The following is a 288,358-nucleotide window of genomic DNA, read 5'->3' on the forward strand; positions in this document are numbered from 1 at the left end:
CTTAAAACTCGTCAGTTAAAAACAAGGTGATAACATCATGCTGAAAAATTAAAAACGGCGAAAAAAGCCCAACAGTATACTTCACACAAAATTGAAAACTAATAAATGGTCAACATAATTAATCCATATGTAATATATGATAAATAGAGGACGTACAAATTAAAGTTGAACTTTATTGCAAAATGGAACTAAGTTTAGAATGAAAACGTTTATAACAGTCTCTAGTCATGGAATATGAGCACGCAGCATTGGTCTTATTGTGAATCTAAATTAAAAATAGGGACAAAAGATACCACAGGGAGAGTCAAACTCATTGATAGAAAATAAACTGACAACGCCATGGCTAAAAATAAGATGAATCTTTATACACAATCATATGAGAATTTGCTTAAAAAAAATGTACATGACATAATAGTTTTTTGTCTTTTATAAATACATTCTTATATTTAACAGATTAAAATAGAAGAAATGGTGGGAGTGTACAAAATATTCGTCAAGGAAAAGAAAAGATCTACGCACAGAGTTTCAAATGATATTTACTTGTGAATAATCAAAGACAAAATTATCAAAAATATTTAAATGTTTCCTATTTAACAATAACAATAATGATTATTAGTTAATTTGATTTTTCTATCTATATAATATGTTCAAAGCAATGTATAATCTTTTGTTTTGATATGTTATTCCTCTTGTTAATATTTAAGCTTCATATATATATATAATGCCAGATAATTGACCATTTTATTTTACTTCATTTCACGTTATTTAGATTAAACGAGATTTGCTGTAAGGTTTAGATATATAATCACAGATTTGCTCACTTTATATTTAATTGTCTTAGAATAGAAATTCTTGCCCCAAACCTTAAATTAAATTGAGAATGGAAATGGATAATATTTCAGAAAGACGACTTCACGACCAAAGAACAGAAAACACCCGAGGGCCACCAATGGATCTTCAACACATAGAAAAAAGCCTCCTTTAATAAAAATATGTACTAATACAGGGAAAATATAGGTCATACTAAACTGAAAAAAAATATTAACTAGATTAGACATAAACATTCAAACAAAGAAAGGCCAAAGGCTCCTGACTAGGGACAGGCGTAAACATGCAGCGGGGTTAAAGCAGTATATCAAATTAAAGAGAATGCATCGTATCTTCCATTTCTTTACAGTGAGTATTCCAATATTTAAGTTACAAAATGATTTCTATGTGCACAACCATACTAAGTCTGGTCAAGTTATTTACATTTTTCAATAATTTAATTTTGGATGTAACGTGTCTTCTGATTGGCTGACGTTATTTTGTTATCAGCCCATAGACATAATGTAGTCATGTGACTGTTACGTCATCAACGTTTTTTCATGGTGTTCAACTGTTTAAAATAGAATTTAGAATTATATTATAAAAAATGACTGTAATATTTTTTATGGCTATTCGAAATAACACAACAAAAATTGGTGCACACTTTTAAATAACCTGCGCGTTATTCAGTGTGCACCAATTTTTTTTATGTTATTTCTTCATAGAAAGAAAAATATTACAGATAAATTGATATGTTTGTTTGCGATGAGGTTATTTGAAGCTACTTAAGTAAGCAATGTGACGATATATTGAATATATGCAGTCCCAGAATACTTTGCGAGTTTGTAATTATTTTATACAACGTATAATAAAATTTACATATTAAACTATGATCTTCCATCAATTAAACAGTCCTTTTTTTATGTTATATACACAAATGAAAGATTTTTTTCATGCATGGTGTTTTTGCCGTTGAGTCTGTCATTTTAAATCGACCAATCTTCATATGATTTATTGATGAAACTTGTTATTATCATAGTGTTTTGTTTCTCGTGTTGAAAACTTGTTTCCAACAGTGCATTGGACTGATATTCTAGTCATGTTTAAGTAAATTGTTTTTACTATTGTAGGGTTACGTTTAGCGTACTAAACAATAATCCTGGTACCTTTGATAACTATTTACACACCTGGGTGGATGCCACTGTTGGTGGACGTTTCGTCCTCGAGGGTATCACCATCCCGGTAGTCACCACTTTAGTGTTGACATGCATATCAGTTATGTGGCCATTTTCATAAATTTCCTGTTTACAAAACTTTGAATTTTTCGAAAAACTAAGGACTTTCTAACTCAGGCATAGATTACCTTCGCCGTATTTTGCACAACTTTTAGAAATTTTGGATCCTCAATGTTCTTCAACTTTTGTACACGAAACGCGCGGCTGGCGTATATACTAAATATAGTCCTGGTATCTATGATGAGTTTATTTACAACCACTGGGTCGATGTCACTGGTGGTGGAGATTTATTTCTCCGAGGGTATCACAAGCCCAGTAGTCAGCACTTTTTGTGCTGACATGAATTATCATTGATATGGTTATATTTACAAATTAACTGTTTACAAAATTTTGATTTTTTAGAAATACTAAGACTTCTACCTCAGGCATAGATTTTCCTTAGCTGTATTTGGCAAAATGTTTAGGAATTTTGGTCCTCAATCCTTTTCAACTTCGTATTTTATTTGACCTCATTAACTTTTTTGAACTCGAGCGTCACTAATGATTCTTTTGTAGACGAAACGCGCGTCTGGCGTATATACAAAATTTAGTCCTTGTTTCTATGATGAATTTATTCGTACTTGTTTGGGTTAATAACTATTTTAAAATGAGTGTTACTGATGAGTCTTATAGATACAGCCCTACAGATATCGCTATGCTGAATCTGTATACTATACAGATATCGCTTTAAATCTGCCGGACTAAGTATTGTTTGAACCTGTGTGACCCAATATTGGGTGTTTTTGGATATACGGCTTATTGTTACCCATAGGTTTGATAGTTTATTCACAAAATATCAAACCATAGGTACCTATGTGTAACCGATTTCAAAACTTGAATGTTTACGATTGTGTTACAAAATCAACCATGACAATTTCAGCATGCATGTTTAATGAATGTCAAGTCTGAAGCGTAGGACAACTCGTACACTTCTGTTTCAAATTGGACAATGTTTCGTTATTTGTTTTTACTGCTGAAATTAGTTGTTATGTTAAAATAGATAATTATTCACTTTGAGTGATGTATTGTTGTTGACCATTCGAGTTTCTTTTTTTGCGAACCCGTCTTTAGCGTAAGTGTGTGATTTTGATATTACTACGCGGGCCTCAAGGGATTACAAATCGAAAATAAAGGCTAAATATGTTAGTTTTTATGACTTTCAAAACAAAAACAATATACAGAATTAATTGCAGGATAAAGACAATCACTGTTTAGTGTCTTTAAATATCAGCTGTATTTGTATTTTCGGCTCGAAACAGGTGTAGTAGCTCGCTAAAAGCTCGCATACAACTTGTTTCCTAGCCTCGTACAAATACAGCTGATATTTAAAGACACTAAACAGTTATTGTCTATATAATCCTGGTACCTACTTATATAATAACTTATAGCACGAGTCAACCTTAAGTTTAAAGCTATATTCAGTCTTAGAATACTTATTTGAGATATCGTAACACAGGTAACAAAGTGGCTGTTACCTAATTACAGAGACCGTTTATACCAGTATAAAGTTGTGCACATTTTATAAAATATATCTAAATAATATTGCAGACAAACTAATAGAATTAATTCAGCGAAAACTATCAATGAGACAAATAAGTAACAATAAAACACATAAAAAATACCAGTCTTGCAACTAGCAAGGAGTATGAAAAACCATCAGTTGAAAAAGACATCAAAAAGTCCACAAAACACATGTCAAAACTTTAAAACAAACCCAATCAATATATCGGGTGCAATAAAAGGATTAGCAGCTCCAGATTATCAAATGGACTCCATCAATTTGATCGTATTAATTAAAAATGCGTTTTTGGAGAGGAAAAGAGGGAAGAGAAAGGGATATCGGCTACAACTTATCAAAATGGTGTTTGTAAATTATTTTTGGTTCTATAACGTTTTACCATTAAAAACCTCTTGGTTCATTAGATATGGAATATCATTACAACTCGTAGATATCGATACTATATTCAGGTTTTTGTTAAATGTTACATGAAAAGAGAAGTTTACGATTACACAAGTTTGAAAATAAATTTCTAAACAGATCAAGAAACCAAATTGATCCATGCCTAGTTTCGTTTATTTCAAGTTTAATTTGATAGATGGCATTACAATTATCACCGGGATTAAATCAGCTTCTTTTTTTTTATTACCGAGAACAGTGTTTATAAAGTGCGAATCTAGCCAGTTCATTTTTACTGTCATATGCGGGTATGTCTATTGTAGAATAAAGGATCATGGGAAAACAGCATTAAAGTTCAAATAAGTGTTATAAAAGCAACATAATATAGCATATCGATTATTGGAAGCGATCCATTTTAACTATAGATGCGATGAATTATCACTGTTAGTGCAGTCATTTATGATGTGCAATTTTCGAATATTCGAGGAATTTCTATTGTAGAATTATGTTATAAATGCACTTGAAACAAATGAAAAAACTTAGTTGATGACTATAGAATTTATGATGAATGTATTTTCAAATTGAAATACAAACTCCCCATTCATTCTTTATCAAATATATAGCTTTTCAAACTTGTAACAAAACGCTTCTTAAAATCTCATATTCTATTCTTCAAATTACGTTTTTCTTTGATTTAAATTTTTTTTTAAATATATTTATGTTTTTGTTTTAAGTCAAAGATTGATATGGCGGAGTTTAAGTGCAGTCTGTGTAAAATAGAGACAAGTACATTTGAGGACGTTATCTTCCACGCAATAAATGCACTTGCGAACAGAGAAATATATGCATCTTGAAACGCAATGGTGACAGAAATGCTTATAAAAGATTAACTTTCCCAGTTGTACCCTCAACTGCTTCAATTTCCATATTCTGAAAAAGACAGTTTTGGTAGAATAAATGTTCTTGACTCGATTGTTGCTTGCATGATTTTTAATGTATAAGGTGAAACGGTATGTGACATGAATTATCCACAGTCATTAAAACATGAAATGTAAGGTGTGTGGGCGAACTTTTTTGTTTGCATTGGTACGTGAAGAAGAGCACCCTTGATACAAAAAAAATATCCGTAATGGACAGCTGGATACCAGAGGAGGATTTAAGGGGACAGGGGGTTGCCCCCTTTTTGGGAAAACATTTGGTTACTTTTATATGGAATCACTGGAGCGGCCCCCTCTTAGGCATTCATTGGACCCCTATTTATAAAAATTTCTAGATCCGCGAATGGATACTACCACAAAGGTCAAACAATGCACATTTGGGTAATTGTACACGACATGCATGCTACAATTCATGTTTGATGATCTTAGACCCTTTGGACCTCTATGTGGGCTATTTCGGTAACTTGGAAAAAATCCCCAAACTGGATACAAGGTTAGATTCAGCATGTCAAAGAACCCTAAATATCCATAAGGTTTTTTGTCTAAAAATTTTGAGACCACAAACTTGAAAAAGGGACCAAAAATATAAAAGGCATGCATGAGATACATTTGTTATTGAAGGCATGACTGTAACAATAGGATGAAGATAAAAAAAAAATCTTATTCTTGGGTCTCATTGGGGTGGGGGGTGGGGGGCTAATCCCTTATCCCGTATTTGCTTTGTCAGATTCCCGTTTCCCGCTTATACTATGCAGTTCTCATTTTTTGAAATTTTCCGTGTCCCGCTATACTTTATTTCTCGTTTTCACGACACAATCATTTGACTTTCACGTGTCACGCTTACAAAAAAATCGCGAAAAAAGTGTGTTTTTTTATCCCTTTTTATCCCGTCTCGTTTCGATTTGATCTACAGAAAGATAAGATGTCATATGTGACAATGAGACAACTCTCCATCCGAGTCACAATTTATAAAAGTATACCTTTATACGTCAAAATACGGTCTTCAACATGGAGTCTTGGCACACACCGAACAGCAAGTTATAAAGGGCCCGAGTGTAAAACCTTTTAAACGGGAAAACCAACGATTCAATCTATATCAAGATGTACGTAATTAGTTGTGAAGTGTCATGGAAATGGATAAAAAACAAGGATATGGAAATGGATAAAAAAAAACAAGGATAAAGATCCCTATACGATTTATGAGAAATTAAATGGAATACATTTGAAATAAATGTTATTTTTATTGAATTTATTTAGAGTGTTTTAAAACCAAACTTTCCTCTGTAAGTTAAATTTTATCAAATCCGTCTCTTACTTTATCTATTATTTGAGCAAGTCGACTAAATTAAGGCTTTACAGCTAATTTCCTAATGCATGTAAAGCAAAACTTTGGTTGACTTGCATGCTTAGTTTGTATAATTTTTTATACAAACTTCGTAAATAAGATTGACATCTTTAAACAATATGTATCGGCATAGTTTAACCTGTATTTATATAATTATTATATTTGAATTAAATTGGGTGTTATCATAATGATTGTACAAAAAAAAACCCAAAGCAAGCACGAACAAAATACGCTGTAATAGATAAAAAAATAAATATATCATACAGTGAAAATGCGCCGCATATACAATAGTAATGAATCGCTCTACAGTGAAAATGAAAGAAAAGTATCATTATTCGACAGTAATCATGACTCGCATAAAGAAAGCTTCATAGTGGAATTCAGTTCAATATGAAGAAACTGAATGACAAAACCTATTCTACGTTATACAACTTTAATAATTGTGTTGAAATGAATATTTTTTTCTGCAACAACATCTTACCTGTTAGTTATAAAACACCTGCACGATCTGTTCGTGAAATGTCCTAATTATTCACCTATTTTGGTATATATTTCACAGCTATTTGGATTTAGGCGCGAAAAAAACCCGTTCGCATCTCTTACTTTGTTTTATTAGTATTATGTGTTTCTTAACATATATTTTTTAACTAATTTTCTCCATTTTCTTCAAAAATAAAAAAAAAAGTCGTCTGTTTATTTATCATTCTACATCAGAAATTTCTGGCATATACAGTGAAAATGATATTTTAGGATCCGCACTTTACATACACTGGAGAAGCCTTTAAATGAATAATGAAAACATGAGCACGGTTGATCCCAATACGAATGCGGACTGTTACAACGCACAACAAATAAGGAAACAGATAAAAAGAAAAAAAACAGAAGGAGGTGGAAGATACCAAAAGGACAGTCAAAACTCATTAGCTGAAAAAACACCGTTAAAATCATGGCAAAAATGAAGACAATTAAACAGCAGTCTAAATTTCAATTACTAGTAAAACATGTCGACAAAAACCAAGCATACTGATGTCAGTAATATTAGTGGTATTAACCAATATGTGGATTCTTTAATACTCAAGAGAATTTCTGGATAATTTCAAATTGCGATTCTTTTTCGAAATTAGTTCTATCAAAACTTTTCATTTTTCAACCTTGTAAATACCCATTTACCATGTGAAATTGAAAAAAAAGTCTAAACGATATAATCAACAATCTTTTCAACATAAAAACGGTAGAATACGCTATAATTTTATTAATTTTTGATACCATAAGCCATACTTTATAAATAGTAAAACATGCTACCCAGAGGAACAAGTGATCAGTATGCTGGAGTTTCTTGTTCTCACCATATTTGTTGAATTTGGAAGTACACTTTTTCAACAAATTGACGGCATTTCCATGGGAACGAACTGTTTGCCTCTCCTTTCTCTTTTCAGATATATTAATGATCTTTCTATTAACAATCTGCTTGGGTTCCATTGATATATCCCAAGAACTAGAAATTAAAGAAGCAACAGACACAGCTTCTTCTGTATCATTTTTGGTCCCCAATGCTCTTCAACTTTGTATTTGTTTGGCTTTTCAACTGTCTTAATATGGGCTTCACTGATGAGTCTAGTGTAGACGGAACGCGCGTCTGGCGTATACAATTATAATCCTGGTACCTTTGATAACTATTTTAGACTTATACGTAGAATGTGATATACATAGTCATCTCAGTACCAGTATTTATGACAAACAACAATTTATATATTTTTTCAAATTATCGATTTCCTCTACCTCTACCTTAGTACCAATACCGACTCGCCTTCATATGGGAAATACATTTCCCAACTTATTCAAAAATAAGTATTCAGTATTCAAGAGCTGGCAGCTCCAACTTAGACGTTGTAAAACGTCACCAGTGTCTGAGCCGAAATTTGATTAACCAGAGGTACATGTATGTCAAAGAACGTCTCGTCCTTTTTCTAAAAACGTTCATCGAAAAGTAGGTACAAAGACCTGGTTGATAAATATTCCTTATGAACTTCATTAATAATACACGATATTCTTGAAGTACAGATTTTGCGTACTGGCGTAGTTTATCATCTTAATAACGTATTATATTATTCTTGTAATTGTCCTTATTAATGTTAAGTTAACTGTTAGGTCTGTTTTTCTGATATCCACTTATTATGGACTTTCCTAATTGATTTTCCTCTGAGTTCAGTATTTTTGTGATTTTACTTTTGACGTGACGCTGTACTTATGTATGCCGTCATACTTTAAACATTTTAATTTTTTTAATTTTATTAATAGTATGCCTTCATACTTTAAACGAAAAAATATTTTATATCTACCTGTGTGACGTCAGTACTTAACATCGTACAATCTTTTATGGGTGGATCTTACATAGATAAATAAAATCGTATAATAAAAAGGCAAAAGACGATGTTAAATTTGGTGTATGCCTTTTTGTGTTTTTTGTCACATTTGTTTGTTTTTATAGTGATTAAAATAAAAAAAAACAATGTTGACTGCTGTACCCCTATTTTTGACAATTTACCTATTGTGTCTGTTTGTTCTGTTCACGCATCGTTGTCAACTAAATAGCATTTGATGCGACTGTCATACAAGTGAGAAGTTTAGCTATAAAACCAGGTTGAATCCATGATTTTCTACATAAGAAAATGCCTGTACCAAGTCAGGAGTATGACGTGTACAGTTGTTATCCATTCGTTTAATGTGTTTGATCATTTGATGTAAATTGGTATTTTTTTTATTTTGCTTTTTGCAAATATTTTTTGAATAACGAGAGTGGGTTTTTTTCTGACTATGATTAACTTCTTTGTCATACTTATTAATCGTATTAATGTATTAATCTGCTTTGTCTTTAGAAATATGAATACTCGTGTAAACTATTGCATAGGGTAAGGTACCAGTATTTGGTGTGTGTTAACTGGTACTCACATCGGATTAACATTGCTGACTAAGAACCCCTTCCTCCTTTGAAGTTAATGGCTACTGCCTACCGAGAATGTTAATATATCCGCCGTCATCTGTAACACATGTATTCATTGATTCCATCGTCACTGACGCAAAAATACAAAATGGCATTCCTCATATCTATGATAGGTTTATCCATAACGGAAAAATAGTAAAGTCAAAATTATACTGAACTCCGAGGAAAATTCAAAAAGAAAAGTCCCTAATCAAATGGCAAAATCAAAAGCTCAAAAACATTGAAAGAATGGATAACAACTGTCATGGTCCTGACTTGATACAGGCATTTCTTCTTTAGAAAATGTTGGATTAAACCTGGTTTTATAGCTATCTAAACCTCTCATGTGTACGAAAGTTGCATTTTGATGGATTCATTCGAGAATTATGCACGGTAACAATGGGCTAAGCGCGAGAAGGAAGACGTAGATACTCTTTCCGATTAGTTTAAGGCAGTGAGGTCTTTAATACAAATCAAAATTAAGAAACTGAATGGGTCTATCAATGACCATGCTACGTCAAGACCGAAATGTTGCAAAACACTTATCCAACCTCCATGACAAATATATTGTTGTCCCCGCAGATAAAGCTCCAAACAATATCGTGTATGTGTGTAAAACGCATTACATTAACTGCTTGATACACGAATAAGGTATTGGCAATCAACTTGGAAACTTAACAAATACTCTCACAAGACTTACCAAAGAGAAAATCCTGGATAATCATAGATCTGTTCTATGTTCCTTTAAAACTTCAACCAAATATGAACAATTGGATCTTCCATCACTGTATTGGATACCTAATTATATATAAACTTAAATAAGTGTCCTTAGAAACACCGGTATATTGCTTGGTCTTCCAAGTGCTCCACGAAACCTTTTTCTAAATTATTAACATCTATTTTATCAGCAATCAAAAATGGGCTTCAAAGTTATTGCAAAACTACCTGTTCTAAGCTAGAGATGGCGTGAATCAGATGTGGATACTTAAAAATCCAAAAAATCTCTTTCATGTATTAAAACATTGGACTTTTCTACACTTTACACAAGTATTTCACATTCCAAACTAAAAAACAAATTGAAAGAGTTGGTATTGCTTTGTTTCATTAAAAAGAACGTAGATACAAGTATATTGTCTTAGGGAGAGACAAATCCTACTTCGTAAAGGATCACTCTGATTAAAACAAAAAAATCTCTGAAACTGACATTATCAAGATGCTTGGTTTCTTGATTGACAACATATAATGAACTGACTCCATACAGGAACTTCTTAGGAAGAAGCATAAGAAGTTAGAAATATCCTTTAACTTTACCTTCCGCTATATAGATGATGTAGTTCACTAAATAATTCAAAATTTGGTGACAATGTTGAACGCATCTATCCCATCGAACTAGAGATAAAGGTTACAACAGATTCAACAGATACAGTCGGCCTCATATATTAACTTACATCTAGAAATTGACATTGAGGGTCGTTCGAAAACAAAACTGTACGACAAAAGAAATAAAGATTTCAGCTTTCCAATTGTGAACTTTCCATTTCTAAGTACACAAATGTAGCAACATTCAAGCAACACCTGCATACTGGGTGCTGGATATATATCTCCCAATTGATACCATGCTCCTGTGCTTACATTTCCTATATTTATTTTCTTTATAGAGGGTTGCTGCTCACAAGAAAGATTTTAAACCAAGAGTTCCAAATGGGGAACTTGAAATCATCCCTTCGTAAATTTTACGGTCGCCATCACGAGTTGGTTGACTGTTATGGAATAACCGTTTCACAAATGATATCGGATATGTTCCTTACGTCGTAACTGTAATCCCCTTCCCTTTCAATGTGACCTACCGAATAACACTAATTTACCGGATGTGTTATAACTTGAGCAACACGACAGGTGCCACATATGGAGCATGATCTACTTACCTTTCCGGAGCACTTTGAATCATCCTTAGTTTTTGGCGGGCTTCATGTTGCTTATTCTTTTGTTTTCTATTCTGTCACGGTCATGCGTACTATTGTTTGTCTCTTTGTCTTTTTCATTTTAAACCATGGCGTTGTCAGTTTATTTTCGATTCATGAGTTTGACTGTCCCTCTTGTATCTTTCGTCCCTCTTACATTAAATTTCATTATATTTACAACGATTTGTGAGCAAAATAAACACATGATTTTTCAACTGTGTTTTTTTCCGTTCTTATGTTAAGTTGTACTGCTAAAACACTGTTTCGTGTTAAGGGGATGGTTGGTATCCCGCTAACATGATTAACTAAAACATAGAAACAACGAAAACACTTTGGGGAAGAAGCAGCAACAATGCACTAAACAACACTAAAACTATTGACAGATGAGAAACACTGACCCTAGTTAAACTGAAGCACATATTTTCAAAACATATCTAAAACTACATAGCAGCATATTTTAACTTAAGAAAAAACAAATATGGTAACACGTAATGTATTATATTTAACCCTTACGTACAACACTGGCCGCCGGATAAACAAATATGTATGCTGCGGATAAAAATCAAAATAATTTGTTGTCTTCTTACCTTAACATATACAGAGATAGGATATAGACATTGCAAGTATATTGTTTAAAAGATTATTATCATTTACATCATTTGCAGGGTAAAAAGTATGGCGAAGAGCTTGTCTAGCGTTATATATATCCTTTGGTCATAAAAACATGTTTGTTGAAAATCACGAACCAACCACAAAATATAAGCTAAAACTGTTTGACGGCTATTAGGTTATAATAAAATGTTTAAACGGTTTATTGCACAAAATTAGTAACCCTTTTTCCTATTTGTGTTGACGTCCAACCGTCCGGCTGCAAATTGACTTTTCATCCATCTATTTAATTTTGCATTGATTGACTGCTATTAGGTTATAATAAAATGTTTAAACGGTTTATTGCACACAATTAGTTACACTTTTCCCCATTTGCGTTGACGTCCAACCGTCCGGCCGCAAATTGACTTTTCATCCATCTATTTAATTTTGCATTGTTTGACGGCTATTAGGTTATAATAAAATGTTTAAAAACGGTATATTGCACAAATTAGTAACCCTTTTCCCTATTTGTGTTGACGTCCAACCGTCCGGCTGCAAATTGACTTTTCATCCATCTATTTAATTTTGCATTGATTGACGGCTATTAGGTTATAATAAAATGTTTAAACGATTTATTGCACTAATTTATTAATCCTTTTCCCTATTTGCGTTGACGTTCAACCGTTCGGCCGCAAACTGACTTTTCATCCATCTATATACTTTTTCATTGTTTGCACTCCTTCCAATTATTTTGACCACGAGTAAACCCCATTCTAGTTAAAAGGTCCTAATTTCAAACTCCGGCAAAATAGAGATTCATATAGTTTTGTCTTTTGGTCGCTCTAATTTCTGAGGCAAGTTGCAATTGTTTCATCTGTATCTTCGTTTTTATTTTGTCACTCTAAACATTCAATTACGAATTGCAGCACGCATTAAGATGAGAAATAGGACAGAAACTTAATTATGGTTGCGAAATTGTCCGTCATTCAACATCTTTCTGTTGATTTAAACTAAACTGCACTAACAAGTGCATTCTAATATACATGTAGTGCATAACACAGAAGTATTGTCGTTAAAATACGTATAATAAACCATGCAACTATTCTGAAAAGTGATCAGTCTTGTCAGTGCACTTGTATTCAGCAACATCTATCTTGCATAAAACTTAGAAATACCCCCTCCCCAAAATAAAATTAACAAAAAATAAACAAAACAAAACAAAACACACAGGGCATTGGTCTTGTAACACTTGTAAAATATTTTAAAGTTGTTTATTAATAATCTAACCTTTAATTAAAAAAAAAAAACTCATGGGGTATTTTGTCATAAATACAACTTATATTAAAAGGGGCAGGGGGGCAAGGGGGTCCCAATAACAGCAAAACAGCAAATTGATTTGGCTCATAACAGATAACAAGGAATTGAAATAGACAAAAACAGATAACAGTAAATGAAATATTAAAATAATTCGGTCTTTGACAAATCTGTATTTCTTATCACGGATATAATAATTTGTAATGCATTCCATTTTCGATCTATGACTATGTTTTTAGTATTAGTTTATGTATCTAGAATGTGTTTAAATTACTACTCAATATATTATAATATTTTTTATACCTTCGTTTACGGAACGTGTTAATTGGTATACTGTTGTCCGTCTGTTGTCAACATGTCGGACATTAACTAAAAAACTCTTTAACCAATTTGCATTACACTTTGGGAAATTGTTTATATCTATTGATGTGAGCTCCCTTTTTTTTTTTATAAATTTTAGATTTCAAGCTTCTGGGTTATATTCAATAAAATTGGTGTTTTTTTTCAGTTTTCTGATAATATCTCAAAAATGCTTTCACAAAGCAAGGAATTTTGGTGAATTGTTTATATCTATTAACATGAGGTCACTTTCAATTTTTATAAATTTTTGGATTTTACGTTTCCGATTTGACGGATTTTTATTAATTAAAAAGGGGGGATTTTCCTGTTTTCAGACATTACCACAAAAATGTTTTCAGCAGTTCTCATGAAACTTTGCTGAAATGTTTATATCTATTCCATCTATTGTTGTAAACTACCTTTCGATTTTTATTACTTTCAGATTTTATGTAATTGAGTTTAGGGATTTTATTCATTAGAAAAAGGTGGTATTTTCTAGTTTTCAAAAAAACTAAAAAATGCTTCCAGCAGTTTTCATGAAACGTTGGTGTATTGTTTATATATATTGACTGAAGCTCCCTTTGTTGCTAATAAAAAATATGACCTAAAAGAGTTTGAATATTCTGACTTTTTCTAAATAACTATTTAATGAGGTGTGTGAATTTTTCTTAATAAGACCATGAGGCAAAGTGGTATATATAGGGTAGAAAAATCAAAAGCACCATTAATATATTTATTAAGGTTTCAACTCCCTCAGGCAAAGTTGGCTTTAGACTAATTTGACTATTTATTTTTGGTATTTTTGACATATAGCTCTTCAACGATTTTTGGTACTAATACATCTTCGAATTTCAAATGTTTGGCTTTGAGCGTTTCTGATGAAGGTAAATCCAGAAAAGCGCTTCGGACGCAATAAATTATAAAACATGTTGTTTTCCATTTTTTACATCACTGGGTCGATACCTCTGCTGGTGGACTATCAGTCCCCGATGGTATCATCAGCTCAGTAGTCAGTGCTTCGGTACTGGCATGATTTAACAAACTTGACCAAAATTGTCTGTTTATAAATTTTGTAATTATTATGAAAGTAAGGTTTCAACTCCCTCAGGCAAAGTTGGCTTTAGACGAATTTGGCTATTTATTTTTGGTATTTTTGACATATAGCTCTTTAACGATTTTTGGTACATTTGTACTTATACATCTTCGTATTTCAAATGTTTGGCTTTGAGCATTCCTGATGAAGGTAAATCCAGAAAAGCGCTTCGGACGCTATAAATTATAAAACGTGTTGTTTTCCATTTTTTTTTTATAGGTTAACTGGTTGTTAGGACATAGTCCTTAATTGAGATCATTGTCAGATATTCCTGGCCATTTGTTTTCCTTTTTGTCATGTTAAAAATTGTTTTAATCTAATATGCTCGTACGGGAATCAAGGAACATTATGCTCATACAAAAAACTAAGATAATTCTAAATACACATTCATAAAAAAATGGAATTTATTACAAAGGATTATCATAAGATATAATTGACTTGTCCTGGACATCACTTCTGTGATGGGTATATGTTAATGGAATCCTTCTCTGAATACTGCACAAACATATTAGTAGTGGTAGACCCCAATGTCCAATGATCTTCAATTTATACCGAATATTCACGGACTGAAAAAAATGCTAACATTCCAATTTTCAATAACAGTTAACAGCAAATACATTATCACAATAACAGATAACAAAAAAACTAAAAGCCCAATAACAGCTAACAAAGAATAAGACAATAACAGCTAACAGCAAATATATTTTCAAAATATTAAGTTAACAAAGAATTAAATTGCCCCATAACAGCATAACAGTTAAACCCCTTGCCCCTCTTAAAAGTAAATGAAATGCCTGTTTTGCTTTACCTAGTAATATATTTAACTTTACACAATATTTTAGAAATCAATTTTTGTATTCGAAATGAACACAGATGCCATGCATGAATTGAAATGTATTTATAACTATTTGAAAGATTTACAGTTAAAAAAAATAAAATGAAACAGTTGTGGGAAAAGGGAGACAACAATAAACGATTGTTTACTAAACATGGTAGATAACTCTGTATAGAATTCTGTGATGTCCTAAGAACTGACAAGAAGTAAACTTTGAATTCTATCCACTTTTAGTAATTGATTCACCTTGAATCTTTGTATGGTGAAAGATGTCTGAAAAAAAAGTAAGTAAAATTTATTTAGATTCTTAAATATTCTTTTTAAATACATTTTTAAAGGAGAAGATTGGTGAAATAAGAGGAAGTAAAATTCGAAACCGAAAGTAGCTTTTTAGAAAATATATAATTAGGATAAAAATAACATATTGAATGACGAATAGATAAAGGAATGACCAATACTTAGTGTTAACTTCTCTTTTAGTGTTAAAAATAGCACTGAGAGAGAAATATACAAGAACCAGTTATTGTTTCCCTTTCACTAGATCTCATTCTCAGGACCTTTTCCCCCACCTACCAACTTAAACAGGTGTTCAGATAGGTACACAATAGATTGCATGGTCTGACATTTTAGCAGAAAACTTGGCACCCCTATTTATAAGTTAAGTGCAATGATTGATACATAAAATGCTATAGATTCTAGCCAATATATTATATAACCAGAAAATGCCAATTTGCCATATTCCTATAAATCAAGTCTAAACAAATATATTCCTCTATAGAGGGACAATTTTATTCCTCCATAGACTTCTATACAGGTATTAACACACACCTGAGATGTCCTCCCCCTTCTCCCTTTTGCAACATTATATTACATGTATTAATAAAGTTAAGACTGGTCAGGTCAGGTCATACCTGCCAACTTTTGAAAATGCCCATAGGGTTTTTTAGCGCGCGACAACAATTTCAAAGTTTAAAATTCTTTGCTTCGACTATTTTGCGCGTGCTGTTTTGTAGTCTAGAAAAAGTGTCATATTTGCATGATTTGTAAGATGAGCTTACATTATATTACATGTATTAATAAAGTTAAGACTGGTCAGGTCAGGACAGGTCAAATTTGATTAACCTTTCAAATGAAAAAAATATATCATTGTCTCCCCTTAAACAGGTAAAGATGCTTCCATTACAGGTATATATTTGATCTATACTGAGTGCCAATGAAAACGCAGGACTTTTTATTTTTCAAAAAATCCTATAATTTTTATTTTATTTATATTAGAACTTTGTTGTATAGTTGGTTGAAAATGACTTTTTGGACAATTGTCGACAACTTTACGGTTGAGTGATTTTTGGAACAAATGCGAAGTAAGGGTTATTTTGGACGGACATAAACCGAGTTCACCGCTTTTCAGTGGCGGATCCAGAAATTTTCATAAGTGGGGGCCCACTGACTGACCTAAGAGGGGGCCCGCTCCAGTCACACTTCAGTGATTCCCTATATAAGCAACCAAATTTTTTCCCAAAAAGGGGGGGCCACGGTCTTTCCTTAGAGAAATCTAAACGGCCGTCTGGCGTAGACATCAGATTCTGTAGACCAAAAATCATTTCTTATCATGCTTATGTACCAAAAACTGTCAGTGGTGGTTACTTAGACATTTGGCACCATTCTTATCCAAAAGTCATGCTTTTCGCTGGGTTTTGTTCCGATCAAGCAAATTTTGCATCAGATTTGACTTGGTTTAGACGTTGAAAACCATGACCAATATCATAAAGTCAGATTGCATTTTCTTTGCGGGAAAAGTGGAATAACATTCAAAGGAATCACGTTAAACATCTGGAATGATCAATTCCTTAGCGCTGTCGAGATTGCGCTGCACCACGGGGTTGTTACATTTTTTGTTAGGACTGTGAGTTGATGATTCGATATTGGATGTTTCGTTTACCTATTGCGCCCGAAAGATGACAATGAAACATTTTTGTCTGATATCGATTTTTTGTTAAGATTGTTAATTTTCAAGAACAATTTATTTTGAAGGATTATCATTTCTGATATAAATTTTATTTTTGAAAAACTACGTGTTGCATTTTCATTGGCACTCAGTATAATATAGTTTTATACATGATATATAATCAATATTTGATCATGTTGATTATGAAAACCATGTCTGTTTATTTCTTAGCTTGTTATTAAGATGTTAACTATTAGATTGCAGAATTCATAGCAATCAAATGGCAATTACGTGATTGGAATAATAAAATGAATATGTATATTATATTAAGTCTCTTTCTTTGTCTATGTTATACGTTACTGTCATTGATAATATAATACCACATAGCAAGAAAAGTTTGTGTTATGTCAGTTTGATTCATTTATTTTTTGTAATTTTTTAGAAATTATTTTAGGCCTTTTTACCCCTGATCTAGAAACTATTTTGGTTTTTTAGGGTTTAAATTAAACAGTGGCAGATTTAACTTATAAAGCAGCAACCATTTGATTTTCTGGGGGGGGGGGGGGGGGGGGTGCTATGGATTTTTTTTCTGGACAAATCTATTAATTTGGCGACAAGTCCAAAACAATTTTATTCTTTCAATTTTATCATTACATATAGTGGCAGCTGAGGGTGAAACAAACAATTTTCTTTCCTCAGGGTCAAAAACATTTAGGAGGAAAGATGTGTTTGTACAATTATGGAATCAGCCTAATTACATTATTAAGTCTAGTCAAACTTAAAAACATCATTGCAACAGAATACATTTTTGTTCTAACCTATAGCACCAAGCACCAAGCACCAAATATGTAGAATCAACTTAAGGAAAATTCAAAATCAGCCTTTTTAATTTCTTATGGAATTTAGCTTTGGAAAGGTAGATAAAATGTGCCTTTTCCCCCTAATTTTTGGTTGATTTTCTTAAAATCCATGTAAAGTTTGATACTTTGATGGGGTCCTAAGTTGGTATTCAACTATTTTATATTATCTTCTGCTCATGAAATGTACAAAACTGAAAGGTAATAATTTTTTTCAGAAATTGCTAATTTATAGCTTTGTTACCGTTTGAAAAACTATGTGAATATTTGGTACTATTGTTTATATATCTGTAAATTATATTTGTTCAGCATTTACCTTGTTGAAGAAAAAAAAATTAAATTACAAAAAAAGAATAAATGCATGCATAGCTAGTTTTATATAATTTGAGACTCTTTACCTTGACATGCTGAAAAGTCTGATAAATGGTCAACTAATGAATTATGAAATATAGGTTTTAGCTTTATAAAAGATATGAAAACATCTTTAGAGTTGTTTGTTAAACTCTTTAGACGGCTAAATATCAAGAATCAATACATTCTGTTGAATAGAAGTGGTAAAGACTAAAGTTATAATTTTGTATTAATTTTTATTAGCTCACCTGGCCCGAAGGTCCAAGTGAGCTTTTCTCATCACTTGGCGTCCGGCGTCCTTTGTCGTCTGTCGTCATTAACTTTTACAAAAATCAAGAAAACTACTGGGCCAAATAAAATTAAACTTGGCCACAACCATCATTGGGGTATCTAATTTAAAAAGTTGTGTCCGGTGACCCAGCCAACCAAACAAGATGGCGGACATTGCTAAAAATAGAACATAGGGGAAAATGCAGTTTTTGGCTTATAACTCAAAAACCAAAGCATTTAGAGCAAATCTAACAGGGGTTGAAATTGTTTATCAGTTGAAGATATATCTGTCCTGAAATTTTCAGATGAATTGGACAACTGCTTGTTAGGTTGCTGCCCTTGAATTGGTAATTTTAAGGAAATTTTGCTGTTTTTGGTTATTATCTTGAATATTATTATAGATAAAGATAAACTGTAAACTGCAAAAATGTTCAGCAAAGTAAGATTTACAAATAAGTCAACAAGACCAAAATGGTCAGTTGACCCCTTTAGGAGTTATTGCCCTTTATAGTCAATTTTTAACCATTTTTCGTAAATCTAAGTTATCTTTTACAAAAATCTTCTTATTTGAAACTACTAGGCCAAATAAAATCAAACTTTGCCCCAATCATCATTGGGGTATCTAGTTTAAAACTTGTGTCTGGCAACCTGGCCAACAAACCAAGATGGCCACCATGGCTAAAAATAGAACAAGGGGGTAAAATGCAGTTTTTGGCTTATAACTCAAAAACTGAAGCATTTAGAGCAAATTGAAATGGGGTTGAGTTGTTCATCCGGTCAAGATCTATCTGCCCTGAATTTTTCAGATGAATTGGATAACCCTTTTCCCCTGAATTGGTAATTTTAAGAAAATTTTGCCGTTTTGGTTATTATCTTGAATATTATTTTAGATAGAGATAAACTGTAAACAGCAATAATTTACAGCAAAGTAAGACCCAAAAATAAGTCAACATGACCATAATGGAAATATCTGCCCTGAATTTTTCAGTTGAATTGGACAACCCTTTGTTGGATTGCTGCCCCTGATTGGTAATTTTAATATTTTAAGGAAATTTTGCTGTATTTGGTTATTATCTTGAATACTGTTATAGATAGAGATAAACTGTAATCAGCAATAATTTACAGCAAAGTAAGACCTCAAAATAAGTCAACATGACCAAAATGGTCAGTTAACCCCCTAAGGAGTTATTGCTCTTTATAGTAAATTTTTAACAATTTTCATAAAATTGTAAATTTTTACTAACATTTTCCACTGAAACTACTGGGCCAATCATTAAAGATAGGGATAATTGTACACAGGAAGAATGTTCAGTAAAGTAAGATCTACAAACACATCACCATCACCAAAACACAATTTTGTCATGAATCCATCTGTGTCCTTTGTTGATTATTCACATAGACCAAAGTGAGCAACACTAAGGCTCTTTAGAGCCTCTAGTTGATTTTATGCCTGTTTTTGCAGAGTTATCTCCCATTTAAATGCTAGTCTCCAAAGGAATTTAAATTTGTTATTTTTCAGTTTTCCTGAAGTTACATTTTATGAGACTTTTTTTCTGTGTATATTTATGATATAATGCTAAAGATGTAAACTTAAAAATCTTCTGTTGCAGTTACTTTAAGGTGAGGGTCAAATTTATGCTTGATTGACTGGACTAAATACCTCACCCTAGATTGCAGTTGTAAAATGGTATAATGTTGTTGTTGTTGTTGTTGTCGATCAAAAACCTTTGTTTTTACAGACAATAATTTCATTACAAGTGTATGGATCTTTCAAATTGTAGCACATAGGGTTCCACTCCTCAATGGAAAACTGGGATTGATTTTGGTTGTTATTGTCCTATTAGAACACAGTTTAGGAATCAAGGGCCAAAAAACAGCATTTTTCTTATTTCAGGACAATAACTTATGTAAAGGTGTGTAAAATTGTGGATATCTATTAAATTGTACAACACCATTGACCATTCCATACATTCAAATGAAGTTAACTGTCAAGGAGACTGATTTATATCATCTGCTGAAACCCTTTATAAATAGCGGGTTAAAGTACAGGGATTTTCTTGTTTCTTGACAGTAACTTGGACATTGGTGGGTGTAGCCCTATGCAATTGTACAACATGATGCCATAGAATATAAGGAAGACTGGAATAAACTTTTGGGGTTATTGCCCTTTAACCAGCTGGGGTTTAAGGGGCCAAAAAACAGTACTTTTCTAATACTTTAGACAAATTGCTTCACTCTTCATTGTCTTGGCAAATTTAAATAATGTTTTATTAAAATCTAAAATTCTTTGGGTTCTTTTGTCATGTAAACCATTCAGATTTGTGACAAAATCAATATAAATGGAGAAAAATATACCAACAAATCATGATTATTATTTTAGAAACACTTGCTGCATGTGCATACAGAAATTATATAATTTGTTTTTAGCTCACCTGGCCCGAAGGGCCAAGTGAGCTTATGCCATCACTTGGTGTCCGTCGTCGTCTGTCGTCGTCTGTCCTCGTAAACTATTTCAAGAATCTTCTCCTCTGAAACTACTTGGGCAAATACTTCCAAACTTTTCTTGAATGTTCCTTAGGGTATCTTGTTTATAAATTGTATCCAAAGTTTTGATCCATCAACAAACATGGTCGCCATTGCTAAAAATAGAACATAGGGGTCAAATGCAGTTTTTGGCTTATATCTCAAAAACGAAAGCATTCAGAGCTAATCTGACAGCGGGTAAAAATGTTCATTAGATCAACATCTATCAGCCCTGACATTTTCAGATGAATCAAACAACCCATTGTTGGGTTGCTGCCACTTAATTGGTAATTTTAAGGAAATTTTGCAGTTTTTGGTTATTATGTTGAATATGATTATAGATACAGATAAACTGTTAATAGCAAAGTGGTTGAGCAAAGTAAGATCTACAAATAAGTCAATTTGACCAAAATTGTCAATTGACCCCTTAAGGAGTTATTGCCCTTAAAAGACTTTTTTCAAAATTTGTTCATCATGTTGACTTACTTTAAAAAATCATCTCCTTTGAAACTGCTGTATCAATTTCAGCCAAACTTAGGCTAAATGAGTTTCAGAGTATCTAGTATAAATTTTATATTTTATTTCTTTGTATGTCAAGAAACATAGCTCCTATGGCTAAAATAGAACATAGGAAATTTTTTTTTTTTTTTTGCGTTTGAAGAAAAAAGGACGATTCAAAGAACATTTAAATAAATTGAAAAGCCCAAATAATCATTGATGAGAGATTTAACCAAAAAAATTAAGGTGAGCTATTCAGCCTCTTGAGAGCCTCTTGTTACAGAGGTCTGCGTAACATGCGGCAATGTCCATTGGTCAACATATATCTATCAATTTCAGCCAAACTTAGGCTAAATGAGTTTCAGAGTATCTAGTATAAATTTTATATTTTATTTCCTTGTATGTCAAGAAACATAGCTCCTATGGCTATAAAATAGAACATAGGAAAAAATTATTTTTTTTTTGCGTTTGAAGAAAAAAGGACAATTCAAAGAACATTTAAATAAATTGAAAAGCCCAAATAATCATTGATGAGAGATTTAACCAAAAAAATTAAGGTGAGCTATTCAGGCTCTTGAGAGCCTCTTGTTACAGAGGTCTGCCTAACATGCGGCAATGTCCATTGGTCAACATATATTTGTTAAACCTAACAGATCTATGGTCCACTAGAAACTTGGTATATATATAATGTCATAATATGTGATCCTATTGGAACAAATATTCTATGCCATTTATTCCTTAGGAACAGATACTGTAATATATATTCCAGTGGAAATAATATTCCAGAACCTTTTTTTTCTATTTGGAACTTTAATCATGAAGGAACTTCTATTTCATAACAAATGGAATAGTAGAATAACTTCTGAAGAAGATTAAGACAGTCATTGTTGATAATTGTTAACAGCTATTTTTTTGATAAATTTATAGGGAAAAGAAATTAACTTTGAGGTATGTTTTTATCACTTCATCATTTCACCAAAAGCATGTTAGTTTAAGATATGATGGCATGTTATATACCAGAAACCCTTGATCCATGTTTTTCACTTTTTGCCATAGAATGACTAAAATGATCTAGGCTCATTAATGCTGTTGTTTTATCGTGCTTTGCAATTTTTCCATAACAGAATTCAAATTTGCTTTTAAATGCAGTCCTCTGCACAAGGCCACCTCTTTACCCACACATCAAAACAATATAGTGTATAGTCCCTCTTTTCATCCAGGTATTTGAAAGAATTTTTTCCTCATGTAAGAAATGTTTTTTGAAGACCTCACTGTTTTGAGATGAGAACAGCAATGAAAGTGCTTTTCCTTTGCTTATTGTGTTTTGTTTATGTATACAAGGTATATGTTGTTTGTTTTTCTGGTGGTTTTCCTTAATATTGAATTGTTTTACACTAGTCATTTCAGGACCCTTTATAGGTTGTTGTTCAGTGTGAGCCAAGGCTGTACTTTTTAGTTAATAACTTTTTATACATTGTGACTTGGAAGGTGAGTTGTCTCATCAGCACTCATACCAAATTTTTAAATAATTTACCTGTACATGTACTGGATTTTGTGTCATGATTGGATACCACATATCCTTTGACATGTTTGAATTTTAGATTATATGTATTAGAATTTGTTTGTCTAAGTAAATTGAGATGTCCATTTATCATTGAATATCTAAGGCAATCTAAGCTGAACAACCATTATGATAAACCAAAAGTACATATGCAAACCTCTATTGATTGATTTGGTCTTTTAAGTACCACTTTTGAGTTATTTTGTTGTGGCCAGTTTTATTGATGGAGGAAGCCAGAGTCCTTGGAGAATACCTCAACCTTTGATAGGAAAACTGACATTCCTAGTCAATTCAGATTGGGGTCAAGTGCACCTGCACAATCTGGGTCGAACTCACAACCTTAGCAATCATACCTATATTGTGATGTATATTTATTGATTTTAATCCTTGGTAACCATGGTAACAATGGTAATCATGTTAATATTTCAGTGTCATGTATTTTTAAGAATTAACTTATTACATTATTTTAAAAGTAAAATTATCAGGATTTCTGGATACACAAATGTGTTTTGCATGAAATAGTACTAGCTTTATTTTATCACATGTACAAGTATTTGTATTTGTATTTTGTATATTGAATTTACAAAAGCAGGTATAGTTTCTAAATATCAATGCATATATACAACTGACCATCACAACAATATAGTATATTTACCAAAAGGATGTTTCATTATTATAAGCCCTGACCAGTACAACCTTAAGATATGTATTTTCTAATGTTGGAGAATTTGAAAGAACAGAACTTTGATGGATTTTTCAGTAGATCGACCCAGAGTTGCTAAAATAGACATTAAAAAAATTGTCATCAATAGGCATGGTAGAATTTTCAGCAATGTCCTTAAAGTTAAAATCTTTTACAAGTATTTATAAAGCTGAGCTTTTTGCCTTTTAGGTTAATCTTATAGTATTGCCTGAAGCTCTTAAAGACCACATGAGACATCATTTATCATTGTTTGTTGGTAATTCTAAAAATTTCGGTGGAAATGAAGATGAAAGAAAGGCTGCAGAATATATATACAGGGATCTTGTTGCAACAGAGAAATCAGTGAAAGAAAAGTTGTCGTTAGCAACTGAGGTACCCATCATTGATACTTTGAACACACCTTGACCTTATTACATGGTTCAGCAACTGCTTTAAAAAACATTTCCATTTGCTATGAAATGACACCTAAAGTAAAAATATTATCAATTATTATCCTTTAATTATGAACTTGATGAAGGATTGATTTTTTTTTTTTATTATAATGCTGAAAATTATAATTTAAACTCAATTTTTCTTTAAATTGGTAATATTTAGTTTTTTTTTTACACATGCTGCCTGCGGGATAAGAATTATTTCTCGATTAATAAATTAGCTGAGACTTTTCACTTTTTTTCGGTTTTAAATCAACAATTTGATGAAAATATTATATATGAATCGTATAAAATTTGTACTCTATGCATGAATGAACATTTCAGTTCAAGAAACCACCTGAAACTCCACCAAAAGACTATCCTTTCAACCTTGACATTTTTACAAAATCAACCAATGACAATGTTTTAACAAAGGCTATTAGGACCCAATTTGTCAAAGGCGGAGCTTTTAATGCAGCATGGGAATACTTTACCCTCAAACGATCGTACGATTCTCATCAAGCATTGACAGGGAATGGTGCAAAGGTATATACTATATCATTTGTATCCAATACTTTTATTCTTTCTATTTATATGCAGTTCTCTGACTTTTTAATCATGCTTATACTATCTGTATCCATGTTCATACTTTCCTTGGTTCTTAGAGGTATAGAACCTTGCATTCATACAATCAAAACCCTAATGTAGTGCTTCTTTGATCCTTGAACATTCTTCATTCTATCCATAACATTCAAAAATATTTATAGAACAAACATGACAAATACATGTTAAGATATGAATGTTTATTCCACACGATGCTTATGTATAAGCATTTCTCAAGAAATATATGGCAAAAGATATATCACGTGTGCAAGGTACATGACTCTAGTATCTGTTCTAAAAATATCAATTATGTCATCATAAGAGTAATATTTAAAATTGGAGTTTTCTTGCTTTGTTCATAATTGTAGATGACCAACAATATACAATAGAAATCATTTAAGAATTGAATGCTTCTTTTTGTAAATTTATTGGGGTGTAAAAGCGTTGACCGAAGTACATTTTGTATGAAGGGCGGAAGTGGAAGCGCTTCATTCTTAAAATGTACGCACGGTCAACACTTTTACAACCCTATAAAGTTACAAAAAGAAGCATTCAATACTTATAATTACATTTTTTAGCTAGGATTATAAAAACACGATTTTCATGAAGTATAATTTTTTCAATTCACCTGTGCACTTTATTGTGGGACCTCGTGTCATCATGCATGAAATGTTATTGTCTCATGCAATTGCTTACGGAATAACATGTGATGTGCAATCAGCCAATCAGAATAATGTATTATAATGAAACATACATTTAATGTAATTATTAGCATGATTAGTACAATGCTTACTTCCCAATCTTTAGTAGACTTAACCCATCTGTATTTTCAAGCACTTTGATTTCTTTTTATATTTCGAGCATGGTGAGTAACAAAAAGAAAACTGGATTTAAACATTTTTGAGTTATTTATTTGACTATCTAATTAAAAATCTATTATTTTATATAAGATAAAGTTGATGATTAAAGTTTGAGAAGAATGTCAATCCAATTTAGGAATATGGATATGGGACAACCATTGAATTTATGTTTTGTTATTTCGTGTTTTGTTTTTCTTTGCTGGGATGATAGTAATGTATATATAAAGCTGATTCTATATTGACAAGGACAGAATGCAATACTGTAAATTCAGAAATTATTGCGAGGTTTTTATTATTGCGAATAATACGACTGAGTTGTAAATGCAATAATTAAAACTCGCATTTTGTAATATTTTAACTGAATTGAGCATGACTTTTCTCAAAATCTTAAAAATTAAAATCGCATTCAAGTGTAAAATGACAAAATGGCAATAATAAATATACGCAATAATTTCTGAATTTACAGTATGTTTTAAAAGTTTACAATAAATACAGACAATGAAAAGCATCCGCATTATCAAAGAGTGTTATTAAGTATATAATATGTCAACTTTGTTTAATAAAATAATGAGTTTTTAGTATGAATTTTATGATAAGACACTGTGCATGTACTTGATCTGCATGAGAATAAAGTTATCAAATGGAAGATAACTCTATTGATGCTACCATACAATATTATTGATTTTATAATTTTGTAGTGTACTGCAAAATGTTCCTACAGCTGTTCATTATTTTAAAACTTGTGCATATATGCTGTTATTGAATACAAACAGGTTTCGATTGACAGAATTTGAGAAAGAGTTACTTCCCTTGTGTCACCATGTTCAAGGTTTTAGTGCACAAATTCCCTCTCAAATCAGCCGAGTTCAACTTGGTACACTAACATTATAGACTTAAGAAAAAGTTGTTTTCTGAACAAATTATATACTTTTCACCTTGGTTGTACTCAACTGGCATGACTGTCTTCCTCTTCTGTATCAGAAATTTTCAGCTTCAATAGTTGAACTAGAATATTTTATTTCTAGTATGTATCTATTCCGTCACTTATGTCATATTTATATATATGTAGTATTTATTTAACAAATTGTTATAGAACATTTTATAAATCATCTCTGAAAATAAAGTAAGCAAATATGGACCTGGTCCTCTGACAACAATATACCAGAAAGAAATATGTTTTAACAGCCAAGTAGTTCAAGTAGATTTTAGAACCTACAGACCAGTGAGTAAAGAGATTGAGTTAATGTCATTATTTAGTTAAAATGGTAGCATATGACTTATGAATGTTGTCAAATGTTAGATGTTTATCTTTCAAAACCAGGTTTTGATAGATTTTTTTTCAGTATATTGCTTGGATGCATAAGATAATAAAGAGTTCTTAGAGCAGAATAATTTAGATTTTATTTTTACCCCTATCTAAATTTAACAATAAGTAATTTTTTTAATTTCAGGCCACATCTGGTCAAGTATCTGGACAACGTGATAAAGGGAGATTTGGACCAGAAAGTGCAGAAAAAAATAAAAACCTGATAAAAGATAATCAGCAAAAAGGAAAGGAAGAAAGAGTGGATACATCTGAATCCCAGTCAGGAGGTGCTGTAACACAATCACAAACACCTAAAGAAGTAAGATTTATTTCTATGGATTTGTTTATTTCTGTTGGTACCAATTTTTTTTAACATTGTTTTAGAACATTTTATAAATCATCTCGGAAAATAAAGTACCGGTAAGCAAATATGGACCATTGATACATGAAAATATTTTATTATTATTTTCGTGGATTTTTTATTTTGTGGTTTTGGAATATTCTGCATACAAGTCTATAGAAATATCAACTTGTTGACCTGGCATTTGAATTTGTGGTGAACCTAGATCAAGGAGGGGCTGCAGCATTCATCAGTAGACAGTTGTAAGATGATATACTAGGCGAGTGACTTCAACCATAAAATTAAATTTTTAATGCACCTACCTAACACATGGCTAAATTATATATCATTTTAAAGCTACACATCTGTACTATCTGTTTTGCCCGGTCGTAAAAAAATCGTACGGTGCAATTTCCGTCAAATCGAGATCAAAGGCCAAGGACGAATAAGTGCATATTTTTGAAGATTTCAGCCTGATTGCATTATATGACTTTTATAAACTTAATTCACATATGCAAACAAATTAAACTTTTAGCAGAGCGATTAACAGTCATTATTCAAATGCATTTTTTAATATTTAAAGCTTGTTTTTGACAGAGAGCACATGTTTCCTGAAATTCGAGTAAAAGTTAACAAAATGTGGGAAAACCCAATTTTTTTCTTTCTGGTGCAACTGCTAATCACTTTAAACTAAGTAATACCCTGTAATGACTATCAAAGAAGTTTTTGGCATCATAAAATTTCCTAAAAGTATGCTTTCTTCTAATCAAACAGTAAATCATAACAACTCATACAGTTGCCCAAATACCGCCATCTGCAAAAACACTGCTTTTAAGAATTTCTTCCTATTTAAACACTGATGTGGTCAATATAAAATTTAATAAACAAATTCTTAAGAATCTGAAAAATTTAGAGTAAAAAAATATGTGCGCGAATCATCTTATTGCTTGAAATAAAGGGGGTGAAACTGAGAGATTGCAATCTGCATTGTAACTGCCAGTCTGAAATAAACATATTTTGACTTTTCTAATTGTTTGATTTGTAGCTTCATTATCAATATTGATGTAGCGAAAAGACCTTTTTATTTATTTTATGTGAATTGAAAATTTAGACCAAAATAAATAAAAATAAATTGATGAAAATTGAAATTTCAATGAATTTCAAAAAACTAGTAAACACTTTATAAAACTTGATTTCTAGATTGCTTGAATTGCGTTGTTCATTGTTTACATGTATTAATTCATAAAATAAGAATAATTTTTGAAGAAAAAATATCCATTTATGCGCAAAGATTCTAGTTACAACTAGACTTCCTGAATAGCTTGAATAACTAGTTCATTTTTCATATAAGGATGACTTCATGCAAGAGTTTCTGATGACGACTGAAAAGAAGCTATCATTATCTTGAAACTTCACTTTCCACTATATAGATGATGTCATCTCACTAAAGAGTGCAAAATTTGTGACAATGTTGAACTCGTATTTTCCATTGAAATTGGAAATAAAAGACTCAACAGATATAAGTTTACTCCATCACATATCTTGAAATCGATGATGAGGGTTGGTTGAGAAAAAGTTTTACGACAAGAGACATGTGCATAAAACCACCCCTTACCTCAAAATTATAAACTTCTCATTTCCATCTAACAATATTATAGCAACACCTGCATATCTATACTACTAAAGGAGGAGACCAGTTTTATTGAGCCGCAACTCCTCTGAAATAAAGGCAACTATAGTATACCGCTTTTCAATAGTGATCAATCGATTTACTAGTAACTGAAATAAATCTGGGTCACAAAGCAAAAACTAGGGAAACGCATCAACTATAAGAGGAACACAACGATATAACAGAAACACTGAACTGCTTCAAAAAAACACACTCCAACATACAAAGAAACAGATTATTCGATACCAACTGTCATATACCTGACTTGGTACAGGACATTGGAAGAAAAATGGTGGTTTAAACATGGTTCTAAACCAGAGTTCAAATGCAAAGTTGAAAGATATAAATTTAAGTTGCAAAACTTGTTTCCCAATCCACTGTAAATAAATATGTTTAAACTAAGACGGTTGTCACACGTGGAACATAATCTGCCTACCCTTTGGGAGCCCCTGAGTTCACTCAAAATTTTTTGGGGAGATTGTGCTACTCAATCTGTAGCTTTATATGTTGTGTTTTGTATACTGTTGCTTGTCTTGTTCGTTTGTTGCCCGGCTTTGTCAGTTCGTTTTTAATTATGAGTTTGATGTCCCTATAGTATATTTCGTCACTATTCAAGTAGTAAAAGGTTTTAAAATGATAGAACAGTGTAGCTAAATGTATCATGATAACGATTTGGTTCTATATATATATCACCGTGAGCAAATTAAGTTACTTAGTATTTTCGCGGATATTTGTCTTATTGCGTTTATCTTCTTCACTTTACTTTGAGGTGATTTTTGGCCGATTTTCATTACTGCAACTTAATGTCTTTAAAGTAAAAAAAATACCAAAGGGACAATCAACATCTAAAACCATGAATCAAATAAAGTTAATTTAAACCATGAACAAAATAAAATTAAAGTCCAAGAGACGAACAACAGTCCACAAAACACAGCATACCATGAAAATGATCACTCCTAAAACAGTGAATGATCTTATAAGGTAAAGAAGGGTATTTTAACTTTGTCATTTTGTTATTATACACTGCTTATAGTGTTTTACATCCACAATGACATGCTTTTTTATATTTTAAAAGCTTATGTAGAAATTTCTCGAAGCATCTTTTATTCAAATAATTAAAGCGATTAAACTTCTAAACACATTTAATATAATTTAATATAACACGATTTTAAACTAAATAAGAAACAGCCGCATTTTATTTAGTTCGTTTACATCCCGCTCTAGACAACCAAGTGTTTCTAACCAAGGTTACTTATTTCAATGTTGCCTACGATTTAGTAGCAAAGTCATGTTTGCATTTAAACATAATTACAAAAAGTAAAAAAGTTTGACTTAGTAAAAAACAGTTTAACCTCAATTACCTCGCATTTATTATGTTCTAACTTTAAATATCCCTTCATTTATTATGAAATCTCATTCTCCTCCCTGATATTCACAATTAGCGATGTGCTATTTTAACAGAAATTAACAAAATGATCGCTATTTGAAGATGGTAGATTTTTGGGCAACTGCAAACACTTCAATAGAAGGCTGTTCCATGAACAAAAATAAATAATAACATCTTAAAATTACAAAACAAATATTCCTTGACCTAAAATATATACATTTATCTATTTTTTTTTAGTAAACAAATATCGATTCCCAAAGCTATATTTTGCTTTTTGAATTTTTTTAAATTTTTTTAGGATTTGTGATAAATTTCAATTTTCGGGAAATTTTGCGCATCGAATTTTTTATTTTTTTGTTCGATTTGGAAATTATGTATCATGTTCCATAAAATTCATATGATCTTTTGAAAAATTTTAGGGTACAGGAATTAGAAAATAGCGTTTTATTTAATAATCGCAAAAATTGGAATTTTTTTCATGACCTTTGACCTTGATTTTACAGAAAATGTACCGTACAATTTTTTTACGACCGGGCTAAACAGAAAGTACAGATTATCAGCTTTCAAATGATATATAATACAGCTGTGTGTTAGGTGGGTGCATTAAAGTCGTTAACTAAGCGTCTTTTTGAAATAAGTCACTCGCCTATACATGACATACAATAAAATCAAGCTCAAGAATATGACTTTCATCCTGTTTGCATATGGTTAATTTCTGGATGATCTTTTCAAGGTCACATACTTCCCAGCATTATACAAAAGACCTAGTAAAGCATTATAGAACTTTATGAAATAAATATTTCACTCATTTACAGAATATTGAAAGAATTTCTGAGCACATTTGGCGATCACATCATCACATGCATCGTTTTGCTGATGTTGGATTTCCACATCCAGACGGGGAAAATTCAGACGACGAGAAAGAAGGAGATGATTCTGAGCAAGTTATTCTTGCGTTACTATGGACACACCATGAATATTTTGAACCAAAGTCATTGTCACGTGCACAGGCAGAGTACAACTTTTATCGTCTGCTGCAAAAGCAATGGCGACGAACTGTAAGTTTGTAAATTAATTAAATGTAGCAAATAAATTATAGAAAATAACCTGGAAACACTATTTTACCTGGAAATTCATTCAAAAGTCATTTTCAATATATCAATCACTTGATAATTCCTGAACTTATATATATTAAACACTGGTCTGAATGATGCCTTATCTGTATCAAATTTTCTATGTTTTTTTGCAGATATGAAAAAAGAATTTAAAGTCGCTTAATTAAAAGGTTTGCTCCACATGTTGCGTCATGTCCCTCTGCTGTTGTCTTTTTTATGGTCAGTTTCTTGTCTCTTTGACACATTCCCCATTTCCATTTTCTATTTTACGATTCTAGTTTCCTTAAATAAGGAAAATGGACTATTTTTCCAATTAATTCAATTTTCATAAATCTGATAGAAAACTGGAATAGATATAGGAAAATGTGGTGTGAGTGCCAATGAGACAACTCTCCATCCAAATAACAATTTAAAAAAAAGTAAACCATTATAGGTCAATGTACAATGTTTAATTTGTTTCTGTCTAGCTCTTACTCTGTTGTATATATACAGAATAACATGACTTCTCGATTTAACACATAACTTTTTTTACAGTTGAGGAGAGTAAATATGAATGATATAAAATATCCACCATTTGACATGAAGGATTTTAGGGGTATACCAAGAAATCGACCTTTGTATGCTGCTATATGCACAATACTTGACCATTCAAAAGATAAAAATGTTAAAGAAGCTGCTGTTAAAGCAGCAGAAGAATATCAGAAACTCACTGTATTGGAACAGCATATGCTTTCACAGAACATGATGCAAACTGTAAGTTTTTATTTCACTTTACAGATGAGACTGCAACATAAAAAACTAAAAACATTTTGCACTACTGTAAATATAGAAAATGCTATTCCCTTTTACCGCTAAAACGGTGCCACTTTATCATGTTTACTACAACATTTTGTAAAAATTATATCCTAGAATAGAGTTCATATGCATTTCTTTTTTTTTTTTTTGAAGCTCAAAATATAGGGTTTGGCAGCAAATGTATAACATTCATCTGCCCCAAACTTAAGAATAAAACCCAGATAGCTGTGAAATTTGACGAAATTGTTCAGATTTGAACCAATTGAAGGACCAAGGAAAACCTGGGAGTATATAAAAAAGAAGATGTGGTATGATTGCCAATGAGACAACTATCCACAAAAGACCAAAATGCCACAAACATTAACAACTATAGGTCACCGTACGGCCTTCAACAATGAGCAAAGCTGGGAGTGTTGGTGTCAACAAGCTCAATTTTCAAGTCAGATCATTTAAATTTTTATATCAACATGTTAAAAGATTTTTGTTGTCAACAGATGCGCTCTTTGTTTCCACTGTCATGACCAAACATTCAATGGGAATTTATCTGACTTTATTGCATTTTCAAAAGATCAAAATGAGTGCTTCTTGTGAGGTCATGCATAAAATGCAAGTACCGCTTATCTTTAAACAAAATAAATATTTTTTTAGTCATTGTTTTAGCTATTATATAGGAAAATAAATCCTATTTTGAAATTCAAACTAGAAACAGGGGCCATTTTGGGGCCTTATTAACCTACTCCTCATCAAATCTACCAAAACTTAGGTTTTCATGAATAAAAAGTAATCCACAGTAAGTAATTTTTATTTGACATTTTATAATTGTTTAAATTTATCTGCAGATCCCACAAGGTATAGACATAGAACAAGGGCAATATAAAGAAATTGTCAGTGAAATGAAATCTAGATTTAAGAAATCAGAGAGTAAACCACTTAGAGCAATAGACAAATTCAAAATGCTTCCATTGTTTGAGTATCTCAAGCTTAAAGAAACCATCACAAGCCAAAGAAATCAGATCGAAGATTTAGCTAGCAGGTAGGATTTCTTTGTATAACTGTAAACCAACATTTGTTTTGCTGACAATTAAGTTATTGCACTTTCCCAAGTAAAAAAATAAGTAACCTTGATTTAAGTTAGAAAGCTAAACTAATAAATGAAATTATTGACTTTCAAGAAAAAAATATTGAAGGTTCAATGATTTAATTCCACACAAATAGCTGTTGTATTTATATAATGGGGCAGGTGAACTTGCAAACATTTAAATACCTTGACATAAAAAAAGTTATTTTGTGGAAAGGTTTCACAACAGTAAGGTCTTAATAGTTCATGTAGAACCTCTTGTTTGATTGAGCATTATTTGTTTTGAATATGTATTTCTTCCATAATCAGAATCTATGTTAATACCAACTGGTGGCCATCATTTGTTTTTTTGCTCTTTGGTCAGGTTGTTGTCTCTTTGATACACTCCCCATTTCCATTCAGAACTTTATGTAAATGTTTAATAGGTTGAGTGGTATTGCCAGTCAGCAGTTGGCTGATGGTGACCCTGGATTTACAGATCTTGGAGACAAGAATAGACCCCAGAAACTTGGAGAGAGATTTGCAGAGCTGTTTGATGAGACATGGTCCAGTGCCTATGAATCACTGAAGCCTAAAGGTATTGATGATGACGAGAGCGATGAAGGAACAATGGACATCTTACAACAAATTGTTAAGGTTAGTAGAGGGGTGGGATGGACCTTTTGTCAGGACTCCAGGATCAGGTGTATTTAAGAATGGGATTTTGGGATAGATTCTTTCAGGATACATGATTTTTTCTTTCTCAAATTTTGGGATGTCTGGATTTACAGTGACTTGACTGTTAGTGTTGCTATCCGACTATTGCAGCTCATTCAAAATTCTGACCTAATTGCAATTTGTTTAAAAAAAAAAAAAACTGTTCAACTGGTCAAAATTTTGAACAAACTGTTCAGTTAAAATTTGAAAGTACAAGGTGATAAAATATGATATACTTACTATCCTATATGACTTTCAATCCACTTTATTTTGTTGTGACAAAATAAGTTTAACAGAATGTATAGATATATTATAGTCATTACCATCAGTGCCGGATCCAGGGGGAGGGTCTGGGGTTGGAACCCCCCTTTTTTTATACGATCAATGCATTTGAATGGGGACATACAGTTGGAACCCCCCCTTCATCCTGGGTAAGGAACCCCCTCTTTTTAAAATGGCTGAATCCGCCTGACTATGCAAAAGGTGAAATGTAATTTTCAATTGCTATATAAATGAGGGAGGGAAGGAAGGGTCCTGATCCCGAAATCCTGGGCTTAAAAACATGAAATCCTGAAATCCTGGGCATTAAAACGACATAATCCAGAGGTCCCAAAATTCGACTAAAGAATTACGGATCCAGAAAGGGGTCAATCGTGGGTTTCAAAACATGAAATCTCGAAATCCCCAGGTTAAAAACATGAAATCCCGAAATCACGGGCTTAAAAACAACATAATCCAGAGGTCCCAAAATTTGACTAAAGAATTCCCAGGTAACGAAAAGGGTAAATCCCGAAATCCCAAGCTTAAAAACACCCGACCTTGGAGTCCTGATAAAGGTCTGATACCTCCTAAGCTTTCATATAAATTTTCTTTTGAAAAGTCTACTATATTCGTAAGAATAAGACATCAACATCTGAATATGAAATGTTCTAATTCACATAATGTCTGATTCTTGTGAATATAGAAGACTTTTTCGAAAGAAAAACTATATGGAAGCTCAGTTAGGACATTTTTATAGCAATTCAAAATTACATTTCACCTTTGGCATGGTAATGCCTATAATATACCTATACAAACTGTTAAACTTATTTTGTCACAACAACATTAAAGTTTAGTTAAAATCTAATAGGATAGTAAGTATATTTTATTATATCACCTTGCACTTTCAAATTTTGACCAGTTGACCAGTTTGGTTTTATAAAACAAATTGCAATTTGGTCAGAATTTTGAATGAGTTGCAATAGTCCGATAGCAACACTAACAGCCAAGTCACTGAAAATTTTTAAATTTGGGACTTTAGGATTGGAAAAACATTATACCCTTATTAGCAAGGACATAAAAATAGTACTGAGAGGGAGCATACCCGTAGCCAGGGGGGTTCTGGGGGTTAGGACGAATGCCCCCTTGAAAACAAATAAGCACTGTTAAAGTCAATGTTCTGTTCGAATTGTGACTGTTAAAGTCGAGTTTGTGAGTCCAACGAACGCCCCTTTGAAAATTCCTGGCTACGGCCCTGGGGAGGATCAGAGGCGTCCTGATATTGAAAACCCATGCATAAAAACATGAAATCCTGGGTTCCCGAATTTTTTATTACAAACAAAAATTTACAATGTTATAATATTGCTGTTACTCACTCTGCCAATCTGAAATCATGATATCGACAGTCAAATATCAGTTGCTATACTGCAGAAAAGATTTGTAGTTTTTTACTTTTTTGCAGGTTATTTATGACTTCTGTCAAGAAATATCACAGGACCAGATACAGAGACTAATTAAAGAAATGATACCTCCAGTAGTAGATCCCACTAGTGATAATCCAAAGTCGGAGGTATTTATGTGTTTAATAGAGACAATCCTATTCCTTTTTCGATATCACCATTGAATTAACACTAGATACCAATATAATCCTAAAAACTCTGCTCCAGGGATCATATATGTAAAGGATTGATACAATGTGTGATATTGAAAAAGCCCTATTATATACACTTCATTATATGCCTGAAGTAGATGCTTTTATGCCCCACCTATGATAATAGAGGGGCATTATGTTTTCTGGTTTGTGGGTCCATTTGTTTATCTGTTAGTTCATCTGTTCGTTCGTCCGTTGACGATGTTGAACAATGGTAACAAATTTATCCTAATTTTTATACGACCGCAAATTTTGAAAAAAATTTCGTCGTATATTGCTATCACGTTGGCGTCGTCGTCGTCGTCGTCGTCGTCGTCATCGTCGTAGTCGTCCGAATACTTTTAGTTTTCGCACTCTAACTTTAGTAAAAGTGAATAGAAATCTATGAAATTTTAACACAAGGTTTATGACCATAAAAGGAAGGCTGGTATTGATTTTGGGAGTTTTGGTCCCAACATTTTAGGAATTAGGGGCCAAAAAGGGCCCAAATAAGCATTTTCTTGGTTTTCGCACTATAACTTTAGTTTAAGTTAATAGAAATCTATGAAATTTTGACAAAAGGTTTATGACCACAAAAGAAAGGTTGGGATTGATTTTGGGAGTTTTGGTTTCAATAGTTTAGGAATTAGGGGCCAAAAAAGGGCCCAAATAAGCATTATTCTTGGTTTTCGCACAATAACTTTAGTTAAAGTGAATAGAAATCAATGAAATTTAGACACAATGTTTATGACCACAAAAGGAAGGTTGGTATTGATTTTGGGAGTTTTGGTCCCAACAGTTTAGGAATTAGGGGCCAAAAAGGGACCCAAATAAGCGTTTTTCTTGGTTTTCACACCATAGCGTTAGTATAAGTAAATAGAAATCTATGAAATTTAAACATAAGGTTTATGACTATAAAAGGAAGGTTGGTATTGATTTTGGGAGTTTTGGTCCCAACAGTTAAGGAAAAAGGGGCCCAAAGGGTCCAAAATTAAACTTTGTTTGATTTCATCAAAATCGAATAATTGGGGTTCTTTGATATGCCGAATCTAACTGTGTATGTAGATTCTTAATTTTTGGTCCCGATTTCAAATTGGTCTACATTAAGGTCCAAAGGGTCCAAAATTAAACTTAGTTTGATTTTAACAAAAATTGAAACCTTGGGGTTCTTTGATATGCTGAATCTAAAAATGTACTTAGATTTTTGATTATTGGCCCAGTTTTCAAGTTGGCCCAAATCGAGGTCCAAAATTAAACATTGTTTGATTTCATCAAAAATTGAATAATTGGGGTTCTTTGATATGCCAAATCTAACTGTGTATGTAGATTCTTAATTTTTGGCCCAGTTTTAAAATTGGTCTAAATTAAAGTGCAAAGGGTCCAAAATTAAACTAAGTTTGATTTTAACAAAAATTAAATTCTTGGGCCTCTTTGATATGCTGAATCTAAACATGTACTTAGATTTTTGATTATGGGCCCAGTTTTCAAGTTGGTCCAAATCAGGATCTAAAATTATTATATTAAGTATTGTGCAATAGCAAGTCTTTTCAATTGCACAGTATTGTGCAATGGCAAGAAATATCTAATTTCACAATATTGTGAAATAGCAAATCTTTTTTTAATTAAGAGTTATCTTTCTTTGTCCAGTATAGTAAGCAAGAAATATCTGCAAGAATTTTTTTTAATTGGAGTTATCTTTCTTTGTCCAGAATCAACTTAAATCTTTGTTATATACAATATACAATGTATATTCACTTTTTACTACCAACTGGTAAATTTAAATAATCTTTACCATTCAGTGATAACAAGCAGTTTTTTACATCTTAATATTTTATGATGTATTTAAATGAGTAGTAATTGTTGCAAACTCCATTAGAATATTTTAATTGAAATTAGTTTTGGAATAAGGGAAAGGGGGATGTGAATAAAAAATTGGGTTCAATTTTTCTCATTTGAAATTTCATAAATAAAAAGAAAATTTCTTCAAACATTTTTTTGAGAGGATTAATATTCAACAGCATAGTGAATTGCTCTAAGAGAAAACAAAAATTTAAGTTCATTTGAATACATTCATTCTGTGTCAGGGCTATTCCATTTAAACATACATCAACCCCCAGGAAGGCACTATGACAATAGGGCAGCCACCCAGAGAAGCATTTTTACAAATTTTGAAGGATTGTCCTCATCAAAACTTTGAAAAGAGCACCCACCACTAGAAGTGGTTTCAAAATGCCTTCCTGGGGGTTGATCTATGTTTAAATGGAATAGCCCTCAGAAACCTATGCTGTGTCAACTATTTCATCACAATCCAAATTTAGAGTGGAATCCAGCTTGAATGTTGTGTCCATACTTGCCCCAACCGTTCAGGGTTCAACCTCTGCGGTCGTATAAAGCTACGCCCTGCGGAGCATCTGGTTTTCTTATATTACATATTATTATATTCAGATTCAATAAAAGGACAATATCAACCTCATGTATTTTAGATATTAAATCTAAAACTGAAAAATTGAAAATATTACGACTATAAAGCAACTCAATTTTTATTCTTTTTTATTCAGTCAGTGGTATAAGGGAGATAATCCCAATTGACGTAATAAATAAGGGAGATCATATCTATTGCATAATAAAAATTGTACTGAAATTTCTTACGACAATATCAACCAATCAAATTAGGAAAAATTACTCTAAGTCATGTTAAAGGAGTAGGTCCGGTAAGGAATGATTTTGGCCTCAAATTTCAGGTTCATCTGATGAAAGATAGATTTTAAACAATGTCTATTTCATTTGAATCAATTAGTTTATGTGGAAGATTGTAACTGATTTAGTCATTAACAACGCTCTGATTGAAGCTCAAGTATGAAAAATCTACCATATGTGCAAAAAAATGTCACTTTTCAGATGGTTTTTGGTAAAAATGAAAGTGGCTGCATCCATGTTCATCCTCATGTTATATATTATCCTCAAATACAACTTCCATTTCAATATTAAGGATGAACGAAAACTGTCTAAAATTTAACTAAATTTCTAGAATTATGAAGATTTCAGCAATTTAGCAGGACTTAATGGTGCTAGTACCGGATATATGTGCATTGTATTGTCAAAAACAGCCCATAATTATGTAGCAGACGCATTCTAATGTCCAATAAATAACTAAAAATTAAAATTTTAACAATTTTGTAAAACTGCTATATTTTGGGGCCAAAAAGGGGTCTTACTGAACCTACTCCTTTAGGCTTATAAACTTAATCACTATTTATTCAATTGCCGGTCAGTTCTGAAATTACACTACTTTTTCATCTAGTTGAAGCTATCTAGGATCCTGTTTTAACAATGCATCACACATGATACCTCTTAACATGCTTAATGAGACCTGTTTAAACCATTGTTGATACTTTAAACAAAATAATTTGCTTGACTATAATTTGAGTTTAAAAAAAGTGGATCATAATCTATCAAAGTTTCTAGTGATCACTCCTGTGGGTGTTGACACATGGATCAAACATCAATATGAATTAGTCTGATATGAGTTAGTTACTGCTTACCTGACTAGGCATGAAGTATTTCTATTTCAAGCTTTTTCTTTTGTGTATTTTTTTATCCTCATTTGTATAATTTTATCTGTCTAACCTTGACTGCAATGGCTCATTGTCATGGATCTTTAAAAATGTTTAGTTGATGAGATACATGTGTATTCTGATCCTATAGAGCAACCAATTTGTTGTCCTTTTTAGAAACAGTGTTGAGCTTTATCCTGAACCATTACTTCTATATATTGATACGGTAATGATTTTAAGGCTATTTCTTGCACTACAAACATATCTGAAAAGCTTTCATTGATTAATTATAGAGCTTCACCGTCAGAGTTAACATCCAGGATGGGAGGATGGGGGGGGGGGGGGGTGGGGGGGGCAAATACCTTCAAAGGGTTGTTTGGAAGATTTAGGTATAGCATCAATATTGAATATTTTTGCTTCTTACAATGATTTTGTACAGAAAAGGATAGTTTGAACAAATATTGTTTAACAAGTTTAAGTGATTTTAAACAAGGATTTTGTAAATCTAGGCATTTGCCTCCATGACGACCAAATTTCCTTCTCAACTTTATTTCATTATTTTGAATAATTTGATGTTACAGTGTATTTTTTTTTGAAAAATCTAAAGGTGGCTACAAACAATTATTTTTGATATGTTATATACAAAGGTCCAATGATTAAATGCAAACAAACAGGTTATCCATAGGACCCTGCTCTTGGAAGAAAATAAAACTTGAAAAACGTATTTCACTCCTATTAAGAAAATGAAAAACTGCAACAATTGGTTGTCATAGTTGCAACTTCTGTTAATCAACTTTAATTTTTAGTTAAAATGTGGAACTATGATAACATATATTTGTTTTATGGAAATTAATTAGCAGTTAATAGAAAAATATGTGATGATACAGAATTTTTTAAAGTTTAAGGACTGAAATTAAAGGGTTGTTATGGTGGCATCGTAACCATAGCAACCAAATGTACAACACATGTGTCATTGTTATTTTTTTTAGTTTCTTATCAAAAAAGAACATATGAAGCCCAAAAAAGTCAATTTGACAACTATGACTGTATCACCATCTGCATGATTCTTAGGTGGAGCCATACTAAATTGTTTTTTTTAGAGGTTTGACCATTCATCAACTCCTATTCCCATTATTTACAAATAATGTGTCTTCATATTGCATCTAAATATAACTGTAAAATATTATCACTTATGTTTTTATAGGGATTTCCAGCAAGTGAGCAAATGAGAGCTAAGACAGAACAGATGGCCAGAGAATACAGGAAGCTTGTAGCCCCGGCTACTGTTAAAGTGATGCAAACGGTATATCATACACATTTTTATTTAATAGATATCTGACATAGACTTCTCAGAAAAAAAATCAATTTTTCTCCCCACCTACGATGGCAGTAGGGACAATATGTTTTCTGGTCAGTGAGTCAGATTTTTGCTCATACGTTCGTCCATCTGTCCAACTTCAGGTTAAAGTCTAATCAATTTGAAACTTAGAACACATATTCCTTTTGATGTGATCTTACCAAAGGTCAAGGTTCACTTATGGCATAAAATGGCATTAAATGCTTAACCATAAGATTAAAGAAAACAAAAAGGTCTCAATTTGGTTCATAGATGGGCCTATTTCAAAAGTCTAAATGCTAAATTTATCAGTTCTTTTCATAAGTGTACATTATAATCTCTAAAGTAAGCCCATTTTAGACATTTTGTCAAAATATGATTATTTTATGCATTTTTCAGAACTGAATGCTAAAGGATTCCAATTTTGATATAGATTTCATAAATATAAAAAAGAATGGATTGTTGATGTTAATTATGCCAAAATAATTGACATCATGGAAAAAGGTACCATAATTTACCTTTTAAGGTGTCATAGCTCCAGAAATTGTAAAGGAAAGTGCCAGAAAAAATATTTTTGTCTTAATAGTATTTCTCTGTGAAATTTGTAATTGATTGGTCTGATTTAAAAAAAACATGAAAAAAATCAGGCCAATTTTAACCCTTCATGATCCTTCTTCTTTAATGCCAAATTTAGAGTTTTGACCCTGATTTTACAGTCAACTGAATATAGAAAATGATAGTCAGATAGGGTACGTGGTCCATCCATGCATTAAACAGACACATTTTTGTTAAATCAGAATTTTATTCTACCTGAGTACAAGTTCTTAAGAAACCAGCTTTATTTGAAACAGCAAAAATGAGTATGCTGTTTTAAGGGCATATCCAACAGTTTCAGGGGAGGTAATAACAAACGTAAACGTCGTCTATTGTTTCCCGTAATTTAACATTGTTTCAACGACGTCATAACAAAATCACCATTGGAATTGCTATGTCCATCTTGAAAGGGAGGGTACTTTCATCAAAGGAAAGAGCACAGCGGGAATTGGCAGAAAACTCATACAGAATATAAACAGAAATTAGAACTCGAATCTTTGAAGATATTTTTGTCCTCTTGGTCTATCATAAAAGAAATGCAATTATCTTTAGTTAATCATTATAGACCATTCTCACTTAAGTTTCCGTTTTATTGAAATTATCGTCAATATATGCAGTAAGGAACAACGAGAATAAATGCGCAATGATTTATTAATGCATTAGAATGCAAATGTTAATTAAAACTTTTCCGAGATTTTGTCATTCAGAATAGAAAACTCAAAGTTTAGTTTTAGGCAGCAACCATTTGATTTTCGGGTTCCAGTTTTTGACCCAGAGATAAAAAAAATTGTTTGTTTCACCCTCAGCTGCCACTATATGTAATGCTGAAATTGAAAGAAAAAAATATTTAGACCTGTCACCACAAAGCGAAAAGAAAAGTTTGTCCAGAAAAAAAATCCATAGCCCCCCTCCCCCCCAAAAAAAAAAATCAAATGGTTGCTGCCTTACTTGAGAAAGACGAAAAGAAAAAGTTTCTTGAGAAAAATAAAATACGGCGTAAACGTACATTCACCAAGCTTTGCGTTGAAGTGCTATTAATGTACAGTAGCTTTTTTTAAATGAACACGACCTTTAAATCGTAAACAATGTAATAACAAAAGATGACACTGTAATAATTTAAAAAAACAATGAAATAGGAAAACATTGTAATATATACATATATAATAGCTTAACTCAAGATTTTTTTTTATCTTATTTAACTTTATTTTAGTACGGCATACGTTTTACCGCTAGCAAACTCTTTATCATAATAATGTATCAATGATTTACTTCAGATCCACTTTCGCCTCGTTGTAAAATGCCTGACATATTTGCCACTGGAGCACGGGAGCAATCAATTTATCAGTTTCATATAGTGTTTCATAATCATTAGTTTTCAACTGATAATTGTCTCAAACAGTTTTTCAATAATTTTGGTATTTTGTTTTTATTATATTTTATTTTTTAACGAAATTTTTAGACTTTCTATACGCATTTTTTTCTTTCAATTCATTTGTTTGAATAATCAATAATTAAATAGAAGTCAACATCAGTAGTTACATTGTATGCAGCCAAACTAGGTGGAGGTCAGTAGAATATAAAACAATCTCCATTGTGTATATGCCATAACTCATACCCTATAGCGGGTTATTTTCGCGGGGTGTAAATTTTCGCTTATTTTCGCGGATAGAACAAAATCGCCAAAATAAATTCCGCCAATTTAAAAGTGTACATGCAAAGGTAATGTTAAAAGTGTTGAATCCGCCAAAATAATAACCGCCAAAATTTTTCGTATACCTTATTCAATGAACATCGCAAAATTTTACACCGGCGAAAATAACCCGCTATACGGTATATTAAAGCGTAAAACAACGACAGTCATGCTCGCTTTTCGGCCTTTCCGTTTATTCTCAATTTATTGTTTTTCTTATCTCTTTTGTTAAGAAAAGGTTTTTTTTCATCTACAACTGCAAAAGGCGCAGCATATGTGTTAAAATCAGCAATGTGACTTAATTGAAGATTCATGTAACCTTTGTTGTTGTTTAGAGATTTTATTCGAAGTTCGTATATCCTTTCAACCATTTATTTAGATGTTTGTTTAACGTATAGATAGCGCGAAACTATCACTGCACTATGCATCGGATATAAAATAAGAAGATGCGATATGAGTGCTATCGAGACAACTTCCCAACAAAGTCAAAGTGTAAATATATTTGTCTGCCACACCGTCGCACTGCCTTTGAAAAATTAGCGGGGAACTATAACGTTATTTTCGGAAAACGTCTAAATTTTTGGCGCAATTTGTGAGGCTTACGGGAGGGAATGAGTAAACAATATTATATTTCTCAATTTTCCTCAAAAACGAGTACGGTGACCAAAATTTTCAAAACGTTATGACGTTCTTTTTTTTTCAAAGAATAACATATCTTACTTTGGCCAAATCGACACCGTTAGAAATATTTAAAAAAATCAAATATGTGCATTTCAAATGTCCATTTCTTGCCATTGTTTGGGTTCACCATGACATTTTTGGCTTTATTTGAGTAAGAATTAATGCTTTGAATGGTAAAATTAGATTTTTCTTACCATCTTAAATTATTTAACTTCAATTTGAGCCCAATTAATATAAGTTTATGTTGATTAAAAAATCATAATTAATTTTTTTAAATAAAAAACGTTTTTTACTCCAAAATTGCAAAAATGTTCAATTTTCAGCAGCATTTTTTGCAAAAACGAAATCGACAACATATATGTTTTTGGCAAAATTTGATTCTCTGTGAATTGAAGAATAAAATATCTTAAAGGGAAAAAATTCTCACCGTCAGAAATAAACTGTTGGATATGCCCTTAAGCGTTTTCTTTCATGTCCAACAACTCAATGAAAAATTATGTTACTCATATTCAAGTTGTGGGGTTGAAGTTTAGTTCTGCTAGACCTATCTGTCTTTCGCTAGGACAATAAGGGCAAAAATGTAAAACTAAGAATTGAAATGGGGAATTTTGTCAAAGAGACAGCAACATAACCAAGATCAGAAAACAGCTGAAGTTCACCAATTTGTTTTCAACAAAGCGTGAAAATGTGGCCCCTGCAGGAAGACTTCAGCTGGCCCCTAAACAAAAAGTGCACTACTTAAGTGAAAATAAAAGTCACATTCAACTCCAAAACATAATTGAACTAAAATTAAAAAAACAAAACACACAAGACTAACAATGACCAGAGGCTCCTGACTTAGGAAAGGCTTCATAATATGACAATCATGGAAAATCCCTCCCATAAGAACAGATTTATCAATATTTACATTAAATTAAATTAGAATTTATATAAATATAATGATGATGCTAGTTACCTGTATAATTTAAAGATTCTCTACAAATAATTCCAATTTTATATTAAAAAGACCGAAAACACGCTGTATTAATTACAAATAGTTCTGCAAAATCAGACTTTATATATCTATATACTCAGCACATTTCAACCCGAAATTTCCAAGAATTATCTTTATATGTTTTTGATGAAATATTTATGAAAACTTCCAGAATGAAATCAGTTTTTGATTTTGATTGGCCTGATATTAGTAATTTTCTTCTTTTAAGCATAAAAGCTAGTCTAGAATTAGAAAATGTGTTGATATTTTATAGATATATGTTTTATATACAATGTGTTTAGCAAAGAGAATAAAACTTTCAAACGCTTTTTTGCAGGAAATATTTGAAAATCATATCAAGGAAAAACTTTTAAAAGGTGACCAAATAAGTAAAGAACTGGTATCCTATGTAGAACAATGTGTAGACCTTATCTGGTACATGTGTATTCAACAACCTCCTATGGAAATAAGATGGGCGGTTAAAGGTGAAAAGTTCAATAAAGAACAATTCAGGTTTTCAGGAAGAAAAGGAAAGAAATACAGAATGACTGTCTGGCCTGCTGTATTTTTACATAAAGAGGGACCACTTGTTGCACCAGGCTATGCTGTACCTGATAAATAAAGAAGATGAACACATTTGTAAACATGTAGACAGAAATTGTTTTTTAACTGTAGACTCATATTTAATTATATAGACTGTAATGTGATGGGTGGTCACTTTTCCATAAAAAAATTCCTGTTGCAGGTTCTTGATCTTGATCTAATAAAAGATTGTTTTTTTCTGACTGTTTTATTGGTCAGTATTTATTATATGTTGGAAGAAGACCCTACCACTTATGATGTCTTCAAGTTTGGAAAACTATCTGTGTTTCATCATAATATCAGAACCTAATTTCTTTAAAAGCATTATTAGGGTTATAAATTAAAAGTATACTGTATGTTGTACATCAGTGTGTATTTGATAACATTTACAGTTTCAATGTGTATGCACATTTTTCTTTATCGTTATCTTTATTTGGATAAACCAAAGTACGATGGTAAAGAGACATATACAAAGAACGTAACCTACAAAATGTATCAGGAGATTATATCAATTAGTATCTTTTCAATGATGCCCAAAGTAAAAACTATGTATCCATAGCATATCAAAAAGATGAAGAGATTATGAAAAAAGATCACAAGAAAGTTTATTTCAAATGACATGATTACTATAAGTGATAATTTAGATTTAACCAAGAAGAATAATGTCCATACTTAATCATCATCTGACGTCAACACTGGACGTTAAGCAACCAATAATCAACAACCTTACTTCAAAAAGGCAAGATCTGACAAGTAGACATTTCTGTGTTAATATATTATTCTTAAGGGGTGAATTATCCTCTACTCTTCAATCCTCTCAAATAAATTGATTCCATTATGTAAAGTGTCATCTTTCATGAGTTTGGATACTTTACTACCACCAGATCAAAGACAATTTTTCACGTAATGCACACCAACTCTAGTATATTAAATGATTTCCTCAATACATTTACACTGTTGGCATTGCTGTCATCTTTCATGAGTTTGGATACTTTACTACCACCAGATTAAAGACAATTTTTCACGTAATGCACACCAACTCTAGTATATTAAATGATTTCCTCAATACATTTACAATGTTGGCATCGCTGTCATCTTTCATGAGTTTGGATACTTTACTACCACCAGATTAAAAACAATTTTTCACATAATGCTACCAACTCTAGTATATTAAATGATTTCCTCAATACATTTACACTGTTGGTATCGCTGTCATCTTTCATGAGTTGGGATTTTTTACTACCACCAGATTAAAGACAATTTTTCACATAATGCACACCAACTCTAGTATATAAAATGATTTCCTCAATACATTTACACTGTTGGCATCGCTGTCATCTTTCATGAGTTTGGATACTTTACTACCACCAGATTAAAGACAATTTTTCACATAATGCACACCAACTCTAGTATATAAAATGATTTCCTCAATACATTTACACTGTTGGCATCGCTGTCATCTTTCATGAGTTTGGATACTTTACTACCACCAGATTAAAGACAATTTTTCACATAATGCACACCAACTCTAGTATATTAAATGATTTCCTCAATACATTTACACTGTTGGCATCGCTAACAGTAAGTTCTCATTAAAACAAAGTCTGCGTTTTTGTTCCAGTGTTACAGGAACAAAAAAAAATGTATGATGTTATTGTACCGTAATTTTCTATAGAAAATAAGATGTGGTATGATTGACAGGGGTATAGAGACATATAAAAATAAATCAACATACATAGTACCTACATGTATTTTAAATACAAATGTAAAGTAGATACACAAAGTGGTTAGTAAATGATGCACAAGGCCAAACTATGTATCCCAATATTGTTTAAAAGATAAAGAGATTATTATTTTTATAAAGCAGCTTGTTTTTTTCAAATGAAGTAGTAATTCATATTTAACCAATAATCAATATCCTTACTTCAAAAAAGGCAAAATCTGATATTTGTACAAGATTAAGTAGACATTTGTGTTTTTAGATATAATTCTTGAGGCTTACACTTTTATCTTCTGTTCTCTCACATAAAATTGGTCCATTATGTCAAGTGTTTGGATTTTTCATGAGTTTGGAAACATTATTACATTTGTACTAACGGATTAAAGACAATTTTTCTCATAACGCACACTAACTATAGTATACTTTAATTGATTTCCTCAACAATTACACTGTTGGCATTGCTGAAAGTAAGTTTTTATTTAAAGAATTCTGGATTTGGTTCCAGGGTTACATGTTTAAGTAAATGGTTTTTGTGTTGTACACTAACTGCTATAAAAAATAAGGAGATATGGTATGATTGCAAGACAACATATAATCAGTGAAAAAACCTTTGGAGTCACCACAAGATGTAAAACAAAACCCTTACCTCATATCCAGTTTTAAAAGGGCATCGACATAACAAATTTAAAACACTTTACCAAAACCTGATTTATGTTCAAAACAATACATGAAAAACAAATATGATATACATGTACAGCTACTAATGACACTCATTAAATTACTGGCTACTGACTTGAGATTTTTTGAAGTTTTTCAACAGGTCAGTTTCAGGTTACCACTATAGGTTAGACAAATGGTATATTCGGTAAGTAGTATAAGCATTGGAACATCAGAACATCAGATTTCAATGCAATCAATGCATATTAATTGGTCCTACTTCAACTGTCATTGCATATACCTGTAAATTGAACCTTTTGCAGACTTAAATTGCTTAACATGTGTAAGTTTTTGATACGGTAATTTTATTAGGAACCCCAGTTGTATAGGCTATTTTGGATGCAGTTGTATTAGCATTGACAAACATCATTTTCTTGGAGATTATATGGTTACGACCTTCTCTGTTTTGGTATACTAACATTTCAATATTTATAATGTTTGCATGTTTTGTCATTCATAGCAGAACTACTAAAAGTAAGATAATACTATTTAATAAGTAGTTGTATGGACATTGAAATGTCTCATTTCGATTTCTTTTACCTAAAATGATTCTTGGACTTCTAAGGTTTTTTTTATCTTCTACAAATTATATGTATACTACCAAGAGTCGGACAAGATCTATTTGTTTAAACAGGTTTTTTTTTATAGTTACTGTACATACGTCATTTGTATTGAATATCCAATATGAGAGACGATCCTATGACGGAGTTTAAAATCCTAATGTAAAATCGTCACACAATCTCTATATATTAATGGTTGTTTTTATGCATAAAGTATCATTAATTTCACATACAATTTCAAATTTCTATTTGATAATGTTTAAATGTGAGACTTTTTCGTCAATTTTTGCAGTTTTGCCTTGCAAGTAAGTAGTTTGAATTGCAAAAAGTAAAACATCCATAAACATGATAAATGTTAATGGTTTAATATTAATTAAAACAAACCACACACATTCGAAACTGTTACGGATGGGATGCCAAGATTGACCGCGATGAAATATATGTGTCACAAATGACCCAGTTATGTTTGGAGTGACAACATTCTCGTAGTCTTTTTTCGATTCTGACATCCCCGTATGAGTATACTCACCGTATATGTACTTACAATGACCCACACGGAGAATCACTACGGTTTCCACTTAAGAAACAGGGTCTGCTTATCCTTCCACAGAGCACATAAGACCGTGTTTTTAAGTATTTACTTTTCTATCAAGTGTTTTGGAACTAGTTTGGTGTTTCGTCGTCTTTTTGTTTTAGCCATGGCATTTCTCTCGATTTGCATGCTTTAACATGTCCCCTAATACTATCTACCGCCTCATTCTTTTTCAACTGACTAATATCTTATGAATAAACCAAGATTGTTAAATGACGGATAAGTAATAATATCGTTTGATTTTCGAATTAAAAAAAAATTGGCTTTTATACTTAATTGCAGCACCAATGTTTTAAAAAACAATTCATATTCGTTCCAATTTGATAGAAGCCATGGGAAATGGGATCATTCTTGACTCTTGCTTGATACTGATTAGATAATTGATTCTTCTGAAAAAAAAACCAATTCAAAGTCTCTCGACCGTTAGAGATGTGGAATTGATGTTTATTGATGAAATACACGAAAACAAGCTATCAAAAGGTACCAAAGTTCGAAAGCCAAAACAAGAACAAAGTTGAAGAGCATTGAGTACTAAAAGTTCAAAAAAGGTGTAGCGCGTTTTGTCTACAAAAGACTCATCAGTGACGCTCATATCGAAATATGTATAATGCCAAACAAATACAAAGTTGAAGAGCATTGAGGATCCAAAATTCCAAAACGTTGTGCAAAGATTTAATGGTCAAAAACATTTAGTATCTACTTCACAAATAGAACAGGATGGTTTTGAGATATAGATTCGTACTTATCTGTGAGGTAGTGCATTATTTCTTTTCACACAACATTTTGTCCTCATTCATTTGATGTGTACCTTTATGTTAATGTTGGTCGTTTGATTCTATCACCATGCTTACTGAAAAAATTCAAAACAAATGTTGAATGCATCTATCCTTTAGATCTTCATACGAAATATGCAACAGCAACATCTGCTTCATATTTTGACACACAACTGGAGTCGGACAAAACAATTTAACATTATGACAAAAGGGATGATTTCAGCTTCCTACTTGTGATCTTTCCATTTCTACATATTCTATGTAGTAATATTTCATTTCGCGCTTGCACATGCAATATATGTCTCCGCATTGATATCTTATTTCAGGACATGTATTTCCTATCATGATTTCCTTTATAGGCAGCTGCTGCTCACAATAAATATATATTTCTAAGTGGTAAAGTTGACATCATTCATTTGTAACTTTGATAACTAATTACACACACCATCACGAGCAGGTTGAATGGAATATACGTTTATTTATTTATATATAACTTTTAATATGTTCTTCTCCAGAAAAAAGATTTGCACTATGTTAACTTTACTGTATCCAATAAACAATTGTATATTTCCAGTAAACGCGTACTTCTATGTCTCAACTGTGATGAGCAAAACATTTTGAAAGAGGGCATACATAAAGTGTTTTGTTCAGATCAATATGTTTTTTATTTTTTATTTTTGAGCACCACTAGATAAAGTTATCATTTTATAGTAGATATGTGCGAAACCATTTTTGATATCAAAACATACCCACGCTTTTTCGCCGCGCGTTTCTTCTATATGTATTCACACAGATTGGTTTCAGGTAATTTGTATATCATTGAAAGCGAGAAGATAATGGAGTAAAGACAGACAACTTTTTTCAGTTAGCGTCAATATGAAAATGAATTATGTTCATTTAATATGTCATTTGTTTACACCAAATATTATTTTGTAATATATTGTTAATGCCTTGACAATATCATTTTTGGAAAACATTGTTTATCAATTTGCATTTTGATAACTAAATAAAATAACCTGAACTCTTGAATTTCAACGCTTGGTGGATAGTTTTCAATTTTCATGAATGTCATCATATCCTGGTACTAGTATAGTATCCAAGATATAAACGTTGTGTATAATTTTAAAGCCCAAATAAATACAGATTATGAGGTAAAAGGGTTAACTCTATGCATTACATAACACTGAAAATCTTGTAAATACCAAAAATTAGCCGATAAGATTCGTTTTATTCGTAATATACTGCTCAAATTTATGATTTGTTTTATTTGTTGTCATTTTTTGCAGATTATTCATTATTTCAAACCTTTTTGTAATGATGAATCACATACGTAACAATTAATTGATATAATCTGATGTTTTATATTTGCATAATTATATATAAACATTCTTTAAACTATCATGTTTGAATAAAAGACTATTGTTATTTACCAATGCATGATTGTACAAATTCTCGATCATAAACTTAAATTGTTTGTATAAACCTAACATTTTTCGTAGGTAAATATCTTTATCTTTGTTAAAGAGACTACTATATCGATCATTTGTTTTATATACCTGATATCAGACACACATATCACACACTTCCATGATAGTGCGAATCGAGAAAACTGTTTCTTTCGTTGAATACCGATATTCTTTATTGTTAAAAAGAACTTTGTGTTGGATTATCGCAAACATAAGATTACATTTGTATAAAAAAGCAGATTTGTTGAAAACAAATGTGTTTTTTTTCTACATACGAAAATGTCTGTACCAAGTCAGAAATATGACAGTTGCTTTTCATTCGTTTGAGGTGTTTGAGCTTTTTTTTTGTCATTTAATTGGGGACTTTTCGTTTTGAACTCACCTCAGAATTCAGTATTTTGAAAAAAGCATTCCAAGCATTATGTACATCAAATTCAAAGTATGTTGTATTTATACAAAAAAATAAGTAGAATATGGATGGAATTAAATGTTTGTTCACCTTCCGAAAAACTAAATCTGTTACCTTATTATTTGTTTTAATTTTGGGAATAACATTGTACACAACGTAGTTTACATTATATTATTCCCAGGATAAAATGACAATCTTGAATATTGAAATCTATTCTCAAGGCGTTGAAATTCAAAAGGTTTGTTCATTCTCCAACCTTTAGTTACGGGAAGTTAATTGCCACCATCTACTAAATAAACATGGTTCCTATAGACTATATTATCAATATTTATACTTTTGATTGAAGGCTGTAATGAATTGCGTTAAAAATACGCTCAAAATCGAACCTTTCATGTGAAATTCGTTTTGGTGAGTACGGTTATTTAAAAGTTATATCAAAGGTGATATAAAGTTAGTAGAGTTTAAAAAAGATTAATACAAATACTTAGGTTATAACAATAGACTCTCGTTGAGAAATGTATAAACAAATAACAATTAAAAATATTTGTTTTATAGTATTCTGTTTTTATCTAATTACAGTATTTTGTATTTTTTGTATATTTGTTTTGTATGAGTTATCAGTTTTTAACTCCCAAATTGTTCAAATATAGATTTATCAGATAAAAGTTACATATACATTGTTGGTTGATAATCGTGAAATATTGAAAACAACACGTTATTAATTTCTTGCGTCCGAAGCGCTTTTCTAGATTTACCTTCATCAGGAACGCTCAAAGCCAAACATTTGAAATCCGAAGATGTATAAGTACCGAAACCGTTGAAGAGCTGTATGTCAAAAAATACCTAAACTAATAGCCAAATTCATCTAAAGCCAACTTTGCCTGAGGGAGTTGAAACCTTAGTTTCTTAATAATTTATAAATTTATAAAATTTTTAAAGCTTCATGTGATATATTTTGTAGTTATCTGTAGTTCTATCTTTCTTTCGGATTACAACTACATATGAAACATTTGCATTTTTTTTTATTGTAAAACGTATTATAAAGTGTCTATTGGAACATTTCTCTCTCTAATAAAATGGTTTTGTCTGTCTGGATATTTACAGCATGAAATGAAACAATCCAATATTGTATAGTAAATACTCGGCTATTACTGTTAAACTGTTATCAAAAACTTGATATCCGATGTTATTCTATAAAACATGAAATTTTATATACGATCCATATAAACATGATAAAGTTATAAATCTTTTTTGTAATGTTGTTGATTATACCGCGAGTTTAACACTGCTTTTCGGGATTTGAAATTGAATATAACTTAAAACGAATTGTCATTAGTTTATGTGAGATGAGCCACTATTGAATACACATTTTTTTTTAGCAAGAACTGACATGAATTATCTATTCCTATTTATTGATGGTTTTAATTTTGCTTAATCTGTAAATGCTATGTTATGTTTTGTATCTAATGTTGACCCTCTATGCAAAATGTTTCATGTCTGTCTTTGACAACATATTTCTATGCTTCCTTTGTATCTCCTTACTTGATTTAAATGTTTTCAATTAAAGTTTGCTACACCCAACAATTTAAAGTTTTAAGAAATGGAAAACGATCGTTGTTAACATGTATACATAATAAATACACAATTGAAACGTTTGTACGATTCGCACATTTGGAGACAGTGACTTAATATATAATAGGTCAAAGTAGTTGGATACGACTTCCTTCCAATCTCCCATACAGACAGAGTTATCGTCCTTTCCTCCTCAATCTTGAGGAGGAAAGGACGATAACTCTGTCTGTATGGGAGATTGACTTCCTTCGTGACGAAATGGCACAGACGTCAACATCAAAATGTAGTTTATGTAGTGTGAATAATGGCATTTACTTTTGTTATGAGTGTAGAAAAGCGTTGTGTAAACCATGTAAAATTCCACATGATAATATTCCTGCTTCAAAAAATCATACCGTTAAGGATTTAAAATGTGTTGACCTTACTGCGTTCCAAAATATATCGAATTGTAAAGCACACAATACGGACTTCTCTTTTTATTGCACACAGTGCAAAGTTATGATATGCGGAAAATGTGTGACTACTATACACAAGGGACATGAGTTTTCCGATATTGATCAAATCGCCGGTGAAGTGAGAGGTGAAGCCGGAAGACAACTTGTAAAAATGAAAGACAAGTTAGCAAAATCCTCAATGATAATAGAAAAAATCAAAAAAAATCATTTGCCTGAAATAAAAAATGAAGCAAAATGTATCTCGAAAGAAATAAAACTTTCAATAAAAGAAGTGCATCAGATTATTGATTCAAAGGGCGATGTGAAAATAACTGAGGTTGAAGACTTTGAAACTTTAGAGACAGACCAGCTTAGAATGGACTTAGCAAACAGACAACATGCTCACTATAGATTTTCGTCATTACATTCTACTCTAGAACAATTAATAAACGAACACCATGCATTTACATTCCTAAACGCATATGAGAACTTGAAAGGTGATTTTAAAGAATTACAGGATATGGAGCTGGGATCAATTGAAGTCATTCGGCCTCCACAGTTTGACAAGCAATTATTCATGAAGGAACTCATACAGACCCTAATAATTAAATTCAACATAAGGTAACATATCCGTGATTTTTCCACTGCATGAAAACTTATCTTTTGTTTTCACCAAAAGATTACTAAAAGACCAAATTTGATATACCTTTTTTTATCTTTTCTAGACCTTTTAAAAAAATACAAAAGATATAAAAGATTATCTTTTGTTCACATTTTGATGCAACAAAAGGTAAACAAATGGCCCACTTTTGTTTTCACAAAAGGTAAACAACATGTTGCCTTTTGTTTACAACAAAAGGCAATAACTTGTGACCTTTTGTGTAACTATAAAAGATGTGCAAATGAGATCTTTTGAATGTCAAAAGGTAATAAAAGATAACCAAGATGAGAAAAATATGAACTTTTTGCACATTTTGTCACAAAAAATGTTAACAAAAGATATCTTTCCATGATAAAAAGGTGACCAAAATATAAACTTTCTATACATTTCTGTCACACAAATGGTAACAAAATATGAACTTTCAAAATAGTCTTGTCACACAAATGGTAACAAAAGATATCTTTCCATGATAAAAAGGTGACCAAAATATAAACTTTCTATACATTTCTGTCACACAAATGGTAACAAAATATGAACTTTCAAAATAGTCTTGTCACACAAATGGTAACAAAAGATACCTTTCCATGGTAAAAAGAGATGACCAAAATATGAACTGTCTGTTTATTCCGTCAGACAAAAAAATGATTGAAACCAAAAATCTTCGCATTCTTGTCACAACTGTAAGGTTGGTTACCATAGTAATTGTTTCAGGTAAAAAAATATTACCAATGATGAACTACCAGCAAATGTTTTGTCTCTCATATAGTAATCAAATTACTTGTGTTTTGTGAAAAATTCACATTGACTTCAATTGAAAGACTACCAATCGAACCCAGATTAATGGATTCAATGATATAACTGTTAGACAATAGGTAAACCAGTTTACTATAACTGAGTTATATAATGCACATATTCCCTCCATGACTCATGGCTTGTTAATCAGATACTGCTAACCTTTCCTTAAAGCACTTCAGTTTTTAGTTTTGTTGTTTTATTTCAATTTTGTTAATCCAAAAGCAGTACTTTTACAAAAAAAGTAGAACATTTAGGAATCTTAATACAAAACACACTACTTAGAACGTTATAACTATATAAATGCTAAAATAAATTTAAATACAATTAGATTTCAAATTTTTATTAATTCCCAATACTCTGTGGCTCCGTATCTTGGACAATCCACTGGCAATTTTCAGGCAACTGAGGCACATCCTTTTGGCTTTGATTGCCAATTGTCCTTTTCTGTAAAAGCCTTAAACTGGCCTTTGAACACACATTTTTGTACGCAATGTCAAGTTTTGCCTTGTAGTCCTTGAATTTACTGGACTGCCAGGATGGTTGATGAGTTATGAACCCATCCTGGCCATTCTCCTCATCTGAAGACATGTAAGCGGGCTTCATGACTTCCATTATTTTTGCCTTCTTGTTCATACCTAGCTCCATTTTGTCTAAAGCACATAGTCTCCGTTTTGCTTTCTGAAAAGAAAAACATTTATGGTTATATTATCATTGTTCAATGTATGTTTGATATCCAATTATTTCTTTAAATTGTAAAAAGCTATTGAATAGTGAGTAAAAATAAAATTGAGAATGGAAATGGGGAATGTGTCAAAGAGACAACAACCCTATCATAGAAAAAATCAACAGCAGAAGGTCACCAACAGGTCTTCAATGTAGCGAAATATTCCTGAAACTGGAGGTGTCCTTCAGCTGGTCCCTAAACAAATATATACTAGTTCAGTGATAATGAACGCCATATTTATTTCCAAATTGTACACAATGTTTTGATTTTATGAATTAAGGATTTAAATTTGTTAAACTGAAAATAAGAATTTTTATAACATATGATTTACAACATTGTGACACTGTTTACACTTGACGACTATAGAATGGATTTGTTATGTTTTATTACACACCAAAACTTCCATATAAGGAGATTTAATCCTAAACAAATTAAACTGATGACAGAACTACAATCATGTTATTCTAATTACCTCCTTTTTCCTTTCATATGCTGCTCTCCTTTTCTTCTCTCCGTCTAATCTGTCTTTCTTTATGGCTGTCTCCTCTTGTCTCTTTGTCAAAAAGTATCTTGACAAGGCACCTTAATAAAGAAAATAAGAGAGTAATAATTAAAATAAATTTCTAGTTCTTTACAAAATATATCTTTTAGACCTAAGATTATGGCTGCGACATTTAAATGTCTTAATTAAGTAAAGGAATTTATTGGTGTATTATAAAACTTGACCAATTCACACACAAACAAATAAAAGGCTGAAGGACTTTAATGATTTGTTTGTGAGTGACTGTGTACAGTTTATACACTAATAAATTTCTTTAAAAAATTGTTTAATCCTTAATATAATTCTTTAAAATTGAAGATTAGGAATGTATTTTTTCACATTCGTAACTTCTATCACACTTTTAAAAAATCCTTGCACATGAATATATTTTGTTGGTTTAATACTGTAACACAAAATATGTACTCCATGAAATTTGCATTCTGATTAAAAAAAAACACTAAAAAAACCTGAATGATTATGACTCAAACAAATTTTTATCATTTGTTTATTATTTAACTAAACAATTAATGTGAAGTGAAAATATATGTTGTTAGTGTACATCTGGAATGTGTCATTATATCACCACCATTTTATGTGGTGCATTATGTTTGAGCGCATTACCAATACATTTGCACGCAAAAAATCATTATGTTTGCGCGCAGCTTTTCATAACAATTGCATGCATTTATTTGACAGGTAAACTCAGGTAAGCTTTGGCAATAACTCCTTTTTATCTATAAAAAGTAAAATCACAAAAATACTGAACTCAGAGAAAAATCAATTTGAAAAGTCCATAATCACATGGCAAAATCAAAAAACAAAACGCATCAAAAACGAATGGACAAGAACTGTTATATTCCTGACTTGGTACTTAAATTTATTCAATTATTTTAAGTTAAAGGACCCTTTCCATTTCCTTGACTCAGTCACTCACCCACGAGGAGTTAGAATTGGATACAAGCAGGATAAGTTAGTTGCCTTACATTCTATCAATCTGAAAATGTTTATACTCATCACATACTAATGATAAATAAATATATGATTAAAATATATTTTCAAAGTTAATGGATTTTATATTATTCATTTTTCATTATATACTCTTTTTTACTTGAGTTTACCTGTAAGATAATTGCGTGCAAATGTAATCAAAAGCTGTGCGCAAACATAATTAAAACATTTTAATTCCCAAATGTGCGCATACCTAGTATGCACATTTTATTAATATTGGGTACAAAAAGAAATTCAGTCACAGTGTCTATAGAAAAATAAACGAGTCAAGAATTTGAACAACTACCAGAAGTCCTCTTAACCAATCATATCAATGTATTCCCTAATATGAAAATCATATAGGAATTATTGAAATATAAAGTTTTTAAAAATTTTAAAATGTGGACAAAATTTGTTTTAAAATGCACTACTATCACTACTTACAATTAATTACAGTCTGGTCTGAATAGGCTGAGTTCCAACCTTTAACAAAATTGATAATGTAATCAGACATCTCCCTGTTGTCAGCATCATTTACCCTACAACATGTACAATACCAAAATGTAATTATTTTGTGTCTGATAGACTATATAATAAATTCATACAAAACATATCATCTGTAAAACACAGCCATAGAATGACATATAGTTTCAGAATAAATGAACATGGCAAACACAACTATCACTACTGCTTTTATAAATTAAAGAAATAAAATAGCAGTTGAACCTTCAATTTCTGTTTTTAAAGGAAGTATGGTGAAACCTAAGCTATAATTTGCTATAAAATCAAAATAAATAAAATTCAAAGTAAACGAAAAATATTATAAAACTATATTATATTCATTTTATTTGATATTATTTGAAGGAGACCACCTTTAATAACTGGGAAGGGACATTTTGAAAATGAATAATCCAGTCTGTTGATAACTGAAAATAGTTATAAATGAGCCCCCTTCATATCAACTCGGCCGATTCTGCACCCTCATCTAACTAGGAATAGAAATAGAGTAGCGGATTCTACAGAGGATTGCCAAATAAAATGAGACCATGGGCTTGATAAGATTAAATAAGCTGTTCTCTAACCTACAGGACAATGTACGATTTAGTTGTTTAGAGGGACAGAACACCTAAGGGAGTTAACTCAGCTGATTTTTTTAATAACATAAAAAAAAGAGATAACAAGCTTTTCCATGTTCAACTTTAGTGTTTTTCAAACTGCTATATAATAGATACCATTTAACTGTCACCACTTATTTCAAACTTGAAGAGACATAATTGAATGAAAGAATGAAAATAATACTGATTTTGCGATGGATTTTGCTGTCATCTTCAGTATTTAGTCACTTAATGTGGATTTCTTCATAAATTCTGGATTCTCATAAATTCTACCTATAACTTTTGCACTAGTTTAAATCTCGGTCTATTTTTGTAATTTGTTCTTACATACTTTTGATTTTTTAACTCTGTATGCTTACATTGCCTATGTAAATTTTAAAACTGTTTGTATGCACATTGAACGACAAATTTATGTGATGTATACAAATTTTATGACGTCAGACACTCAAGTCAATCCATGTGTTCATAGATAGATGTTTTTGTGTTCTGTTAAATTGTCCCTTTTAAAATTGTTATGCGATGATGACTGATGTACCCATATTTTGACTATTTTATTAATTGTGACTGTAACGCATCATGTAAATATAACGGAATTTGATGAGACTTTTATTAAAGAGAGAGGTTTAGCGCTATAGAACAAGGTTTAATCCACCATTTTCTACATTTGAAAATGCCTGTACCAAGTCAGGAATATGACAGTTCTTGTCTATTCCTTTTTGATGCGTTTTGTTATTTGATTTTGCCATGTGATTATGGACTTTCCGTATTGATTTTCCTCTGAGTTCAGTATTTTTGTGATTTTACTTTTTTCTTCAAATATGAAGACATTAATATAAATTGTACATGTGCTCACCGTTTTCCTTCAAACTGCCATTTCAAACCTTGCCGTACACCTTCTTTATACCCAACTTTAACAGCATTCTGAAAATACATTGAAATAAATTCAAATAAAACAATTTGCATATTTCATATGTGAGGTAATATATATTTGTGCTTTATATATTCATCATGAACTATAATATATCTTTTTATGAATATATATGATATTTAGATAGAATCTAAATCAGCCTTTTATATAAAAAAAATGTACTTGTATCCTTTAAAGTATAGGCACTTGTAGCTTTGACACATTCCCCATTTCCTTTCTCAATTTTAAATGTTACAAACATGTATGATTAATTTTGATACAGTTTCTTTTAATATCATTATCATGGAACTGGAAGCAATATTATCACAATTTTTGAGATTTATAAGTATCAAATCATGATTATTTATTGGACATCATATACAAACCTTCATTCCATTTGGCACTTTAATATCAACTGGCTTTTCAGTTGTTTTTTTAATCTTTATTTCCATTTCAATGGTCTTTATTCTTTTAAGAATCTCTTGCTGATTTTCTAATACTTTCAGCAAGAGTTGTTGTGTACCTTTCAAATAAAAACATACTTTTAATGATATATTTATGTTTGGCAATAACTTTGTTCATATATATAGATTTTTACATTGATACCAGTGGATTATCATATTTATCCAATCGAGATAGTTGAATTATCAATTTTAAAGTCCGAGCCGTTTCGGCGAGGACTTAAAAATTTATAATTCAACTATCGAGATTTGATACAGTTTCTTTTAATATCATTATGTGCTAAATTTGAAAAAAAAATGTGTCAATTATATTAGATTCAATTTATTGATTTTCCATTTTTTTCTTCCTTAGAATATTTTTAGCTTACTATACTATGTACTAGTATACAGCATAGGTTTTACTCATTGTTGAAAGCTTTACTGACATGACTGCACTATATTTACAATATTAAAGTTAAAAAATAAACATTCACATAATTTTGTCACTGTTGAATATGGTTGTCTCATATCTATTGTGTCAACAACAGAGTGATCATTAACTTACTCTATATACTAATCTAATAAATGTATCTAAATAAGCTTGTGACTTGAATTTAAAAAAAAATCATTGTATGTACTGTTTTGTTTTTTAAAGGAGCTGTCATTTGAATTTTAGGGGGTGGGGGTTGAACCCTTTTTTTCACTGTAATCTCTGACCTGCCTATTTATTTTTTCACTCTATTCAGTCCTGGATTTTTTTATTTGCTGATATATAAATATCTTGATTTTTCTATAAAAAAAAAGAGAAAAATATTTCGATCCCAAATATTTAATAGATAGACAAAAACATTGCAGATGAAAAATAAAATAATATTCTGACTGACACCCCCCCAAATTTCCCCCTTGAAATTAAATGGTTGGTCCCTAATACAATATAACAGATGCACTCTTACTTGATGTTCCTTTTGTCATGTTTGGTGATGGTGTGGATGTGTTAACAGAGTGTCTCGTACTTGGTGTAGTTGCACTGTGTGATGATGATGCAGGCCGGTTGAGCATTCTTGCAACTGGTTCTTGACACCTGCGGGCTGTTTGAACTGGAGGTGTTAAATCAGCTCTATGCACTGCTGCTGTGACTGTCTGCCTAGCTGGGGTGGAACTACATGTATATGGAGCAGTTTCCATACTTGTACTGTCATCATCACTGGCATTATCCTCATCTTCAATTTGATTTAAAACTTGGTTAACTGACAAGTGTCGAGTATTCCCTGAAGACTGTCTGAAAGGAGGCGGTTGGATGTCATCCTGTATAAAATTAGAATAAATAAGCTCTCAACCAATTTTATGAAATGTCTAGGCATGCATGAATATGATAAAAAAAACACAGGTATTCCTAGCAAATAAAACAGTAACAGGCTTATTTTTACTTACATAAAGTTTACATTAGCATTTGGTATATACACACTGATACATGTATGCATGGCTTAATATTAAGTTTTATAAATAGAATTTTAATAGTATAAAGACAATTTTTATCTTTTACATATAAAAGGATAAATAAATATCATAAACTGTGAACTGTGTACATAATCCTCATAGTGTATATATATTGATAGATTGATATTCTATACTAACGTTGCGGTGGTGGAACAATTTTTTATTGTTTTATTCCATATAACGGAGGTGTGCCTAGATTGCCAGAAATTCATAGGATACAGATACAGATTGGCAATCATACCATATCTTCTTTTTTATATAATTTAGGAATACAATAAATAAACCAGTGTATCATCATTGATCATTTTCAAATGCTAAAAAATAAAGCCATGAAAACGCACACATTTCTGTAGTTTATCCTGACATAAAAATATTTTTCATCCTGTTTTTTTTTGGCCAGTTGCTCATGTTGCCATTTTTTACTCAAACTCTTGTCCTGCTTTTTTTCAAATTTCATCCTAGCCCCTAATAGCTGTCATGGCTGTCTTAATGAGAAAGTGTGGCGAAACGACTAGGGACGATTGTGCATTATATTAACGTGTAACAGGAATTTTTCCTTGTTTCGAAGTAGCTGGATCCATATCCTTTATATTTGAACATACTAAAAATCCTTTATTTGGTTCCGGTGCGAAAACCTCCGGAAGACGATTGTTTTTCAATGGAAACGTGAATCTAACTTTCGTCCCTCTTTTGTTATGTTCACTCCTGTCATTGATAGTCATGTGACTCCCATATTTGTTTATTAAAAAAGATGGCGCTTGCCAATGGCCTAAGTGGCGCAAAATTCAAACGGTCAGCCTTGTATTTGTCGTTATTAACCTGAAATCATGACAAAAATGGAAAGAAATGGGGATAGTTTAAAGAATGTTACACTTACTGTTGAACTTATACTGTCAGCCAGACCATCGTGTTGAAGATCATCGTCCTCCTCACTATCAAAGTTTGGTAGTTCTGCTCTGCTTCTCTTGATACCCTTCTCCTGTCGTTGATTCTGGACTTGCGTTCCTGATTCATCATCTGATATTTCTGACAAATCGCTCATTTTGTCTTGACTTTCTCAATTTGTGCAACAATATATTAAATTAATAATCTGGGAATGACTCTATGATAATCGAAGCATGATAATGGCGCTTGTGATACAAATGAAGGCGATTCTAACGGCGGGCTTATCTATTAATCTGATTATCTTGAATCTTCAATATTGATGATGGTGATTGGCCAGAGATAAGGAAACAACCATGCCATGTCCATTTACGGAATGGAAATTTCCAACAACGTGGAAAGAAGACTCAGAAAAGGCGCCATCAATTTTTCAGTTCACATTTCATGATCAGACTGCTATCACTTTGATACTTGTAAATTGTAAGTATATGAAAAAATAATAGTTTTATGTTAACTTTGTAAAATTATTTACAAATTTCAATGTTTTAAACAATATTTATATGTTATGTCTTTGTTTTATACACAAACCACATGCAAACAATTTACATTGTATGATTTTTTTTGGAGTGTGCATGCTTGACCTCCAAACTAAGATGAAAGCCAATACATGTGGATTTAAATACCATGTTTATGTACATGTATAAAATGATAAGCATGATTGTATAAGCATGATTGGAAATAATTAGATGTACATTTATATGTATCTACAGGGTCAGGGGTGTGGAAATACATACATGTACAATGTACTATGCCAAATACATTTGAACAACCAGACAAGTAACTTTGTCAGCCTTCTGGCAATGGAATGATTCTGGTTCGCCCTAGTTTCTGTTTACCCTAATACAAAAATGTACCTGTTCGCCCCAGATATGTTCGCCCTGACCTCCAATGTACATGTATCCTATTTTTTCAGTGTATGCTTTTTAAATAAAAAAGAAAGATATAATGTTACCATGATTCATGACACAAAATCAAATTATACATGTACATTTTGTATGTACAAAAATGTATCTACATCATACATGTCTGAAAATATCACAAAAGACAAAGGAATAATGCTTTTATTGTTGTTCTTCATCTTAAAGTAACAGTGAGGCTTTTCAATTGTTAGGAGCGAAAACTATCAATTCACAATTTTTTTTAACAATTACTGCACCAGAAAAATTCCTAGTGAGAACCCTTACATATATATATTGCATGCCTATGAGATGGTAAGTTTGACTTGTTTAAAAGACTACAGTAGAGCTAATATAAACATGTACATGTAATTTTGATTCACATTAGTAATTGTAAGTTCACCCGGTTTATTTCAGATTTTTAAGGTGGTTTTATGTTGTGTCACTTGCGGTTCAAAGAGTGAAAGCGTTTGATTGTAGAGCAAGACTATATATAAGGTAATTAGAATAAACAATTTTTTATATTTATTTGATGAGGTACATTTTTGTACATGTTGTGTATATGCATTTTGAATGTTAAATGGTTAAGCTACACAAATTTTATTCCTTGTTCTAAGGACCTGGCCGCACCTTTTTTTTCTCAACAGGAAAAAAATGTTTTCATGTTCCTGCATCCTGAAATGTACATGTAATCATGTGACATGTCCATTTGTCGCACTGTTTTTTTGTACATATTGTAAAAAAATAACACTTGTTTTTATAAACCACTGTCTTACTCATATAAAACGATTTTTATACCCCCATCAATATTATACAAATATAGCCTTTGTATGAGGTCGATACAAGGATACATTGACCTGAAAGAAGTATATTGACTGAGGACGAAGTCCGAGGTCGATATACTTCTTTGGGTCGATATATCCTGTATTCTAATATGACGTCCTTCAAACGCTTTGAGTACACACCCGTGGTAAAATTTGAATATATTGCATGGGCTGTTCCGATCGTACTCCCACATCATATGTTTTTTTATGAATGAGTTTCGCGACGTCATAATACGATGACGTTAGAATATGAGCATTTTACGGGAAAATACACGCTTGAAAAAACGAAAATCATCACAACATGGCAACGTAAACAAACAATGCTAAAATGTGTTATAAGCCATAATTGTTTAAACATTTAAGACATATAAGTAAATTATCATTTAAAATAATTCAAAACTATCTATATGCGTTATTTTAAATAGTTTAAGCATGTCACTAATTCAGTTTGCTCCGTTCTTTGACGCCAATTTGATAGTGCGTTTATTTATGGGAATGGCAAATATTTGCCTCCACCTAGAGCGCTTCGATCCAAAAGAATTGCCGTATTTGACCTATTAGAATCGAAATAATTCATGGGGGCTTGAATATATCTAGATTTTACCACGGGTTGTCCCTTTATGCCGATATTTTACCCCTCGCTATCGCTCAGGGTAAAATATTTGTCATAAAGGGCCAACCCGTGGTAAAATCACGATATATTCAAGCCCCCATGAATTATTTCTTAATTGACCTCATACAAAAGCTATATTTGTTATATTATTAATTTCCGATCATATTTGTATCAAAATTGTCATTAAGGTTTGTTGGAATTTTATAGATTTTACATTGTCGCCTTGACAATAACAACATATCAGTTGTTATTTCATTTACCTTTTTTTTTTTGACATCTTATGTAATTGAAGATTTTTTTCGTCAAATAATCGATCACAGATATCATGTGTTTCAAAATGTTAAACAATATCCTGAAATTCATTACATGACGTCACAAAGTATATCGGTTTTGCTATCCGCTGTTTTCTCTCTACCTTCGAAAATATAGTTTAACATGTGACTATCCCTAAACGAATCAAATTTGTTAAAATATACGAATTAATAATATTATGTTATACAAATGTTCGGCGTCCTCTTTCCAGTGTCTGTCTGTCCGGCGTCCACATGTCGCACCATAGCATGAGATAGGATTTATACTTTTTGAGTTTCAGGACTTTTTAACTAAAACAGGGGTGTATATTTTTTACATGTCACACTGTATCTCTAAAAGGATTTCTAATTATTGCTATTAACTTCACACACTTCTTAAGGATATTAATCCAAAGACATGGCTAACTTTTTATGACTGTACTTGTGGTCAATACTATTGCTAATCTTATTTGTGTTCTTTATTTCAGAGTATTATATACAAGGTTTTTCATTGAATTAACAACCGAGGTTGCTAGAAACATGGAGCTTGAATGTTGAAAAAGAGTGTATTATGAAACTTTGCTTCATGTACTTGAACACCCTTGGTAAGGTTTAAAACATATTTAAGATCAAATTGAGAATGGAAATAGGGAATGTGTCAAAGAGACGTTAACCTAACCAAAGAGCAGAACACAGCACAAGGCTACCAATTGGTCTTTAACACGGAGAACATCATACACCCAGAGTTAACAAAAAGGTGTACTAGTTCAGATAAAATTAAAGCCATAATAAACTCCAAAACATATAAATGATATAAAATTTAAAAAAAAACATAGAAGACCTACAAAGGACAGAGGTGCCTGAATTTGGACCTTCTGAAAAATGTGACATTAATTACACTCAAAATGACTTGTTTTTATTTTATACTGCATGTACCTGTGTTTATTTCCAAAAATATAGTAATATAGCTATATTTTGTATAATGTCAATTTAAAAAAAAAAGTATTTTCCTGACATTGACCATATATTGTATATTTATTAGACAGTTATATATGAATATGATTAAGATTAAAGAATATATTTCCTAAAAATATATTTACATGTTTAATTATAAACGACTTCTTCCATATTTTTTTATGTAATCGTTTGTATTTAAAGTTATTTGTTATCTGTCGGACCCAGTACTTTGTATGCATAATACAAGAAGTACATAAGATATATTAATCATTTAATGTGAGGTGTTTTTTTTTACGAATCATAGATGTATAATATTTTGTTTGCCTAGCGACAAAGTGGGGTTGTGGGATATGTGAGTGAACTTACTAAGGTTCTTTAATCTTTATTAGTTTCAGAATTATACCTAATTTTTTTTGCATTTCCATGGGTAAAAGCAAGAAAAATAAAGCTGCTGTAAAGGCCAGAAGTAAACAACGACGCATATACAAGAAACAGAGGTAAGGGAGATCTAACGTAAAGATGATTCACTGCATGGATTATATAATGATATCATATTTACTATTGAGTTTTTAGCTCACCTGGCCCGAAGGGCCAAGTGAGCTTTTCTCATCACTTGGCGTCCGGCGTCCGGCGTCCGTCGTCGTCCGTCGTCCGTCGTCGTCGTCGTCCGTCGTCGTTAACTTTTACAAAAATCTTCTCCTCTGAAACTACTGGGCCAAATCAAACCAAACTTGGCCACAATCATCATTGGGGTATCTAGTTTAAAAAATGTGTGGCGTGACCCAGTCAACCAACCAAGATGGCCGCCACGGCTAAAAATAGAACACAGGGGTAAAATGCAGTTTTTGGCTTATAACTCAAAAACCAAAGCATTTAGAGCAAATCTGACATGGAGTAAAAATGTTTATCAGGTCAAGATCTATCTGCCCTGAAATTTTCAGATGAATCGGTCAATCGGTTGTTGGGTTGCTGCCCCTGAATTGGTAATTTTGAAGAAATTTTGCTGTTTTTGGTTATTATCTTGAATATTATTATAGTTAGAGATAAACTGTAAACAGCAATAATGTTCAGCAAAGTAAGATCTACAAATAAGTCAACATGACCAAAATGGTCAGTTGACCCGTTTAGGAGTTATTGCCCTTTATAGTCAATTTTTAACCATTTTTCGTTAATTAAAGTAATCTTTTACAAAAATCTTCTCCTCTGAAACTACTTGGCCAAATTAATCCAAACTTGGCCACAATCATCGTTGGGGTATCTAGTTTAAAAAATGTGTGGCGTGACCTGGTCAACCAACCAAGATGGCCGCCACGGCTAAAAATAGAACAAAGGGGTAAAATGCAGTTTTTGGCTTATAACTCAAAAACCAAAGCATTTTGAGGAAATCTGACATGGGATAAAAATGTTTATCAGGTCAAGATCTATCTGCCTTAAAATTTTCAGATGAATCGGTCAATCGGTTGTTGGGTTGCTGCCCCTGAATTGGTAATTTTGAGGAAATTTGCTGTTTTTGGTTATTATCTTGAATATTATTATAGATAGAGATAAACTGTAAACAGCAATAATGTTCAGCAAAGTAAGATCTACAAATAAGTCAACATGACCAAAATGGTCAGTTGACCCGTTTAGGAGTTATTGCCCTTTATAGTCAATTTTTAACCATTTTTCGTAAATTAAAGTAATCTTTTACAAAAATCTTCTCCTCTGAAACTACTTGGCCAAATTAATCCAAACTTGGCCACAATCATCTTTGGTGTATCTAGTTTAAAAAATGTGTGGCGTGACCTGGTCAACCAACCAAGATGGCCGCCACCGCTAAAAATAGAACATAGGGGTAAAATGCAGTTTTTGGCTTATAACTCAAAAACCAAAGCATTTTGAGGAAATCTGACATGAGATAAAAATGTTTATCAGGTCAAGAACTATCTGCCCTGAAATTTTCAGATGAATCGGTCAATCGGTTGTTGGGTTGCTGCCCCTGAATTGGTAATTTTGAGGAAATTTTGCTGTTTTTGGTTATTATCTTGAATATTATTATAGATAGAGATAAATTGTAAACAGCAATAATGTTCAGCAAAGTAAGATCTACAAATAAGTCAACATGACCAAAATGGTCAGTTGACCCCTTTAGGAGTTATTGCCCTTTATAGTCAATCTTTAACCATTTTTCGTAAATCTAAGTAATCTTTTACAAAATCTCCACTGAAACTACTAGGCCACAATCATCTTTGGGGTATCTAGTTTGAAAAATGTGTCCGATGACCTGGCCATTCAACCTAGATGGCCGCCACGGCTAAAAATAGAACATAGGGGTAAAATGCAGTTTTTTGCTTATAACTATAAAACCAAAGCATCTAGAGCAAATCTGACAAGAAGTTAAATTTTTAATCAAGTCAATATCTATCTGCCCTGAATTTTTCAGATGAATTGGACAACTGGTTGTTGGGTTGCTGCCCTCCAATTGGTAATTTTTAAAGAAATTTTGCCGTTTTTGGTTATCTTGAATACTATTATAGATAGCGATAAACTGTAAACAGCAATAATGTTCAGCAAAGTAAGATCTACAAATAAGTCAACATGACCTAAATGGTCAATTGACCCCTTAAGGAGTTATTGCCCTTTATAGTCAATTTTTAACAATTTTCATTAATTTGGTAAATTTATGTAAATTTTTACCAAATATAGTTCTCTGTTACTAATGGGCAAAGTTCATGATAGATATAATTGTAAGAATCAAAATCGTTCAGTAAAGTAAGAACTTCAAACACATCACCATCACCAAAATACAATTTTGTCATGAATCCATTTGTGTCCTTTGTTTAATATGCACATAGACCAAGGTGAGCGACACAGGCTCTTTAGAGCCTCTAGTTTTGTCATTATCTTAGATATCAATATAGTATCTAATAATATCTAATATTTAATACATTCAATTATGTTTTAACCCTTTTTTTACATGATTTTCAAAGTATTAGCAAATACAGGTGAGCAACAGAGCCTCTAGCTTTTTAGCTCACCTGGCCTAAAAGGCCAAGTGAGCTTTTCTCATCACTTGGCGTCCGTCGTCGTTAACTTTTACAAAAATCTTCTCCTCTGAAACTACTGGGCCAAATTAAACCAAACTTGGCCACAATCATCATTGGGGTATCTAGTTTAAAATTGTGTGGCGTGACCCCACCAACCAACCAAGATGGCCGCCATGGCTAAAAATAGAACATAGGGGTAAAATGCAGTTTTTGGCTTATAACTCGAAAACCAAAGCATATAGAGCAAATCTGACAGGGGTAAATTGTTTATCAGGTTAAGATCTATCTGCTCTGAAATTTTCAGATGAATCCGACAACCCGCTGTTGGGTTGCTGCCCCTCAATTGGTAATATTAGGGAAATTTTGCTGTTTATGGTTATTATCTTGAATATTATTATAGATAGAGATAAACTGTAATTAGCAATAATGGTCGGCAAAGTAAGATATACAAATAAGTCAACATGACCAAAATGGTCAGTTGACCCCTTTAGGAGTTATTGCCCTTTATAGTCAATTTTTAACCATTTTTTGTAAATCTTAGTAAACTTTTACAAAAATCTTCTCCTTTGAAACTACTGGGCTAAATTAAACCAAACTTGGCCACAATTATCTCTAGGATATCTAGTTTAAAAAATGTGTGGCGTGAACCGGCCAACCAATCAAGATGGACGCCATGGCTAAAAATAGAACATAGGGGTAAAATGCCGTTTTTGGCTTATAACTCAAAAACCAAAGCATTTAGAGCAAATCTGACACGAAGTTAAATTGTTTATCAGGTCAAGATCTATCTGCCCTGAAATTTTCAGGTGAATCCAACACCCGTTGTTGGGTTGCTGCCCCTGAATTGGTAATTTTAGGGAAATTTTGCTGTTTTTGGTTATTATCTTAAATATTATTATAGATAGAGTTAAACTATAAACAGCAATAATGATCAGCAAAATAAGACCTAAAAATAAGTCAACATGACCAAAATGGTCAGTTGACCTCCTAAGGAGTAATTGTCCTTTATAGTAAATTTTTATCAATTTTCATTAAAATTTGTAAATTTTTTCTAACATTTTCTACTGAAACTACTGGACCAAGTTCATTAAAGATAGAAATAATTGCAATTGTAAGCAGCAAGAATGTTCAGTAAAGAAAGATGTACAAACACATCATCAGCACCTAAACACAATTTTGTCATGAATCCATCTGCGTTCTTTGTTCAATATTCACATAGACCAAGGTGAGCGACACAGGCTCTTTAGAGCCTCTAGTTATGATGTAACCTTAAACAGATATTTTGTTTGGCCTAAGCTGAAACTACTGTTGGATAAAATAAACTTGTTTATATATTGTATTTTATTATTTTTTTAGATATCTGAATAAAAAAAGAGAAAATGAAGAGCAAGTGTGTGAAATAAATAATGTTGAAACAATTGAGAGCCCACAAGAAAGAAAAAACACGCCAAAGAAACATCAGGCATTAACAGATACAGATGAATTTTACAAAGAAATGAATGATGACCCACTCTTCTCCAAAATGGTTCAATACCAGAAAAGTAAACGTTTTTCTGCTTTCTTGCACAACCGGATGCAACAAAAGAATGTTTAATTATAATTGATAAGAAAATTTTCATGTTTATTCCCCTGTTTTGTAAACTATGTTATTTTCAGTTTACTTTCTTATTTTCCTACATTAAGATATTTAAATATACTTTGTTATTTTCAATATCATACTTTGTAATATCAATAGCAACATAAACATTGTAGCACAATGCTTTTGTAACTTTTATATTTCATTTGACAATTGTATCTATAGCAAGTAAGATTTTTTGAAAAGAAAATATTGAAACAGTTATTTTGCATTCAAAGGGACATTTTGTTGAAATCTGGTCTTGTTAAATGGAAAGCTTGCACAGGATATGCACCCTGAAGCAGCAACCTCTAGCTTATGGAAAGCTTGCACAGAGACATGCACTCTGAAGCAGCTACCTTTACTGGATGGAAAGCTTGCACAGGACATGCATTCTGAAGCAGCTACCTTTACTTATTGACCAATTTCTACAATAATCACCATTTTTATTTTTCAAGTTTAAATGGAACCACAGGCTAAAAGGTCTAGAATAATTTGTAGTGTTTGTAATGAAGAATTTTCTGATAGGCATTTTAAAAGACATGTACTTGAATGTAAGAAATTAGATTTTGATAACACTTTAAACCAGAATAATGACTTTCAAGAGAATGATATTTGTAATAATACATTTGATGATCCAAATTGTATAAGTGATGATGAAGAACAGATAGACTATAATAAATTTTTCAGTAGCCATATTAACTGTGCAGAATTGCAAAATTTAGATGAAGAAGATATACGTTGCTTTTTTGATAATGATTCAGATGATAGTTTTATTGATTCTGTAGATAATTTTTCTGATTATGAACTTTCTGAGGAAGAAAGTGAAATAAATACAAATGATAGCATGGTAAATAACCTTAACAGAGATACCCTTATAACAAACGAGACATACTGGTTTTGTCGTATGTTAGTGTTATGGCAGTGTGTATATTATATATCTGACTCAGCTGTTGGGTTTTTATTAAAAATTTTATTTGCTTTTTTTAAACTGTTTTCTGTAACTTCTGAACAGTTGAAAAGGGTGTGTATAACTTTTCCAAAAAATATGTACATGATGTCAAAAATGCTTAGTAAAGACACTGAAAATTTTACAAAATTTGTGATATGTGTAAAATGTTTTACATTATATGATTATGGGGAGTGTTCTCATATTCTTGAAGGTTTTGTTGTAACCAAACATTGTTCTCATGAGGACTTTCCGAACCACAGAATGTTACATCGAAGAACTGTTTGTAATCAGGCTCTTCTAATCGGGGTTGAGAGAGGACCTTCCATAAAGCTCATTCCATATAAGATTTACTGTTATAAATCATTGAAGGCCAGTCTTCAAAAATTTGTTCTTCGTCCTGATTTCGAAGAAGTTTGTGAAAGATGGAGGTTCAGAGAGCAGAGAGATAACATTTTACAAGATGTCTATGATGGTAGAATATGGGATGACTTTAATGGGAATAAGTTTAATTTTTTCTGTGAATTATGGATTAATGTTGAATGTTGACTGGTGGCAACCCTATAAATATACAAATTATTCTATCGGTGCAATATACTTGATTTTCTTAAATTTACCTAGGGAAGAAAGGTTTAAAAGGGAAAATATGATTTTAGTAGGTGTGATTCCTGATATGAAATCTGAACCTCCAACAAACACTTTTTTACTTCCTTTAGTTAAAGAACTGAAAACAGCTTGGTCAACAGGATTTTTGTTGTATTCATTCAAATCACCAGCAAACTTGAAATGCTTTAAGCTTGCACTTCTCTGTGTTGGATGTGATGTGCCAGCTAGTAGAAAACTTTGTGGATTTCTTGGTCATTCTGCAACCATGGGATGCAATAAATGTAAAAAAGAATTTCCAGGAATGGTTGGAGAAAAAAACTATGGTGGATTTGATAGATCGTTATGGTCAGAAAGAAAAAATCATACTCACAGGGAAGAATGCAAACTCATTCTAGAAAGTACTAGTAAGGGAGACAAATTGAAGTTAGAAAAGCAATTTGGTACAAGATATTCATGCCTTCTAGAACTGCCATATTTTGATCCTGTGTGTATGACTCCCATAGATCCAATGCACAACTTGTTTCTTGGTACTGCAAAGCATATGTTTAAGATTTGGAAAACAAAAGGACTCTTGAATGATGAAAAATGCAAAATGATTGAGAATAAGATCTTGCTTTTTAGTTGCCCATCAGATGTTGGAAAGCTACCTAAAAAGATATCTTCTTCAATGGGATCTTTTAATGCCGATCAGCTTAAGAACTGGACAATTTTGTTTTCAGTTTATGCTTTGAAAGGAATTTTACCTGACGAACACTTAGAATGCTGGAGGAAATTTGTACTAGCTAGTAGGAGATTGTGCTCGAGATATTTATCTGTTGGAAATGCCAAGGTTGCTGATCGACTTTTGTTGGACTTTTGTAGAATGTTTGAAAGCCTTTATGGTGACCAATTTGTTACACCAAACATGCATCTTCATGGTCATCTTCTTGATTGTATTTTAGATTATGGACCAGTATATTCATTTTGGTTGTTCAGTTTTGAAAGGCAAAATGGAATTTTGGGATCTTATAAAACCAATAAAAAAAATGTTGAAGTGCAGATAATGAAGAGATTTCTTGCTGAATCCAGAGCAAGAGATAAAGATGAGGTCATAAGTCCAAATTTTGCACAGCTGTTTGAAGAACTATCTGGCACAGTCGGGGAAAGAGGAACCTTAGCCGAAATAAATTGCTTGCAGCAAGCTAGTCTAATAGAAAGGTCATCACTTAGTTGTAATATAGCAGATGTTCCTTGGGATTTATCTGAAGGTATTTTTGTACACAAACCTAAATCTGAGTCATTGTGTGACGAGGATGCAAGAATTTTATCTGATTTTTATAGTACTTTATATACTTCTGAATTTGAAATTTGTAGATCATACCAAAAGGCTAAAGAAGCCTATTTACATGGTTCTATTTTAGGATCACAATATAGTAGAAGTGTGAGGTCTTCGTATGTAATGGGATTTTGGTGTGATGATTACGGTAGCATTGAACTGGAGAATAATGATTTCAATCCTTCTCCCGGACAAATTGAAAAGTTTCTTATACACTCTATTATTCTAAATGGTACAATAAAAACTCATTACTTGGCAAAAGTACGTTGGTTCCAGAAGTTGGAAGATCGAATTAGACATTTTTATGGGAAGCCAGTAGAAGTTTGGTCTTCGAATTTGTACAGACAAAATGGTTCTGCATCATTTATTCCTGTTCATAGAATTAAATGCAGATTTGTGTTTGTTAAGACAGAATTGTTTAACAAAAATGTTTTGGTTATTTCACCTAGAGAGCGTTATATTTTATAACATAATGTTACATTTATTTACTTATTTAGAAAATTTATATGACTATTCTTTATTGTATGAGGGTTCAAACAAGATGATAATGAGACAATATTAGGCTTGGTAAAGTTAGTGTTTTCAAGAAATGTTATTTGCAATAATATTAATCCTATCTGTAAACATTTAAACAGATTTTTGTTTGGTTTAATGGAAAAAAAGAATAGAGTTTTAGCAGTGTTAAATTTTACTAACTTAATGCTAAAATAGTTTTAAGGTAGATCATCTCAAAATAAATGCTTATATCACAATCTGTGATTTTAATATACATGTAGTAGTACACAATTTATATGCAAGACTTGTTCTTAATTTAAAAAAGTTATCCATTGTATCATTTAGAAAATTTTAATTATGACTGAATATTTGGTTTTGTAAATTAATATTTTTCAACTGAACCATATAATGAAGATGACTCCTATATCTATTTTTTTTTAAAATGTTTATGGATTTTTTATTTTGCCTTTAGTAGAATGAAATTAACGAGAAAGGTTGCACCACTGTTTTATCATTTCAAACTTCATCTGGTAGATTTTTTTGTATTTACGAATTGTGTTCTTAAGCTTCTGTCAAGGAAACAATCTCCTGTAAAAAATCTATACAATATTGGTCAACTTTGTACACACCAAAGCTTGAAAAATAACAAGGAAACCAATTTGTTAATTATATAAAATGTACATTTTGACTAAGTATTTTAAATTTCTATCTGAGGACAGAATAAGTGATGATCCATCTTAAAATAATATGAAAAGTTTGTGCAAAACCATTGACCATCAAAAGTTTGTGCAATAATATTGGTCGGTTCATGTCAACTTAAGTGAGGAATGTAAATAGGCATTTTTTTGTCAAAAAAATTATTTAATATTAAGGTTTTAAGCAATTTTAAGCCTTAAGTGAATAATTTTATTTATATGTATAAAGAAAAAGGGGTGGATACTTCTACCTTTGTATGTTCACATGACAGAAACATTTGTTATTAAAGTTTTTGATAAACATGTTGTAATCAAATATGAAAAGTACACCTTATCGAAATAATTGTAAATGAAATTAAATGAATACTCAGTGTAACTCTAATTGTTCTTATTTTTAACACAGTCATCTTCCATGTGTTATTGTAATCTTCTTATGAATTTAGAAAATGTGGTATGAATGCCAATGAGACAGACCTCTTTTCAATAGGGAAGAAATGACAAAAAAATCACAAATGAAAATCATGTAAGGTCTTAAACAATGAGCAAAACCCACAACCAAGTATTTCTAGAAATCGAAGGCCCTGCACTTAAAGATTAAAATAATAATTCAACAGAGAAACCAATTTAATGATTTAATCAAAAGGACTGTATGAACAATAAATTTGACTGGGTCCTTTTTTAGTTTATTCTAGATTATATGAAGACCAACTCAATTATGAAAAGTGCCACTAAATTCAAAAATCAACAATAGTTTATTTTATTAAATATATAAACCACAGTTTATTTAAATATATGGATATCAATTTTTATACGAAGATCAATGAACAAGGTATTGGATTTTAAACAACTAACAATAAATCAACTATTCAATGAAGAAGGATATAAACATATGGAGATGTGCTATGATTGCTTTTGAGACAACTATATATCAAATAAAGATCAATGTAAGCAATTAACAGGAAATTTAAAAGGTACAGCCTCCAATTAGAAAACCCATACCAGATAATCAGTTTCAAAAGGCTCTGATATGGTAAACGTGAATCAATTCAATTGAGAAAACTTTATAGTCCAATATGTAACAAAACAATTGGGAAAAAACAGGCGCCTGACTTGGGGCAAGCCTCAGACCGGTATATATACATGTGGCGGGTTAAACATGTTTGTGAGCAATCAACCTTCTCCCTAACTAGGAACAGTGGTTTTACAGTTAAACATAATCAATGAAAGGCAATGGAATATTGCAAGAAATAAATTGTCTGCTGCTACAACTGAATTTTAAAAAAAAATCTCTAAAAATCCAGTTAAACATATTTGAATAAAGATATGGAAAGGTGTAAAAGGTGAAGGGTTACATAAACAACTTTTCAAAATGTGTGAAAAGATGGAAGACAACCTTTTGCATATTTTCAAAAGTTAGAAAAAGGTGGAAGGTGATATTTAAAAATCTTTTTTCAACAACAAAAGGTGAAAGGCGGCATTTGTTTACCTTTTGTAGCATCAAAAGTAGCAAGATGACATTTTTAGACATTTTTACAACGACGAAAGATGAAAGACCACCTTTTGTTCTACGAAAGGTAACAAAATGTAAACTTCCAAAATGGATCACCTTTTGAGCACATTTTGGCTTCTGAAAAATATGAACAAAAGGTTCGTTTTCATGCAGTGAATTCTTTCTCACAAACTGTTATTGCTGACAGTTGCTTTGACAAATATTATGTGATAAACCCCTAGTGCCCAGGGATGGCAGATCATTGTCAGTCGGGGTCCAAAGTGGCAAAACCTAGATACTCCCAAGCCTTTTATCCCCGTTAATCAGTTATACTTGTCAATACTAGACAAAAAGATATTGAAGGCTTACGTATACCCATTATAGTTAAATACTTAATGTAGGTTCTATGAATTGTTGTTAAATTCATTCCTACTCAAATAGCCCCGTTCACTCTGTTACTGCGGGTTTATAATTATTCGTTGGATGCCAATTTTCGTGGATTTCGTGGATACAGATAAACCAAGAAATTGAATGTTTCACGAATGACAAATTTCATATAGGCGTGTATGCAGAACTTGACAAAACCACGATATCAAATATCCACGAACATACAAGTTTTCCTTTGTCTACGAAAATAGGTACCCACGAAAAAAGATGAATCACAGTTTATATTTCTGTTTGTATCCATCTGATGAGTTAAGCCTTTTCAATTGACTTGTATATTTCGTTTTTATGTTATACTGTCACAACACTGTCCAAGGTTAGAGGAGGGTTGAGATCTCTCTAACATGTTTATTTTCTCCACATTCTACATTTGCCTGTCCTAAGTAAGGAGCCTATAGTTTGTTGATGTGTTACATATTTGATTTTCGTTAATATTTTGTTACATATATAAGACCGTTAGTTTTCTCGTTTTTGAATTGTTTTACATTTGACATTTTTGGGGCCTTTTATACCTGACCATGCGGTATGGGCTTTGGTCAATGTTGAAGGCTATCCGTTGACCTTTATTTTGTAATTTGTGTTTCATTTGGTCTCTGGTGGAGAGTTGTCTCAGTTAAATCACACCACATCTTCTTAAATTTTAAGCAGTGATAATCGATTCCAGATACAAGGTTTTTCTTCAAATAACTCCTAATCCCAAAAAAACCCTTGTATTTTACCCAGTCTTGATTGCGTTATTTGTTATTGCTAACAGAGCATCTATAGATTATGGTTGATCATCTCAATGAAATTGATTTTCTCGCTTGAACTGGGACGGCGAAAGTGAAAAAAGCAGTCGAGTTGAGATGACAAATGATAATCTGTTTATTGCTATTTAACCTAAGGCGACGTTGTCAATTTCAGTGACAACGGTCACGTGCTCCCTTAGTTTCTAGCGATAATTTTCATTATCACTCTAATCCGCTTAAAAAGAAAATTATCAATCAGCAAGATCACAAGAAAATTTCATAAAATAGCGATAATTTATTATATGTTTAATATCTATTCCATTTAGAACATTATACACCTTCTATTATGTTGGGAATAACTGTACAGAATATGAAAATGATTAATGTATTACATAACATTTCTTCTATTTGTAACTTCTATAACACAGGAACTTCAATACGCTAACAGATAAAAATAATGTGCATCCTGGTTTTTCCCGCTGTTAGTTCCAATTATAATGTACATAAATCCCGCTGGTATTGTTCGCACCTGTCCTAAGTGAGGAGTCTGATGTTAAGTGGTTGTTGTCTGTTTATGTGGTTCATAAGTGTTTCTCGTTTTTCGTTTTTATATCGATTATACCGTTGGTTTTCCTGTTTGAATGGTTTCACACTAGTATTTTTTGGGGCCCTTTATAGCTTGCTGTACAGACATATTTAATGACTCAATTGTGTTTAAATCTTAATGTGCAGTTTTCTGCTCTTACAAAAACAGTAAAATAGTTATCAAAGGTACCAGGATTATAATTTATTACGCGTTTCGTCTACATAAGACTCATCAGTCACGCTCATATCAAAATATTCAGAAAGCCAAACAAGTTCAAAGTTGAAGAGCATTGAGGATCCAAAATTCCAAAAAGTTGTGCCAAATACGGCTAAGGTAATCTATGCCTGGGATAAGAAATCCTTATTTTTTCGGAAAATTGAAAGTTTTGTTAACAGGAAATTTATAAAATGACCACATTATTGATATTCATGTCAACACCGAAATGTTGACTCCTGGGCTGGTGATACCCTCGGGGATGCAGGGGCGTAGCTAGAAAGAAACGACGTGGAAGAAAGTTCAGCTGAGCGGAGCGAGGCTAAAAAATTTTGGGACCCTATTTTGCAGAATTATTTTTTTCTTCGGTTTTTGGTCATAGGACGGCTAAAAGAGGAGCTACATGTATATGAAGATAAAAATTTATGAATGTAAAACTATTAAAAAATCTTCTGAATAGAGTAACAAATAAACAACTCATATTTTTGATAAGAATTTACTCAAAATTGTCCAAAATCTGCTCTTTGGGTCTTGGAAGAAAGAAACTTCTCTATTACTTTGTCAATATTCACAATGAAATCCCGATGAATATGCAGAAATGCTATGTAACTGTCGTTGTTCATTGTTGATCGTACATTTGTTTTCAATAACATATGTAGTACCGTGACTGAAAGATCTCCATCATGGTATGGTAGCACTCGCGAGATGTTATAAACCAGCGTACGTGTCCGGCATCGAGCGACCTTCCCAATTGAATTCGTCAAAATTACATGACAGGTCAGTTTCGTATGTCTCAGACAATATTGAGATTTGTGATATTTCCTACATGATGATGAAGCAGAAACAGCGCAAAGAAGATAATACTTGAAACGACTCCACTTTCCAGTTATCTTATCATATGGTCTAAAAACGCAAAAAATAATAAGAATTTCCAATACTGTTTTGGCGTGGTTGCAGGGTGATTGGCTCCGGTAGTCTGTCGACCACTTCGCCTCGGCATATTTTCAACGATATCGAAGGGATCTAATAATTCTAATGCCGATTGGTTCATCTCATTCCAAACTGATGAACTATACACTCTGAAATATTCTCCAAAACTACATGTTATAATGTATATAAAGACTAAATATAAATTCAAATCTAGTAAAAGATACAAGTTACCTCCTGATCTTGTCATTTTTTTTTTGAAACGAAATGTCGTTATTTAGTGATATTTTATTAATTAAAAAGGTGACAACATAGTTGTTTCCTTTAACATTCAATTTATAAATTTTGATTTTACCATTTCTTTTTTGCATGCCGAATCAATGTACACGCAACTGAGTGCAAGTGTATATGGAGCCACGATCTTTTTCTGCATGACTCGAACAGCTTCATCAACACTTGTAACTATATGTTGTCAAACTAATATCCGGGACACCAACAGTCTCCGACGTTAAACAAATATTATAACCACAATAGTCTAAGATAATACATGCATCACGCGTCGCTGTCCGATTCCGATTGACAACTCATTTCTCTCTCTCTCTCCATTTTTTTTGTGAAAACGACGTGGATGCACGTGCTGTCGTGCCTCCGGGTAGCTACGCCCCTGGGATGGAACGTCCATCAGCAGTGACATCGACCCAGTGGTGTAAATAGTTATCAAAGGTACCAGGATTATAATTTATTACGCCAGACGCGCGTTTCGTCTACATAAGACTTATCAGTGACGCTCATATCAAAATATTTATAAAGCCAAACAAGTTCAAAGTTGTAGAGCATTGAGGATCCAAAATTCCAAAAAGTTGTGCCAAATACGGCTAAGGTAATCTATGCCTGGGATAAGAAATCCTTAGTTTTTCGAAAAGTCATATAAAAAAGAAGATGTGTTATGATGCCAATGAGACAATTCTTCACAAGTGACCAAAATGACACAAAAATTAACAACTAAAGGTCAACGTACGGACATAAACAATGAGCAAAACCCATACCGCATAGTCAGCTTTTAAAGGTCCCGAAATGATTATGATAAACAAGTCAAACTAGAAAACTAAAGGCCTTAATATAACGAAAAACAAATAAGTAACACATAAACAAAATAACAACCACTGAATCACTGACTCCTGACTTGGGACAGGCACATACATACAGAATGTGTTGGGGTTAAACATGTTAGCGGAATCCCAACCCTCCCCTTACCTAAGACAGTGGTATAACAGACCACAACATAATAACGAATTATAAAAATCAGTTGAAAAAGGCGTAACTCATCAGATGCACAAAATTCAAGTGGACGAGGCCGGTTACTATACATCTGAACAACAAAAAGACACTAGGTTCATATCTGAGATTACTCGCAGTTATCTGACAGCTAATTCACAGCCACTTACAACCAATTAAAAAAATTCATGCATCTAAGACTAAATTACTTAAAAAAATGGAGAACATAACCCATCAATGTATGGAGGGTTTTCATTTTCATTTACAATTGTGTTCTGTAGTCAGTTTGATGTGTTTTTAGCGTTTGATTTTGTCATTTGGTCAGTGAATTTACGATATAAATTGTAATGGGCGTTCGGTCTTTTTGGTATTTTTCTTTTGGAGGCGCACAACGAATATTGCTGTAGATAAACCTTAAAATATAGTTTTATTATTTATATGTGCCGTATTTAGCACAACCTTTTTGAACTTTTGATCCTCAGTGCTGTACAACTTTATTACCTGTTTTGAATTTCGAATTTTTATATCTGTGCGTCACTGGTAAGTCTTGTGTGGACGAGGCGCGCTTCTGGCGTATTGCATTTCAAACCTGGTACCTTTTGTTAGCTATAATTCATATGTGTCTTTGTCTAATATTTTCTCCTATTTATTTGTATTGTAGTCCTGTAATGTTATGTTGTCATTTTAATATTATTAATATTGCCATTTAAGCGGGAGGTTTGACATGCAACAAAACCAGGTTCAACCCACCATTTTTTTTCGAATATGGCCATTGTTAAATTATAGTTCGTTCCTGAATATATTACATTTTTACGTTGTGTTTCCGTTGTGTCGTTTGTTTTCTCTTATATTTGAGTGTGAATTCACATTACTATAAGACGTGTCACGGTACTTTTCTATCCCAAATTCTTGTATTTTGTTTTGATGTTATAAATGAGTTCTCAACTAAAATTTGTAATTCTCATATGCTAAAAGAGAATTTTTTGACAATTTTTGAATTTTTAAGGTAAAATTATGTTGTATTCTACTAAATATTTCAATGTCCAGAGAAAATGATAGGGCCATGTTCCATATTTGGAATATTTCTACTATATTGCATTTGTTTTAGTATCAACATATGCTAATGTTACAAGAAATCATACTGATTCATTTATTTCTATGAATAGTAGATGCTGCATAATAGATTTTATTGGTTCTCAAAGATAATGGATGCTCTCTCGATTATATTAATAACTTTTGTAGTTGTGAAATTGTTTTGTATAAAAGCACTTCTTATTTCTGTATATGGCATATTTAAGAAAAGTGTCTGCGGATAATGAAGAAAAAAACTAAAATTGCATCTCCACCTTTGATAGATGCTGATGTAATTCTTTTAATTTCATATTGAAGTCCATTGAAAAAAACCTCAACGTTTGGATGCTCGCTTCCAATTATTTGTAGATTCTGGCATCCCAACATATACGGAAACTGACATCCCAACATATCTGGATGCTGGCATCCCAAAATATTCGGATGCTGGCATCCCAAAATATCCGGATGCTGGCATCCCAATTTATCTGGATGCTGGCATCCCAAAATATCCGGATGCTGGCATCCCAAGATATATGGATGCTGGCATCCCAATATATCCGGATGCTGGCATCCTAATTTATCTGGATGCTGGCATCCCAAATTATCCGGATGCTGGCATCCCAATATATCTGGATGCTGGCATCCCAAAATATCCGGATGCTGGCATCCCAATATATCTGGATGCTGGCATCCCAAAATCTCTGGATGCTGGCATCCCAAAATATACGAATGCTTGCATCCCAATATATCTGCATGCTGGCATTCCAAAATATCGGGATGCTGGCATCCCTATATATTTGGATGCTGGCATTCCAGAATATAGGGATTCTGGCATCACAACCATGCAGACATGTACCATTTTTCATTATGAAATACGAATTTACATGCTGCTTCTCATCAATTGATTTGAGTATTAAGCCACCAGTATAACACCCAGAACATTTCCTAAGGTTTTGATGTGTGTTGAATGTATATTAAAACAATCAAGTAAACATAAAAAAAAAGGTACTGATGAATGCCGGGAAGATTATATGTTTTGTCTTTGTTCATGTCCAGTGACCAGTTTAATGCATATTGAGAATGTGACATCATAGGTCAGAGTGTGAAATGTATACTTGACCAACAAACTGAGTCTGAATTGTAAAGTGCTAGTTTACCATGTGAATGCTGATGTTAACAATTTGATATTTATAAGACTATTTCAATGTACTACCGGTAAGTTTCCAATAATAAGCCAATTTTAATGTTATTTTTCTGACTTTGATTACCATTATGAAAGACATGATGTATACATGTTATTGACTACATGTATAATGGTCTCGAGACAATACATTTATATATGACATCAGGACTACAATTTTCAAATCTGCTCATGTTTCGAATGTTCATAGAATTTTTTTTTTTTGAAAATAAGCTTAATGCAATTGCCCAATGACCATCAACCTTTGGAATGTCTGATTAACTAAGTCATCCAGGACATACTCTACAAAACAGATTGGAGACTGTACCTTTATGAAGATGCTAAATATGAGTTGCATTTAATGTATGAAGTAAGGAGATTTGTTTTCCGCACTATTGTCTGTATACCATAAAACATGTACCACAATGCAATATTTAAAAATAAATCTATTATCGATACTGGTGCAGTGTCTTTGATCTGTACGTACTGGATATTGTCAGTAAATCTCATGTATCTGGACTTGCTGTATTCATTTTCCAATGTGTCAGTACATTATGTCAGCATTTTTTTTATTACAATCATTATTAAACTTGTATCTTTTTTTCTGTATTTTGATATTTCAATATTTGTTAATCATTTAATCAAATCAGTTACACGAACTGGAACTTTCAAACTTTATATTATCATGTATTGCTAGTAATCTGAAATCAGCTGGAATCACTAATGATCTGGTGCTGTTTGGATGATTCGTCGTCTGAGTTTAACCTGTCCAATAACTATAAAGTGTTGCGATACATTAATACACAACACATGAATAGTAACCAGAAAGGTGAAGCCACTTCTTTACTCTTTACAAATGCTGAAAAGAGAAATAATAATTATATGAAAGATTATCAAAAATAATTTTTCGTTGTAACATCACAACACTAGGGAACAGAAAGTAAATATTCATGTATGATGTCATAATGATGTAGAATTAAATTTAAAGATTGCTTTCTCACTCGTGGTTGATATTTAAAATAAAATGCTTGCACACCCCCTTCCCTACGAGAAAATGCATTATTATTCGAAGAAAATCTTCATTTAAACTTCTTTTAAATTAAGTTTTCCACACCAATATATGCCTGTTGTTTCTGCGTAGTCGTTAAAACACATATGAACCACTATAGTTCAATTGAAATTTTATCGAACAACATCCAGGTCTATACTGTACATTATGAAAAGGAGAAAAGTGTTTAATTTCATCGAAGTTTTTATTTAGAAATACATCCTACATGTATTTAGTGACTTTCGTGAAATTTAATTCCAATCTAGAGTGGGGGCCCATATTCACCGGGGACACAATTTCGCCGTTTTATGATTTTAATGTGTAAACACTTCAAAGGATGGCTAAAATGGAAGAAATATGACGATAAATTATTATTTTATAACAAGTATGATTGTCTTTTAAACTTAAACAAAATTACGGCACTTACTGCAAAAGATAGTAAAACGGACCACGATTTTTTCAGTCAATTCCTGAATGAAAAACAGGATTTTCAAAGATTTTTTTCTTAATATATTTTGGACTGATTGGCCTAAATTTCTGTTTTTTTTACACATTTGAAATGTCTGCTGTTCATCTATAGTGAAATTTATTTGATAAATATTATATAAAGCTGCAGTTATTTGCAGTTTTAAATAGATGTGTAAAAACGGCGAATATGTGTCCCCCATTGACGAAACTTCGGGAAATTTCAAACACCCTTTAATGTAACCTTACATATGATTATTTTCAAACAACATGTTTTCAAGCTTAGGAATGTTTAGCATTTGAAGTTATTTTCATGTTGAAATATCAGTACACTAACTTCAAAAACATAGACCTGAACATAAACTGTAGAAAACATGGAAAGATATGTTTAAAATGAGCACCCCACTCTAAGATTGTATTCGGTTAACACATTAATTTGTGTGTTTTTTTTAAATTTTAGCCTAGTCTTGGAAACACAAAACTCTTGTAGCGATATTTACATTTTGTTCATTGTTGGAGGCCATATGCTGACATTTAATTGTAAACTGCTTCGTCATGTTAGTGCTATATTATTTGGTCTCAGTCCGGTGGAGAGTTTTGTCTCATTAGCAATCAAACGGCTCCGAAAATCAATCTTAAATTAAGTTTTTCATACTTTATTTTTCTTGAACTCAGACTCTTACCAGTGATGCATTTTAATGGTTTTCCTATAGGTTGTCTAAGAGTACACAAAATCAATTATGCAGACCCAATATTTTTACTGGCCATGGTAATATTGATGGTGGTTAATCGTCTCAGTGGGGTTTATGTCGATCATATTTTTGTCAAAACTATTCATAACTTCATGAAAAAGGACATACTTCAATAATGCAAAATAAAAAGAATATATGTGTATTCCCTATGTCTGTCTTGGAGGCTCATCTCTACCATAGGCATAGGCGGATCCAGCCCTCCTCCTTTTTCGTGTGAAAAAAAAATGGTTTATTATACAGGTAAACATTAAAAGAAGACTTTAGCGGGGCCCTCTGTTATGGCAGTCAGAGACCCCCAAATCCCATTTATAGAAAGTTGTGGAATCACCATTTGCTCCCACAAACGGATCAAAGTGCATCCCTCCCCGACGACATGGGAGAATCTGGCGACTGACATTAATCATTGTTGCTTAACCATTTGTGCCTGTAATTTTCCCACTGGAAGTAATCAGAAATATATTATCCTGCTGACGTATCAAGTCACTGAAATGCGTCCGAGATTACTCGGACTTTAAACAGCTGTTTAGCAAGACAAGCTAGGCCCATGAGCGTAGAACATTCCTTATGTCATGAATGAGGGGAAGAGGGGGGGGGGGGGGGGTCATGAATGGCTAAATCTGAGAAATCTCGAACTACGAAGTGCATGTAAAATATAAGCAAATCTACTTACCCGTATGAATAGCGTTCTATTGCGAATATGTTGTATTGTTATATCAAAATGATGATAAATTGCGGCATACTGCATGGCCAAAGAAGTGTTTTTCGTCCTTCCCCTTGCAACCATGTCCACTTCGCCGATTTTAAACATTTTTTTTTACATGACGTCATGCGGGTGGGATTTACCGCAATTAGCGTAAAAAAAAAAGTGCAAGCGCTTTCAGTATTAAACATAAGAAAATCTAATATATAAGAGAATATTAAAAGGGTTATCTGTTTTAATTACTTTTCAAAAAATATTTATATCGGTATTAGTGATTCTTGAAAATTGATTTCTTTTCATGTTTACTGTGTCTGCACGAATCTCTACGCATGATGGTAAACCACCTCTTACGTCATAATATCACTGACGTCATTAGATAAAGTGTTGGGAAGAAACAACAAACAGATTTTTGTTGTTGTTTTATTTTTTTTGCATTAAACATTTGCATTGGAGTACATCTATAGAAATTCGGCCAACGGTATATCAATAAAACGGGATGCCAGCATCTCAATAAAACGGTATGCCAGCATCCCAATAAAACGGGATGCCAGCATCCCAATATAGCGGGATGCCAGCATCCCAATATAACAGGATGCCAGCATCCCAAAATAACGGGATGCCAGCTTCCCCAAAAAATAAAAAAATAGTTTTACAGAATATATGCAAAACTAGCATCCCAGTAATAGTAAGATGCGCCAATACCTTATTATTTTCACAACAGCATCTACATCAAATTTTAATGCCAGAAGCATATAAAATAAAACACACAGCATACGTACTATAAAAAGATGCTACCTTATGCAAAATATGAAAGCAATTAAAAAATTGAGAAATACTCTGAAAAATAATTCTAAATTAGCATCTTTTCATTGAAATATGCTATTTCCTAGTTATTTCACGGAATGTATGAAAAAAACTGTACATGAGAATTTGAAATTTTAGTTGAGAACTCATTTATATTTGTTATTCTCATCGGATTTTGTCTGTTGCTGTGTGTGTTGCATTTTAATGCGTTTTCTCAGTTTTAGTTTTTTACCCCGATTTTGGTTTTTTTTCCATCGATTTACGAGTTTTGAACAGCGGTATACTACTGTTGCCTTTCTTTATTATTTGTTTAGTATTTTGGTTGCAGTAACATTGAAATTTTTTCTTTTTTATATTTTACATAAGGCCTTTGTATAGAAATCTATTTTTACTCTCTAGCTATTTTAACAAGAATAAAGGAATAATTGATTTATCCGATTAAAACGTAAACATTTTTTATTTTGCAGTATGGAAAGTGAAGAAGCAAATGAGGTACTTTAAGCCTAACAGATATGTTTTATATATAAATTAACAATGTAGTCTAGAAGAAAAGGATTTGCTACATGTTAGTAGTGGATATTGGCTTAGTAACATTCGAGATTGTTGCCAAAGTTAAACGGATCGTAACTTTGATAAAGAATCAATACAGAGCCCGTGCAGCACGTGACAATTAGTTACATTGATATAAATTTGAGAATGGAAATTGGGAAATACGTCAAATAGACAACAACCCAACCAAACGGACGTAGGTTAACAATAGCTTAAACTCGTCGAAAAAATCCGTCACACTAAACTCCAAAACTTATTAATGAACTTAAATTAAAAAAAAACCATACAAGACTAGCAAAGGCCAGAGTCTCCTGACTTGGAACAGGCACAATAATGCGGCGGAGTTAAACATGTTTTGTAAGATCTGAATCCCCCTATGCATCTAGCCAATGTAGAATAAAGAAACACATATCAATACACACATTCAAACTCAGTTTACGCAAAAAGACAATGATACATAAATGAATAAAGCACAATTAGCAGTAACTGACATGCCAGCTACAGACCTCGATTAAACAGAATGAAATAGTATGTCTTTATCGTATGAAAATCAAGTACAATCGCTCCCGTAAGGACTTTAGTATCATACCATCATACAATGTTTGCGAAGGGCATAACCCATAACATGCCAACAACTGGTTTTGGAAAAAAAATATGTTTATTTCCAATGCAAAAACCCGATTATTGATTCAATATTAATACCTTAATATGCAATCCTTAATGACTTGACGAGTAAGTTTGTTTAAAGGTTTGATAAATTTTTGAGGTGAATGCCAACATTTTTGTGTTTGTATAGAATATTACCATACACTATGAAATGTGAAATTCCTGAACGTATAAGATGTCTGCATGTTGATTAATATTTACGAATGATGTCCTTGTGCCGATGGTAAAATTAGGCAAATATATGACAAGTTTGTGATATTGAAACCCCTTGTGAAATTATTTTTTAGTAAAACAGATTTCTTTCGTTGAAATCAAATACGTTGTAACATACACGAGGAAATCGAACAAGTTGAGATACATTAGGGAATGTCACAATCTAAAAATTGATAATTAATAATCGGAGATGAAAAATCATCCCTTTTATCATAAATTTTGGTATCAAGCTTCCCGTAAAGATATACATATCAAGATCCAGGAGAGGACATTGTTTATTGTTAGTGTTCGCTGTATTTAAAGTAAATTCGGCGGGATAAATCTTTTTTGTGTATAAACTAAAGTCGTCATTATTGAGAGCCAATATATTATCTAAATATCTAAAAGTGTTATTAAATGTTTGAATCAGAATGAGTCTTAATATCATTTATTTACATTTTCAATACATTTCCATTTGTTGATTAAACTATTTTAAAATTATTTGTTGTATCTATTTTTTTCTTAAGATACATCTATTACTGTTTACTATCCGCTGCACGTTTGTTTACATTCTTCCATCAAGGTTACCCCTTCACCTTTGTACTGTACAAAGGCAGCAGTTCTAACAAGAGCTCGAGGTTTAGTTGTGTAGGTCACTACAGACAGGAAAATATCAGCGAATATTGTGTTCAAGAAAATATTTTTTTAATTGCAGTGCATTTATGAAGACGTAGATACTAGCACTATAACGGAAAATATTTTCATAAGAATTTTCATGTACACTTATTTTATTGGAAATCTTAGCCATTCAAATATACAAAAAAAAACACAGACTGAATCGTTTTTGATAGATTTGACTGACTTTATGACTTTTGAACAGCGGTATACTACTCCTGCCGTTATTAAACTATCATTAAACTAGTATATCAAAATATGGTTTAGGTAAATTTACTATATTATGTCATATGAATAATACACTAAACGCTTGCCGGTACGGTCTCACTCTCATATATTAAAGATATTTTTTTGCAAAAACGAAAATTTAACAAAACAACAACCAACATAATAAAACTGAAGAGTGAGCAACACAAAGTATGTCCATTGTTTTCATATATGAGAGTGAGACCGTACCGGCAAGCGTTAAGTGTATTATTCATATGACATAATATAAATTTACTTCAACATTGTTTTGATATACCAGTTCATTGATAGTTTAATAAAGGCAAGAGAAGTATACCGCTGTTCAAAAGTCATAAAGAGATTTAGAGAAAACAAAATATGGGTCACAAACTAAACACATAAATTATAAGAGGAAAACAATGAAATAACAGAACACAGAGTAGCAAACAAAAACAAACAACAATGCCACATTCATAGGAGCGATCTATATGATAACATCTGCTATATTCCTGACTTAAAAGATGTGAAATAGGAAATGTTCGTCGACGTATCACTTAGAAAATGCTTAAGTAAAATTACTGCAAAATTGCGATTATCTCTAATAAATTCTTCAACAACGCATTAATAAAGTACTAGTATTATTTTTTTAACAAGCAGATTATTTATCTAAGTGTAGTACTTTCTTGTTATAATTTTATCACGTAGAATGGTTTTGTACTTAACAGCTTCAGGCACAAACTATTTTAAATCACGTTTCCCAGGGTGTAAGTTATGTATGGATTTTCCGTTTAGGAATTTTGCTTTCAGTTCGCTATATTTCTAATTTTAGTTTCACTACAATTCAGCATAAAACCAAGTTAAAACGTATGAAAATATCGTTGTAGTTATATCCAGGCCAAGGAACAAAAAGACAACATAGATTTTCAAGAGAATTTGTACAAGCACAAACAGTAATAGTAAGGATTATAATTTTGAGTGCATATTTAAATATGCAATCGCAACCTTAACATCAAAGGATGTGAATAATTTCATAAAGACTCGCCGAACAGCCGTCGGTACACGAACTTGAAATTTAAGTTATAACTGTTTATTTAGACTTAATTCCTCGAAAAGATACATTTTACAGAGGAAAAAAAATCAAAAAAAATAACTAAAACGACATCTGCTAATAAAACAGTGTCTGCAACAACTGAGTTTTTTTTTTAGTTTTTTAATACCCAATGAGAATAGGTTATTGTTTATTAACTGTTAATTGACTTCTGTTTTGATTTTTTTTTGAATTTAGTATTGTTGTATATATTTAACAATTGTTTAACATTTCAATTTAAATTCTCGTTGTTGAATTTAAATATATCTAGACCCGGACATATCAGCGACGTCATAATGTTTGAACCAACGTTGGTAAATTTGACACGAACTTATCAAGTCAGCCTTCGGTTGCTTTTGAAACTAAGAAAACACTTTCAAATGACACAAATACAGTCCAATAAATCGATCATCAGGTTATTTGCATATTGATATTGTAAAATATCAGCGGCTCGACACACTATAAATGCTTTTTGATCTTGTTCTCTGCGCTCACTCGACAAAAAGCTTTATATTGCGACTCGTACCTGATATTTTTTATTATTAACATGCAGAAAACTTGATAATCGGAAAATAGAAGTGAAGATATTGCATACCAAAATTTCATCCAGGTATTTATGATGAGTTAATTTACACTCACTGGGTAAATACCACTGATGGTGGAGATTAAATTCCCCGAGGATATCAAAAGGCCAGTAGTCAGTACGTCTGTATTGACATGAATTATCACTGATATGGTCAGAATTCTTTATTAACTGTTTGAAAAACTTTAAATTGTTTAAATACTAAGGCTTTCGTTTCTCATGGAAAGATTGTCTTAGCTGTATTCGACAAACATAACGTTTAGGAATTTTTGATCCGCGATGCTGTTCAATTTCATACTTTATTTTGCCTTTTTAATATATTTTTTATTCAAGCGTCACTAATGAGTCTAGATTTTCTGTACACGAAACACAAGTCTGGTGAAATATATAAAATTCAAATCCTTGTATTTATGATAAGTTAATATTTTATAAAGTAGTCCATTTTGATACTAGCATTCGACTTGAACTAATGAATCAAGCCAGGTAAATAAGAGAAAAAATGTAAAATGTTTCATTGAGAAATGAACACTAACATATCTTTATTGTATAAAAATTAATAAAGTCACAAGAACACCTAATATAAATAACTTGAAGAAATTTGCCTCGTGCACGAATAAAGTAATTTTTATATATTTTCTTAAATTTTGTTTTTGATTTTCTTATTCTTAACCGTTTGGTCATTGATATACACTATATTGAAAATAACATGTACCTTTAAAAAAATATTTGCATGAACTTTGGAGATAGTTAATAAGTTCGATATCCAAAACAACTATGCATATATGCAATCTTTGCTATATGTATTTTTCGAAAACAAAAAACAGATGGAATGTATTTAGTCTTTTTGTAAATAGCTGCGTTGATCTGCCAACGTCCAAGGAACCTGTGTGTCGTTTGTTGATTAGTTTGGTTTCACGTTTTATTTAAGATAAGACAGTTGGTTTTCCATGTTGAAGACCGTAGTTTGAACTATAATAGTTTCCGTTAGCAAATTTTAACTTGGATGAAGAGTTGTCTCATTTACACTCATACTACATCTTATTATATCATTCTTTTCTCTTCAAAAGAGATGCAAAAGATACCAAAGGGACATTCATACTGATAAGTTGAAATTGAAATGACAACGTTATGGCTGAAAAAGAAATAGGCCGCAGAAAAACAACATAACACAAAAAATAACATAGGAAACTGAAGACTGAGAAAAACAAAAAATAGAAACCTAAAGAGAGAGAGAGAGAGAGGGGTGGTGACACGTGCTCCGGAAGGGTGAAACAATACTGCTCCACATGTGGCACGCGTCTTGTTGCTCATGTTAGAACAAGCAAAGTATTTGTTTCTGTAGTTTTGTCAGCCTCATTGATGTTTTGAAAGACTTGGGATAAATACAAAATTTCAAATTTCTTAAGAAATGTACATGATGTACATATACATGTTTTTGATTTTATCTAATATTCATTTGTAAGTAGCAAATGTATAAAACTTTGTGAGAATCATTTTTGAGATCAAGAGGTATAAAAATGTTATTAAATTCTGAAACTTGTTTTGTTTTGCAATTACATTTTGTAACTGTGTTTTATATTTTATGACTAGCACTCAACTGCATCGACCTGTAAACTGAAGTTATTGAGATTTCGATATTTAAGATAGGTTTCAAATGCCTGTTGCAAACATAACAATCATAACGCAAAATTAACATTCTTTGCATAACTAAAGGCAACAGTAAAATACCGATGTTCAAAACTCATATATCGATAGAAAAAAAAATCCAGGTTACCAACCAAAACCGAGAGAAACGCATTAAACATAAGAGGAGAATGACAAAACAACATTAAATGTAACACACACAGAAATGAACTAAGCATTAGACAAAATCCGATGAGAATAACAAATATAACATCAAAACTAAATACATGAATTTGGGATAGAAAAGTACCGTGACATGTTTTATAATAATGTGAATTTACACTCAAATATAAGAGGAAACAAACGACACAAAAGAAACACAACGTTAAAATGCAACACACACAGAAACGAAATATAATATAACAATGGCCATATTCCGGACTTGGTACAGAACATTATCTAAGGAAACACATGGTGGGTTGAACCTGGTTTTGTGGCCTGCCAAACCTCCCTCTTTCATGGCCATGTTAATTATAACATCAAATTGACGACACAACAGTACTGGACTACAATACAAACAAATAGGTGAACACATTTGACAAAGAAACACACGAATGATAGCTAGCAAAAGACACCAGGTTTAACATTTAATACACCAGAAGTGCGTTTTGTCCACACAAGACTTACTAGTGACGCCTATATATAAAAGTTTGAAAGCCAAAACAAGTAAAAATTTAACAGCATCGAGGACCAAAAGTTCAAAAAATTTGTGCCAAAACCGGCAAGGGTTTTCTGTTAGGTAGCAGAACATCCCTGTTAATTAGAATAATTTATACTTTTGTAAACAGTTTATTTTATAAAATGACTATATAAAAGATATAAATAATAAAACTGAAATATTAACTAATAACAGAAAACAAAACCCTGATACAATACATAAGCCGACAAAATCCAACACAAAACATACACACACCTGAATTAGTCAAGGCTTCAACGCAAAGTGGCGTCACATTTGAAATTGTAAAACAGCACACCAAAAATGACGTCACATTTGAATGCATAAAACTAACTATCAAAGATAAGAATTAGGATTGATTTAAGATTATATTTGTAGTAAATACTGATATTACATTTAATAACAATGCAACTTGCAATACTTATTAGTATAAAACAGGAGTCGCAATGATACAATCAACTATATTTTATGTCCGGTTAATTCAGAATCGAACTGCAAACGTAATACATCGTACAAATTACGTTGAACCAAATAAAATCTAATAAATGAAGGCGGTGATTAATTTTCTCAACATAACACTTGAATATAACCGAAAAGACGTCAAGACATTTGACAATATCCGATGAGAATTACAAATATAACATCAAAACTAAATACATGAATTCGGGATAGAAAAGTATCGTAGTTATCAAAGGTACCAGGATATGTATTTATAACGCCAGACGCCCGTTTCGTCTACATAAGACTCATCAGTGACGTCCATACCAAAATATTAATAAAGCCAAACAAGTTCAAAGTTAAAGAGCATTGAGCATCCAAAATTCCAAACAGTTTAGTCAAATACGGATCAGATAATATATGCCTAAGATAAGAAAACCCTTAGTTTTTGGAAAAATTCAAAGTTTTGCAAATTGTAAACAGGCAATTTTAAAAATGACCACATGAGTGATATACATATCAACACCTAAGTGTTGACTACTTAGCTGGTGATGCCCTGGGGAACGAAACGTCAACCAGCAGTGGCATCGACCCAGTGGTGTAAATAGTTATCAAATGTTCCAGGATTATAATTTAGTACGGCAGAAAGTTTGAAAATTTAATAGAAAAGTTTTGCGCTTGAATTTTTAATAGAGAGTAAAACATATTACTTTCTTGGCAACTAAACAATGCATTACTGTAATTGTACTTAATTTCGCGGTGTACTGATCTTCACGAATTTTGCGGTTGGTTTATTTTCGCGAAAATAAATACACGTGAATCTAATTCAAACCTTTCAACCGAAAGGCAATAATTATAAAATCGCGAAAATAAATACCCGCGAACGTTTCTGAAATACACAATTCGCGAAAATAAGCACCCGCGAAAAAAGTACAAGTACTGTATTTAAAGACAATCTTGTAAAATTATATAAAATTAAATTGTCATAGCTACCATATTGTTTTCAAATGTGTATGTGTCAGTTTCCCATAAAACATAATATACTGTAGTTTTCCCTTAATAATAGTTTGCATCAAGGAGTGGGAACAAAGTTAAGTAAATTGTAGGGAAGGTTTATCCTACAATTTACATTATAGTCCAAAATACTGATAAGACAACTTCACAAAGAAACGTGAACTTAATTTAGCTGATAAAATGAAGTGCAAAATATATTCAACCATTATTTTGGAATACAATAATGAATTTCTACAGCATTAAAAAGGAAACATTCCTTTCGTGTTGTAAAAATGCGAATAGAAACCCAGATATTAAAAAAACAAAAAACAATGTCTCTTTGAAAGGTTCATCAGAATAACAGGTAATAAAGACAAAACTGCTAAGGAAATATTTCAAATTATGTGTTATCGTTTAGCCAGAAATAATGCTGTCATAATTCTATTGTGTTTTTGTGAGATAAACATAATTTTTTTCAGTCTTTTACAAATAATTTTATAAATTCATGAAATTGTTTAGAACATAATCCAGCCACATCGTTATGCTGACATGAGGATTCAAAGAATTCCTGAGAACAGTTGGCAAGCACGTCATCACCGTTTTTCTGACTGTAGATTTCCTCATCCAGATGGGGAAAATTCAGATGACGAGAAAGAAGGAGATGATTCCCAACAAGTTATTCTTGCGTTACTATGGACACACCACGAATATTTTGAACCAAAGTCATTATCACGTGCACAGGCAGAGTACAACTTTTATCGTTTACTGCAAAAACAATGGCGACGAACTGTAAGTTTTTGATAATTTAAATGTGGCATATAAATTATAGACTATAATTAAACTCCAAGCAACAAGTTGCGGATGGTATAATGTTTTTGACCTGTCAGATCGTCAGTCTGTCCGTCTGTCATTTTGTGAGTCCGTCATTCCGTTAGTCCTGTTTCTTGTCATCACAACTCCTCTCAAACCATACAACAGAATTTCACGAAAACTCTTTAGATAATAAGGACATACTATGTAGTTGTGCATATCAACAGGAAATTACGATTTTTTTTTTCAAGGAGTGAACTTATTTGCTTAAATGTACTACTGCAACAGTTTGTAAACGCAACTCCTCTGAAACCATACAACAGAATTTCATGAAACCTTTTTAGATAATAAGGACATACTATGTAGATGTGCATATCGACAGGAAATTACGATTCAATATTTTTTCTATGAGTTACACCCCTTTGAACTTATTTACTTTAATGGACTACTGCAACAGTTTGTCATCTCAACTCCTCTGAAACCACACAACAGAGTTTCATGAAACCTTTGTAGATAATAAGGACATACTATGTAGATGTGCATGTTGACAAGTCATTTTGGTTCAATTGTTTTTATATGACCGCAAAAATAAAAAAAAATTTGGTCGTATATTGGTATCACGTTGTTGTTGTCGTCTGCGTCGTCAGGGTCGTCCAAAGACGGATTGTTTTCTGGAAAATTACTTTTGTATAAGCAGAAAGAAATCAATAAAATTTGAAAACAATGTTAATAACCACAAAAGGAAGCTTGGGATTGATTTTAGGGGTTATGGTCCAAAAGGTTTAGGAATTAGGGGCCAAAAACAGCATTTATCTAGTTTCAGGACAGAAAGTTGTGTATTAGTATTTCAATTGTTCTGAAATTGTACCATATTGTTTAATACCATAAGTAGAAGGTTGGGATATATTTTAATGGGTTATTTGGCAAACTGTCTAGGAATAAAGGGCCAAAAAAGGAGCCAAAAGCAAGCATTTTTGTAGTTTCAAGACAATAAATTGGCGTTATCTTTCTTTGTCCAGAACGGTTGTTGAATCACCTCAAACCAATGCTTTATGTAATCTTCTTAGAACATTGGAGTTATCTTTCTTTTTCCAAAAAAGTAGTTGAATCAACTTAAATCAATGCTATATTTTTACAAGCACTTTGATTACCATTCTAGGGTTATGCCCCTTTACAAATGGAATAATTGAAGAATTTTTTAGTTTATATTCTCTTAAATTAAGTTTGTCTCAACTTAATTTAATGAAATGTGTATATAATGCTTATTACCTCTAAACTCAGTTTAAGTTAAATTTTTTACAGCTTCATTTTTACAGTTTTTGAGTTATATCCCTTTATAACGTAATATGCTAGCGGGGGCATCAAATGTGTCCCTTTGGACATATTCACCATTTTTTTTTAAAGTTACTATTAATTAATTTTAATTTTAACCTTGACTGTATGACATTTTATATTTTTGTATTTTATGATGTATTAAAAATGAGTAGTTATTGTTGTAACCTCCATTAGAAATTTAAATTGAGATCACTTTTGGAATAAGGGAAAGGGGGAGGTGAAAAAAGAATTTGGGGATGGGGGTTCAATTTTTCTCATTTCAGATTTCAGAAAATAAAAATAAAATTTCTTCAAATATTTTTTTTTGAGAGGATTAATATTCAACAGCAAAGTGAATTGCTCAAAAGCCAAAAAAAATAAAATAATGTTCATTAGACCACATTCATTGCTGTGTCAACTATAGAATCACAATCCAAGTTTAGAGCTGTATCCAGCTTGAATGTTGTGTCCATACTAGCCCCAACCGTTCAGGGTTCGACCTCTGCGGTCGTATAAAGCTGCACCCTGTGGAGCATCTGTTTTTTTCTACAATTTTTTTTTCTACACTTATTTAATTTCTCCAATGAAAATGTGGGGCATGGGGTATGTGAGCGCGCTCACTAAGGTTCTTTGGTTATATATTATATATAGATTATCATTGGTCATCTCGACAAGATTTATTTTCTTGCAAGAGCTGGTATGGCAAAAGTGATAAAAGCAATTGAGTCAAGATAACCAATGATAATCTGCTTATTGCAACTTATCTAAACAATGTTATTAACGTCATTGACAATGGCAGGTGCACTTTTAGTTTCTTGCAATAATTTTTTATATCACTCTACTGTGGTGAGAAAGGAGATTTTGTGAATTCAGGATTTGATCAAATCTTTGATGCAGGAATTGGCACATTATTTATATCAAGGAATTCAGGATTTGGCACTTATTTTCTTGGTAATTCTGGTTGAGACCCCATACTAACCCCTTTTCTATAGTGTACTATAAGTGTGAAATAAAACTCTTTGTTTCTAAAATTGATGACAATGATTTAAGAAATAAATGTGCAATCAGTACCATATACAAATGATATATATATATAAACTGAACATATTGACAAACAATGAAAATAGAGATAATTTTTATGTAATAAGCTCAGGTCTAAGCCCGGTTGGAAGTTTTTGCTTCCCAATTTTGACACTCTAGGAAAAGAGAGCTATTCCCATTTCCTTCATTAAAAAAAAGTGATTGTATTCTAGTAAATATTTTAATGTTGATAAATCTGATAGAAAACTGTCAAAATATTTAACGTCTTACTCAGTAGTTTTTTCTTTACAGATAAGGAGAGTAAAAATGGATGACATCAAATATCTCAAATTCGACATGAAAGAATTTAGGAATGTTCCAAGATTTCGACCTTTATATGCCGCAATATGCACAATACAAGATCTGTCAAAAGATAAAAAGGTACAGGAAAGTGCAGCTAAAGCGGCAGAAGAATATCACAGACTCACTGTATTAGAGCAGACTATGCTGTCACAGAATATGATGGCAACTGTAAGTTGTTATTTCTCTTTACAGATAAGACAGCAACCCAGTTGCATTGAAAAACTTAAATACATTTTAGTTAGGGTTAATATACGGCATACAACCTACGAAAATATGTTTTTATGCACCCCTAAGTTGGTTTCTGTTCTCTTACTTCATAGTTTGCATCAACCAATTGTGATGACACTTGGTGGTGTAACTTAAACGGCTTTAGAGTTATGCCCCTTAACACAATGCTTGTTACCACATAACTCAGATCAATTACAAATAATTAGGGTAGCGTCACTTTTACCGTTAGTCAGTTATTTCGCTTTATGATGTTTAGAATTTTATATGATATGCAAGAGGGGGCATCATCTGCGTCCCATGGACAAATTCTTCCCCTTTATTCTAAATTGAACTTTAAACAAGGAATTATTTGAATCTGGAATGATAAAATTGATAAGAAGCATATGACGAAAACTTATCAAATTAGCCATTTTTGAAACTGGCTTTTGTATATACTTGTTAAACATTATTTTTTAAATTAATAGAAGAAAAAATAACCATGTATACTATATGTCACAAATCAGAAACTTTCATAGTCCACTGAACATAGAAAATGATAGTGTGAATGGGGTATATGTGTTCTTGTTTAATCAGCATCTTATTATTGTTTCAATTTATATGTAGATTCCACAAGGTATAGACATAGAGCAAGGGCAATATAGGGAAATTGTCAGTGACATGAAATCTAGATTTAAGAAAGCAGAAAGTAAACCACTCAGACCAATAGACAAATTTAAAATGCTTCCATTGTTTGAATACCTAAAGCTTAAAGAAACCATCACAAGCCAGAGAAATCAAATCGAGGATTTAGCTAGCAGGTAGGATATTTTTTTATACCTGTAAACCAACATACTTTTTTCTGGCAATTTAGTAACTGCACTTTAACCAAGTAGATTTTTTTTTCAAATTACTATTATTTAAGCTAGACAAATGATTGACTTTATATAAAATGAAGGTTCAATGTCATTAAACTCGACACAGAGAACATTAGCTGTTGTATTTATACAATTGGACAGGTGAACCTGCAAACATTTAAATACCTTGACAAAGAATAAATGGTTCTGTGTAATTTAGGATTCAATTCGTTGACAATTTTAATGCAATAGCTCTCATGTTTGATTTTACACTATTTGTTTTGAACATGTATTTCTCCCATATTAATCAGGATAAAACACAAGTTTACATGTTACAAGACCCATTAGTGGCCTTTGGCTGTTTTTCTGTTCTTTGGTCTGTTGTTGTCTCCTTGTCACATTCCCTATTTCCATTCACAACTTTATGTTTAATAGGTTGAGTGGTATTGCCAGTCAGCAGTTGGCTGATGGGGACCCTGGGTTTACAGATCATCTTGGAGACAAGAATAGACCCCAGAAACTTGGAGAGAGATTTGCAGAGTTGTTTGACGAGACTTGGTCCAGTGCCTATGAATCACTGAAGCCTAAAGGTATTGATGATGACGAGAGTGATGAAGGAACAATGGACACTCTACAACAAATTGTTCAGGTAAATTGATAAGTATGAAAATGAAAAAAAAACATATGTCAATGAACCAAATTAAATCATCTACCAAGACCTTGTAGGTAAAATGAACTATAGGTCAAAGCATTTAAAGATGCCCAAACACATGCCATATAGAAAGAGATAAAAGACACCCACAATATTTTAAAATGTAAAACATTTCAAAAGAGAAAACAGCAACATCAGCATGATGTATGTACAAAACAATAAAACAAAAACAGATAGAGTGACCAAAAACACAACCTCTGAGTTACAAGCTCCTGACTTTGTGCTGGCACACATAGAAGGTTTAAGTTCAACCAGATGTAGAGGATATCAACTTACCAAAGAAGGTGGCCTTCAGCTGTTATCTGCTCTTTGGGGGAGTTGTAAAATATGAAGATTTCCAACATGTGCCACAATAGCCCAGGAAGCCATCGTCTTCAGAGTAGCTTCTGCCAGGGCAGCTATTGGTGAAAGGGCTAAGAACAATGAATGTATTTGACAAAAACAAAATGTAACTGATTATGTTAAGTAATTCAGTGTTTTTCTTTATTTTACACTAGGTGATTTACGATTTCTGCCAGAAAGTTTCACAAGAGCAAATTGATAGATTGATAGAAGAAATGATTCCACCAGTAATAAATCCTGTTGATTCTGGTCCTGAAATGGTAAGAGATTAATTTATGTTTTCTTTTATGCCCCCAGAGTTGGCATTAAGTTTTACCCTCGTCTGTCTGTTTGTATGTATATTATGCCCCTTAACAAAACGAAATTGCTTATTTTTTCCCCCTGTTTGCCTCAACCAAATATTATGAAACTTATACACAATACTTATAACTACAAAACTCAAATTGAATCAATAAAAAAATTTGGGTAGCATCACTCTAACTGTTCTTCAGTTATGTAACTTTATATGATATGCAAGCGGGAGCATTATCTGTGTCATGGGACAAATTTTGTTTTATAAAGATCATTAATAAAGTTGACAATACATGTTATGAAACTGTTTTGAAATCAGTTGCAAATTTAGTTTTTCTGGTGACTCCTATGTGTGTTTGACTAGGATTGAAATTTTTACTAGAGGAAAGGTCTGTGGTTTTCTCCAAGCACTCAGTCTGCCTCAGCCAGTAAAAATTGACATTAGAGATCTATCCAAGAAAAGTGTTGAAAGGTGATGTTAAACACCAGCAATCAAATCAGTTCAGTTTATAGTATTCTCTCCACTTAACAGAGAAAATTATAGTGCGAGTGGGGCATCCACGTACTATAGACACATTCTTGTCTATGAATATATCCAAGGCATTATTCAGTGCAGTGTATAGACTTTTGTTAATAATGCATGTGTATAGATGGTATAATAATTTTGGTCATAAAATATAAAAATTGGGTTAAATTTATTGTCTTTTTTTTATAGGTTAAACCAGCAAGTGAGCAAGTGAGAACTAAAACAGAACAGATGGCTACAGAATATAGAAAGATTGTGGCTCCTGCTTCTGTTAAAGTGTTGCAAAAAGTTTGTAATAACTAATATTGTTATACTTAGAGCAAGTCAATATAAAATGACAAAATAAATACGTTTACACTAACCATACTAACACCCAATTTCTTAAAATAAATAACAGATATACAAGTTACCATTAAGAAAGCCAGCCTTGGTAAAGTCACAAACTGTTGTGGGATACTGTGTCTGATCCTCTATCCAAAAGACATAGGATAAATATTTTATCTAAGGTTTCTTGGCTTCTATGAAGGAGAATGAATTAATAGCAGGTTGATAATTTTGTAATGTGTAAATAATTTTTACATCCACAATGGAGTCACTTTTTGTTTGCCTTTTGATTGTAAATTAGTAAAGTTGCAACTTATAATTTTGTCCTAGGAAACTTTTTTGTAATATTTTGAAAGCTTCTATTAAGGGGAGTTGTTTAATATTTGGAATGCAGCTTCATGACATGGAGTTGTAGCGTGTTAACAAATTTTCACCACTCATTGCACTAGGAATGTGAAAAGTAAAAAAGTGATATCAAGCTACTTAATGTACAAAAAAATGGAATAAAGTGTATGGTAGAACAGTTTATGTGTTAGCTGCTAAATATTTGAATTTCTGATAAACTCATTAAAAGGAGAGGTTCACAAATTTAAACTGATATTTTACTGTTTCTAATCAGATCAAAATACTAGAAATTTCACAAATGACTAGTCTTTTTTTATATTTTAATACCTATAATAAAGCTTCTATTTGGCTCCATACACTATATAGGTATTATGTTGTAATATCAGTTTTAATCCAATGTTTTCAGAATAAGTCCCCTACTGACGATTTGGAAGGTGGTTTTAGGTTTGCACTCTGTCTGTCTGGCAAATTTGTTTTCCACTTTGTGCTTGGAAGATATTGCTTTAATATTTGGTAATGACGTTTTATCATGATAAGAAACAGATCACGTTCTAATTTTGTTTCGGTCTGATAGTTTTGTGCAGAGTTATGGTCCTTGGACTTTGAAAACTCACTCAAATATTCAGTTATCACCTTTTGTCGTCATGCGTGAAGATATTGATTTAATAATTGGTTCATTGTTCTATCATGACAAGTTACAGATCAAGTTTGAATTGTGTTCTGGTACAAAGATTTTGTGGAGAGTTATGGTTCTTGGACTTAGAAAATTCAAAGTCACTTGAATAATCAGTTTTCCACACTTTTTTTCTTCATGCTTGAATATATTGATTAAATAATTGTTATATTGTTCACACCAAGACAAGTTATAGATCAAGCTAGCATTTTGTAACAGTACAATTAATTTTTAACTGGGGGGACTACATGTATGCATTGCAATGCAATGCTCTCAGAATACTTGTTTATTGCCAATTTATACCATAATATAGTTTGGCCACCATCCCTGGCCCAGTCAATTATTGTCACTTTGGATTCCTCTCAGGATCTTTGATCTTTTCAAATATACATTATTAATTTGATGATTTAAAAGACTTCATACTGTTTGATAATGCTAACATATGCATGTTCAATATTACAGGAAATTTTTGATAATCACATCAAAGGACAAAAGTTACAAGAACCAGTTAGTAAGGAGCTTGTGACCTATGTGGAACAATGTATTGACCTAATCTGGTACATGTGTATTCAACAACCTCCTATGGAAATAAGATGGGCTGTTAAAGGGGACAAGTTCAACAAAGAACAATTCAGGTTTTCAGGACGGAAAGGAAAGAAATACAGAATGACTGTGTGGCCTGCTGTATTTCTACATAAAGAGGGACCTTTGGTAGCACCAGGCTATGCTGTACCTGATAAATAAGATTTAACCAAGCAGATAAACACATTTGTAAACATGTAGACTGAAACTGTTTTTATTTGTAGACTCATATTTAATTGTATAGAATGTAATGTGATGGGTGGTCACTTTTCCATAAAAAAATCCTGTTACAGGTTCTGGATCTTTATCTAATAAAAAGTTTTTTTTGCTTACTGTTTTATTGGTCAGTATTTATTATGTGTTGGAAGATGAACATGTGGGGTGTTCTGAAGCTTGGAAAACCATCTTTTTTTTGCTAACCTGGCTCAAAGTAAAATAAGCTTTGCTGAAAGTCTTCTGTTGTCATTTTTTCTTATTAGTTTTTACAAAAATCTTCTCCTCTGAAACAATTGGGCCAAATTTATATCTCTAAAACCAATACATATAGAGCAAATTCGACAAAGGGTAAACATGTTCTATCTGCCCTAACCTGTCAGATAAATCAGGCATCCCATTGTTGAGTTGCCACCCCTGAATTAAGGAAATTTGAAGATTTTATACGACCAAATATTTAATTGTATCAAATTGTTGTTGTCTGAAGACACTTGGTTTTTGGACAATAACTTTAGTTTTAGAGAATGGATCTCTATGAAATTTAAACACTAGGTTAAAAACCACAAAAGGAAGGTTGGGATTGGTTTTTGGGGTTATATAGTTTAGTTTAGGAATAAGGTACCATATCACAAAGGGAAAGCTGGAATCTAATTTTGGGGGTTATTGCCCCAGACACTCAGGAATTATTGGCCAAAAACACTCATTTTTCTAGTTTCGAGTGTATGGATCTCTCTGAAATTGTACAGTGAAGTATCATACCACAAAGAAAAAGCTGGATTTGAGTTTAAGGGCAATTACTGAAAGTGGGTTTAGCAGAAAATGGGGGTTGGGGAATATTTTTTTGGTCATAATTTGTTTTAATTAAATTTTCTATTTGTGCATTTATCTGTATTTCTTATTTGTATTTTAAAACAAAACATACTTATCATGCTCATATGACAGGAGATAGACACCAAATATATATATAAATATGATGTGTGAATTATTATATAAAGTATTGTGCAATACCAGGAAATCTTCAATTGCATAATTTAATGCTATAGCACAATATTGCTCATGAGCAAGAATTCCTTCATTTCACACTATTGTGCAAAAAGAGGGACGAAAGATACCAAAGGGACAGTCAAACTCGTAAATCTAAAACAACCTGACAACGCCATGGCTAAAAATGAAAAAGACAAACAGAAAAACAATAGTACACATGACACAACATAGAAAACTAAAGAATAAACAACACGAACCCCACCAAAAACCAGGGGTGATCTCAGGTGCTCCGGAAGGGTAAGCAGATCCTGCTCCACATGCGGCACCCGTCGTGTTGCTTATGTGATTACAAATCCGGTAAATAGTCTAATTCGGTAGGTCAAATTCATGAAAGGGAAGGGGATTGTAGTTACGACGTAAGGAACATATACGATATCATGTGTGAAACGGTTATTCCATAACGGTCAACCAACTCGTGATGGCGTCCATAAAATTTACGAAGGGATGATTTCAACTTCACCATTTGGAACTCTTGGTTTAATAGCTTCTTTGTGAGCAGTAACCCTCTATCAAGAAATCATGATAGGAAATGCAAGCGAGGGAATATCGTATCAATTGGGAGATATATACCCCGTATGCAGGTGCTGCTGGAATGTTGCTACTTAGAAATGGAAAGTTCTCAATTGGAAAGCTGAAATCATCTCTTTTGTCGTAAAGTTTTGTCTTCAACCGACCCTCATTGTCAATTTCTAGATGTAAGTCAAGATATGAAGCCGACTTAACTGTATCTGTAGTATCCTTTATCTCCAATTCGATGGGATAGATGCGATCCACATAGTCACCAAATTTTGAATTGTTCAATGAAAGAACGTCATCTATATAGCGGAAAGTAGAGTTAAAGGATATTGCTAACTTCTTATCTTTCTTCCTTAGAAGTTCCTGCATGAAGTCAGCCTCATAATAATAAAGAAACAAGTCAGCAAGTAGAGGGGCACAGTTTGTTCCCATTGGGATGCCAACAGTCTGTTGAAAAACACGCTTCCGAACGTAACAAATATGTTGTCAATCAAGAAATCAAGCATCTTGATAATATCGGTTTCAGAGAATTTTTTGTTTGAATCAGAATGATTCTTTACAAAGTAGGATTTATCCCTCCCTAAGACAAGATACTTGTATCTACGTTGGCCATTCTTTTTTATGAAGCAAAGTAATACCAACTCTTTTAATTTGTCTTTTAGTTTGGAATGTGGAATACTTGTGTGAAGAAAAGTCAAATGTTTTAATACTGTTGCAAGATGAAAGAGAGTTAGATTGTATGTACTCTAAAAGATCTTTGGAATTTTTAAGTATCCACATCTGATTCACGCCACCTCTAGAATAGGCAGTTTCACAATAACTTTGAAGCCCGTCTTTGATTGCTGATAAAATTGATGTTAATAATTTAGAAAGGGGTTTCGTGGAGCACTTGGAAGACCCAGCAATATACCGTTGTTTGTAAGGACACTTATGTAGTTTATGTATCCAATACAGTGATGGAAGATCCAGTTCTTCATCTTTGGTTGAAATACCAAAGGAACAAAGAACAGACCTATGCTTATCCAGGATTTCCTCTTTGGTAAGTGTCTTGAGGGTATATGTTGGGTTTCCAAGTGAATTGTCTATACCTAATTCGTTTATAAAGCAATTAATGTAATGACTTTTACAGACAAAAACAATGTTATTTGGGGCTTTGTCTGCGGGGACAACACCATATTTATCATGGAGGTCAGATAGGTGTTTAGCAACATTTGGATCTTTGAAGATTGACGTAGCATGGGCATTTATGGACCCATTCAGTTTCTTAATTCTGATTTTTATTAACGACCTCACTGCCTTAATCCATTCGGATAGAGTGTCTACGTCCTCCTTCTCGCGCTTAGCCCATTGCCTGGCATAATCCTCGACTGAATCCATCAAAATTTTAAAATTGTATTTCCAATTGATGGATTAGGCTCACGATATTTCGGAGCTTTCGATAACACGTTTCGTAGAGAAGTGTTATTAACAATGTTAAGGTCACCGGTAATAACGTGGCCAGCAGGATTGTATGTGAATTGGGAACTAGCACAAGTGCAATCAGGAGGTTTAGACTTTAACTCGTCAATATCGAGATCCTGCAAAACGCGTTTGTAATTGAAATTTTGGTTGCAATAGGTTTGGTATAGGTATAAGAAATTATTGGTACAGACTGGTCTTTGAAATAAGGAGGTATTTTCGATTGAACTAATTTATGATGAAGGATATTGCCTAGGTTGACGCCATCGAGACCTTTGTTGGCAAAGGAAAGATTTAGAAAAGATCTTTTCTCTTTTTCATCTTTTCCAATGCGAACTGGCTTCAAAAGTCTGTGACTAGCAATATCCGAAATTATAGCTTGTAGTTTGTATTGGTTTGAATGAGGGTTTGTAACAGTGGATTCAAAACATAAATTGAACAGAGAATGAAGTTTTGAAAGGGGTAATAAAAAAAAGTTTCGTGCGAATGTGATGAATACCTAACGGTTTTTGTATGCATGGCAGCAAGTCATTAATAGAGACATCATGCATAGAGGGTGGTGTATAATGACGATGGCCATGACTACGTCTACGTCGAGGAGTCGAGTTGAAAATATTCATCACATTCACCGAGTTGCACGAAGGACTAGATAGAATACCTATACCATCAATTTTGTCATTGCAGCCAAACGGTGTTGCAGTTCCCAATTGTCTAATCCAGTAGTCTTCTTTTTGTCTACGGAGAGTCGTTGAAAGATTAGGATTGTTCTAGCTATGGTATATTTTTTTCGATAATTCGAACTGTCATAGAAACGATGGAATGATCGGGCTGATTGAAATGCTGGTATAGAATGTCGTTAGCATTGAGGTTAATGTCTGATCTATGACTGCACATACGTTTGTTTAGCCTTCCTTTCGTTTCACCGACGTATACCAATCCGCAAAGGTTGCACTCTAATCCGTAGACGACATTTATCGATTTACATTTCAGATCATCGTAACTTCTGGTAAAATATGACTTCTTGGTCAAATTGCTAGTGAATTCAGCATCTGTACTTAAAATAGCACAAGTTTTGCAGCCTTTGGTCTCACATTTTGAAATGCGACAGTGTTGTACTGTGTCATCAAAAACCAAAATGTCTTTAAGGAGAACTGAACAAGGCTGTATATGTGTAATATTGCTGTTGTCACTAGGACGATGATCTGAATGAGTCGTGTTTGGGATATTTGTCATGTCTTGTGGTGAGGGGACACCTGCCGTATCAGACGACACCGTGTCCATGGTGACGTGTGTTTCGGACCTTTTTATACTGGGCGACGTCCGAGCCAGTTTCCTGTTAGTTCTTCGTGAGTTCATGCAATTGTAGTTTTGCTACTGTGCGGATGATGTCCTCGGGGACAAAATGTCCACCAGCAGAGACATCGACTCAGTGGTAAAAACAAGAGGGACGAAAGATACCAAAGGGACAGTCAAACTCGTAAATCTAAAACAAACTGACAAATTAACGCCATGGCTAAAAATGAAAAAGACAAACAGAAAAACAATAGTACACATGACACAACATAGAAAACTAAAGAATAAACAACACGAACCCCACCAAAAACCAGAGGTGATCTCAGGTGCTCCGGAAGGGTAAGCAGATCCTGCTCCACATGCGGCACCCGTCGTGTTGCTTATGTGATTACAAATCCGGTAAATTGTCTAATTCGGTAGGTCAAATTCATGAAAGGGAAGGGGATTGTAGCTACGACGTAAGGAACATATCCGATATCATTTGTGAAACGGTTATTCCATAACGGTAAACCAACTCGTGATGGCGTCCGTAAAATTTACGAAGGGATGATTTCAACTTCACCATTTGGATCAAAGGGAGAATCTTCAATTGCACAGTACTGCACAATAGCAAGAAATCTTCAATTGAAAATGAAAGCACATATTTCAACCCATCTCAAAAATTTAAAATCTTTAACCACATTTATTTTGTGACAGAAACCTATATAATGTCAAAATTTTTATCACAATCCAAATTCAGACATTGACAAGCTTGAATATTGTGTCCACACTTGCACCAACTGTTCACACATTTTACAAGGCGTTTTATTTTTTATTATCTTCAATATTATTTTAGATGAAGATAAACTGTAAACAGCAATTATGTACAACAAAGAAAGATCTAGAAATAAGTCAACATGAATAAAAACTGTCAATTGACCCCTTAATTAGTTATTGTCCTTTATAGTAAATTTTTATCAATTTTTTGTAAATTTTAGTTATCTTTTCAAAAATCTTCTCCTCTGAAACTATCATCATGAGAGTATCTAGTTTTAAAAATATATCTGATGACCAAGACTTCAAACCTACATGCCCTTAATGGCTATAAATAGAACATAGTGGTAAAATGCAAAGGACAAGGTTAACTTATGGCACAAGATGGCTTAAATATCAATTTTATCATAAAACACCAACAAGGTTGCAATTCGATTCGTAAATGGGTCTATTTCAAAAGCCTTAATGCTAAATAAATCAATTCTTTTCATAAAAGTACATACTATTCTTTAAACTAGTGCCATTTTCAACATTTTGTTAAAATATGGTGATTTTGTGCAATTTTCAGAACTAAAAACTTGTCCGCCACTTACAATCCAAAATGTTTTAAACAAAAATATTCCAATTTTGATATGAAATTCATCAATATAAAATCTTTTTGGATCATTGATGGAGGCCAAGGTTAATTATGCCAAAAACTATTAAATTATGGAAAAAATAACCAAAATTGACCTAAAATACAAATAATGTTTATTTCAGGGATCATAGTTTCTTAAATTTCAAAGGAAGGTACCTACACAAATGTTTTTGTCTTATTACAAAAATTTCTATGCAAAATTTGTTATTTTGGCCCGATTTAAATACCGTCCAAAATTTAAAGCCAACTTTATCCTTCGTGAACCTTGTCTATCATCTTAAAAACTGCTTGTAGTAGAGCCCCATTTTTTTTTGGAAAAGATGATAACAAACATCCAGTCTAGAAGAAAAAACGAAGCAGAGAAAAACATGGTCATTACTTTACTATGACAAACAAATGGCAGCTTTACACATATTAAATTAAAACTTCTTTTAAACCGTTTAAGGTTGTCTCTATTTAGTGGAAACATTGTTCATGATTAGATTCAAGTAACACGTATGCCTTTTGAATCTTAATTCAAAGATCAGGTCAAAATATTTAAAATCTACAAAAAGATTGACACAGTTATGATTTCAGTCTCCATAATGATCACTTACTTTACTGTGACAGCCAATTTAAAATCTTAAAATAAACATGGCAAAATCAATTCAGTTTTTCTTATTGATCATTTAAATAAAGGCAGCAGTAGAATACCGCTGTTCAAAACTCATTCATGGTAAACAAATATATTTGAAAATGTATGTTCATGAGACAGCAGCACGTCAGACTTGAAAAGTGTTTAAAACTTCATAACGTAATATGATAATTAGACGATATACGTATAGTGTCTTGAAATATGAAATTTATTTGTATGAGGCTTAGAAAAGGGAAAATGCTAGGTTCTACCGAGCATTTTCCCGTTTTGTGCCGAATACAAATAAATTTCATATTTCAAGACACTATACGTATATTGTCTTTATACTGAAATCGAGAAAATATTTAAAAATGAAAAAACTAGGTAACAAAAATTGTTAAAAAAAGTGTTTGGAATTTCCCCCTTGGGGTACCATTTTGGGGTATTTCCCTATGAGCGTAGTCCAGGCGGTCAAACATTGACATATTAAGGAACTAGAAAGGGAAAATGAACTTAATTGATAACATTTGATAACCATGGTATATAAATAACCAATTTGAAGACATAAAAGTTTAAATTCATAAAAGTTTGACCATTGTTACTTTACGTTGTCATGGTCGTGACGTGACGCTGTTGATGAAATACAATAAGGAGGCGGGGCTTATAGGTTAGTTGGGGTCATTGACGAATAAAGCGTACGTTTATACGTATAGCTTTATCTGTATAGTAAAATAGCTGATTGCAGTATAAATTGGTTTTAAGCAGTTGATGTCAAGTTATAGTAAAAGGGTTATGTCACAGATTTCAGGAAAATTTTGCATCAATCTTTGTCTTGATGAACTTCATTTGAAAATTGAAAAAAAATTGCATTTGTTTCATTTATCATTAGAAGTATTACTGCTTGAATTCTTTCAAAATTGGTGAACATTTGTATAGAAAGCACATGATAACTTAAAACCCATCTAAAGTTTGTCTTACAATCATCAAATCTCTAATTCTGTTCCAAAGATTATTTCTTTAAAAACTGTGTGATGATTTTGTATCATAGGTTCAATACTTTACCTTAATTACTGTTTGGCTGAAGCTTCATTTTATACATTTGTATAACATGTATAGTACGTTAATAAACATAGAAGAAGAGTAAGATGTTTCGCGGGTAAAATTTGGGTGATGTCAAATGTAAAGAATGTTCCTAATGAGACTCAGATACTGGTATGAAGGCACTTTGGTAGAACATCAAATCTTCATGAATGGTACAATATATCGTGATTTTACCACGGGTTGGCCCTTTATGACAAATATTTAAAAAATATCGGCATAAAGGGACAACCCGTGGTAAAATCTAGATACATTCAAGCCCCCATGAATTATTTCGATTCTAATAGGTCAAATACGGCAATTCTGTTGGATCGAAGCGCTCTAGGTGGAGGCAAATATTTGCCATTCCCATAAAAAAACGCAGTATCAAATTGGCGTAAAAGAACGGAGCAAACTGAATTAGTGACATGCTTAAACTATTTGAAATAACGCATATAGATAGTTTTGAATTATTTTAAATCATAATTTACTTATATGTCTTAAATGTTTAAACAAATATGGCTTATAACACATTTTAGCATTGTTTGTTTACGTTGCCATGTTGTGATGATTTTCGGGTTTTCAAGCGTGTATTTTCCCGTAAAATGCTCATATTCTAACGTCATCGTATTATGACGTCGCGAAACTCATTCATAAAAAAGCATATGACGTGGGAGTACGATCGGAACAGCCCATGCAATATATTCAAATTTTACCACGGGTGTGTACTCAAAGCGTTTGAAGGACGTCATGTTAGAATGTACGTTAGAAGACGAAGACCTGAAGTACGGTACGTAGATATTCGAAATCGCTGGATCGTATATATAAGATAGTATTACTAAGTGTAATAAAGAACAGGTTGGTGCCTTGGACTTATAAAATGAAGATGTGGTATGATTGCCAATGAGACAACTGTCCACAAGAGACTAAAATAACACAGACATTAACAACTTTAGGTCACCGTACGGCCTTCAACAATGAGCTAAGCTCATACCGCGTAGTCAGCTACATAAGGCCCCGATACGACAATGTAAAACAATTCAAACGAGAAAACTAACGGCCTTATTAATATAAAAAAAAAATGAACGTTGTACGTTTACAAGCTGAACCGTATTGTACCGTTTAGGACAAGTGTGAGTCTGTGTGATCACCTTGTAAAGTACATAATTGTAACAACAGAACAAAGACAAGTTTGCAAATTTGTAGGGTACATTATTGTTCCAGGAGGACAAGTTTGTTTCTTAACCAGAACAAATTTGTACCAGACTGAGTGTACATATTTTAAGTAGAATAGTTTATAGAAAGTTTATTAGAGATGGCAAAGAGCAGTTGTACATATTTTGGTTCGTTGACGTCAATTTATAAATAAAGATTATAAATAAAGATTAATTGCTATAATTTTAGTAAAAAGAACAATTTTGGATCCAGTATCCAACTGGTAAAGAACCCGTTCTAAAATAGAAAAAGACACGCTTACACTGATCTACACTGTGTACTCGTTACAACTGTATTTTCTTGAAAAAATAAATCCGTTTAAATTGAGTTAAAAAAATAAGGTCATTGTCTTTCTAAAATAAACTCACAATATCTCGAATATGTCGGAATAATTGTAATGTCATCGGGATGCAGGCCGTAAATAAAAGCAATGGTATACCACTGTTAGAAATTCATAAATCGATTGAGATAAAACAAATACGGCTAACAAACCAAAACTGAGGTTAGCACATCAACTGTAAGAAGAAAACAACAAAACAACGGAAACTCTTAAGTGCAAACCAAAACACATTAACGAAATATAAGATAACAATTTGTCGATTTATGTGAGTTTTGTTAACCCAAATCGAACCAATTTGTTTACAAAAAATGTAAGTTGACGTTTTTTGTTGGTAGTAGAAAGAAAAATATCTTCCTGGCATTTTTTGGAAATTGAGGTCCTAAATGCTCTTCAACAGATTTCAGCTTTAAAATTGTTTGGCTGTATTTGAACTATTTGGATCAGTAGACGAGACTCGTGTCTGGCGTAATAAATTATAATCCTGGAACCTTTGATAACTATTTTACAACACTGGATCGATGTCACTGCTGGTGAATGTTTCGTTCCCTAGGGTATCACCAGCCCAGTAGACAGCACGTGGGTGTTGACATGAATATAATATTGTCATTTTTATAAATTTACTGTTTGCAAAAGTTTGAATTATTCAAAATTCTGTACTATGGATTTTCTTATCCCAGGCATAGATTACTGGTCACTGATGAGTCTTATGTATACGAAACGCGCGTCTGCCGTGATGAATTATAAGCCTGGTACCTTTGATAACTATATATATCTGACTTGATACAGGCATTATGTAGAAAATGTTGAAATAAACCTCAGTGTTTTTTAGGTAGCTAAACATCTCTCACTTGTATGGCACTCGTATCAAATTCCATTATCTTGACAACGATTCGTGATAAAAAAAAAACCAAACATAATAGATAAAAAATAGGGATACAGCAGTCAAAGTTGTGTCATTTAATCATTACAAAAATAAAATACAGATATAAACAAGCATTTACCATGACACAATAACACAGTGACGGGATGTATAGATACATATCCATGTCATATGCAAGACAGAAACACATAATCGAAAACGAAAGACAAGAGCTCAGACATTATCATAGATAAATAACACAATTACGGGAGAGAAAAAAATAAAAAACACAAAAAGGCTTACAGAAAAAGCATACCATAAAAATTGAAAGTCAATAACACAGTTACGAGATAGATCAATGCTGCTGTTTGAAGTGTTTCCGTCGGTTTTTGTGTGTGCCTCGGATCTTTTTTTGCTACCAGTAATTAATTAAAGACTTTTAACCAGGGGTATACAAATGTTACCTTTTTGAACTATGTCAACAGACGGCAACCACTTAACAACAGGCAGTGGCGTAGCCAGGGTTGAAATGATGTTGATGTTTTGCCGAGCGGAGCGAGCCGATTTTTTTTTACCTTTTTATGCAGATTTTTTTTTCTATTTCAGCACATGTACTCACCAAGAATCCGACACTAGTTAAATTATTGTTTAAATTTAAAATACCCACCAATTCATATATTTATATTTTCAATCATATTTTATTGTTTCCACAAAACTACCATCATTCAATTCATGCATATTTTATGTAAAAGTTTCCCACCCAATCTTATATTTGACATATCAAAAAGGGACTCACAGCGGCACTTCTGTATAATTAAGGAACTTCGAAATATAGGAACTGAAGTGACTCCCCTTTCCAGGAACTTGAGTCTACTACCTTGGGTTTTTGATTTTTGATTACTTAGCTAAACGCGTTGCAGGAGACATAAAAAATACCGGACGTCCGACCGTCCGGTCTTGTATTCACTTTCATGTGTACAATTCTTGACAGATTTAGTGAAACTTATATCATCAGCAATGTCTTTATTAGTCGTAATCAAATATTTTTAACTTTGAAATATAAATTGTAATGGAAATCCCTTTTCATTTGCTGTGAAGCTTTTATTTCGATATTGAAAATAAAAAAGAGTTATTCCCTTACATAGATAAAATATGGCATGTATTGTGTATGGCGGGGAACATTGAAACTTTGTTCTTTAATTGAAAATAAAATTAGTCTTTGAACCTAGATAGAAACGGGAATTCATGAGCCTAGGAATTATCACGTCGTTGACCATGTTACAAGAAACGATATCAGGATATGGTGTTTTAGTTGTTAGTTGCTATAGTCAGATGAGAAGCCATCACTCCACTAGGTTAATTTTCAGATGAAACATGTTCATGGTCTGTGTATCATCATCCTCTCCGCTTGCCTTAGCCGATGACGTGGACTTTTTTTAACGAACAAAAGTTAACTTGAAACACTATTCTGCGATTGAACTGTCTTGTATACATAAACTAAATGATCCTAAATGAAAAACCAGACATACTGCTTCGAAAATGATACACGTTATCCTTATATCCTCAGCCTTGTTACATTTGGAGACTTCTGAGTTGAACTGCTGCTTTTTTATTTTTTTTTGGTCAAAATGATGTGGATGCTTGAGAATCTGAGCATACATTCAAGCTACGCCACTGACAGGTCACTGACGAGTCTTGTGTAGACTATCAGGACAGGGGCAAATAATTACAACAGGTTTAAACGTGATAACAGTCGCATACCGTCACATTAACCCGAAACATAGTGTTGCAGGATTTTCAAGTTTAGATTCTTTAATATATTTCGAGTTAAGCATGACTTACATTATCACTGAACAAGTAGACAGCTTACTGTTAGAAGCCAGCTAATACACGCATCCAGGTGCGGGATTTTCTCGCTGCAGTTAAGACCCATTGGTGGCACTCGGTTGTTATCTGCTCTTTGGTCGGGTTGTTGTCTCTTTGACACATTTCCCAGTTTTATTCTCAATTTTAGCATAACAACATAGACAAACACACTATAAATTGTCCCATTGAAATGGCTTTACTCAATTTTAAATTTATATTACAAAAAACAAGTAAACATTCACTGAACGAATAAACTTGAAAACGTATGTAATTATTTTAGTAGTAGTATACAGCAAGTTAATCAATAATATATGTTTACATTCAAAACAAACATATTATCCAAACACGAACTTTGGCATTAACTCGACTGTATTTAAAATATTTTGTTTCACACAAAATTTATTTTCTAAGTATATTTTTGTTAACCATCTTAATGTTTTTCGCTATTGAGACTTACTGTTAGTTGTATTTACAATAAACGTAGTTGACAACAATAACCAAGAATAAAATGATTTTACAATTCGCACGTTGTTATACAGTGATTGTATCGTTGTCACGGTAGACTGCAAACAACTTCCTTCTTCTTGACAAAATGGCACAGACGTCGACATCAAAATGTAGTCTTTGTGGTGTGAATAATGGTATTTACTTTTGTTACGAATGTAGAAAAGCTTTGTGTAGATTATGCAGAACACCACACGATAATATTCCGGCTTCAAAAAATCATACCGTAACGGATTTAAAATCTGTTGATCGCACTGCTTTTCAAAATTTCTTGATTTGTTCGGTACATAATATGGATTTTTCATTGTATTGTACACAATGCACATCAATGATATGCGGAGAATGTGTGATATCTACGCATAAAGGGCACAATTTTTCCAGGATTTACCAAGTCGCTGATGAGATGAGAAAGAAAGCCACAATACAGTATGTCGAAATGAGAGATAAGTTGGCGAAATCATCAAAGATACTAAGTAAAATTGAAAAAAACCATTTGCCAGAAATAAAAAAAGAAAGCAAAATGTACATCAGAAGAAATAAAACTTGCTATACAAGAGGTTCACCAGGTCAAAGATTCAAAAGGCGATGTGAAAATAACCGAGGTTGAAGATTTTGAATGTTTGGAAACAGACCAGCTGAAGGTAGACTTAGCAAATAGAACACAGGCTCACTTTAGGTGTACGTCATTATTTTCTACTCTTGAACAATTACTTAAAGAAAAACATGCAATTTCATTCTTGAACGCATATATGAACTTGAAAGGTGATTTAAAAGATTTCCAAGACATTGAATTGGGAAACATTACAGACAAACGACCCCCTAACTTTGACAAGAAACTGTTCATTGAAGATCTCATACAGACCCTTACCGATCTAAAGAAGAGGTAATTAAAATATTTATTAGATATCGCTTGAAATACAACATGTACAATTTGATGATTTAGGTTGGTGAATAGAGTTAATATATTGATAAATGTGTGTTGTTGGCTTTTTTTTGGCTTCATATTTCGTTTCTTGTCTCATAAAAGAATATCCACGTAGCTTGACCATTTACACCACAGGTAACCAGTACCTTTGGTCTTGGGACAATATACTGACAATCATCATAACCAACATACATGTACTAATAACATTACAAAATGTATGATTGCGAATGAGCCAACTATAAACCAAACTTCATAAGAAGTGTTAGTAACCAGTGTTAGATAACGTGGCCGGGTTCTTGTACATCCCAACAACAAAAAGACACTAGGTACTAATTTGAGAGTACTCTTCTAATGGATTTTGTGTAAAGACGTTATAAACAGTAAATTTTATGTGGTTCAATCCACCATTTTCTACATAAGACAATACCTGTACAAGTTAGGAATACGAAAATTCTTATCCATTCTTTTTGTGTGTTTGAGCTTTTGATTTTTGCAATTTGATTATGGACTTTCCGTTTTTAATTCTCCACGGAGTTCAGTAGTTTTGTGATTTTAACTTTTTTAGAGAAAAAAACATATATTACCTTAACATGAATTAGTGCTATCTAACTTGATTTCGTAAACAGTTATTTTCATGCAGCAGTTTTTTAAGCAACTCTGCAAAACAAAAAAGGCAGAATGACATTTTATGTAAAAAAAGTCAGGATAAATTAGTAAAAAACCCTGAATAGATTGAAAAACAAAGAAAATTAAGACAGGCGAGTGACAAAGATTACAATTAAAAAATAGAAAATTTGGTAAAATAATTATCCGAGCATAACCTACTAAAAAACAAATGGTACCTTCCCTAATAACTAAAACTTATTTTTTTATTTAAAATTATTTGATTAAAATCAATAGATAATTTTTTTTTTCATTTCAGTATAGTATCTGATATTCCAAAAAAGGCTGAGGTATGTAAAGCTATTTTATTACAAATAAAACTATATAACATATTAAGACATTTAAAATATAAATACACACATACACATGTACAAGCATGTACATACTATGTATTTGCTTTCGTGACACTGTGAGATATAAATTAAATCTATAATAAAGTAGAACCGAGGGTTTAACATTGTGATACGGTAGAATTTTTTATCATCAAAAAGAAATAGGACAAATAGATAGCAATCTTTTTGTACGTAATAGTTAAATGATCAATATATATATATAGGACTTGTGTCGTAAATGATGATTTATCAGCAGTTTGAAGTTTTGTCTGAGTCAAATAGTTTATAGCAAAGAGTGAAATTAAATTTATTATTATAAGATTTTGAATTATTTGAAGCACTTTAAGATTATTAAAAACGCACCAATGTATATAAAGCGTTCGTCGTACTACTATTAGGCAAAAACATAAAGGCAACAGTAGTAAACCGCAGTTCGAAATTCATTAATCGATTGAGAAAAAAATAATCTTTCCAAATCTTTAGTTTTAATGCTTTTTAAGTTCTCTCTTGTTTTGGCTGTTCAAATTTTTTTGAATCGAGCGCCACTGATGAATGTGTATATAGATGAAACGCACATAAGACGTACACAATATTTAACCTAGTATCTATGATAATTTTTTTAATCCTTCTTTTGTTTACCCTTTCTAAGGGAATGTGACCTTTTGCCAACACTTGTCGTCCGTCGTCTTCATTTGTCCGTCCTGAAACTGCTAAAACAAATTTAACAAAACCTTAGCTGAATGATTCTAATGTCATCTAGAATGAAGTTTAAAGTTTTATTTTCTTTCTGTTTTCTCAGAAAACATTGCCACCATGGATAAAAATAGAACATAGGGTAAATTGCAGTTTTTGACTTTTATTCGAAAAACCAAAGCGTTTTGATAAAATCAGACAGAAGTTCAAGTGTTCATTAGGTTAATTTCTACCTGCTTTGAAATTGTAATCCAGGTTGGGTATCTGATTTTTAGGTTTGCCCCTGAATTGACAATTTTATAGAGATTTTGCGGTTTTTGATTATTATTTTGAATATTATAATAGATACAGCATTGACTCACCTTACTATTGCAGACAGTCAATGTATGATTCTGATATTTACATGTAACAAGAAAAATAACCAAGGGCAATTCTCGAATAAATTAAAAATTACTACATATAAAGTAGATTTTGCAGTATGAAAAAATTGCTAACAGGCATTTAAACAGTTCATGGCGAGGACGGTACTTTTAATAACTATATGATGATTGGAAATGAATTATATGATAGTAATAATGAAGTCATTTTAGTCTCTTGTGGATACTTGTCTCATTGGTAATTATACAACATCTTCTTTTTTTATAATCAATATTATTAAAAACAGCAAAAAAAGTTCAACTTCAGTATGTCTCTATGCTAGTCACTAGCAGATGCAGCTGCTATCTTATTTGCGGTATAAATGCAATATAACTAATAATAGTAAAGCCCATTATGCATTGATAAGTAAATCATCTGTCGGGCAATTTATATATATATAACGTCAGGTTCTTCGCTTTACGATTGCTCATAATCACACGAGATTACATAAGCTGGAATCTAAGTACACATATATTCTTTATTAAGTCTCCCAAACAAAGTTTGGAGACTTATTGTTTTTGCTCAGTTCTTATTATTTTTATTATTCTTTTTCTACCTCTCCTTCTTCCGCCACTTTAAAAAATGAACTTGTCCGCAGCGTTTCTCCAAAATCGCTTGTCAGATTGACTTAGGATTTCATAAAATGGTAGACTAATATGTCTAGGTGAGCCATCAATCTTTCGTTTGTGCATTGGGGTCTATTAAGGGGTATTTTGGGGAGTAGAAAGGAGGGAGGAATAGGGGTAGAACCCTATGGGATTTAATTTTCTAAAATTTTCAAATGAATATAACTTGAAAACTGTAAGTGATAGATTCATGCAGTCTTCAGAAATGATATAGGAAAATAAAACAAATCACATGAAATATAAGGGGAGTCCTTTTATTGAGGTGGTGTAATATTCGTTTATTTCAGTTTCTTATGTTCAGCATATTAAATTTAATCTGTCTTCTCGACATGAACATTTTCAATTATTGTTTTTACAGATGAAATGAGACACCTTTTAATACTTTCCCTATAACCCACACACTAACTCGTAATTTTGGTTTCATGTTAGTTCCATTATATACATTACGCATTGTAAGTCTCCCAAACAAAGTTTGTAGACTTATTGTTTTTGCTCAGTTCTTCTTTTTTACTATTGAAATGGGTGCCGCTCGCCTGGCAATGGGGGAAGTATGCCATCCGCTATTGCTTGCAATGAAAAATCTAGTTCTTCTTTTTCTTTCTCCGCCACTTTTATAAGATGAACTTATCCGCAACGGTTCTCCAAAATGTCTTGTCATATTAACGTAGGGTTTCATAACATGTCTAGAATAGCCATCAATCTTTCGTTTGTGCATTGGGGACTATAAAGGGGTATTTTGAGGGGCAACAAGAAGGGAGGGGATTACTATAGAACCCTATGGGATTTTATTTTTCCAGATTTTCAAATGACTATTACTTGAAAACTGTAAGTGATAGATACATGCAGTCTTCAGAAATGATTATAGGAAAATAAAACAAATCACATAAAATATAAGGGGAGTCCCTAGGGGGTCATCCCCACCCCTTCAATTTTAGAATATGCTTTTATTTTGTAAACAGTCCAGATCCCCACCCCTAAACACTTCGGTGTTGACATGAATATCAATAATGTGGTCATTTTTATAAATTTCCTGTTAGTAAAACTTTGAATTTTTTGAAAAACTAAGGATTTTCTTATCCCAGGCATAGATTACCTTAGCCGTATTTGGCACAACTTTTTGGAATTTTGGTTCCCCAATGCTCTTCAACTTTGTACTTGTTTGGTTTATAATATTTTGATTTGAGCGTCACTGACGAGTCTTATGTAGACGAAACGCGCGTCTGGCGTACTAAATTATAATCCTGGTACCTTTGATAACTAACTAAACCATATATATTCTTGAATGGGAAGATAAAACAAATCAAATGAAATTAAAGGGAGGTCCCCGGGGGTCATCCCCACCCCGTTCAAAATGAGAATGTGCTATTATCTTGTAAACGGTCCAGATCCCCACCCCTAAACCATATAAATTATTGTAGGGGACAATAAAACAAATGAGTAAAATAAAAGGGAAGTCCCTAGGGGTTCACTCCACCCCCTCTTGTTTAAAGACTTGTAAACGGTAAACATCCCCACCCCTAAACCATATATATTCTTGTATGGGAAAATAAAACAAATCACATGAAATTAAATGGAAGTTCCTGGGGGTCACCCCACCCCGTTCAGTTTGAGAATGTACTATTATCTTGTAAACGGTTAAAATCCCCACCCCCTTAACCATATATATTCTTGTAGGGGACAATTAAAGAAATGAAATGAAATAAAAGGGAAGTCCGGAGAGGGTCACCCCACCCCCTATTGTTTGAAAACTTGTAAACGGTCAACATCCCCACCCCTAAACCATATATATTCTTAAAGGGGACAATAAAACAAATGAAATGAAATATAAGGGAAGTCCCTAGGGGGTCACCCCACCCCCTCTTGTTTAAAAACTTGTAAACGGTAAACATCCCCAACCCTAAACCATATATATTCTTGTATGGGTCCATAAAGCTAATCAAATGCAATTAAAGGGAAGTGCCTGGGGTCTCCCCCACACTGTTCAATTTGAGCATGTGCTATTACCTTGTAAACGGTCCAGATCCCAACCCCTAAAGCATATATATTCTTGTAGGGGACAATAAAACACATGAAATGAAATAAAAGGGAACTCCCGAGGGGTCACCCCACTCCTTCTTATTTGAAAACTTGTAAACGGTCAAAATCCCCACCCATAAACCATATATATTCTCGTAGGGGACAATAAAACAAATCAAATGAAATGTAGATCAAGGACTGGGGGTCACCACCACCCCCTCCGGTTTGAAAACTTGTAAATGGTGGAGATCCCTACTCGAAAGCCATATATATTCTTGTATGGGACAAAAACATCAAATAAAATGAACATGGGACCATATGAATGGGGAGTTATGGGAGCTTTGTTTGGGAGACTTTTTAACAGCATCCTGTTACAATTACTTCTTGTTGTGATGTGAACTTTGTCTAGTACTTACCAATTTTAGATAAACCTTTTCTTTATTCCAAGGAAGTTGACAGCATTTGGCGAGCACATCATAACATGCATCGTTTTGCTGACTGTAGATTTCCTCATCCAGACGGGGAAAATTCAGACGAGGAGAAAGAAGGAGACGATTCTGAGCAAGTTATTCTTGCCTTACTATGGACACACCACGAATATTTTGAACCGAAGTCATTATCACGTGCCCAGGCAGAGTACAACTTTTATCGTCTGCTGCAAAAACAATGGCGACAAACTGTAAGTTTCTTTAAAAAATAATTTACAAATGTAGCATATGAATAAAGGCAGTAATTATCTATAGATTATCATTGGTCATCTCAAAAAAATTGATCTTGAGTGGAGATGAACAATGATAATCTTTTTATTGCTATTTTACCTATAAAAACTTTGTTAATTTCATTAATGTTAGAATGTGCTTCCTAAGTTTCTTGCAATAATTTTTCATATCACTCTACTGTGGTGAGAAAGGAATTATCAGTGAGTTTAAGATCAATGGAAAATTTGGTAAAATAGCGATTATAATAACTACAATTATTTTATATCTCATTTAGAATATATCAAACATAAAAAATACCTAAGGGAATCTATAAAATCCAAACAGAAACGTTTATACAAGGGTGGAATTAGGCCCTTTTTCAGGTCATTGAGATCAGCTGGGTAATTTACAGGGGGTTTTGAATAGCCAGTTTAAGATTTAGAGAATTCAAATTTCATCAAATCTGTGGTACAGGAATTGAGTTTTGTGCCACATGTTGACAATTTATAGGAAAAGAGAGTGATACCCAGTGGCGGATCCAGGGGTGGTGGGGTGGTTCCTGGAGTTGGAACCCCCTTTTTTTTGGGACGATCAATGCATTTGAATGGGAACATGTGGTTGGAACTCCCTTTGTCCTGGTTTGGGAACCCCCCTTTTTCAAATGTCTGGAATCGCCCCTTATACTTGCTTCCTTCATTAAAGAAAAGTGACTGTGTATTCTAGTAAATATTTTAATGTTGATAAATCTGGTAGAAAACTGTCACAATATTTAACATCTTACACAGAAGTTTTTATTTACAGATGAGAAGAGTAAAAATGGAGGACATCAAATATCCACCATTCTCCATGAAGGATTTTAGAGGTATACCAAGAAATCGACCTTTATATGCTGCTATATGTACAATACTAGACCATTCAAAAGATGACAACGTAAAAAAAGGTGCTGCTAAAGCAGCAGAAGAGTATAACAGACTGAATGTATTGGAGCAGACTATGCTTTCGCAGAAAATGATGGCAACTGTAAGTTACAGATGAGACAGCAAACCAGTTGCATAAAAAACTAAAATACATTTTGATAGAGGTTAAAAACTATCTACAGGTTGGTCATCTGTCAATATAGTAAATACAATTTCCCATAGGAACCCTTTCATGGCTTAAACTGTGCCACTTTTACTACAATTTTTTTTAAAAATTATATCATAGAATAGGAAGTTCATATGCACTACTACTTTTTTCAAAGGTCAAAATATAGGGCTGGGCAGCATATTTTCAACATTGCCCCCAACTTAAGTCAAAAATAAATATTTTTGTGAAATTTTACAAAATGGTTCAGATTTGAACCAAATGAAGAACAGGGAAACATGGAGTGCAGGGGTCAACAAGCTCTATTTTCAAGTCAGATATATAAATTTTTTTTGATGTCAACAGATTCGCTCTATGTTTTGACTTTCATGTCTAAGCATTTGACGGGAATATATCTGTTTTAATGCATTTTCCAAGGATCAAAACGAGTGCTATTTTGGAAGTCATGTAGCAAGTACCTTATCTCTCAACAAGGATACATATTTCCTTTCTAGTCAATTGTATAAGCTATTATATAGATCTATTTATCATTATATGAAATTTAAACTAGAAATAGGGTCATTTTAAGGCCTTATCAAATCTTAGCTCACTTGTGGTTTGTCTCACAGTAAATCCAAAAAAGGTTTTCCAAGAATAGAAAGGAATCAACATAAAGTAGCTGTAGCGAATGGAACAATAAGTTTTACCCTTGTCTGTCTGTACGTACGTTCCAAAATTGATTTCTGTTCTCTAACTTGAGTTTGCCTTTACAAGATGTTATGAAACTTATACACAATGCTTATTACCACAAAATAGAGATCAAGTTTGAATTTAGGTAGCATCACTCTAATTGCTTCTATTTATCTTTAGATTCCACAAGGTATAGACATAGAACAAGGGCAATATAGAGAAATTGTCAGTGAAATGAAATCTAGATTTAAGAAAGCAGAAAGTAAACCACTTAGACCAATAGACAAATTCAAAATGCTTCCGTTGTTCGAGTATCTTAAGCTTAAAGAAACCATCACTAGCCAGAGAAATCAGATTGAGGATCTAGCTAGCAGGTAGGATGTTTTTGATAACTGTAAACCAACAGTTTTTTGCTGGCAATTTAGTTACTGCACTTTAACCAAGTAGAATTTTTTTTAAATAACCATGAATTAAGCAAGAAATGTTAATTAATAAATGAATGATTGACTCTTCAAAAAACGAAATGTGAATGTTTAACAGGGAACAAGAGCTGCTGTTTATACAATGGGACAGGTGAACTTGCAAACATTCAAATACTGTAAACCAACTTATTTTCGCGGATACTTTATTTCGCGTTTATACCCAGCTAGTCAACTTCGCGGCGATTTAATTTCGCGATTTTCTTATTAACTTAATGTAGTTTGTTAGGGAAAGATCCAAGTTATTCATTTTCGCGACGATTTATTTTCGCGTTATTTTTCTACTCGCGAAATTCGCGAAAATAAATCGCTCGCGAAATTTAGTTGGTTTACAGTACCCTGACAAAGAGAAATTGGTTCTGTGAAAAGGTTTCATTTAGTTCACAGTACAAATGCAATAGCTCTCATGGAACCTCTTGTTTGTTTATGCATTATTTGTATTGAACATGTATTTTCTCCCATAAACAGAATAAAACACAAGTTTACATGTTTATATCTATTGTTGGTCTTCGGCAGTGTCATACCATTTGGTTTGGTTTTATACATTCCCCATTTCCATTCAAAATTTTATGTAAATGTTTAATAGGTTGAGTGGTATTGCCAGTCAGCAGTTGGCTGATGGGGACCCTGGATTTACAGACCTTGGAGATAAGAATAGACCCCAGAAACTTGGAGAGAGGTTTGCTGAGTTGTTTGACGAGACATGGTCGAGTGCCTATGAATCACTGAAGCCTAAAGGTATTGATGATGACGAGAGTGATGAAGGAACAATGGATATCTTACAACAAATTGTTAAGGTAAGTAGAGGGGTGGGATGGACCTTTTGTCAGGACTCCAGGATCGGGTGTATTTAAGAATGGGATTTTGGGATAGATTCTTTCAGGATACAGGATTTTTTCTATCTCAAATTTTGGGATGTCTGGATTTACAGTGACTTGACTGTTAGTGTTGCTATCCTACTATTGCAGCTCATTCAAAATTCTGACCTAATTGCAATTTGTTTTAAAAAAAACCAAACTGTTCAACTGGTCAAAATTTTGAACAAACTGTTCAGTTAAAATTTGAAAGTACAAGGTGATAAAATATGATATACTTTAAAAATACTATCCTATATGACTTTCAATCCACTTTATTTTGTTGTGACAAAATAAGTTTAACAGAATGTATAGATATATTATAGTCATTACCATCAGTGGTGAATGCAGGTGGAGGGTCCGGGGGTTGGACCCCCCTTTTTTGGGTGATCAATGCATTTGAATGGGGACATACAGTTGGAACCACCCCTTTATCCTGGGTTAGGAACCCATCTTTATAAAATGGCTGGATCCGCCCCTGACCATGCAAAAGGTGAAATGTAATTTTGAATTGCTATAAAAATGTCCAAACTAAGCTTTCATATAAATTTTCTTTTGAATATTGTACTATATTTGTAAGAATAAGACATCAACATCATATATATCTGGTAGAATATGTGTGAAATAACAATACATTATTGATAAGTGTCCATGGGGAGATAACCTAAAACAATTATTCTTTTGAATAAGGACTTTTTGAAAGAAAAAATTATTACCTCCCCATGGAAATTTCCTAAAAAAATTTTGTAATTTCACACATATTTTACTGTATATGAAATGTTCTAATTCACATAATGTCTAATTCTTGTGAATACTGTAAAATCAGATATTATTGCGAGGTTTTTATTATTGCCAAAAATGCAAGAATGTTGTAAACACAATAATTAAAACTCGCATTTTGAAATAATTTATATGAATTAAACAGAATTTTACTCAAAATAGTAAAAATTAAATCGCATTTAAGTCTAAAATGACAAAATCACGATAATAATTGCACACAATAATTTCTTTTTATAGCAATTCAAAATTACATTTCACCTTTTGCATGGTAATGACTATAATATATCTATACAAACTGTTAAACTTATTTTGTCACAACAACATGAAAGTTTAGTTAAAGTCTTATAGGATTGTAAGTATTTTTTATTTTATCACCTTTAACTTTCAAATTTTGACCAGTTGAACAGTAAAACAAATTGCAATTTGGTCAGAATAATTGAATGAGTGGCAATGGTCCGAAAGCAACACTAACAGTCAAGTCACTAAAAGTTTCTTTAAATTTTGGACCTTGAGATTTCAAAAACATTATATCCTTATTAGCTAGGACATAAAAATAGTACTGAGAGGGAGGATCAGAGGGGTCCTGATATTGAAAACCCAGACATAAAAACATGAAATCCTGAGATCCCGAATTTTATATTACAAACAAAAATTTACAATGTTATAATATTGCTGCTACTCACTCTGCCAATCTGAAATCATGATGTTGACAGTCAAATATCAGTTGCTATACTGCAGAAAAGATTTGTAGTTTTTTACTTTTTTGCAGGTTATTTATGACTTCTGTCAAGAAATATCACAGGACCAGATACAGAGACTAATTAAAGAAATGATACCTCCAGTAGTAGATCCAACTAGTGATAATCCAAAGTCAGAGGTAATTATGTGTTAAATAGAGAAAATCCTGTTCCTTTTTTGATATCCCATTTAAATCAACCCAAGATTTCAATATAATCCTAAGAACTCTGCTCCAGGGATGATATTGGTAAAGGGTTGATACAATGTGTGATTTTGAAAAAAGCCCTATCATATACTCTTTGTTAAATGCCTCAAGTAGATGTTTTTATGCCCCACCTACGATAGTAGAGGGGCATTATGTTTTCTGGTCTGTAGGTCCTTTCGTCTGTCTCTTTGTTCGTCTGTTCGTTCATTTGTTTGTCCGTCTGTTCCTTTGTCCCGCTTCAGGTTAAAGTTTTTGGTCAAGGTAGTTTTTGATGAAGTTGAAGTCCAATCAACTTAAAACTTAGTACACATATTCTCTATGATATGATCCTTCTAATTTTAATGCCAAATTAGAGTTTTTCTCCCAATTTCACGATCCACTTAACATGAAAAATGATAGTGTGAGTGGGGCATCCATGTACTTGGGACACATTCTTGTTTTATATGAAATGACAAACAGATTATAGGTGTAATAAAGCCTTTGCATCATTCACTGATATCAATTTTATCATGGAAAGCTGATACAGGCTTATACACTTAATCACTATTTATTCAATTCCGGGACAGTTCTAAAATACCCAACTTTTTCATCTAGTTGAAGCTATCTGGGACCCTGTTTAAACAATGCATCACACATGATACTTTTTTATGAGACCTTTTTAAACCATTGTTAATACTTTTACTATAATTTGAGTTTCAAAAAAGGTGGATCATAATCTATAAAAGTTTCCAGTGTTCACTCCTGTGGGTGTTGACACATGGACCAAACAACAATATTAATTAGTCTGATATGAGTAGTTACTGCTTACCCTGACTAGGCATGAAGTATTTTTATTTCAAGCTTTTTCTTTTGTGTATTTTTTTATCCTTATTTGTATAATTTTTGTCCTCTCTGACCTTGACCGCAATGGCTCATTGTCATGGATCTTTAATAAATATTTAGTTGATGAGATACATGTGTGCTCTGATTCTACAGTCAGGGGTACTACTTGTACAAGTTGTTTTTATTTACTTGAAGAAGTAAAAATATATACACATATAAGTAAATTAATAATGTTTAAATAATCTCCCTTTAATTTTCCTCAAAAATTTACTTGTATAAGTAAATTTTTCTTACAATCCTACAAAAATTCTCAAGTTTTGAGATGTAAAATCAGAGCTTTAATGATTTTTTTCCAAGTTAGCTCATATTTTTTAATTAGATTTCAATGTTTCATCTCATTCATTTAACAAAGAAACTGAGTGTGCAAAGATCTGAAGTATTTGGGCAAGGCCTTCAAAAATTGCTCCTTGGGGGCTTGTAAATGAGCAGTGTTCTGAAGATAACAGACAAATGGGATTTTCATTGCCCATTAAATTTAACTTAAATGATTAGTAAACCCATCTGTGAAGGGCAGACAACTACAAATTATATTAGAGCAAGAAATCCTAAAAATTCAATTAAAGAAGATTGGACGATTTTTTTACTTAGGCCGAGAAAAAAAAGACCCGTGTTTCCGGTAACCCGACCGACCCTGTTTTTTAGCCCCGACCCTAACTTTTTTATTGGATCTTCCAAAAAAAACCAAAAACATTTTACTCTGTTTTTGACACAGGCTTCTGATAGATGACATAATATTTTTTCTCTCTTGCTTCCTCTTGCATAGAAAGCCAGTAAAACATTTTATTAATGTCAAAAGGTATTCCAAATAGGTTAAAATCCAAGAAATTTGCACAACAGGTGCTTCCAAAACATTGCAAATGGCACACTTCCGGTTTTTGAAACTAATTACGGATCCAGACTTGGAAAAACCATGATAATTTTCCGGATTTCATTTACGATGTAAAAAAAAAAAAGAAAAAAAAAAAAGAATTCTGACCTACCGACCCTATTTTTCAAAATGATGTTATCGGAAACACATATCTTTTTTTTAGGCCTTATACAAGTAAAAAAAATCTTAATGTCTAAGGGACATAACTCAGCCAATATTTTTTTAACATATATAAAATTCACTTGTATAAGTAGCCTACAAATTTACTTATACAAGTATATTAATATTACTTCTTCAAGTAATTAAAAAAACCTTGTACAAGTAGTACCCCTGACTGTCCTATAGAGCAACCAATTTTTTGCCCTTTTTAGAAACAGCGTTGAGCTTTATCTTGAACCATTACTACTATATTGATAAGGATAAAGGGTTCACACCCCCTTTTCTTGTCCAAATATCACATTGAAATCTCTAAAAAAAAATTAAGGATTAAGTTGATTTTTAATGATTTAAAGGCTATTTCTTGCACTACAAACATATCTGAAAAGCTTTCATTATTTGATTATAGAGCTTAACTGTTAGAGTTAACATCCAGGAAAGGGGGGGGGGGGGGGGTGTGACAAATATCTTCAAAGGGTTGTTTGGAAGATTTAGGTATAGCATCAATATTGAATATTTTTGCTCCTTACAATGATTTTGTACAGAAAATGATAGTTTGAACAAATATTGTTAAACATGTTTAAGTGATTTTAAACAAAGATTTTGTAAATCTAGGCATTTGTCTCTATGACGACCAAATTTCCTTCTCAACTTTATTTCATTTGTTTGAATAATTTGATGTTACAATGTATTACATGGAGAAAAAATAAATGCTTGATTAAATTTTTTTTATTTTAAAGCATACATTTATCAAAAATGTGTAATTCTCAAAATTGGTGTGTTCTGTTTCCATGGAAACTGGTAGTTTGATTTGAGGATAATGATAAATAAGTAACTGTTTTCTTTACTTTGTTTCAATATTTAGGTGTTATACAAGCTAAAAAGACACAATCAAATGAATTGTGCTATAAATACATGAAAATAATTTAGCTAATTGTAAGAAAAAAAAATGCAAAAAAAAAATGAGACAAAAAAAACTTTTTTTTCTGAAAAAAGGAGGCTACAAATGATCATTTTGGTTGCCATGGAAACAAGAGTTGCCATAGTTGCAACTTCTGTTTATCAAATTTAATTTTTAGAATAAATGTGGAACTTTGATAACATATATTTGTTTAATCGAAATTAATTAGCCGTTTATAAAAAATATGTGATGAAAAACAGAAATGTTTAAGGTTTTAGGTTTTAGGTTGTTATGGTGCCATCTTAACCATAGCAACCAAATGTACAACACATGTGTAATTGTTATTTTTTAGCTCACCTGGCCCAAAGGGCCAAGTGAGCTTTTCTCATCACTTTGCGTCCGTCGTCGGTCGTCGTCCTTCGTCGTTGTCGTCGTCGTCCTTCGTCGTTGTCTCCGTCGTCCGTCGTTAGCTTTTACAAAAATCTTCTCCTCTGAAACTACTGGGCCAAATTAAACCAAACTTGGCCACAATCATCATTGGGGTATCTAGTTTAAAAAAGGTGTCCAGTGACCCGCCAACCAACCAAAATGGCCGCCATGGCTAAAAATAGAACATAGGGGTAAAATGCAGTTATGGCTTATAACTCAAAAACCAAAGCATTTAGAGAAAATTTGACGCGTGGTAAATTTGTTTATCAGGTCAAGATCTATCTGCCCTGAAATTTTCAGATCAATCGGACATTCTGTTGTTGGGTTGCTGTCCCTAAATTGGTAATTTTAGGGAAATTTTACTGTTTTTGGTTATTATCTTGAATATTGTTATAGATAGAGATAAACTGTAAACAGCAATAATGTTCAGCAAAGTAAGATTTACAAATAAGTTAACATGACCAAAATGGTCAGTTGACCCCTTTAGGAGTTATTGCCCTTTATAGTCCATTTTTTACCATTTTACGTAAATCTTAGTAATCTTTTACAAAAATCTTCTCCCCTGAAACTACTGGGCCATATTAAACCAAACTTGGCCACAATCATCATTGAGGTATCTAGTTTAAAAAATGTGTCCTATAACCTGGTCAACCAACCAAGATGGCTGCCACGGCTAAAAAAAGAGCATAGGGGTAAAATGCAGTTTTTGGCTTATAATTCAAAAACCAAAGCATTTGGAGAAAATCTGACAAAGGGTAAATTTGTTTATCAGGTCAAGATCTATCTGCCCTGAAATTTTCAGATGAATCGGACAACCTGTTGTTGGGTTGCTGTCCCTAAATTGGTAATTTTAAGGAAATTTTTCTGTTTTTATACGCCTGGGATGGGACGTATTATGGTATACCGTTGTCCGTCCGTCTGTCATTCCGTCCGTCGTCCACACTTTGGACAATAACTCAAAAACACCTTCACCAATGTCCATGAAACTTTGGTGAATTGTTTATATCTATTGATGTAAGCTCCCTTTCGTTTTTTTTAATTTCAGATTTTAAGTTTTGGATTTATGGGGCTTTATTCATAAAAAAAGGGGGATTTTAAACACTTTGGACAATAACTCAAAAAGGCTTTCACCAATGTCCATGAAACTTTGGTGAATTGTTTATATCTATTGATGTAAGCTCCCTTTCGTTTTTTTAAACTTCAGATTTGGAGTTTTGGATTTTTGGGGCTTTATTCATAAAAAAAGGGGGATTTTTAACACTTCGGACAATAACTCAAAAAGGCTTTCACCAATGTCCATGAAACTTTGATGAATTGTTTATATCTATTGATGTAAGCTCCCTTTCAATTTTTATAAATTTTAGATTTTAAGTTTTGGATTTATAGGGCTTTATTCATAAAAAAGGGGGATTTTTAACACTTCGGACAATAACTCAAAAAGGCTTTCACCAATGTCCATGAAACTTTGGTGAATTGTTTATATCTATTGATGTAAGCTCCCTTTCAATTTTTATAAATTTCAGATTTTAAGTTTTGGATTTGTGGGGCTTTATTCATAAAAAAAGGGGGATTTTTAACACTTCGGACAATAACTCAAAAAGGCTTACACCAATGTCCATGAAACTTTGGTGAATTGTTTATATCTATTGATGTAAGCTCCCTTTTAATTTTTAGCTCACCTGGCCCAAAGGGCCAAGTGAGCTTTTCCCATCACTTTGCGTCCGTCGTCCGTTGTCCGTCGTCGTTGTTAACTTTTACAAAAATCTTCTCCTCTGAAACTACTGGGCCAAATTAAACCAAACTTGGCCACAATCATCATTGGGGTATCTAGTTCAAAAAATGTGTGGTGTGACCCGGTCAACCAACCAAGATGGCCGCCAGGGCTAAAAATAGAACATAGGGGTAAAATGCAGTTTTTGGCTTATAACTCAAAAACCAAAGCATTTAGAGCAAATCTGACATGAGTAAATATGTTTATCAGGTCAGGATCTATCTGCCCTGAAATTTTCAGATGAATCGGTCAATCGGTTGTTGGGTTGCTGCCCCTGAATTGGTAATTTTAAGGAAATTTTGCTGTTTTTGGTTTTTATCTTGAATATTATTATAGATAGAGATAAACTCTAAACAGCAATAATGTTCAGCAAAGTAAGATCTACAAATAATTCAACATGACCAAAATGGTCAGTTGACCCGTTTAGGAGTTATTGCCCTTTATAGTAAATTTTTAACCATTTTTCGTAAATTAAAGTAATCTTTTACAAAAATCTTCTCCTCTGAAACTACTGGGCCAAGCTAATCCAAACTTGGCCACAATCATCTTTGGGGTATCTAGTTTTAAAAATGTGTGGCGTGACCTGGTCAACCAACCAAGATGGCCGCCACGGCTAAAAATAGAACATAGGGGTAAAATGCAGTTTTTGGCTTATAACTCAAAAACCAAAACCTTTTGAGGAAATTTTACTGAGATAAAAATGTTTATCAGGTCAAGATCTATCTGCCCTGAAATTTTCAGATGAATCAGTCAATTGGTTGTTGGGTTGCTGCTCCTGAATTGGTAATTTTAAGGAAATTTTGCTGTTTTTGGTTTTTATCTTGAATATTATTATAGATATAGATAAACTGTAAACAGCAATAATGTTCAACAAAGTATTATCTACAAATAAGTCAACATGACCGAAATGGTCAGTTGACCTGTTTAGGAGTTATTGCCCTTTATAGTCAATTTTTAACCATTTTTTCGTAAATCTTAGTTATCTTTACAAAAATCTTCTCCTCTGAAACTACTGGGCCAAATTAATCCAAACTTGGCAACAATCATCTTTGGGGTATCTAGTTTTAAAAATGTGTGGCGTGACCAGGTCAACCAACCAAGATGGCCACAAAGGCTAAAAATAGAACATAGGGGTAAAATGCAGTTTTTGGCTTATAACTCAAAACCAAAGCATTTAGAGCAATCTGACTTGGGGTGAATTTGTTTATCAGATCAATATCTATCTGCCCTGTAATTGAAAGATGAATCTGACAACATGTTGTTGGGTTGCTGCCCGTGAATTGGTAATTTTAAGGAAATTTTGCTGTTTTTGGTTATCATCTTGAATATTATTATAGATAAAGATAAACTGTAAACAGCAATAATGTTCAGCAAAGTAGGATCTATAAATAAGTCAACATGACCAAAATGGTCAATTGACCCCCTAAGGAGTTATTGTCCTTTATAGTCAATTTTTAACAATTTTCATAAATTTGTAAATTTTTAATTAACATTTCCACTGATACTACTGGGCCAATTTCATTATAGATAGAGATAATTGTAAGCAGCAAGACTGTTTAGTAAAGTAAGATTTAAAAACACATCACCATCAACAAAACACAATTTTGTCATGAATTCATCTGCTTCCTTTGTTTAATATTCACATATACCAAGGTGAGCGACACAGGCTCTTTAGAGCCTCTAGTTATAAATTTCAGATTTTACATTTCCGTGTTATGAATTTTTATGCTTAAAAAAGGGGGGATTTTTCCAATTTTGGGACAATAACTAACGCTTTAACAAAATTTTATGTATGGATGAAAAATTAAGACAACACACTTAGTTAAATTTGAGGTAGTCTGAATAGTGCCAATTTTTTTGTGCAATTTTATTTATTTATTTTTTTTGGGGGGGAGGGGGGTATTTGACAGGGCTCACACTATTTCTAGTTGATCATATAATTTCATTTAAAGCATAAAAGACAAGTTAAAAGAGCAACGGGCGTATCATGCGCTAAAGCGCAGCCCTTTATTGGTTATTATCTTGAATATTGTTATAGATAGAGATGAACTGTAAACAGCAATAATGTTCAGCAAAGTAAGATTTACAAATAAGTTAACATGACCAAAATGGTCAGGTGACCACTTTAGGAGTTATTGCCCTTTATAGTCCATTTTTTACCATTTTACGTAAATCTTAGTAATCTTTTACAAAAATCTTCTCCTCTGAAACTACTTGGCCAAATTAAACCAAACTTGGCCACAATCATCATTGAGGTATCTAGTTTAAAAAATGTGTCCAATGACCTTATCAACCAACCAAGATGGCAGCCACGGCTAAAAAAAGAGCATAGGGGTAAAATGCAGTTTTTGGCTTATAATTCAAAAACCAAAGCATTTAGAGAAAATCTGACACGGGGTAAATTTTTTTTATCAGGTCAAGATCTATCTGCCCTGAAATTTTCAGATGAATCGGACAACCCATTGCTGGGTTGCTGCCCCTGAATTGGTAATTTTAAGGAAATTTTGCTGTTTTTGGTTATTCAATTTGAATATTATTACAGATAGAGATAAACTGCAATAATTTACAGCAAAGGAAGACCTTAAAATAAGTCAACATGACCAAAATGGTCAATTGACCTCCTAAGAAGTTATTGTCCTTTATCATGTTTATAGTTAATTTTTAACAATTTTCATAGAATTTGTAAATTTTTACTAACATTTTCCACTGAAACTACTGGGCCAAGTTTATTATAGATAGAGATAATCCTAAGCAGCAAGAATATTCAGTCAATTAAGATGTACAAACACATTCCCATCACCAAAACACAATTTTGTCATGAATCCATCTGTTTCCTTTGTTTAATATCCACATAGACCAAGGTGAGCGACACAGGCTCTTTAGAGCCTCTAGTTTTAGTTTCTTATCGAAATAGAACATATGAAGCCCACAAAACTATCACTGTATCACCCTCTGCATGATTCTTAGGTGGAGCCATACTTAAATTGTTTTTTTAGAGGTTTGACCATTCATCAACTACTATTTCCATTATTTACAAATAATGTGTCTTTATATTGCATCTAAATATAACTGTAACTGTAAAAAATTATCACTTATGATTGATCAAATGTTTTTATAGGGATATCCAGCAAGTGAGCAAATGAGAGCTAAGACAGAACAGATGGCCAGAGAATACAGGAAGCTTGTAGCCCCAGCTACTGTCAAAGTGATGCAAACGGTATTTCGTACACATTTTTTAGCTCACCTGGCCAAATGACCAAAATGGTCAGTTGACCCCTTTAGGAGTTATTGCCCTTTAAAGTCAATTTTTAACCGTTTTTCGTAAATCTGATATATCTTTTACAAAAATCTTCTCCTCTGAAACTACTGGGCCAAATTAAACCAAACTTGGACACAATCATCATTGGGGTATCTAGTTCAAAAAATGTGTAGCGTGACCTGTCAAACCAACCAAGATGGCCTCCATGGCTAAAAATAGAACATAGGGGTAAAATGCAGTTTTCGGCTAATAACTCAAAATCAAAGCATTTAGAGCAAATCTGACATGGGGTAAATTGTTTATCAGGTCAAGATCTATCTGCCCTGCAATTTTCAGATGAATCTGAACCTGTTGTTGGGTTGCTGCCCATGAATTGGTAATTTTAGGGAAATTTTGCTGTTTTTGGTTATTAACCTAAATACTATTATAGATAGAGTTAAACAGTAAACAGCAATAATGTTCAGCAAAGTAAGATTTACAAATAAGTCAACATGACCAAAATGGTCAGTTTACTCCTTTAGGAGTTATTGCCCTTTAAAGTCAATTTTAAACCATTTTTCGTAAATCTGATATATCTTTACAAAAATCTTCTCCTCTGAAACTACTGGGCCAAATTCAAACAAACTTGGACACAATCATCATTAGGGTATCTAGTTTAAAAAAATGTGTGGCGTGACCCGTCAAACCAAGCAAGATGGCCGCCATGGCTAAAAATAGAACATAGGGGTAAAATGCAGTTTTTGGCTTGTAACTAAAAAAACAAAGCATTTAGAGCAAATCTGATACGTGGTAAATTTGTTTATCAGGTCAAGATCTTTCTGCCCTGAAATTTTCAGATAAATCGGACAACCTGTTGTTTGGTTGCTGCCCCTGTATTGGTAATTTTAGGGAAATTTTGCTGTTTTTGGTTATTATCTTGAATACTATTATAGATAGAGATAAACTGTAAACAGCAATACTGTTCAGCAAAGTAAGATTTTCAAATAAGTCAACATGACCAAAATGTTAGTAACAAGAATGATCAGTAAAGTATAATCTACAAACAAATCACCATCACACAATTTTGTCATGAATCCAACTGTTTCCTTTGTTTAATGTGCACATACACCAAGGTGAGCGACACAGGCTCTTTATCTAGTATTTAGTAGATATCTGGACATAGACTTCTTAGAAACAAAATTTAATTTTTCTCCCCACCTACGATGGTAGTAGGGACAATATGTTTTCTGGTCTGTGAGTCTGATTTTTCGTTCATACGTTCGTCCATCTGTCTCACTTCAGGTTTAAGTTTTTGATTTAGGTAAGTTTTTGATGAAGTTGAAGTCCAATCAATTTGAAACTTAGAACACATATTCCTTTTGTGATCTAACCAAAGGTCAAGGTTCACTTGTGGCATAAAATGGAATAAAATACTAAATCATAAAAAAACAAAAAGGTCTCAATTTTGATTCATAGATGGGTCTATTTCAAAAGTCTAAATGCTAAATATATCAATTCTTTTCATAAGTTTACATAATACTCTCCAAAGTAAGCCCATTTTGGACATTTTGTCAAAATATGATTATTTTATGCATTTTGCAGACCTAAATGATTAAGAAACACCTTGGCTGCCACCTGCGAGCCAAAATGTGTTGTAACCAAAAGATTCCAATTTTTTTTTTATATAGATTTCATAAATATAAAAAAAAAATGAATCGTAGATTGTGGCCAATGTAAATTACGCCAAAAACAATTAAAATCATGGAAAAAGTACCAAATTGACCTTTTAAGGGGTCATAGCTCCAGAAATTGTATAGGAAAGTGCCCAAAAAAATAATTCTATGTTAAAAAGACCGAAAACATTGCTGTATTAATTGCAAATAGTTCTGCAAAATCAGACTTTATATATCTATATACTCAGCACATTTCAACCCAAAAGTTCTAAAAATTGACTTTATATGTTTTTAATGAAATCTTTATGAAAACTTCTACAATAAAATCAATTTTTGATTCTGATTGGCTTGATATTAGTAATTTTCTTCTTTTAAGCGTATAAGCTAGCCTAGAATTAGAAAATGTGTTGATATTTTATAGATATATGTTTTATATACAATGTGTTAAGCAAATAGAATAAAACTTTCAAATGTTTTTTTGTAGGAAATTTTTGAAAATCATATCAAGGAAAAACTTTTAAAAGGTGACCAAATAAGTAAAGAACTGGTTTCCTATGTAGAACAATGTGTAGACCTTATCTGGTACATGTGCATTCAACAACCTCCTATGGAAATAAGATGGGCTGTTAAGGGTGAAAAGTTCAATAAAGAACAATTCAGGTTTTCAGGAAGAAAAGGAAAGAAATACAGAATGACTGTCTGGCCTGCTGTATTTTTACACAAAGAGGGACCACTTGTGGCACCAGGTTATGCTGTACCTGATAAATAAAAATCCATGAACACATTTGTAAACATGTAGACAGAAGTTGTTTTTAATTGTAGACTCATATTTAATTATATAGACTGTAATGTGATGGGTGGTCACTTTTCTATAAAAAAATCTTGTTACAGGTTCTTGATCTTGATCTAATAAAAGATTGTTTTTTTCTTACTGTCTTATTGGTCAGTGTTTATTATGTGTTAGAAGAAGACAACATTACTTCATGATGTCCACAAGCTTGGGAATCTAAATTTTGTTTACATAATATAAAATTGAAATTGAGAATGGAAATGTGAGAATGTGTCAACAACACAACCAAAGAGTAGATAACAGCAAAGATTGCTTCAGCAAAGTCTGCTTCAGAACTTAATTTTGTTAAAAGCATTATAAAGTTTATAAATTAAAATTATACTTAGTCTATATGCTGCACTTCAGTGTTTATGTGATGAAATTACAGCAACAATGTTAATGCACCAGATGCACATTTTATTATCTTTATTATCGTAAACCAATGTAAAATGGTATAGAGACACATATACAAATAAATTAACATACATACATAGTATCTATTTTAAATACAAATGTAAAGTAGAGGCATAAAGTGGTTACCCAGAAGATTTTAGGGCAGTAAATATCTTTTCAATGATCCTCCAGGATAAAAAAGATCATTTCAAAGTTTTATAAGTGATAATTCAGATTTAACCAGGGAAGATGGCTGTGCAATGAACAAATGTCTTTCTGTTTGGTACATTTAACATACATTTTCCTCTTCTTGCATAAGAAAAGCAAATATGACATTGATATAAGATTAAGTAAAAATTTCTTTATATAGTGACTATTCTTGAGGGTCAACTTATCCTCTGTTTTTCTGTCATATAAAAAGGGTCCATTGTGAAATGTTTTGAGTTCATCGTTTTGCTAGATTGAAGACATTTTCATTCACATATTGCTCTAAAAAAACCTCTAGCATACTAAAATATATTTCCTCAACACATTATACTGTTGTTTGCATACCTAGAAGTAAATTCCCATTAAAAAAAATCGGGTTCTTGGTTCAAGAAGGTACTGGTCATAATAAATGTTTTTCGTGTTAAAAACCTTAAATTGCTATAAAAAAAATAGGAAGTGTGGTATGATTGCCAAACAACTTTCCATCAGTGAATAAAACAGCACATAGGAGTCACCACAAATTCTTCAATAAAACCCTTACACATACATAACATAGTCAGTTTTAAAAGGGTCTGGACATGACAAATGTAAAACAATTTACAAGAAACTAACATCCTGATTTATGTTAAAAACAATACATGAAAAAAAATATGATATACATAAAATGAAATCCGGGTTACAAACTAAAACTAAGGAAGCGCATCAAATATAAGAGGAGAACTACGACCCAATTAAAACAAAACATTAAAATGTAACACACATAGAAACGAACTATAATATAACAATGGCAATTTTTCTGACTTGTTACAGTACATTTTAAGACAGAAAAAAATGGTGGGTTGAAACCCTTTGTGGCATGCCAAACCTCCCGCTTTTATAGCAATCTTAAATATAATATTAAAACGCCAACATTACATGACAGGACTACAATACAAATACATGGGAGAATATATAGGACAGAGAAACACACGAATGATAGAAAGTGTCCAGATAACTAGTGTGAAGGGAGTAGCACAGCCAATATCAATTAGTTCACTATGTAACGAAGTGGTTCAGCAAAATCTTACGGATAGATTACAGACCAATATATTTGTACAATATTACTTACAGTAATACTCCAACTTATATCTTATTAATAATCTACCTGGGTGGGTAAAACAAATTCTGTACACAAATATAACACGAGTAAAGTTATGCTTTTCAAATTTTATTGTTAGATCAACAGTATGTTCCAACTATATTTTTATCTACTCAACAATGAAATCCAGACACCAATATATTATAACACTACAATCTTTTTAGCTCACCTGGCCTAAAGGGCCAAGTGAGCTTTTCCAATCTCTTTGCGGCCGTCGTCTGTCGTCGTTAACTTTTACAAAAATCTTCTCCTCTGAAACTACTGGGCCAAATTTAACCAAACTTGACCACAATCATCATTGGGGTATCCAGTTTAAAAATTGTGTCCGATGACCTGGTCAACCAACCAAGATGGCCGCCACGGCTAAAAATAGAACATAGGGGTAGAATGCAGTTTTTAGCTTTTAACTAAAAAACCAAAGCATTTAGAGCAAATCTGACATGGTGTTAAATTGTTTATCAGGGAAAGATCTTTCTGCCCTGAAATTTTCAGATGAATCGGACAACCTGTTGTTGTGTTGCTGTCCCTGAATTGATAATTTTAAGGAAATTTTGCTGTTTTTAGTTATTATCTTGAATATTATTATAGCTAGAGATAAACTGTAAACAGCAACAATGTTCAGCAAAGTAAGATTTACAAATAAGTCAACATGACCGCAATGGTCAGTTGATCCCTTTAGGAGTTATTGCCCTTTATAGTCAATTTTTAACCATTTTTCGTTAATCTTAGTAATCTTTTACAAAATTATCATCTGAAACAACTGGGCCAAATTAAACCAAACTTGGCCATATTCATCATTTGGGTATCTTGTTTAAAAATTGTGTCCGATGACCCGGTCAACCAACCAAGATGGCCGCTACGGCTAAAAATAGAACATAGGGTTAAAATGCAGTTATTGGCTTATAACTAAAAAAACAAAGCATTCAGAGCAAATCTGACATTGGGTAATGTTGTTTATCAGGTCAAGATCTATCTGCCCTGAAATTATCAGATGAATCGGACAAGCTGTTGTTGGGTTGCTGCCCCTGAATTGATAATTTGAAGGAAATTTTGCCGTTTTTTGGTTATTATCTTGAATATTATTATAGATAGAGATAAACTCTAAACAGCAATAATGTTCAGCAAAGTAAGATTTACAAATAAGTCAACATGACTGAAATGGTAAGTTGACCCCTTTAGGAGTTATTGCCCGTAATAGTTAATTTTTAACCATTTTTCGTAAATCTTAGTAATCTTTTACAAAAATCTTCTCCTCTGAAACAACATTGTTAAATCAAACCAAACTTTGCCACAATCATCATTTGGGTATCTTGTTTAAAAATGTGTGGCCTGACCCGTTCAACCAACCAAAATGGCCGCCACGGCTAAAAATAGAACAAAGGGGTAAAATTCAGTTTTTGGCTTATAACTCAAAAACCAAAGCATTTAAAGCAAATCTGACATGAAGTAAATTTGTTTATCAGGTTAAAATCTTCCTACCCTGAAATTTTCAGATGATTCGGACAACCCGTTGTTGGGTTGCTGCCCCTGAATTGGTAATTTTAAGGAAATTTTGCTGTTTTGGGTTGTTGTCTTGAATATTATGATAGATCGAGATAAACTGTAAAAAACAATAAATTTCGTCAAAGTAAGATCTACAAATAAGTAAACATGACCGAAATTGTGAGTTGACCCCTTTTTGGAGTTATTGCTCTTTATAGTCAATTTTTAACCATTTTTTCGTAAATCTTAGTAATCTTTTACAAAAATCTTCTCCTCTGAAACTACTGGGCCAAGTTAATTATAGATAGAGATAATTTTAAGCAGCAAGAATGTTCAGTAAATTAAGATGTACAAACACATCACCATCACCAAAACACAAATTTGTCATGAATCTATCTGCTTCCTTTGTTTAATATTCACATAGACCAAGGCGAGCGACACGGGCTCCTTAGAGCCTCTAGTTTAATCCTTCTCCGGTTTAAATTATTCAAAAAGTAAACGTACAGATAAGTTATTTTATTATTGTGGTTATTTTAATATTGTTGTTATCTTAATTTTGTGGGTATTTTTATATTGTTTTAATATAAAAAACAAATACATTGAGTTAAGTCTGCCAATTGATATTTTATCGTATGTTTTTCTATGTTGTGATGTTATGCTATTGTTTCAGAAAAAGGGAGAAGGTTTGTATCTATTAAAACGTTTAATCCCGCTGCAAATGTTTGCACCTGTCCTAAGTCAGGAATCTGATGTACAGTAGTTGTCGTTTGTTTATGTAATATATACGTGTTTCTCGTTTCTCGTTTTGTATATATAGATTAGACCGTTGGTTTTCCCGTTTGAATGGTTTTACACTAGTAATTTTGGGGCCCTTTATAGCTTGTTGTTCGGTGTGAGCCAAGGCTCCGTGTTGAAGGCTGTACTTTAACCTATAATGGTTTACTTTTTAAATTGTTATTTGGATGGAGAGTTGTCTCATTGGCACTTACACCACATCTTCCTATATCTATGTAATACAAGGAATAAGAATGAGCTATAGTGGTCTAAAAACATTTTATGACAGAAACATGATTATATTCCCAAACTGTTTTTGTAGAGAAATTGGAACACTTTCAAGAACATAATTTATCAAAAGCCGAATATTCAATATATCTCGCCACAAAAACAAATATGTTACTTCTTGGCTTGGATATCAGTAAATCAAAACAAATTTCAATTAAAAGGACTGCAAAATCTTATTAATTAATAACAATTGATTCAATTCCGAACCTGGTCACTTCTCCCTTCAAAAGAAATATTGTCCGTTATACTGTCATTTTCAATATATCTCTCTTCTCCCCTTTGAATGAACATTTCATGCAGATAAATACACATATGAAATCAATTAATGATCTTTTTTTAGTTTAATGTACACACATTTTATTCATACATATTCGTGTTCTAATCTTACAACATGTATTTTTGAAAATAGTATATATAACAGAGAACTGCTATTGATTACGAATCCAATTTCAGAATTACTTCGAAATAAGACGACGTGGTATGAGTGCCAATAAGACAACTCGCAATCCAAGTCACACGGTGTAAAAAGTAAACAATCATATATCAAGTATGGCCTTCAACTCGGAGCCTTGTCTTACATCGACAAGCAAGCTATGGTCCCAAAAAGATAACAATTATTCAAATATAAAACAAACAGTCTTTTCTATTTATAAATATATTCCCTTGTCGATAGTGATCATTTATCTATATGTATACCTGTCATGTAAAATTATCATCTAAGCGGTGTTTTAAACATTGTCATATAAGCAAGAGGTTTGGCTAGCCATAAAACTAGGTTTAACCCATTTTTTCTTAAATGACTTATACCAAATCAGAAATATATGACAGTTAGTATAAAATTGTCCGTTTCTGTTTATGTTGACGTTTTTTTTGTTGTAGTAGTTCATTGATTCTGTTTAATGTGTTCCTCAGTTTTTGTTTGTGATCCGGATGTGTTATTGCTTAATCTATTTATGACTATTGAACAGCGGTATACTACTTTTACCCTCATGAACCACATCAACAAACGACAATTTTTAACAACAGGTTTCTAACTTAGAACAGGTGCAGCGGGTTTAAATGTTTCAACAGGCACAAACCGTCACCCTAACCTGATTTTTTTTAGTTTAAACATATTTATTTAGAGTGGATTAAGAAACAAGTTTTTGCAACTTATATTAATCCCTTTCCACTTTGCGGGTGCGAGTGCTGCCTTGTAGCGGCATTAGCCTACTCTTTTTCAAAATCTTCAAGGGTGTTTTTTACGTGCAAGAGATATGGCTCTCTCTTAACACGGGTCAGCCATTTATCGTCCCCCACCGACGGACTATCATCGTTTCCTTAAGACCACACTCGCAAATGGTGTCAAAGGAGAGCCGAAAATTGAGTTTCTGAAATTTTCATCCCAAACGGAAATCGAACCAGGAACCTTTGTGTTAGTAGGCCGATGCACTAATCACTACACCACGGCTCTCTAAACCTGAAATAGTATATAACTTTAGACAGATATAATATTAAAAATAATTCAAATGGCTTAAATCAATAACATTAACAGATAAACAATCACGTGTTAACATACACTGAACAGATAAACTTCACATCCAAACACAAACATTAAAATTAATTTGAATATTTTGGTGATGTTCGTGTTGCAGAGCCTTTAGTTTTCTATGTTGTTGTGTTTTGTGTGCTATTTTTATGTTCGTCTTTTTATTTGTTAGTCATGGCGATGTCAGTTTATTTTTGACCTATGAGTTTGAATGTCCATCGGGTATATTTCGCCCCCTCTTTTTAACATTCTGATTCACACAAAGCATATGTTAACCACATTCATGATTTCTCTACTAAAACTAACTGTGAGTTGTATTAACCTAAACGTGGTTAATAAACATAACCCAGAATAAATTGCCTGTACGATTCACACGCTGTTATACAGTGATTATATCGATGTCACGGCATGCAAACAACTTCCTCATTCTTGACAAAATGGCAACGAACGCACAGGTCTCGATACAACCAAAATGTATTCTTTGTGGACAAAATAATACTATTTACTATTGTTATGAATGTAAAAAAGCTTTGTGTAAACCATGTAGAACTAATAAACACGATTGTATTGCTGCAAACAAAAAACACATTGTTACGGATTTAAAATGTGTTGACCTCACTTCGTTAAAAAATATACCAAACTGCAAGGAACACAATACGGATTTTTCATTATATTGCACAAGTTGCAAAGTATTGATATGCCAAGAATGTGTGACAACTACACATAGTGGGGATACCTTTTCGACAATGAAAGACCGTGCGAAATTAATGAAAAAAGAAGCAGAAGTACATGTTGTTAAAATGAAAGAAGAATTAGCGAAATCGTCAACCATTATAAATGAAATTGAAAACAATCATTTACCAGAAATAGAAAATCAAGCAAAATATGTTGTGAAAGAGATCAAACTTGCTATAACAGAGGTAAACCAAGTTATAAATTCGAAAAGTGACATGAAAATAACTAACATTGAGGGTTTCAAACATTTGGAGGAAGAACGGCTGAAAATAGACTTAGCCAATAGAAAACATATTCACAACAGATGTTCAGAGGTGAAATATTCTTTTGAAAAATTAATTGAAGAAAAACATGCATTAACGTTCCTCACGGCATATACAAACTTGATTGGCAAAATTGTAGATTTTGAAGATATTGATCAAGGACCAAATGAATGCAAACCACCACCACAATTCGACAGGAATTTATTTGTAGAAGATCTCATAGACGGCATAACCAGTCAATTCGAAAAGAGGTAGTATATTAATTTGTTCCATTCTAAAACAAGGTTTATTCTTCTTGTTGGTTAGAGGTGGAACCATTCCCCTTTAACGTGCATTGTAATTTGAAATTTTATGTTGGAGAAAAAACGTACAAAACTTCCTTCATCGTCCTTAGATTTCGACAGACTACTTATGAGGCTATAATAACTTTTAATGATCCCTTTAACAAATATTAAAGTAAATGCATAAATAAATAAATAAATAAAATTGTACATGAATGAAAAAACCCAACTGATTACCACAATGCATCATATAAAATATACAGGTTAATGGCAAGCTAAAAAAAACCATGCACATGTATAGAATTTGTATGACTAACTGTAAAAACAGTTGCCTATTTTGCAAGCGACTCTATGGGTCATTTTCTGGGACACGCGGTATAAGTTCAACAGTGAGAAAAAATTTTAAGGTTTAAGGTGGTACCCAACACTTTTACTAAAATTTATTTGGCTCGTTTAATTTTCATAAAATTTTGCAAAAGTATTTACTTATACCCTATAACAAAAATATAAAGATTTCAAAAATTTTGAACCAACCGTTTTGTCAGAAAAATTACACTGGTTATATAGCAATTTGACAAACACCAATTTTGATCATTGAGAAGCATTATATTCCCTTAACAACACAACGTAATTAAAACGTTTAGCTGATTTTACAGAGTTATCTCCCTGTAGTGTTAGGTACCACCTTAAAATAACCAATAGACATTATCAAAGGAAAGAAAGACTAATAGTATAAGGTCATACTTCTCTATTAAGCAACCGTGACTAAAATATTTAAATCAATATCAAAATTTATTTAAAATACCATTCATAACTGATTTAATCATTTGTTCACCGACACGATGTTTTATTGATTTTATTACAATTATTATTAATTTGATTAATGATGTATACATGTACAGCTGTATAGTTGACAAATTATGTATGAAAATGAGGGATATTCGGAATATTTTTGTTAGATTGCGGAACAATTTTCGGTTTAAAAGTAAAAACCAAAACAGATAAAGAGTGTCATATAAGTAAATCATTATAAATAGATTTAGACACATTTATTCTAAAACCAGTTGTTGTTATTATACGGGTTATGTTCTTCCCATATATATTTTATTAGGGTACAAAAATAAACCCCTAACGGGGGGATTGTGCTTAATATTCATACGATGCAGATATAATCTTTCAATCAGTCTGGAGCTGGCATGTCAGTAACTGCTAGTATTCCTTTGTTCATTTATGTATCATTGTCATTTTGTTTAATTTCTTTTGTTACCATTCTGACATCAGACTCAGATTTCTGTTAAACTGAGTTTTACTGTGCGTATTTGTTGTGTGTTTTTTTTCTTTTTATTTTTGTTGCAGGTATCGGGAGGGGGGGTTGAGATATCAAAAACCATTTTTATCCCCGCCGCATTTTTGTGCCTGTCCCAAGTTAGGAGTGTATGAACCTTTGTTAGTATTGTATGATTGTTAATTTAAGTTTCTTTTATATATTTCGGAGTTACATAATTATGACGTCCATTATCACTGAACTATAGTATACATTTTTGTTTAGGGACCATTTGACTGAAGCACACGTTTGGGTTCGCAGGTGGCTGTTGTCTGCTTATAAGTGGGGAGAAAACGATGTGACAAAAAAGAAAACAGAAAGAAAACATCACTGTGAAACACAACCCATAACTGGGTGTCTATGGAGGGTAAACATATCTTGCCCACACATTGCCCCCGTCTGGTGTCTCACCAAATTTTAAAAAAATCGTTGATAAATCCCAGGCAGTGATGTACGATGAAAAAAGTATCGGATAGTAGTTTCGGTAATTGTTTGTAATATTGTCCGGGATTATCTTTCGCCAAGACAAAGCAGAGAAGACTTCAATGATTTATGTATATGTATATATATATAACCAATGTCATATTCCTAAAATTTTTATTTCTTTCAGTGAATCTGCACAAATCAAACCATACCACTTCCACAAAGATCAACTACCAAGGTTAATAAAAGAAAACGAGAGGTATGATACAATTAAGACTGATCATCTAAAGATAGAATGGTAACTAAATTTGTTATAGTTAATGTTCTAACGACAGAACAACGATCGATCTACCCTTGTCTTTAAGGTATTTCACAAATAGAAAAAGAAGTTTTTGAAAGCTTCTTCAAAACATAAAAGAGATACAATTTGATCTTTCTAAAAATTTACTGAGTGCTTCGTAGTATCATAAATTACGTCAATATGAAGTAATAACTAATCAAGTTGGGAAGACCCATACAACACTTTTTTAACACTTATCAACTTAATATGTTTATCCTGGCCAATATAAACAAAATACTATTTTATTGTAGGCAATATAACATGAGCTATAGCATAAGGCAACAAATCATAAGATATATTTGTTCAGTGATAATTTCAAGATGATATGAATGTTGAATTAATTCTAAATTGTTGGTCTTATGAGAGGCATAACTCATCAATCATATACAGTTGTATGCAATTTCGATTCATAGCAGGCTTTGAATTAACTTGTTACTAAATATATGAAGGCAACTGTAGTATACCTCCTGGTTAAATATCACCAAAAAGATATGTGCGAAAACCATCAAAAATCTATTCAACGTTTTATGAAGTGAACTCATATAAAGAAAGCCATTTGATTTTTGCCTACACTCTGGATTCATTTTTTTTTGGGTTAACAATTTTTGCAGTTTGCTAAAAACTTCCATTTTCGTTGATAATTGATTTCGTGGTTTTGTGAATATCTTTATACAAAGCCTATTACACATATATTATTCGTTTACTATTTGATTTTTTGGATCAGCTGTAGCCGCAAAACCCACAAAAATTGGTATCCAACGAATAAAAATGTATCCACAGTAGTTACTTAAGGAATGACTGTAATATGTTTTCTGTCTATGAAGAAAAAACATAAAAAATTATGATGTACACTGAACAACCCGCGTGCATACACTTTTTTGATGTAATATCAAATAGACAGAAAACATATTACAGTCATTCCTTAAAATTTGATACTAAATTCCATTTTAAACCGGAGGAAATCATGAAAAAACGTTGGTGATGTCATTGTCACATGACAAAACTTTGTCTATGAGCTGATAGACAAAACACTGTCAGCCGATCAGAAAACGCGTTTCGTTCAAAATCAAATTACTTTCAAATAAACACAATTTATTTTCAGGTTAAAGCTTTCTGAAAAACAATCCAAGGAGATTTTGGAACAGATCGACGAAGAAATGAAGAGCTTGAAAGACACAACAAAAATACTGATAACAAACACAGAATCTTTACATGATCTTTTAAGTGATATGGGAAACAAGTAGGTACCCAATTTGTATTATATAAGCCATCTGGTATATCAAATGAGGGTCAGGAAGTGGTAAAAACTATGTAAAATATTACTGTCTATTTTTAAAACTTTTATAATCAAACAATCACTTTTTAGTTTTGTCTATAATTGTGGATTGAATGTTTGTAGTTAGAAAATTCTGGCTACGGTGATTGTCCTTCTTATTACGATGTACTCGTCTGGGCTTCCTTATGAAATATATTTATTTATGGTGCATGCAATAATATTACTAGAATTTCACTACAACCTATGGATGAGTTGTATAGAGTAAATAAGAGTCCGATCATCACAGTAATACACTACTTTATATTTCAGAAATAATTCATGGGGGCTTGAATATATCGTTATTTTACCACGGGTTGGCCCTTTATGACAAATATTTTACCCTGAGCGATAGCGAGGGTTAAAATATCGGCATTAACGGACAACCCGTGGTAAAATCTAGATATATTCAAGCCCCCATGAATCATTTCGATTCTAAAAGGACAAATACGGCAATTTTTTTGGATCGAAGCGCTCTAGGTGGAGGCCGTTATTTGCCGTTTCCATAAATAAACGCACTTTTAGATTGGCGTTAAAGAACGGAGCAAACAGAATAAGTGACATGCATAAACTATTCACAAAACTTATATTTAGATAGATGTTGATGAATTTTAATGATAACCTAATTATATGTCTTCTATGTATATAAAAATGGTCTTATACCACATTTTAGCATCGTTTGTTTACGTTTCCTTGTTGTGATGATTTTCGGTATCAAAAGCGTGTATTTCCCCGTAAAATGCTCAAACTATAACGTCATCATTCTATGACGACGGGTACTTCACTCATAAAAAACACATGACGTGGGAGCACGATCGGAACAGCCAGTGCAATATATTCATATTTTACAACGGGTGTGTACACAAAGCGTTTGAAGGACGTCATGTTAGAATATCTTACAATTGTATATCAAAAGAACCCGAGTTTTTTTTTTTTTTTTTTAAATTAGTAAATTAATAAAAGTAGAAAAAAGTCGAAAGTCGAAAGTATATGTAAAAACAAACATATAAGCAGAGTTGCACTATAAAATGCTATTGTCCAGATAGAAGTGTAACTAGCATAGATTTTTGTTCTTTAATATTTTTGGACTGACATCTGATAGTTCAAACTTGTAGATCAATTAAACTTTTCATAAAATGAAACAAATATGTTCTGAAACATCATGATAATAGTTTGAAAATGACATTCCTTGCTTTTTGTTTTAAGGTTGAAGCTTTCCGAACAACAATCAAAACAATTATTAGAAAAGAAAGAACAAGAATTAAAGACATTGGAGGACACTAATGAAGCAACGAAAGCAGAAAACGAGACTCTTCACGATCTGTTAAATGATATAGAAAGACAGTAAGCAACCGTTAATAAGTTTTAAATGCTAGGCAAAAAAAAAAAAATTGGGTAAACCTCAAAACTTTCATTATACTACATTAAACCAAATGATCAGAATAAGAAAAGCATATTCATGTTTGAATTATTAGATTCGTATTGATCGTATGTTTTATCATGAACATAGGTGATTATCTGTGCCTTATGACAATGCTAGTTTTTACCTTCTAAGGTATACTTTAAGTTTGACTGTCCCTCTGGTGTCTTTCGTCCCTCTTTCAAGTGGGGTTTCTTAATAATAATATCTTACTTTATCCATGGCAATTATAACGAAAGGTATGGTATCAAATATGCCAGTTCCGTAGAGTGGAATACGTTATAGATAATAATATTTTTGTAAAGAAATGTTGGAGTATTTGTATTTTCACGCTAAAAAAAGTCTTAAAATAAATTTTCTAAGTTCAATTTGCAGTAGATGTTCTTATTGATTTCTTGCTTAACCAATGTGGTCATGTATGTCAGTATCGAAGCGCTGATTTCTCAGCCTATATACAATTATACTCAGTTTGCAATAAGAGGTTGTTTTACAGGTTAAGGCTTTCTGAAAAACAATCCGAAGACGTTTTAGAAAGAAAAGACAAAGAAATAAAGAGATTGGAAGACACTAATAAAGTGATAAAAGTGGAAAAAGAGTCTTTACAAGATCAACTGAGTGATATACAAAGCAGGTATGCAACCTTTAAAAATATTAAAGGTGAAGTGATAACCAATAAATAAACTTGTCATAGACACTAGGATTAATATTTTGTATTTGCGTCAGACGGGCATTTCTTTTTTGTTAGTAGCTGAACAGCATTGAGAACCAACATTTCCGAAAACTGTTGCCAAAAACAACTATGGTAATCCATTCTTGAGGTAGAAAAGCCTTAGTATTTCAAAACTGCAATGTTTTGTGAACAGTTAATTAATAATTATGACCATATAAATGATATAACATATATATGGCATATACCCCAAACTTTTATAATATAATATTTAATCAAATAGTCAGAATCAATAAGATTCAATTTTAAGTGAGAGTTTGTCAGATTGACTTTTGATCGTATAATGAGTTTTTTTTTACATTTGTAATTTACTGTTGCCTTCTTTTACCAAACACAAAATCCCTTAAGAATAATAGCCAAATCCCGCTTATGTCGATTTTGAAAAGGGGTTTCTTAATTATATCTTAACTCATTAATTGAAAATTAAGAACGGTATGGGATCAAGTAATACAATGTATATCAATACCGAAGCACTGATTACTAAGCTGATGAAAAAGATGATACATGTATCGACGTAAAATAGTTTGCTGTTTTCTTTTAGGATAAAGCTTTCTAGAAACCAATACAAAGACGTTTTAGAAGAAAAAGAAATAGAACTTAAGAGATTGGAAGACAGGCATGTAGTGATGAAAGCAGAAAAAAGTCTGTACAATTTCTACTAAATGATACAAAAAGCCAGAAAGCAACGATAGGCAATCTGTGTCTAAAACCAAATATATTTCATAATAATTATAGTACATTTACTCCAATATTCAGAGTCAATAACGTTTTATCCTAGATTTATGAAACTTTACATACAAATCGCTCAAAATGTGCAATTGTGCCATTGCTATCATTTAATCATTAAATGGTTTTATAAGTTTACCGTAGACAATAGTTATCACAGGTAACAGGATTATAACTTGGTACAAGTTTTTGAAATTTTAGGTCCTCAATGCTCCTCAGGTTTGTACTTGTTTGGCTTTATAACTATTTTAATCTGAGCGTCACTGATGATTCTTATGTAGACGACACGCATGTCTCTCGTATTGAATTATAATCCTTGTACCTTTGATAACTATTGTTCCTATTTTCATAATTGGGAAATTAGTAGTTTTTAAAAAAAATTATTACCCAATGTGGTATCTACATGTGTATTTTGTGTAATCTACAACTCATGTACAGTTTTAACTAAGATTCCATGACAATTTACATAAACATATTATTCTTAAATTTATAACAGAATTGGTTCACATGCTGTTTTTCCATATTTTTAAAGAGGATTTGATATTTTGGTCATCAAATTTAGAACAAGAGTAAACTATGGTTTCAGTTGCTAATATCTTTAGTGTTGTATTTTGTGCTGAGCTATTGCTGTGTTTGTAAATTTGTCTTAGTTTAATTTTTACCCCTGGTGTAGATTTGCTGCCATTAAAAATACATTTGCCATATCAATTTGAAGATGTCAAAGTCACGTAACAAAAAAAATTAGCTTAACTAGTCCCATAAAAGCCTGATCACTATGTATGCTAGAATTTAAGCTACATAGATTGAAAATTGTGATCAAATTTGATTTTTTCCTCATGTTTTTAAGTTATTTATCTAACATACATAGTCATTGAATATAATACCTATCAATGTTACCTAGTATGAGTCAACTGAAAGTCCAAAGGACATATTTCACCTTGCTTAAATGTGGACATTGATGTAACAGAGCAACATAACATAAAACTATACAAATATGTGGCAACAGGCTATACTCATCAGATGACACAAAGCTTTCCCCAACTTACCACAAATTCGAAACAAGAACTACCCAAATGACTTAAGGAGGTTTGCTACTCAGTTTCAAAATACATCACACAAGTATATATTGATAGAGGATTAATAAAAGGAACCATAAAAGCCAAAAAAATAAATATATAGGTCAATGTGCTTATTTTTTGAGATATAAGCCATTGAAATTTTGGCGGGAAAATGTTCTCTCTTAATTTTTCAAAGCTTTATCATTGAGAAGTTTTCCTCGGTTTTGGTTTGTTACCCGGATTTGGGTTTTTTTCTATCGATTTATGAGTTTTGAACATCGGTATACAATGCCTTTATTTCTGTTCTCAAAAAAAAAAAAAAAAAAATAACAAAGATTTTATAACCCTGGCCGTTTTTGGCACATCTTTTTTGAACTTTTGGTCCTCGATTCTGTTCAACTTTATACTTGTTTCGGCTTTCAAACTTTTGTATATGGGCGTCACTAGTAAGTCTTATGTGGACAAAATGCACTTCTGGCGTATTCAAATTTTAAACTTGTTGCCTTTTGTTTGCTATTATTCGTGTGTTTCTTTGTCAATTATGTTCTCCTATTTATTTATATTGTAGTCCTGTAATGTTGTGTTGTCATTTTAATGTTATATTTCACATGACCATCACAGAGGGAGGTTTGGCATGCCACAAAACCAGGTTCAACCCACCATTTTTTCCTTTAAAAATGTCCTGTACCAAGTCAGAAATATGGACATTGTTATATTATAGTTCGTTTCTGTGTGTGTTACATTTTAACGTTGTGTTTCCGTTGTGTCGTTTGTTTTCTCTTATTTTTTAGTGTGAATTCAAATTACTATAAGACGTGTCATGGTACTTATTTATCCCAAATTCATGTATTTGGTTTTGAAGTTATATTTGTTATTCTCATTTTGTCTAATGCTTAGTCCGTTTCTGTGTGTGTTACATTTTAATGTTGTGTCGTTGTTCTCCTCTTATATTTAATGCGTTTCCCCCAATTTTAGTTTGCTACCCCGATTTTGTTTTTTGTCCATGGATTTATGAGTTTTGAACAGCGGTATACTACTGTTAAAATTGAGAATGGAAATGGGGAAGGTGTCAAAGAGACAACAACCCGACCATAGAAAAAATGTTGCCTTTATTTATAAGACTTTTACAGATGACTTATAATTATTCATGTAAAAGATTTATAAAACGAAAAATGAGGGTCAATGGGCAAAAATTGTTAAGGCATTCAAATGGATAAAACCCTAAAATTCCGAAATTCGGACAAATATCCCAAAACATGGCAAGCGAACACACTTAAGACACAAAGTATCATTTATTTTTAGATTTAAGATTTCTGAAACAGAATCCAAAGAAAAAGAGAGAAACAGATTAGAAGACAATCAAAACTTATTAGAAGCAGAAAAACAATCTTTACAAGATCTGTTAAATAAAAGCGACAACAAGTAAGTACCGTTTTAGATATGTCACGTGCATAATATACATGATAGCAAAACAAGTAAGCAAACATTTAGATATTTTACTTACTAAGTGAAAACAGTTATGTCCATTTAAAATACACAGTAATATATTTGTTATACGTTTACTAAAATTTGCGAAATCGAGTAGTTTTTAATTTAAGTAGGAATTACTGTATGTATGGTTCATGTCTGGAATGTTTTATGGAGTGCTGCTTTAATGTATGTTCTTTTTTTTCAACCTCTGGTCATGTTTCTGTCTATCGTAATTTTGCACACCGAACAACAAGCTATAAAGGGCCCCAAAATTACTAGTGTAAAACCACCCAAACGGAAAAACCAACGGTCTAATCTATTTAAAAAACGAGAAACGAAAAACACGTATAAATTACATAAAAAAACGACAACTACTGTACATCAGATTCCTGACTTAGGACAGGTGCAAACATTTGCAGCGGGATTAAACGTTTAAATGGTACCAAACCTTTCCCTTTTTCTGAATCAATAGCATAACATCACAACATAGAAAAACACACGATAAAATATCCATTGGAAGGCATATTATCAATCCTCTAAGAACTGAAACACTGAGATGATGAACTAGCTGTTATGCACTATTTATGAAGTTTCGTTTTTGTCTGTAAGGTTACATCATATCGTGTGTAGTTTGGTTTTTGTATTTTCGGTACATTTCACATATGCCTTATATTTTGTTTTTTTACTTAATTAAAAAAATCGAGGATAAAACATTGTGTTTAACTTATTATGACGTCGTCATAACATTAATTTTGAATATCCTTTTTTGACCACCATAATTATGACAATTATTTCTAGAATTGCATGTATTCTGAAAGTAACTGTGATTTTTTTTTATCTCGTTTCATATAATTGTAGAAATTTCAAATTAACATTAAAAATATTTACCCTCCAAAATACGTCACTTTTTGTGATTTTCTTTGCTGTCGTTAATTAATTCAAGATGTCCGGTGATATTTGGCGGCTTACATGTTGTAATGTACTATCATATTATTCATTCATGTGTTTCTCTGTGCTGAGTTTTCTTTCGCTCGTGTGTACTGTATCCCTTTCACGTAGTGTTTTCATTTTAACGGTTTTCTATAATTTTGCTATATAAGCGGGAGCCATAAAACCAGGTTCAACCACCATTTTTCTTAAAATTCCCTGTACTTAGTATAGAATATTGCGCTTGTTATCAATTATTCCGTGTGTTACCCGGATTTAATTTCTCGTATTCGATTTATTACTTTTGAACAGCGATATACTACCGTTGCCTTTATTTATGCAAATATGCTTATATTTTGTAATAAGAGGATGTTTTGTTTCAGATTTAAGCTTTCTGAAAAACAATTCAAACAAATTTTAGAAGAAAATGGAAAAGAAATAAAGAGATTGCAAGACACTCATATAGTGATGAAGGCAGAAAAACGGTCTTTGCAAGATTTGTTAAATGATATAAAAAGCCAGTAAGCAACAGTTTTGACCTGTTAAGCACTAAAAGAAAACAAAGATGTATATTATATATTCTTCCATGATATTACATGTACTATTTTGATATTTAAAATTGAGAATGGAAATAGGGAATATGTTAAAGAGACAGCAACCTGACCAAAGAGCAGATAACAGCCGAAGGTCACCAATGGGTCTTCAACGCATCGAAAACATCCAGCACGCGGAGGTGTTCCTCAGCTGGCCTCCCAAAAAATGTGTACTAGTTCAGTGAAATGGACGTCATACTAAAATCCGAAATATATAAATGAACTTGAAATTAAATATTCTACAAGACAAACAAAGGACAGAGGCCCCTGACTTGGGACAGGCATTACCATGTCGTGTGAGATGTCAACCCTCCAACTATACCTCTAGCTAATGCTACCAACGGGTCCTCAACGCAGCGAGAAAATCCCGCTAATGTTATCTTATATTGCAAAACACATGAAATGTATCAGTTAGTTACAAAAACTGGGTTCAAGAACATACCATTAAATTTAAGGTAAGTCTGTTAAATAATTGTTTCGCTGGCAATCTCCGAAAGTTATATTAAAATCAAATAAAATAATTGCTAAGATTTGAGTTAAGCATCTAAAATTTTGTCTTTTCATAAACCGTATTACCTTAAACATAAACTTATTGTGGAAACATTCATTTATAACCATTTTTGTTAACATAATGCAGAAATAAATTATCACAATAATGACAATTAGAAATAACAAAACTACAAAATCAATTTCATATTTATTTCCGGTATATATACTTCTGATCAAAGAAATTTCAAAAACATAGTAACAAAACTAACCCTATTAATTTTTCAAACAAACTCTCCATTTTGATTATGATTTAATTCGGAATAACTAAAAGACTATGGTACGTTGTACAATGTATTTATTGTTCTGTATTATTTAAAAACCAACAATTATTTTCATTTAGAATGATATTAGATTGATATATCATTTTGAAAAAAAATGTTTCAAAATAAATATTCCAAATTTATGGCGTGTTTTAAAAAAAAATATAAAGTCATATGTATCTTTCATTTCTCTTTTCATTCTGCTTTTCAGACTAGAAAAAGAGAAACTTAAGTCAAAAGAGTGGTATGTATGATTATTTTCCTAATGTTATTTTACACTTTTCAGAAGGAATTAAACTACTCATCAATTCTATATATTTTTATTAACAGTAGAAATCTGCTTAACATATAATATTAGGTTAACTATAATGCATGTTAGTTGGAGTTTTTAAAAGAGAGACGATGACACCAAAGGCCCACTCAAGCGCATAAGTCAAAAATGAACTGACCATGCCATGGATGAAAGAAGAAATACACAAACAAATAAAAGTATTAAACAAAACAACATACAAAACAAAAGACTGGTCAACACAAACCCCTTCAAAACTGGATGCTATTAGGTGCTCCGGAAAGGGAAGCAAATCTTACTTCTCTTGTGTCCCTGTCGTGTTGCCTATATATTTCGCATTCATAACAGTGATTTTTACTCTACATAAAGAGGACATTAAGCACAATTAAACTTTTGTTTAGAACACTATCTTGAATAAACCGAGTACGCCAGGGCTAAAAAGAAAAAGACAAACAGACGAACGAGAGTACACAAAACACGTCTTTCAAATCTAAAAAACTAAGCAACACGAACCAAAAACTTAATAATGATATGTTATGTCAGTACCAAATCCCCGATTACTGATCTGATGCAAATCTATATCGGATTAGGATTAACATTTTAAACTAGAGACTGTATTTGCTTCAGGGTAAAACTTTCCGAAATACATTCCAAAGAAATTTTAGAAAAGAAAGAAAGACAGTTCAAGAGATTGGAAGCTGAGAAAGAGTCTTTACAGTACATTGTAAATGATTTAAATTCACAGTAAGTTATCATTTAGTTATAATTGAGAATTGAAATGGCGAATGTGTCAAAGAGGCAACACTCCAATCAAAAGGCAGATAGCAACTGGAAATCACCAACAAAGGTGCTCCTCAGCTGGTCCCCTTAATAAAAGTGTGTACTAGTTCTGTTAAAATAGACATCAAACTAACCTCCAAAACATATAAAGGAACCAAAACTGAAATAACGACTTCATTATTAATAAAAAAAACTAAAATGTGTATGACTTATAATGTTTACAACGATTTTGCTAAATAAACGTAACAGTAGTATGCCGCTGTTCGAAATTCCTAAATCGCTTGAGAAAAAACAAAATCCGTGTTACAAACTTAAACTGAGGGAACCATATCAAATATAAAAGGAGAACAACAACACAACAGAAAACACTAAAATGAACTATAATATAACAATGGACATTTTCCTGACTTGGTTTTAACAAATGGTGGTTTGAACCTGGTTTTGTGGCTATCCAAACCTAGGACGTGTATGGCAAAGTTAGATACAACACTAAAATGACACCATTAGATGAAAGGAATATTGTACAAATACAAGAACATTCAGGACAGAGAATTACGCAAATAAACAATTCATCATAGTACATTTTGACAACGAAACAACAGAAACACTGAAGTGAACAAAAAGTGTGCACTTTTGGAATTATTACCCCGAATTCATTCGACTCAGAAACGGTGAATATGAAACAACGTTTTTCATTTGGTATAGGTTTGAAATATCTCTTTCATTAATTGTTTGTTTTACAACAATCCCTAATTTGATTAAATTCCCTTATGAAAAAATAAATCGAATAATTAATATAAGACTTTTTTTTTTAAAGTATGTTATTTGGAATTCTTTAACAATAGAATATACTTGGTTCAATGATTTAAATATTTCCATTACTTTTATCCTTATGGGAGTAAGGTGCTTTCTTTTTAATGATATTTATTGCATTAGTATTTTATCATAATATAAACTATTCGTGTTTTAGATTAGAAAAAGAAAAACACAAGCAACAAGGACGAGTAAGTAATTTTTTATCCAATTTATGAGGATATACCTAATTGACAGTAAAAGGAACTTTTGTCGGGCTGGCTAACTCTTTTAATGTTTTATAAGTGTTTTAGATTTTTAAAATATTTTGAACAATCACTGAAGAGACATTTATTGTCGGAATGCGAATCTAGTGCGGAAGTTCGCACTGCTTATATTAGAACAATTTTGTACCACATAAAGAACAGAGTGAATAAATTAGTATCACTCAAATAAATAGAAATTACTTCACAGTTAGTGGTAGATGTCATCAGTTACTGATGTAATAAATATTGACACAAAATTCTATTTCAAACAGAAAACTACTTAATATAGAGGTTATTTCAAAGAATATGAACAATTGACCCTAGTTAGATCACTTTCAGCAGAAACAATAGTATCTGCAAGGATTGAATTATTGAATACAAGAAAACGACAATACTCAATTGGATACATCTTTGCATCAAACTTGCTACAAAACATATTTTTGATTATAAGAATTCGAGAATTATTATACCCATCAAAATTGCACACAGATTAAACGTATGAAGAAATATGAAACATGATTTGCCTTGAAGCAGAATGATGCTGATGCGAGATCATCTTGTACAATATAAACCATAATACTTTCAGTTTGAGGCACAAGGTTTTTAGAAAATTCAACAAGTCGTCCCTTTTTTTATGAGCTTTTCATAAACTGGTGCTTTTTCATACCCCACCTACGATAGTAGAGGGACATTATTTTTTCTCGTTTGTACGTCCGTTCGTACGTCCGTCTGTCTGTTTGTTCCATTTCAGATTAAGTTTTTGGTCGAGGTAGTTTTTGATGAAGTTGAAGCCTAATCAACTTAAAACTTTGTACACATGTGCCCTATAATAAAATCTTTCTAATTTTGCAATCTCCGAAACAGCGGTTACTTCCCCTTTACTACGCTACGTTCACTTTAACCACTGCCTCCAACTCCTAACGCTATCGTAGGTTTTTGTCTACATTCTTGAAATGTTTTTAAAATGTCCATTTGTTTTTTTATATGTATGGAATTTTATACTATATCAATAATAAAATACAGATTTTAATGACTACAATATAAGCTACCAGTAATTTTTAGAAAATGATATTTTAAACTGGATATATATTTTTGTGTATGTATAATTATTTGACCCTTGTCAAATCCAACTTGATGTTACAGAGACGATACGGAACGTACAGCGTCAGCTGTATCCACAATTGACACTGAAACATGACAAAATTTCCTCCATAGAATACATTCTCCAGGGAAATAACATTATAGGCAATCTGCCTGTTGGGTTTGGAAAGAGTATAATATTCCATGCGTTGCCCAGTGAATATATTAATTCCATCATTAAATGTCAACCCTTGCTGCTGTGCATTAATCATGAGGAGAATCACTGTTGGAGCAATCTCAAGTACAATGTATCTGCAGCTAGTTCTGAAAGATCTCCCCTTGATGACCTTTGCATTGTTGTGATGTAAAAATCCCTCACTGCTGTGCACTGGTCATGAGGAGAACTACTGCAGAATTATATTCCTGGTTTTATTTTGACATTTTTGTTTGTTTCCGATTTAATAAACTTTATATCATATTCTTTTAATATTAAATCGACCTCATTGCACTCAATGCCTCTTCCCATAAATGTATCCTACATTGCTCATATTATCAATTTATTATTTGTGTATTACTTATTGTGTTTATATATTGTGATGTTTTTGTATCTTGCGCGACAAGGGCCCATAATTGGTTTAATAAAATAATGTCAAATGTCTAATGTCATCAACTAATCAAACAATGAAACATCGTGAAAATATATATTTTTGTTCACAATAACTTTTATTATACTTCGAACTTGACGGCTCTTTTAAATATTTGTCCAGTCCGAAAACGGGTTTGGAATACCACTTAACAGAAAGAATTACTCAGGCCTGAAATCAGTAACTGTCCCTCGGCTCAGACAAGGGCCAAGTCTGCAAGTGATCATTTATAATATATTGAAAAGAAAAACATAACTTAAATGTGGAAACATTCATTGTAGATGAGTTCAGATACTTGTGAGGTCTGGCAAGGCTATTTTATCTTAAAACAAACAGATGTGTGCCCTTTTGTAAAAAAATGGGTTTTTACAACAAGATTGAAATGTACCCCTAAATATAAGGTAAACGGGAAAAAGTCACAGGAAAAAAAGTCACAATATATATTTAAGTATAATTATTTATCAGAAGTATGTTGGAATGCACATTAACAATTTACTATTTGCATGTATGCAAAAGATAAGTAAAGTTTTTGAATGCATAGAATAAGTCATTATATACTTGTATCGGATTAATTATCTTCGGTGTTAAATTTTATTTCATTATATCTGACATGCTATATATATCAATTGATAATAGTGTAAAAGAGTATTTTCTTTTTTTTTTTTTTATTAAAAACTGACTTTTTAATAAACAGGGAAAGCTTATTGTTTCCTTTTATTTAATAATGAGCACACCTTGTTTTTCATTGGCATGGCTTCCTACCAAAACAGATAGTGAAAAGTCTTTAAAAAGGGAAATATGCAACAAGAAGCCAGTGAACGATATCAACAGTCCCTATCAATAATTGTTGTAAATACCTAACTATTACTAACGGCAACGAGTTGTTTAATACTCAATCTAAGGATTCTCATCTTGAAAAATCAAAATAACATGTGTTCAAATATATAAAATACATATTTAATAATTGTGACTTTGTTCTAATTTTGACTCAAATAAAAGGAAAACTATGTGACTGCTTCATACAAAATACATATTGTGACTTTTTTTCCTGTGACCTTTTTTTCCTGTGACTTTTTTTCCGTGACTTTTTTTCCGTGACTTTTTTTCCTGTGACTTTTTGTTCCTACATTCAAATATAAGAAATATATATATGAAGGGTTGTTCCTAACCTGTTAATTTGTGGTTTAGTAATGGTAGCACTCCACTGTCCACAGTAAGAATATAAAATTAAAATTGAACCAAAAAATGTTTTATCATTCTCTATTCCTGGCTTTCTAATACATTAACCTAGCTGTTTGTGTTATACATGGGTATCCGGTCGTTCCGGCCCCAAACCGATCCGGCTTCATGTCAATCCGGCCCAAAGTCGATCCGGCCCCATAATAAAATATGAATAAACTACATTCACTATATGGAGGAATTTGTGACAAATTTAAACAGTATATATAAACGAAATCATTAGTCTATAATTGGTTTGTTTATTCAACAATTGTCTGATGATTGTGAACTAAGGTAATGCCACTCGTAATCACTTAATTCAATCAAATCCTGATTAATTAAAGTTATATAATCAACCAGGTCTTTATAATTCGATCTTTTGTTTGGTGTATAGAATAATAATTAATTGTATTTTTATTTCAGGTAACATTTGAGGCTTCTATATAACACTTTTGTTTTGTAATATCGAATATAGTCAATATATTTTTTAAGTTTGTATTATCAGCTTGGGAATCGTCTTTTACCGTTGTGTATGTAACTATTTGTTATAACACAAGACGAAAGACTTGTTAGGATCACAGCTAATTGAAAAAAAATGCTAATTACTACTGATTAATGCTGATGTCTGAATTCTTTTTATATACGTTTAATATAATTATACCCAAGAATCTTGCAAAAAATCTTGTAAAATGATAGTTTAGCGAAACAAGGTCACCACTGTTTCGGAGTGTGCTAATTTTTATTCCAAATTAGAGTTTTGACCCCACCTTCACGGTCCACTGAACATAGAAAATGATACTTCAAGTTTCAGGTTTAAGTTTTTGGTCAAGGTAGTTTTGGATGAAGTTAAATTCCAATCAACTTGAAACTTATAACACATGTTCCCTATGATATGATCTTAATGACCAGTTGGAGTTTTTACCCTAAATTCATGGTCCAATAAACATAGAAAATGATAAAACAAGTGGGACATTCGTTTTCTACTAGAAATTAGAGGAAAATGGTTGGTATCTCAAAACACAGAAGTAATTTTGGATTTTCTTATGATGATTGCAGGTTTATTGTCAAATTTTAACATCGTTCAGACTAGAAAGAGTACGAACACAAAAAAACTTAACTCGGAGAAAATTTTAAAAGGAGAATCCCTAATAAATAAACTCATCATAGATACTAGGACTAAATTAAGTATATACGCCAGGCGCGCAAAATGCAACAATTAAAGCACAAATACATCAAACTTATAATGGACAACAACTATTATATTCCTGACTTGGTACTGGCAAGGCATCTACTTTTGTAGAAAATGGTGGATTGATCCTGGTTCTATAGCTAGCTAAACATCTCACTGTTACGACAGTCGCATCAAACTCATTATATTGACAACAATGAGTGAAGAAAACACACAATACGTATAAATATAAAAAGGGGCAAAGCAGTCAACATTGTGTTATCAATTTTATCACTATAAAAACAAAAAAAAATCTATCAAAGAAGTATAAAAAAGAATAAATCAAATTTAACAACCTCATTATGTTTTTTATTCATCTATTTAAAATCTATCCACCAGGAACGAGGAAGAGATAGGTATATTTTTAGACACCTGTCTATTAAAATGTCCCGTCCACCAGGGACGAGGAAGAGATAGGTATATTATTTAGACACCTGTCTATTAAAATGTCCCTTTTAGAACCATAAAACAAAACCTCCTGCTGCAGTGAAAACTGTTTTCTGTCCGTCTGTACATACGTCCCAAAATTGGTTTTCCTTCGCCAACTTTTATTTGATTCATCCAAATGTTATGAAACATAAATACAATTATATTTTACCATAAAACAGGTCAAGCTCGAATTATGGTGGCATCATTCCTACTAGCAGCGAATTATGCCTTTTTTTAACTTTTTTTGGAAGCGGCGCCTTAATCTGTACCAAAGGGACATATTCTACATTTATTTCACTTAAAATCCTTTTAATCATACAATGGTATTTCAAGTTATCAAGCATGGTTACTAATAAATAATTGTACTAGCATAGACAATGGTGACCATTTAAGGTTTCTATGGTCAATATTAGATTTTTTTCTGAGCTGATGTCAATTCTTGATTGTTGTTATTAGTAGTTTTTAGGTCATTTATCTGAATATGCCAATCGAATGACGGTCAACTAACAAAGCATTTTTTTCCATATATGATAGTTGTAATAGAAAAATAATTTATCATTTAGATTGATGTGTTAATATAAACGAAAGGGTTGATTAAAACAAAAGTTACGTGTATCGATAAAACAAAACAACAACATAAAAAGGATCAAAGTTTTGAGTTACACTGTTATACAATACTGTTAACATAAATCTTAACAAGTAAGTGTACCTCTGATTAGTACCGGATTGTTATTATTAAATAAAAGATTGAAGCGTACTTCTTCTCTTTTTTTTTTTTAGAAAAAGTAATGCTGCTGCTTGATGGAAGAGGAAAAAAACGAATAATCGACGTGTTGCCTTAATTCACTGTTTTGCGTAGAACTTTTGTATTCGATTTTTTTTAAAGAAACTGTGAAGCATATGTTATTGTAACTTAAAAAACTTTAGCCTAATTCTTCTTGCTCTGTATTGTCGTTAATAGATATGTCTATATATGTTTTTATTTTGACATCGAACATTTTATACGCATTTGAATCCGTTACTGCTAAAGTGATTACTTTCCTTTGAAAAATGTATCTCCCTGATCACTGTTGTGCAAAATTGTGGGTTGTATCAAAGTAAAGCCCTTTTTAACTGATTTTTATAGTTTATTTATATGTTGTTCTGTGATACAACTGTCAAAAATTAGGAGAGGGTTTAACATACTCAGACTAGTTTTTTTCTCTCACAGACTATATATGTGCCTGTCTCAAGCCAGTAGCCTGTCATTTCAATTGTTGTCATTTGTTGTTGTATATCATATAAATTTGTATACGAATCAGGCCGTGAGGTTGAGTTGTTTTACATGTGCCATTTTGAACCTTCTCTATTTGATATGTCTTTTGTTCATTATTGACGGCTGTACGATGAATTGTATTTGGTAACTTCTATTGTTGTTTTGTCTGTTTTAAAAAAAAATGTCTGATATGAAATCAAACAACATCTTTATTTATTTTTTTGGTACATACATTTTACTTTTGCAAATTTTCTTTTGATCAGACTATAATTTTCAAATTGTTTATGCCCTTATTTTTTCTTGATCCTTTTGAGTGTTTGGAATTTTATATTTGGATATCGTAATTGTTTTATCATAAATGATAGTGAATTATACTTTAGAAATAATTCATGGAAGCCATAGATGTGTTGGAAATTTGCACATGGCATGGATTGTGATATTCGAAATTTATCCCATGCGTTAGTGCTAAAATTTATTACAAATCGATGGCTTATAATAGGACAAATACGATCATTAAAAACTGAAGTGAGGGCTAGTATGCTCTGTGTGTGGCTGTTCCTTTTTTTGCTCCCTAGTAGATAAAGCTCAACCATTCAAATAAATCTGTAGCTTGTATAGATTATTTTTTGAATAACCGCTAGAAAAAAAAATGATTCTTTCAATTCTCAAACCCAACATTTGTCATTTTTAATTTACATATTTTTTTCCTAGCGAGCTAACGTCCAATGTTGGCATTCCGTAACTACGGAGCCGCCATGTTGACTTACTGTAAATATGCGAATAATGCAACAGAATAGAAAATATAACGAAACCTACATAGAAAATTAATTTAAATACAATATATATGCAACTCTAGCGTTTTCATTGTATGACGTCATGTTTTGAAATTACTTAAATGCGCCAAAAACATTAATAGACTGTCATGAATTTTATTTTCTTTCGATGTTGATAATTTCTCCGAACTCTAGTGCATTTATTCTTTTTATTATGAATCCAAATGAGGATAAAAGTTATTTTTCTATTTTTGATTGCAATGTTAAAACAATAAAATCGGCAAGGGGTTTGGAAATAGTTTACAATAATACATTTTGGATTTACATCGGAAGTATACAATAACAGCCATAATTATGTATATCTCTGAGTTTGCACTAAGTATAGATATATCGAGAATTTTAACACAATGTTGTTTACAAAGCGGAAGAAGCATACTAATATTCATAATAGAATATTGAATTTTGTATGGTTTAGGAAGCGATATAAATATTCCCGTTTACGTAAAACAACAACAAAATACGTTTGAACATTACATCGAAAAAAATATTTTATATAGATATAAGAAGGTGTGATATGAGTGCCAATGAGACAACTCCACATCCAAGTCACTATGTATAAAAGTAAACCAGTATAGGTCAAAGTACGTACTTCAACACAGAGCCTTTGCCCACACCGAACAGCAAGCTATAAAAGCCCCAAAAAATACTAGTGGAAAAAACCCATCCAAACGGAAAAACAAACGGATCTATATAAAAAACGAGAATGGAACACATCAACAAAGGTCAACTACTAAACATGCACTTCAAACGTCATGTCATATTCTTACAGCTGACTACTCAACAGTGACAATACCTAGTGTTTTTTCTATAAATATTTACTGTATTCAAATTAACATTGTTTGTTTAATTGATATGCGTAAATGACTATCAATTTCATATTACTATTTGACAATTATTGATGTGTACTAGTTCGTATAATGCATGCTTTATGAATATATTTTTCAAATGAATAAAGCAAGGGTTTTATTTGTTTTATTTATATAGGCTATATCACTAACTTAAAGGTATGTGTCATTATTTTAATAATGAAAAATCAATTTGACTCGTTTATAAATCACTTTTTACATTAAAAACTAAAATATTTTTTGTGAATCCAGCAAAATAAAAGTTTTCGTCTGCTTATAATTGAAACTCCTCGTTAATGTATAACACCACTCACTCATAGCCCCATTGCTTTCTATGTTAAATTCTGCAATTTTACGCATTAATGGCTACTTTGTGTTAAGTTAAAAAAAAGTGGTAGTTATTTTATGTCAAAACTGTACCTGAACCCGACTTGTACTGATACGATCAACATACATTTAACTGCATATTAGAGCCTACTGGTATCTGGAATTTTGATAGTACAACAACAGGAACTTCTGATCTGAACAACAGGTTTAATGTGCCCTCCTATCAAAATTGTATATACTTCTTTATTCTTCACACAAAACTTTCAACAAGTGTCCAACAGTGATACCAAGACCTAAGCTTTTAATTGATACCAATACTGCCCAAATACTCCCCCTATTGACAAAGATACAGCTATCCGCAGGAACTATTTTGTTTAAAATATGTACTACCTTCTTGTTTGTTCTTTCCGACAGAGCCTGAATGAGTGGTTCTATACCTTAAAGTTAACCCTTTTTACAGTGTCTGAGCGACATTTACATTACATTATCTTTCATATAAAAATGTCTTACAAAACCGAAAAAGTTTTTAATCATTATCTTATAATATAATTTTTCCATATTCGTATGAGTAAAATATGAAGGCGACTTAAGAATATAATCATATTTAGTTTGATTGTCTTGTATTAATATAGATTCTGTCACTACATCGAGTTTGAAAAGATATTTATCCACTCGAGATAGCTTAGTTTTCAAATTTAAAACGCGAGGCTCGCCGATTCTCTAATGATTTTCAAACAATATGCAGGCATACGAATTCCTTCTTTTCGAATGATCTGCAAAAAGATGTGGTCTTTCTGTGTGACGTCATCAGACATGGTCACAATAGGATATTCAGAGGAAAGCAAGAAAGTTCAATGTCATAATCGGATTTTAACCAATGCAAAACTTAGATCAATCGAACCACAGGTTGATTAAATGTTTGTATACAATGGGTGCAGAAAGGGGTGAATTGACGAAGAATTAGAGAAAGAACTATTCTGTGATCGTTTTATCCATATCTTTTGAGGAACATCCTACTTGATATTTGCAAATATGCAACAATTTCTGTGCGCGTAGTGTAGTTAAAAATTCATTGACTATTCTTTATGTATTGTGACAGACGGTCGTCTACAATTGATATTTTACAGAATCGACCGCCATACTAAAATTCTATCTGAGAATAAAAGCGGCGAATGAATTAAATAGGAACGTTCATTAATCAACATAAAATCCCACATAGAATATATTCTGAGTTAGTGTATTATTATAGACGTATCTGTCTTATAGTGTAAATATGTAAGGTTGTTTTGTCGCTTTGTCTTTACGTCCTTTCATTTCTTTGTATGCTATTTTATTGCTATATTGTATATGCAAGATGCATTTTGTTTATATCAATGGTTCTGATTGAATGACAGTAAGCGTAAAATTCTTTATCTCCTTGTCTGTAACTAGGGAAGCCGAAATTTTGAATTACGAAATGTACTGAAATGTACTTTCAATAATAAGCAAAAAACTTACATCAAGTTATTGAACCTAAAAATCTTCTGTTTATTAAATTTTATAACAATCTGAAGCGGCGAAATAGCCAGAAAACGCCCGCTGTTTACGTTCGACACCGGAAGCATACATATGACGTCACCTAGGTACCTAAGAAATTTTTTTTTTTTTTCGCGGAATTTTTTTAAATGAACATTTACACTGGAAAAAATGATTGAAATTGTAGTACTTGTTTTGCGATAGAACAGATATAACTGTATTGTATTTCAAGCTTTGTGGACGTCTATCGGTAGTTTTACTATCGCAAAAACCCATTTACTGTTTAACTAATTGATATTCTCTTTCACGTCCTCCAACCGGTTCATTACATTGGTCACTATGGTTCACAAACATACAAAATAAATATTGTTTTATGGAAGCGTATGAGGGCAATCCCTTTTTATATTTTTTTTTCTTAAATTGTCGACTTTTACCTTTGAATATTTAACTGTTACCTTATTATTATCAACTTCAATCTTTAAATAGAAAAAAAGAATTAAGATTTTATAACCGTTCATTTCCCTTATCTGTTATGATATATTGTATAACATTCCAAAGACTGGTATAGAGTGTTTCCTGACGACTGTTCTGTCATCAGAGTCGTATTGTGACAGGTTGGTGGTTTACTGGGACAGGTGATTCGTCCCATTTTATATGTTTTGAAAGAACAGGGATTTTTTTCTAAATTTTGTCCGAGCACCTTCTCCTCATCCAACTGCTCAATGAACCAAAAAATGTGACCCCCTTTTCAAAGATTCTTGATGCGCCTCTAGCCATTGACTGAGATACCACCCATATCTACATCATTAATCACCTATTCAAATACGTATACATAAAATAGATATAGATGTAAAAAAACACAATTGAAATATATAAAGATATATTCGCTTTTCGGTTTAAAAAAGAGAAGTTTCCATTACCCTGTTATTTATTGATAGGGAACTGATTAAGGAGGGAAAAAGAAAAGAGCATTATAGGTCCGTGTGCTTCTTTTCCATACATTAGCCAATGATATTTTAGTGTGAAAAATGTTCTCTCATCATCTTTTTCTATTTCATAATTGTCACATTTTGTTACTCAAAATATATTGAAATATATCAAGGATTTTAATATATTTTTTTAAAACTGCCTGTTTAGCCTTGTAATATTGAAATACTCTTTATAACTAAACGTGTCATGTTACATGTTAAAAGTCCTGAGATTTTTTAATACATATCTGGGAGTTTGGGGGCAAATTTTTCTTTAGTATTTTAAACAGATCAAACAAGTAGATTCCGAAGCAATCCAAGTAGACATGACAAGCGAACATCTCAAATTTATAATCAGCAGCCAAAAAATTAAATAACAATTCAGGCTTTCAATTCCAACTTAAGAGGATGTCTCAGTTTTCTATTTGTAAAACATGTGAGTTTTGTTTTTAAAAGAATAATGATTTTCGATAGAATGTTTAAAATTAAGATAAAATAAAAAAAAATAATGTGATATCTGATGCATATATGAATAGGTACTGATTTTGAAATATGTGTTTGTGCTGTGATTACTAGGATAAAAAGGGGATTTGTTTTTCAAACCCGGCTGTACATCTATACCAAAACGATCATGTTTTAACCCTCCGTGAAAATCCTAAACAGTAAAAATAAAATCATATATGTTTTAGGAATGAAAATTGGCAAACCATAATATGCATAAACACATATCAAATTAAAGTTTATAAGTCAGCCGCCTCCTAAACCATACTTAGTATAAACATATGTATATATAGTGGATTGGGAAACAAGTTATTGAAACTTATAGTAATCCCTTTTCCACTTTATTGGTTATTTAGTATGTATACAATCTATTGCGACTTATATATAATAAATGGGTTTGCAGACATGAAAGAGAGCATGAAGGTATTATCTGTTTGCATAATACCTAAAGAAATTTTTTTATATATATTTTATTCTTAGGAATACACTTTACTTTCTACTACAGAAAATGTATATATCATAGGTGCGTTCTTTTTTAATCTGTTTTAAGGCGTTTACAATAACTTAATACATGAAGGTGATTGTATATTTGCAATAAGTGTTTGTTCTTAACGTTATAGATGTCTGTACGTAACGTGTAGGTATTAAGAAATGTGAAAGAACGTTAAAAGTGATTGTGATCTATGTATTTATATATAAATTACATTTATTATTCATGAGTGTTGTCAGTAAGCACAATTAATAAATTTGAATTTATATAAGACGTTTCAGCTAAACAATACCAAGATTGAACATCACATCAACCATCCCAGAGAGCATTTGAATCCTGTACCGGTGACCGAGTGGCCACACTAATTTACTTACAGTGATTAATGGCCCTGCTCAAACTGAGGTTTTAGTTCGATCTCAGCTACTGTGATTGACGTTAGACTCCGATCTAAATTGGCTTTAACCAATTAGAATTGAATGCTGCATCGTAGGAGTTTGTTTTTCGGTCAATGCGTGCATAGCAGTTTTTCAACTCTTTCCTGCATTTGTTTTCAAGGTGAATTTGGAAGCGACAAGGTTTTTCCATGAACTTATTTTCAATTTTCACATACTTTCTGCTGCTAAATATATTTTCATTTACATTTTTTGTGTATAATAATCTTTTACCTTGTACATTCTTTCATCTAACTTACTTACTTAAGACCTTGACTCCTCCGGGGAGCGTGGGCCATTGGAGAAAACCCTCCATCTTATTCGATTAGGCGTCAGCTTTTTTCTAAAGAGTTTCAGTTGTAACCTTGCTGCTGTATTTCAGATTCTGTGTCCATGCGCCAGGTGTTTCTTGGTCGTCCTCTGTTTCTTTTTACTTGAGGGTCCATTTAATTGTCTGCCGTGTAATGTTGCTTGTATGTTTTTGCAGTGTGTAGCCTATACATACCAATTTTCATTTCTTGATCTGTATGTTAATAGATTCTTGTTCAGCTCTTTCCCATAGGTATTCATGTCTTACTTTGTCGAACCATCTGATGTTCATGATTCTCCCTAGGCAGTAGTTGATAACCCTTTGGAGTCTGGACAACATTGTTTTGGTTGTTCTCTAATTTTGGCACAACTTTTTGGACTTTTGGATTTTCAATGCTCTTCAACTTTGTACTTGTTTGGCTTTATAAATATTTTGATATGAGCGTCACTGATGAGTCTTATGTAGACGGCGTGTCAGGCGTACTTAATTATAATCATTGTACCTTTGATAACTATATTCTCCATGTTCCTGATCAATACACGAGCACCTATTTCACTTTTGAATTGAACGTTTTCATTTTTCATTTCTTGAGATGTTCTTGGCACTCTATACTTACTCTAAATGTTTAAGACGACTTGAGCTTTGTTGTTTCGTACTTTAACATCAGCGTCTGTACCCCTTTTCTTGTTGATAATTCTTCCTAGATAAAAACATTTCTCTAGTTTTTCTATGTTGGTGTTATTCATCTTTATTGGTTGTTTACTTTTGGCATTGGTCCTCATTACTTTTGTCTTTTCTTCATTTGGTTTGTGTCCGAGCTTGAAAGATGTTAAAAAGAAAAAGGATGTTTTTATTGGATATGTTAAGTACTGGATAAAAGTGCTATGTCATCCGCAATATCCAAGTCTTGTGGTTGTTGCAACATTGTCCATTGGATTCCATTTCTTTCCACTTCAGTTGCCTCTTTCACGATGTAGTCTATTGTCAAGAGAAAAAGAAAAGGTGATATCATGCAGCATTGTTTCACTCCAGGTTTAGCATCACAACTCTCGCTGAGCTTGACTTCATGTATAACTCTGTATGTCATGTTATTATAAGTGTTCATGATGATGTTTATGCATGATTGTAGTATTCAATCTCAACAAAGTTAATTATAAGGAGGTGTTCCGATCTACGGACTGTTCTATTACAACGCGTAGTGTGCCTATCGGGTCTATGCATGATCGGTCTTTCCTTAATCCTGCTTACTTTTCTCGTAGTTTTTTTAACTTCAGCCTTAAGAAGTCGTGTAGAGAGGATTTGATTTTGTACCTTTGCTGTGACTGATAGTAATGCAATTTGTTTGTAATGTTTGCATGCTTTAAGGTTGACTTTATTCGGTAGTTTGATCAGTTTGCCCTCGTTCTATTCAGGAGGCATTTCTTCTTGCTGCCATATATCACAAAATAGCTTAATATGTAGGAGGTAAGCTGTTAGGTCTGGACTAGCCTTAAGGTCTTTTGGTGAAATGTTGTCTGGACCTACTGCATTGCCTGACCTCAACTTTTTACAGCTTGTTTTATTTCTACTTGTGTTGGTAGGTTATGGTTTGTTTGAAGGTCTTCATCTGCCCTTATAATAACTGGTGTATCAGCTTGAGGTTATCTATTTAGACGTTCTTTAAATTATTCGGCCCATCTAGCAATCTTTTATAGTAACAAGGACCTTCCCATCTTTGTCTTTAACTTGTTGCCCTGTTTGTCAAATTTTCAAGCAAGTTTTTTTTGTGGTATCATACACATATTTCATATTTGGCATGTTTGCACCTTCTTCCGCTTATATGCTCTTTTATCTTTCCTTACGCATTGTCCTTGTGAGTTTTGTTGTGGTCAGTTTGAGCATCACCTTTTGATTTTCTGTTTTTTTCTTCTATTCAATTTGCCTTTTTTTCTGTTTTCTCACATTTACTTTTCTAGGAGCGGCTTGTGTAATCCACTCTTTTTTGGATGTGTGTTTTCTACCAAGAGTTTCATCACAAGTGCTGTTCATTATGTCCTTGATCTGACTCCATTGGTCTTCAATTTTATGAAGTTCTTCTTGCAGCTGGAATTTGTTATATTGGAATCTTCTTTTCCCGTCTTTTCTCTCAAATGTTGACGCTATATTTCATCGTTGATGAGTTTTCGTGGTGTATACTTTCCTTAGCTTCATTCTTGCGTTTCCAATTAGGAGGTGATGGTCTGATGCAGCATCAGTTCCCCTCTTACACGAAGATCTTGAAATGATCTTCTGAATTTGTTGTTTATGCAGAAATTGTCATTTTTATTTCTTTGACATGATCTGGTTATACCCATGTTGCATTGTGGATGTTTTGTGTGGAAATATACTCCCTCCAATGACAAATTTATTGTTGGTACATCATTCTGCAAATATTTCTCCATTTTCATTCATTTGACCAAGTCCAAGTTTTTCCATTAACTGTTTATACTTCATATTGCTGTTTCCTATCTTTGTATTGAAATCTCTCATCAGTACTGTTGGATCTTTGTTTTTTTGACTGGTTTATAATTCCATTTAAGGTGTTGTAAAAAAAATGTTGTTATTTTCATCGGCATTATTTATTTGTGTATAACACGGCTTGCTTTCACCAATCACAACTATTCAGTCAGGGTATGCATGAGAATCAGAAGAAACATTTAAAGATTAAGACATTTGTTTATGTTAATAATGTCTAAAATAAACTTAAAATGTTTTTTTTACATTCCGATTCATTCATTGACAGGTCACATATACCTGTAGCTATGGACCAATGGAGACCATCGTCACGTAGATTAATAAGCCCTGCATCACGATCAAGCAATGAGTCACTAAGGAGGTATAGCCCAATAAGTATGTTGCAATTGCTCTTATATAAGAAAACTACTTGTTTATTTTTAAATACCCTTAAATTTGATGCAACTTACGTAATCCAATCGAATGCAGGTAAATGTGAACAGCTGATAGAACAAAAGAAGAGAACGGTAACCCAATCAAGTAAATAGTTACAATTTAATATGCTGATATATAAGCGGAGGTAAAAAGGCCAACTTAGTAAAATTGATATGTTTACATCTGATTCTGTAGGTATCATAATATTGTTCTTTTTTCAAATGAGTAACGGGATAATTGGATAAACACTGTTTTTTTTGTAATCATTTTATCATAAAAAAGTACATTATAATGATTCCAAAAGGAACATTAGCCCAATAATATTAGGAATGATCGTTGGTCTACTTCAACATGCTTTATTTGACTAAAAAAGAACTTACAGAGTGCACGTGTAGTCGACTCTAATTTCAATTAATTATAGCAATGTTAGTTTTTCTACCAAAAGTAAGGTGATTTCTGACGGGCGTTCAGCAGTACCTGTCTTTTAGTAAATGCACTACTCTTGCTGCCGAAATAAATTTGTCACATGTTGATGTAAAAAAAGTAGCGTTCCTCGTGTTACGACATTTTTCTGTGTCTTTCAAATCTCTGTCTATTCTGTGCAATTCCAGTTTTCTGTATCTGTTTTATTAGTTTCGAAACTGTTGACATATGAACTTTAAATCGAAACGTGATGTCGACAACACTGTTTACGGAATCAACCAGATCAGGTATGATGGACGATCAATTATTTTTTGAAACGTTTCTTTGTTTTATTACATATGGTGTGTCTCTGAACGTAAATTTCAAATATCGTTTACAGAGTACAGTGTTGAGACGGTTAAAGATCATTTAACGTGCAATTTTTCAATGGCGCGAAATAAATCACCCGGGAAAAAGGTTTAAAATTAACTGTAGACATAAAATATTATTTAGTGATGTTAAATTATTTTTCGTTGCAAAAACGAAAAAAACTACTTTTGTTTTGCTCAGTATATCTATTTCCCAAACTAATTGTGGTTACTAGATATTCAGAGTTCCACTGGCAGTCGCCATTTTCGCATTTTGCGTAAAATAATAATTATGGCGATTAAAATTCATCATTTACGTAATAATTTTGCGACAAAAATATAGATCGATTTAATTTTATCCATCTTATTTATTAATTTTTATGGTTCTCAACCCGGACTTAACCTGAAAAGAAAAATACTCGAAATTCACCTTGAACTTATGAATTCAATAATTAGCTGATTGCGTTCAATACCTGTAGGCAACGACAGACTATTTAATAAAGGTGATGATTGTATTGTTTAACAAAATGATATAGTTAAATGGCGTCCGATTCATTTCACATAAAGGTTGCAGTCTTGTAATTGACTGCTCCATAGGCTTACATGCAAAACAGCTGATCTTTGAAGAAAAAAATGCTATATAGAAAATAATATTCATGTTCATATCATGTATATACTAATGTGAAATTGTGATTTAATCGAAAAAAGGAGGTCATGCCACGAAGTCAAAACATTTTTTTCTACTTTCTGTTTGCAATTTTTACTATGCCGCACTACTTCCAGTAAACATGATATCCTTCCACTTTCCTGGATTGATATCCCCCAAAAGATGCAAGATTTTTTCAGGTCTTTTTTTGTTTCAATTCAGCATAAACCTATAATCTAACAGAAAAAATTTAGTTCAGAAAAAAATTCAGAAAAAAATGCACTATTTTGTTTCCCTCCATGTTTTGACATGCACTGGAAACTGGAGTTGTAATACAAGACTGGTACCTATAACAATAATGACATGTCTTAAAAGAATAAATCATTTACTTAGTTTCATTAAGTTGCCATATTTGAAAATAAAAAATGCCATTTATAGAACTGTTTGGCTGTATTAATATTGGCATGCACCGGAAACTGGAGTTGTCATACAAGACTGGTACCTAAAGGATCTATTAACAACCTAGGTAGCAATAAACGGTAAGGACAAAATATCAAAATTTTCCCTCATAAATTAAACCATCCCCTTTTCATTGCTTTTTTGCAATATCAAGCTTACTGTTTATAGTACATATGTGCATATATATGTAATCAGAATCTTCAATAGATTTAATATCCAGTATATAAAATTGTAAAACATGATTTCTTTTAGATGTATCCATGGCCACAATCTGCATTTAATTGTTTTAAAATATTGCAAAAAGGGGTGAAAAGATGTCGCATATTTCCCCAAAATTTGGTTAAAAGTAGAATTTCAATCTCTTGAAGTCATACCTTTCATCAAACTGTAAAACAATTGTTTGTAAACATTACGTTAATTTTTGATCCGATGGCCGGTCTAGCTATGAAAATACGGACAGTCAAACAGAAAACAGCCCATAAAACATGTTTGAAATAATCTTGAGGTTCTTAAAAACCATCTTCGAAGGCTGAATAAGTACTCAGCTGTCTAAAAATGGCTTTTTAATACACAATAAATTTCATAGTTGAAAAATTTACCGGGACCAAAATGCTAAACTAAACTCCTAACTGTGTATTGTTACCTTAGCGACGCACGTGTTTAAAGCAAACTTTTGACGTTTTACACTCATATTTAATAAGCCTCTCTTTATACAATATTTACATATACTAACATACCATATGATAAGGTACATCAACATGACCGATTTTTGATTGACAATATTAGTTAAGGTTTATGTACCCTTATGTAGCCATTTTTGTATGATTTTTTCAAACCTCAATTGTATCAAAACTACAGATATAATGAATAATAGAGATAGGCCATTTAGTACATATTCCAAGGGGAAACTTGATGCAAAGCATTATTTTTACTGTTTCATTGCATTTAATAGAAATCTTTGTGGCAAATAAATCAAGATTTTTATAGAAAATCTACAGCCTTAAATACAGAGATTTTTGTTGTAAAATTTGAAACATAAATTACTCACTTGATTTTCTATGATGCGCTAGTATTCATCTTTTACAAAAAGTTCTAAGCAACCTGTAAATTCCAAAACACCTCGTGCTGAGTCACTAAAGTCTAGAGCACCCTAAAAGGTGTACTTGATTTTGGCCATTTTTATGTTTGTTTTAACCAAAAACTACATTTATAAACTTGTTTAAAGGAAATCAGTGCTAGCAGTGCATGCAATAATCCAAAATATATCAGTCATCAAATTGCCAAATATGAGAGTACAAAGATAAAGGGCGTGGATTTTCTATAAAAATCTTGATTTATTTGCCACAAAGTCCTCTTTTTCTATTAAATGCAATGGAACCGTAAAAAAGAATGCTCTGCATCAAGTTTCCCCTTGGAATATGTACAAAATGGCCTATCTCTATTATTCATTATATCTGTAGTTTTGATACAATTGAAGTTTGAAAAGTTCGTACAAAAATGGCTACAGAAGGGTACATAAACCTTAAAGATACTATACCTCTTTAATTAATTGAAAATTATTCATCTCATATAAGTGCAAAATAGAATTTTATCTATGAACAGTAAAACCAACAATACTTTCCGTGTTCATTCGTGGGAGGTTATCAGGTTTAAGGAAATATAGAAAATCCGCTATTCAAAGTTGGAGGATCTGATATTCGCAATTAATCAAAGTTGATATTTTTAATAAGAAGTGTTTTTGAATTGTTACAGTGTCAATATAAAAAAGAAGATGTGGTATGATTGCCAATTGGACAACTGTCCACAAGAAACCAAAATGACTCAGACATCAACAACTATAGGTCATCGTACGGCCTTCAACAATGAACAAAGCCAAAACAGCATAGTTAGCTATAAAAGGCCCGGATAAGACAATGTAAAACAATTCAAACGAGAAAACTAACGGCCTTATTTATATAAAAAAAAGTACGAAAAACAAGTTATGTAACACATAAACAAACGACAACTACTGAATCACAGGCTCCTGACTTGGGACAGGCACATAAATAAATATTGTGGCGGGGTTAAACATGTTAGCGGAATCCCAACCCTCACCCTAACCTGGGACAGTGGTGTTACAGAAACACATAAGAACAAACTTTTAAAAACAGTTGAAAAAGGCTTAATTTATCAGATGGACAAAAGTACAAGTGGACATGGCCGGATACATCCCGACCGAAAAAGACACAATGAACAGATCTGACAGTACTCGCAGTTATCTGAAAGCTAGTTCAAAGCCACTAACAACTAACAAAAAAATCATGCATCTAAGACTAAACTCAACACATATACGTAAAATATTGAGATAGAAGTAATTTTATCAAAATAACACGTGTGTGCAAATGTAGACGAAGTTAATTTTATAATTTAAATTATTTATTAAACGCGAAGAGTAAACGTGCCTTTACTTTCAAGTGCATATAAAGAAAGAGATAACTTCATTATCTCTTTGATTCAATGATCCAAAGACGGCCTATGTTGATAATTAATCACTAAAAACAGGCAATACAGATCAGATAACCTTTTTTTGGTAGCTGAATATTTAAGAATGCGGCAGGTTAATATCGTGATTTGAGATATGTTTGTCAATAATCAGAGCGGTAGGTTGCAATTCTATCAGACATATGCCACACCCTTTACGGCTAAAACTATACAACTTTTTTTTATGAAGTTTTGTAAATACTTATATCCTAAAATGGACAGCTGATATGCAGGGATCTTCATGGCCTATTTTTTATAGGCACACCGTCATCGTTAAAATATCTTCCGCCACTGTTAAATGATCCGAGCCATCGTTTATTCATATTCCGCCATAGTACAATGATCCTTGCCATTGTCAAAATGTGTTTTGTTTTCTAGCCACATTTTTGCTAGCATTATAAACAATAGCATAACCATTATACTTTTTGTATTATTATCAAAAAGTCCTTCTGATTGCAGTACTAACACATGAGAAATACCCGGATTAAGATCGTGAATCACTTGTACAGGTTACAGGAAAACATTTGATTGAGATAGACGATTGATTTATTGCATTACTTTACTACGTTTTAGCAAATGCTGATGACAATAAAGATTCGATAATCAAATTCTTAATTATGTTACAAGGACAAAAGTCTGAACAAGTCAAACACGGACTTAAGTTATAACTTGCATAATCCTTAGGCTTTTAGTATATGCCCTAATGTTTTTAAAGGTAATACACACCTTGGATGGTGTAAACTTCCAAAAACACCGTGTATGGTGTATGGAACTAAAGTGTATATTGTAATGATGATGGTGTTATGATGTATGGGGAATACTTATCAAAGGTAACAAGATTTTAATAGAAATCATAGGAATGTTGTAATGTGCGATCGGGAATGATGTGATTGAATAGAGTCAAAGTTTAAAACTATGCAAAATATTGATAAGAACTGATTTTTTATTTAATACATTTAAAATTTACAATATTTTGATAACAATTCGTTTTTTAAAATGAAAAGCTGATTTTGAAATCGCACGTTTTCTTTGAAATTAAATTGCATTATGGGTAATTTCTGTTGGTGTAGTTAGAAAAGAGAATGGTGCATGTGGTAATGTGTAAAAGAGGGAAGAAAGATACCAGAGAACAGTCAAACTCATTTATCGAAAATAAACTGATAACCCCTGCCAGTGGCTACAAATATAAAGACAAACAGACAAACAATAGAACACATGACACAACATAGAAAAATAAAATATAAATAACACGAACCCCACCATAATCCAGTGGTGATTCCAGTAGCTTCGGAAGGGTAAGCAGATTCTGAAACACATGTTGCAACCTTCGCGTTGCTTATGTTCTAACAAATCCGGTAACTAGTCTAATTCGGTTGGTAACATTCTTAAGGAAAGGGGATTGTAGTAACGACGTAAAGAACATTTTCGATATTATTTGTGTTAGTTGTATTGAGCAAAAAATACATGAATTGTGTAACATTTTTATTTCATTGATTTTCCTTCAGTAATGAAGTATTTTTGCATCATATAAGTTGCCGAATTGGCCAACGTTTTCAAACAAATAGATATAGAAAGATGTGGTGTGAGTGCCAATGAGACAACTCTCCATCCAAATAACAATTTAAAAATTAAACCATTATAGGTTAAAGTACGGCCTTCAACACGGAGCCTTGGCTCACACCGAACAACAAGCTATAAAGGGCCCCAAAATTACTAGTGTAAAACCATTCAAACGGGAAAACCAACGGTCTAATCTATATAAAGAAAACGAGAAACGAGAAACACGTATATATTACATAAACAAACGACAACTACTGTACATCAGATTCCTGACTTAGGACAGGTGCAAACATTTGCAACGGGATTAAACGTTTTAATGGGCCCAAACCTTCTCCCTTTTTCTGAAACAATAGCATAACATCACAACATAGAAAATAACCACTCTAAATATCATTATTTTGAACATGTTTGCAGCTTTTCATTCGTCACTAACAATTTGTCCACCCTGATATTATTTTACAAACATTTGTAAATTTGTAAACGTTGGAATTTGCTATTTTCACATTTGTCTAGATAAAAGTGCATATACCTGGTGTTGGTAAGTCTTAGGCCGTGTTCACATTGACCTAAACTCGGTGTTTTGTTAGTGTAGTTCACACATAAACTAAACATACTACGTTCCCATTGATAAAACGCGATGTTTACATGTAGTTTAAATCATGTTTTGTCTGCATACTTCAAAATATCCTAAATGAAGAGTAGCAAGACGGAAAAAAATCCCCTAATAGACTAAAAAAACTACCCTTCCCCAGTCTTCAATGCTACAATGTTGTACTGTTTAACCTAAATAAATGTCAAAGCAAATACGTTGTCGTCTTCCCTTAATACAGAAAAATAGGAAAAACCAAAGCACAAATACTTCGTTCATTCAAAATTTACAACGCTCAAAATAATAAAATGATAATGAAGAAACAAATATGATCTTTATACTATGCCATATGCTGGTGCTCGATTAATTACTTTTGAATCATCGCCTCTCCCCTGGTAACATTTATTGCCCTCCCCCTTTAATGTGTTTCTATGATATACCGGAGCAACGGAAGGGTTGTTTTAGCGTATAATTACGTTTGCTTATCGTCCTGAATATTCAGGAAATATTAGCCACTAGACGATAAGTGACAACTTCGCTTCAATCTTCCAAACATGTGTACTGTTAAATCGTCATTATAAACTCCGTAATATTTATGGTGCAAAATTGTAGATTGATTTTCTGGATATGCAAAATCTGTTTTTCTAGATTTATTCAACGTTACTTTCTTAAAAACATTGTAGCATCATTTTTGTTTAGCAAATCTCGATATTCCACTTTGACAATTTTGCTTAAAAAAATCATTTTGTTCGGTCGTATAATAAAAATAAATATGAATCATGTCGTTGAATTTAGACTAACGTATTTCAATAATGTCATTGAACGGTTTTAAAACGTGAAACTCGTGCTTAAAATAATCCCGCGGAAATTTGTGTACTCGTTCTAATTCTAATTGTGTATTAATTACGATATTATTATTTTTGAAAAATAAACTTGATTTACTAAAGAATGCTGTTTTACTGGATAACACAAAGACTCTTTTAACTGTTATTGTGGAAATGAAATACGTGCTTCCCTTACACCTTTCGTCAATTTGTAAGAAAGCTCTATTAAACGAAATGTAAACATGTTTACTGTACACGGCGTTTGATGTAAACACGGCCTTTGTTTTCGATGTTAAGTTTTGTAAAATGTTAAATACACCATTGTCATTTTTGCTCTCTATCATGGCGTTACCCGTATGAGTTTGACTTATCAGTTTTATGCTTGCTGGCATATTTTTAATTCCAATACGTACATTGAAAATGAAAATGGGGAATGTGTCTAAGAGACAAAAAAAACTACAAAAGAACAGACAACAGCCGAAGGCCACCAATATGTTTTCAATAAAGCGAGCAAATCCAGCACCCGATGCCATGTTTTAGATGACCCCTAAACAAAAAATGTGTTCTAGTTTAGTGATAATTGAAGTCATGCTTAACTTCAAAATATATTAATAAACTAAAATAAAACATCATATGATCCGTTCATCCTATATTGACTCTTAATATATATACGAGTCTAAATTGAAAACTACGTTCAAACCTATGACTGCGTTGGATAAAAACCGCAGTTTTTATACGTGTGCATGTCAAACAAATATATATATATATAGTACAACATCACCATAAAATAACTATAACATATACAAATATTAGATATTTCGGATAACAGATATCCTTCTTCAAAAATAGCACGATGTCAAATGAATCATGTCATTTCAAATTGAGACTCTATCAAAATCTTGATTTATACAATTTAAGCGAACGCTGGAACAATTTTAAAATTTCCAAACACACCGCAAAGACTACAGAAATATGCCAAAAATAAAAATAGTTATTTACAATGTGAAATGGCACAACTCTAGATTTCCAAAGGATGTGACAGTTGAGATGTAATAACTGCATTGAGGGCAGTCCTCAAACAAAAAAATCAAAAAAATCAAATATGTCCTAACCGATCCAGGATGGTATAAATTAGACAACGGCAGGGCAATTACAACAGAACTTACATATTAAAGCCTTCCAAACGAATAGCAGTCTAATAGTGATTGAAAAAAAAGTTTTGTATAATGAGGTTCAATAATTGAACGTGGCAACGTACTTATACATCATCCCGAATCAATTCAATTCAATTCAATTCAAAGTTTTATTGCCATATAAACTTTACAGTTTGTGACATATAACAACAACAAAAACAAAGACAATAACTAAGTAACTCAATATATATACACAAATTCAGGTAAATATTAAAGGGTCCCCTGTCCTCAGTTCCATTGACTTTTTTTATAAAGGATCCTAGTTTATTCACTTGTATTGGTGTTGATGGGTTAAGTATATATATAACTTTGTCATTGTCAGTGAGATTAGCAAATAAATTACTTTCTCTATTAATGCAATCAAAATATGTTAATCTAATATTTGAATTATGAGAACAATTTATTAGGAAATGTTTCTCATCATCTAGTACTTTACATTTTTTGCAAAGTCTCTCTTCGCGAGGAATTTTAAAATGCCTCCCTTTTTCAATTAATAATGTATGGTCACTGATTCTAAGTTTTGTAATTAATTTTCTAAATTCAAAGTTTGGGTTAGAGAGGTAAGGTTTGATCAATAGATTTGGCTCAAGTGCTTTATAAAAATTTAATTTACTTTTATCATCAATAGATGTTAACTTATTTATCAACAGGTTGTTGTAGTATGAGTTTATTTGGGGTTTAATATAGCTTTTAATATTTTTTAATTGTTTTAAATTATCACAGGTTTTTAGTCTATCTATATCAATGTTAGATTCATAAAGAATATCTTTTGCAAAAGTGAACCATGAATAGGTGCCACTAGAATCCAAAGTTTTAGTTAATTGAAAAGATTCATGTAATAAGGGATTCAAATTTGAGGTGAAAAGCCTTGCTAAATACATAATAGTTTGGGTTTTTATATGACATTCAATAGGCAGTCTTCCCAATTCATTCCTTGTACCAAAATTTGAGGCACTCTTGTTAGTGCCAAGGGTAAACTTGCAATAACCAAGATGCAAGTTTTCTATTGGAGTCTTGTCAATAAAATTAAATGGGTCCACAATTTTTCCAGAAACCAAAGCTCTTTTTTTAGCTTTGAAATATGTTATATATGAGTCCAAATATGTTATTTCAGAATTATAAGTCAATATAGGTCTCCCTAAGGTGTCAAATAAGTTATTTGACACTCTGATAGGAAGGCTGTCAAGAGAATTAGTATATGTTTTAATAGAGAACAAAACCTTTTTTGCCTTTTTTGTTAATTCAGCTGTACTATGACTAAGATTACCATTTGATTTAATCAGCAGACCCAAGTAAGGATATTCTGAAACATTATGTTTTGGTTTTTATATACAAGTATAGATGTTTCAGGCTTTTGCTTTGTTGTTGAAAAGACCATACTTTTTGTTTTATTTATGTTTAGAGAAAGCTGCCAGTTTTCACAAAACATGGAAACTTTATTTAGACTATTTTGGAGACCCTCCTTAGATTCTGATAGTAGAAGCAGATCATCAGCAAACAGAAGAGAGCCTAGTTTACTATTTATAAGCTCCAATGGACTTGAGTTGTCATCTTCCAAACCTTTAGTGATATCATTTATAAAAATATTGAACAAAGTAGGACTTAATGAATCCCCTTGTTTCACACCTCTAGTAATGTCAAAATAGTCAGAAATGTGATCTTTATGTTTTAAAGAGGATTTTGTATTTAAATATTGTTGTTTTATTACTCTGTAAAAAGACTTTCCTACTCCCATTTTGCATAATTTATACAGAAGGGCTGTCCTCCATACAGAGTCAAATGCCTTTCTTAAGTCAATGAAGCATGCATATATTTTTTTGTTATTTTTGTGTATATATTTATTAATTAAAGATTTTAATATGAAAATACTGTCAGCAGTTCTGTGGTTTTCTCTGAAGCCAAATTGACAGTTATTCAGCTGTTTATCCACAACTGTGATTAATCTATTATTGAGTACAGCATTGAATATTTTAGGAAGATTACTGATTAAAGATATACCTCTGTAATTATTGGGATCAGATTTGTCTCCCTTCTTATGAAGTGCAATTATATATGAGTCCTTCCATGATTTTGGGTATATACCCGTTTTTAGAATTAAATTAAATATTTTAACAATTGACTTAATTATTACTTGATTTGAGGTTTTAATTATTTCATTTATAATTCTATCTGGTCCAGCAGACTTTTGAAGTTTTAGTCCTCTGATTACCTTATTTACTTCTGAACAAGATATTGGAGCATCTGTTTCAGCTTTGAAGTCTATATTATTTTCTAATAGCTTTAACTGTGATTCAATGTCTATCATAAAAGCATTATTTATAGATGAAGGTTTACCTTGATCTTGAAAATGTTTTATTAAAACTTCTTCATCTTTTAATACCTCTGGTATTTCATCTTTTTCTGTTTTATTCTTAAGAGATTTTAAAATTTTCCAATATTCCTTTGGATTTTGATTGATATATTCACTTAAACAATTATAAAGTTTTTGTTCATATTCATACTTTTTGTGTTTAACCAATTTCTTCAAGTTTTTTTTTAACTCAAAAAACTTTTGCTTTTAACTATTATTATTTGGATTATTTCTTATTTTGTTTCCTATTTTATTTATTTGACGCTTGGTTTCATATATAACATTGTCTGACCAAACTTGTTTAAATTTCCTTTTCTTGTTCCTCCTTTTAGTTTTTGGAGTTGCTTTACAAGAAAAGCTTGAAATATTATCTAAAATTTTTGTCAATTTTTCTGTAGCCTCATCAACACCAACCTGATTTTCCTCGTAATTAACCATTTCAAACTCTATTATCTCATTCTTTACATTTTCAGTCAATAAAGCATCAATAAGTTTAAGTTTAGAATTTTCTGTCCATTTATATGATTTAATCCAGTGCCAACCTTTTTTCCTCAAGGCCAATTTCTTTATCTATATTTATAGAGCACTTCATATATAAAGTAATTTGAACATGATCTGATAGGTAAGTAAAATCGTTTGTTTTAAAATATTTGACTGAGGACAGGAGACTTTCGCTAACAACAGCATAATCAACAGTACTAAATCCACTGCTTGACATATATGTATAATATCCCAATGAGTCACCTAAAAATCGACCATTGAGTAAACAATGAAAACCTGTAATTTAAACTGTTATTTTAAAAAAAAATTTGGAACTGTAAAGCCAGTACTAAATCCGGCGTTGTTTGAAACAGGTGGTCACAGGAAAATGAGGGACTCGTTCTATGTTTTTTTCATTTATGCCCTCTGGGGAGACTGTCCGTAACTTTCTTATCCAAAATCTTTCCCGAGCGACTCTGTCGACCTTCGACCAACACTCGTTGTGGTCTATGATCGTGATGGTAAGGTTTTTGAGATCAGCTTGTGTGTGTCCAGGTGATCTCAAATGACGACTTACGGGTAGGTCAGGCTTGCAAGTGTAGTCACTTCGATGACCATTCATGCGTTTGTTAAATTGCTGCTCTGTCTCGCCAACATACTGCATGCCACATCGACACTGAAGGAGGTATACAACATTCTGGGTTTTGAAAGTTACATTGCAATATATAGTGTACACAGACCCAGTCGAGTGGCAAGTGAATGTTTGAGTATTCAGTATTTGTTGACAAGTCAGGCAACGTCTGTTACCACATGACTTGCACCATCCTGCAATTGAACAGTTTTTATTTGAGGAGACGTCAGCTCTAACAAATAAGTCTTTCAGACTTGCTGGTCTCCGAAAAGCTAAGACAGGAGGATTGGGAAAGATCTTGGATAATTTAGGGTGTTTGGCAATAGTTTGCTAATTGGCACGGATCAAACGTGAAAGATTGTTAAAGGCTGGATTGTATGTAAGAACAAACGGGACTATTTTGCTGCGCCTCTTCCATTTGTACTGTAAGACCATTGCGGCTGTTATTGTTAGCGCGCGCAAACCCCTATTATCTATGTCCAATTTCTTATAACCTCGTTTTGTTAAAATTGTTCCAGCGGTCGCTTAAATTGTATAAATCAAGATTTTGATAGTCTCAATTTGAATTGACTTGATTCATTTCGTGCTATTATTGAAGAAGGATATCTGTTATCCGAAATATTTAATATTTGTATATTTTATAGTTATTTTATGGTGATGTTGTACCCTTTTTGACTTGTTATACATTATATTTTGTAGTGTACAGAATCATATAACATGATCCATCGCCCTGTAAGATTGATCGTTGACTATTTATTCAGTCATTTTATATTTATATATATATATATAGCACAACATCCTGTCCACAAGTTAACAAAAAAATCTGCACAACATCCTGTCCACAAGTTAACAAAAAAATCTTTTCTGTGCGGTATTAAATTTATATTTAGATCCAGTTTGTTACATCTTGTGATCAATTTTTTTTGGCAATCGTCAATGGCAGTCAGCAGGGTTAAAGAACATCAGTTGTTCGACCTGTTAGTCAAATGCGTTGTTTAAATATACTTTTTCACTCTTTTGATCTTTTGGAAAATGTTGTTTGTGCTGTTTTTAGACCCTTCTACAACGAAATTTGTTTGACATGCACACGTATAAAAATTGCGGTTTTTATCCAACGCAATCATAGGTTTGAACGTAGTTTTCAATTTAGACTCGTTTATATTTTTTGTTTGGGCATGTATCATATTTTCCCTCCGGTTTATATGATCCGTTCATCCTATATATTGACTCTTAAAAATCAAGAGTTAATCTAAAAATGAGGGTACTTTCTCTAAAAAATGAGGGTACTTTTATATGGCCTTCCAAATACCGTTTCGATTCTTAACATCACTGAAGAGACATTTATGGTCGAAATCCGGATATGGTGTACTAAAGAAATATTGACACCGAATGTTTGTGGCACAGCATCCTGTCCACAAGTTAACAAAAAAATCTTTTCTGTGCGGTATTAAATTTATATTTAGATCCAGTTTGTTACATCTTGTGATCAATTTTTTTTGGCAATCGTCAATGGCAGTCAGCAGGGTTAAAGAACATCAGTTGTTCGACCTGTTAGTCAAATGCGTTGTTTAAATATACTTTTTCACTCTTTTGATCTTTTGGAAAATGTTGTTTGTGCTGTTTTTAGACCCTTCTACAACGAAATTTGTTTGACATGCACACGTACAAAAATTGCGGTTTTTATCCAACGGATTCATAGGTATGAACGTAGTTTTCAATTTAGACTCGTTTATATTTTTTGTTTGGGCATGTATCATATTTTCCCTCCGGTTTATATGATCCGTTCATCCTATATATTGACTCTTAAAAATCAAGAGTTAATCTAAAAATGAGGGTACTTTCTCTAAAAAATGAGGGTACTTTTATATGGCCTTCCAAATACCGTTTCGATCCCTAACATCACTGAAGAGACATTTATGGTCGAAATCCGGATATGGTGTACTAAAGAAATATTGACACCGAATGTTTGTGGCACACACTCCTGTCCACAAGTTAACAAAAAAATCTTTTCTGTGCGGTATTAAATTTATATTTAGATCCAGTTTGTTACATCTTGTGATCAATTTTTTTTTGGCAATCGTCAATGGCAGTCAGCAGGGTTAAAGAACATCAGTTGTTCGACCTGTTAGTCAAATGCGTTGTTTAAATATACTTTTTCACTCTTTTGATCTTTTGGAAAATGTTGTTTGTGCTGTTTTTAGACCCTTCTACAACGAAATTTGTTTGACATGCACACGTATAAAAATTGCGGTTTTTATCCAACGCAATCATAGGTTTGAACGTAGTTTTCAATTTAGACTCGTTTATATTTTTTGTTTGGGCATGTATCATATTTTCCCTCCGGTTTATATGATCCGTTCATCCTATATATTGACTCTTAAAAATCAAGAGTTAATCTAAAAATGAGGGTACTTTCTCTAAAAAATGAGGGTACTTTTATATGGCCTTCCAAATACCGTTTCGATCCCTAACATCACTGAAGAGACTTTTATGGTCGAAATCCGGATATGGTGTACTAAAGAAATATTGACACCGAATGTTTGTGGCACAACATCCTGTCCACAAGTTAACAAAAAAATCTTTTCTGTGCGGTATTAAATTTATATTTAGATCCAGTTTGTTACATCTTGTGATCAATTTTTTTTGGCAATCGTCAATGGCAGTCAGCAGGGTTAAAGAACATCAGTTGTTCGACCTGTTAGTCAAATGCGTTGTTTAAATATACTTTTTCACTCTTTTGATCTTTTGGAAAATGTTGTTTGTGCTGTTTTTAGACCCTTCTACAACGAAATTTGTTTGACATGCACACGTATAAAAATTGCGGTTTTTATCCAACGGATTCATAGGTATGAACGTAGTTTTCAATTTAGACTCGTTTATATTTTTTGTTTGGGCATGTATCATATTTTCCCTCCGGTTAATATGATCCGTTCATCCTATATATTGACTCTTAAAAATCAAGAGTTAATCTAAAAATGAGGGTACTTTCTCTAAAAAATGAGGGTACTTTTATATGGCCTTCCAAATACCGTTTCGATCCCTAACATCACTGAAGAGACATTTATGGTCGAAATCCGGATATGGTGTACTAAAGAAATATTGACACCGAATGTTTGTGGCACAACATCCTGTCCACAAGTTAACAAAAAAATCTTTTCTGTGCGGTATTAAATTTATATTTAGATCCAGTTTGTTACATCTTGTGATCAATTTTTTTTGGCAATCGTCAATGGCAGTCAGCAGGGTTAAAGAACATCAGTTGTTCGACCTGTTAGTCAAATGCGTTGTTTAAATATACTTTTTCACTCTTTTGATCTTTTGGAAAATGTTGTTTGTGCTGTTTTTAGACCCTTCTACAACGAAATTTGTTTGACATGCACACGTATAAAAATTGCGGTTTTTATCCAACGCAATCATAGGTTTGAACGTAGTTTTCAATTTAGACTCGTATATATATATATATATATACAACTCGTCCAAACATCAACCCAACAATGTTAGATCTGTAAATTCCGTGGGCATGTGTTACCTTTCCACGTCAGTTTTAATCTAGCGGCGTACTACAGTTCATGATATATAAGGCATGAAGATGTTATTGTTACAGATCAGCTAAATTATCTATGGTAAAGGATCCTACAAATTAATGTAAGATACAGTCACAGAAATAATTATATTCATAAGTACGTCTGAGTCAGTGACAACCCTACAACAGATGTATCCATCGGATCGCCATCAATGATAGTGATACATGGCTGTGTACATAATGTATATACAACTCGTCCAAACATCAACCCAACAATGTTAGATCTGTAAATTTGGTTTAGCAAATTTTTGGTTCTTCCCTCGCCGGGGTTCGAACCCATGCTACTGTGATATCGTGACACCAAATCGCCTGCACTGCATCCGTCCCGCTAGACCACACGACCACCTGGGCTCTGTGACTCAGACGTACTTACGAATGTAATTATTTCTGTGACTGTATCTTACATTAATTTGTAGGATCCTTTACTATAGATAATTTAACTGATCTGTAACACATAGGGACGAACGATACCAGAGAGACATTCAACTCAAATTAATAAAAAACCAGCGAACCAGAACAACATTTTGGAACATGGAATTATATGCCCTGGTTTTTTTTAGCAGGTCCTAAACCGGAAGAAAAACAAGAAAAAGTAAGTGTGAGTTAAATTTAAAATTCATGAGAATGTATAAAACAAACGGCAATTTTATGTTGTATTAACTTTTGAAGTACATTGTACTACTGCAGAATTGTCATAAATAGAGGCTTCAACGACAGAAACCCACACAATGTAAAATAACAAAGTCATCTTATAACAAACACGTCTTGATTTGAATTATTACGTCGATGATTAATACTTAATGAATCCAAGAAATTAAAAGAATCAAAATTAGATAATTGTTATGCGTATAACACATGTGAGGACCTTGGATTTAACATGTTGAATAACAATGTATATTTCACGAACATACCAGAGTTTGGAATAAGCAATAACATACCGTATATCCAACAATAAAAGGTTCTCGCGTGACAAAATGTGAAACCATTCAAACGAGAAAACAAATAGGTTCATATATAGCAATACAATGTATGAGAACTAAAATGAGATTTTTTATACAAAGTGTGAAGCAATAAGAAGACTAAATTAGCTAGTTGTCTTTCAAGTTTATTTAGTTAAACATTCCTACTTATATTGCATCCGTTGTATTGCTTATAAAAGATCAAATCCTTGGTTTCACATCTTGTGAATTTTAGTTTCTACCGGCAATTTTCTCAAACCAAATTTCGTAATCAAAGTAAATACTTCTGATCGAAAAACAGATATTCATAACGACCAATAAATCATGATGGCGCTAATACAAATTTTAGACAAAATCTTATGACGAGGCTAACGTACATCTTCAAAGATCATTATGGTCATTTAAATATAAATTGTCGAAGAATGAGTGAGAATATGTAAATAATAAAAAAGACAATGATAAAAAAAAATGAAAAAATAAATAAATATTAATCATTTATGAAAAGAAGATATTGCTTTCAAAAAGACCATGTGTCGAGGGATATATTCGTTTGTTTTTAAACTTATCTTACAAAAAACAAATTATCTATAGTTTTTTTTTTTTCGAATTGACGCAGATAAAAATAACATAATAAAAGGCCTGAGGCAGGTACCTTTTTCTTTTTGGACAAAATATATGTATACATTTTAGACGTTTACACATCATCGGTTTCCAAAACGAGGCTCTGTTTTGCTTTTTGTTAACTCAATCATTTCAAAATGAAAATTATCATAATTTGATTTCATTGTAGGCACTAAACCGTCAATATGATTTTGAACTAGCCGAACCTTACAGTTCAAGTATGTTTAAGCTATCAATTGACTATTCATTACTTTTGTTGTTTGCAATACTTTGTGAGTATACTTGGTCGTGTGAACCAATGTTCTTTGTGTATTACTTAATTAATAGAATTTTGTTATTTATAATAGTATAGTATTTTACAGATAGATATTATGGTCAAGTTTAAGATATACATTTATAGGGTTGTCTTATCATGAAACTAGACTATACAATATAAGTATATCATCATAATAACATTAGATTAAATGCATCACATGTACCTTCTATAGAGATCAGTTATGTAAAAAAAAAATAATCATTAAATCAAAATTCATTTTGGAATGCAGAATTATCATGATTATGTATAAGCAGAAAAATTCATGAAAAACTCTGATTTATTTGAAACAGATCAGTTGTCATCACAGTTTTCTTTTGAAACGGTAAAAAAAGCTATACCTGAAGTAAAACAAACAGGAAATGTGAGTTAAATTTGTAAATTAGGAAAAGTAATAAAACGCTACTGTTTTGTTGTGTCAACTTTGAAGTTATAATGTAGATACTTACAAAATTGTCATAAATAAATCTTCAGTGACATATAATGCAAACAATTATAAACCTAGAGTCACCAATAAGCCAGACATAGTTATCAAAGGTACGAGGATTATAACCTGCATGAAGATAAACAAATGAAACTAGTTAAATCAAATTAAATTGTCCAAACGGAGATGAATGTATTAGCAAATAGTTCATGAAACATTTCATTTGAATCTCAAAGATCGTAGAATGCGTGAGACCTTTATTTTTTATCAACAATAGAAAAATCATCAACAAAAACATCTGATGTCAATATATAGTACTGTGAAAGTACTTTTTCGTTCAACAAAATAAATCAACCATTTTATAAATCAAGACATGGAAAAATCCCCATCGGTAGGTTCGACTATTGATATGGTCTAAAGAAAATCTTGAATAACGCAAAATCTGGGAATACTTTAATAGCAATCACAGAACTACCACCGTATGCAGAATTATACACATTTTAATCTTTTCTGACCTAAACTGTACAACTTTTGATCTTTTAATTCTCATAAAAATAGTTTTGATCGATGAAAGTCAGATTTCATGTATTGTTTTATGTAGACGAAACGCGCGTCTGGCGTACTAAATTATAATGCTGGTACTTGTGATAATTATTGGTATGCTTGTATGATAATGTGTTCATTGTTCTATATCCCCATAGTTCTTGTACATACGGGAAATATTAATTTAATGCTGGACTTGATTTTGATAAGAATTATTTGACAATTCAATATACGTTTATAGCATTTGTTCGGTTACTGTTCTCTTTAGGTGACATTTTTATGGACTAATTAACACATTTTATGGTCTTTAATCTGTTGATCACTTTATCGTGTGTTAATTAATGTTATCAGGAGTAGATTACCTTAGCCGTATTTGGCACAACTTTTTGGAATTTTGGGTCCTCAATGCTCTTCAACTTTGTATTTGTTTGGCTTTTTAACTATTTCGATCTGAGCGTCACTGATGAGTCTTATGTAGACGAAACGCGCGTTTGGCGTATAAAATTATAATCCTGGTACTTTTGATAACTATTTACACCACTGGGTCGATGCCGCTGCTGGTGGACGTTTCGTCCCCGAGGGTTTCACCAGCCCAGTAGTCAGCACTTCGGTGTTGACATGAATATCAATTATATGGTCATTTTTATAAATTTTCTGTTTACAAAACTTTGAATTATTCGAAAAACTAAGGATTTTCTTACCCCAGAAGTAGATTACCTTAGCCGTATTTGGCACAACTTTTTGGAATTTTGGGTCCTCAATGCTCTTCAACTTTGTATTTGTTTGGCTTTTTAACTATTTCGATCTGAGCGTCACTGATGAGTCTTATGTAGACGAAACGCGCGTCTGGCGTATAAGATTATAATTCTGGTACTTTTGATAACTATTATCACTACGATTTACAGGGGTCAAAATACATGTCAAAAAATAATTCTTTACCGGTGCATTTTTTTTTAATGTAATCTACCATTTAACAAAACTTTTAAACCATTAATCATTATGACTATAAGCTAAATAAAAAATCGAAACATTGAACCTAAATATGTTTGTACTGTAGTTAATTTGTTTTTACAACTGAAGGATCTGTATGTTATCATAAACCATGAAGAATATAATGATGCGATCTCAATTAGTCCAATAGGTCAATCAGTTCAAAAAATAAATTATGTTATTAACTGATTTTATTGTAGACAGAAGACTGGCCCTCTGAATTAATATATACAAGCTCACACCGTCCAAGAAGGAGTAAGTTATACATTGACTGTACTCTTTGAACTATAACGTATAAAACACTTCATTTGATGGAAGTGTTTTATGAATATATTTGGTCGTGTACAAGGTATACTCTTTTACAAATAGAAATATAATGTCAGGTCTCAGATATACATTTTTAGGGTTTTCTTTTCATGAAATTAAACGACAGGCATAATATTAACAGAATAAAAACATTACTTAAAATGCATCACATGTAACCCGCATAGAGATTAGTTAAAAAAAAGCACTTCTATACCATTCAATCAAATGTCATTTATGTATGCAGAATTATATATTAGCAGTAAATTCATGATAAACTTCGATTTATTTCAAACAGTTGGATCGCCACCACCGTTATCTATAATAGCTCGGGAAAAACAACGTATACCGGAAGAAAAATGGGCAAGATATGTCAGTTAAATTTTAAGTTATAATGTAGATACTTACAAAATTGTCATAGATACATCTTCAGTGACATATAATGCAAACAATTATAAACCTAGAGTCACCAATAAGCCAGACATAGTTATCAAAGGTACGAGGATAATAACCTGCATGAAGATAAACAAATGAAACTAGTTAAATCAAATTAAATTGTCCAAACGGAGATGAATCTATTAGCAAATAATTCATGAAACATTTCATTTGAATCTCAAAGATCGTAGAATGAGTGAGACCTTTTTTTTTTTTTTATCAACAATAGAAAAATCATCAACAAAAACATCTGATGTCAATATATAGTACTGTGAAAGTACTTTTTCGTTCAACGAAATAAATCAACCATTTTATAATCAAGACATGGAAAAATCCCCATCGGTAGGTTCGACTATTGATATGGTCTAAAGAAAATCTTGAATAACGCAAAATCTGGGAATACTTTAATAGCAATCACAGAACTACCACCGTATGCAGGATTATACACATTTTAATCTTTTCTGACCTAAACTGTACAACTTTTGATCTTTTAATTCTCATAAAAATAGTTTTGATCGATGAAAGTCAGATTTCATGTATTGTTTTTTGTAGACGAAACGCGCGTCTGGCGTACTAAATTATAATGCTGGTACTTGTGATAACTATTGATATGCTTGTATGATAATGTGTTCATTGTTCTATATCCCCATAGTCCTTGTACAGACGGGAAATATTAATTTAATGCTGGACTTGATTTTGATAAGAATTATTTGACAATTCAATATACGTTTATAGCATTTGTTCGGTTACTGTTCTCTTTAGGTGACATTTTTATGGACTAATTAACACATTTTATGGTCTTTAATCTGTTGATCACTTTATCGTGTGTTAATTAATGTTATCACTACGATTTACAGGGGTCAAAATACATGTCAAAAAATAATTCTTTACCGGTGCATTTTTTTTAATGTAATCTACCATTTATCAAAACTTTTAAACCATTAATCATTATGACTATAAGGTAAATAAAAAATCGAAACATTGAACCTAAATATGTTTGTACTGTAGTTAATTTGTTTTTACAACTGAAGGATCTGTATGTTATCATAAACCATGAAGAATATAATGATGCGATCTCAATTAGTCCAATAGGTCAATCAGTTCAAAAAATAAATTATGTTATTAACTGATTTTATTGTAGACAGAAGACTGGCCCTCTGAATTAATATATACAAGCTCACACCGTCCAAGAAGGAGTAAGTTATACATTGACTGTACTCTTTGAACTATAACGTATAAAACACTTCATTTGATGGAAGTGTTTTATGAATATATTTGGTCGTGTAACAGGTATACTCTTTTACAAATAGAAATATAATGTCAGGTCTCAGATATACATTTTTAGGGTTTTCTTTTCATGAAATTAAACGACAGGCATAATATGAACAGCATAAAAACATTACTTAAGATGCATCACATGTAACCCGCATAGAGATTAGTTAAAAAAAGCACTTCTATACCATTCAATCAAATGTCATTTATGTATGCAGAATTATATATTAGCAGTAAATTCATAATAAACTTCGATTTATTTCAAACAGTTGGATCGCCACCACCGTTATCTATAACTCCGGAAGAACAACCTATACCGGAAGAAAAACAGGCAAAATATGTCAGTTAAATTTTAAGTTATAATGTAGATACTTACAAAATTGTCATAGATAAATCTTCAGTGACATATAATGCAAACAATTATAAACCTAGAGTCACCAATAAGCCAGACATAGTTATCAAAGGTACGAGGATAATAACCTGCATGAATATAAACAAATGAAACTAGTTAAATCAAATTAAATTGTCAAAACGGAGATGAGTGTATTAGCAAATAATTCATGAAACATTTCATTTGAATCTCAAAGATCGTAGAATGAGTGAGACCTTTTTTTTTTATCAACAATAGAAAATCATCAACAAAAACATCTGATGTAAATATATAGTACTGTGAAAGTACTTTTTCGTTCAACGAAATAAATCAACCATTTTATAAATCAAGACATGGAAAAATCCCCATCGGTAGGTTCAACTATTGATATGGTCTAAAGAAAATCTTGAATAACGCAAAATCTGGGAACACTTTAATAGCAATCACAGAACTAACACCGTATGCAGGATTATACACATTTTAATCTTTTCTGACCTAAACTGTACAACTTTTGATCTTTTAATTCTCAAAAAAATGGTTTTGATCGATGAAAGTCAGATTTCATGTATTGTTTTTTGTAGACGAAACGCGCGTCTGGCGTACTAAATTATAATGCTGGTACTTGTGATAACTATTGGTATGCTTGTATGATAATGTGTTCATTGTTCTATATCCCCATAGTCCTTGTACATACGGGAAATATTAATTTAATGCTGGACTTGATTTTGATAAGAATTATTTGACAATTCAATATACGTTTATAGCATTTGTTCGGTTACTGTTCTCTTTAGGTGACATTTTTATGGACTAATTAACACATTTTATGGTCTAATCTGTTGATCACTTTATCGTGTGTTAATTAATGTTATCACTACGATTTACAGGGGTCAAAATACATGTCAAAAAATAATTCTTTACCGGTGCATTTTTTTTTAATGTAATCTACCATTTAACAAAACTTTTAAACCATTAATCATTATGACTATAAGCTAAATAAAAAATCGAAACATTGAACCTAAATATGTTTGTACTGTAGTTAATTTGTTTTTACAACTGAAGGATCTGTATGTTATCATAAACCATGAAGAATATAATGATGCGATCTCAATTAGTCCAATAGGTCAATCAGTTCAAAAAATAAATTATGTTATTAACTGATTTTATTGTAGACAGAAGACTGGCCCTCTGAATTAATATATACAAGCTCACACCGTCCAAGAAGGAGTAAGTTATACATTGACTGTACTCTTTGAACTATAACGTATAAAACACTTCATTTGATGGAAGTGTTTTATGAATATATTTGGTCGTGTACAAGGTATACTCTTTTACAAATAGAAATATAATGTCAGGTCTCAGATATACATTTTTAGGGTTTTCTTTTCATGAAATTAAACGACAGGCATAATATTAACAGCATAAAAACATTACTAAAAATGCATCACATGTAACCCGCATAGAGATTAGTTAAAAAAAAACACTTCTATACCATTCAATCAAATGTCATTTATGTATGCAGAATTATATATTAGCAGTAAATTCATGATAAACTTCGATTTATTTCAAACAGTTGGATCGCCACCACCGTTATCTATAACTCCGGAAAAACAACCTATACCGGAAGAAAAACAGGCAAGATATGTCAGTTAAATTTTAAGTTATAAGATGTTATTAAACTCTACTGTTTTGCTGTGTCAACTTTGAAATAATAATGGGGATAACTACAGAATTGTCTTTGATGAAAATTCGATGCCAGCAATGCAAACAATTAAAAACCTAGAGTCGTTAAGTTGTCAGCCATGTAACGTGAATGAAGATAAGCAAATGAAACTCGTTTAATCAGATTTAATTGTCCAATACGGAGAGTAATGTATTACCAAATAATTCATGAAAAAACTTATTTTAATCTCAAAGATCAAAGAATGAGTGAGACCTTTTTTAAACAACAAATAGAAAAATCATAAAAAAAAAAAACATCTCAACGTCAATATATGTCATTATAAAAAGGAGACATTGTTCTAAAAGATAATGTTCTGACTGACAGACAGAATACATGCCATCTCAATCAAAACAAGGCGAACTATGCATCTTTAGTTTTGCTAAATACAGCTTAGACAATAACTTTAAGTATTTTTTTTTTCTCTCAAAAGTAAGATAATTGTTGTGTTGTATATCAACCTCGTTTTAAAATAACAATATGATGTTCAGTAGTACACTCTGAACCAACGGTTACGTAAGTTATGGTGTCTTTTTACGTACATACTGACCAAATCACAACCCTTAAGTTAGATATCTTTTATAATATTGAAAAGGAGAGACGAAAGTTACCAGAGGAACAGTCAAACTCATAAATCGAAAATATACTCACAACACCTGGCTAATAATGAAATAAAACAAACAGACAAACAGTAGAACACATAACACAACATAGAAAACGAAAGAATAAGCAATACGAACTCCATCAAAAACACGGGGTGATCTCAGGTGCTATAGAAGGGTAAGTTAACATTTATATATAAATAGCATTGTATTAGGAATTTTGAAGTATATTTTTAAGTTTTGTATATAGCTGGACATCATTTGAAAAAACATTGTAAATGTTGCAATTTGATATTTCTACATTCATCAAAATCAAATTAAATATACCGCAGTTACTCAGTCTTTGTGTCCGATGTAATGTTTTGAAAACTATTTAACGTCACTTTGTCATTTTTCGTTCTCTGCATTGGTATCGTCCTTTTGGGTTAGACTTATAAGTTTTATGGGTGTTTGCATTTGATTTTGCCAAAATGGAATATATGCATTTTATAATATGTGTGGCAGAAGCAACATATTATATAGTTATATTTCGAAATCATGTTTCTTACTTACCTATCAAAAGTTAAAATGTACCCTAAAAAATGGTCAACCTTACTTTTCTAAGCAAAATCCTCAATCCTAGAAATTGGATAAACGGGTTATTTAATCAATGTGACCATTTGTCTGACAAATATTCTTTAGTATTTGTCATTAATGAAAATGTTCTGTTTATCATACAGTTTGCACGCTGTGTCGACTTTTATATTATTTGTTTTCTGAGTTTTTCTGATATTAGTGTTCTTTCGTTTTTGAGTGCTTTATTTCTGTGATGTAGTTGTGTTATTTCAGCAATATTTTTAACACTGTCATCAGCGGGAAGTATAGCCATTAAACTAGCTTAAACACACCATTGTCCTTAAAATGTTCTATAACGGAGACTCAATTTTTATAAATGTTTTAAACATATCTACCCTCCCAAAAAAAACCCAATGATTAACCGTTTAAAAAAATAAAAAAGATAAAGTATGATGAGTGTTGTTTCTATATAGGATCTACCTTATAGGCTGATACTCTTTGCATCTAAGTTTTCTTGTTTCTGACTATTAATTCACGAGAAACACCTATGATATTTGATATTTGATACATTTATAAATTACCAAACTTAAAACAATAAAATAAAAAAAAAAACTAAAAAAAAACGTAAAACTTGTGCGGATAATTTGCAATTCACTTTAGGATAACACAACTATTATGAAGAAAGTCTTTTATACATGTACAGATGTATTAGACTATGTGTTTGAGGTGAGTACTATAAGAGAAATGGCATTGCAAACATTTTACAATATGAATAAATAGTTCACAAAACGTATAACCTTAAATATTTGAAATTTTGTAATTTCAAGGGTAAATTTTGAGTATTTGCAATGTACTCTCTTTGCTTACTACAACTGTATGACACGGTTCCTTTGCTATGTGAGACTAGTAGTTAAAACATATGCAACATACCTTCAACAACTAAGCTAAAACCAACATAAAATACAAAACGCTATATTGGGATCAACAACTTCGTGTCTAAAAGGATCAAACTCTTAATCATCATTGTTAATGTAATGTGTGATTCAATTTAATTATTGCTTAAAAAAACTGCTTTCAAAGAGCCAAAGGATAATTTGTAGAATCTATGTATGTCTTTAATTATTCTCAAATATTTTTTTTACAAAACATGCTATAGTACGATGACCATGTGGTGACCAGACACAATATTTTTTAGATTTGATCGTCAAACATTCTATAAGACTAGATTATATATCATTGGATTCGGGAAAATGAGCACTTTTGAAATATTGATTTCGAAAAAAAGGAATAAGGTACATGTAACAGTTTTGCATAAAACAGGATCAAAGATCAAATTCTGTTATAATTTTTCCATATTTTCATAATTTAAATATATTAACAACAATTTGAAGTTAAATTTTAGATAAAGACTTTTTTCAAATTATTTAGCATTGAAATATCTCGAAAATGTAAAACAATGAATTAGGAAATCGATTTATTCTGAAAATTAGCATTTTTAAAACATTTGTTCTATTATGCAATATCAACACATATGAGCGGTTTTTAGGTGTACACTTGGCGTTGTGTTCTATTAGGTTTGACTCTCAATAAAATACAAGTGTATGGTTCAATATTTATTCAAACATAGAATCATAGTTACAATATACATAGAAACGCGACGTCACAAAATTAGTGGCGACGGCACATATAGAAACTCATTCCCGCAATCCTCGACAACATGTTCTGTTGAATTTACAGTAGTGTACATTGACGGCTGACATTCAACCTCAGTAATAAATGATCAATATTTTTTTACCCAAAAACCTACAATCATGAAGGCATATTTGCATAAGCTCAATCATGTAATTAATTTAAAAAAAAACCTAAAAACCACTAAATACCTCTAAAACAGTTACAATTAAAAAAAACATTCAAAGAGATCCATACAACATAATTAAGTCAGGCGTATCTTCTGGTTCGTCTGTCAAGGAACATGATTGGAAATTTCTACACAATTATTACCCTTTACAGGAGCCAAGCTCCGTACATGTAAGGTTTTGTTTTAAACAAACACATAACGTTTTACATAAAGATTTTCTCTTACATGAAAACACAAGATACTGAAAGAATTCTGCTGACATAATCTTTAAAATAAACGGAATGAATGAAATATTTTAGTCGGGACAACCGTATTCATGGTATTGTAGAGTTGACGGAATTATGGTAAAGGGGGGGGGGGGGGGGGCATGTGTAATGCGGTCAAAATTTTAATTTGAAACGAAGTACGCAAAACATGCCGTTTCAGTGCCGCTTCATAGGGAGGTTACCTGACTAAACATTTTTACTGGTGGCAAGCTTGACGCTTGACGCACATAGTATGACTATCATAATGTTATGATTAAAAGAGATTTTTCTGTTCATACAGCTTTAAATCAATTTTTAAGCCCAAACACGGGCTTCATCTTTGTCATTACTACCGAAGCACTAGAAACCAATGAAAAAGTCGTGTCCTTCCAAATCTTGCAGGTAGTTTGTTTAACTACTCCAAACAGAGACGAAGTTGTGTCATATCCGGTAATCGCATGTCAAGCAAGCAATATTTTACAAATTGTTGGGGAAAGACAGACACATAGTTGGTGAATGGGTAGCAATCTTCGTCCATCATTTATACTGCTAATGTTCGACATTTGCAACCACAACTCTCTTGTATGTGTCAAATATTTATAGTAGTGATCACATCGAAAAATCGCATTCAAATTAGAGGTCTATATGATTATTCGTGTCAAAGTTTAAGATGTTGAGTATCATACGAGTATAAGCCCCTCCCCTTGGGTGTTAGAAAAGATACAACAGTCACTTAAAATAGTGTTGGTCTAAATAACTTTTGGGATTTATAAACGTTCCGGCTGAGTTAAGCTAACATCAGATGGAAGCGTACTGGATTTGTCAGGGTTTTGAAGAACAAAATTACCAAAGAAATATAAGGAGAGTCGGTTTGTTTTCTATAATAGAAAAATATTCTTGCAGTCAGGACTACTTCTACGTTCAATAATCTGAAATACTTTGGTGGAAGCTATAGTCTTTGTGCGATGTTCCCTTTTAAAAGATTTCAATAAATAGTTGTTCATGTCGTAATGGTCAAAATCATATGCTACTGTTTGCACCATAGAAATTCATTGGGACATATTTTTCTAATAGTCAGCTGCAAGATAGTCGAATGTTTTACTTCTTTTAACATCAATATATTGATCCAAGGTCATGCCATCTGATCTGATAAAAGTCGTGAGTGATAGTACACAAAAAGGTAGGGAAAATGAACAAGATACTTCAGATTCTGTTTGCTTCACCAAATCAGACTTATATGATATTCTCATGGTGCCGTCAGCGTAAGAAAATGGAATTTGGAATGGGACCTACAGCACAGCTCATTCTATCTCTCCGTTTTGCCTAAATCAGTGCACATTTAAATACAAATTATAGATTTACGTCGCATGAAATTATTTCCCCCTAATTTACATTTAAGGTTTGTTTTTGTGGTCCTGTTTTCGAACGTTTTAAGTTTTGACTTTGATATTGACCTATATAAACTCCTTGACTGACCTAAAGGAAGAGTACTAGCGATGAAATGTCTAGACATGTCCTCGGCAGCTGTAGGCATAGAATTTTTATAACTTCTTGTATTATGCATTCCAGAAGAGATATTGATTAGACATGGATGATAGGATTCCACATCAAATGGATCAGTCATGGTACATTTATACAGATGGTTCACAATGGCAATAACATGTTCTTCATCTCTTTGTATTGTAGTTTGTTTTGTTTCCTCGTGTGAATTTTCATTATTAGCAGCAATTCCAGCGTCTAATGAATTGTAGAAAATGTTAAGTATTTTTTTTCGCCACATCTTGACATTTTTGTTTTGCAATATGTCGCTTGAATATTTTTTATATAGTATCGTACAGTTTATGCGGTGATAAATTTCAGCCTGCTAAGACAAACAATTTGGTTTGTAAGATTTATCTATTCACTGTTTATCTGATGTGTGCATCTCCTTCGTAACAAAAAATGATATCAACTTAATTTCTTTTACAAATTGTTCGTTACATCCTAAGGAATTTTTTGGCTAATTTGGATTGAAGAGATTCAATGAAATTTTATAGGAGTTATCTGCCTTTACGAAATTAATTTGTTGGTATGTTTTTTTAACTCATAAACTGTTAACCATATCAACCTGGAATGTTTGTATTTGAGGTCCCTACGTACCAACTAATAAAATGAGATCAAGATCAAATGTCAAGATCAAATTCTAAATTGGACCTTTGCTAGTTTTTGCATTTTCTCTGACAATTTTAAAGATTCATATAAAAGAACAAGTTCAAAATGTTTGCTTTATTGTTATGAAGAAGTTACTTTTAGTCTGATACAATTTAATGGCACCTTATTGGAGTTAGTGCCCCTGAAATGTCTTAATACAAGGTTATTTAATTATAACTTCAACTAAGTTCATTATAAAGCCATATGATCTTGTGCAAAAGATAAGGTGACATATGACCTTGAAAAATGACAACTGGAAATGACCTTGAGAAAACCGCAAGTAGCTATGTTTGCAATGTTTTCTTATCAAAGTACCCAGAAACGATACATTTTGTAATTTAAAAACATTTACTTATCACTAAAGACTAGAAGTGACTATCTGTAATACGGAAGTGGTCAGTTATATCCGTGTTAACATACAAAAGTATATAAAACTATACATTTTTGGAATCAGTGTAAAAGAAGCTATCATTTGAGATCCGAAATAACATTTACTTAACCGGAAGTAGCACATTATCTCCTGTAGTTCATATCAAAACCATTTATTTTTCGCATTAATCTAAAGAAACTAGCTTTTCAAAATTTCTTTGAAATGAAAAGACCTTCAATTGTTCTCTGAACAATTGGTTTTTAATTTTCATTTGACAGTGTTAAAATAAGGTGTAACAACAATGTACAAAATAACAGAAATCATATCGTGGATGTTCTTTTACAGTTTAGACCTCAAAACTTATCAAAGTCGATTATTCATGTAAGTAAATAAACAACTTCAAAACCCATTTTACAAAATGCACCATACAATTTTAAGTTTAACCTCGAAACTACCAATACTGTTATAGCCGTACAGTCCAGATGAAATTAAACTCCTTTAATAAGCGACTTTTCCATACTTGGTCACCGTACTACTATGACAAATTTAAACTATGTGCTTTATGAACCATGTATACAACTTTTTTGAATATTTGACATTGATGATAAATGCTTTCAAACGACGCACGATACTGGGGTCACCTAACGTTGGCTCAATTTCTAGAATAAATTTTAACTGATTTTATAAGAAAAAAAACCCATAAAAACTTCAGATTCATGTCTTTCTTAGATAATACAAACCATTTTATTTATTTATTAAAACATTAAAAAAAATAATTGAAATAAAATCATTTAATAGTTTAATCATTTAATTACATAACGTCAAAATCGCATGTTGAGACATTGTATTGGACATTAGGGACGATGCAATATTTATCAGGCAATTTGCAAAAAAAAATGGAATGTCCTATACTTACTTATAGTACGGTGACCAGAACCAATATTTTTCAAATTTAATCGTCAAACATGCTATATGGCTATATTATATAACACTGGATTCTGAAAAAATTAGTATATAATAACAGAAATCATATCACGGATGTTATTTTACAATGTTGACCTCAAAAGTTTTCTTCGGCGATTTTTCGTTCAAGTAAACTAACTACTTCAAAGCCCATTTTACGAAAATTGCACCGTACGATTTTTTGACGACAAGTCAAAATGTTAAGTTTATTATTTGAACTACCAATACTGTGATTTACAGCTGTATAGTCCGAATGACAATTAAACTCCTTAAATAAGCGACTTTTCGTTACTTGGGCACTGTACTATTAGAATTTGGGCTTTAAAAACTGTATATCTTTTGACTTTAAAAAATGCAGAAAACAGTCAGTGTTCTATTACACTACAAACTGCTCTCACAGATTCTGAAATCATATGTTGACTGGTCAAGCACTGATTGTATATGACTTAATGTAATCTTAACATCACTCTGGTCTCATCTTTGCTTAATATATCTGATTTAGACTTGATAATATTGGCATAATCTGAACATGGTCTCGAAAAATTTGAAACTTGCTTTCTGTCAATCTTAAGGATCATATTAAAAGATAAAAAGAAAAAACTAAAGGAGTAGGTCCGGTAAGGATCGATTTTGGCCTCACATTTTATGTTCATCTGACGAAAGATTTTGACCACTTTTTAAACACTCAAGTGTCTATTTAATTTGAATCAATAAGTTAATGTGAAACATTTTAACTGATTTAGTCATAAAAAACGTACTGATTCAAGCTGAAATATGAATAATCTTCCAATTATGCCGAAAATGTCATTTTTCAGATGGTTTTTGTCAATAATGAAAGTGGCCGCATCCCTGTTCATCCTCAACCTTTATATACGTTATGTATTACCATAAAATACAACTTACATTTAAATATTAAGGATGAACACGAATGCGGCCACTTTTGTTTTACTCGAAAACCGTCTGAAATTTAACTAAAATGCTAGAATTGTGATGATTTCAGTAATTTAGTATGACTTACTGGTGCTAGAACCTGATAGGTGCATTGTATTGTCAAAATCAGCCTAAATTTAGGTAGCTGAAGCATTCAACTATCCCATGAATACTAAAAGTTTGCAATTTAACAATTTTGTAAAACTGCTATATTTTGGGGCAAAAAAGGGGTCTTATTATCCAGTTCGAACTGATTTCAGATAGTCACTTTTAAAAATATCTATGAATTTCAAATCAACTTGGATTTTCAAATTATTGTATAGAAATCTCAATTGTAATTTGACCTTATAGAATAACAGGTTGTTTGGTAGATTGATGTTTTGCTGTAAAATGTATGGATTCTATTAAAAGGTTAGAATTTTTTTTAGTTTAGGCTAAATTCAGATACTAGTAGTCACCTTTCTTTATTTTTTTCATTATTTTTTTCAAATGACCTTTGATTTTCATATAAATCTAAAGCTATCTCATTTATAATGATCTTACAAAATACCAGGTTGTTCGGTAGTTTGGTGTTTTGCTGTCATTCTTTTGGATTTAATTAATAGATAAAACAAAATAAATCAGTTTAAGACTAAATTCAGTTATTCAGGTTTAAAAAAAAATTTATAACTTTTTCAAATCAACTTGGATCTTTATCTTGCTCTATAGCTAGTTCATTATATATTGATTTCATGGAATGCTAGCTTATTGGTAGTTTAGTGTATTGTTATAAAATTTATGGATTTAATTAAATAGATTAAAAAAGCTAAAATTTCACTTTCACGCTAGTAAGTTCAGATAGTCACATTTGTATAACGTTTTCAAATCAACTTTAATTATAATAATACTCTACAACTATCTCAATCTTATATTGATCATACGGAATGTCAGGTTATTTGGTTGTTTGTTTTATTTCTGTCAAATTCTTTGATTTAATAAGAACGTAAAAATAAGCTGCATCAAAGTAAAAAATATGTCTGCTTTTGATTTAAAAAGATCATTATTTCTTTATTAAAAAGTAGCATAGATAAAGTGACATTGTATATTTGAAATATAGACATGCTCTGTGATAATAAGTAACTCATCATATGATAATATGTGTGTGGTCTAAGAGTTATTGTCCCTAAATTTAAATTATTCCCTTCATTAATATGGTATTTTTAAAAATGTATACAATTTGGTTATTTAGTTAATACAAGTGTTTGATTGTTACCAATAATTCTAAAAAATCTCCATGTCCTATAGTCACAAAAGGTGAAAAAAGTGGTGACTCTATGCCTGAAGTGGATGAACAATTTGTTTGTCCTACTACTGTTTGCACCGGTCCTACCTGCCTGATATAAATTGCACGGTCCCTTATAGTTTTATTTATTATCGCGTATTTAAGATTAGATTGATGAGAATTTAATTTCAAAATAGAGAGATAGTTTGTACTTGTATCCCCTATATTTTACTTTTATATAGCGGTTAGCACTGCATCAATTAAATATCATGACGACTACAGAAAAACGTAACTCTATGTCAATTCGGTTTGAAGGGACAGAAAAAAAACCTGATAATTACATGAGGCAAAAATGTGCTCCTTGTACAAAGTACTATTATAAGAATTATTTACTTACGACATAGTGATTGCTCTGTTATTCCCCTTTTAAGGGATAATTTAAAATACGGCAATTTGGCGTGCATATGACACATAATTTGTATCATATCCATCCATTTCTAAACATTCAGTCTTAAATTTTTGATTATCTCACCTGTATTTTTGGTCCTCAATGCTCTTCAACTTCGTACTTTTTTTTTTTGGGGGGGGGAGGGGCTTTTATAACATTTTTGATCCAAGCGTCACTGATGAGTCTTTTGTAGAAGAAACGCGCGTCTGGCGTTACTATTAGATTTTGTTCCTGGTATCTATGATGAGATTGTTTGAAGACAGTAACCGACCTTACATCATTGACTAATTATGACGTGCTTGTTTTAGGCAAAAGTGTTATATTGGTTAGTAGACTTTTTTGTATGCTTTTACGAAATTCAGAATTTCACAAAACGTTAAGTGTAACGCGGGATAAGAAAATAACAATAAAAATTGAAGGTTTAATTGATTTTCACTTGGATATTAATGAAAATAAAACTATGAGAATTCTGTTCAAGCAAACTTGAAGGTAACGAAACCGTACGGCTTTAGCCTTTTTCTAACGTCAACTATAAAAGGTTCACATATGACACTATGTTTCAAAATCAAACTAGGAAATGTATGGCTTTATTTAATTTTCAAACCAAATCATGCAGCAAAAAATTAAGACTCAAAATGGACATGATTATTCTTTATATCCCTGAAAAAAAATACTTAAAGTGTAATTTTCGTTTGTCTTATTGAACTGAGTCTGTATCTCTGCCGGTGGATTATCAGTTCCCGAAAGAGTCATCAGCGAAATAGTCAATGCGCCAGTCCTCTCTTGGATCATATCTCCATTAGATCGTCTTATATTAAGCAACTTAGGTTACAGCTATTAAAGTAGTTCGGGGGTACAGAAAAAAATGACAGAATTTTCTTATACTTTATAACAAATGCAAACAAAATTGGGGGTCACCGGCCTTCTAAGAGATATTTTGACCTCTGAAAATGAATGCAAATGGGTTTTATGGAAATATAGGGAAAATGGACAACAAAAAAAACAATTTGAATTTTCAAAGCAAAATAAATGACAAAAGTTGCTCATTTTTTTCATACTGTAAAGATTGATATCTCTATTTTATAAAATTGAAATAAAATTTGGGGGTCACCGGCCATCCAAGAGATTTTTTTACCTCTGAAACCGAGTGCAAATAGGCTAAATATAGGGAAAACAGGCATAAATATCTTTAATTGAATTTTCAGAGCAAAATAAATGACAGAAGTTGCTCATTTTTCATACTGTAAAGCTTGATGTCACTATTGTATTAATTTGAAATAAATTTTGCGGGTCACCGGCCATCCAAGAGATTTTTAAGAGCAAAATAACAGTTGTTGTTTATAGTTCAAAGAGGGGTTGACCTCTGCTAATGTATAATGTTGCGCCCTGCGGAGCATTTGGTTATTATTGTGCATAAACCATATTTGTTACAACATATGAAAAGTGTGAGCTGACAGTCTGCTAAGTTTTTATCCATAAGTCTCATTCTGACTTTCTTTCTGAAAGGTTGTTATGTGTCAATACTTGTGTCAATAGATGTGGTATGATCATTAATTGTTAATGAGGCAACTCTCCGCAATAGACCAAATGACACAGAAGTTAACAGCTACAGGTCAAAAGCTGTTATCGAAAAGTTAGCTGTAAAATGCCCTTCAATAACTAATGAAAAACAATTCCAATGAGAAAACTGAAGGCATATTAATGTACAAAATGATGAGGAAAAAAATATGTGACACAACAAAAGACAACCACTGTCTGAAGTACAGGTTCATGACTTGAGACAGGCACATACATAATTTTGTGGGTTTAATGTTTGGAGGTGACAATCCTTCTCCTTTAACCTGGGACAGTGGTGTAAAGTTGGTACAACATATGGGTTTTATCAATTTGTATTATTTATTTGTGAACTCTAAATCTAGCGAAAAGTAGATTATCACAGATAAATTTGCAGAATGAGTTGTATGAATAGTCGGGACCCTTGTCCTACAAACTTTATGGAGCAAGAAAAATGTGATGAGGTTAGTATGTACATAAAGTCTGTCATGAAATTAAAGATTTCAGTATATTCGCATTTTACAATATTTTTTGTAATTGATGTATTTCACATGCTATTTTTCTTTTCTACTGTAGGATAGTAAGTGGTTCAAATATACATGTATGCCTCTTGAGACACAATAGAAATCAGCCCCCAAAAAAGCAAATTTTAATGACTACAGTTTTAAATGTAAATACAATGTATGTGCTAGGGGCCTAAATTGACCCTGCATTATTTAAAGTGTTTTTGGCCTTAGACTTTTTAATACATAACGTACTATCAAATTATTACATGTAATATACTATGCCATTTGTAATTTCCTTTCTATTGAAAGTACATTTTAAACATATGGGAGGATTCAGAGGCAGCCCTGGGTAAAATTTGGTTAATAATATAGGGAATCACTGGAGCATGACCTGAGCTGGTCCCCTTTTAGGCAGTCAGTGGGCCCCCACTTATGAAAAAATTTAGATCAGCCACTGGGATTAATATACAACAAAAACATTCACGAGGTTTTCAATTGCAGGAAAATATCCCCTCTTCATACAAGATCCCTCCTTTTCATTCAAAAACCTACTGAACATGCTAAAAGGCACATACTCATACATTTTTTTAATTTTTACTTTTGAATATTTATTATACATTTTACATGTCTGATACATGTACATAAAATTAGTCTTTAAAGACATTTTGTCTATAATACATGTATATATCTTATAATTGCCATAAAATTTGGTCCGTAGGCTTTTAATTTAGTAAGTTCTGGTCACACAAAGTTGGTTAAGATCGGTTAGGTCCTACTATCCTATTAGATAGGAACATAGTTAATTTATTATCCTTTGATTTTATCTTTATTAACAAAAAAAGACTCTTGTGTAACCTTACCATGCGTTCCACATGAAAATCAATTATATGATCATTTTTATAAATTTAATTACATATCTTGAATTTATTTTTCATACATCTTTGAAAAATATCCCTTAAAGAGGAAGAAATTGAAGAGTTGAAAGTATACTGTAACTTTTGGCCTGGTCATGAATGGACCAGCTGAAAAAGGTTAAAAATTGTCTGAAGCCATCAAGAGAATATGACACCCACTTAGCGCAGGTGTAATTTTTATAAGTTTGCATTTAATGTCTTTAACATATCTAAGGAAATGCACTTTGAAATAACTGTGTAGAGACCTAACAAGTTTTTAAATTTAGAAAAAAAACTTTTATGACAAGACGGCTTTTCCTGATTATGTAGTAAAAGTTTTCTCCTTTTTCTCTCATGAAGGTTCTGTAGGATCAAATGTATTATAGGAGGGTAAGGAACAGTTTTAAAGAATAAGGAATAATGCATGACTTTGTAATGTTCACAATACATTTGTAAATAAAGTAAATAGACATACATGTAACAATGAAGAAAAACAGGTTGTTAAATTATAAGATTAAAGAAGTACAGAAAAATGGAAAAAAATAAATAAATAGAGATAAATGGTATAAAGAATTAGATAGGAATGAAATTAAGGACCCCCAATCCAGACCATCGGTAAGAAAGGTAGTTTTGTGAAATGATTCATTTTCAAAAATAATTTATACAGTCTAGATCCCGCTAACTTGTATAACCCCGCCACATTATTTATGTATGTGTCTGTCCCAAGTCAGGAGTCTGTAATTCAGTGGTTGTCATTTGTTTATATGTTACATATTTGTTTTTCATTATTTTTTATACAAATAAGGCCGTTTGTTTTCTTGTTTGAATTATTGTACATCATGTACATTGTCATATCTGGGCCTTTCATTGATGACTATATATATATGCAGTATGGGCTTTGCTCATTGTTGAAGGCGGTACGGTGACCTAGGCAATAGCTGTTTATGTCTGTGCCATTTTGGTCTCTTTTTGATACATTGAAGATGTCTAATTGGCAATCCTACCACACATCTTTTTTATATAGATGAGTTTTGTTCTAACATGTCTAAATTTTAAGTGTGCATGCTTGACCAAAAAATGTTATAACTGGAGTCCGGGCAAAACCAACTGCATTCACATTCGAATAGTCCAGATTTACACAAGAACATTCTGTTTGCATATATAAATACATGTACATAACCCCCTATAGGCCTACTTTCATGAATCATGACCTTTTCTCCCAGAAACCTTAATGGTCTGAACCCTATGCAGATGACATATTTTTCAGGTTCACAAATTTTCAAATCTATTAAATGATAAAAGTACCATGAGCTATGTCTAGGGTTACATTTATAATTAATTTTCAGCCTGAAAAAGGGGGGTGTCATTGTTTTGTTGTTCGACACGGATATTGTTTTGAAATTATATACGCTTATATGTTTCTTTACAGTGGTCGTGAATCGCTCTTTTGAACATGTATGTTCAATTCATTAGAACTTACTTGTCAGTTTTAATTTCCCTCTTTTCATGATTTGTTTTCATCATCTTTCGCATGTTTGTCGGACCTTTTCTAGTGTAGGACAAGGGTGAAACTGCTTTATAAGCTACCAAAATGAAGATCGTTATCTATAACTTCGATCTGCATTGCAGTATTCATGAAAAGCAGTTCACGTGTTCGATAAATATGAGTTATTTAAAATTATCATATTTTACTGTTATGGAAAATTACGACAATGTACATCACTAACGATATCAATGCGCAACTTTATGCGCAGACGGCGCGAAAATTTAAACCCCCGAACTACCTTAATACATATATTTAATAAGGTCTCATTGTTTGTATAGCCCTTCGCATGTTTCGGTAACCTATTTAATCTCATCTTTCAATGACTTTAATTTCAGAAATGATAGACAATCCGGAAGATACGCTTCTGACGCTTCAAAATAAATTTTCTAGCTAAGCATTAAATATATCATCATTTACTCAATCTCTATCTCATCTAATCTGTGTCATTATCTTAGAAATATAAACCAAACTTGCCCAATCAAAATGCAGTAGCTAGATTTTTCAACATAAGAAGATGTCAAAAGATTGGTTGGATGATGACTGATATACCCATATTTGGAATATTTTATTTATTGTGTCTGTTTATTTAACGCATCAATGTAAATATAACGGAATTTGATGAGACTGTCATAAAAGTGAGAGGGTAAGAGCTATAGAACCTGGTTTAATCCACCATTTTCTACATTTGAAAATGCCTATACCAAGTCAGGAATATGACAGTTCTTGTCCATTCGTTTTTGATGCGTTTTGTAATTTTTTCCATGTGATTATGGACTTTCCGAATTGATTTTCCTCTAAGTTCAGTATTTTTGTGATTTTACTTTTTTGGATATAAATAAATCCCTAGAAATTGCATGCGTTTTTTTTTATTTCTTTAATTTCATGCAAAACGTTCAAAGCCAGGCATTAATCCAACGTAAAGCTTATAAAAATAGGAATCAATATTGAATTGAAATAGGTATGCACAATTGATTTTTTTCTCAAATATATATAAACTCATTTATTTTATGCTCTTTGAATATAACAGTGGTAATTAGAATTGTTTTAATTCGAGAATAATATCTAGCAATTATTAAATTGTAGACATGGCCGACCCTACCAACACGAAGATCAAACAACTTGTATAGCAGGAGTAAGTTAGATATTGACTGAATTATTACCCGTTTCTAATGCTCTATCTATTAATAAAAAAAATTGACTATATCTAACGATGTACATAAATTACCTTTCAAAAGATCAAGACAAATTTAAAACAGTCAACAAATGCTGATATAGTTTTAGAGTCATTGGTGGACTCTCTGGAATATACCTGTCAATCAAAACTACTCTCACAGCATCAAATTTTATTTGTCTTCATTTTTAAGTACTTATAACTTGTCTTTCCTTTTTATTTTAAAATTTCATAGGGGCCAAAATACGAAATAAACACTATTAGCTGTGGATTGCTACCTTAACTTTGCATTTGTAAACATGAAAATATTTGTTTGGGCTATTTCTTTTTTGTTGTTGTTGTTGTTGTTAAACCCATTCCCAATCAAAACAAATTGCATCAGCATGATAATTTTAGATACAATTCATTTCATATAATTGTATGAAGATAAACTAATAAAAACTCAATTTTCTTTTGGAATGCAGAGAGTTCTGCATTATCAATTATTTATAAAAACTCTTATTTCAAACAGATTTATTTACTTCAAGAGCACAAGAGAATCAAGCCACATTCGGTTATGTAAACAGAAGGAAATCTGTAAGTAGAATTTTTAATTTATGAGAATTTAAAGGTTGTAGTTTGTAAAATGAGTCTCCAACAATAACGCATCTTTTGGAAATATATATATAATAAGTGATATTTGGTATTGTTTACGTACTCGTTCTCAAATATGATCAAATGATATGACAAAGTGATCAAAGGACAGACAATCGTATACAAAACGGACAAAGACAGAGAAATACGACCCTAATAAAAACCGTGGGTCATTAAAGGAGATCAAGAAGGATAAGCAGATCCTGATCCACAAATTTCAACCGTCATATTGCTAATGTGCGTACAAACCAACTGATAAGTTCAATTTAGTAGGTCACATCATTTGAGAAAACTGAAATATTGTAACGATATTTTTTTCAATTGAAATGGTTCAGCATTTGCTTTTCTTCAATTTAAATTGTGAGTAAAGAATAAAGAATGAAATTAGAATTCGTTGCGTTGTGATTTATTCTAGCAGATACTCATCTTAAATAAGAGCTTTAGTGTAATAAAAAAAAGTCATCGTTGATAGTGTTTCAAGAAAGTACAACCTTTAAGTTGTTTTTATATAACTTTGAAACTTATGATAAGTGAACTGAAATTGTATTATTGTTTTGATAGGCGCTATGTAGCTACGACAAACTTCAGAAAAAGGGATTTTTATTGGTCATAAACTTTATGTTCACTGGCAAATTAGAACGAAAAGGTATTTACTTTAAACTATTAAAACAAAACATGTGTAACATATCTGACGATATTCAAGAGAGACATCACATGTCTATACAGTTCTGGGAATATGATTGGTTAAAAACAACCGAGTAAGTGCCGTATATATTCAATATTAGTTATAAGCGGTGTAATGTACCTTCAAACAAACATCTCGTCGTTGAAAATCTTAGAGACTTAAACAGACGATGAAATTGATAATGAAAGATTTACATAAATTCATAAAACATATTTAAAGTTAACAATTTCTTTATGTTGTTGGGATACTAGTATACAAGTTCCCGTTAACTCTGTGTAGTATTTCTATATGTATCAATCTGATGAGTTAAGCCTTTTTCAACTAAATTGTATAGGTCGTTGTTGTGTTTTACCGCTGTCCCAGGTTAGGGAAGGGCTGGGATCCAGCAAACATGTTTAACCCCGCCACATTCTGCATGTATGTGCCTGTCCCAAGTCAGGAGACTGTAATTCAGTTGTTGTCGTTTGTTAATGTGTTACATATTTGTTGTTCGTTGATTTTTATGCCCCATCTACGATAGTAGAGGGGCATTATGTTTTCTGGTCTATGTGTTCGTCCTTTTGTTCGTTTGTTCGTCTGTTCGTCCCTTCGTCTCGCTTTAGGTTTAAGATTTTGGTCAACATAGATTTTGATGATGTTGAAGTCCAATCAACTTGAAATTTAGTACACTTGTTCCCTCTGATGTGAACTTTATATTTTAAATGCCCAATTAAAATTTTGAACCCAATTTAACTGTCTACTGAAAAAGGAAAAGGATTGAGCGAGTGGGGCATCCGTGTACTATGGACACATTCTTGTTTGTACACAAATTAGGCTGTTAGTTTTCTCGGTTGAAGTGTTTCACATTTCGAGGTCATTTAAACCTTACTATGCGGTATTGGCTTTGTTCATTGTTTAATATCATATGCTGACCTGAAATTTTTAATTTCTTTGTCATTTGATCTTGTGTGAAGAGTTTTCTCATAGGCAATCTTAACAAATCTTCTTTTTTATAAGTTTTTATAAGTCTAAATACTACATGTTAAAATAGTCGGTAGAATAAATTCGTTAAAATTTAGGGCGCTTGCGACACAATACGAAATATATTGGGTCAGTACATTTTATACGGAATATCGTATTAGTTTACTACCACACTACATGTATGTAACTGATAATATTGTATGTCAAATACACCCAAAATATTTAAATAATATCTTTATCTCCTGGAATGCATATCGAAGGAAATTGGCTGTGAATATACTTGACTCTTTTATTTACTGAACTATAACAGATCTGCAATCAAAACATAATGTTCGCATACTCGATAAAATAAACATTAGTAAGCTCTTGCAATCTCTTGTTTCAGTTTATATATTACATTTCGTTTCATATTGGGGTTTTTCTGTTTGCTATTTGTAGTTATTATCATAATATATAGATGGGAACTAGTATTACTAGTTTTAATACTGTTTAAGCAATAGTCCATACATTGTATTATTTATAAAGTTTGTTAGGTTCATAAAAGAGGGATCGACGAAAGATACCAGAGAGACAGTCAAACTCGTAGATCGAAAGTAAACTGACAACGCCACGGTTAAAAAGAGATAAATACAAACAGACATATTAAAGCTCGTTTCTATGTGTGTCACATTTTAACGTTGTGTTTCTTTTGTGTCGTTTGTTTCCTCTTAAACTTGAGTGTGAATTCACATTTTTATAAGACGTGTCACGGTACTTTTCTATTCCAAATTGATGTATTTAGTTTCGATGTTATATTTGTTATTCTCATCGGACTTTTTCTAATGCTTATTTTGTTTCTGTGTGTGTTACATTTTAATGTTGTGTTGTCATTCTCTTATATCTAATGCGTTTCCCTCAGATTTGGTTTGTGACCCGGATTTGTTTTTTTTTCTAATGATTTATGAGTTTTGAACATCGGTATACTACTGTTGCCTTTAGATATAAGTACATACAACACAACATAGAAAACTAATGACGTGTATGATACATACAAGGATGTTTTGTCTGTTTCTAGGGTTGGGGTTTGATAGTACTATATATAGTTTGACATTTAAATGTATTAGTATCGAAGGTGCTCGCATTTACGTTGAATCGAAGATGGTCACATTCATATATAAAACGTGGCTGCTATGTTAATCGCATGTTTTTATAGGTTTGAATCGAAGAAATGTTTACCACTAAGTCAAATTAATATTGAATTGCAAGAGAAAAAAATATATTCGAGCGAGCAACTAATCCTATATATGTGTTCGTCTTGTTTATAGCTTATTGAATTTAGAATAGAAATACTTTAAATTTAGCAGGGCGAGGGAGAATCTAATGTATGCAACAATGTTTGACTTTGTATAAAAGTTCTCAAATTTTCACTTAACAAAGCAACCAGTAGTCTTACAAACTGTTAATCTTGGCGTTACATTTAGTTACCCCATGGAGTTCATGTTAACGTTGCTTATATATGATTAATGCATATAATCTTGAGCATTTCTAATAACTAATGGATTTTATATCATAACCAGTTTATAAATAACATACGTACACAAATAATAAATAAAGGAAACTTTTCAATTGTGCAAGCCATTTTTTTTCTCATGGTTAAATTGTTTCGCATTTTATCAAGCTGGGACCATCGATGGCTACTTCAACAAAATGATCATACAACTTTTTTCACGGCCAACTATCACTTATAATCTCATTGCCAATCACACCATATCTATATATCTTAAAGTCAATAAACTTAAAATTCACAAATGTAGCTGGATAGCGACTTTGCACAAACATTGTTCGTATTCTGCATCACGAAAGACAAATACACGAAGAATTAATTTCTACACTTAAATTTCATGCTATCATTATTGCTTTCAATATTTAAACCTTACAATTGTTTAATAGTCATGCTTCTTTGGTTTTGTTTTGTTCTCACTATTTTTTACTTTATTTACAATTTAGTTGTTATTAGTGTCCCCATCAAACAGAACTAGCAAACTCATTGAAAGGTCAAATTCCTCAGTGTTGTAAATTATTGCCGTTTTCACTGTGGGGAAGGTTTTTTGATAACAGTTACGGTGCAACTTTTTTGTACACGAGATGCGCATATGTACAACTTATATCTTTTCAGCAACTGTGGAGACAAAAATAAAGAACAATGAATGCGATCATTTAAAAGCGGATTGAACATTTTCAGAACTTATTGAAAACATTGTATTATAAGAATTTATCATTATTATTAATTACATGCCTAATATATCGACAATTTCGGTAAAACTGTTACCTGATTGTGTAACACTCTTATTAACTGACAATGGGATAAAGTTAAATACCTAGCATTGGGTAGTATTCTTTTCTCTGTTAATGATTGTTTACTGCTAATTAGGGAATTTAAGATAATTTAACAAATAATAGATATTTAATACATAATGAAAATGGCAACATCTTATTTGTTTATGTACTGACCACTTCCTATTTTACTTCCTGTATTTATAATTCACATTATATAGACGCACTTGGCAAATGCTTTAATTTTTTAACAATTATAGAGACAAAAAGTTAAACTTTAAAAAATTTCTGCAATGTATGCAATGTACTATTGCATCAATATATCATCTCCTGTTCCACCTGTTATAATTATAAAACTCCTTACTTAGAAGCGCTTAAGTGTGCCCTTGAAAAAAATATTTTTAAACAATTTTAATGAGTCTAAATTTTAAATTCCAACCTAAAACACAATTATTTCTAAATAAGGTTGAAATGCGACTAATGTTCTATATAGTGATAATTTAAGTTGGTATACCTGTTACTTTTTTTGTTTTTCTATAGCATACTTTGGTGCCTTTTTGTTAATCTTCCATACACTCTAGGTGCCCTTTCTATATATGTTTGCACGCTCTAGGTGCATATTTTTATAAATTAATTGCGCGCTCTAGATGCCTTTTTTAGTTAAGTTATCATGTCCTTTTCGTTTGTTAGAGGAAACGCTATATTGAAACACAAACTTACTCTGTGAAAAAAAATAACGTTTAACGACCGATATGAGAAATTGATAAAAAATAAAACGGTATCTGATGTACAGTAGTTGTCGTTTGTTTATGTAATATATATGTGTTTCTTGTTTCTCGTTTTGTTTATATGGATTAGACCGTTGGTTTTCCCGTTTGAATGGTTTTACACTAGTTATTTTGGTGCCCTTTATAGCTTGTTTTTCGGTGTGAGCCAAGGCTCCGTGTTGAAGGCCGTACTTTAACCTATAATGGTTTACTTTTTAAATTGTTATTTGGATGGAGAGTTGTCTCATTGGCACTCACGCCACATCTTCCAATATCTATTTAGATTTGTTAAGGGGATATCCAACAGTTTATTTCTGACAGTGATAATTTTTTCATTTATAAAAATACAGGCTATTGTGTACCTGCGTAAATCAAATATGTAATAAAAAATATACCTTCATGTGCGTCTTCTTTTAGTAAAATGAGGTTGAAATTTCAGAAAAATGCCAAAAAAAGGCTCAGATTACGCATTTGTCCTGCCGACAGAAATGCATAACCTTTTTGTTTTAAAAGATAAACACAAGCTCTTTTTTTTTTAAATTATCAATAATTCTCTTTTATATATTAAGTATCCTATAAAGTTATGAAATATTTTGTTCAGAAATAACTTAATTCTATCAAATGTTCATGAATGTAGAAAAAACGTAATTTTTTTTATATATATTTATCAAATTAAACAAAATGCATTATTGATTGTTTCATAAAATTTGGTACAAATAATCTTCATACGTTTAAGCTAGGTTTACAATGCCGATCAGATCAACAAGATCAAGCCCGATCAGGATAAATTACGTGATCGGGAGACTGATCTGACTCAATCGACAAGAATGTTCGGGATAATCTACCTTGCTCGTCATCGATCTGTCTTTCTACCCGAGAGTTCTTGACAGGTCAAAAACATTTGAGTAAGGATCGAGACGCAAATCACTCGAGAAGAGATCGATAATTCGTGGAGTAGCGGGCGAATTGATCGAAAAAGGATCGTTTAGAGATCGAGTTTGGTCGGAATACAAAAATGTTACAGATCAGTACTCGATCATTACGATCTTTGCTCGACTAATGTCTGATCATTTCCAGATTAAATCGAGCAATGTTCGATCGCTTCAAGATCACTACGACTTGTATATTTATGTCATTCAAGACCAACTCGACCAATACCGATCCCTCCGCGACCACATTCAACCACTCTTCGATCTCTACTTGGCCATACACGAGAACGCATTACAGCTACACGATTCTCTAAAAGTGTTTTCAGATATGATTAGAGCTAGGTTCACACTACCGATAAGATCAACTCGATTAAGCCCGATCAAGAAAAATAACGTTATCGGGAGACTGGTCTGACTAAATCGACAAGAATGAAAGAGTAAGGATCGAGAAGCAAAACACTCGAGAAGAGATCGAGAATCCGTCGAGTATTGGACGAATTGATCGGGAAATTATCGTGTAGAAATCGAGTTTGGTCAGAATACAATTTTTTTACCGATCAGTACTCGATCATTTTGACCTTTGTTCGACTTATGTACGATCATTTCCAGATTAACTCGACCAATGTCTGATCCCTTCCAGATCACTGCGACTTCTATATTTATTTTATACCAGACCAATTCGACTAATACCCGACCCCTTCGCGACCACATTCGACCATTCTTCGATATGTACTCGGCCATACACGAGAACAATTGACTACTACATGATAAGATAGAATTTCAGACGTTTTTATACTAAAATTGTGCTTACCCGACCAATTCCCGACTATTCCTACGACCCATATACGATCAGGTCGATCAGGTCGATGTGGTCTGGTCGAGATCAGTCTTAGATCGTGAATCGTTGAGTTGGTCTAGATAGTCGAGTAAAGATCGTGAATTGATTGGAATTATCCAATTAGTATTCAATTTGTCGGTATGGAGTCGTGATGGAGTCGTGAATGGTCGAGTAAAGGCTGTGTACAGTCGGATGGCGGTCGGGTAGAAGTCGTAAACAGGCCCGATCAAGAATTTGGTTGATTTTGGTCGTGACAATCGGGATCATCGAGTTGATCTGATCGGCAGTGTGAACCTATCTAAACTCTCATAACTCTGCTTCCGCAAAATTATATTGGCAACATTATTTTTAACTGTACAAAAATTCCTCAATGTTCAGTACGTGTCTTTACTTTAAAAGGACAACAGAGGAACAATCAAACTCCAAAGTCGAAAATAAATCGACACAGCCATAGTGATATCTAAGATGTTCCGGATGGGATAAAAAAAATCCTGCAATTTTTGGAACCAGCGGATTTTTCAAATATGAAAGTAATTGTGCAATTACATTCATGGTTAGACTGCTGATGACTAAGTTATTTTTCAAATTTGGTTTATACATGTAACATGTGTAAGGTCATCAAGCCTATATTTTACCTGTGTTAGGGGTTATTTTTCTGTTTTGTCTATTTGTATTTTCCGTTTGTCCATAAATGTGTGTAGTATAAAAAAAGAAGATGTGGTACATTTGTGGCGAATGAGACAGCTCTTTACAGAACACCAAATGAAACACACATTATTAATAACAACTATAGATCACCTTACAGTCAATTTTTTTCTTCGGAATTTTTTACGTAATTTTACACAAAAATGAGACTAAAGACAAAATAATATGTTTTATTTGGAGCGAATTTCTGTCTTACACTAACGATACAAACTGATCAGCGAGCACACGTTTTGGTTATTTGTTTCTAACATACTTTTGAATAGTTTACAGAATCTTTGACAAACTATACACTAGCTGCAAATGAGTCTACAGTTTGTCGTTCGTCGTTTGTTAGTGCAAACGATGAATTTCTTTCTAACTTTAACATTAATTCAATTATCTAAACGTGTTCTTGCTTGTCATAACTCAAAACAATATCTAAAATTACTCAAAATTTCAATCCCCTCTAACCAAACGATGCCATTGTTTCTACTACTGTAACAAACGGCTCACAGGGTTTACCAAACTTTGGTTAGAAAGAATGCACTCTTGATCTCTTGATAGATATATGTTAAGTTGTAAACAGTTTCAGAAAAGGTATCACTCCAGGGGTTTGCAATTCTACTTTAGATCAAATTTTGGTGAAATATGTGACATATTTGCTCTCTTTTTGCAATATTTTTTCAGCAAATACATGCAGGTTTTTGCCATACATAAAAATGAAAATAAATACTTTAATTATTCAACTACTGGATATCAAATCTTTGAAAAATACTGATTACATACTTATGCAAATATTTGTTACAAACAGTACGCTTTATTTGTTAGAAAGCAAAGAAATGGGGATGGTAAAGTTTATGTATATTGCTATCTTACATAAGTACTAATCCAGTGACAAATTTCATTTCGTGGGGTCATTTCCAAAAAGAGAGAAATAAAATTACCGTTACATATATGTGTCAACTATGTGGAAGTTTTCATAAGCATTATGTTCCTCTTTGTTGAGTTAGTGCAAGTCTCTAATATTCATCACACAGTGGTCGTCGTGTCAGCCACTGCCTCACCTAGATTTCTCAGCTTCCTTGGTTGTCTACACCATCTTGTTTGTCATCTATGAATTCTTCAAATTCCGTCACAGCTATTAACCTGTCTCTCTGAGCTCTTACCACCTTGCTCACAAATCAAATTGCTTTATTTCTATGTAGATATTTTTAATGTATGATCTTACTCGGGCCTTCTACTGAATAGTACCAAATGAACGGAGAATGTGGGAACGCCACCATGTTTTATGGTAATAAGCTTTGTTTACACGTCGTTTCATGAAATTTGGTTGATGCAGAATAAAATTAGAGAACGGAAATCATTATTGTTGGGACGTACGTACGTACGGAGGGACGGACGGACAGACAAGTGTGCGACGGGAATAAAACTTTTAGACGTTTTTATACTACAATTGTGCATACCCGACCAATTTCCGATTATCCCTACGACCCATATACGATCAGGTCGAAGTGATCTGGTCGAGTTCAGGCCGAGATCGCGAAAAGTTGATTTTGTCTAGCTAGTCGAGTTAAGATCGTGTAAAGATCGTAAATTGATCTGAATTATCGAATAAGTATCCATTGTGTTGTCGGGATGTAGTCATGGTCGCGTTATGGTCGTGGACAGTCGGATGGCAGACGGGGAGAAGTTTTAAACAGGCCGGATCAAGATTTTGGTTGACCTTGGTCGTAGAAATTTGGACAATCGGGATCATCGAGTTCATCTAATCGGCAATGTGAAACTAGCTTAATCAAACCAAAAGATATTTAAAGAAAAGGGGTCGATGAGCTCGTTTTCAAGTTAAATCAGTATGAATGATATGTCACAGTTTGATGTCGATAAAAGAACATTTTACCTTAACAACGTCATTATCTCCCCTGTAACTGTATCATATGCCTTCAAACGTTCTAAGGCTACATTGTTATGCTACTTTAAAGTGAAATCCGGTATGCTTCCATAGTCATAGTACAACGCCTGCTGATAATTTTCTTTGATATCATTTCCCATTTCTAATAACCATTTTTTTCATTCATATATATTTTTAAGGTTCAGATGACGACGTTGGAAAATTGTGTAAATTTTTCACTAACTTAAAGTATGACGTTGACTGTCGAGTCGATATGACCACAGAAGAACTTAGAACCTGTCTAGAAAATGTGCGACATAACTACCTGAGCAGGGATTCTTCAAAATACCATTGTTTCATATGCGTTATTATGAGTCACGGAAACGAGGTAAAGCTCATGCATTGTTTACTAATCACTATTATATTAACAAGCAGCTAATTCAGTTAAAATTGAACATATATCCGTTTTGCTATTGTTTTAAGGCCACGTTCTGTCATATATGTGTAAATAAACGGATTGCTTCTTCTTTATTATTGACACACACGGAAGATTTCTATGATGATTTGAACATTTGAAATTGACACTTTTTTTGATTCGAAATATTCAATACGTATCATTATTTAAAAAGATATTTTAATGTTCATTTTTATATTTCATCGTTTTGTTTTGATTGCTTGCGATGATGAAACGTAAGATTATTCAATTAAGTGGCTTTAGTAAAATGATTGAAGTCTACAACTCTTCATTTCCAATGAACATGTTTTGATATATTTTACTCGATGCTGTCATTCATGCATTTTTGTCATTTTACTTTTAAGAAAAGTAAAAAAGTCTTTTTGGTTTTTAAAGTCAATTTATCTAGTAGTATTTCGCTCTTTTTTTAAATTTACGAGGTTTTTGTTATACTGACATGACTGATGACAATATTACCATTCATTGATTGATTTCGTTTTAAATGCATGTTCTCATAAGAATTTTCGGTGTGTATAAGAAAAATTGAACTCTATTTTCTGCCAAGATATGCTTCATTTAGGAAACATCCAATAACCACTAAAAGGTTTTTTTTTCAGGCACTGTTGCCGATCACTTAATAAAATACTACAAACAACCGGTTTATCTGAGTTAATCCGGAGCTGTCATCACCAAAACAAGAATCACTCTAATTAGCCTGACTTTCCCTTTAATAGTTTTCTTGTAAATGATTTTTGCCAATACAAATTACACAATCATAATGACTAGGCAATGTTCCGGTGCCCATAGCAATGATAATGTTTTTGAGGCGGAACTTCATATGTAAAGCATGGCGGGAGGAGCTTGAAACAGCGCTAAAACTTCGATGTTAGAATTAGTTATTTCACGGGTCTAAGCTCCTCCTTCTCTTTTTTTTTCTGTGATAAGTAGTCAATTGCGGGATTAGAGCGTGCAATAACTAAAATCAATCCTTAAATTAACGCATTCCTGTACAACAAACTGAAGTTAACTCGCAAGAAGATCAAAGAAAAAATTATCATTCATATTACAAATAATGATTGCAGCTGTAACGGTAATCTGGTTCTCGGTTTACTTCTACATGGTGTGTTTAGACAGCCGGTGAGATCCGATCCAGTGTAGAATTTGATTAGTCATCTAATCAAATTACGTGTATTCATTCAATTTTCTTTTTTTAAAGCAATTTTATGAGAAAACAAATTTAAGCTAAAAGTTAATGTCAAATCCACAGTGAACGTAAAATGTTTCAGTTGAAAGTTTGACTGTTGTATGACGTCACACGTTTACCATGAAATCAATCATGAAGTTCGCAAAAATTTTGTTTGATTACAAATTGATACTTAAAATACTTTTATCAAATTGGGTTGTTCTTTTCGTCCTACAAAATTGGACCGTACCAATTGTTTGAGTGAATTTTTATACCAGTAGATTCCAGTTTACAGTAAAGGAAGGATTATGATACAGAGGAGATGTATCACACAATGGAGATAAACTTCACCTTTAATTTAGTTCAAGTGATCTTTTTTTAAATTTGCTCCATACTAAGTTCTACCAATGGCAGGACTTCTAATCTAGTAAATTGGACATACTTACTGTTGACCAAGGCTGTAACTATTCGAAAGCTCATAGTATTCCGAAGCACAGATTTTCGGGAAACCCTAGGCTGTACAATTAAGCTGTTAAAAATTAAGTTTTCACACTTTAAAAATATGAAGCTACAGTATGATTGCCAATGACAGAGACAGAACCAACTGTAGGTAATTTTACGGCCTCCACAAATTTGTAAAATCCATACCGTAATGTAAGTCAAAGAAGGCCTTAAAATGACCAATTTAAAATATTTGAAAAAAGAAAACCAACGGCGTGAGTATGAATAATACAATAAATCTGATATAGATAAGACACGAAATGAGTTTTCGAATTCTGAATTAAAATACCCAGTAGTCATGAGTGTTATCGACGACAATAATGCAATATAAAAAAGGTGGAATATCATTGAGTTATAACTTTGATCTTATGTCCCCTAAATATTTGCTTATCGCAAAACTAATTTTTTCTACCTCAAGAACAGATTATTTTTAAGTAAGGTAAAGCAAAGAAAGAATATTAATCACCGCCTTAATTCATAAGATTTCAATTGATTTGGTTCAACGTATTTTGTACGATGTATTACGTTTGCTGTTTAATTCAGAATTAACCGGACATAGAATATAGTTAATTGAATTTGTCTAATTGCTACCTCAGTTTGATTAGTAAAGTATTGCAATTTTCATTGTTATGAAATGTTATATCAGTATTTAGTACAAATATAATCTTAAATCAATCCTTATTCTATCTTATTTTTGATAGATAGTTTTATTCATTCAACTGTGACGTCATTTTTTGTGTGCTGTTTTACAAATTTAAATGTGACGTCATTTTTTTGTCCTTTTTAACAATTTCAAATGTGACGACACTTTGCGTTTAGGCCTTGACTTATTCGGGTGTGTCTTATTTTGTGTTGGATTTTGTCGGTTTATGTATTGTATCCTGTTGTTTTCTTTAATTAGTTAATACTTCAGTTTTATCTTGTATATCTTTTATATAGTCATTTTATAAAATTTATTGTTTACAAAAGTATAACTTATTCTAAATAATAGGGATGTTCTGGTCCCAAACAGAAAACCCTGGCCGTTTTTGGCACAACTTTTTATGGAACTTTTGATCCTCGATGCTGTTCAACTTTGTACTTTTTTTGGCTCCCATACTTTTGTATCTGGGCGTTACTAGTAAATTTTGTGTGGACGAAACTCACTTCTGAAGTATGAAATTTTAAACCCTGTGCCTTTTGTTAGCTATAATTCGTGTGTTTCTTTGTCAAATATGTTCTCCTGTATTTGTATTGAAGTCCTGTAATGTTGTGTTGTCATTTTAATGTTATATTTAACATGGCCATTACAGCGGGAGGTTTGGCATGCCACAAAACCAGGATCAACCCACCATGTTTTTCTTTAATAAAATGTCCTGTACCAAGTCAGGAATACGGTCATGACCATATTTTAGTTCGTTTCTGTGTTTGTTACACTTTAACGTTGTGTTCTTTTGTGTCGTTTGTTCCCTTTAATGAGTGTGAATACCCATTCTTATAAGACGTTTCATGGTACTTTTCTATCCCAAAGTAATGTATTTAGTTTTGATGTTATATTTGTTATTCTCATCGTATTTTGTCTAATGCTTAGTTCGTTTCTGTATGTGTTACATTTTAATGCTGTGTCGTCATTTTCCTCTTATATTTAATGCGTTTCCCTCAGTTTTAGTTTGTGACCCGGATTTGTTTTTTTCTATCGATTCATGAGTTTTGAACATCGGTATACTTCTGTTTCCTTTATTTAGCTGTAGTTGTCAAAAATTTCAGGGAATTTTTGGTCCTCAATACACTTCAACTTCGTACTTTATTTGGCCTTTTAACATGTTTAATATGTTTTTATTCGAACGTCATTGATAAGCCTTTGTAGACGAAACGCACGTCTGGCGTAAATATACAATTTCAGTCCTGATAACTATAATGACTTTGTTTACAACTACTGGTTCGATGCCACTGCTGTTGAAGTTTATGTTCTCGAGGGTATCACCAGCCCATTATCAGCACTTCTGTATTAACTTGAGTTATCATTGATATGTTTATAATTATAAATTAACTGTTAACAAAACTTTGAATTTTTGAAATACAAAGGCTTTTCTACCTCATGAATAGATTACCTTACCTGTATTGGGCAAAACTTTTTGGTCATCAATGGTCTTCAACTTTGTATCAAATGACCTCTTTAACATTTTGTTATTCGAGCGTCACTGATGAGTCTTTTGTAGACAAAACGCGCGTCTGGCGTAGATATAAAATTTCAGTCCTGATAACTTTGATGAGTTGTATATGTGCATGATGCTGTTAACGTTTATTTTTATTTTTGAAATGGTGACGTTCTTACATTATTACACTTCAGTTATCATTGTTTATAGAAAATAAGTACACAATATTTTGACTATTTTTTTCAATTACAAGAGTTGAACTATTGGACCTGTCAATAGTTTCCAATTTTAGGACCTCGAAGAAACAATTCAAGCTCAAGAAACTGCTCAATCGTCATTATATTTCGCGGACTTTCCGTTGCAGTTCTTGGATTGTAGGAGTTTGAAAAAAACGACGCTGCTTCTACACCTATGTTATCTAGGGTCGACGTTAGTGCAAGACTTAGTCTTAGCATTTTAGAATATGTCAAAGTAAATATTATGGTTAGGTTTCTGTTTTATATATTACATGTATTACAATAGTTGATTTTTTTCACAACCATTTATTGTATGTTGTCCTTTTTGATATAATAAAACACGTATTGACTGGATTTTCATGGATATAGTAAGTTTATTGTCACCTCGGATACAATAGTTGCACTTCGGATACAATAGTTGTATATCGGGGGACAATAAACTTATTATTCCACACATATCCAGTCAATTAATATACAAATAAGTTTATAAAAATCCCTACATTTGATATTATGAGCTACATGATCATCATAGTTTTAATCATTTAATTCTTTACAATCTCATTATCATTGACGGATCGGAGGCAAAATCAGTTTGAGAATGGAGGTTATAAATCCAAAATTTCTTAATATTTCAGAGAGGTATTTCTACTATGGATGGCAAAATAGAAATGGATGACATAGTTCACTACTTCAAAAACGATCAATTGAAAAAATTCATTGGTATGTACATTTAACAGGAATGAGAAAAGAAAAATCAACTTGGTTGCAATGACATGAATAAGGGTTGCCAACATTGATAGACAAAAAAGATCATGAAAAGATTAATCATACTTAAATAGAAAAAAATAATCTTTGATTCACGAAAAATCTCTGAATCTGACATTTTTAGCTCACCTGGCCCAAAGTGCCAAGTGAGTTTTTTCCATTACTTGGCGTCCGTCGTCGTCCGGCGTCGTTAACTTATACAAAAATCTTCTCCTCTGAAACTACTGGGCCAAATTAAACCAAACTTGGCCACAATCATCATTGTGGTATCTAGTTTAAAAATGTGTCCGTTGACCTGGCCAACCATCCAAGATGGCCGCCATGGCTAAAAATAGAACATAGAGGTAAAATGCAGTTTTTGGCTTATAACTCAAAAACCAAAGCATTTAGAGCAAATCTGACATGGGTAAAATTGTTTAACAGGTCAAGATTTATTTGCCCTGAAATTTTCAGATAAATCGGATAACCTGTAGTTAGGTTGCTGCCCCTTAATAAGTAATTTTAAGGAAATTTTGCTGTTTTTGGTTATTATATTGAATATTATTATAGATAGAGATGAACTGTAAACAGCAATAATGTTTAGCAAAGTAAGATTAACAAATAAGTCAACATGACCGAAATGGTCAGTTGTCCCTTTGAGAGTTATTGCCCTTTATAGTCTATTTTTAACCATTTTTCGTAAATATTAGTAATCTTATACAAAAATCTTCTCCTCTGAAACTATTGGGCCAAATCAAACCAAACTTGGCCACAATCATGTTAAGGGTATATTGTTTGAAAAATGTGTCCGGTGACCCGGCCATGCAACCAAGATGGCCGCCATGGCTAAATATAGAACATAGGGGTAAAATGCAGTTTTTGGCTTACTCCTCAAAAACCAAAGCACTTAAAGCAAATCTGACGGGGTAAATTTGTTTATCAGGTCAAAATCTACCTGCTCTGAAATTCTCAGATAAATCGGACAACCAGTTGTTGGGTTGCTGCCCCTGAATTAGTAATTTTAAGGACATTTTTCTGTTTTTGGTTATTATCTTGAATACTATTATAGATAGAGATAAACTGTAAACAGCAATAATGTTCAGCAAAGTAAGATTTACAAATAAGTCAACATGACTGAAACGATCAATTGACCCCCTAAGGAGTAATTGTCCTTTATAGTCAATTTTTAACAATTTTCATAAAATTTGTAAATTTTTACTAACATTTTCCACTGAAACTACTGGGCTAAGTTCATTATAGATAGAGATAATTTTAAGCAGTAAGAATGTTCAGTAAAGTAAGATGTACAAACACATCACCATCACCAAAACACAATGTTGTCATGAATCCATCCTCTTCCTTTATTAAATATTCACAAAGACCAAGGTGAGCGACACAGGCTCTTTAGAGGCTCTCGTTGATTTTCAAGGCAGAATCCGAGCATTGTCAACGTTGTACAACAGTCCAGCAGCTAAGTCCACTGAGCCTATTCGACATACCTCATCACTATATGTTAAAGCATGATACTTTTTACAGTGTTAGCTATAATGCTGTAAATAAGTTTTGGATAGAGACGCAATAGATTCTAGATATCTACCCATAAACATGTCTTTTACTCATTTTTTCGTTTCGTATCAAATGAATAAAAAAAGATTTTCGTTTCAAATTTCAACAAACATTTTCAAAATTTTACTTTATTTTGCCTTTTTAAATTTATAATTGTAACAGTTTCTATTTTATAGAACACTGTTTGAGCGATTTGATGAACAACATAAAATGCTAATTTTGATGGGTTTAACCCTAAAAAATGATAATATTACACCTTCCTAAGATATATTTAAACTGTTATCAAAACTGCTGTTTACATAACTGAACCCCTTCAATAATTCACGGATAAATCAAATTTATCAGTAGGTTTTTGATGCCATCTATTTTTATTGCATTGTATGGCTGCTTAAGGTCGTTTTGTAAATTTAGATTCGATTTAAAAGAGCAAAATTTGGGATTAATAAATTATCCAGACCTTTCAGAATTTTGTTATGTCTATCCGTTTGAAGTTAAATAAAATCACTTGTATTCAAAGCACCCCTGATTTTTCTAAACTACCTTGAAATTGTAATTTCAAAATTTAGAAGCTGAAATCAACTCTTTTGTCGTAAAGTTTTGTTTTCAATCGACCATCTAGATGAAAGTCAAGATATGTGGTAAACTTTTAATTATTTGTTGCATCCTTTATCTCGAGTGCAATAGGGTAGATTCATTAAAAAAATATCCCAAATTTTGAATTAATAATGTTTACAAGTCTTTGCTGCTAAAAGTATATGCAGATACATATATGTTAAACATGTTTAAAATTTGAAGTATCATGACTATAGTGCGAATAATATTACAAACTTAGAGACAAGCGGCTTGATTATTAAAACGTGATAAGTTAACAACCTACAAATTTCCTTACTGCGTATACAGTCAAATGTTGTTTACGTGAAATTAACGTGAAATTAAAGTGAATTTCACGTGAAACTCATGTGAAATTCATGTGAGCTCTGTATACGAACATCACATGTATTGTTATATTCTTTTATTTCTAAAACACTTGACCCGATCGAACTTATGCTGTTTGTTTTGAAATACCTTAACGTGAACCCCAATATGTTTAAGAAATAGATATTCTTTTATTATTGATCTAACAATTCATCAAAAGAAGGACTTGTGATAACTATTTACACCACTGGGTCGATGCCACTGCTGGTGGACGTTTCGTCCCCGAGGGTATTACATGCCCAGTAGTCAGTACTTCGGTGTTGACATGAATATCAATAATATGGTCATTTTTGTAAATTTCCTATTACAAAACATTGAATATTTCGAAAAACTAAGTAATTTCTTATCCCAGGAATAGATTATCTTAGCCGTATTTGGCACAACTTGTTTGGATATTTTGGGTTTTCACTGCCCTCAACTTTGTACTTGTTTTGGCTACATAACTATTCTGATCTGAGCGTCACTGATGAGTCTTATGAAGACGAAACGCGTGTCTGGCGTATTAAATCATAATCCTGGTACCTTTGATTAAAAAACACTTTTTTTATTTATTAAAGGATAAGGACTTTCCAGGGTTTTTTTTTTGGGTGGGGGGGAGGGTAAACTTTATTCAGCCATGTTTTGTACACTTTACTCGGATACAACTTCGCCCGTTCTAATTTGATGTCTTTATTTTGACAACTCGGATAACACAACGTGATTAGCTACAAAAAAGGAGACACATGTGTACCAAACATATAAGTATCTATCTTATCTTTATGTCAACCTTAACAACCAAATAATATAAATAAAATAATCAAATAGATGGCAGCAATAATAATAACCATTATATATAGAACTCTATCGAGATCTTCATTCCCATGTGACACAGTGTATCTATCTAAAGAATCAGAAAACATTGTGTGACACAGTGTATCTATCTCAAGAATCAGAAAACATTGTCTATCAATAATAATACTTTGACAAATATAGTAAATTTGAAAATTCATTGGACAGAAATACCTCACGGCTACTTTTGGTCTTATTCTGTAAATAAATATAATATTCTTTGATCGATGCATGTCGAAGAATGCCAATGTTGTGCACATTTTTTTTAAACTGCGGTCAAAGGTCAAACGGGGGCATTTTAAAAAATCGCAAATTTTAAAAATTTTGGACAATTTCTCGGTAGTCTCATGTTAACGGAGATCTTCTTTTGCAATGGAAGCATGCACTTGGAATTCTCCACAAGCAGCTAGTCATAATTATGTGTAATTACCAGAGATTAGTGATACATACCCTCACTTACAACATGTAAGAAAATTAAATAAATATCTATATCTAAGGAAGTTATCGACAAAATATATCATAATTAAGATTTAGCGTGCAATAATATATGGACACATATAAAGATAGTTTTTAGATAGTTTACTTAAAGTGCCATACAGAACACAGGATAAATAAGAACTGTAAAGTTAACACCCGGTCCCTAATGTAATGAACAAAAAATGATGAATTCTCGGCTGATTATTTAAACTTAACAGGATGTTAAAACTTGTCTTCATGCTAGTTTTCCCGACCCCCTTGTACTTGTCTCTCTTTGCCAGTTTCGATTACAGAAAACATGTCCATCCTGTAAGAGCGCGAGCTGCTGTTTGTGTGCCAAATATTAGATGTCCAATAACTTTTAAAAAATTACAGATGTCGTGAATAGGTCAAAACTATCTTGTGGCTTTGGTTGAAGAAATGCCTGAAGTCTTGAATGACAATTCCTCATGTTTTACATCTGAGGAAAAAAAACCTTATAAGAAATAAAACATATCTGTCATGATTTTAATATGAAGCAATCCTTGGATTTACTTTTCAATATTTGTTCATTGGCAAAAAGAGACTGCAGAATAATTCTGATATCTGACTCTTCAGTCACTTACAGATCCTACACCAAATTGTTTCATTATCCATTTATTTTGGAAAGATCCCGATAGAAATATTTCGTCATATTCTTGCGAATCAAAATCAACGAAGCGTTATACAATCTAGTTACAATGAACCTACAAGTTTTATCAACCCATGTTTAGCTTCAGGTGCACAAAGAAATGTATTGAACTCTAATAGATCTGCATGCAATGACTCGAAGAACAATTCTGGATATACCATTATTTGCAAAAAAAATAATCTTATTGTCCCCTTGACGCCTTTGAATTGCCTGGCCCTATAGTATTATATATGCTCATTGTTGAAGGTCGTGTAATACCCTATAGTTGTGAATGTCTGTGTCATTTGGCCTCTTATAAAGAAATGTTCCATTGACAATCATCACGTCTTCTTTTTATAAACACCAATGTCCGATGTGAAGAGGGGTTGGGCGCCTTCTGACATGTTAAACCACGCCACTTTCGGTCTGTGGCTGTCCAAAGTCAGGAGCTTGTTATTCGGTAGGTGTCATTTGTTGTTCTTTTATTATTTTGTACATTAAGTAGGCCATTGTTTATTTCTCATTTGAATTTGTCAATTCGGGCCCTTTATTACTGACTATTTTTATTGTTGAAGGCCGTAAGGTGACCTACAGTTGAATGAATGTGTAATATTTGGTCTTTTGTGGAGATTTATCTAATTGGTAATCAGACAACAGATTTTTGTTATTAAGGTTTTTGGCTAAATATCAATAACTGTTGTACAGTTTAACATAACGATGTTGGACAATGTCAATGCCTTCTATTTGATCAGGGTTGTACTGGTTTTTTATAAAGGAATATCACACACTCAGCTAAAATATACATTTCCGTTAAGTATCAAATGAGAGTGCATTGTAATCATTATCCATTTGAAAATAATTGTCATCTACTAACTAGGCAAAATATTTATCCAAAAGGTTGGAAAACATTTCAAAAAAATTTGAAATTTCAAACGATCGTAACTAGGGTAATCAGCTTTTCTCAAATTTGTTTCGCAAATTTGCAATATCTGATATGTACCAGGCAAAGTATACGACAACCAAAATGTTTATTTCTCTCTTTCGCAAACAGATCATCGTGTAGACTTTCTATTAGTATCTGAAAAGCAACATCATGCCCCGATTAATTTGAAGCATGAGAGGCAAATTGTTTTTAATTTCATCACGTAGTTAAAAATGCATGCTGAATGTTGAAGCACCTTGTCCTTGAAGTTATTCATGAAGAATAAACTCATCACTGGAGGGCCTGCCTGATAATTTGCATAATTTAAAACAATATCGGCGCCCTCAAATGACTTAATTGCTTAGCTTGTTGAATGCATTTGTCTCCAGAATAGACATTTTTACCAGTCATGGATATGCCATGGAACATGTTTTAACGAAAGTTGATTCATCGTTACACGCATGTTTTGCTTTTTCACTGATTCAAATGTATGAAAATGTTTTCTTCTTGGACATGTAAATGCTTCTAAACATGACTTAAACTACTTAACTCGTTCTTTTTTAATAGAATCAGCACTGACAATAATGTTTTGGAATTTTTCGGATGTATTCCCATGGGGTTTAAGATTAGTCTTTCTAAAAAACAAGAATAAGAGCACCTTAAAAGTTATCAAACCTTAGCATCCGTACTTATTCAAGCACATAGACAAAAATTATTGATACGAACAATATTCTATTTCATAAAACTTTCTAAAATGAAAGTATAATGTTTACTCTATCGTCGTGTGAATTTTCAGACTTGAAGTCAATAAAATTCTGTAAATAAGTGAATTTTCCCGATTTGTCACTCCATTTTAAAGGGTTGTTCAAAGATTATGATGACATTTGAGACCCTCTTCATGGAGTGATTTGATCGGCCTTTTTCGAGTGATATTGATCAAAAATGTAAACAAACAGACTTTCTTTCTGACAAGACGTGATAAAGACGCTTGAGTTAACATATTACTAGATTTATTTCACTTGACCGAGCGGGGTTTTAGAAGTTCGTTCATTTAAGACCAATTAATCTACAGACAGGAGTTTTGGGATAAACTCACCAATGAAGTGTTCAGTTATTAGTCCCATATCATACACTCAGTTCTTTTTCATATGTGTTTGGCGACACTGATAGGTGATTAGAATTCAAAAATAATTATAATGGCAATCATCCTTATCACACACATCTTCAAATAAACTGTCCTTAGGCAATAAATAATATTCAATTTGGTGAATAAAAGATATATACAATGTGTGTTAGTATCTAAGATAAAACAAACATATTACCGATCCGATATTATTTTATGCTTTTAATTTTTTTTTAAAACACAGAATAAAGCCAATTTAATACACATATCAATGACAATGTCGATGGAAATGCATTCATGGAATCTATATATATCCGTTGATATATAGAAACTCTACAGAAACTCTTGGTATTGCATTGAAAACGACATTTTAAGACTAATTTATTTCTATGTGTTCGTTTTTTTCGAGAGCTGTCCGGTTTTTTTCGAGTGCGTCCGTGTTTTATGGAGTGATTATACAAATTTCCTATAGCTAAAATGTTAATTGTCAGTGCATTTACGTTTATAAACAATTAAAAAGAGTTTAAAACCAATAAAACAGTTTTAAATTAATTTATGCACTTTTTAAGGTACAAACCCAATGCATTCATCAGTTTGATAATGGGGTACGACGATTAAATTTTATAAACAAGTATCGTCCATTTATGTATATTGATGTTTGTCACCTATAAATCACATGTTTATATATCCCTGATGCCAATATTATAATGTTAATAGATATAGGAAGATGGGGTATGAGTGACAATGAGACAACTCTCCATCCAAATAACAGTTTATAAAAGTAATGACTATTATAAGTCAATTTAGATTGACACGTACGTAGTCCACATAAAGTGTGTCAAGCTGATGAACTAGCAATTTCATTGTTAACTGTGTATATAAAACTTTTCCATTAGAAGAGTTCTTAGCCGTATTTGGCACAACTTTTTGGAATTTTGGATCCTCAATGCTCTGGGCTGGTGATACCCTCGGGGACGAAACGTCCACCAGCAGTGGCATCGACCCAGTGGTGTAAATAGTTGTCAAAGGTTCCATGAAATTGACAACGTCGTCATAGGTAAAATAGCGATAAACATCGATTGCATGTCTCGCTTTCGCCGTCTCGGCTCAAGCGAGAAAATCAATCTCGTTGAGATGATCAACGATAATCTACAATTCTCATAAAGTTATGGCTTAGTATTTATATCTTGCATGAATTCTTTTATAACTCGCATTACACTACAAATAGTGTGGTACGAAAATGTGATACAAAAATCTGTGTTAATTTGATTTGCTTATCTCGAATCATAAAATGATATTACGGCATCTCATTGGCTATTTTTTTAGATCATTGATGACCTCCAAAAGTTATGACGATGTATATTTCGTGTGATAAATACTACACCAAGGATTCGCACAATTGTTTTATTTAACACCACGATGAGAGTTGACCATTTAAACAAATATGTTTAACAACTTGTGAGAATGGGATACAGTTTGATATAAACTCTCGTTATTTAATTGTTTTACCAATGTTATTTTAACTGATTGGGCGGAGATTATGTTTTTTGATTTGCATACGGACAATCTATTTGAAGATGTTTGTGATAAGGATGATTGCCGTTATAATTATTATTGAATTATAATCATTAATCAGTGTCACAAAACCCATATGCAAAAGAACTGAGTGTATGATATGGGACGAATAACTTGACACTTCATCCTCAAACTCCTGTCTATAGATAGACTGATTTTAAATGAGCGAACTTCTTAAACTCCGCCCAGTCAAGTGAAATAAATCTAGTAATAATAGAATCAGATATGACGTGCTTCATCCACTTTATAAATAAACCCATGCTTTCAATCAAATACTTTTTTTGCACATGTGTATATTGAGTACTGCAAAATAATGAATTTTATCAAATTAGCATGCATTTAATATATTTCATTAACTTCAAACTCTTCAATGATGCACATGTTGTTACTAATTCATTTAGTTTGACTGTAATGTGCTGCATTCCAAAATTGACAGGTTTATGGAAGAACATACACAATCGATTTACCCTTATAAACATCGGACATAGAAATCACCTTAATTGTCCTAATCAGAATCGAAATAATTGATGCAAGCTATCGTTCAGGCAAACATTATCACGAATATAACGCCTACCCATGTTAAAACTACAATAAAGTATAGATTGCATCAATTATTTCTTAAATAAACCACTGTATAATATTTTCTGAAAACTGTAAAATGACCCCTTTTAAACTCATCTGGCCCAAACGGCACTGCAGCACATAGATCAAGGTGAGCGACGCAGGCTCTTTATGGTCTCAAGTTTGTTAAATAAAATCCAATAACTTGGAAACGTAACATCTATTTTTTTTTAAATCCGAAAGAGAGGATACCTAAATATATATAAACAATTCTCCGAAGTTTCATGTAAATTGGTTACAACGTTTTTGAGTTATTTTCCGACTTACTGACGACGGACTTACAACGGTATACAATAAAACGTCCCGTATAAAAGCTCTTGTGTTCCCAACGAAAAGTGTTATTAACTGTGACAACAAAAGAACCCTGAAAAAGTCGAAAACATTATGGGTCCCCTGTATTGTGTTCTAAAGACCTTAAAGTTTAAATACAAGATCTAATAATTTCTAATTTAATACTGGAAACTGTGGTAGAACGTTTTCCGATCAGAAATGAATTGAAACAGGTTAATTTTTTATCACCGTAGTAACACGGTATGTGATTTGTTGGGAAGATATGATATAGTCCTTCACTTAATTGATTACAGATATAAACTAGAAAAAAGTATTATTTCAAGTCAAAATTTTTATCACAATTTCTTGGAAAAAACCGGACCATTTGTTAAAAACCCCGGACAATTTCACAGTTGCTCTAAAAAAAGTCCGGACAATAATACATACTCAAGACCTGTTGGTGACCTTCTGATGTCTTCTCTATGGTCGGGTTGTTGTCTCTTTGACACATTCCCCATTTCCATTCTCAATTTTATCATTGTTTTCCTGGATTCAAGGAAATTGTGCTACTTTGTTTATAAAAACATTTAAGGTAATCAAAATAAGTCGGATAGTCATAAAAACAACAACATAATAACTACGAATTATCAGTTAATTAACCTTATCGTATGTTTTTTTTTCACTCAAAAAAGCCCGAACGACACTCGAATAAAACGGACCGAATCAGTCGAAAACCACGATCCTAGCCAGACACTTTACTTACCGTGATCTGTGTTACTGAAAGTCTTTAGGTATTATAAAGTAGTTCTTTGTGGAAAACAGATAACAATCTTAGCCGATTGAATATATATTTTAAGGGGAACATTTTACTTTTTGAAGTTAATGTTGTTTGTTTGTTTTTTTATTCAGTATTATTATGACAGTAACTGAGTTGATTATTTGCATTTGTGTGTAAAATATGAATATATTGATTGTTCATTTTTTTGGGTTAAATAAATGTGATTAACTATCTTCTATTAGGCAAACCAAAGGTATTTATAGTTCAATCTTGTCGAGGCGATGCGATTCAACAAAAACAGAAATACGAAAGGAATCAAAGAATAGTACAGTTTGATTCCTCAAGCCAACTTAATAGATTACCAACTGAGGCTGACATACTAAAGATTTATGCAACAACTCCTGGTACATGTAGATATGCTTTGATATCAAAATAGCACATTACTAGTTATTTTAATTCATTGTGAGACAAAGGTGTTTGTAAGTGGGTACCCGTGATATTATTTTCTGTTGTTTACATTTTTTCCTTAGAATATAATACAGTCAATAGTGTATGTACACATTTCACAAAACATGAACAAAGATATTGTACTTTCTGCCGAATGAAACTAATAAAGGTTTGAAATGATATTTCAAAAATATATAAACCAGGCTACTCTATGTTTTCAAAATCGTGAAAACTGGTTTTTTTTCTCAACAGGGCACAATCTAAAACAAATGATTGATCGATACAGTTTCTCCAACTCGTCCAAGAAATATTGCAGATAAAAAAAATCAAAACAATTCCTCAAGATATAAAGACTTGCATGAACTATCATGCAATAGACATTACCAAAAATCTTTGGTCTTAATATTTTTGTCAAAAGAAATCGTATAAAGTAAATGTTATTTCTTTTCCTTTTAACATGTTGACGACTGTTTGTATACTAAACTGACGTGCCTCCGTTATGAACAAGTGCATAACAGAATGCATATATATATATATATATTTCACTGAAGATAATTTATTGTCGAAACCCGGATCTGGTGTACAAAAATAATTGACACCTCATGTTTGTGGCATAACATCTTGGCCATAAGTTTATCGTTTTCTGTTTCGTATTAAATTCATATTAAGATCCATTTTGTTACACCTTGTGATCAAATTAATTTGGCAATCGCCGATGGCAGTCAGCAGGGCCAAAGAACATCAGTTGTTCGACCTGTTAGTCAAATGCGTTTTGTTTAAATACACTTTTTCACTTTTTTGGTCTCTTGGGAAATGCTGTTTGTGCTGTATGTAGACCCTTCTACAGCGATATTTTTTTACATGAACACGTATAAAAATTGCGGTTTTTATCCAACGCAATCATAGTTTGAACGTAGTTTTCAATGTTGTTACATCTTGTGATCAATTTTATTTGACAATCGCCAATGGCAGTCAGCAGGGTTAAAAACGTCAGTTGTTCGACCTGTTAGACAAATGCATTTTGTTTAAATACACTTTTTCACTTTTTTGGTCTCTTGGGAAATGTTGTTTGTGCTGTATGTAGACCCTTCTACAGCGATATTTTTTTACATGAACACGTATAAAAATTGCGGTTTTTATCCAACGCAATCATAGTTTGAACGTAGTTTTCAATTTAGACTCGTATATATATATATGTGTATATATGTATATGTACGATTTATTTTTACATGAACACGTATACAAATTACGGTTTTTATCCAACGCAATCATAGGTTTGAACGTAGTTTTCAATTTAGACGTGTTTATATATATTAAAAATTGCGATTTTTATCCAACGCAGTCATAGGTTTGAACGTAAACAGAAAACAATTAACGTGTGGCCACGATGTTATGCTACAAACATAAGGTGTCAATAATCTAAACATCAATCCAACAATGTTAGATCTTGCAATTTTTTTGTTCTTCACTCGTCGCGATTCGAACCCATGCTACTGAGATATCGTGACACCAAATCGACTGCACTGTATCGGGTGCGCTAGACCACACGACCACCTGGGCTTCACAATAATAAAGCTTTCTGTGGCCGTGTGTTACCTTTCATCGTCAGTTTTAATCTATCGTCGTAATACAGTAAATTTATATATAAGGCATGGAGATGTTATTGTTACAGATCAGCTCAATTATCTATAGTAAAGGATCCTATGAATAAATGCAAGATACAGTCACAGAAAATTATATTTTTAAGTACATCTGAGTCAGTGACAACTGTACAACAGATTTATCCATCGGATCACCAGAAATGATGGTGATACATGGCTGTGTACATTATGTATATACAACTCGTCTAAACATCAACCCAACAATGTTAGATCTGTAAATTTGCTTTCGCAAATTTTTTGGTCTGTCCTCGTCGGGATTCGAACCCATGCTACTGTATATCGTGACACCAAGTCGACTGAACTGTATCGGGTGCGCTAGACCACACGATTAACTGGTATTCACAATACTAAAGCTTACGGTGGCCGTGTGTTACCTTTCCTCGTCAGTTTTAATCTAGCATCGTAATACAGTACATGATATATAAGGCATGGAGATGTTATTGTAACAGATCAGCTCAATTATCTATAGTAAAGGATCCTACAAATATATATATATATATATATAACTAGTCTAAACATCAACCCAACAATGTTAGATCTGTAAATTTGCTTTCGCAAATGTTTTGTTCTTCCCTCGCCTGGATTCGAACCCATGCTACTGAGATATTGTGCCACCAAATCGCCTGCACTGTAGCCGTCCCGTTAGACCACACGACCACCTGGGCTTCATAAAAATTATTCTTTTGGTGGCCGGGTGTTACCTTTCCTCGTCAGTTTTAATCTAACGTCGTACTGGTAAATTAATGTAAGATACAGTCACAGAAAATAATTATATGATATAATGATACATGGCTGTGTACATTATGTATTTACAACTCGTCTAAACATCAACCGAACAATGTTAGATCTGAAAATTTGCTTTCGCAAATATTTTGTTCTTCCCGGGCTGGGAAGAATATAAATATCCATTCGTAGCGGTCTTGATAAAACTGTTGGCCGATTTTGTGCATGACAATTTATATTTTCAAGTCAAGGGGTTATACATATCTCTGCTGATATTCGCCCCTTAAAATCATAATATAAAGTTAAGAAGTTGTAAAAAAAAGTATAATATTATACAAGGAAATCGTTTGAAGGGCTATATGGTATTTTGTACGGGTGCTTATAATTGCTAACATCAACTTTATTTGAACTTTGGTTTTATGTTGAAGTATGAAGTTCATTGGTCATCAAACCACATCTCCTTATTTCTATACTTTAATTCTTTTTTTTTAACTTTGGCTATGTATGAACAGAATAAAACATTTGTCTTAATCGCTACGCTTACTATAAGTAGATTACATTTGTCTGAAAAGAAAATATCTGAAAAAATATATTTTGTTGAAAAAAGTTCAGTCCCTCCTCTTCCTCTTCTTTTCATTGTAATCATTATTATCCCCATCATCACTAATTCATAATTTATATTTTTCTTTAATAAAGGACACTCAGCACACCGAAGATCTGGAACAAATACCTGGAATGGATCCTGGTTGATTAATGCATTCTTAGACACAGCAAAGCAGAACCCTGAACTTCATGTTGACGAAATGATGACAGCAGTTAGACGTCTATTATCGACAAATCCAGATTACGAATATGATGGTGAAAAGTGCCAAATAGCAGTTTCTGAAACTACCCTTACAAAACTGTTTTACTTGTGAGGAAATATTGTTTTCAAAGAGAATCCCTTATCCTGTGTTATAATATCTTACGGACTAAATAATCGGAGAATGTATGCATTCTAAGGGAAGTCAGTACTTCCACTTGTGGACAATATTTTGTGCCAATACCTTATAGAATAATGGTTATAGAAACCGTACATACAATTAGGGCTTGCTGCTCAAAGTTTATTCATATTATCTGTGTTTATCCTTTCTTGCATTGATTAGCACTTTTTGTAAATTTATATGCGTCGCACGGATAGTCTTAAAATTATTAGTGTGTCTAATTTCTTATTGCTTGAAACAGAAATCGCTGTAAATGGGTAAATTGTCAGTATACTCTATTAAGTATATATACCTGTATATACGTTTGACTTGTAGCTTTCTTTGGTAATACGTTTATAAGTTGAAACAAACAGTTCTTTAGATTAAGTAGTAAAGATATGTCTCTTTAAAATTGTTGAACATCTTATTAATTACTTATTAAGAGGATCCAATCAGACTATGTTATGAAAACGATGTAAATACTTCGAAAGAACTGCTGCTTTTACAGAATGTTACACACAATAGTGTGACTGTGTTATTGTTTCAATAGTACCTGTTTATTATATTTTAAGTTTGTTTTTATTTTGTACGCCTTAAAACAAGGACGAAATTACCAGAAGGTCAGTCAAACTCACAAATCGAAAGTAAACTGACAACGTCATGACCAAAAATGAAAAAGACAAACACACAAATAATAGAACACATGGCACAACATAGAAAACTAAGGAAAAAGCAACACGAACCCTACCAAAAACTAGGGTTTAATTTTAAAGTATGAAGTACATCCTGTACGAACTGTGACGCCCGTATATGACACGGAAACCAGGCGTAAAAATCATACTTTATCCAATGCGGCATTGCAGTGTCTACAAAATGCATGTCCAGGCGTCAACTAGGCGTCAACCAGGCGTAAACTAGGCGTAACTAAGGCGTAAACCAGGCGTAAAATTAGGCGTAATATCTAAATGAGTACGCCTGGTTCACAAAAAAAATAGGCGTAATATGCAAATGAGTACGCCTGGTCAATAAATAAACCAGGCGTCATATCTTTACATAATACTACACTTATTTTAGTTCAGTGTATTAACCTTACTGTGTACTTTTGTGTATTTGATACATACTTCTATGCTGTTGCTTTTATTTCTTATTGTTTGACAAAAAACTTGAAATATTAACCATTGAAGAAGCTAATATAGAAATAGATATATTTTATGCAGACAATGGCTCAAATAAGCTCAAGTTTAAATAAGAATTATGACAATATTTTTTGCTTGAAATAAAATTAGCATTTTAACTAAGTTGTTTTTAAAAATTATTGTCATTTGATCTAAAATATAAATGATAATACTGCAATTTACCTTAAAGTAAAAGATTTTAATGTTATTATCCAAGGATAAAGGTTTTGGGATTTCAAAAATTCTGATAGAACATAATTATAACTTAATAACTTAGTTATACTCACATTAATATTATTAAACCCTGTATTACTTCTTTCCTTTTATTTCACAATTTTCATTTATTTATTTGATTCAGTATTTCCAATTTCAGATTCTTCCAAAAAGCACATAACAAGCAAATTATCCCTGAATATATGAAGCTGCCATGTGTCCAACTCTTGCAAACTTAAACCAAAGAGCCAAATTTTGAAAAAAAATCCCATGATCCTCTAAACAAAGCATTATGGGTATTTGTATTTACGCCCGTAAGAAAATTTACGCCTTGCTTATTTCAATTTACGCCTGTAAGAAAACTTACGCCTTGCTTATTTCAATTTACGCCAGGTGTACTGCTTTTTCTACGCCCGTAAGGACTACAAATTTACGTTTCCTGCTCCCTTACGCTTGTATCTAGACACGTTACTACCACTTACGCCTGGTTTACGCCTTATTTCCAGGCGTAATACGCCTTATAATTTCGTACGGGTTATAAAGTTTGATCTCAAGTGCTCGGGAAGGGTAAGCAGATCCTGCTCCACATGTGACTACCGTCGTGTTGCTTATTTTATAACAAATCCGATAAATAGTCGGTAGGTCACATTCAAGAAAGGGGAATGCATTGCATGGTTACGACGTAAGAAACATATTCGATATCACTTGTGAAACCTTTGATAACTGTTTACACCACTGAGTCGATGCCACTGCTGGTGGACGTTTCGTCCCCGAGGTTATCACCAGCCCAGTAGTCAACACTTCAATAATGTGGTCATTTTTATAAATTTCCTGTTTACAAAAGTTTAAATTTTTCGAAAAACTAAGGATTTTCTTATCCCAGGCATAGATTACCTTAGCCGTATTTGGCACAACGTTTTTGGAATTTTGGATCCTTAATATTCTTCAACATTGCATTTGTTTGGTTTTATAAATATTTTGATGTGAGCGTCACTGATGAGTCTTATGTAGACGAAACGCGCGTCTGGCGTACTTAATTATAATCCTGGTACCTTTGATAACTAATTATTCCATAACGCTTAACCAACTCGTGATGGCGTCCGTAAAATTTACGAAGGTATGAATTCAACTTCAACATTTGGAATTCTTTGTGTACTACCTTCCTTATGAGCAGCAACCCTCTATCAAGATAGGATCATGATAGGAAATGCAAGCACGGGAATATCGTATCCATTGTGAAATACATACCCCGTATGTAGGTGCTGCTGGAATGTTGCTACTTCGAAATGGAAAGTTCACAATTGGAAAGTTGAAATCATCTCTTTTGTCGTAAAGTTTTGTTGTCAATTTCTAGATGTAAGTCAAGATATGAGGCCGACTTAACTGTATCTGTAGTATCCTTTATCTCTAGTTCGATGGGATAGATGCGTTCAACATAGTCACCACATTTTGAATTATTCAGTGAAAGAATATCATCTATATGGTTCCTATTGGAATGCCGACAGTCTGTTGTAAAAACACGGTCTTCGAACGTAACGAATATGTTGTCAATCAAGAAATCAAACATCTTGATCATGTAATTTTACAGAGAATTTTTTATTTGAATCCGAGTGATCCTTTACAAAGTAGGATCTATCCCTCCCTAAGACAAGATAATAGCTTGTATCTGCGTTAGCCATTCTTTTTTATGAAACAAAGCAACACAAACTCTTGCAATTTGTCTTTTAGTTTTGAATGTGGAATACTTGTGTAAAGTGTATAAAAGTCAAATGTTTAATACTATTTAAGGAATGATGGTATTATTTTTTCTGTCTATGAAGAAATAACATAAAAAATTTGGTGCACACTGAATAACGCGCGTACCTGGTTATTTAACAGTGTGCACAACATTTTTCATGTTATTTCGAATAGACAGAAAAAAAAATATTACAGTCATTTCTTATAATTTAATTCTAAATTCCATTTTAAACCGTAGAAAACCATGAAATCGTTGATGACGTCACGGTCAAATGACTAAATTATGTCTATTTGCTGACAACAAAATAACCTCAGCCAATCAGAAGACGCGTTACATCCAAAATTAAATTATAAAATTCCGTACAAACAACGGTGTATTGCTGGCTCATCTTCATATTCCACTAAAGAATTGTCCATTAGATTGACTAAGATTCTGTCCGCAGTGAAAGAGGGTCTTCAGAAATACTGTGAAACTGTTTACTCGCGTAGTGGTATTAACCATATGTGGATTCTTAAAAATTCTAAGAACTTCTAGACAATTTTAAATCGGTCTTTTTCTGAAATTAGTTCCATCAAAACTTTTGATTTTTCAACCCTGTATACCACCATTCCCCATGTAAAATTAAAAAATCGCCTAAAAGAAATTATCCACAATGCCTTTCAACATAAAAATGGTAGCATACGCTATAAATTTATTACTTTGGAATTTCATAAGGCATATTTCGTTAATAGTGACAAACAAAAAGGTAAAATATGCTACACAGAAGAACAAGTGGTCAGTATGCTGGAGTTTCTTATCGACAACATATTTGTTGAGTTTGGAGGTAGACTTTTCCAACAAATTGTCGGCATTCCTATGGGAACAAACTGTGCGCCTCTTCTTGCCGACCTCTTCTTATTTTCATATGAATCGGAGTTCCTCCAGACACTTGTCAAAAACAAGAGGATCAAAGAAGCCAGATTTTTTAATTTCACTTTCAGATATATTGATGATGTTCTTTCCATAAACAATCCGAACTTTTCTGATTGGGTTCCATTGATATATCCCCCAGTACTAGAGATTAAAGAAACAACAGACACCGCTCCTTCCGCCTCATTTTTAGACTTATATCTCGAATTTGACTTACACAGTCATCTCAGTACCAGAAACTATGACAAACGAGACGATTTTAATTTTGAAATTATAAATTTCCCCCACCTTAGTAGCAACATACCAACATCACCTGCATATGGGATATATATATATATCAGACTTTGTAAACCGTCATCAGTGTCTGAGTAGAAAGTTGATGAACCAGGGGTATGTCAAAGAACGTCTCGTCCTTTTTCTAAAAAAAGTTCATTGGAAGGTACCAAGACCTTGTTGATAAATATTCCGTATCAACTTCTCAAATAATACACGATGGTCTTGATGTATAGATTCTGCGTACTGATGTTGTTTATCATCTTAACAACATGTTTTACTGTTCTTTCATTTGTCTTTGTTCTATTATTAATATTACTTTTACTGTTGAATGGTTTTATGTGATATCCGTTTGACGTGGCTCGGTACTTATACATCTCGTCAATGTGTGTGTATTGGCTTTCATTTTTTGGTGGTTTGTATTGTATATGCGACTCTTTGTATTTCTTTTGTTCTTATTACGTGACTCTGTACTTTAAAAGATCCCGTCAGTATTGTTTTGGTCTATTATATGTCATTATGATATATTTCTATTATGAATTGCTATATACGTTGAACCACAAACGTCAAAATCATTCAATCGCATAGTGGAAATAACTATTTTTGGATTCTCATAAATTCTACCTATAACTTTTGGACTAGTTTAAATCTCTGTCTATTTCTGTAATTTTTTCTTACATACGTTTGATTTTTTAACTCTGTATGCTTGCATTGCCTATGTAAATTTTAAAACTGTTTGTATGCACATTTAACGACAAATTTATGTGACGTATACAAATTTTATGACGTCAGACACTCAAGTCAATCCATGTGTTCGTAGATATATGTTTTTGTGTTCTGTTAAATTGACCCTTTTAAAATTGTTATGAGATGATGACTGATGTACCCATATTTTGACTATTTTATTAATTGTGACTGTTTATTTAACGCATCATGTAAATATAACGGAATTTGATGAGACTGTTATTAAAGAGAGAGGGTTAGCGCTATAGAACCAGGTTTAATCCACCATTTTCTACATTTGAAAATACCTGTACCAAGTCAGGAATATGACAGTTCTTTTCTATTCGTCTTTGATGCGTTTTGTTATTTGATTTTGACATGTGATTATGGACTTTCCGTATTGATTTTCCTCTGAGTTCAGTATTTTTGTGATTTTACTTTTTATTGCAAGATGAGAGTCTAAGACTGTATGTACGCTAAAATATCTTTGGAACTTTTTAGTATCCACATCTGGTCACCCTACCTCTATAGGCCAATAGGTAGTTACACAATAACTTTGAAGCCCGTCTTTAAATGTTGATTAAAATAGATGTTAATAATTTAGAAAGAGGTTTCGTGAAGCACTTGGAAGACCCAGCAATATACCGTTGTTTGTAATGACACTTATGTAGTTAAGGTATTCAATACAATAATGGAAGATCCAGTTCTTCATATGTGGTTGAATTTCCGAAGGAATATAGAACAGACCTATGATTTTCCAGATTAAAACGTTACTACAGAAATGAGCAATAAGAAAGAGTTGCGAAATAATCATCGCATGACGGTACTAAAGGAACAACACCGTTCATATATTACAAGTACAATATTAACAATAGGAAAAGAAAAATCAACAATTTTTGTTTCATGCTTCTTGTATAATACTGAAATATATAAATCTATGAAAGGATAATTATTGCAGTTGCTATTATATTTATTTGAATTAAGTTATTGTGGTAAATGTCAGCAGTATAGTTAGAGAACTCTTGATTATTTCACGAACACAATTATCATCAAGTCTTGTCGAATTATTCATTTGAATGGAATTTAGAAGGGTAACTCTCTGATGCGTTTTTTTGGCATTAAACTGTGATTCAAAACAGTAAATGAAAAATCTGCTATAAAAGGAGTTAAACTTTATTGACGATAAGTTCATAAATGATTGTCAAAGAGCAAATTAGTGCTTTAATGATCTCATCACACCTTCAGTACGTATATTTATCATATTTAACTTACTCGTTAGAGAAAATGGGCTTTTCTTTTTATCGAAGGCCGTATAGTTATTGATGTCTGTGTTAGTTTTGTCTCTTGTTAAGAGTTGTCTCATTAGCAATCATACCAACTCATCTTTTTTTTATATTATTAGAGTTGCAGCAATAAAATTCGCAACCAGATTTGTTTACTATTAGGAAACATGAAGTGTGTGATAAGATTGTGTGGAAGCGTAATATAAAGATTGGACAACCAAAAACTGTCAACCGAATCATTTTTTTAACTTATTGGTAATTTAGCTAAAACAACCAAAGATTTTTAACACTCCATAAATAGTTATCTCCACTTTTTCATATGTTTTATTACAACGCTAAATGATGATTGCTTGTGATGGTAGTTAATAAAATTGATAATTGGGATGACAGCTAGGCGACAAAGGTAAACAGTAATTGGTCAGTGCAAATAAGGGTACTAGCATATTAATTAGGCGCAGACGCTTTGCAATATAACACATGTATATATTTTTTTTATGAAATAAAATTGCGGACTGAGGATAACGGTATGAGTGGAGGTATACTCATATTGATCAATTTGGATGTGTTGCGGTTATATTCCAACTTAATTCTATAAATGGCTGCGCTTAATCAGTAAACCTTGCAACAGGGAAAATTGCTCCAATGATTCAGTGAGATGCGCGGAATTTTCTTAATGGATTGCACACTTAAGCAATAGCTTTACTGTCGGACTGCACAGTACATGGGTTGCCATATGTTTTTATTGGAAATTTCTCTCGTAGAAAAAAACAGTATATACAGTTTTTAGAGCACGAATTATGCACAGTGTTACAAAATTTATTTGCTAAAAATAGCAGCCAACTGCATAATATAAAGATTTAAAGTAAGGAAACCCGTCACACACATAAATAACAATTCTACCATTCTAGACTGGCTGTTCGATAGCTTTTTGCATTTATAATTGCGATTAATATGTAAATGTTTTGGGTTTAATTGTGTTCCAATCTATAAATTACAGTTGCTAGGTTTATTCTAAATTGATTATTTGTACTTCGGTTTAGGTTCACATATTGTACATGGTGTAGTGAACTGGTGAATTTTTTTTTTAGAAATATCTTAGCAAGCGATTCCTTAACTTTGACGAGAACCCAACACATTTATAAAATTTTACTCCACAAAAGTTAAGGTTCCGGTGCGAAATATTTGTTTACAAACAAATGGATATTTTCTGTAAATTATGGGAAGAGCGATAACATGGAAGAAACAACACAGTTTTTAATTTCATTCATGTACTTATATATAATTCAGAAAGTCTTAAGGACCGAAACTTTTTAACGTTTCGAAAATTGTGTACTGGCCGAATCGGATTATCCACTGAACTATAATGAATTATTTTTGAGTTGACGTAAAGATTGGTACAAAAATCTTTCGAGTAATTGAGGTTCAGCTAGATAAAGAACAACAGTATAATAGCGGTATTCCTTTCTATTGTTATTCTTCTTTAGCGCTAATTTACTAACATGGTAAGTCATCATCAATCATGGGCTGACGGTGGTTGCGTGTTAGCTATCATAGATTATAGCTAAGTACAAGAACTTGATTTTTTTAAGATTTACATTTCAGAACTTGAGGTGCTTCAAAAAATATTTTAAAGAGTCCGAAAACTTTACTTGACCAACTACGTCTATCCTGATCGAAGTAAAATGCTAATAACTTTTTGTTCAGTTTACAGAATCGATTTCAAATTTGATGTCATCATGACATGGAAGAATATGACTCAAGCGGATCCAGAATTTTTCATAAGTGGGGGCCCACTGACTGACATTAGAGGGGCCCACTGACTGACCTGAGAGGGGGCCCGCTCCAGTCACGCTTCAGTTATTCCCTATATATATATAAGCAACCAACTATTTTCCTCTGCCCCCCCCCCCCCCAAACAAAAAAATAAGAGTTAGAAAACTTGACCTGACCAACGTCGACTCTGCCCTGACTAATTCCTGACAGATGTACAAAATGTTAATACAACTTTTTTGTGGTTGAAAGAATTGACTTAAAATTCCTTACCAAGATTATACATGTAGCATAAAGAGTTTATGAACAAAAATGTTTGTTAATTTTTTCAAATGTTAGAAAACTTGACCTGACTAACCATCTTGATCTTGGTCATGATAAATGTCCTAACCGATATAAAAATGCCAATTACTTTTTTGTTATTGAAAGGGGTATAATCAAGTTTAGCCATATAATATTACAATATGTTGTATAAGACTGAGAAAATTGTAAAACAAATATTTTAATTAAGGTTAAAAAAAATGGTCTAACCTATATATATGTCGTGTACAAGTTGCGATTTTGTACAGTTTATAACATGTACAAAAATATCGTACATGTTATAACTTGTATAATGCAAAAATACAAGTTATAACATGTACAAAAGTACCTCATACATGTTATAACCTGTACAAAGTATTGCTTAAAAATGGTTTTAACTTGTACAAAATTTAAAATAAATCTTAATGAAGTAAAATATACATTTAAATTCACCAATGCATAAAGAACAACAATAAATAGGCCAGAACATGTCTTTTTCTGTAGAGGACAATTATCACAAAGTTTCAGAAATATATGTTTCATGACTTATGTTTGCAAAATGTGTTTTCATGTAATTGTATGTTTTATGCACTCCATCATGGCTTAAATAATTGTGAAACTATTTACTGAAAGCTCGCATTCCTCAATGACAATTACATTAGATACTAGTAACTAAATTCTTCCAAAAATTTTGAGAACGATTCCTAATAATTTTGGGAAATACTCCTCCCTCTCGTTTTTATAGCATGCAAAGACTAAAACAATGTCTTATAATGCTTACTCTGTAAAAGCAACAGAGAGCTGAAATAGTTTTCATTGGACCACGCTTCGTAATCAATATCTTTGGATCTACTCTTCAACATTTTTGGCCTTCAGCATGACTTATGTAAATTTATAATAACTCAATTTTTGTTTATAAACTATAAGATAATTGCATAAGGCGAATGTCATTTTGATGTTTTAAATATATATCCTCTACTTTGAAATCATGTATTTGTGGCCTTTGGATGTTGTCTGCTTCATGGGCGGGTTGTTGTCTTTTAGTACCTCATTTCTATTCCCAATTTTATTTGTAGACACATCTATCCTGGCTATCCTCTTATGTCTTTTAGTGTCAACTAGAAAGAAAGTATTTAACTATTGCCTTCAAAGTGGACCGTCACAATTATAATTCATCAAATAAAGATATGTCCATAGATAGTCATAAGAGGATCATAAGACATGTTTAGTTTAAACATATTTTATTTGCTCAAAGCGAAAAAGGATCAGACACAAGTAATGTTCAATTTTCTTGGACCATATAAATAATGTTTAAAGTTAGATTGATTCTCATTTCGAATTTCGTAGTTCTTAAGAAATATCTTATGACAGGTCTTAGGAATGCTTCGTAATACCGACCCCAGGAAATTATCTGTATCAAAACAGGACAAAACACACTAACATGAAGGAATACTACAAAAGTTATGAAAATGTAATTGAGGTCAATATCATCTGCTGCGATTATAGAAACATATCCTTATTTTTCGATTTTGTACAAGTTAAAACCATTTTTAAGCAATATTTTGTACAGGTTATAACATGTATGAGGTACATTTGTACATGTTATAACTTGTATTTTTGCATTATACAAATTAAAACATGTACAATATTTTTGTACATGTTATAACCTGTACAAAATCGCAACTTGTACACGACATATACATGTTTACCTTGTCCTCACCAATGTCCTGACCGATAAAAAAGAAAAGAAAAATAACTGTTTTTTTTTGTCAAAAGACAGAATAAAGATAAAAAAATATATATATATGGCAAGCCGTTGTGGAATTTATTCCCTATTTATTAATATTAATAAATCATTTATTAATATTAAATATTATTTTTTAATATTAATAAATCGAATTTTTAATAATAATAAATATTTTTTAATATTAAAAAATCGTCATTTTTTAATATTAATAAATAGGTTTTATTTTTAATATTAAGAAATCATTTTTTAATATTAAATATTCGATTTATTAATATTAAAAATTAATATCTAATATTAAAAAATAGATTCTAAAAAAATATGCTTGTTATCTATACTCCCCCTTTTTTCAGGAAAATAGTACTCAAAGGGAGATAATAAGAAGTAAATAACAAACAAGAAAAGATAACTCGACATTAATTTTGTCGAATGAAGCCAGTCATATCTCAGAATCGCTGAATTTGTACTTTATCGATATCTTAGTTACTAGAATAAACATATTTGAGTGGCCAACGAAGTACTGAATAATGTCTCAGACGGTATGTACAAATTGATAAGGTTTTATAAACAAAAAATACAAGAAATAGTGTTTTCATCCAGGAAGGTAAATTGAAAAACGAAAGTAGAAATATTTTGAGAAACAACTTTTATGACTTTTACACCCTTTCATACTTTTTATGGAACAACTATGTTTTTTTGTTTTCCTATAAAATTCTCATTCTCAATGTGTTGACAACAATTATTGTGGTCTGACAAGCAAATGACAAAAAATACTGAATTAAGACTGAGACTACTATAACACATAGGAAGGCGTCCCAGAAAAAAAATAAAATAGCCGTCCCAGACGTTATAATTATTTGGAGTAGTGTTATAGTAGTCTCAGATTAAGATTTCAAAGTTTCCCATACATTCATGCCACATCCATAACATAAGTGTTATTTTTTTTATAACAAACAATTTGATAAATCTGTTAATAGTGTCCAAAAAACAAACTTGAAAAAAAAATTCTGACTTAAAAAATCAACCCCTTCCCCCTAATGTTAAATGGTTACTCCCTTTAAGGGCATACGATACAGTTACAGGGAAGGCAGTGACGTTGTTAACGTAATTTGTTATTTTCGCGACGTCAAACTGTGACATATCGGGAAAAGATGCATTTTTCGACTGATTTTTATCATTCAAACTGATTTAATTTGAAAACGAGTTCATGGACCCCTATTTTTCAAAACGGCATTTTGTTTCATTTTGCATGGAGATTATGTGACCCAAATTTTATAAAACTGTAAATAGAGGATTTTTTTTAATTTTGATAAACATGCAGTAAAAAATGACGGGTTTTCCTCAATTCATGAACATTTGATAAATATGAGTTATTTCTGAATAAAAAATTGGATATTTTTTTAGGGTATTTATAAAATACAGAAATTACCGATTACTTAACAACAACAAAAATGTGTTTATCTTTTATAACAAAAAAGTTATGTCTTTCTTTCCAAAAAGAAATTACGGCCTCAAATCGGAATTTTGAGTAAGTAGACAAAATTTCGACCTCATTTTACTCCAAAAGTAGCACATGAAGGTATATTTTTTATTACATATTTAAATTAATCAGGTTAAAAATAGCCTATATGCAAATTTTCATGAACTTGTAAATACAGAATCAAAACTGTATCGTATGCCCTTAAGTTTATCATTCTAGTCATTACTATATTGATTGATCATTGTTGATTGATTTTAGATAGATTATACTGTGTATCAAAAAGACATTGTCGTTATTTAAAATACAATAAAACTGGCTTTTTAAATTAATTTAATGAATCAATACTACGTTTTGACTGCAGGCAATGGTCCTGAATGGAAAATTCAATTCTCTCCTTCTTTCTCTTAGAGTACATTTTGGAGAAGGAACATATATATTGAAGAGACTTGACACTACCTGATTATAGTCAATTTTATTGTTGTGCCATCATGAATAAACATGATAAAGATACAATAGGGAAACAGACATGTTTTTAAAACAGACTCACCATTATCATAAAATTTCTGATAATATTGAAAAAATGTTATTCAAACTAGTTTTATAGTCATGATAGTGATGCTAGTGTATCAAACTTGTATTCTGTCACTTCAAATTTGTTAAAATTGCAAGCAATTAATCACAGAACTGTGCAGAATGCAAACACCTGTAAAAAAAAAATGGTGGCCATTGCCGCGATGATTTACAAATTCCCAAACTATTATAAAACACTTCACATCAAATAAATCAAACTTCTTTTAGTAATTTTATTTGACAAAATATATATATCAATGATAAAACTTGTATTTATTTACAACTATAGAGTTATGTGGTTTATTTATTGAGCAGTTTCAATAGTTTTTCAGTCAGACACTGCCAAAATCCATAAATCTCATGAAGTCTCGCGGAGTTAACATGTCCTTCGGTGGTGTCTTTCCACCCTTCCCACATTAAAACCAAAAAAATGTGTTATATATATTTAATGCTTCTTCATCATGTTTATATTACATGTAATTAAGAATATATGTCAATAAGTTTAAAACTTAACATTGAAAATGTTCCCCCATTCCCCCATTTTTCCAGTATAAATTCAACCCAATTGAATCCATATGCATGTGCTATGCATAAACTAGGCATGTTCAACTATTAAAAGTGAAATGATATTGATTGTTATTTGAATTTACATGAAGCTAAAGACAAGCTAGTCTTAACTATTTCAGGATTGTTCAGGACATGATCAAATTAAGTTGGTCCTGTCATCCGAGCAGACTGGGATTATACATGGATGAAATTAGTAATAAAAGGTACCAGGCTTATAATTTGATATGCCAATCACCCTGTGATGTGTTTTATGTACATAAGACTCATCAGTGATCCTCAGTTCAAAATATTTGGAATTGCAAACAAGTATTATAAGTTGATTAGCATTGAGGCCAAGGCAGAAAATTTGGCATTCTTGTCACAAATCGTCGAAATATTAAAGCATGATAATTAAGGATATAAATTTAGCCATGCAAAAAGCCAATTACCTACCTTTAAAAGTGTTGTTGCAAGGGTGTTCAATGGTGTTTATTAACATGCAGACAGCATGAAATTCTATTTAATACACAAAACCTCTGATTATAAATGTCATCATTCTGACCATATATTCATGGATATTTATTCATGATATTGCTGCATATTTATACACCATGTACACCCACAAGCACAGTTGCCATTTTAAAAATCAATATTATCTTGTTCGAGTTTTATATACAGGTAGAACTGAGTTACAAACACCTCCAACAATTCAAAACTTCAACATGGCTATACACATGATACAGGTAAGTAGCACACCATTGCTCACAGAGTGGATAGAAGTTTGATGAAATTTACGATTGAATTGGACAACTTGATATTGTTTACATTTTAGATCCCTGCTAAACCCAATCCATTGTTTGATTATCAGCGACTGAATTTGTCAAAATTCATATTGGATGTAAAACATTTTTCTTCAAAAGATGAACAGACTAAAGCAGAAGATATGTATAAACAATTAATGGGAAAAGAAAAAGAACTGAAAGACATGCTTAAAGAGAAGGTGAAAATTTATATATAATGTGTGAACCATATAATTTATTTTGATACTTTAATACATGTACACATAGTACATGTAGTATGTTTTGATTTTTCCTTATGATAGCATTTTATATAATTTAAAAGATACATGTCTGCATGTTGTCTTATTTCATGAGATGGAGGTCATATTAATCACTATGTTTTTAAAAACTGTGTAAATTCCTTCTTGTCTTCATCATGTTCATGGGTATTAATCTTACATATAAATCAAAATTGTTCTGTACTTGTTAAACATTTTTAAACAAACACTTTATGTAATTCTAGTTAGTGCTTCGTTTTTGAAAACATCAGCTAATATTGTTATTCTTGCCCAGTACTCAATAATGAAAACAGCTAAGCTTACTGGGTAGACCTACCGAGGCTATTGTGGATTCATTAATTTTCGTGGGTTGTGGAAAACTTGCATTTTCAAGGATATTTTATGAAGTTTAATTTAGTTAACATGGTTAAGTTTAAACATATATTGATTTATAGTGGATTGGGAAACAAGTTTGGCTACTCATATTAATCCTTTTCCACTTTGCTGGTGCCAGTACTGCCTTCTAGCGTCATTAGCCTGCTCTTTCTTGAAATATACAAGGATGTCTTTAACGTGCAAGCGATATGGCTCTTTCTTAACACAGATCAGCCATTTATCCCCCATTCTGATGGACTACCATTGTTTTCTCAAGACCATAATTTTTCACCCCGAAACGGGAATATAACCAAGAACCTTTGTGTTAGTTGTCCAATGCACTAAACCACTAAACCATGGAAATTGTTGTTCCTGGTTATCCAGGAAAGTAACAAATATTTAGATCCAATGAATAATAATGAATACACAGTATTTATCATTATAATTGATTTTTGTGTTTGGTGTTAACATAATGAAAATAACACAGCAACCAGTTACCCAACAACACAAAAAGAGCATCTTAAACAGACGTCTAGATAAATTAAACAAGAACAATAATTTGAAAAACTTGATATTTCATGACAATTTATTGCAATATAATAATTCGTGTGTTGATATAAATTTTTAGGTACCTGTGTCTGATATGCCAGGCAATTTCACTTTGAAAGACTTCACTGATCAAGTGAAATCCAACACTTTGACTAAAGCCTTGAAAGTACACTTTAACAATGGAAAAAACGATAGAGCAGCTTGGGATTACCTGACCTTGACCCAGTCTGCTATGGAGCTGGAAACACGTAAAAATCAACCAGCTGTAAGTTACTATTATTTTGATGACATATATATATACATGTATAGACATGGTATGAGTGCCAATAAGACAACTCTCCCTCCAAGTCACAATTTGTAAAAGTTAAACCATTATAAGTCAAAGTATGGTCTTCAACACAGAGCCTTGGCCCACACCGAACAGCAGGCTATAAAGGGCCCCAAAAATGTAAAACCATTCAAACGGAACAACCAACAGTCTAATCTATATAAAAAATGAAAAAGGAGATACACTTATGATGTCAAGGGAGAGCAGAAAGTTGAGTCCCTGAAATTTTCATCTCAAACGGGAATAGAACCAGGGACCTATGTGGTAGTAGTCCAATGCACTAACCACTACACCATGGAATTCGTTGTTTCTGGTTATCCAGGAAAGTAACCGTTTCACAAATGATATGGGATATGTTCCTTAGGTCTTAACTAGAATCCCCTTCCCTTTCATGAATGTGACTACGGAATTAGACTATTTACCGGATTTGTTATCACATAAGCAACATGACGGGTGCCACACGTGGATCAGGATCTGCCTACCCTTCTGGAGCACTTGAGATCACCCCTAGTTTTTGGTGGGGTTCGAGTTGCTTATTCTTTAGTTTGCTATGTTGTGTCATGTGTAATATTGTTTGTCTGTTTATCTTTTTTATTTTTAGCCATGGCGTTGTCAGTTTATTTTTTGATTTATGAGTTTGAATGTCACTCTGGTATCTTTCCTCCCTCTTTTATAAACCACATCAACAAACGACAACCACTGAACATTAGATTCCTATGTTTAGTATTGTGTATCAACATGATCAAAGCCACCATGTCCACTTTGTCAAATTTGTATTGAATCTATAAACTATAATGTTCACCCATGTAGAAACATGAACATCCTGACAATCATCATTCTCTAGACTTCTTGATATGATTCTTTACCCCGATTTGCATGATTACATATATATAATTGAATTTACTGGATGAAAAATAGCTTTTATTACATGTTTATGCAAACTCTCATAAAAAGGCACAATGGGATCAAAACAGTATTGACTATGCCCTAACATCTGATTGCATTGAGTGTGTAGGTAAATGTAATACATGTATCTGTGGTTAGCTTGCTTGCTAGCTGAACCGTGAAAACATTATTAGGTGAGGTAATATACCTCTTTAAGAGTAGATTAATCTGACAGATAACCAAGCTATCTGTCTGTAGGACTAGACTACTTTGAAAGGAGGGTAGTATATACCTTACCTAATAATGACTCCATGGTCCAGCTAGCTAGCTTTCACAACACAAAGTGTTATCAATTCTGTATGTGTTTAATGCATTTCATGTCATGAAAGTGAATATTTTATCTATTTTTCAGGTATAATGTATAGGGTTGGCTTGAATAAGAATGCATGAAATGTAAAAAAAAAATTATTCTGCAAATCATAAAAATAAGGTTGTCGGATCCATAAACCAACAAATAAAAAAAAAAAACTGGCATAATGCATCATATGAAATAACTAAAAAATCATTGGAATATATATCTATTTATCTATTTCAGCCAACTCAGACTGATAAAAAAGGACAGACACAAGCTAATCCAAGCCCCAGTGTAAAAGAACCAACACCTGGCACTGCTGGTGAGCCATCAAATACAGATGCACCAATGGTTTGTTTGTTTTATTTATTATTCATCTGTCATGGTGTGTTATTTGGCTTAAATTTGTGTTAGTGTTATTTTGGATAAAAATATGTTTTATTTTATGAAAGAAAATTTAATGTTTGTATTTTGTAAAAGTTTTAATTAATCTGTTTAATTAATTTTACCTATGCTGTGGCATTAGTACTCGAAATGTCACAGTTTGCTCAAAGCACTTAATTTTGAAAGACTAATTGTAATTAGCATATGTCACTTGGAAAGTTTACGTTTTTTATCAAAGCTGTAATCAAAACATTATAGGATTAGGCTTTGTTGATTAATGTCTATTTTTTGTTAATGAGAGTAATATTTACATGTCGAGTCATATTGATTTATATTTGGATTTAATATAAATAGCGTTGTGAAATTTAGGAAAATCAGTCACCTTTCGGAAACCTAACCTTGCACTGCTAAAGTCTGTTATACTGGTTCTGTAGGACTGTCGATCAGTCTCCCAGTTGACTTTGTAGTGTTTAGACAAAAATGTATTTTTTGACTCACCTTTTATTTTTGGGAATTTTTAAGATAACAGTCAGTGTTTGGGAAGCGTAACCTCACACTACTCATGTCATTATACTGGCCCTATAAGACTGTCTACCAGTCTACCAGTTGACTGTGTAGTGTGAGACTAAATTTATCTCTGACTCATAAATTTTAAAATTAGAAAATACTTTTGAGAAACTTTTATTTTGAGACTTTTATATTTTGAAATTGAGATTAAGTACATTTTATGATTTAGTAATTTTGGCATTTAGTTTATATCTTACATTTTAAGGAGAAATAACTTTACTTTTGATTTGATATTTAGATTTGATACTTTGTACTTTAAGTAGATTATTATTATTATTTGGAATTGTTTACTAATTGATTTGTTATCATCATTCGTTTAAATTGTTACATTAATTAAATTATGAAAACCTTCCTTGCGTTTTAGCTATGCCTATCAGAACATTAAGTCTAGCGATAGACTGACCCCCTGTTCCTTGGTTCCAGCACAAACGAGTTAGCTCCCCCTTTTCTAACAGTGCTCTGGAGGAACCTTGGTGACACATCTTTCAAAGTAGTATCATACCTTATGCAATTTAATCTTTTTGATCAATTTAAAAAAAAATATTAGATTTTTTTCTTATTTTAATTTACCTCTGATCAATGCTGATAATTTCTTATAAAAGATTAATGTTTCCAGCTCACCTGGCCTAAAGGTTCACAAGAGCTATTCTCATCAATTGGATTCTTGTCTTATTTGTCCTCTATAATCAATCTTTAACATTTAAAACAATCTTCTCTTCTGCAACTTCAACTACATTTATGCAAGGCCAATTGGAACAAAACTTGTCACAATCATCATTTGGGTATCTGTTTTTTTAACAAAACTCTGGCACATTACTCATTTGCCAACCAATATGGGCAAGATGTCTAAAAACTTTTTGTCTATTATTTTGAAAACTGCTATAGTTGGATAAAATCAGAAACAGACAGATATGTTCCAAAAAATATAATGTTAGGCAGAGAAAAAAATTGGAGTTTTCTGAAACCTGAACGACCCTGCTTTTTTAGCCCTGACCCTAATTTTTTTATTGGATCTTCAAAAAAAATAAAATAATATTAACGGATCCTGTTTTTCAACACATGGTCGGTTTAATCGACATAATAATTTATCTAACTTGCTTCTACTGTCACAGAAACTCAGTTAAACATTTTATTAATGTCAAAAAGGTATTCCAAATAGGTTAAAATCAAAGAAATTTGCACAGCAGGTGCTTCAAAAACATTGCAAATGGCCAACATACGGTATTTGAAACTAATTATGGACCTGGACTTGGAAAAACCATGATAATTTTCCAGATATATGTCAAAGAAAAAAATGTAAAAAAAAATAAATAGAATTCCGACCTACCAACCCTATTTTTATACGCCCGTCTTTAAGACGGGAAGTATTATGGTATACCGTTGTCCGTCGTCCACACTTCGAAAAATAACTCAAAAACACTTTCACCAATTTCCATGAAACTTAAGTGAATTGTTTATATCTATTGACGCAAGGTCCCTTTCGTTTTTTTACAATTTCAGATTTTAAGTTTTGGATTTATGGGGCTTCATTCATAGAAAAGGGGGGATTTTCAACACTTTGGACAATAACTCAAAAAGACTTTCACCAATGTCCATGAAACTTTGGTGAATTGTTTATATCTATTGATGTAAGCTCTCTTTCAATTTTTATAAATTTCAGATTTTAAGTTTTGGATTTATGGGGCTTTATTCATAAAAAAAAGGGGGATTTTTAACACTTCGGACAATAACTCAAAAAGGCTTTCACCAATGTCCATGAAACTTTGGTGAATTGTTAATATCTATTGATGTAAGCTCCCTTTCAATTTTTATAAATTTCAGATTTACATTACGGTTATGAATTTTTATGCTTAAAAAAGGAGGGGGGGGTCTTTTACAGGGCTCACACTATTTCTAGTTGATCATATAAATTCATTTAAAGCATAAAAGACAAGTTAAAAGAGCAACGTGCGTATCATGCGCTAAAGCGCAGCCCTTTATTCAAAATGATGTTACAGGGAACACAGATATTTTTTTAGGCCTTATTGTGTGTCAGTCATTTCTTAACCTACTTTAACATGTTTAATGATCAAGATTTTGCTTTTACTATGGTATACTGTAAATTCTGAGATTATTGTGTGCATTTATTATCGCATTTTTGTCAATGTAGACTAAAATGCAATTTTATCTTTTGCAATATTGAGAAAAATCATGTTTAACTCATAAAAAATTCAAAATGATAGTTTTAATTATTGTGATTATAATCCGTTTAAATTTTTAGCAATGAAAAGGAATAATTTATGAATTAACAATATGAAAATTTACAGTTCAAAATCTGAGCATAATTTATGACTTAAGAACTTTGATCCACAAACCTGTTCCCTGTATAATGGTCTCACTTAATGTTATATATATAACATTAGTAATTTAACAGTAACTAAAATACAATAATGATATCTTTATGAAAATGATAAATACTAATATGAAGTAAAAACAAAAACTGACATGTAGTTTTTAGCACTTTATACTTTTGATTAAACTTAAAGACTAAACTTGTGAAATTTAAATTTGCCACATGTGACATTATCTACTGTGTCTAAGGAAATCTGAAATCTAAATTAATATTAACTTTTACAAGAAAAAGTATCAAAGTTCAAATATATATTCAAAAAGAGCATATTACTGATATAGCTAATTAATAATAAAAGATTACAAAATTGATAATCTAATATTACTTAGACAGTATTAAAATTGAGTACAAAAATCATGCTAAGATATAGTTAATTTATAATTTTTATACGAAAATTTACAACCAATTAATTTTGTGAGGTTCTAAGTTTTGATTCATTATAATTAACAGTTATATTTGTTTATTTAGGATATTGATCATGCTGAAGACATTTACAGGTTTGGGTATGAAGATGCAGTGAAAGATTTGATTAACAGTTATATTTATATATTTAAGAGACTGATCAAGCTGGACATGTTTGGGTTGTTCAGGTATGAAGAAGAAATGGAAGATTTAATTAACAGATATATTTATATATTTAGGAGACTGATCATTTTGATGACATGTATAGCCATGGGTATGAAGATGAAATGGAAGATTTCAGGAATTCTGTCATCTCCAGTTTGATTTGGATGAATCACGATTATTTTGACTCTAAGATTTTGTCCAAGGCACAAGTCGAATGCAAATATTATAAGAATTTAGAAAGGGAATGGATCAAACAGGTAAACTACAATTTTGACATGTAGGGAGACATGTATATTTAACAATGTTTAAGTTAAATTGAGAATGTGAATGGGGAATATCTCAAAGAGGCAACAACCAGACCATAGAGCAGACAACAGCCTAAGACCACCAATGGCTCTTCAATGCAAAGAGAAAATCCCACATTAGGAGGTGGTCTTCACCTGGCCCCTTAATAAATTGTTTGAAAATTTACTTCACACTAATCTCTATAACACAGTAATGAACTTAAATTAAAAAAACATACAAGGCTAACAAAGTTTAGAGGCTCCTGACTTGGGACAGTCCAAAAATGCAGCAGGGTAAAGATCTCAACACTCCCTTTATACCTCTAGCCAATGTAGTATAAAGAAACACAAAGCAATACGCAAAGTAAAACTCAGTTGAAAAGAAGTCTGAGTCTGATATCAGAAAAGGTAACAAAAGAAACTTGGTAAAATGACTAAGATACATAAATTAAGTAAAATTGAGAATGGAAATGGGGAGTATGTCGAAGAGACAACAACCCTACCATAAAAAAAAAACAACAGCAGAAGGTCACCAACAGGTCTTCAATGTAGCGAGAAATTACCCCACCCAGAGGCGTCCTTCAGCTGACCCCTAAACAAATATATACTAGTTTAGGGATAAAGAACGCCATACTAATTTCCAAATTGTACACAAGAAACTAAAATTAAAATTATACAAGACTAACAAAGGCCAGAGGCTCTTGACTTGGGACAGGCGCAAAAATGAGGCAGTGTTAAACATGTTTATGAGATCTCAACCTTCCCCTTATACCTCTAGCCAATGTAGAAAAGTAAACGCATAACAATACGCACATTAAAATTCAGTTCAAGAGAAGTCCGAGTCTGATGTCAGAAGATGTAACCAAAGAAAATAAACAAAATGACAATAATACATAAATAACAACAGACTACTAGCAGTTACTGACATGCCAGCTCTAGACTCCAATTAAAATGATTGAAAGATTATGATTTCATCATATGAATATCAGGCACAATCCTTCCCGTTAGGGATTTAGTATGATGCCATCATATCATATATGAGAAGAACATAACCCGTGTCATGCCAACAACTGGTTTTGAATAAATGTGTTTAATTCCGATGTAAAGACCCTATAAGTGAATCAATATTAACGCCAAAATATGCAATCTTTAATGACCTGACAACAGTATTGTAACTATATCCCTTCTTAATAAGTCTATTTAAAGGTTTTGTTAGTTTCTGAGGTGAATACTGACATTTTTGTGCTTTATAAAGAATATTTCCATAAAAAATTGGATGTGAAATACCTGAACGTATAAGAAGTCTGCATGTTGAGCATGTTGAGCTATATTTACGAATGATGTCCTTATACCGATGATAAAATTTAGTAAATGTTTTGACTAGTTTGTGATATATCGAAAACCCTGGTGCATTAAATTTTCAGTAATATATAAATTTATCTCGTTAAAATCTTATACATTGTTACATACAGAAACCAATCGTACAAGTTGAAATATATAAACACCGTAAGATGGTGACAAAGGAACGTCACCATCTTAAAATGGATAATTAACGATAGGAAATTAAAAATCATCTCTTTTATCATAAATTTTAGTATTAAGCTTTCCGTTAGTGATATAGATATCAAGATCGAGGAAAGGGCAGTGGTCATTGTTAGTATTAGCTCTATTTAAAGTAAGTTCAACAGGATAAATTTCTTTAGTATACATACTGAAGTCGTCATTATTGAGAGCCAATATATCATCCAAATATCTAAAATATTTTATTAAATTTGTTAATCAGATGTTGTTTCGATGGGTCTTTGCTGATTTTAGTCATAAATTGTAACTCATAGCAATACAAAAACAGGTCCGCAACAAGTGATGCACAGTTAGTCCCCATTGGAATTCCGATAACCTGACGATATACAGAATCTCCAAACTTGAGTCCAAAGTGAACAAAAATATTATCTAGTAAAAATTCAAGGGCAGGTATAGAATCAAAGCATGCCCAATTGATGTATGCATATGGCAAAATGTCAATGAATGGATGAAGATGTGGGTTGAAGGTCTTTGAGAGGCTTACATACAGTTTTCAACAAAAACCAAGCTCCAAATTGTTTTGAGCATTTAAAACTATCAGACGTGCCATCAAAACCCAATTTCCATATTAGATAAAGAATATTGAAGAAATTACCTTAGACAACCCCTGGTGAGAATCCTTTTTAACTTCATCAAAGACCAACATAAACTGAATCAGTGCTAAAAATCTTAAATCTGTGCATGTCTGTTAGTGACTATCTCAATTTTTTTTATTGTACTAGCATTTTGAAAATGAAAGGGAGTGGTCCAGCTGCAGTACAAATCTAATTCAAATATTAAAATGCTTTTTATTTTAAGAAAAAAGGAGAAGTACCGAATGGAACCATAGACCTGTTTAAAAAATTGCCCCAAAACAGACCTATACATGCAGTCATTACTACAATACTAGAGCAGGCAAGGAAAACTGAGCATGCAGTGGCTGCAGCAGGAGAATATGTTAAACTGAGGACCATGGAACAAAAAATGCCCCCGAAACAGGTAAACATTTAAATTTGTGTTGTTGGTATGCTGTCCTGTTGATGTACATCCCTCATTATTTAATTCATGATACCCCTTAAAAGTTTCTCATGTCAAAGTTGGATATGTTTGCCCTTTTTTATTCTGATTGATAACTGTCTGTTTACTTTTGGAAGAATTGAATTATTTACTTATCTGTGGCGTTTACTGTAGTGAATGTTACGAGAAAAGATAATAGGTACTGAAGGTTAATGGACAATGGTGGATCAGGGGTTATGTAATAGAAGGCATTTCTGCTTTATAGAACTATGTCTCCATTTAAAAAAAAATGGATACATCTTGGAAGGGTACCTATTCTGTGTAATAAAATTTTATTAACAAACTTCAACCCATTTGTGATCAAATTTAGATCCTTTAAAATTTAAGTTTAAAAAAGACGAAGAAGATGTGGTTTGATTGCCAATGACACAACTCTTCATAAGAGATCAAATGCACAGAAATTAACAATGATGGGTCATCCTACTGCCTTCAACAATGAGCAAAACTCATATTGCATAGTCAGCCATAAAAGACCCCTAAATGGCAAATGTAAAATAATTCAAATGAATAAAACTAAGTGCCTTATTTATGTACAAAATAATGAACAAAAAACAAATATGTAACACAGCAACAAACAACTATCACTGACTTACAGGCTTATGACTTTAGACAGACTCAAATATACAAAATGTGGCTGGGTTAAACATGTCAGAAGGCGTTGTGATTTTGGGCTCATTTTTCATGATTGTCTTAATCATGATCCAAAACTTAGTTTAGTTGTTTTCAACTTAACTGAATATACAGGTTTTTTTGATGACCTGAGCCTAACCATGCATTTAGATTTAATGTTATAAACTGAATTCTAGCAACTATATGTAATTTTATGAATATGGTTTATTGTAGATTCCAAAAGATGTTGAGTTAGATGAAAGAGATCCTAATTGTTCCCTAAAAAAGATCGCTGAGAGATACAGAATGCCCAGCAGTCGTTCCTTCAGACAGGCAGCAGAATTTAAAATGGTTCCTTTGGAAGAATATAAACAACTTAGAGGAACAATAGAACATCAAAGAAACCAGATTTCTGAATTAAGCAGCAGGTAGTGAAATGTATTTGACATGCTTCACAATAATGTTTTCTTCGTTTGGTGATGTGATTCATAAATGTTTCTCGTTTCGCATTATTTAATATAGATTAGACTGTTGGTTTTCCTGTTTAAATTGTTTTACCGTAGTAGTCATTTTTTGGCCCTTTATAGCTAGCTGCTGTTAGGTGTTAGCCAAGGCTCCGTGTTGAAGGCCATACTTTAACCTACAGGGCTCACACTACTTCAGAATTATAGGGAGAAGTGACTTCTCTTTTTGAAACTGAAAGGGAGAAGTGGTGAGATTTGAAAGAGAAGTGCCCGTTCTTGCAGTGAGCTGCAATGTTTGGATTTAACTATAGTATACATGTGTGCAAAGGGTCATATGTAAATAATGTTCTTTTTTTATTGTTCAATTCCTTTTATATTGTTCAATTCATATCTGAGTATACAATTAAATTAACATTTCAAATTAAAAGTTGTTTAAGTTTTACTAAGGTTCTTGTGAGAAACTTCAAACTAAATATTTTTAATATCTATCACTAAACAATTTTTTTTTAATTTTAAAAAATGTAAAGAAATTATAATAAATCAATTTCAATTTAATTCAAAACAATCTTATGTATGAAATTCAGTGTTTCTCATAAAAAAAATGTAAAGTTATTAAGCTGGGCCATAATATATTGATATTTATTTAGTATAATAGTCTCAGAGTTAAGCAACTTTAATAAATAGTTTGAAACAATCCATAAAAAGTATAGGAAATTATATACACCAATCAATTAGATGTTACCAAAAGTCTCTTAATGCGTGTGGAATATGTAATTTTCCCCTTTGGGGTCAATATTCTTCTGTCAGCAGTTCCATCCGTGCTTATCTAGTAATTATTGTAAAAGTACGATTTCGGTCATAGCTTGTCCGGTTTAGATCCGTAGTTTAGAAATAGGTCAATGGCGGACGAAATTAATTGCAAGAAAAATTTACAAAAATAAACGATTTTTGACAAGTTTTTTGGAAAGGAACATTAATGCAATAAATGGATTAAACATTTACTGAAGGCAACTTTTATCTTGTTTAAATGAAGTAACAAACATATTTTACCGCCAGAATTTAGGTTGATGTATGTTTTTGAGTAACAAGCACCGGAACTTGCAAAAATGCACAAAGTGATAAAAAGTTGTATTTTTATCAAATAACCTGCTACACACTGCAAAGACAATGCTTTAACCTCTTTTCTTAAGATAATGAATCGTTTATGTCTAAATTTCTTTAATTATCAATAAAAATTTATGTTTCATCAACTTGGTAAAAATTGAAAATGTCTGATGATGGAAGCGACTGAAAGCGAGTATCGTTCAGAACAGGGCGACTTGTTTTCTCTTTTGGGGGTCAAGGAAAGCGAAGTGACGGTCGGGAAAGCGACTTCTTTGCCCAAGTCGCATGGTAGCGTGAGCCCTGACCTATATTTGTTTACTTTAACAAATTATGACTTGGGTTAAGAGTTGTCTCATTGAATTATAGTTAACTCGTACCATCGTAAACTCATACCAACGTTAACTCGTACCACAAAAAAATAACTCATACCAATGTAAACTTGTACCACTGCTAACTCGTACCAACTTATTTAAATGCATTTGATTGGTGTTTAAATTATGAATATATACTGATATTTTTCTCTATACCTCTTAATAATCAACCAATAATCACACAATCAAAGGAATGTATTAATTTGATCACACAATCAAAGGAATATCATATATTAATTAGCAGGGTATTAAGGTAATGAAGAAATTATATTAGTGTCTTAATTAAAAAAAAAACGTATTTTTGTCCAAGTTTTCATTAAAATCCAGTATAAAACTCATGTAATTCAACTTTTTTCTATTAAGTTTAGAAAGAAAAAACACGACAAAACATACATATTTTTTAATATATTTTTAATGGTACGACTTAATCCCAGTGGTAGGACTTTACGTTGGTATGAGTTAACTTTTTTGGTATGATTTAACATGGTATGAGTTTCCGGTGGTACAAGTTAACTTGCTTCCATCTCATTGGCACTAGTACTCATACCACATCTTCTTTAAATATCTATTTACATAACTTTTTATCAGGTATATAAACATATTGTAGCCATTATATTAAAAGGGGTGACTTTGTATCTTCAAGGTTGAGTGGAATTACAAGCCAGCAAATAGCCGATGGAGAAATATTTACAGAGATCGGAGACCAAAATAAACCAAGACGCCTTGGTCAGAGATTCTCTGAGGTGTTTGAGGACACCTGGTCAAATGCTTATGAAGTATTGAAACCTAAAAGACCTGAAAGTAAGAAGGAAGACGAGAAGGAAGAAATGGATGAAAAAACGATTGAAATCTTACAAACTGTTGTAAAGGTATGTAGGTGCTATTAATAGCTTTGAATATTGTACACTGCTATTGATTTAAAGTGGTATATAAAACTAACAGGGAGATAACTCTGTAAAAATTCATTATTGAAATAGTGAAAAATATTCAATGAGTGACCGTACAGCATATTAATTCATGAATGCTTGTAGCATTTAGGAGTTGAATATTTTTCGATATTTGATATCTTTGATTAGTTATTCATTTTTATACATTCACAATGACATTTTTAGTGGAATTAAAGTAGAAAATGCAAAGTCTTCAAAAATGTCTTGACATCACCGATATTGTTGTATGACATGACGTCGAGGAGTTAAATGACTAAGTTTATTTCACATGTGAAATTATCAATTTTTATTTTACTTGGAAATCAAGGTAATTCATTGCAAGCATTGTAATAAATATTTTTATTTTGCAGGTGATTTATGACTTCTGTAAGAAGACAGCTGATAATCAGGTGACTAAACTTATGATGGGAATGACTCCACCCATATTTGATCCAATGAATACTAAGAAAGAGACGGTAAGTAATTATAGAGAGTTTTTTTTAAAACATTGCATTTGATTAGAAATCAGAAAATACGGTATGAGTGCCAATGAGACAACTCTCTATCCATGTCACAATGTGTAAAGAGTTAACCATTATAGGTCAAAGTATATTATTCAGTGGCGGATCCAGAAATTTTCATAAGGGGGGGGGCCGCTCTGGTCATGCTTCAGTGATTCCCTATATAATCAACCAAATTTTTCCCACAAAAGGGGGGCCCCCCCCTGGATCTGCCTATGTATTTTTGTAATTTCAGCTGTACAATGACTACAACCTGACCCTAAAAGAACAGTTCTGTCTATTTAGCAGTTTATTCTCTTGATATCATGCCATTTATTTCTTGTACATTATTGTCCTCTGCCAAGCCAATGCGTTGAACGAGACATATAATAACTGGACATCTTTCAGTCCGTCTGGCTGTCTTTCCGTCTGTCAGTCTGGTCTTTGTTTGCACTCTCATGTGTACAGTTTGTGCCAGATTTTTATGAAACTCAAACATGTATCATGCTTACTTTAGCAATATTTTGGACGAGTTTGAAAATAAGTAGCGATCAATATCTTTAAAGTTTATTGAGTTATTGCCCTTGTGTCTTAGATAGATAAAATATGTACAACGCAGGGGTTACATTAGAACTCATCTTTTTATAATTTTTGGATTGACATGAAACTCACAAAAGAAATTAAAGCTTTTCATACAGCATCTGAATGAAAATTGCACGTAATATAATGTGCAAACACTGATTTTATACATTACAGAAAGGTGATGATGAAACTATACCAAAAACAGAAAAAATGGCCAAAGATTACAGAAAAGCTGTTGCCCCAGCAACCATACCTATCCTTAAACAGGTAATTAAATACAGCATAACCCCCCCCCCCCCCCCCCCCATATGAAAACAAATAAGTACTGTAAAAGTCAACGTTCTGTTCCAGTTCATGAGTCTTAAAAAAACAAATACCCCCCCCCCCTTGGAAATTCCTGGCTATAGGCCTGTACAGTCTAAAGAAAGTTCAGATATTGAGACTCTTGTATAAAAAAAATCAGATTAAATGTGAGATCATGTAAATGCCTTTGAATTTTACAATGTACTTTAAAAGTGGTGAATTCAGAATTCTTTTTATTTTCTTTAGAGACTGTCATCTTATAGATAAGAATAAGAAAATGTGGTATGAAAATGTGGTATGATTGCCAATGAGACAATTTTCCACAAGAGACCAAATGACAAAGTGTTTACAGCATTAAGTCAGCTATAAAAGGCCCTGTCTTGACAAATGTTAAACTATTCAAACAAGAAAACTAACAGCCTGATTTATTAACAAAATAATGAATTAAATGCCCGATATGAAACGCCAACCACTGAATTACAGGGACTTGGGACAGGCACATAAATATGTTTAGGGACTAAACTTGTAAGTGGGTGCCAAACAGTGGTTTATCAGTACAGCATATGAATAACTGTTAACATCATTTGAAAAGGCTTTACCTGTTTGATGGATACAAATTAAAGCAAGAAAAATAAACAAAAATAAAGAAAGGACGTGTAAAGACGTCATAAACAGTCAGAGAAACATGACCTTTTGCAATGCCAAGTAAGATACAGGTATCGACAGATTGTAGAGACATGAATACAAATATCTAAGTAAATTTATTTTATTGATATTTAGATGTGTTATCTTTTAAGTTATTTAATTATATCTACAATGTATATTAACTGTCAGTATATGAACAAAGGCATTTGTGTTTCTGTTCAGTTAAAGTTTATAAAGAATCCATTTAGCTTCACCCTCTGGAAAATTTAATTGCTAAACTAGGCAACAAAAACAAAAATTAGCATTTTTTTGTTGTTGTTTGTTGTGTATACTTGAGTATTTAATATTTTTTATATATAGGAATCTAATACCTATTTTAATGTTTGTATCTCGTTTGTTTTAGATTATTCTAACACAAGAGTTGCAGGGTAAGGTACTGACAGACATTTCTATAGGCAAAGAACTGAAAGAATATGTTGATAACTGCGTAAACCTAATTTGGTATATGTGTATTCAGCAACCACCAATGGAAATTGTCTGGGGAAAACGTGGTGAAAAATTTAATAAGGAAATGTTCCGCTTCTCAGGAAAGAAAGGAACAAAATTCAGGCTTACTGTCTGGCCAGCAGTTTTATATTTTAAAGACGGAGCTTTGGCTGCACCGGGTTATGCAGTTCCAGAATAAATAAACAATAATATAATGGCTGAATTTTTCATATGAATTCAGTAGTAGATACAATTGCTGTGATTATATATGTATTTTTGTATTATAATTTCAAAGGATAATAAAACTTCTGTAAAGTTTTTGTCTCACCTGATGGTGTAAAAAAGCAAGACAAATTATGCTGTTTCCAGCGACGGAGGCGTCAACAATGTATTGGTTTGTGATTAGGTCTAGTAATGGTGAACCACTAGTGGTAAGTCAAAGATATTTGGTATGAAGTTGTAGAAGTATTGGCACATATAATCACCGTCGAGATTATTTGGCCCAGCTCTCTCAATCATGATCTATTGAAACTTTTGCTTAGTTTTCATGTATTAGGTACCACTAATGGTAGGTCAATGACATTTGGTTTGAAGTTGTATTAGCATTGGCGCATCTCTTTACCATGGAGATTATTTGACCCTGCCCCCTCATTCATGGTTTCTTGGTTTGAGATTTTGCTTAGTTTACATGTATTAGTTTGTGTTTTGGTTTTTAAAAGGAAACTACTGATGATAAGTCAATAGTATTTCATATGCAGTTGTATCAGCATTGGCACATCTCATATCCATTGAGTTGGTGTTCAGCCATGTACCTTCAGTCATGGACTTTGAATATTTGCAAAACTTACATGTTAAATCAGTCGTTTTAAGGAGTAATTAACTAAGTTGTTAAAACAATTAAGCTAAGTTGTTAACAAGATAAATATGATAAGTCGATATAACAACTTAAAAATAAAACTCCACCCTGACACTAACTGGCTTCCATACATTTCCGATATTGACATGATTGTAAATTGTACAAATCTGTCTTGTGAGTTTCATCGGACCTTGGCCTCATTTTTATGCAATTGGTAAATATCAAATGGAGATGTGGAGAGTTTGCCAATAAGACAACTCTCCACAAGAAACTAAATGACACAGAAATTAATAATTATAGGTCAGCTTACAATGACAATGAGCAAAGCCCATACAGCATTGTCGTCTATAAAAGGCCCAAATGAAAGACTAGTTATTAGATACTATGAGCAATACGCAAACTATATTTGGTGTATAAAATGATTTTAAGTTGTACGTATCTGTCTTTTCATTAGCAACACGACGGGTGCCACATGTGGAGCAGGATCTGCTTACCCTTCAGGAGCACCTGAGATCATCCCTAGTTTTTGGTGGGGTTCATGTTGTTTATTCTTTAGTTTTCTATGTTGTGTCATGTGTACTAATGTTTGTCTGTTTGTCTTTTTCATTTTAAGCCATGGCGTTGTCAGTTTATTTTAGATTTATGAGTTTGACTGTAGCCTTTGGTATCTTTCGTCCCTCTTTTTCAGTTATCTTCAGACCTTGACCTCATTTTTATGGTTCATTTGTCAATGTAAAGTTTGCGTGGTAAGGTCTATTTCTATAAGCAAAAGGTCGACTGTTTTGGTGTATGGAATTATTAGGGGTACAAATATATAAATAAGGAGATGTGATATAATTGCAATTAGACAACTGTCCACCAAAGTTCATATGAATTGGATACATATGTTATTATAGGCAACCCAACAAGACTTTACAAGAGAAAAACTCATACCATATTCATGGTAGACATAGTTGACTATAAAAAAAACGATATGAAAAATAAAGAATTCAATTGAGAAAACTAATAATGGTCTGGTAGGGGTCAGTTGACCTACAGTTGACAACATTTTTGTGGATCATTGATAATGTTTGGGTGGTGTGATATTTATAGTTACACCTTTATCTGAACTTAAGACTTCCAAGTTGAGCATAAAAATCAATCATGATTAGTTAAACAGGCATTTCAGCATGTACTGTCTTGTGCTATAGTCTGTTCAATTTTTCATATGGTTATATCAACATGATAGGCTGGACTTTATTTTCCCCCTTGAGGTTTGGTTAAAGTTTGGTTGGATATTTTGTAAGGTTTTGTGAAAGACTTTTGTGGTATGTTTGTCATTAGGATATTTATTCAATAGAGTCCCAATGATGTGTATTTTCTTTTAAAATATTAAAATGCCAAATTCGAGTTTTGATCCCAATTCCACAGTCCACTGAACATATAAAATGTAATGCACGTGGGGCATCCATGTACTATGGACACAATATTGTTTGTACATGAAGTAGGCCGCTGGTTTTCTCGTTTGAATGGTTTTACATTTTTCATTTGGGGCTTTGTATAGCTGACTAAGCAGTATGATTTTTGTTCATTGTTGAAGGCATAACGGTGGCATACAGTTGCTAATTTCTGTGTCATATGTCCTCTTTTGGAGAGTTCTCATTGGCAATCATACCACTTCTTTTTTTCTTTTTTCAATTGGGATCAAAACTCTAATTTGGCATTGTAATTAAAAAGAAAATAGCATAGGGAATATGTTTACATAGTTTCAAGTTGATTGGACTTCAATTTCATCAAGGCCTACATTGACCAAAAACCTAAACATGAAGCGGGACAGACAGACAGACGGACGGACAGGCGAATGAAAGGAAAAACGAACGGACGATCGGACGCACAGACAAACGTTTTTGCTATCATGGATGGGTACTGAAGCTAGTATGACAGTTGTGAAGGGTTTTTTCCAGTCCTAAAATGGACTTTTACCCGGCTTCATCCACTGTGTAGTATTTCTATTTGTATCCATCTGATGAATTGTATTTATCAACTGGTCAGTTTTATAGCTGGTTCTTGTGTTGTACTGTTACACCACTTCAGTGGTTGTCGTCTGTTGATGTGTTACATATTTATATTTTGTTCTTTTTTGTACATAAATTAGGCATTTAGTTTTCTCCTTTAAATTGTTTTGCATTTGTCATTTCCGGTGCTGTTATAGCTGACTATGCGGTATGGGCTTTGCTCATTGTTAAATTCCGTAGGGTGACCTATAGTTTTTTATTTCTGTGTCATTTGTTCTCTTGTTGATAGATGTAATAGATGTCTTAATGGAAAGCATACCACATTTCTTTTTTTTATATTTTATGTCTGTGCTAAAATGTCCCGGAGTTATATATTTTTTAATTATTCGCTCCCTCCATGCAACATGCATACGCAAAACACAAACCGCATAGCAAGCTATAAAAGGCCCTGACATAACCACAAATAATATTTATGAATGAAGATTGACATATTGCAGCACAACTAATTAGGTTATACAGATTTATTGTTTTCAAACATTTGTTCAAACACCGCATAGACTCACATACAGTATAAAAGCACACACTTGAAGGATGTTCGCTACTCTGTTTAAAAACAACAATTTTCTAAAGACATAAATTAATTGATAGTACACACACACTATTAACTAATGCAGAAAAAAACCCATTAAAAGTCAGTGTCCTTGTTTATGAGATATAAGCCATTAAAACTTGGTGGAAAAATAATTCTCTTTTGAATTTTTGTATGTTTAATATCGAGAGCTTTTTTAACGATATACATAAAATTATGAAAAGAAAATTATGGGTTATCGTGAAAAATTTTATTGGCACCACATGGTAAAAACTAGAGGATTCTACATATCTGACAACAAGTCATAAACATGAAAAGCAATTCAACATCATAATAAACTTAAAATTAACAAAAATATTTTAATAGCAACTATTTCAATGTGTTCGAGGTAAACATATTTACATCTTCAACAAAATATACAGTTTACTAGTGTACAAACTTCCCTTTCTGTGTACCATGGACTAACACAATGTAAAAGAACAAAACTTGGATGTTTTCTATAAAGATTGGTCGTTGATTGCATATACATATATATATGTATATATAAAATCTGCTTTTACAAAAATAAGAAAAATGCATGTACACCTTTTGCTCAGTTTTACAAGAAATGTTTAGTTTTTGCAAATACCTTTAAAAAAAATCAGCGAATAATTTAGCGGATATAAGACTGTTTACATAAATAATAGAAAAAAAATGTCAAAAATGATTTATAGATCAGACAAAAAAAATGAAGAATAGAGAATAAAATTTCAATATTTAAATATCTAACTCAAAGTAAGCAAAACATTGAATTCTTCTGACAAATAAATTTACATAAAAAGTACATGGTTAACGTCTTAAAACAAGATTTTTCTTTAATACGCTTATATGTTAAATGTAAAGTACATAGTTGAAACATTCCTTCAGAAAAATCAAATTACACTATACATTATTGTTTAAAAAGACATTCCATGACTTTGACTGAGGTGATGAAGAGTTGTCGAGACGATCATTTTCTATTTCTGATAAAACCAGTCTAGTAGTACTGTTGTCAAGGCTAACTAAATCTCCGATAGTGTCACAAAATGATCTAGACATCAGCTTATCAAACGATTCTATTTTCTCTGACCTTTCTATACCTTCTTGAGTAATATTTGAACTTAACGGTGACTCTGGAATGGTTGGATACAGTGGTGACTCTGGAATTGTTGAAGGCATCGAACATACTGGAAAGTTACATATCAACGGTAATGGGTCGTTACTAGTAGATGGAAAGTACGATTGAACATTGCTGCTTACCGGAAGTGTAGTCTTAGAGGATACATACTCTTTACTATCAGATGAAAGTGACGTCTTAACCTTGTTGGTAGATGGGGGTACCTCATTTGGTTTAACACACTGCCATTTGAGCAATAAACTATGAATGTCTCTTACAGTGTTTTCAATGGAAACAATTCGACTTGAGTCTAACTGTTGGTTAAGCATGCTGATGTCAAACTCGGATAAGTTCAGACTTAGACCACTCTCTTGTAGTCGTTGGTTGACCTTCGCACCTCGCGATGGAGTTTCAGCTGGTTTGGCAGGTGATGGCGGATTAGACAGTTTGGAAGGTGATAGCGACTCAAATGATTTAACAGATGCTGGCGGTTCTTCTAAATGGCTGGCTTCTTTTGCATACATTGGTGGTATATCAACGTGATGAATATCTGATCTACTCAATTTAACTACGTTTGTTTTGATGCCAATTGATCTCATTAAATGGCTGAACTCACTTTCTTTAATTGCATTCTAAAAATTAAAAAAAAGGTGTTCAATATCCTTACTCTATATTCTTACGCCATGTTTTCTAATAGTAATACATATCTGTATTCGTAAAGATGCCACATTATGTATCTTTTAAGCTACTGTATCTATAGCTTATGTCAATAATTTATCTATGAAAGTTACTTAAACCCTGAACAACGGGCCAATATGCAGACATTTTTTATTTTGACAAATTCATGATATTTTATAGTAGTTCGTGTATTGTTAATTCTTATATATACTAGCGACACAAATAGAAAGTGCACAGATCTTGCCAAATTTCCACTAAATGTTTTTTAAGATATTAGACAACAACTAACATTTTAGCCATATGTTCAATATTTAAATGTGGTTGACACAAGCAGGACCATCGTGTTAATATATACAAGAAGATGTGGTATGAGCGCAAATGAGACAACCCTCCATCCAAGTCAAAATTTATAACAGTAAACCATTTTAGGTCAGAATACGGTCTTCAACACCAGTGGCGTGCCCAGAACTTTTCAAGAAAGGGGCGCTGACTGACCTAAGCTGGACACCGTTCTTGTCATCCTTCAGTGATTCCCTATATAATAAACCAAATATTTCCCATGACAGAGGGGGGCGCCCTTGGATCGACAAATGAACACGGAGCTTTGGCTCACACCGAATAGCAAGCTATAAAGGGGCCCCAAAAAAAAAAACTAGTGTAAAACCATTCAAACGGGAAAACCAACGGTCTAATCTATATTAATATATTAAATACGAGAAACTTATGAACCACATCAACGGTCTAATCTATATTAAATACGAGAAACTTATGAACCACATCAACGGTATAATCTATATTAAATACGAGAAACTTATAAACCACATCAACGGTCTAATCTATATTAAATACGAGAAACTTATGAACCACATCAACGGTCTAATCTATATTAAATACGAGAAACTTATGAACCACATCAACAAACGATAACTACTGAACATCAGATTCCTGACCTAAAATCGGTATAAGGGTAGTTGTTTTGGAATAGAATTCTTTTGAAAATAGTTCACATCCAAAAATCTCTTAGTGATGTCTTAATTTTATCATAGCTAGAAAGTAAGGGCACATATCACAAAAGAAGGGCGTAAGAAACCAGAGGGACAATCAAACTCATAGATCGTAAATAAACTGACAATGCCATGGCTAAAGATAAAAAGTCAAACAGACAAATAATACTCACACAATACACAACATAGAACTTCAGACTTAGCCAGAATATAAGACTAATAACATACATGTACTAGTAGTAGTCTACCACTGATATGTTGTTAAATAAGAACAAAAGTAACATGCTTAGATTTACAGAGTTACTTTCACTTAGTGTCTTATGTTTTCTCTGCATTTACAATCGATAATTATCACAATGAATATAAGATAAGGCGAATTGGTAAAATTGTCAATGAAAAAAAAGAATCTGTCAGAATTCAAATGACATCAATGTTAGCAATTGTAGGTTACCGTGCGCTCTTTAGTAACGAGAACAAAAAACCAATACCGTAAATAAAGCCCCGATATGAAAAATGTGAAACAATATGTTCAAATTTACAATATAGTATTGTACGAAAAACAAATAAAACAGACATGCATGACACTTCGGGAAACACTGAATACAGGCTCTTGACTTATGACCGGCACCAAGGTAAAACATGTCAGTTGTCAGCGCCTAACCTGGGACAGTGTGGAGTCATAACACAACATAAGAACATACTGTAATAAACATCTGCGCCATGAGCGCATGATACGCCCGACGTCTTGTGTGGAGGTTTTATGCAATAATCAAAAATAGTTTCTGAGTAGGTTTTAAGCAACAATCATGTATGGTTTTTGAGACACGGCGGTACATGTGAACCCCCCCCCCCCCCCCAACTCTGCTTCCTTTTTAAAAAAAAACCAACTAAATATCACTTAAATGAAATTTTGAATCAAACCAAAAAGTATTCAGATCTTTAGATTAATATTACAAAGAAGTGTGTACAGTTTCAAGCAATCATAAATTGTTTTTGAGATACGGCACGACATGTAAAAAAAACCCTCGCCCTTTTTTACAAAATACTCAATAACTTAAAAATAAAATTTTGAGTCATTACCAAAAAAGTATACAGATCTTAAGATTAATATAACAAAGAAGTGTGTAAAGTTTTCAGCAATATTCATAAATCGTTTTTGAGATACGGCACGACATGTAAAAAACCCTCCCCCTCTTTTACAAAATACTCAATAACTCAAAAAATGAAATTTTGAATCATCACCAAAAGGTATATTATAGATCTTTAGATTAAAAGATATGTGTAAAGTTTTAAGCAATAATCATATATCGTTTTTGAGACTGAGTTTTTTTTACAAAATACTCAATAACTCAAAAATGAAATTTTGAACCATCACTAAAAAGTGTACAGATATTAAGATTAATATAACTAAGAAGTGTGTAAAGTTTTAAGCAATTATCAAGAATCGTTTTTGAGATACGGTGCGACATGTGAAAAAAAAATCCCCTGTTTTAGTTACAAAGTGCCGTAACTCAAAAAGTTTAAATCTTATTTTCACCAAAAAGTATACAGATCATTTGACTATCATAAGAAACAAGAATATTAAGTTTCTTGAAGTCGTTCATAAGTACCATAATACGTCCCGTCAAAATTTTGACGGGCGTATAAAAATTGGTTGTAAACGACTTTAAACAAACAAAATAATAACAACAACAAACTAACATAAAAAGTAGACACAATGCACCGATTTACCCAAAGTAACTCGGTTTCGCGTTTGTTCTCGGTAAACTTTAACGTTCGTAATTGTCTGTTGTGTAATTGGACGAACATTTGATAGTTGGGGCCGGGGGGGGGGGGGGGGGGGGGGGGGGGTTTCGACTTGACAGATTATTCATGTTTTTTTATGCAAGGTCCTTAATTTCAGCTCTAAGGAAGCCGTTATGTTCATTTAAAAAATCCTCCCATCCCGAAAAACAAATGGCTGTCCTTTCAATATATCATCAGAGGCGGTACAGTGTCCTTTATTTGCAAACCGATTTCTAGTTGTTTCATGAACTTTTTTTTCACTTTTCTTTTATTTCTTTGAACAAAATTTTGAATGTATCGTTATTTGCCAAAAAAAAAAATGTAGAAGCAGGCTAAATAAATTGTCTTTCTTTAAAAAAAAAAAAAGATATGTGTGTATTAAAAAATATATACGGTCACTGGGCCAACTCGATCTTTATACCATTTCACAAATGTTGTAGTACTTTCCATACCAATTAATATTTGATAAACATGAAACGTTAAAACCAATTGAAATGTAACATTAAATATCAATAGAACAGGTACCAATCACAAATTTTCTGCATTTCAAGAACCATACATGTGTCCCGATAACTCGCAAAAGTACAGCAGATACTTAAAAGATAATTTTAGCAATTCAAAAATATAAAATTGAAAAATTGAAAAAAAAACCCACCTTTTTTATGACCTAGGACTTCTGAGAAGATATATATTTGGTCAATTACGCATATATGTACCGATTATCAGGTTATCTGCATGTTGATATCGTAAAATATCAGCTGCGAGACATAATATGAAGCTTTTTGTCGAGTGAGCGTAGCGAACGAGATCAAAAAGCCTTCATATAATGCCAAGCAGCTGATATTTTACAATATCATTATGCAGATAATCTGATAATCGATTTATCGGGCTATATTTGCTTGTTTCAGAAGTGTTTTCTTTGTTTCACCAGCAAACAGAAGATGACTTGATAAGTTCGGGTCAAAGTTATTAACGTCGGTTCAAACATTATGACGTCGCTGATATGTCCGGGTCAAAGTTATTAAGGCCGGGTCAACGTATTTGACGTCACAAAGACATGATATGGAATAATATTAAGAGCTAAACAGAGTGATATAGACCGGGGGACGACCGATAAATATATATATCTGAATTAACAATTAAGATCTCTTTTCACAGATATTTGACATGGTAGAGCTGTTTTTGTTTTTATAAACATATATTTATATTTTATGAACATAAAATATATTTATTCTTTTATGAACATACAATAATTATATTTTATTCTTATGAACATATATTTGGCAGAAGCTTTTGAATGATTCAGCCCCCTTAGAATCGATAAATATCCAAAACTGCCATCCGTAAAAAGTTATTTCGCTTCGAACTGCTCCCTTGGGGAAACATCCTTTAAGGGATGATGAGCTGTTAAACAGGCATATACATACCTGCCAACTATCAATATTTGCAGTGGGGCAGTGGAACACCACCTCCCCCCGCATGTACATGTAGCTAACAAATGGAAATTTTGAAAGAGCAATTTTGTTAAAAAATTTAAACAAAAAAAAATGATTTTACAATGACTATAGACTTGTTAAAGTATGAAGGAGACTAAAGTACGAAGAAGTCAAAAAAACAACAACAAACAACACTAAGGATGTACTTAGGTGAGGTTTTGGAGTTCGTGTCAAATGTTCGGACTCCTTGGTGTTTTTCCATACAATACAATGTAAAATATTTTGCCCCATAACACCCATTTATTTTTTCATATAAGACTCAATATCTCATGAAAGGTCATTTACCAAAATTTTAGAAGATTCTTGATTTTCTTTCTTTTGTTTTGAGAACAAAATAATACCAATGCAAATTTAAAGTAAAAGTCCGAGTCGGCCTTTCCCCGCCATATTTTTAATCTCAAATATGTCGACAGGAGTTCCATGACCTATCAATATTTTTAGCTTATTTTTATCCTTGGCGAATGCTCTACCGGCTTATAATATCAATTCAAAATCCTTGATTTATTAATTTTTTACCTTACATCACCTAAGGTTTCGTATGACTATATCAAAAAGCCATCTTGCACGTATATTATACCACCATAGGCATTTTGAAAAGTTGGCAGCTATGATTGTATCATACGGGATCATTTTCTGAATCTTGGGTTAAAAAATTGAACTTACTGTTATATCCTCATTGGGTGTAGCAGCTATAATCTCGTCGTCGGATATTTCCTCATTGGCCGGTGTAACATGCTGCTCGACAAATCTGTCCTCAGCTTCTTCTAGTTCAGCACGATCATCTAAAAAAAAAGAATAGTAATGCTTTATACATTATTTACAAATAAAAACAAAACAAATCTTGGTACCTCTCTTTAATCCCAACATTTCTAATTAGCAACCATATGCATACCACACCTTATTTGTATATTATATACGGTCCTGACGTTATAAGTTATATGGTTGGCTGCTGACCCCACTGGCTGACCCCCTACAGATCCGTAGTGGGTTAGTGAAATCTACATTTGTTAAGGTCAATTGTCTGGAAGAGTGAGAGGCATTTTACAAAACAACTCAAATTATTACCTTGTTTTTTACAAATCTGAGCCATGTTCCCCAAAATAGCAAAATAGAGTATAGAAATGAGCATGTTAACCATTCGCTATAGTAAAACGCATACTAGAAAGTGAATATGTCTAGCGGAATGTATACTGAATAAATCTCTCATTTTTAGTTGTGGACATTTAGTCCTGCTTTAAGCATGTTATGAACTTTCTAGCGGGTCGCTTACGTCCTAGGTATTTGGGGACAGGACAATTTCGCCCTCTCTCTTTTTTTTCCAAAATCGTTAATTGCTGTTTTCTATTGATTATCTCTATTATATCTATCTCTATTAGCACCAGCAAATTAGGAAACGTGCAAAAGAATAGCAGATATAATTGGAGAGTATGTAAAAGTTCAGAGCGATTTTAAGATATATTTATCCCTGAACCCCCACCCCTCCCCCCGATCCTGTGCCTAACAAATTAACCAATAAGCACCGTGTGAAAAAAACTAACGGAGAATTTAGTACCAGGATGCAATAATCCAGCACAAAGAGAACAGTTGTGTCATGACCTTAGGATCAGGATCAGGATTTTAATCATTTTCTTGATTTTCTATATGAACATATTTTTATATATGTATAGTAGAAAGAAAACTTGTATTTGCTTTTTACTATCAATTCCAAGTTTACTATCCACACTGTCTGAGCTGTCACTATTAATTATAGTATATAAAGAACTATGGGACGGTGAAAAATGTCCAAGTACTTTTGTCCATAGGTAGTATGTAGCACGATTATTAATTAATATGAATAACTGTTATGTTCTTTTCTTAATTCTTTATATAGATTGCACCGATGCTTATATACTTAATATACATGTACACTGTGGTGTTCATTGTTGTAATTATTACTCAACTGATTTCATGTAATAAGGCCATAATAAATAATAGGTTTGTTTGCCCAAACGCTACCTTCCCAGAAAAAAGCTGCCTACTCAAATTCTTTTATTGTCCTGATTTGAAGGTTTTTTTTTTAATCAAATAGGCATGAAGACTAATAAACATCTAATATTTCAATATCTTTTTTTGAAAAAAAGAAAATGCCTACCTACCTACCCACTGTCTCAACCTGGGGTAGGGTTTCGGCAAACCAAAACAATTGTAAGTGTGGCCTAAACATATTCTATTCAATTCTTTAGATTTCTTGAAGATTTTGTAGCGGAATTTGTTAAAGGGACACTAGCTACGAGATGTATGAAACATCTAAACTATTTTTGTTTGGTTCAATCATTAATGGAATTGAAACAGTAAAATAATAATTAGCTTTTAGCAGTCAGTCTGCTCAAATGTTTATCAAATTAGTAAGCTTAGAAAAATTTATGATGAATTATTCACTTGCCAGTGAAAAACTAAACCCCATCGTATCTGTATTCATGTGAACTTCAATTTAAATACTAAGCTACATATAGATTACACATGCAGTGTCCGTGTAAAGTTATTTTAAAGGAAAATAATGTTAACATTGAGAATGAAACGAAGGAAGACCATTTGATTTACTTATTCGATCCACAAAGAAATCATTCGTATACAGGTAAAAACGATCATTAACATATATTTTTAATCCATAAAATGAAATTAGATAGACCTAGAAAAATCCAACTTGGCGATTTTGATATCTATTAATATCTATGTTTATGTGTATATCGCTTTAATATGATCATCGGTCGTCGTCAAAGGTCAACTCGATAGTTATTAAATTGAGTCTAGAATTTCTTTTTAGACTTTTTATAGTTTGGAAAAATGTTTTACATTGTTATTGTTATTAATTTGAGTCAAATTGCTGAACAAAACCTTGACAGTTAGTGCCCCTGTAATTTTATGATCGGAAACGGATTGAACATAAACATATATATGCAACTTACCCGACAACTTGATAATTTTAGCAGGACACTCAGCACCATCCCAGACAACAGTAACAGTGTGTTGATCTTCTAACTCCCAATCACGAAGTTTACAACTGGGTATGATGCTTGTCTGTTGTTCCTCAGGGAAGTAAACAGCGGCATAACGTGGTCTTTTCACTAAAATAAACAATAAGAAATATTCTAGCTAATTCAATATATTAAATTTCATATAAACTTGATTTATACCACAAAATCGTAACACGGTTAATATAATAGTGGCGAATATTTATAACGATGTTACATGTAACTAAGTTTCAAATTCGTGTGACTATGCCCTCAAACTTTCTGCATTGGCAAAAATCTTTAACCTGATACGGAATGTTCAACGGAAGAAGTACAATACAAGAAAGGTACATAATAATTTCCATGTTTCTCATTTTTATTCTTTTTAGCAATCAGTAAATTTTCATGTAGCTATGCCACATACATTTTAGCTTATTAAACGCCATGTTTGGCATGATACGGGTTGTGAAAAAGTACACATTTCTGGGGAGGCCGCAAGAGAACCACCTCCGTGTGCGGAAGTTTCTTGTTGCGTTTAAGACCAATTGGTAGCATTCAGCTGTAGTTTGCTCTTTGGTCTGTTTATCTTTTCGACATGTTCCCCTATTTCAATTCTCATTTTAATGTGAGTCAGTTAGTGCAAAACAGTAACAATAAAACATAAATAAAAAAAAGAAGACTGTGTCTAAGAATATGAATTAAGATTTATCCTCGAGATTTAAAATTTGTAAAAAATATAACGGAACATAACTCTTAAACGGCAAGCTACTCACTGCCTCAATTATTGTTCTGTCTGCTATGTTTGTTTATTTAGCATTGTGTATAAATTTCATAAAATTTGGATGAGGAAGTTAGAGTGCTGAAACGGGTGGACCATATGGTCCGTGGTTTCAGCCCACGACCCATATCAAGCCCTCGGGCTAAAGCCCTCTGGCTTGATATGGGAGTCTAGGGCTGATACCAGGGCCATAATGGAAAATGCCATGTAATAATCTTTTAGTAAAATGATTTTTCAGAAAGAATATCTAACGGCGGACAAGTATTGAGAGACGATCTGGTAACGGATCGTGAAAGACATTTAATGTAAATTCTAGTTCAGAATCTTTTGAAAAAAATCGCTTTATTTTCAAAACGCAGCCCAAATCCGAACAAAAAAAAATATGCCTGTCAAATGGTTTAAATTCCTCAACATAACTGTGAAATAAGAAAAAGAAAATATGCAGTACTTTATGATAAAACACAAAAGGCGCAATGCATGTCTTTGAAATTAATAACAAATACCAATGCAACAACTGGTTTAAAACGAATTAATAAAGCTTTTTACAATAAAAGACTACACAATTACAATATTTTCTGTTATTAACATTTCGCTAAAGAGAGTCAGAACAATTAATTTGTCATCATTATTAAAATTGTTAAAATTTGAGTTAATTGCACTTGCTTTCAAAAACCTTATCGCAGATCTGAATAAAATGTACAATGCATGAACAACATGTTTGTCATTTTCTACAAAAGTAACTGTACAGCACAATATTTACATTTTCGATCATTAAGAATATCAAGAGTTTTGTGATGTCTTTGATAAATACAAGTTACAAAAAAAGTTAATTGATGATGCGGTTTTAAGGAATAATGGCAAATGATTTATTGGCTGTGTTGGTTGTATAACGTCAAGTGGCAAATATTTCACGCATTTTTAGGACGAAACTGGGCTTTTGGTGTACGCTATTTATCATTTTAGCCGTTTAATTTCATTGAAAAGAAATCCACACTACCCCCTATTTTACTTTTCATAATTTTATAACACAGTTTGAAAAGCCACATTTAAAAATGCCATTGTTAAATATATGAAAACAAGCACACGGAATCTTAAGTTTTTCTGCCTTTTCGGTTAATTTATTCACATACTATCAAAAGAATTTTAAAAATCTTATTTTGAAACATTGTAGCGAACATCTTTCAATTCAATTCTTTATTTACACTCCGGACACAGCATATGTGTTACATGAGGACAAATTACAAATCAAAAACAATAAATGACAAAATCAATAGATAGACAAGTTGAGGCAACTAATAACAAAAGTGTTTCTAGAGATCATAAACCGTAATGAAACATGCATCTTTCTAAATGATAGTAGATAGTTTCTGGGTACATAAAGATAAATTATACAATGACTGACAGTGACACAATGACAGCATATTTTGCATTTTCAGTACAGATGAGTATGCTGTATAATATTTCAGTATATATTTCTTCCGATGTTCAGTAATACAACTCTTATAACAAACATATAAATAATGATATTCATCACCAATACATGATTCGATTCATTATTAACATAAAGCACATAAGACATCGGTTCTAGCGATGATGTACCATCTGCCAGTTTCCATAGGAATTTTTAGATTACATATTCTCAGTTTTGAAATCCGGATTCATTTATCCTGTGGACGATATTCGCCACGAGACAAGTGATCGGTATTACTGAACCACTTCTGAAGAAACTGGTCTTGATATATATATATATATATTATAAGAAACAGTATTCAATTTGACTATCAATGCCGATTAAGGCAATTACATTTTTATGGAAGGGATTCGGCTTATCAAACAAAATGTCTCAGGCAATTTGGGTAGTTCGTATAACTTTTACCGAAGAAGTTTTGCGAGGACCAGCTTTTATGTATAATGTATAATGACCTATAGATGTTAATTTATGTGTCACTTTGGTCTTTAATGTGGAGAGTTGTCTCATTGGCAATCATACCACCTCATCTTTTTATATTTAAAATAAATGAAAAAGAATTTTCGAATAAATGTTATTTGATAGTCCACCTTTGTTTGTTAATATTGTTCAAAAAATTATCAACATGTCATATATATATATGATTTCATCCTATGTATATTTTTTTTTTTTCAAAATTTTATGTGGGAAGGACCGACATGAAAGCCTACGCTGCCGCAAAACTCGGACTAAAATAGAATCAGCCTATCACAAAATCCTTTTATAACAATTTTTATTTATATGCAGAAATATATAAAACAGACTCGGACAGACGAAACATTTTTTCTGAGTCGTAAACATTACTTACATATAAAATTATATACGAATTTGTGAGATAATGATATCTTTCTTTGAAAAAAAACCCCAATAGAAGTTATAGAGAAATGTATAAAAAAAATTAGATCCCTCATTTAAGAAATCTCGGTTCATTCCCTCTATTCCCACTTTTTATAAATCTGGTAAGAAAAGGTAAAATTGCATGTGGGAATAGGAGGAAAACTAGTGGAAACAAAGGATTAGACTGTACAAACATTTTTTAATCAACTGTTAATTGATCAGTGTTTTTTTCTATTAGAACAGGTAATATGTTATTTTTGCATCTGTATGAATTCTGTTTTTTTTTAAACAAAATAAATATGAAAGAAATTAAAAAAATAAAAGTAAATCATTTTATTACTTTTATAATAAAAAAACTGTAGATCTTTATTTTTAAGTACAAATTCAAAAATTGAAAAATAAATCTGACTCCAATCTTTCAATTTATTATAATTTTTCTTTATTTTTAAGTACAAATTCAAAAATTGAAAAATAAATCTGACTCCAATCTATCAATTTATTTTAATTTTTCTTTATTTTTAGGTACAAATTCAAAAATTGAAAAATAAATCTGACTCCAATCTATCAATTTATTATAATTTTTCTTTATTTTTAAGTACAAATTTCAAAAATTTTAAAGTAAATCTGACTCCAATCTATCAATTTATTATGATTTTCTTTATTATTTTTTATTGTTATAAAAACAAATTATTTATCAAAACATCTATTGTTATTTGCAAGTGGGAATAGAAGGAATAGTATTTTTAAAAAGTGGGAATAGGAGGAAGACACCGAAATCTCGAGTGTATTTATTCAATCATTTTCAATTTTTGGTACAACTAGAAATAAACCTTGAATTTCTGGCCCAAATCAATATTAACTTTCTTGTCATTAAAATTGTTTTCTTCTGCACATTCTTTTAACTTTTATTAGGAATAAGTATTCTAATATTAAAAAAATGTTTTTTGTTGCTAAATAGTTTCTTGTCGCTTCTTGTCGCTAATATTATTCTTCTTGTCACTTAAATAAATTCTTAACGCTTTATATATTTCTCTTTCTCCAAAAGTTTGTTTCATTTTTTTCAAATTTGTTGTGTTTTTTTGGTCAGGGGAGGGCTTCTTTATATCAGAGACATATAATACATTATAAATTGGAGTAAGTGAATTGGTGGTTTGACAAGATAATACTATGTGCATATACATGTATTATACATAAATTCTTTTTTTAAATATCAAATATTTGAATGTTATATTTTTTTTTTTAATCTTACCACTATCTGCACAGAGGACGTCTATTGGACAATTTTATTATCGTTTTTAATTTAACCTTTATTTTAATTTACTTTTGAAACCACCCCCCCCCCAAAAAAAAAAAAAAATCTTACCCATTTCTGTAAATATTCATTATTACGCAATAAGGGGTGTTCCTAAGATAGGAAGCTTATACAGAAAGAAAAAAAAAGGAATAAATAAGTATATAAATATATATTTCCTCTATTTACTTACCAGCTGTCTTTGGTCTACTTGTTGTCATGATGGCAAATCTCATGTGATGAATGGTCCCGGTTTTCATTCACTTTTATTCAAAATGACCAAAAGTGGCATGTGTAATGTAAAATGGCTTCTGTGTGGATCAAGGGTGGCATGTGTAATGGATAAATGGCTTCTGGGTGGACCAAGGGTCATAAGTGTTTGACCATGACCGACTGGAAATGACAACTGTATGGCTTCCTGTGCCATTGTCTAAACTTCATAAATATTTTTACAACCATCATCAGCAATTAAAAAATATAATTCAAATTGTTAGTTCATTATTTAAAACAAGTCAGGGTTCAGACATTTTGGCACCAAAATCATATCTTAAAAACTGACAGTAACTGTTTATTGAATACACAAAAATATCATTTAAAACATCGTGTTTTCTAAATGTATTAAAATTTTTAAAAAATAATTCTAGTTCCTGTTTTTCAATATTAAACTTTTTTAAAATTTTAAGGGCATACGATACAGTTTTGATCCTGTATTTACAAATTCATGAAAATTTGCATATAGGCTATTTTTTACCTGATTAATTTAAATATGTAATAAAAAATATACCTTCATGTGCTACTTTTTGAGTAAAATGAGGTCGAAATTTTGTATATTTGCTCAAAATTCAGATTTTTGACCGTAATTTCGTTTTCGAAAGAAAGACAATTTTTTTGTTATAAAAGATAAACACAAATTGTTTTTTGTTAAATAATCGGTAATTTCTGTATTTTATAAATATCCTAAAAAAATTGGCAATTATCAAATAAAAATATCAAATGTTCATGAAATGAGGAAAAAATGTAATTTTTTACTGCACGTTTATCAAAATTAAAAAAAATCCTCTATTTACAGTTTTATAAAATTTGGGTCACAAAATCATCATGCAAAATGAAACAAAATGCCGTTTTAAATAATAGGGGTCCATGAACTCGTTTTCAAATTAAATCAGTTTGAATGATAAAAATCAGTCGAAAAATGCATCTTTCCGGATATGTCACAGTTTGACGTCGCGAAAATAACAAATTACGTTAGCAACGTCACTGCCTTCCCTGTAACTGTATCGTATGCCCTTATTAACTTTGTTAATTATAACTTAAAACTTTTAAAAAACTTCACACACATTGCGTGATTGTACGGAAGAGACATAGGAAAACCAAAGAATTATCATCGAACTTTTGTTCAAAGACATAACTTCGAGTTTTTAAATCTCCAAAATATACTTTTTTTTAGTCATTCTCTGTAAGCATCAAAATCATGTGGAAATGACATGTCACAGAATTAGTTCAAAATTTGTAAAAATGATCTAACAGTTGAGATATACTGAAAAATACAACCAGTTTCGTGAAAAATTTTGTGGTTGCTATGGTAACGGCTTGAACACTTTTTGGTCAATTTTGGCAAGGAAAAAAGGCTAAAAATGTGCAATTTTAGTTAGATAAATACGACCTTCAAGAGAATAAAAAAGAAAATTTTGTTTGCTATTATGAATAAGTATGGTAACGACATATTTAAAAATTGCATTTAAAAAAATATATTTAAAAGCATGTATGGCAAGAACCTAGCTCCAAAAAGGGTTAAATTCCATGTGTATTGAAAATCCAATTTTACCCTGTTTTGAAAGCATCGAAAATTTTCAACCCAGATTTTCACAATATGGTTAAAATAATTTTTGAATAGTTAAACCATTGCTTAATCAAAATACAAAAAATTGGGAGGGGTATATTTGAAAATTTTGCTAAATTCAATTTTTTGAAAACATGGTTTTTCGAAATTGCTGTTTTTCATATTGTTACAAAAATAATATTGAAATTGACAAAAATGCTTTAAATGTCTGCAAATACTTAATCTTGATCATTCTCAGAAAAAATACATGTTATCAAAATTAAATATAACAACTGCTGAACCCTAAAAGCTCAATTTAAAGCCCCTTTTAGTTATTCCTGTGTATCAGGAGTAGTTTCCCCTGAATCACTCTTCAGACAAGAAGACACTTTTATTGTTTGTCTATCTGATGAGTTAAGCCTTTTTATACTGATTTTTATAGTTCGTTCTTATGTTGTACTGTTATACCACTGTCCCAGGTTAGGGGGAGGGTTGGGATCCCGCTAACATGTTTAACCCCGCCACATTATTTATGTATGTGCCTGTCCCAAGTCAGTAGCATGTAATTCAGTGGTTGTCGTTTGTTTATGTGTAACCTATTTGTTTTTCGTTTTTTTTTATATAAATAAGGCTGTTAGTTTTCTCGCTTGAATTGTTTTACATTGTCTTATCGGGGCCTTTTATAGCTGACTATATGCGGTATGGGCTTTGCTCATTGTTGAAGGTCGTACGGTGACCTATAATTGTTAATGTCAAGTTGTGACATTTTGGTCTTTTGTGGATAGTTGTCTCATTGGCAATCATACCATATCTTCTTCTTTTTTATATACAAACGTTTTTGTTTGTCTACAGAAAACAATTCCAATTGTAGGACGATAACAAATGTATTTAAAGTACTATAAACACAATGGAACGTGTTTTGTTTACCGCTCTCGGTTTAATCACAAATAAGACTGTTGAAAACATTCCTGGTGCTTTACTGAACTTGTGAAAATGAAATCATTCCATCAATTGGTTATTGTGCTAAATTATTTTAGTTGAAATTTTACAAATGTTTTTTTTGTAATGTTTAACACATTCCCAACAATTGCTCATGCAAAATGCCATTTAATGGAGA

General features: G+C 32.1%; 7 protein-coding genes and 1 pseudogene across 11 annotated transcripts in view; 6 read left to right on the forward strand and 2 right to left on the reverse strand.

Annotated features, from left to right (window-relative positions):
* LOC134696353 (uncharacterized) overlaps positions 1-1,643 on the forward strand; it is a 2,797-nt gene extending 1,154 nt beyond the window's left edge. The window contains exon 2 of the mRNA XM_063558082.1: positions 454-1,643. Within this exon, the coding sequence (XP_063414152.1) occupies positions 454-463 (10 nt within the window). The 3' untranslated portion in view covers positions 464-1,643. The remainder of the gene's footprint in view (positions 1-453) is intronic.
* Positions 1,644-15,528: 13,885 nt separating this feature from the next.
* Positions 15,529-136,996, forward strand: LOC134697155 (uncharacterized). 5 transcript variants are annotated; one of them, XM_063559226.1, is made up of 11 exons: positions 15,537-15,658; positions 24,272-24,454; positions 24,838-25,038; positions 27,407-27,580; positions 31,473-31,715; positions 32,307-32,525; positions 33,407-33,600; positions 34,071-34,281; positions 36,062-36,169; positions 134,276-134,374; positions 136,553-136,996. In XM_063559226.1, exons 1-11 carry the CDS (start codon positions 15,644-15,646, stop codon positions 136,835-136,837), a joined length of 1,932 nt encoding a protein of 643 aa, XP_063415296.1. In that variant the 5' UTR covers positions 15,537-15,643; the 3' UTR covers positions 136,838-136,996. The 5 variants fall into 5 exon arrangements, with proteins under 5 accessions (XP_063415297.1, XP_063415296.1, XP_063415295.1 ...); XM_063559225.1 differs by lacking the exons at positions 33,407-33,600; positions 34,071-34,281; positions 36,062-36,169 and adding exons at positions 123,275-123,468; positions 124,160-124,370; positions 125,977-126,084; XM_063559224.1 differs by lacking the exons at positions 134,276-134,374; positions 136,553-136,996 and adding exons at positions 40,988-41,086; positions 45,395-45,839.
* Positions 53,707-89,817, forward strand: LOC134696848 (E3 ubiquitin-protein ligase TRIM33-like). The gene is made up of 3 exons (XM_063558802.1): positions 53,707-54,503; positions 86,922-86,946; positions 89,646-89,817. Exons 1-3 carry the CDS (start codon positions 53,707-53,709, stop codon positions 89,766-89,768), a joined length of 945 nt encoding a protein of 314 aa, XP_063414872.1. The 3' UTR covers positions 89,769-89,817.
* On the reverse strand, positions 55,681-62,698 carry LOC134696849 (uncharacterized). Its single transcript, XM_063558803.1, has 7 exons — positions 62,427-62,698; positions 61,006-61,357; positions 59,999-60,135; positions 59,559-59,626; positions 58,035-58,129; positions 56,535-56,644; positions 55,681-56,016 (listed from the first exon to the last, which is right to left on the reverse strand). The coding sequence occupies exons 1-7, from the start codon at positions 62,589-62,591 to the stop codon at positions 55,681-55,683; spliced, it is 1,263 nt and encodes a 420-aa protein (XP_063414873.1). The 5' UTR covers positions 62,592-62,698.
* Positions 62,654-75,148, forward strand: LOC134695800 (uncharacterized; annotated as a pseudogene).
* A 6,153-nt stretch (positions 136,997-143,149) lies between the features above and the next one.
* On the forward strand, positions 143,150-163,424 carry LOC134696096 (interaptin-like). Its single transcript, XM_063557688.1, has 12 exons — positions 143,150-143,956; positions 145,921-145,992; positions 147,176-147,313; positions 148,592-148,729; positions 149,299-149,436; positions 150,074-150,148; positions 152,619-152,738; positions 154,097-154,234; positions 155,327-155,359; positions 156,032-156,148; positions 157,155-157,188; positions 162,622-163,424. Exons 1-12 carry the CDS (start codon positions 143,454-143,456, stop codon positions 162,628-162,630), a joined length of 1,515 nt encoding a protein of 504 aa, XP_063413758.1. The 5' UTR covers positions 143,150-143,453; the 3' UTR covers positions 162,631-163,424.
* Positions 163,425-249,921: 86,497 nt separating this feature from the next.
* On the forward strand, positions 249,922-268,800 carry LOC134695643 (uncharacterized). Its single transcript, XM_063556958.1, has 11 exons — positions 249,922-250,061; positions 252,951-253,118; positions 254,179-254,364; positions 255,908-256,015; positions 259,646-259,828; positions 262,235-262,414; positions 263,336-263,529; positions 265,684-265,909; positions 266,338-266,442; positions 267,223-267,315; positions 268,400-268,800. The coding sequence occupies exons 1-11, from the start codon at positions 250,050-250,052 to the stop codon at positions 268,679-268,681; spliced, it is 1,737 nt and encodes a 578-aa protein (XP_063413028.1). The 5' UTR covers positions 249,922-250,049; the 3' UTR covers positions 268,682-268,800.
* Positions 268,801-272,776: 3,976 nt separating this feature from the next.
* On the reverse strand, positions 272,777-285,737 carry LOC134696687 (uncharacterized). Its single transcript, XM_063558607.1, has 4 exons — positions 285,616-285,737; positions 280,965-281,123; positions 278,683-278,801; positions 272,777-273,688 (listed from the first exon to the last, which is right to left on the reverse strand). The coding sequence occupies exons 1-4, from the start codon at positions 285,680-285,682 to the stop codon at positions 272,843-272,845; spliced, it is 1,191 nt and encodes a 396-aa protein (XP_063414677.1). The 5' UTR covers positions 285,683-285,737; the 3' UTR covers positions 272,777-272,842.
* Positions 285,738-288,358: the final 2,621 nt, after the last annotated feature.

This window comes from Mytilus trossulus, chromosome 14 (genome assembly GCF_036588685.1).
Source record: "Mytilus trossulus isolate FHL-02 chromosome 14, PNRI_Mtr1.1.1.hap1, whole genome shotgun sequence".
NCBI lineage: Eukaryota > Metazoa > Mollusca > Bivalvia > Mytilida > Mytilidae > Mytilus > Mytilus trossulus.

Coding starts and splice junctions, on each gene's coding strand:
- LOC134697155 (XM_063559226.1), top strand. Junction 32,526..33,406: donor CACAGAACATGATGCAAACT/GTAAGTTTTTAT, acceptor ATTTATCTGCAG/ATCCCACAAGGTATAGACAT. Junction 36,170..134,275: donor GTGATAATCCAAAGTCGGAG/GTATTTATGTGT, acceptor ATGTTTTTATAG/GGATATCCAGCAAGTGAGCA.
- LOC134696849 (XM_063558803.1), bottom strand. CDS start 62,591: ATGAGCGATTTGTCAGAAATATCAGATGATGAATCAGGAACGCAAGTC. Junction 61,358..62,426: donor CTGACAGTATAAGTTCAACA/GTAAGTGTAACA, acceptor AATTTTATACAG/GATGACATCCAACCGCCTCC. Junction 56,645..58,034: donor AGACCAGACTGTAATTAATT/GTAAGTAGTGAT, acceptor TTCTTTATTAAG/GTGCCTTGTCAAGATACTTT.
- LOC134696848 (XM_063558802.1), top strand. CDS start 53,707: ATGGCACAGACGTCAACATCAAAATGTAGTTTATGTAGTGTGAATAAT. Junction 54,504..86,921: donor ATAATTAAATTCAACATAAG/GTAACATATCCG, acceptor TTTATTTTGCAG/TATGGAAAGTGAAGAAGCAA. Junction 86,947..89,645: donor AAAGTGAAGAAGCAAATGAG/GTACTTTAAGCC, acceptor ATATCGTTGTAG/TTATATCCAGGCCAAGGAAC.
- LOC134696687 (XM_063558607.1), bottom strand. CDS start 285,682: ATGAAAACCGGGACCATTCATCACATGAGATTTGCCATCATGACAACA. Junction 281,124..285,615: donor AAGTAGACCAAAGACAGCTG/GTAAGTAAATAG, acceptor TGTTTATTTTAG/TGAAAAGACCACGTTATGCC. Junction 278,802..280,964: donor TAAAATTATCAAGTTGTCGG/GTAAGTTGCATA, acceptor CTTTTTTTTTAG/ATGATCGTGCTGAACTAGAA.
- LOC134695643 (XM_063556958.1), top strand. Junction 259,829..262,234: donor AAAGGGAATGGATCAAACAG/GTAAACTACAAT, acceptor TTTTATTTTAAG/AAAAAAGGAGAAGTACCGAA. Junction 266,443..267,222: donor TGAATACTAAGAAAGAGACG/GTAAGTAATTAT, acceptor TATACATTACAG/AAAGGTGATGATGAAACTAT.
- LOC134696096 (XM_063557688.1), top strand. CDS start 143,454: ATGAAAGACCGTGCGAAATTAATGAAAAAAGAAGCAGAAGTACATGTT. Junction 150,149..152,618: donor CTTAAGAGATTGGAAGACAG/GCATGTAGTGAT, acceptor ATTTATTTTTAG/ATTTAAGATTTCTGAAACAG. Junction 156,149..157,154: donor GTAAATGATTTAAATTCACA/GTAAGTTATCAT, acceptor TTCGTGTTTTAG/ATTAGAAAAAGAAAAACACA.